Source organism: Chiroxiphia lanceolata, chromosome Z, assembly GCF_009829145.1.
Source record: "Chiroxiphia lanceolata isolate bChiLan1 chromosome Z, bChiLan1.pri, whole genome shotgun sequence".
Taxonomy (NCBI): Eukaryota; Metazoa; Chordata; class Aves; order Passeriformes; family Pipridae; genus Chiroxiphia; species Chiroxiphia lanceolata.
The window spans coordinates 20,012,095-20,237,138 of record NC_045671.1 but is presented as its reverse complement, the minus strand read 5'-3'; the positions used below and the strand labels follow the sequence as shown (position 1 = coordinate 20,237,138).

General features: G+C 41.9%; 7 protein-coding genes and 1 long non-coding RNA gene across 19 annotated transcripts; 1 reads left to right on the top strand and 7 right to left on the bottom strand.

Annotated features, from left to right (window-relative positions):
* Nucleotides 1-14,014: 14,014 nt before the first annotated feature.
* Nucleotides 14,015-25,656, bottom strand: MTX3 (metaxin 3). 4 transcript variants are annotated; one of them, XM_032675892.1, is made up of 9 exons: nucleotides 25,505-25,653; nucleotides 24,888-24,957; nucleotides 21,952-22,028; nucleotides 20,315-20,407; nucleotides 18,979-19,161; nucleotides 18,755-18,831; nucleotides 17,737-17,894; nucleotides 17,251-17,339; nucleotides 14,015-15,903 (listed from the first exon to the last, which is right to left on the bottom strand). In XM_032675892.1, the coding sequence occupies exons 1-9, from the start codon at nucleotides 25,583-25,585 to the stop codon at nucleotides 15,829-15,831; spliced, it is 903 nt and encodes a 300-aa protein (XP_032531783.1). In that variant the 5' UTR covers nucleotides 25,586-25,653; the 3' UTR covers nucleotides 14,015-15,828. The 4 variants fall into 4 exon arrangements, with proteins under 4 accessions (XP_032531783.1, XP_032531782.1, XP_032531785.1 ...); XM_032675891.1 differs by having other exon boundaries at nucleotides 14,015-15,877; nucleotides 25,505-25,652; XM_032675894.1 differs by lacking the exon at nucleotides 17,251-17,339 and having other exon boundaries at nucleotides 14,015-15,877; nucleotides 25,505-25,656.
* Nucleotides 25,657-32,236: 6,580 nt separating this feature from the next.
* THBS4 (thrombospondin 4) lies at nucleotides 32,237-71,440 on the top strand. Of its 5 annotated transcripts, XM_032675797.1 has the most exons (23): nucleotides 32,237-32,333; nucleotides 36,496-36,699; nucleotides 40,948-41,195; nucleotides 42,241-42,346; nucleotides 47,941-48,023; nucleotides 48,602-48,653; nucleotides 49,970-50,142; nucleotides 53,235-53,372; nucleotides 53,731-53,808; nucleotides 57,370-57,522; nucleotides 59,398-59,502; nucleotides 59,741-59,848; nucleotides 61,324-61,483; nucleotides 62,165-62,283; nucleotides 63,065-63,117; nucleotides 64,194-64,387; nucleotides 64,686-64,864; nucleotides 66,277-66,325; nucleotides 66,425-66,621; nucleotides 67,104-67,276; nucleotides 69,173-69,312; nucleotides 70,634-70,743; nucleotides 71,219-71,367. In XM_032675797.1, exons 1-23 carry the CDS (start codon nucleotides 32,237-32,239, stop codon nucleotides 71,285-71,287), a joined length of 2,988 nt encoding a protein of 995 aa, XP_032531688.1. In that variant the 3' UTR covers nucleotides 71,288-71,367. The 5 variants fall into 5 exon arrangements, with proteins under 5 accessions (XP_032531688.1, XP_032531689.1, XP_032531690.1 ...); XM_032675798.1 differs by lacking the exon at nucleotides 70,634-70,743 and having other exon boundaries at nucleotides 71,219-71,440; XM_032675799.1 differs by lacking the exon at nucleotides 32,237-32,333 and having other exon boundaries at nucleotides 36,570-36,699; nucleotides 57,370-57,510.
* On the bottom strand, nucleotides 40,683-72,776 carry LOC116780602. The gene is made up of 3 exons (XR_004354531.1): nucleotides 68,699-72,776; nucleotides 52,284-52,383; nucleotides 40,683-41,895 (listed from the first exon to the last, which is right to left on the bottom strand). It is a non-coding gene; the product is annotated as an uncharacterized LOC116780602 (long non-coding RNA).
* Nucleotides 72,777-74,051: 1,275 nt separating this feature from the next.
* On the bottom strand, nucleotides 74,052-118,256 carry SERINC5 (serine incorporator 5). Its single transcript, XM_032676276.1, has 12 exons — nucleotides 118,136-118,256; nucleotides 104,513-104,680; nucleotides 96,397-96,575; nucleotides 96,049-96,131; nucleotides 93,098-93,191; nucleotides 91,332-91,543; nucleotides 90,453-90,548; nucleotides 87,368-87,494; nucleotides 85,735-85,801; nucleotides 81,822-81,861; nucleotides 81,011-81,158; nucleotides 74,052-80,715 (listed from the first exon to the last, which is right to left on the bottom strand). Exons 1-12 carry the CDS (start codon nucleotides 118,160-118,162, stop codon nucleotides 80,568-80,570), a joined length of 1,389 nt encoding a protein of 462 aa, XP_032532167.1. The 5' UTR covers nucleotides 118,163-118,256; the 3' UTR covers nucleotides 74,052-80,567.
* An 8,267-nt stretch (nucleotides 118,257-126,523) lies between these two features.
* CDK7 (cyclin dependent kinase 7) lies at nucleotides 126,524-151,447 on the bottom strand. 4 transcript variants are annotated; one of them, XM_032674622.1, is made up of 13 exons: nucleotides 151,297-151,447; nucleotides 151,084-151,143; nucleotides 147,885-147,918; nucleotides 147,304-147,367; nucleotides 146,020-146,087; nucleotides 144,103-144,171; nucleotides 140,377-140,487; nucleotides 139,167-139,285; nucleotides 138,014-138,113; nucleotides 134,830-134,916; nucleotides 133,073-133,222; nucleotides 131,274-131,421; nucleotides 126,524-126,890 (listed from the first exon to the last, which is right to left on the bottom strand). In XM_032674622.1, exons 1-13 carry the CDS (start codon nucleotides 151,350-151,352, stop codon nucleotides 126,874-126,876), a joined length of 1,083 nt encoding a protein of 360 aa, XP_032530513.1. In that variant the 5' UTR covers nucleotides 151,353-151,447; the 3' UTR covers nucleotides 126,524-126,873. The 4 variants fall into 4 exon arrangements, with proteins under 4 accessions (XP_032530513.1, XP_032530512.1, XP_032530514.1 ...); XM_032674621.1 differs by lacking the exon at nucleotides 126,524-126,890 and adding an exon at nucleotides 127,818-128,537; XM_032674623.1 differs by lacking the exons at nucleotides 126,524-126,890; nucleotides 147,304-147,367 and adding an exon at nucleotides 127,818-128,537.
* A 2,233-nt stretch (nucleotides 151,448-153,680) lies between these two features.
* On the bottom strand, nucleotides 153,681-157,802 carry MRPS36 (mitochondrial ribosomal protein S36). The gene is made up of 4 exons (XM_032674628.1): nucleotides 157,719-157,802; nucleotides 156,609-156,672; nucleotides 155,168-155,370; nucleotides 153,681-153,942 (listed from the first exon to the last, which is right to left on the bottom strand). Exons 1-4 carry the CDS (start codon nucleotides 157,755-157,757, stop codon nucleotides 153,925-153,927), a joined length of 324 nt encoding a protein of 107 aa, XP_032530519.1. The 5' UTR covers nucleotides 157,758-157,802; the 3' UTR covers nucleotides 153,681-153,924.
* Nucleotides 157,803-157,880: 78 nt separating this feature from the next.
* On the bottom strand, nucleotides 157,881-166,320 carry CENPH (centromere protein H). 2 transcript variants are annotated; one of them, XM_032674627.1, is made up of 10 exons: nucleotides 165,382-166,320; nucleotides 165,232-165,287; nucleotides 163,902-163,950; nucleotides 163,388-163,462; nucleotides 162,660-162,716; nucleotides 161,710-161,773; nucleotides 161,373-161,424; nucleotides 160,036-160,193; nucleotides 158,686-158,791; nucleotides 157,881-158,587 (listed from the first exon to the last, which is right to left on the bottom strand). In XM_032674627.1, exons 1-9 carry the CDS (start codon nucleotides 165,498-165,500, stop codon nucleotides 158,699-158,701), a joined length of 723 nt encoding a protein of 240 aa, XP_032530518.1. In that variant the 5' UTR covers nucleotides 165,501-166,320; the 3' UTR covers nucleotides 157,881-158,587; nucleotides 158,686-158,698. The 2 variants fall into 2 exon arrangements, with proteins under 2 accessions (XP_032530518.1, XP_032530517.1); XM_032674626.1 differs by having other exon boundaries at nucleotides 157,881-158,571; nucleotides 165,382-166,319.
* A 5,876-nt stretch (nucleotides 166,321-172,196) lies between these two features.
* Nucleotides 172,197-193,813, bottom strand: SLC30A5 (solute carrier family 30 member 5). The gene is made up of 16 exons (XM_032674620.1): nucleotides 193,566-193,813; nucleotides 193,274-193,396; nucleotides 190,781-190,847; nucleotides 189,811-189,896; nucleotides 188,318-188,405; nucleotides 186,512-186,599; nucleotides 184,847-184,923; nucleotides 183,527-183,697; nucleotides 182,603-182,891; nucleotides 182,035-182,243; nucleotides 180,794-180,951; nucleotides 180,058-180,187; nucleotides 178,086-178,311; nucleotides 176,498-176,724; nucleotides 174,518-174,646; nucleotides 172,197-172,769 (listed from the first exon to the last, which is right to left on the bottom strand). Exons 1-16 carry the CDS (start codon nucleotides 193,637-193,639, stop codon nucleotides 172,599-172,601), a joined length of 2,313 nt encoding a protein of 770 aa, XP_032530511.1. The 5' UTR covers nucleotides 193,640-193,813; the 3' UTR covers nucleotides 172,197-172,598.
* Nucleotides 193,814-225,044: the final 31,231 nt, after the last annotated feature.

The window sequence follows — 225,044 nt, the reverse complement described above, 5'->3', positions numbered from 1 at the left end:
AAATAAAATGTGCCTAAACTCCCAATCCATGAAATGTATTCTGCAAGTCACAGTGTTACCCAAGCCTCTCTGATACCACTGGGCTGTCCAGATGGTGAGGTAAAGCCCTGCTGTGAACCATGCACATTCTGGGCACAGACCAGCAAAATTCAGCAGAGAGCTAAGTCAGTGCTTGAGTGAACTGTGGCTTTTCTGTAAACAGCTCAGACAAAGACTAATATGATTTCCAGTCATGAAGACATGCTGTCCCTGAGGAGAAGATGTCACATGTTGCAGCATTCCCTATGCACTCTCAGAGGCCATGGGGACCACACCAGCAGCCACAGGGAAGGCAGTACTCTCAAATGAAACTCGCATGAAACTGGCCTTTGGTTTGTTTTTTATCCCTGTGCTATCTAGGAATTGGTCTAACTTTTCCATTTGCATGGCTTGAACATTACAGGGAGCAAACTGGGAAGACAATGGAGCACAGCAGAGACAAGGGTGGGACAATTCTTTTATCTCTCTGGAGGAATTCTACTGCACAAAACTGTATGAAACTAGTGAATTTTAGCCAGCAGTTTCAGAGAGAAAAAAACAGGATGACAAAGCTTGTCATACTGGTTTTGAAATGCTGAGGGACTGGGAGGGCTGCTCAGATCTCTGAAGGAAAAGCCATGCAAACAAGAGGCTTGGTTCAATGGAGGTGCACTGATGTGCAGTGGTTGAGTGGCCTCAATATGCAGCAGGAAGGACTCCAGTATCCCACAGCCTGGTATGTAGCTGTGTTTCTATGATCAACCAGTGAGCCTTGGTCATCCTCTACCTGCCAGTCACTTAATCATCCTCAGATTCCTGCTGTATGTGTGTGTGTCTTGTGCTCTCATCCCCACTGAGAGATTTGGATGGGGCTTCCAGGGCTGTGAACACTGGCTGTGTGAGCTACCATGGGTGTCATTTAGATGTCTCCACTGTCAGTAGGAAAATTGAAAGAGAGATGAGATGAAACTGAGATAGTACCTAAGAGGCAACAACATCTAAAAACCCGCATTAGGAAGGAACTTAGCTGTATACTCAGCACCGCCCCACAGGTTTAGCAGACTGGACATAGACATGCTGCTCCAGAAGTTTCATCATGTGGGAGTCTTGCTGCTGTCATGAAGTCTGTACCTGAACCTACCTATGTTCAGCATTTCAGTGTGAGGAAAATTCAGGTTCATTTTGGTCTCTGTGGTTCCCAGGGAGTAATGTGGTGATTGTTATGTCAAAGAATGCCTGATGTGATGAGTATTTGGGTGAGAGCCATACTTCGTTCAGTCTTACCTGCCAGAGTTGCTCCAGCAAAAGGACAAGCTCAGTGTTTATTTAGCAAGTATCAGAGCACAGCTGCCTAAGGAGCTCTGTGCTGCCTTTTGGACATCATGTTTCATGTGAGTCCAGCCATGGCTGTCACATACACGCTTCCTTCAGCAGTGCTGCCTTCAAGGCAGTTCCTACCTCTAGCCTCTCTCCAGACTGAGAGCTTCTTGAGTTTCAAAATGTTGCAACTGGTGTGCATCTGCAGTAAAACGTCAGCAGCAACCACCCCATAACTTGTCATCTCTTGCAAATGAAACAGGACAGTATTTGGATGACAGCCCTCCAAGGATGACGCACATGTTGCAATTTATGGTGGCATTGGCTGACTAAGCAAAGTCCACTTTAAAAGAACATAATTGGAGTGTGCCGCAAGCAGTGCTGTCTTTGACATGAGGCATGAAACAGAAGTCCTCGCTTCTTACTGCTGTTCCCACTTCAGGAGTGCCTTTGAGTAGGAGTGAGTGTCTAGTAAAGCTTTTGCATCAGGATGCTAGCTTGGATTTGCTGGACGGATTCCAATTCAGGCAGTTACCACCCCTCTCTGGAAATTGTCCATGCTGTTTCAGTTGGCTACAGAATAATTTTTCATTTCATGTTCAAATCTAACTTAAATAGTTACTTCATACACTTGAACAATTCATTTATTTCATACCCAATGGTGGGTTAAAGGATGTTGAGGAGCACATACTTGGATCCACTTCAGTGGAAGCTATTACCATCAATAGTAGGGTTGCAATGATGAACAAATCCATGCTGAAGGAAGCAAGCTAGCAAAACTGGAAAATACTTCATTGTAAAACATAGCGTGGGCTTAGAGTATCCTACTCAAATAACAGGAGCTCAAAAATCCATAGTAACTCCAGCACATTATTAATAGTAAATGTATAGTTTTTGAAAAGGTTACTTGTGCTTATGCTAACCATAAGAAAGAAAATCTCTCTTCACCAAAACCAAGCTTAGTCTCTGCAACAGTGGACAAACTTCATCCTAGATGCCTGTAATTTTCTGACACTCCAGAAGGACTGACTCTTGGCTATTCAAGTTCCCTCATTTCACAAATAAACATTTTTTTCTCGTATATTCCAGTTGTTGAAATTAATTTGCCACCCTCTGCTCAAAACTGTATTTATCCTTCTCCTCCCGCTTTTCAGAACTGTCATGATTATCAACAGCAATGTGCAATGTAGATTCCTGAGATCTGATGTCATCTTGCTTGGCATATGTTACACACTCAAATAAGCTCTTGTGGTGAATAATGTACCATATGCATATCTCCCAGGTTCTCCCATCACTGTGAAGACTTATCAGTGCTCTAATTGCGTACCACTTTAACCAGGATTTTAGTCCTTGTTATGCAGAGCTTCCAAGTCTGGTGTTACCAACTCAAATAAAATCCTCATTTCACCCTCTCTTCTCCGCACCTATTTCTGTGCTCTGCATATCAAACTCTGAAAAGGTTCTGTGAAAAGCCTGCTCTCACGGTCTTTTGAAGACCTTCAGCAGATCCTTTCAGCCTGGTGGTGCTGTGTGCCAGGGTCTGGGACCTCAGGTCTGGGAGGAGAGAAGACAGTGACCCAGAATGTCCAGAGCAGGCAGAGTGGTACCACACTGCTCCTGCTGTAGCTGCAGGCCATGTCCAGGCCTTGGGTACTCTTGAAATGACCCAACAGAGAATGGTCCCCACCCAGAGACAACACGGCAGGCAATCACTCCTCCCAAGGGCCTCTTCCTCCTTTTCCCCAGAGGCTTGCACACCCTGTTACAGAGTCTCCCTGCAGCCAGTCCTGAGCATGACTGCCTTTCCCCTGTCAAAGCGTGCTCCCATCACCTCCATCCTAATTTGACTTAAAAATCCACACCAGCCATGGCAACGTAGGCAGCAGTCATGGCACTGCTCGTGCCGAGCCAGACACGCACTGGACACCTCTTCTGCCTTCTGAAAGAGCAGTATAACAGGCAGACCCAGGATGCTTCTGTAGTGCAACGGGCTGCAAGTAGTGCCATAACACACTAAGTTCCTGCTCAGATGGAGCCTTTCATTTTAACTGATGTGGTCTCTAAAACATCCCATTTTCTGAGAAACTTTGGTAATGTTGTTTCTTGGAAGAACACAGTAATTAGTGCACATAAAGTAGTGCTCTCCAATAGTTATTCATCAACAGAAGTGTCAGCTCTAATGAACCACCTTCATTTTTCGGCTCTAATACTTTCTGCATGCATGTTACTGGTGTCAAATATTTAAGTGATTCAAATTTAAAGACTTTGAAGCCATTAAAGGAAACTGGAGTCTGACCACCATTGTTGTATCTGGTTTACAGTTAGGAAAATATTCTGCTTTTCCTGGATCCGATTTGCAGCCTGGAAAAACACTGGAAACAGATGATTTACTAACCAAGTTTTATGAGTGGTTCAAAGAGGAGCAGGCACCCTGAATGCTGCAAATGTTTATAAAGATTAAGCATAATCAGCCTCTGCTAGCCCGGCCAATTGCATTAATTAAGTTAGCAGTAAGTATGGGGAAAAAAGCCTAAGGCAATACAGTTTTATGATCATACTACATTACTCCGCACAGTATTTAAGATTACAGCTAAAGAGCTGACAAAGATGAGAGTCCTATGGCTAGAGCAGAGACTTAAATATTCATGTTAGGTTATTTACCAATACCAGTGGTAGCAAAATAAATCTTTAGTTTCATTTTACCTTAGAGATGGGAAAGGTTCTTACAGTAGTTGCTGGTAAGAAGTACTCTATCTGGAGTGTATTTTTTCTATTAACACAGAAGGAAAAGTAATGGGAAGATTTTACTTACTTAATGGCCTTTTGGGAAACCAAAAACTTATCTTTGGTGGTCTTGCTTTTGACCAACAAGAGTTAAAGATTATACATCTCCTCTTTCTTTCTTTTAGTGAGAGAGACTCTGGTCAAGATTTACAAAGCTCAAATTGATACAGAAAATTAGAACCCCTTTTTCTATAACTACATCTGAAGTGCAAACCAAAAAGAAGGTTTGTCTTTGTTCTATGGTTTCTATGTATGTTTGATTTCTAGGTGTATTTTTCAATTTCATCAAGAGCTGTACTTCAGCTGACATCAACAATCAATAGAATATGCAGTCTAATAATTTTCTTTCTTGCTTGTCCGAAGTGAAGAGTCTAAAGACACTCTTCCTTGCAGGTGAAATATTTCCATAGCTTCCTCTTGATACCTGACAATAAGAAAGACTGTTAAAATCCACATAATGAGTCATTTAATAGCACAAACAGATCTGCTCAGAGACCACTACAACTCATGAAGTATAAGGAATAGGTTGTGTTCCATTAGTCTGCAGGAATACTGTCTTGGAGGAAAAGATTTCACATTAAATAAATGCTACTAGCTAAGAGCATCCATGCTACAAATGGAGTTTTAGAGTTGGAATTTGGAGACAAGTGGTATAATGGGCTCTATGTTGCAAACAGGCTTCATTACACAGCCTTTGTACTGCATTTTTAAATTAAATGCAGTGTTAGTTGCTGTAAAATGACCTCTGTCTACAGGGTTAGTGATTTAAGACAAAAAAAAGCCTCTTTTTGGAGTCAGTATTGAAACAATGTGACACTCTGGTTTCGTTTAGTATAAAGGGTTTGTTTAATATGTATTGAATTTTAATATGACAGAGAACTTGACTTCTGGAATCTGAAGAGAATCAAAGTACATTTGCTCCTTGTATTGTGACAGTCAGCATTTTGATTTCTGGAAAAATCTGCAGTCACTCTGCTCAAGGTCTGCTGAGAATTGAGACTAGTTTTGGTGACAAGGCATCATCAAGCTTGGCACTTCCACAGTAGCTAAAGTTCTGCTCTTCTTTCAAGAAACCTAAAGACTTTAAAATACCTTTCAGAAAAAAAAGATATGAGGTATTTGCCTCATATGTTTGACTTCTCAGGAAGACAGATTTCAATGAAGGAAGAAGTTTGGAGAGGAAGGAAAAAAATTCACTCATGCTCTAGCACAGCTACTGTTGTTCAAAAACATTCAAATGGTGAGTATTACATCATTATGAAGTAACAAGATAAAAAGCTTCTATCAAAAAATACTCCTTTTGTTTCTTTGATTGAACCATTTTGTCAAAAGCTCCAGAAAATTCTTATTGTTAAGTGTTCTGGTTTGAAGAAATTACTATGTTAGCTCAACAAGAAGAGAACACATGGCTTAGAATATCTACCTTCTTGCTCTTTTGATGAATCAATCAAAATTCCACTCTCCTTTCTAGTACTCTGAGTGCCTTTGTCTTGAGCTAAAGTATTTGTAAAAGAACACACTCTTATCATGAGGTGCTATACCACACCTTGGAAAACTCAGACGGTGGGATTACAGACTGCTCTGACTCTCAGTGATGAACACACTACCAGATCTTCATGTAGGATCCTTTCATTATACTCCTGGACATGTTGCTTTCTGCAACATACTTAGTTCACTATATCCTCATCCATATGACACAGCAAAGCCTAGGAAAGTACCCTCTTCTCCTTCCAAAAGGCAACACCAGGCATTCTGGGGCACCTCCCTGTGATATACCTGAAGTTACCAGTAATTTCTTGCAGAATTCAGCTACCGAGTAATTGGGAATGCCCTAGAAAAGGGTGAAGAGCAGAGGAGCACAAGTAATACAACTCCTTGTGCCAAGTCAAGCTGTCTCATCTATTCAGTGTTGATATTTGACCTGTGACAGCACTGGAGGCTTCTGCAAGAGTGCACCAGGAAAAAATTAGTTTTGTAAAAACATGGAGTGGGAAAGTGGGAGCAAGTTAATATATCTGCCATCAGATGTAGTCACAAGAAATAAGTAAGCAATCTAAATGCATCTATATCAACTTAAAATTATTGTATATCAGTTCTTTCCAGGGTGTGTCAGCTTCATATGATGAATTACATTATATTTTGTAGGAATAATCTCTAACAAAACCCCAGGGAGACATCTGGTAAATCTACAACTGAATAAAGTGTTACTAAAGCTGAAAAACACCAAAGAGTTATTGAAACCTCAGACCACACTAAACTGACTGAAAAAGAATGCAAGGCATATCATTATTGTTAAGAACTAGTAGCTAATTACTTAATGAAAATCAGACAGTTTATGTCCTGTGGGTACCTTCTAAGAGCGTAGGGCATTTTATTTTGTTCAAATAGTCTTTGGAAGAAAAGTGGTCTAGTTTTGTTCTGCGCTGTCCCACTTCTGGTAATATGTTATTTCAATAATAGCTCTGACAGATTGGTGGATGCAGTGAATCAATGCAGTTCTAAGGCTGTCGAAAGCCCTTCATGTTGCCTGGCAATTCAGAGAGCAGATGTCATTCTGCAACTTATTGTTTCTTTCTCCAAGAATACAATTCGTGATTCAGGAAGTAAGACATTTCTTCTATGACAGTGGACAATTTTCTTAATGGTGAACAAAGAACCTCTCAAAACTTGTTTTTCCTTTATGTCACACTTTGCCAGGCATAAGAAAAGAACAAGCATACAAGAATTTTATGTGCCAGAAATGTGAATTAGAAACTTCAGAGTGGAAAATGCAGTGTTATGCAGATGAGGGCAGGACTTTTCTACAAACATGTGCTTTTATGGTGAAAGAGGTAAGGTAATCTTTCTTTACTCTGCCAAATAAAACAGTAACCTCATGTTCTGCAAAGGTTCCCAGACTACAGATTACTTTAGAAACTTGGTGAGTACTTTAACCAGCTCTGGAAACAAGCCCCTTGTATTTCTCAGGAACACCCACCTCTCCTGCAACAAGATGAGTCAGCCTGCATCCAGGAGACTCATTCCAGGAATCTGGCCCACTCAGATACCCAGGAAGGAAGCACAGGAGACTGACATTATCTTGATAAAAGGGAAAATAGTGGGCAAGTACTCCAGACAAAGTCTACACTGACCATTAAACAAAAGGCCCTAAAATTGCCAGGAACTGCTCTTCAACTGTTTTCCTTAATGAACTATACAGGTTACTAAAAGAGACTTCTGCCCCCACTTTTCTGTCACTGATATCACAGCTTCTCTCATTTAAGTTGTGCGTCAGGCTTGTTTCAGACTCAACCCTTGTCACAACTGCGGGTGAATTTCTGATGCCCCAAGATCAGGCATTTCTATTCATCTCCTATCTTACTGCCAATCAGTCATTAAATCCCAGGACAAAAGCTGTAAAAGCAGTGATGGTAGCATCATAACTTGTGTTAGAACTTCCCAAACAATGAGCAATTGTCTGGACAGCTGGCAACTTTAGGTTCAGTATTTCTCTGTCTGGTGGAACAGCAGGAGAGCAAACTGGCACAATGCTAGTGTCAAGACACACCAACAAGAGTCAGGAGCCTTCTACACAAAACTCTGTATGAGTGTACTCAAGTATGACCTAAGGTTGACCTGAGAGAAAGCTGAGCTAGTCATTTTAGGAGAATATGGGTAATACCCACTATCTTTCACTGAGGGACTGTAATCTCAGCTGTCTTTGTTCTCCTTAGATTCTCTGGTGGCATTTGATATCTACTTGGACAGGCCTTGAAGTAGCACAGAGCCCTCGGGGATTGCTCTCCTGACTGTCCATTGCTGGAGGTAGTATCTAGCAGATACTGTGCCTCCCACAAAATATTTTTCAGGAAAAAATAAGTATTCTGCCTGCTTCAGTCATTTTGAGCACATCACTCCATTGCTATGTTCTCTGCACTGGGTGCTGCCAGTTGTCATTTCAACACTTACAGTTCCCTCTGTGAAGACAGCTACCTGGCTCAGCTAAAATAAGGGCACCAGATAAATGGAATAATCCTTATGAGCTGCTAAGGAATCAAACATAACAGATGGGAAACTGGTTTCTTACCCCATGGAATTCAGGGGGATTTCTGAGTTTTTCATATCCTGCAAGAGAGAAACAGGACCTTTCAGGGATTTTTGTGAAAAATAAGGTACCTCTGCTCACTGTAGAATAGCTACTAATCCACTGGCTCAGACATTTGCCAAGAGCTGTGGAGCAGCCAAAATGAGTTCTCACTTTCCTTAATTCAGAGTAGAGAGCTGAAATCCCTCTCCCACGTAATCACAGAGTATCAGCTATTCCAGGAGAATTTGTGCCTATTCTGTATCCATCAGCTCCCTATCTGGGTATGAACAATCCTTCCTGTCCAAACCACTACATTTCTTTGTAGAACATGTAGGTGTCAAAAATTAGCTTTTTCCAACAGCAACTGTGTCACTGGCCATGGAGGTCCTTCCTCCATCCTTTCCCCTTCCCCATGGCTACTGTTGAAAAGTGTAACATGCTACTGGAGAAATTTCTAGAGATGTCTCTCACTAGTGGTCACAACTAAGAGCAAAACTCACTGGAAAATCCTGATCTGAACATACACAGCCCAGTATATGTCTCTCTCTTTTTTTTTCCTTCCCCTCCCCTCCCCTCCCCTCCCCTCCCCTCCCCCCCCCCCCCCCCCCCCCCCCCCCCCCCCCCCCCCCTCCCCTCCCCCCCCCTCCCCTCCCCTCCCCTCCCCTCCCCTCCCCTCCCCTCCCTTCCCCTCCCCTCCCCTCCCTTCCCCTCCCCTCCCCTCCCCTCCCCTCCCCTCCCTTCCCTTCCCCTCCCTTCCCCTCCCCTCCCCTCCCCTCCCCTCCCCTCCCCTCCCCTCCCCTCCCCTCCCCTCCCCTTCTCTCCCCTCCCCTCCCCTCCCCTCCCCTCCCCTCCCCTCCTCTCCCCTCCCCTCCCCTCCCCTTCTCTTCCCAAACCTTCCCTCCCTTCCCCTCCTCTCCCCTTCTCTTCCCAAACCTTCCCTCCCCCTTCTCTTCCCAAACCTTCCCTCCCCCTTCTCTTCCCAAACCTTTCCTCCCCTCCCCTCCCCCTTCTCTTCCCAAACCTTCCCTTCCTAAACCTTCCCTTTCCAAACCTTCCCAGACTTCCCTTCCAAAACATTCCCCAACCTTCCCTTCCCAAACCGTCCCTCCCCAAACCTTTCCTCCCCTTCCCTTCTCTTTTATCTTGTGGTGATTTTGTTTGTGCCTTTATTAATGCTCAGAACACAAAGACACATCATAGCTGGAACCCACATGAAAACCTGAAGATTTTCCCTTCAGCATCTGACTCTAATGCTATGACATTCAAGTGCAAGTTAAATAAAAGTCGAAATAACTGACTGCAGTAATGGAAAAAGGAAGGAGAGGGAGAGTTAAGATTTAAAATAAAACCAACCAAAATGCATAGCAAAACCAGTCATACTTGTTTGAAATAATTACCTAAATAAGCAATAATTGTCAGTGACAAACCCCTGTAAGAATGTCAGTGGGCGATAATATCTATGTGGAATTCTACAGAGAATGATGCATCAAAGGTGAGAGGGCAGACATGAGGACAGGGTTGCAAGCACAGTAAGGACAACAGCTTATTCCTCAAATCACAAAGGACAGCTCCCAACATGACCATTATTACCACTTGCAAAATTGTTGTTGTGCCAACAGAAAATCAGCTGGCAGCAACTGGTAAAATGATCATTCACCGCAGCAATTGACAAATACAAGTGAAAATGGACTCCTAACTCCATCACTTGCTTGAAAGTTGCTTTGGGTAAGTCAGAGCTTTGCAGAGACTTGCACTTCCTTGTGTGTGCTCTCCCCCTCTCACCTCTCCCTTCTTGGAAAAACAAACTGTGAGGTGTTTGTGTGAGTTGGCAGGCTGCCTAGCCACCCTTGTGAAAATGGCTTGGCAAATTTGAGTTGAGCACCAAAATGTTTACACAGGGACTGCTTCTACTTAACGAACTGTTTGATACCCATTGCATGCAATTTCTCGGTACTCAGGGTTTAACTGAAGGACCACATTCTGTATTTTGATAACAGTAAATCACCAACATGGAACACTTCAACATTGTAAAAATGTGGAACATTGACCTTCATGATGAATAAAGCCCATGTGGTTTTAACACAGGAATGAGCAAAGGGGAGGTGAACAGCACTGAGGAATATCCTTGTGTTATGGACTGATATATTCCAAGATGTTACTTGCTCTGAAACTACAGTTGTACCATCATTGACTCCTGGTTTCAGTTAGACTTTTACTGAAATTCAGTAAACCTTTCTTGCTTGCTCCTGCACTGAGGCAGACTGACCTAGCACATTGCAAGTAATTTCTTTCTCTTTTTTTTAATCAAACTTGCACCAAGTCATTGGATTCCCCCCAGCTTTTGCCCACAAGGCTAGTATGTTGTAGTTCATGAAGTAGAGTTTTTCAGTCCCAAGTGCCATGACACTGATACATCCCTCAAACTACACGTCATTGAGGGTGAAAACAGATGCCCCTGATGTGTCTTCCTTGCTCACCTTTTCTTTCCTCCTCCTTCCCAGTTTCTCATTCTAGCCTTATCTGATTTTGAGAGCTGGGATCTGCTCCTGGGAGCTTTGCTCCAGGCACAAACAGCAAACCAGTGTGGTACAGGGAACCCTGGACTATTATTCCCTTCTTCCCTTTATACATCCCTGAGATTGTGTAAAAAACTCATCTGCCATCCTGGCAGCTACCTCTGATACAGAACCCACTCCAGAACAGGCTGTCCCTAACCATCACCACTGCTGGACAGTCTCCTAGTGCAAGGAGGAGACTCTGTGGCAGGGCTTGCCATCTGCCCTGCTGCCCAGATCTGGACACAAAGAACTATTGGAGCATTAAGCCCCACATCACCATTATCCCTGCATGATTAGGACTCCCACAGATGCAGAACAGCACTGCTGCCAAGAGCCCTGCAGGCCAGACATCATGTGACCATATGCCTGGATAGTGGTTGAGTGTGGGGAATAGCTCCTCACTAAGAAACATGCTTATGATCAACCACTCTCCACACTTTCCCAGCAGGGACTGGCACTCCCAAGCTCTGCAGCAAAGCTGTCCCATGGGTGCTCTCTCACATTCTTCAGGAGGTAAAATGCTTAATGAGCTGAAGCTGCTGAAAGCTGCTGCACAGCAGGGACACACCAGGCAGCTCCTACCAATAGGAGCCAGAGCATCCATGGGGGCTGAAATGCCCAGCCAGGTGGAGGAGAGTGGCTTTTCTGCTAGCACCATTAGGGCTGAATGAGGACAGTGGCCTGATTCCAAAAGCTCTGGACTGGGTGCTTTCATATTTGACCAGCTCAACCCTCTGCACTTGCTTTCCTGAATGGCCTAATCCTGCACCAGTGCTCTAGCAAGTGCATCAAAATACATCACCTCACTGGTAGGGGTTAGCACCAGATGGGAGTATGGAACATTTTACTGCTTCAGACCAAACACTTAACAACAGGCTTAAATGATTTGTGAAACTGGACATTTGTACTGTGGAACAGTACTTTTTTAATGCACTGCCTTTCAATGTGGAAAAAAAATAGCAGTATGAATGGCTCCTGCTGGAATGCCAAGAATCATACCGAGCAAGAGAAGAAACTACTCAAGGGAGTCTGCAAACCATTTTAACCAGGAATCAAATAGGGTGTTTTTTCTTAATGGAATGCCTCACTACCTTAGCAAAAGTAATGTGACTTCACCAATGGGTAAGTATATAAAAGGCTAACGTAACAATATTTTCAGAGTGAGGGAAAAGACATTTTTAAAGCTATCTTGGAAATGTTAAATAGAACATACTCGTAGCAATTAATTTGTAATGCTTTTCATCTTATTTCTTCTGAAATATATCTATTCCTACAACCAGCTGTTACGACCCACCCCAGGAAAAGGGGAGGGGGGATAACCCAGGTTTTTATTAGTAATTCCCTTGGAGTGGATTAGAGTGAAAAGACACTGAATAATCAGTGTCTGAAAACATATATTGATAAGGTTTATTTTAACAATTCTGTATCAACAGGTATGCTAGCAGTTTGGGTGTTGTCATATAACAATGTGACATAGAGATAACCTTTGGGGGGGGAGAAAATGCATAGGGGAGAGAAAGATAGGATAAGAGTAAGGGAGAGTAAGGAAAAAGAAAAGATGAGAGTGGAAAAAACGTATATAATCACCACCCATGGGGTCCAGCGATGACACTTGGTAGTTGCCGGTTCCACGTCTGTCAGTTGAAGTGGTGGCCTTGATCTGCTGGGGGTGAAGGAGGGAAGCCCCCACACGCCAAGAAGTTATGAGTTATTATATCCATGGTTAGTTTCACAGGCCATGCCTTGAGCCTCCCACCTCTCCTGGGCCTGCGCAGAGTTTATGTGTCTGGCCTGGTTCCTGCCTTTCAAGATTGGCGGGGGGGGGGGGGGGGGGGGGGGGGGGGGGCGGGGGGGATGGGCTTTGATGGGCCATCAGAGGTCCTGCTTTTTCAGAGCTTGACACCTTCAGCACTGGAGGGAGGGATGAGCCCAACTGCCCATCAGAGGTACAATGCAAAGGTCAAAATCCTGCAAGAGTCTCCTAGAATGCATAAATCATCAACCATTTCAGTCTCTGACACCAGCTGACACAGAAAAACAGAGAACAGCCCTAAGGATATCTACACATATGATTTCCACACATGACCGCCTGGAGCAGAGGTGTTAAACTTGCAACCTGCTATAGCGGTCCACCCCACTTAGAACTGGCAGCTGGATGAGTTGCTTTCTAGGTAGCGATCTGTTCCCAGCCACTGCCTTCCGGGGGAGAGAAGGAAGGACAAGGCTCATTAGCTTCCCTGGTAGGAGAAAGGTAATGGAAACCCAAGGGTATATTCTGCACCTGCGCTTTGTAGGTGCGGGCACCAAAAGCCCAGCATTTCGAGACTGCAGAGCTGGAGTAGGTACAGCAGTCGGCAGCTCTGCACAGGGAGCAGGTTGCACACAGCAATTTCACAGCCCCACCACTGCTGCCTGTACAGAAGGCTGGCTGACTCCTTGCGGTTTTGGACCACCCACCAGCTCAGGCAGAAGTGGAAAAGCCAACTGCCACAGCAGGTTTTCATTTTATGGCTGAGTTAGGCAGCTACCACTTCCTCTACACTGAGCAGTCACAGCACTTGTCCAGGATTCACTTCACTATTTTAGGTATCTGCTTTAAGACGAATCACACCTAGATCCCATCTTTCTCCTCTAGCCAGAGAAGAAGCTTTCACTACTTCAGATGCAGGTAGCGAGTTACTCAAACTGATCCCACCCTGGACATCATTAACCTCCCTGCTTCAGAATTCAGGCACACAAAATGTGCCACTAAACTAAGGGGCAAGCCCGAGTTACCAGGCCAGAGATGACACTTTACACATAAAGGAGTTTGGTTTTGAATTCACCTTGGGTAAAAAGTAAAATACGGAAGTGCAAGGCTGTGCAGGCTCCTTGGTTGTGCACAACTGCAGGCAATGTTTGCTGTGATCTCTAGCCCTGTTGTCCTCTGTCATCCAGTGAATGAAGTTCCCTGGGCATTGGTTTGCCAAAATTTTGCTGTCCCATAGCCCAGAGCTCACATTTAGTAAGATTAGAAAATGTGTGCCTCCCTATTGCCCCCTTCCCAAAAGTAACCGTGTTGAAAGAAAGAAATGGTACTGAAGAGGTGTGATTAAAATCTAAAATCTCATCTCATGGATATGCTCAGTTGCTTCAACTTCTGTGTCCTAGCAGTCAGCAGTTTTTCTTTTTTTTTTTTTTTTTTATGGACAAAAATAAACCTTTTTACAAGGAAAAAAGAATAACATTCAAAAAAACTCATCATAATTTCCACAAAAAAACTCCACCAAAATTCCACTACAAATCCAAAATTTTAATCTCAATGACCCTTTTTACAAAGAGATTTTATACATTGACTGTACATATTCACAAAAGCAACAAACTAAGGCATATTCTCCATAGCCATGTTTATAAATTAAAAACTTTGAAAAGCCATGTCACTTATCTCATGTAAATCTTGTCAAGATATAGGCAGTTAAAAATTTTAACCATTTGAATTACTTCTGCATGTAGTGGATGGTCAGTTTATACAGTTATCATGAGTATGAGCTAAATTATTTCAAATCACTGCAACAAATATTCTGGTAAGAGCATCAAGCTTAAACATTATTTTAAAGGGCTCATTAGAAACCCAACATTTTGATTATAATTAAGAAATGTTAAAGATATTACATTCCTTACATATCAAGTCTGAAAGTTCAGTATGTACACAATCTACAGTCTTGTCCTTACAAATAGGAAATAATTTATCTGTGTATCTCACACAAGACTAGTAGCTGAAGGGAAGCTGAAAGATTATTTTGATTTGGCCAGAAAAAGGAGAAAAAAATCCCCTGAACAGCCATCCCACACATACAGCTATCAGAATTCTGTATCCCAAGAGCTGCCATTTTGGCCAATCTCCTTGACTAATTCTCTTTACACCCACTCATGAAGTCCCCACCAGTACGTTGCTGTTTACAGCATCTCTCTTGTAATGGAATTGCTTGGATCTCTAGAACTGGCAAGGCTGCTGTTACAGAAAAAAATAATTAAGTAGAAGAATTGTGCCCTGCAACGTATTACAGTTGCAGAGAGAAAAGAGCTCTGAACTAGACAGACTGTCACACAATAAAAATATAGACTTTTTTTCTTTTAGTTTTTGAATGAACTGTAGTGCTTACTGAAAAGACAAAACTGATAAAGAGGCATCTGTGACAAATTTAAAAGCCTACGTTGGCTTTCTTACAAAGCTCTAACCAGCTCCATTCAATCCAGAGATGCAGTACTTGCTAATCAAGTCTCTTGTCCCGACAGCAACCAACCAAACTTCTCCATCCACTACCAGTCTTCTGTGATTTTGACTTAAATGTTTTGCAGCATATGGTATTACTCTGTGCACAGGTCAAGCCTGTTTCACAGAGGACTGTTACGAGGTACTGAAATGTTAGCATTGTGCATCATTTTAATCCCCATAGCGCACATGCTTTTCAACAATCCCCTTCAAAGACAAATTTTCAAAAATGCTAACAACCCAAAACACAAAACCCAATTGTGTTCATTAAAGCTCGATAAAAAAAATTACCTTCCTCTCATTGCTTTTCATTTCTCAACTGCAACAAAGGGCAAAAATGTTTCTTTTCAGACTTCACAACTGGACTTCTGCCATTTTCAGACAGATACAAGAGTATACCTACTCACATACAGTAACATGATTACAGTAAAATCAAAAACCACAAAATAAAGTAATGGTGAACATTCCATAGCAGAATTTTAACTTTTGGTAAACATTTCTCCTAGGGTAAAGGCAAAACTATGCTGTACAAAATCATGTTAACATCTGCAGTAATAAGCCTTGTTTAGCTTAGCCTCAAGTTTAGTGTGTGGTCAGCCTTAACTATGCAATTTCGTAAAAAAATAAGTAGACAGAAGATTGTAAAGCCGTATATCTTCTCTACTTCTACCCATTAGCAGATTCTTCCCTTGCAAAACAACATTCACGTGAAAAAAATTTACTGTGGCACTCAGCTGAAGGCAAACACACATGTATGGGCAACAAGAGGTGTCAAGGTGACAAACGATTAAATGGGCTGCTTTCTTCTCCATGTGCAGCAAGCTTGAGTGTTGTCAGCTTATGAGGGGGGTGCTGAGGGCTCTTACGAAGGTTGTCGTCCATCTGCAGAGAAATAATGAGAGCTGGGTCTGGCAAGTAGTAGAATACAGATTATAGCATTAGTCTTATTTGTCAGGGCTGCCATCATTAATGCTGGTTTGGGGTATCTTTGCTCTCTTACTTTAGGACCAGCCAAAATTGGTGCTTTGGTTTCTTTCCTCTCCCAAATATATGCTTGTTTTAGAGCTGCTATTCATTCCATTACATATGGTGCATCAAACCCGTGGCAAATGGGTGTGCTTCTGCTCAAGTCACTTTGTCAAGATTACTGAAGGAAGCAACACTGCTACCTGTTCCTAAGAGGTAAAATTTTGTACAATAGCCAAATGCTGCTAGAATGGAGATCAAGAGTCAAACTGCTAACATCAATGGATGCTTTGTGTATGTTCAACACCATGCAAGAATAAACCCCTTCAAACCAGACAAGTTCTGGAGGCACTGAGTAAATTTTTATTAGTTACAGATTACAAAAAGCACTTAATAAAGAACTTGTGATAACAGCCTTTCAAAGACAGGTTAAAATTAATCTCTGAATATAAATAATTAACATTTTCATAGGCAATCAATCTAATGCCCTATATGTAATGTGGTCTCAAAAGTTTAGTTAGTACAGAATAAAAGACGGCATAGGGGAGATCTGTGGAGCTGTGTGGTCCATCCCATTTCCTCAAGACAAGATCACCTTTACTTCAATCATGCCTGACAAATGCTTGTGTAACCCATTGTTTAGAAGTTCCATAGCCACACGTCAATGCCAGAAAGAGGATCAATACCTAATGCTACAGAAGCTGATCATAGCTAATGATCTACTTCTTGTACTAGTCTTTTTCAAGAAGAAATGCCTTCTATCCTTCCAATCAGAGTGTTCTGTCTGCATCAAAAAACTAATTCTTCACAAGTATTTTTCGCATAAGTTGTACAGTTTTCAGTAGGTGCTGAGTGACAGCCTTAGAAACAAAGAACATAAGAAATAAAAGCAAGGTGTAGAAAAAGCAGGAGTGTGACTACAGGTTAGTTACTACCGCATGCAGCTGGGAGCAAGGAAACCCGGTGATCAGTCTTAATTTGTAGGACCATTTCTGAATTTTGATCAATACATTTGCCTCCTCCTTTGCTGAGGAAAGATACCATCCCTCTATTGGTATGCACACCTGCAAGACAATGTTCTTTTGGCTGTATTAAAAATACTTTTTTAAGTACAAGGCTTCATTAATTGCTCCTTCCAAGTAATGTAACATTCTTCCTGCCTCTCTACACAAATGTATCTCAGTAGAAAAGAAGCAAAGTCCATTGTACAGTTGCAGTTGCCATGCAAGAATATCTGTGAACAAGTAACCACAAAAAGCAGAATAATTAGAGACTGAAGCAAAAGTAACCTTTTCAATCAAGTTGGATTCCTTATTTACAAGCTGTGTGAGTTTCTGCAGATTAGCATCTGCTGTATCCTGTCCAGCCGGAGAATGGCCTGGAGAGTGAAGGCAAAAAGACGAAGAGTGAAAAGGTATTTACAAAAGCTTTTAAATCCTTTCAAAATAAACACATATTGGAGATAAAGTTCATGCAGTATTTTCATGCAAAGAAGAATTTAAGTGAAAAAGCCATTCTGTGTGAGAAAAATAGTACTAAGTGTGAGCCATAAGATTTTGCCAATGCTTGACAGAATCTAAAACTGAGTATTTACCCTTGTTTTTAATTTTCAATCCTTTCTGCTGAACTTTAGAGGTTTCTCCACTTCACTTCCCACAAAAACTCTAGCATAAACTAAGTAAAACCTAATCTGCCTTGGCTCGCAGACGGAATCCTGGAGTATTAATCCCAACAGAAAAATATATGACAAAAAGGGGAAAAGAAACACATCTTACCTGAGACACTTAATCTGAAGTAGCAAGTTAAAATATCATCACAGAATCGACACAGATTGGGAAGCTGTTTCAAGTGCTCTTGTAACTGTACCCTGGGGAAGCACACTTTATAAACTGGTGCAAGGAAACCAAACACAAAGGCATCCAAGGTGGTAGGCCTAAAAAGTGACAAAAGAAAACATCGAAGTGACTGAGGTAAGATGGTTAAGACTTCTATAACTTAACAGTTTTCTGTGTATGTCAAACACAGCTCAGGACAGAACATAGCTCTTCTGTGATTCCACCTTTGCCTATCAACCTGGTAAACGCTTTGTAGCAACTATCCACTCATTTCAGCACCTCTGAACTAGAGATGTGCTGGCAAGCTGAAACACTAACTTCAGCATTAAAGCACAGTCATGCTGTCACATACACTGATAAACAAGCCACTCTAAAATGCATTTCTGGCACCACAAAAGTCAAGTTATATGCCAGGGGACCAAGATCCTCTCTCATGGAGTTGTCCAATTTCAGCAACTAAAGGCACAGATCATCCATTTTAGGACCTGCTGGCACTATGTTCTTGGCCCTATCTGTTTCCTGCTCTGCATATATACCACAGGAAGTGGAATGTTCCCAGACCTACGCTCTCCTCCCACAGGGGCACTAGTAATACCTCAGGCCTAAAGTATTTTTTGTACATACAAAGACAGGAGGTGACTGTGGCTAGAAAAGGGTTCTCTAGTGCACCTCACATTTTCTTAGCAGCTGTGGGCAGCATCTGCCTCTCTGTGGAAAAATGCTGGATAAAGGATATACCACATTGCCTCAGTCTGAAGATCTCGTTTGTGGCCTGTTTGCTCATTCAGATTTATCTGAAAAGCAGTGTTATCAGACATGAAACTACTGTGCACCACTTTTAAAATTCTGGCAGGTTAAATAAAAAAGAGTTCAAGTGCTCACAGAGTCATATGGTACATGTTTTATTAGTATCTACAAAAAACCCCAACCAAACAAGAAAAAACCAAACCACACTCACGTATCTCCAAAGAAAAACTGAGATGTTCCCAATCTCTTCGACAGGAGATTTAGGCACTCCTTGGCATCCCTGTATATCTGATGAAACACAAGACTGTCTAAGAGCCTTAGGTGTAGCAAGGCTGGTATGCACAGCACCATTCATCATTCGGCAGTGTGCTAGACTGTTTCAGTTTTTGCCTTTGACAGAACCAACTTACAAATTCTTTACTACACAACACATACCTGTGCTTCCACTTCAGTGAGACTGTAGAGTGGAGGCCCTCCCTTGGTCAGCAAGATCCTGTTCAGTGCTTCCCTGGACATCTTTCCAGGCAGATACAAACTCAGTGGGAAGGCAATTCTTGAGGCAAACCATGGCTTTGTCACACTGCAGTAATTTTCAGCCTCAATCCAGAAAGTGTGCAGCTATATCAACACGAGGAAAAATATAACTGAAATTTCAATGAGAACAGTAGACATCTCATAAAACTTGCCATGTAAGACTTCTGTCAGAGAAGCAGAAGAACCAGGATTTATTCTAATTTAAGGCAATCAGGCTCCATAAAGTTATATACTAATCCTTTGAGTGGAGTATACAACTAAGGTGATAGTTACCTTCCAAATAAAGAAAAACACCAAAGATATGAAAAAGATCTATATGCATCTGCATAATATTATGTACGTACTACGTATAGACACATACACTGTATACTGAAAACATATTACAATAAAAGTTTCAGACATACGGGAACAGGTTTGGAATTTCTTAAAATTTGGTTTGAAATTACATATAAATCTTAAAATAAAAGATGGTATGAAATGATGACTTTGAAACCAGGGTCAGCTGAAGAGGTAGCTTATGATATCATCTGGTCAGAATATTTTTTTCTGTACAAACTGAAACCAAAGTCATTCAAGGGGATTCAATGTCTGTGGATTTTATAGCTCTAATGTAATTACACTGAAGTGGTGAGAGAATGTGGCCATGTGTTATTTAAAACTGAAAAATTAAACTACTGACGGCCATTTAAATCTACCAAAGTTCTAACTGAACAGTTCAAAAGGCTTCCAGCTGTGTGGCTCTCCTCAGACATATCACATCTTATCAAAGCTTTTTCAAGAAAATCAAGTGAAACAAAATATGGCCACAACAAGCTGTTTCAAGATACTGTTTCCCACCCAAAAAAACCCCAAAAACCCACCAAAACCCCCTAACAAACAAAAACAAACAAAAAAGAAAACCCACCAAAACCAAACTACAACCAACCAACCAAAAATCCAAAAAACCACAAAACAAAACAAATAAGCCTCCTGTCATGTCCCCCTCCTCCTCCCCCTCCCAAGCGTCCTTTTAAAATGTCTTTCATAAATTTACTATTATTACTTGACATCCCACAAACATACACTTCTTTCCTTTTCAAATGATGCTAGGCAGTATTTCCAAAAATTGGACTAACAAAGCAAATACATTCCAGCCAGGACTGTGGCAGAGAGACTTTAGTGTCTCTCATGCTGGGCACCTCTTGTAGCATTCAATTCCAAATATTCTGACCATTATAAAGTATTTATCAATATTTACCAGAGCTGGAAGCAGTTTCTCTTCAAGTAGTGCAATATATGCCAGTGTATCAGCTCCTTGTTTTGCAGACAATTCATAATCCGCATTATACTTCTACGAATTAAAAAAAAAACAACCACACAACACTAAACCCCAAACCCTAAAAATAGTGTTACATGGAACCTTTCAAAAAAAAGATCAATGCAAAGTTACTTCAAACTTAACAGCTATCAAGTCAGTAAGTATAAAAACACTTTTGGGGACAGAAAGTGGGCACTCACTAGCATGTCTTCCCTTATTCAGGCCAGCTATGTCAAACCTTGTTGCATCTCCCTTTTCCACTTTTCCATTCTTAGATCTTTGGGCCCTCCTATTCCCAAAATAACTCGTGCCTCCTTCCCATTTGTTTCCAAGCAAATATCCAGCCATACAGAGGCAATTTTTCAGTGCTTAGGGATGTAGCAAACCTCTGTTAAGTCTTCATCTTTATTTCTGAAGAAGCACCTGGCACTTCAGATGGTGTAAGCATAAAAAAAAAGGCATGCATTCCCATATTTTGCTTTTAATTAACATTCTAAAAGTTAAGGAATTGGATGATAACAATGGAAGGGACAAAATGCACAGCTAAATTAATCCAGTTACAGCTGACTGAGTTTTTAATTCTAACACTGGATTCCTTTAAGATACATTAAAAAGGCTGATAAATTTTTGGGGGAGTGAGTAGATCTGTTTCATCAATTTATAAAGAAAGAGTCAGTACTGATACTTCAAGATATCTGAAAGGCAAGCATGTAGTCGTTATACTTTAACTCAAAGAGGATTTTTTTCCCCAGCACTATGGAATCTTTGGTATTCAAATGAATACCAAATTCAAATTCAATTCAAATGAATACAAAAGTTTCATATTTGAATTTCAAAACAGCGATTTGAAATCCCATCTCAAATGCAGTTTTCAGATTCTGGGTTTTTTCCCCCCCAAAGATTTAAAGTGTCACTACGGCATTGATTAAATCATCTGACTTCGTAGGAGGTGCATTTGTAATGTAAAAGCAGAAGAGTGGTCTAGAGGACCACCTTGGAAATAAAAAGATGGTGCCATGGTTTACTAGACATCTTTATACTTCATGAAAAGAAGAAATCACACAGCTTTATTCTTTGGAAATAAAACATTAAGAGATCTACAAAAGGCAGTAGATGTGGATCAAGAAACGCCTGCAGACATTTTTACGTTACGAGCTACAGATTAACTACACAGATTAAAAGCAATGCTGTATGTATTATCTCTCAGAAAAAAGAGCACTGGGAAATGACTATCCATTTAAGCAGTTAAACCTAGGCTGTGATATCCTAGGTCTAAAAAGTCATAATGACTAAGATGTGATAATTACAAGCAGGGTGCTCAGCAACAAACTGCTCAGTTAAGGACAGTTTTTTGTCCTTTTCAACAAACATTTTTTCATGTCTATTTTTAGTCTTTCCGACAACTGACAATCAAACTTCAAACTGCAATTTCTTATCCACCGTTTTGCAATTCTCATGCATATATGAAAAACAGAAAAGCACTGGGTCTGAACTGAGTTTCTGGACTTTGGAAGCCAGTATCAATGTATACCGCGGGGACCTGCAGAGTCACTACTAAGCAAAGAAAACAAATCTACCTGCTTTCTTAAGAAGTTTAGTATTTTTGCTGGCTGAGAAATCACCTTGTCTTCTGATATGAGGACTGGTATATCTCCTAGAGGGCATAAATAATACAGTCAACAATTTATATCATAGAATCATAGAATCAGTTGGCTTGTAAAAGACCTCTGAGATCATCAAGTCCAACCCTTGATCCAACAATGCCATGATTACTAGACCATGGCACTAAGTGCCACATCCAGTCTCATCTTAAAAACCTCCAGGGATGGAGAATCCACCACTTCCCTGGGCAGCCCATTCCAATGGCTGATTACCCTCTCTGTAAAGAATTTCTTCCTCATAACTAACCTAAACCTCCCCTGGCACAACTTGAGACCATGCCCTCTTGTCTTATTGACAGTTGCCTGGGAAAAGAGACCAACCCCCAGCTGTCTACAACCTCCTTTCAGGGAGTTGTAGAGAGTGATGAGGTCTCCCCTGAGCCTCCTCTTTTCCAGGCTGAACAACCCCAGCTCCCTCAGCCTCTCCTCAGAGGACTTGTGCTCCAGTCCCTTCCCCAGCCTTGTTGCTCTTCTCTGGACCTGCTCCAGCACCTCAATATCCTTCCTGAACTGAGGGGCCCAGAACTGGACACAGTACTCCAGGTACTGGTCTCACCAGTGCTAAGCACAGGGGCAGAATCACTTCCCTGGACCTGCTGGCCACACTTTTCCTGATCCAGGCCAGGATCCATTGGCCTTCTTGGCCACCTGGGCACACTGCTGGCTCATGTTCAGCTTCCTGTCAATCCAGACTCCCAGGTCCTTTTCTGCCTGGCTGCTCTCCAGCCACTCTGTCCCCAGCCTGTAGCGCTGCAGGGGGTTGTTGTGGCCAAAGTGCAGGACGTGGCACTTGGCCTTGTTGAACCTCATCCCACTGGAATCAGCCCGACTCTCCAGTCTGTCCAGGTCCCTCTGCAGAGCCCTCCTGATCAGCCTTCCAGCTGATCGACACTCCCCCCCAACTTGGTGTCATCTGCAAGTTTGCTAATGGTACACTCAATCCCCTCATCTAAATCATCAATGAAGCTATTAAACATGACTGGGCCCAACACTGATCCCTGGGACACACCACTAGTGACCGGTTGCCAACTGGATGCAGCCCCATTCACCACCACTCTCTAGGCCCGGCCCTCCAGCCAGTTCCTAACCCAGCACAGAGTGCCCCTGTCCAAGCTGTGGGCTGCCAGCTTTTTTAGGAGTATGCTGTGGGAGATGGTGTCAAAGGCTCTGCTGAAGCCCAGACAGACCACATCCACAGCCTTCCCCTCATCCACCAGGCGGGTCACCCGATCATAAAAGGAGACCAGGTTGGTCAGGTAGAACCTGCCCCTCCTAAACCTGTGCTGGCTGGGTCTGATCCCATGTCTATCCTGTAGGTGCTGTGTGATTGCACTTAGGATGATCTGCTCCATAACCTTGCCAGGCACTGAGGTCAGGCTGACAGGCCTGTAGTTTCCTGGGTCCTCCTTCCCGCCCTTTTTGTGGATTGGTGTGACATTCGCCAACTGAATGAGTTCTAACATAACTAGAAAGCAATCAGGCACTTTATGTACTTTCCTTTTCTCAATACCATGCTCTGATCTTCCTAACATGTAGACATGAAGTTTTACACAGCAAGGGAGTTCCACCAAGGTCAGAAGTATGCTTAGTCTACTGTGGCCATCACTAATAACAGAACATAAAAAATAGCAACAAAAAATCAGATTGAAGCCAATGTTTTCTGCTAGGTATTCAGTACTTTGAGAACCAGGCTACTTGTCTGGAATTCACATGTTCATCTTAAGACAAAAATTCCAACTCAGTCCAACTGCCTCCTCAACTCATTCACCTCAGGGCCTCTTCCTTCCACTCCAATTTTTTTCCTGCCCTTCCCCTCCAAATCCATTTTAACCACCTGTTTTGTCTAGCCTTGCTACAACCACTGCCCAAGCTACCACAGCGTAACCATGAACTACTCAAGAACTAAGTATTTCCCCTCTGCCAGAACTTTACTGGAAGCCTTTACTCATGAGATTGCCAGATCAAAGTGTCTGTAACAGGGGCTATCTTACAGCCCATTCACAACATAACTGCCTCAATAAGCCCAAAAGGATTGTGCTGCTAACTACTATTAAAGTATCAATTATCACCAACATTTACTATTTGGGTTGATTTTTTAATGGATTTTATGTATTTTTGCTATGAGGAAAGCCACCAAACTTTTAGCAAGTACACCCAGCTAGTTCTTGGTATTTGCTCCTAACAGAAAACAACACACTGAAAAGCAAGAGCCAAAGGATCAACTTCTGTATGAATACAGTAATGGCTAAACTGACAATGTGGTTAAGCATAAATGACAGAATACTTTAACCCTGCAGCGATTTTACAAGCAACGAGTAGGAGCATCCAACAAAAAGAAGTCATCTCTGACACCTCATATTCCATTTTTTTCTGAGTCAACCACTCTAATTCAGCACAGTGCTAAACATCCCAGCTAGTGTAAGGTATACTCGTTGAAGCTCACATTGCACTTACAACTATACCAGCCCCTTAAATTATGTATAATTAAAGAGCTATTTCCACATACAAGTCTGGTTACTATCATTATAAATATGCAAAGTGCTAAAAACTTAAAAACTTGCTTTCAGTATACCATCAATTTAGACTGCCTGAAAGAGTTATCTGCTTGGCACTACTGCTTTGTTGACAGTCTGCTGCTTCACCCATACACATTTTAATAAATTGTCCTTTGAAGCACTTTATTTATGTCTTCCATTATTTTATTCCCACAAATTCATCACACTTGATCCTGTGAAGTCATTTAACTGGGGCAGGCTGCACTCATTAGCACAAGCCCAATGCAAATAAAGAAACTGGAACATTCAACTATAGCGCAGCTGTAACTAAAAGAATAGAGACTGCAAAGATGGTACCTTTTGGAGCTTTCCAGGACCTACTTATAGTATTCACTGTCAGGGGAGCACCAGAAAATTTGGCGTAAGCCTGCAATAAAGATTGGGAGAGACAGGGGTTAAATTCTGTCACTATGTGTAAGAAAATTGTAAGACAGCACTTCAGAAGTTGTTTTAACATCTTCGGGCACTGAGGACCGACTAGCAGCAAGTGCGCGGAGAGGTGCGATGGGTTTCGATAGGGCTTCCTTGCCCTAACACGACTCCAGGAAATGCCGCGCAGAGGCCCTGCAGCCCCCGGGAAGGGCTCGGCCCCTGGGGGAAGGGCGGCAGGGCGCTGGAGAAGGGCTCGGCACCGCCGGGAAGGGCGGCAGCGCCCTGGAAAAGGGTTCGGCACCGCCGGGAAGGGCGGCAGCGCCCTGGAGAAGGGCTCGGCACCGCCGGGAAGGGCGGCAGCGCAGCCTGCGGCTTTTGTGAGGCACGAGCCGGGCCGTGCCGCGCGCCGAACGCCGCGCCTCCCACTCCCGGCCTCTCCCGCGGGAAGGAGCCCGGCGGACGGCCGTGCCGGTGGCAGGCAAGCCCCAGGGCGCCGCCGCTTCCTCCCTCCCTCCCTCCAGGGGCGGGCGACTGCCCGTTACCATGACGGTGAGAGACTCCGGGTGCACGGACGGCAGCCCCCAGTCGCCTGCCCAGCACCTCAGCTCCATAGGAGCCGCCATCTTGTCCGCCGACTGGCCAGGGCGGCGCTGCTGCCGCCACACGGAGACTCTCGAGCGGAGCGGGAGGAGGAGGCGCCGCGGGCGGCGAGCTGCGGGCACCGGCGGCACGGCGCTGGGGGCGGAGCGTGTCTTGACCTCTGCCGGGCGCTGCCGGGGGCAAGGGGGCTAGAGGGGAATCACGGAAATCAGTTGGGTTGCAGAAGACGTGTGAGATCGGTCGGGTCCAACCTATGATCGAACACCACCATGTCAGCTAGACCATGAGTGCCACGTCCAGTCTTTGCTTAAACACTTCCATGGACTGAGACCACCACCTCCCTGGGCAGTTCATTCCACTGTCTAATCACCCTTTCTATGAAGAAATTCTTCCTAATGTCCAACCCAAACCTCCCCTGGCGCTGCTTAAGACTATCTTGTCCTGTTACTCCTTGCCTGGGAGAAGAGGCCAACCCTCACCTCACTACAACCTCCTTTCAGGTAGCTGTAGAGAGCGATAAGGTCCCCTATGAGCTTCCTTTTCTCCACAATAAACAACCCCAGCTCTCTCAGCTGCCCCTCACAGGACTTGTTCTCCAGACCCTTGCCCAGCTTCACTGCCCTTCTCTGGACACGCTCCAGCACCTCAATGTCCTTCCTGAATTGAGAACTATGTCCTCTCGTCCTGTCACTTGTTGCCTGGGAGAAGAGGCCAACCTCCACCTGGCTATAACCTCCTTTCAGGTTATATCCAGGTGGAGGTCAACCTCTTGGGAAGGGACATGGACAGCCCCACAGCCGTGACTCTGTGAAGAAATGCCACCCACCCTGCAGCACCATCGCTGTCCTCATGAAACACTTTTGGTACTGCCTGGCTGAACCCTTACCCTCCAACCCTGTCACTACACATAGTGGTGTTACTTTACACAGGAACAAAAAAAGTTGTGGCTCTCCATCAAATGTGAGGAGCAGTTCTCAGCAAGTTGGCTTTAAAAGCAGTGAACCCTGATCTTATGTTACCGATTTTGACCAGGTTATAATGATAACCCATTCAGTGTGGGTTTTACTGTGGGCCTTTGAAGATCTCAAGCTGTCAGGCTGTTTGTTCCAGAGCTCATGGAGACGTGCTACAGCACATCTAAACACTAAGTCAAGTTTCCATTCTTCCCACACATGGAAAAAATACCGCATACACTGACTTTAAAAAAACCCTGCACTGAGCACCCTTATTCAGGTATTCTATGCATAAAGAGGAGAGTGAGGGCAAAGCTTCATTTGTCCTTCTTCCCTCCCAGATCCGTGATTTCAGATTCACCTGAAATTTGTGGAAGAAAGTGTCATGAAACCTATGACACATAAAACCTATGATCTGAGATCATTTAGCTTCATTTTACGAGGAACATGGGAGAAGAAATACATATCCACGTTTTTCCTCAGGAAAGCAATGTTAACAGTAGCTAATTTTTTTTTTAATGGGTACATTACATTTTTCCCCATAAAGACATACTTAGGATAAATATTCTTAAGGACACTTGTCATATATTTTCCTCCCTACAGACACTGGCTGACTTCTCTATCTGTCCAGGTACTTTGCTTTGGCCTGTTCACAGTGCCTCACTGAGATGCACATGCTCTGGAGAGAACAGTGGCTCCTAACAGCTGTGATCCCAAACATCTATTTCTATAAGGAATATTTTCCCCAGGGATCATTACTGAGGCCAACCCTGTTTAATACCTTCATCAACAACCTGGACAAGGGGATCAAGTGCACCCTCAGTCAGTTTGCAAGCTTGGTGGGAGAGATGATCTGCTGGAGGATAGGAAGGCTCTGCAGATGGATCTGGACAGGCTGGATCAGTGGGCCAAGGTCTATGGTATGAGGTTCAAGAAGGTCCAGTGCTGGGTCCTGCCCTTGGTTCACAACAACCTATAGGCTGATGGCAGAGTGGCTGGAAAGCTGCCCAGCAGAAAAGGACCTGGAGGTGCTGGTCAACAGTGGCTGACTAAGAGCCAGCAATGTGCCCAGGTAGCCAAGAAGGCCAATGACATCCTGGCCTGTATCAGAAATAGCGTGGCCAGCAGGACCAGGGCAGTGATTATCCCTCTATGTTCAGCATTTGTGAGGATGTACCTTGAATCAGGTGTTTAGTTTTGGGCCCCTACTACAGGAGCATCATTTTCATGCTGGAGCATGCCCAGAGAAGAGCAATGAAGCTGGTGAAGGGTATGGAGAACAAGTCCTATGAAGGGCAGCTGATAGAGTTGTGATTGTTTACTGTGGAGAAAAGGAAGCTTTTGGGGGACCTTATCGCTCTCTACAGCTACCTGAAAGGAGGTTGTAGCAAGGTGTGGGTCGGCCTCTTCTTCAAAGTAACAAGTGATAGGACCAGAGGGAATGGTCTCAAGTTGCACCAGGGGAAGTCTGGATTAGATATTACGAAAAATTTATTTGCTGAAAGAGTTGTCAAGCATTGGGACAGGCTGCCCAGGGAAGTGGTGGAATCACCATCCCTGAAAATGTTAAAAAAACCCTATGTGGATGTGGCACTTGAGGACACATTTTAGTAGTGAACATGGTGGTGGTGGTGGTGGTGCTGGGTTGATGGTTGGACTTGATGATCTTAGAGGTCTTTTCCTAAGAAAAACCTAACCATTCTGTGTTTCTATGAGCCACCTTATGGCTCTTCTTAAGGCAGGCTGAAAGAAGGCTTAGGAGGTAAGTAGGGAAGTAAGCTTTGCATTGCCTTTAGGCCCAATTTATCTCTGTGGCTTTGTGGGTTCCAGAGCAAAGATGAAAAAAAAGGCAATCTGCATCTTCCCTCCCCCATGTCAGGAACTTTTTCCTCTTGGTTGCCTAAGTGGAATTCCTATTACTGTAAATGAAAAGTAAATAGGTGCATTGAGAATGGATATATGACTTGACTTGAAAAAGTGGAGCTTCAATTTGTGTTTTGGAAAAAGCAAAAAGTCTTTTGAAACCTGTCTTTGAAACTTGTAGCCTTTGAAACCTACAGTTTTTCTTCTGAAAATGAGGCAAGATCAAACCCATAAGTGTTGACATAAATATGGAAGTATGTGGTTTAGAGCTGATATTTCACTTGCATTAAGACTTCTATATCTTAAATGCCCACAAATCCTGATTTTTAATCATCCATATAATTCCATCAAAACAGTGAGTCTCATGATGCATATTAGGAACAAAACATGAAAGGTGAAATAAGCAGCAGGGATTCTATTTTATTTCCCCTACCCCATTACTTGGAATTTGAACAAGTTACAGACGCTTCCGTAAAGTGCAATCTGTAATGTCTGCAGCTTCTCTGTATTCTGCATGCTTAAAATCTTATTGACTTATGTAAAGTAAGCAGGTCAAACATTTTAATGTTTGAGGTTTTCTGTCAGATCCCATAGGAAAAATTAGTCATATATTTATAACTTCATTACCAAATGTGACTGGAATTATGAAAGTTTCTTGTAAACAAAATGTCCATTAATCATATTTTGATTCTTGATTCTTATTCAGGATATTAACCTCCAGTAAATTAAGCTGGAGTTTGTACTTCAGAGGATACACAAGAGTGAAAAGGCAATTGCTAGTATTCCATTGCTTTTACTGAAAATGTTGATTAGAAGGTCAAATAGCCCCTTCCAGACAGCAGATAAACATTCTGTTTTGTGAAATCCCTTAAAGAAGGCTGTGCTTGAGCACAAAATCCCCTTCAGTCCGTAACATATTCCACCAATAAAACTCAGCATAGAAATGAAAACTGAGAAAATTACAGTGACATTTATGTACGGAGTAAATTCTCCTAAACATGGACTTAAACTTCTGGTTTTGTACATTGTGAACTGGTTCCCTTCTATCATTTTGCATTGTGCCTCATGGTCTGTTTGTGAACATGATGCTTCCTTGTGCATTCTTTGTGAGTAAGCTCAAGGAATAAGCAGCTGCAGAGCAAGAACAGAACATGGCTCTCACAGATCTAGCACTAACAAATGTATAATGCTACAAACAAAATCCTCCTCCCACAGAGTTGATCAGCACCAGTGCAAGAGACTCCTCTGTAGTTAAATCAGAAGTGAGATATGATAAGTTATAATTACCTAATAAATATTTTTTTCAGATAAGGAAATCTTTCAAGAAAACATTTCAAATGTTTTGATAAACTCAATTAAAGTACATAATAAATGGTTGCAAATTATTGATAGTGTTCCCCTTATGCTTTTTGTTGATGAAGGACTTTTTCATAATAAACAGTACAGCAACATCAGTGCTACTCTAGATCCATGTAGGATCTGTACTGTCTCCATCCTTTAAGATGGGGACAAATTCTGGACTAAAACTTCTTTCTAGGGAGCTTGTGGCACTGTAAGTCCTTCCTTGTTTTGTCCCATGTCCTTGCCTCCTGCTGTCCCCCTTCCAGCCTCCCTCTTTCTCCTGGTTCCACAGCACTCTGCACTTGATGCTCTGTTTTTCTCACTCCCCTGTGCAGCTCCTGGCCAGCCCTTTGACACTACCATGTCCTCCTGTCACTTCCACTGCAGGGGTAAGGATAGTGGGAGTGAAGCTGAGGCGTTTCTTGTTTTGTAGAGACATATTTAGAAGAGCAGTGGGGTGAGGAGGAGGAATAGCACCATGCTGGGACACAGTGGATGTGGTGAGCACCCTTCTGCCTGGTGATGGGCAGAGGAAGAAATGAACAACTGAAGGATTGGGTCAACACTGCTACATGGATAAGCTAAGAAGCAGGGTGTCTTATAGGGTATATACCATGTGGGGAGGACAGTTGGAGGGCATATGAATATAGGCCAGCCAAAGGTATTTGAAAATCTCACTCTGCCTGTGCTGGAGAGCAGCCCACAGCTGTGCTCTGTGCAGTGGCACAGCTGCTCCAGCAGACGCTGCACAGCATGCTTGACAGTCCCAGCCCTGCAGCATGCTGTGTCTTGCCTCACATACAATGAGCCCCCCAGGGGCTGTTCTCTGTGGTGCTCATTAGCTGTATGCACCAATCCTGATGTGACACAACATTAATCAACGCTACTTTGCTCACTTAACATAAAATTTCCCTTCTATTGTTGCCCTACTTTTTATGATGTAAATAATACTAGACAGCTCCAACTTTTCCAATTGCATGTGAATAGCAAGCTGCGAGGAGACCAACCATGGCTTCCTAAGTTTCTGATGCGACAGAGGTTCATCCACAGGGCTGAGGCACAAAGGGAGGTACAGGACAGAGGGCTGTGCAGCCTGTTGGGAAGCCCACCATGTGCTGGTATTTCTAATTAGCTCCCTTTTACCTGTGCTGGTGTTTCTCACTAGCTCTTCTCTTTTATCTGTGCTTTCTTAACATCAGCGTTGCAGAGGCTAGAATTTTTTGAAGTAGAGGACAAACAATGGGATGATGACATCCTGAGGGCATATACAATGCTGAAAATTGTGGTAGTTGAAAGAAGAAGGTCGAGTTTTTTTAAAATTGACTTTGGTTATATTATTTGGTTTGGGGGTTTGAGGGTTTGATAAGACAAACAAGCTTCATCAGTGATGTCAATCTAGTCAGTTTGAGCACTGCCAATGCTCCTAAGCTCTTTAAATGAAACAGAGGAGCAGATAACTCACTTTGCTAGTCAGAGTCTTCTAGAAACCCAGTGTGCTCCAGTCTGCAATCTGCATGAGACCCCTTTTAGTGCCATTTTTCAGTTAGGAAAAGTAGTGTATTTAAATTCCTGCCAAGACCAAGTCTACACACCAGAGCATTCTCATTTGTTTTGATTTAGCATATGCTTGAGAGAGAATCTGTTCTAATATACGCAGAACCCCCTAACAGTTGAGACTCAACACCTGATCTGCTGAACAGGCAGAGAAACTTGTGAGAAGGCTTTGCAAAGACAATGGCTGTATTATTGGCAGAAGACACATAAAGGTGTGGTCACATAGAAACATAGAGGAACACAGAAAAAGAGGTAAAAGAAGTTTTAAAATATAATGATGGTTACATTGTTGGAGGTGCCAGCCTCAAAGTTAAGTGTCCTGCACTCAGCAGGACTGGATGAATAAGGCTGCATTATCTTCATGCTTCTAGAGCTCTCCTACTTCCCTCACCAGGCTGGTGGTTCCCAAATGGGCTGCTCACGTCAGTGCTGGACTTGCTGTCCCTTCTGAACGGACAGAGCTCTTACTGGTTCTCAAAGAACACCCAAATCACTTCTGGGGCCACCTTCATGTGACTGGTAGTAAGCACAGATGCTTATTAACAGTTGGTGTCGATGATCTTAAAGGTCTTTTCCAACCTAAATCATTATGTGATGCTATGAATTCAAAGCGATTAAACACATTTCAATTTCCAGGACTCCTCCAAGGGCACACTCCAGCCACTGTCCCCAACAGGTGTTGATTTTGGGGGCCATCGACAGGATCTCCGGCTGTGTCCAAGCTCTGCCACCCCCATCGATGCTGGTTGTGCCCGGCTCGGCCCCCGACGGCGCGCTACCGCATGGTCCATCCCAGCCCTTGGCCATCCCCGCCGCGGCCCCCGCCCGCCTCCCAGGGTAGCCCCGGCCAATGGTCCTTCGCCTGGCGCCGTCCGTGCCCGGCCCCGGGTCCGCCCCGTTAAACGACGGCCCCGGCGTGGAGCAGCGCGCCTTCCTCGCCGCCCTGCCCGGCCCGCGGCCGCCATGGGGTGCGAGCGCGGCGCCGCGCTGCTGCTGCTGCCGCTGCTGCCGCTCGCCCTGCAGCTCTGCTCGAGCCGCGCCGCAGCGCCCGCCCCGCGAGGTAAGGGGTCCGTTCCCCAGGCTGCGGCGAGATCTCCTTTCCCCTCTTCCATTCGAGAATGCTTGCAGCGTCCCGTCCTCTGCCCTCTGACGGGAGCCCTGGCTGGTAGGGAACGGGAACACCTGTACAGGTGCGAGAGAAGCCGGAGCCGTCGGGGCGCGGGGCGCGCTCTAGGAGTCACCCCGGCGTCGCCCCGCCATGCTGTGTCCCGCGCGACTGGCGGTGGGCACTGGAGGAGGTCGCGGTGCAGCCGCTCCCCTGTAGTCAGCAAAAAAGTGTTTTTCTAGGGGTGCTGGTAGGCGTGTGGAGCGTCTGAAGAGCGCTTTTTCCGTTGCAGGTTCTCGTGAATGAGAAGTGAATTGCTAAGCCGGGAAAACTCGCCGGGAAAACTCTACTACCTAGTAGAGCGCATAGAAAAAGTGATACTTCTAAACCTAGCATTGCTGTGGCAATATTTTGCACACAGTAGGTCAGGAGCCGCTGTATTCTAGAGCTTGAGTAAAATGGGTAATATCGCCCTCCAGTTGTGCAGCTTGTGACTGGAACCAGCTCGGCTACTGAGAACTGCTGGTAGTGTAACTTAGTGCCACTCCCGGAGCCTTAAAGCTGCTCCTGGTTCTCTCTGCGTTTTTAACACCTTCGTTTGCCTTACCAAACGATGTTTGAGACTTTAATCGTTTATTCCTTACTTACGCAGATCTAAAAGACAGCCAGTCAAATTCAGCTGCATTTCCAAAAAGCCTGTTAAAGTCCTTTATGATGTAAAAACATTTCAGAAAATTGTTGCATTGAGAAGTTGGATATTGCCATATTAAAAAAAAAAAAAAGGCAGGTTTTTAACTTGTTAGAGGCAGTAGCCAGTGAAAAACCCCACTCAGCGTGTGACGTTTTCAACTTCTTGAAGCTGGTCAGAAACTACTGCGGTGTGTGGGGGGGTTAGGGTTTCACTCCAGGTGTCTAAGCCGTCATTAATTACCTTGAAAAGTGCTGAACAGCAGTGAAGCAGTGTTTATGTCTGCAGTTATTATGCTAGCTATGACTGGAGAACTAACTTGGATGTTCTCAAAAAGCTGGTGTGACGTGGCAAGAGAGTTAAGGGAAAGAAGGGATGTTTTAGTTTGAGCTCCATCCTCTCCTGTTCCACTAAATTCAGTCCTCCATGCTTTGTCCTCCTGGGGCTTCTCATCATGTCTTTTAGTTTTCACCTTGATGTTTTGAGGCAGATCTCCAAAGAGTGTTTTGCTACTGTCTCATGGTGTAGCTCATGTCTTGTTAGCATTTTCATAGGAAAGTGAGGAGCCCCCTTCTAAAAACCACAGAAAGAAGGTGGGGGAGAGAATTCCTGGTCTGTCTCACAAGTGGGCTCAGTTTAGCCTGGTGAGAATGCATGCTTGTACTTCAGAGGCGTGGTGCGGCATCACTCTCACCACATGAATTGAAACCAGCTGCTTATGTCTTTCAGCTTCAGCAGTTCTTTTCTATCTATTTGCTCTCAAGTCTGCCTTTCCAGGGAGACGAAGGAAGAGATTCTACAAAAAATGAAATCTGAAATCCATGTGGATCTTTTTTACCTGTTCTTTCCAAACAAGCAATTGTCTCCCTAATGCCTAAGAGTTGTCTCTCTGCCAACTCTCTAAGGATGTAAAATAAATTTTCATAACGCCATTGCTCTTCCACTAGCCACATTTGCTAGCATGTGTGTAAGCTATGCTTAGATGGATCTGGTTACATACTGCATCTACGTACTGTAGATTGTGAAGGTATCCCAAGAAAGGGTTTGATAACATGGCTGAGGAAATGTACTTTGTAGAATGCAACTACCAAACCAGTTTGAGCATTCATTTAAATATGCAAATTTCAAAAATTTCAATAAATGTTTTCCATAACATTAGATAGATGTTTCCCAATATTTAGTCATTACTTTTTTAACACTTTTAAGTGCTTAACCCTTGTATACATTAATTAGTATCACAGGAATTGATATAAATTCAGCCAATAGACGTAGAAGAACTGGACATAATGTATAGCTGTATTCCGTGCTCTCAAAGGCTTAAGTATTGTATTTCATTGCTCTGGCAGAGAAAACACAGCTGTATTTTTTGAATGGCTATGACTTGTAAAATGCTGTTGTAAAAAGCATTTTTACGGCATTTTACTGCAGGGGCTTGGATGAGTTAAGTCTTATACAGGTAGAGGCTGTGATCTGAAAAAAATCTCTCTTCAAAAAAAAGATAGTAAGCTGCATTTCAGTCTCTTGAGTGGGTGGGCGCTTGGTTTGCTCTCCCTGCAGTAAATGTGATGAAGTATCCAGCCTTTTGCATCTGCTGTCTGGGTTACTGCAGCAGTAGTTGTCCTGGGATGCTGTAAATGTGAACTGAATGAAAGAGAAGTCTTTTGACGAGGTCCATCCTCTAAGATGTGTTTCTTACTTGTTTGACAACAGTATTACTAGTGCGTGCAAATCAAGTGCCTTCCATTTTTTGTGTTGTGTTCTGAAAACTGATGAGAGTCATGAGATCCTTGGACTCAATACAAGTATAGATTTCAGTGGTAATTTGTATTTCAATGGCTTCATGAGATAAAGGGAAAAATCTCCATTTTTGTCTTTTTGGGAAAAACATTAGTGTCTAGATGAATGGATGCTCCAGAATGAGCAATGGAAGCATCGCAAACCCATGCTCTAATATAAGTGAACAGGGTTTCCCACAGGCTGTGGGTAGGTCTATGTGCCCATGGGATTGTCCTCCAAGTGCTCTTCAGTCTTTTCCTGCTTGTATTGTGTGGAAACTCTGGATCAGTAGGATGGCCTCATCACTTCAGTAGATGATGACAGCTTTGAGGTCATGCTGTGTAGACAAGACTCACCTGCACTGGTCCACTGTTTTTTCAGCCCAGGAAACTAAATTTAATAGTACAACCACGAACTTGAATCAAGGTAAGGCACAACGTGCTGTCGTGTGCCTTTGCCATCTGCCTGGTGTTGTGGCTCTTCTCTGGTATCACCTCTATGGTATTGTGCTGGTGTGGGAGAAGAATATGGCCCAGCCATGACAGGCGTATGGAGTGGCAGTGGTATACAATGGCTAAGTATGCCCTTATATTTAAATGACACTTGTGCACATTCATTTATCAGACTTTGCAAGAATATAACGTATATACTACTTTAATTGCAGTGGGTTGAAACAGGAGATAATCAAGAAATGTAATGGAATAGTTTATTGAGTTTGGAAACATCATGGATTTAGGAACATTGAGGAAAACCCTGGTTTGTTGTTTCAGTGTCATAAGGGACATTTCTGTCATATGTGCAAGTATAACTGTAGACTCTTTGCTGATGCATTGAGGAAAAACTGAAATAAAAATTTGAAACAGCTTTCACTATGCCTTCAGGGTAATTTTTTTTTTTGTCAGGCCTGTATTTCTTTGTTTTCTATGCTAGAAGAGAAAGATGAGTCTTATTTATATAATATATCTTCTGAAGAGTCAGTGAAATGAGAAAGAGGTTGTGAACGTAATAATGCTTACCTGGCTTTTTAGCATTTTAAATGGTGCCCTGTAAATACCATAAGTACTCTGGAAATCTGTCTGAAAATTTTAATGCTGAATCCTTTGTCTAATTGATACATGAATACAAACATCTGGATTTATGAAAGCAGAAATAGGTTAAAAAGCTTTCTGTTGAAGTGCATCCTCAGAAGAGAAGAATTTTAGAGATCTACCAGAAAATATTTAAGCATCTCAATTTGAAGACTAGATATTTTTATGTTAGTAAGTTATCAATAATTCCTTTGGAAAATAAAAGTTGCTAAAATAGTACCAGTTGCAACAAATTCTAGATGATATTTTGGTAGAATCGTAGGATAGTTTTAGCTGGCAGGGGCCCTTAAAGGCCATCTAGTCCAAACTCACTACCATGTGCAGGGAGCAACCAGGTTGCTTAAGATATCCCTTCCAGAGCCAGGAGTTGAACTACATAATCTTTAGACTTGATCATCCTATTAATAATTTTTTGGTTTATACTAATTTAGGTAGGTCAAAGTGTCTGTATGAAAATAGCAAAGAGTGTATGGTCTCCAGTGAGTGGCTTCAGACCACATTCTTCCTTGTTCATTATTATATTTAAATTACTGTTCAAATTTGCTCCTTTTTTTTTTTCCCCCAGTTTTTGATCTTCTTCCATATTCCAACAAAAGAGTCGTGCCAAACTTCTTGCAACAAGCATTTGGGGATCCTACACTGAATGAAGTGTACCTGCTCTCAACCTTCAAACTGCAGCCAAAGAGCACAGCCACCGTTTTTGGCCTGTATTCATCAGCTGACAACAGCAAGCATTTTGAATTTACAGTAATGGGAAGGATGAGTAAAGGTGAGTTGTTTGGAATATGTATGGTAAAACTAGTGTTGGATCCATAGTTACTGGTGTGTCACAGATGGATGTTGACAAATGTGTGATTAACCTTTGTGCTTGAGTCGTTCCTATTGCATGCTATCACCTTTCACATCCCTTCTTACTCCTGTTCTCATTTCTTTCCTTCTCATTGGTGCTGCTCTCTCCTGGCCAGGGGAAGCTTACTGGACAATAAGCTGGTATCTCCACTTGACTGTGGTACTTGCTCTGAGCAATGCTAAGAAAGAAGGAAAAAAACATGGAGTATGGAGAAAGGAGTCAATTTTGGTTGGGTTTTTTTTTTCCTTTTCTTTTTTTCCTTTTTCCCCTTGGGCCAGTCACTGGTTCTTATTATGCAGGAATTCGAGGGACACACACACATGCTGCCTCATGCATATGAAAAGCAGGTTCTTGTTCTGCTGACCCTGGAGGTTAGATGTGACTATGAAAAGCAAACATTCCCAGCACTTACAGAATCTTTTGGGTGAATTAAAGTGTTTGTTCTCTATTGGAATCCGTTAATCAGGAGTCAGAGTCGAAACTTCAGCCAATTTTTAGAAATAGAGAGCTTTCACTAAACCAGATCTAGGATATACTCTAGTTTTAAGGTTCAGCAAAAAATTGTTGAATTATGTACGTTACTGTTGCTCCACTGACTTCACCACTGCTATGATAATATACTACTGCAAGTGTTGTAATTGGGCAGCTGAGTCCAATATACTGTGAAACTCTACTGAGAAATTTCACTATATGCATAGAGAAATTATTCAATATGCTAAAGAAAAGCACACCTTTGGTTGGCAATTGTAAGGGAAGGAGTTAGGTAAAACATTGGTAGTTTTATCAAAATCCTTCTGAGATCAGAGAATAAGAGCTGTGTGTGGTTTGACAGTGGGTAATACATGGCCACACAGCATTATCAGTAAGTGTCATGCAATTCCTAACACTGACTGACTTATTTGCTGAATAAATGGTAGATAGCACATACTCCCTCTCTCCCACACAATTATGTGTGTAAATGTTGTACATATATATAGGAATGCATACAAATGTGTCTCTAAACATAAGAATTTGAACATACGAAACTCTTCTTTTGATTTTCAAAAATACCTGCATGTTTGGTTATTGATATGCTTTAACACATCTAAGAAGCTTTCTGATGGGAGGTAATGTGGCTTCTTTTGGTTTTGTTTTTGGTATATTGGTTTTTGAGAAGCTTCTCTGACAGGACAAACAGTGGCATATAGAAAGGCAGTGTGAAGCAACTTGTCCTGTCAGTGACTGGTGTTGAGTAGATGTAACATATCTGATGTAAAGGACTGACCAAACAGAGGAAGGCTTTTTGCAGCAAGACTGTTTCATGGATCTCTTTGCCTCCTTAGAGCACCTTGTGCAAAGCATATGGCAGTGTCTTCACTTGTGATTTCTCCAAAAGTGTCAAGGATTCCATATGGCTACTTTGTACAATAAGTTAAAACACATCCAGGAGATTGTTGCGTGAGCTGAAAATATGGAGTGTGGGAGCTGTTTATGATCCTCTCAAGACTGGTCATCATCACTTAAATGATGAGCCAATGTTGGCGTCTCAGCAAAATGCACGGTCCAGTTACCTACAGTTTTGGAAGAATGCGTAAGTGCATTACTTCTGCATGATATTTCCAGTTATGCATCCAGATGTGATCTAAGGAGCTCAAAGCACGCCTTAGTTATCCTTTACAATGTTCTGGTTTTGTTGTTGTATACCTGATAGTAACATCTTTATAATGCCTAAATGTTTTTAAAAGCACAGGTATAAATTACTGAGTAGTGGCTCAACTTGTTTTAGCTAGACCAATGTGCTTTCCAGAGGCAAATAGCCTCTGGAAAATCCATGGATTTCTTATCTTTTTTGAATGATTTCTGTATGGAGAAAACAGCAGTTAATGCATAGAAGTGTTGTAATTTACGAATTCTGTGGAGCAGCTCCTACTTCCTGGTAGAAGTGGTAGTTTAATAGAAAATCTATTTCTTAAGCAGTACAGGTGACACTCTCATGAATGTCTAAAATATTCAAGCAGCAAATGTGTACTGCAGGGGTGTGAATGAGTTAAATCTCATACAGGTGGAGACTGTGATCTAAAAAAAAAAACTCTCTTCAAAAGCCTACTTTGTTTTAACAGATGGATATTTGGCTTTGGCTGAGGAAAAAACAGTTGGTCCTCCTTCCAAGGCTGATTGCTCCTTGTCCTAAAACTGTTCTGGCAGGGTCCATTCTCAGTCCTGCTTCCACCTCCTCTTTCTTTATCTAGGCTGTTGTTGTGTTTGGTCACTCTGAAAGCAGGGCCCAGATCCAAAGATCTTGCCTTTTATATGACCAAGCATGCATAATATTTACATAAATAAAATGCCTGAAATCTACTGTGTCTTGCCTGATCTTTGAGTTTGCCAAGAAATGCTACCTTTTAGCAAGTTACTGGTGACCTCATGCACTTTTGGAAATCTCAGGTCTGGCAGTGTTTTGACATAGACAGTAGTGAAAACAATCTGATATTGATCACAGCTGCTAGTGCTAGTGCTGAAGCTCGAAAAAAAAAAAAAATAGGGTTAGGGTTAGGGTTAGGGTTAGGGTTAGGGTTAGGGTTATGCTAGTGCTGAAGCTCTAGCACTAGCATAGATTTTAAAGATGGGGATGTACCCTGCCCCATTCATGCTGCTGTAAATCTAGGGTTTTTTTAATGATTAAACTGAGCAATTAGAAAAATTGTATGGAGCATGTGCACAGTAACTCAGGTCACGAACAAACAGAGGTATCACAACATCAAAGAAGTTACATTAATAGCGGGGAGATGGGAATATAATTTGTTAAATGAATAGAAATGGAATGGTTTTGGTAAGTAGGTGTTATTAGCTCCGAAGATAGAGCTTTTCCTTCAACTGTATCCACAATTTTTAGTTGACCCAGTGTCAGGCCATTTGTGAGCTTTCACTTGATGCAACAGTAGCAGCCTTCTGTGAACTTCAAACAGATGTTCACAAGAGTCAGCTCTTAACTGTTTAGATACCTGGCAGCTGTGCAGCTTGACTCCTCATGCATGTAACTCTTACCAGCAGGAAATAAGGGATGTGCAGGCTGGTGATCAATGGGATCTTTGAAATGGGGTCTGTCTGATATTTTAGGGTAGTTATATGCTGTCCAGATGCAGTCGGCTCCTTATTTTTGCAGATGTGCAGTCAGAGAGCCAGGGAGAGATTTTGTGGAGAGAACTAGCTAGCTGGTCTAAGAGATTTGGCTTGCAGATCCTAGCTTACTGATCCAATTTCCTTGGGAAAGGATGGTTTTTCAGTTTATGCAGCAAATATTTGTTGTAAGAGTATTTGTTGGTTTGCTGTTGTGGTCTTGCATTACATTATTTTGCACATTAGACATACTATGCATGTAGGAATTTTTGACATATTATGAATGTGTGAAGTACATAAATTTTCATGTCTTCTCCCATATGACCTCAACCAAACCATCCACAGATCTAGGCACATTCCCACATCAAGGACTGGCTATGTCATGTTCTAGGAATAATCCCACTAGTTTGAACTGAAACCTACAAAATGGTAGCTTTTGCATAAAAACCTTCTCAAGATGAGGAACATCACAGGACCTGAAATCCATTGTCTAAGGACCCCTGCATGATATTTTATTTGTTTTTACTATTTGTTACGGAGAAGAACAGGTTATTGGCTTGGGATCATGCTTCCTTTGCTTTCTTTAATTATGCGTTTGGATACACTGTTAGATGGCTTCACTGACTGCTATATGCATCACTGAAACTGATTTTTCTTGTTATACATTTCTGCTACAGATTACTTCCAGGTCTTTAAGATATATACATGCCAAAGTGCTGACTGCAGGCTACCTGCTACACCCCGTAACTTTACCTCTTGTATTTTGGCACATTATGCTCTGTAAAGTGACATTGGTTAAGCTAGTTAGAGAGGCCAGGACAAAGAAATGGAAAACACTGTGCAGGGAGCAATGCTTTACGACTAGAGTGTCATGCAAGAGTCCTGGTAGTGCTGCTCTGGGTTGATGTCCCATTTATTATTACATTATTATTATGTCTGCATATGGGATGCATTTACAAAAGCTGACATTTGGTAAAATACCAGGGCGATTGCGGATTTCCACAGGATTTTCCTTGATCAGCCTTGGATGTCTGTTACCCTCTGACAGTCCTTCTATGTATTTTGTCCTAGTGGTGCTGCGCTATCTGAAGAGTAATGGAAGGCTGAATTCCGTGATCTTTAGCAACATCCAGCTGGCTGATGGGAAGCCCCATGCTGTCATCTTGTGGCTGAGTGGTCTGCAGCAGGGATTGAGCACGATAGAGCTGTATCTGGACTGCCTGCAAGTAGGTGCCATTGAGGACCTGCCAAAACCATTTTCAATGCTGTCTCAGAAGTTGGTGACAGTTGAGTTGCGCATTTTCCAGGAGAAACCACAGGTGAGCACGAAAACCGGGAACAGGCTGAACACTTTGAGGGGTCACCAGCAATCCTCTGGATCGCTGAATTCAGACCTCAGCCCTTGCAGCAGCCAAGCTCTGTACAATAGTGCTTCAGTAATACTTGACTATTAAGTTGTGAAATAAATGTAAATATAACTTCTGTGGAACAGGTGAAATCTTTGCTTACATGAACCCCATAATAATTGTGCTATTTGTTTTAAACACAGGTTTTAGCTTTTTAAGTGAAAACCAAAAAATTAGTGCATCCTTCACTTCCGTATAGGTGTTTTTTGGGGACTGGACTTTTTGCAAGACTTAGCTGGTACAGTAAGGGCAGATCTTCATCAGCTGTTCAGTATGAGCAATGCTTGACTGAGTATGGGGCTTTCCTCTTCGTAATAAACCACAGGGACTAAAAAGACAAAAGAAAGGGCGTACTCTTGGGGTGCCAGAGTGCAGTCCTCATCTGTTTGACTACAACAGCTTTTCTTCTTCTGCCTACCAACCAGGAGTTGGCACAGCTTCCTGTCATCTCCCTATCAGCAGTCCAAGATAAACAGTGACTCCCACAGCATCTTTCATCATCATTAATCCAAAGTATGCAAGGCAGTCTGCCCCCTTTGTGTCATTGCAGGCTTGAAAATAAGCTTTTTTGTATGGAGAATAACTGAGGTGCATTCCTGACATGAATGTATACCTGTTTGAGAGGAGGGGAAAAAAGACTGCTTTGGATTCACTTTAAAAAAATCACGTGCCACAGATATCTAAATATGTGAACTTCCTCGTATGTGAGATCATATGAATTAAACAAAAAAAAATCAAAATAAAATCATAGCTATAGGGAAATCTTCAAAGCAAAGATTAGGGATTTTATACACTTCAGATGATGACGGATGACCCTAGAGTGAACAGTGTAGAAGTCCTGCATGCGTACAAAATGGAATCTCTCTCTTAACAAAAAATAATTTACTTTGTCTGATATTTCCTATTTTTTTTCATTGTTGTACCCCAACTGTGAGCTGTGTTTTTTTTGTGAGCCCAGGATACACTAGATGAGCTGAAGCTGGTAACTGGAGGAACCCTTGCCGAAGTGGGGAACCTGCAGGATTGTTTTCTTCAACAAATTGAGCCTGTACCTCAGTACACTGGTAAGACCTGCAACCAGGAGTTAAAATTGTTCCTTACGATACCGGTGCAAGGAAGCTAATATGATGCATATTAAAAATGTGGAGCTTTATAGTCAAGTAATAAAAATTATTTGACTGAATTATAGACATGATAATTTCTGTCAGTGTTTTAGAAATACCTCAGTTTGAAAACAGTCACTGTTGCTATTGATAAAACAATGAATTGCTGTCCTAGTGAAGAAGTGATTAAAGAGCTTTTTAGCCTAATTTGGAAGGCAAATTTTTGTGATGATGATCTATCTGTGTCAGCTTAATAATATTTTAAGTATTCAAATTGCAGACAATTGCAGACATAAAGTAGTCCTAAATGTGATACATTCATACAGGCTTTATGAAAATAGGTAGATGGATGGCGTAGCAAGACCTGTCCATGTACTTATCCTCATGGCCAGTATTCATCTTTTGTGGAGCACTGGACTGTCCCCAAGAAGGGAGGAGCAAGGTGTAAAGAAGGTCACAGGACACTGAAGAACATGTTTGTGCTACAGCTACAGAACCTATATGTCCATGTGGGAAGAGCCATTGCAAGGCAGCCACTAGTCCTGCCACAAGTTAGCCGAGGCTTTTGTCATCGGCTGGAGTGGACGTGATTTAAAACCAATTCCTTTTCTGCCTGTGCTGAGCATTATACAGGGAGGAAAAGAAGGACCTGAGGCTACTGTAATTCCTGCAGGTCCCCAGGGCCTGCATGCAATCCCCTGTGTTAGGCAAGAGTGCTTCCTGACATCTGGACACAGAAAACTTGAGCTAGACTGCCCCATCTGCAACCCTTTGTAGTTCCTGTCCATCTACCTTTCTGCTGTGGGTGTGAGGGAGAATGATTTCTCGCTGTGTGTGCAATGTGTTAATATGTGACAACCATGGGGAGAAAACTGAGATCAAGGTTTGAAATAGGATCCATGAGAGGTTCTTCTCTCTCACACCCTTTCCTGTCCCCCCTGCCAAACCCATACCCTGCAGCATTGCTGGTTTTGATAAGAATAGAGACAAGATACAAAACTTTTATATGAGAGCATCCTGAGTAAGTCACATGAATGTAGGCATCAGTGGTGTGCAATGACAACAAAATCTGGTTTACCTTTTAGGTATGTAAATCCTCAGTTGCACATACTTCTATTTTCTTGCTTCTTAGCATACGTACACTTAAGTAAAAAAAACCCAGAGTTTTATCCTCAACTTTCTCTTTTTCACTAAATCAACAGGCATTTGAACACAGAAGGGCAGAGTAATTCACTGTTTCCTTCTGCAAAAACTCACAGCTCTCTGAGTGAGGTTCCAGGTTACAGCTGCTTTCTCATTTGTAACGTTTTGCTCATTAATCAATAATGCAAATGGTAGCAATACAGACAGATACTGTCTCTCTGTGGCTGCCTTCACATGGCTTAGCCTCTCAAATTCAGTTGCTTTTATAGTGTTTGAGTGGAATTAGTATTATTAATAATAATAAAAGACAACTCACATGAATACCTTCCAAGTCTACATAACCAAATTCACCAAAGGAAAAGGTTCAGATGTTCCAACAGCAATATTAACTCAGCTGCCTTGCACTTTGTGTGTTCTTCATGATGCCCTTTTATGGGAGCAATATATCAGATAACCACAGTTTTGCCTTCAGCCAGAAAAAGCTGGAATGCAAATGCTTAGCTGTATAGCGGTGTGAGACGTATGTATCTCGGTAAAAATGTGTGCTTTCATATTAATTGGAAAATCCTCGGCAGTACTTTGGACCTGAATAGCTGTACATGGCTTTCACTGTGTGCCTGATTATTGCTCACTGCTTTGGCAGCAGCATTCCCTCCATGTTCTGTCTGTGAGGCTGAGACATCTAAGCAGTGTAGATGAGAATATGATGATCAGATGCAGGTTGAACCCGTGTATTTGGGTCTTCCTGGTTGGATAGGAAAATAGAGTGTAAGATGCACTAGGTTTGGTAGATGAGATTAGTATGCTGCTTGTAATCATCACAAAATCATAAAGGTCAGAAGGGATCTTTGGGGATTGTCTGGTTCATGTAGGGTACCTGAACCTGAGAAAGTGTAAAAAAAAAATAGCTATGTTGCACAAGACCAAAGATTCTTTTAACCTGTCTGTTGTTAGAGACAGTATGTCGATATAGGTCCAAGGGCAAGAGTGTAAGGGAGTGGAGTTTTTGTGTGGTTTTCTCTGCATACTCCCCTGTTCTCCAGCAGTTCACTTTATTCACAGTTCTCAACTCAGAGATGAAGTCTCTGTGTTTTGTACTGAATATATGTTTTCTTCCGTGTATCTGTCCTGTCAGTTTTGAATGCACAGTCAAGATTGTCTCCTGGCAAGAAAGTTATCACGTTTGAGGAGATACCCCCTCCTGTTTACTTCGAACCTGCCTCTTCCTAATTCCACATGCAACTTGTATGTACAGCTTCTTTGGTGGAGGATTATAGACTGACAGGAAACTGTTCTCTTGTCAGCCATCATCCATACTTTAATCATGGCTGGATCTCTGGCCAAGTAACCACAGTCCTCCAGAGTTCAAGAAGCTGGACAGTGCTCTCAGGCACATGATGTGATTCTTGGGGTTGTCTCATGGAGGGCCAGGAGTTTGACCCGATGATCCTTATGGGTCCCTTCCAACTCAGAATGTTCTATGATGCTACGAATATCGTTCTCTTTCAATGACGCTTCAGGATTCTGACTTTGCCAGATGGGGGCAAGTGTGTTTCTTGAGCCAGTATTGGTCCCGAGAGAGCTAGAAGAAATATCTTTGAGACATTTCATGGTGGCCTGCAGTTACATGTCTGTGAATTTGCCCTGCTTGGGCCAAGTAGCAGTGCAGTGAAACTAGTTGCCTGCTCTAAATCCAAGGTCCTGTACTTGAACAGGTTGTCCAAAGAAGCTGTTGATGCCCCATTAGGAAGTGTTGAAGGCCAGGCTAGATGGGGCTTTGAGCAGTCTGGTCAAGTGAAACATGTTCCTGACATGGCCAGGGAATTGGACTACATGATCTTTAAAGGTCTTTTCCAAACCAAACCATTTTATGATTCTGTAGTACGAAGTCCTGGCAAGAGAAAGACAGGGTGGCTCCCTGACATGACTTCAGTCTTACAGAGAATGAGCATGTCAAGGGACTTCAGTTCACTGTTGGACAGTAATACTTCAGAGCTGTCTCTGAACTTAATTATTACCATGAAAGCTATTCTGTTACTCATATTGTTGCTGACTCAGAGTATGGAGCTAGGGACTAGCTGAACTGGGGAGTTGCCTTAGTGACTGGAGTGTGGCTGAGAGAGACTACATGGTAGGACCCGTTATCTGTACAGCTTGAGGCTGGTATCTTAACTTGCTTCCTCCTGGGAAAAGCCAGCCTGCAAGATATTTTGGGCTGACAGCTCCTTTAAAGGCGTCTCTGAATTCTTATCCCTGAACACTGGTCATTCTGCTGCAAGTAGGGCCTACTGCTGGAATTGGTTTTAAGTGGAAGAGAAAAAAATCCAACCAGGAATAGCTGTCTAGATTTGCAAATAGGACATGTAGTTCATGACAGTATAACCTGTTTAGTCCACCTTAACATTCAGCAGTCTGCAAAACTTAACTGCAGAATAGATCTGATTTTGACTGAGGTGCTAGCCAACATAAAGCATCCGAAATCTTGAGAATTTTTTGCAAATCTCAATCAATAATGCCTAAACCAGTCTTTGTTTAAAAAAGAACTAACAAGTAAAACAAGAACAGGTGTGTGCCAGGTTCCACTATGGAATTCTGAAATTCCTATGTCCTGCCACTATCCTCCAAATAAAAATAAGGCAAGGTTGGGACTAGAACAGAGGCAGGTTCTCGAATAGGTGATTCCTGACTCTTTAAACTTGTTCAGTGTTTTGATGAGAAAATCTGGAGAGTTGGACAGTTCCCAGTAGAATGTTTGGAAACAGCTAGACATGCTTTGAAGTACAAAACAATGAGGTAAACATTAAGAGAAGCATTTTTCATATAAGCTTTCAGTACTCACAAAAATAACATGTGAATAAACGTCCCTGAAGCTATTGGGCATAATATCAAAATATCCTGCCTGCCTAGAGTGTGAAGGAGCATATATTTATAAAGTTTGTTTTTAAATACAGACTTAGAGAAGTAAACAAATATCTGCTTGAGAGAGGTACGAACTCAGAAGTAATTAACAAATAGAAGGAATTACAAGCTATTGTGCTAAACTTGCTCTCTGCTTCTCCTCTGTCATCGGCTCAAAATCACTATTTCATTTAATAGGTAAGAATCTCTCGTGAAGATCTTGGATTGACTCTGGTCCTTCTCTTATGGCTCATTACAGATGTAACTGTTGGTCTGTCTTAGAGGTCTTTTCGTTACTTAGTATTGAGAAATGGTTTTGGTGTGCATTCATAGAATCACAGAATATTCTGAGTTGGAAGGGACCCACAAGGATCACTGAGTCCATTTCCTGGTCCTGCACAGGACCATCCCCAAGAGTCACACCATGTGCCTGAGAGCATTGTCCAAACGCTTCTTGAACTCAGTCAGGCTAGATACTGTGACCACTTCCCTGGGGAGCCTGTTCCAGTATCCAAACACCCTTTGGGTGAAGAACCTTTTTCTAATATCCAACCTACACCTCCCCTGACACAACTTCAGGCCATTCCCTCAGATTCTGACACTGATCACCACAGAGAAGAGATCAGTGTCTGTCTCTCCACTTCCCCTCAGGAGGAAGTTGTAGACTGCAGTGAGGTCTCCCCTCAGTCTCCTCTTCTCCAGGCTGAACAGACCAAGTGACTGCAGTCACTGCTCACACAGCTTCCCCTCCAGACCCTTCACCATCCTTGCGACCCTCTTCTGGATAGTGTGTTGAGTTTTGTGAGTCCATACAAACTCTGCACCCACCAGGAGCAAATGCAGCCATGAAACTTGTGTACCTTGTGATGAGCTGCCTTTCATAAGAAAAGCCGAATGACTGTTGTAGTTACTAAAAGCACTATTTTTCAGTGCAGGTGCTGTTGGTGGGTGGTCAGAGCTTTCCACTGAACTTGCTCAGAAATCTGGGTAACTCCACTTCAAAAAATGTCTACTAATCAGTTGTGGTGATGTGGAATGCACTTATGCAGGGTGTCTTCCCATTGTATGCACATATACTTCCTGCCCCAGCCTTGTCCTCCTCCCCGAGATGAGTTGTCACAGATATCCAGTCTTGAAATACTGAAATAGGGTTGCTGGTCTAGGGGGAACGAGTAACACTGGTGGCATTAGTTGCCTTAGAGAGCCTTGACACTGAAATAATGGTAGAGAAATCACAATCCTGTTTTTCTCTCTGTGGAGAGGTTTCTGCTTTGTCTGTTTCTCTGGTATAGATGGAGTTCAGTTCCAGAAAAGCCTTGAGTTCATGCAAATTACACTATAAAAAGTTGAGATAAATACTGCGTTTGCTGTGGTGATTCCTACAGGGCTTAAATAATGGCAATGTCTGTCCTCCTTGGCTCTTCATGGGGTTTCCATCTTATATCTCAGAAATTACCATGGCAAATGAAGGAGAGTTATGTTTTGCACTCTTTTTCATTGCTGTTTCCCTACAGGTGATTATAGTAGGCAGCTAATGGGTCAGATGATGCAGATGAACCAAATACTGGCTGATGTGAAAGACCTTCTCAGACAACAGGTACTGTATAAAGGCTTCAGTGTGAAATATCCCAAGCGTGCCCCTTTGATAGAGTCAGTGCAGAATTCATGTGAGCAGTAAACTCCTGTGTAGAGTCCATTGCCTTGAAGGCGTGACACAATGGAGAAGAAATACCCATATAGGTCCTGGTACTCTGTGCTATGGAGAATCATTGAATGTGGGAGTGTAGGGGACTTGCTTTTTCAGATCCAGAAAATTTTGTGTCTTAAGGAACTAGAGCAGCCGTCCTAGCCCACTGTTAGATAGCAGTAGGTCCGTTGCACAGAACTGAAATTGCATTTGTTTCAGTTTCTTGTGGGTATCAGAACTGGAATTGCTGGTGGCATCCTTTGGTTAAATATGTAATTCTTAAGGGTCCTGTTGATGAAGGCTGAACTGAAGTACGTCCATTATCACTATCCTTAATTTTATGGAGTATGAAGAGCATGTCATTTAAGATAGATTACCTATGTTGCATGGTTTGAGTAGCATCTTGGGGAATAATGGTTTTTCTTGCAGCCAGGTGCATACTGGAACTAACTGTACCCAAATAATGTTTTTTTTTCTATATTCTCAAGGTCAAAGAAACAACATTTCTGAGAAATACCATAGCTGAGTGCCAAGCATGTGGTAAGTATTCCTGTTAAGGCCTCTAATTCAGATGAGATCCACAGTTGTTTTAAAACTGGTATTGACTGTGTGAGCTTTATGTAGTTTCTAAGAAGTATTTTTTTAAAAATACTGTGTCCAAAGTTCTAGATGTATTGAACACAAATTTAAAATAGATTTTCATTAGAGGAAAAAGCTTCCATAGCCCAGACACTCACTTATTGGGGGATAAAGCACCACTAAACCAAAAAGTGTTACTCAGGCTGTACTGTCAGTTCTTGCTCTGCCACAAAGCCATGCCACATGTTCCTGTGGAGGGAGCCATTGTCTGCCAGGTATCTCATGCACAGTCTTAGTAGAAGGACAAGGGAGGAATCATGTTCTGCTCTAGCTGGTATTGTCAGTCTGAGGAAGATCCTATGCAGTCCACCTGAAGTTCATCTGATTCTGAGGAGGCAGTCCCTGGTTAACACCAGTAAGACCCAAAAAGGTGGTCATGATTTTTTCTCTACGTGAAAGAAATAATTACTTTTCCAAATGCCATTGCATGGCCTTCCTACATAACTGACAATCAGGACATGCATACACTCATAAAAACCAATATACTCTGTTCCTGGGTGGGACAAAAGGTCTTAAATGCATCAGACCTTTTACTTGATTTCTTCTAGTCTGTGAGCCTCATCAAAACTCAAGTTGAGCTCTAGGCAGGATAACCCATATGTATGAGTGTCAAAGAAAAAGTCTAAATCCTGCATACATCCCTACCAAGGTTCGGCACCTGCCAGAGTCTCAGAAAACCTTGAGCTGGTCTCTGTGCACCTAAACTAATGTACATGCATATTCCTGCGGTGTTTGTGGGCTGCCAGCTGCTGCTTCTTTATTCTTCTTATTTGTAGACTTTCAGAGATGCTGCTGTTTCAGAGATGCTGTTGTGAAACCACAACCTTGTTTTTCTTATGAAGTGGTTGTGTTGCTGATTTAGCCAGAGAAATGCCTTATACTTCTACCCTCATACTTGAGTCCCTTGGGCCATCTGAGGTCACAGGCTTTCAGAGTTCTTTCACCTGGCCAGCAGCAGATCTGTGCTGGGACTAACCTAGCAGGAGGACTCCTATGTGTAGCCAGGAGAAGCACGTGGACCTAAAAAAATAGCATCAATTTTCCCTGGTTGTGGACACAGCAAGCTCCTGGGCCATTCCCAGTGTAAAGTCTCTTCGGCCACAGCACAGTGCAGAGACACAAAGTGTCTTGGAGATTTCTTCAGAATGCTTGCCAGCTGAAAGCCACAATGGATGTTTCTTTCAGTCACTGAAACAGTTGTTCTTTCTGCATTAAAGGTTTGGGAACTGTGAGTTTTCCAACTCAGCTTCCTAGGCGCCCTAAACCCAAATGTGAAGTTAATTCCTGCTTCAGGGGAGTGAGGTGTGTGGAGACAGCAGAAGGATTTCAATGTGGGCCCTGCCCTGAAGGTCTCACAGGAAATGGAATTACGTGCTCAGATATTGATGAGGTAAAATAAAGACTTTCAGTGAATTAAAACCCAAACAAACAAATTTTTCATATATATCAATGCATTGCTAGTACTTGCTGTCTTCAGCATTTGCTGACTGCTTGCACAGTGAATATTAATTCATTGTGATTTGATTCTATATCTCTATTTTGCTGTTGCTGCAACTTTATGGAGGTTATATGTGTAAAAACTTGAAATACTCTGGTGAGATGAGAAGTCACTTAAAACAATTTAATGTTTGGAAAAAAACGCCAAATTAAAACCAGACAAAATGAACTTTTGACATAGTTGTTTCTATTCCACAAGAAGTTGCAGTAGTTTGTGTTATAGGCTGCAGAAGCACTTGTCAAATTGAGCTTTGCTTCCTTAAATTGTCATGCTCCTGACACAGTTGTACTCATGCTTTGAAGACCAAAATGTTCTCTTCAACCCAAACTGGACCCATCTTTTCAGCCTTACATTAAAAGTCTGTGAAAGAAAATAAACATTTATTGTCATTGTTCCTTTTGCTTCTTTGTTTGTGTTGAAATCCAATAATGCTGACTTAAATCTATTTTTTTCTTGTGCTATATATTAGAAGTTCAGAGCTTGCTTGTATTGAGGACTGAGTTAATAAATTTACAGTCTCTTAAATGATTAAAAAAACCCTGTGTTAACTGGAATGTGGCACAGAAACAACAAAACCACTTACAGGTTCACTGCATTTTTTCTGTGTGATGATTTTTGACATTACTCTTTAGTAACTTCTGTGGAAAAGCACCTGGATGTAGTAGACCAGGGAACCAGCACAATGAGGTCATAAACTGTGCCTGTGGATAACACAGTACTAGCAGTGTACCAGAATAATGATGTAAAACAGCAAAACCAATTCCGAGATGTGCTTTGACTGCTGCTTTGATTTGCTCCTTCCTGTAGTCCATCACCGAGGAGGATGTCCTGTTTCTGTCTGTGAAAAACGCCGGGGGGAGAAAGTGGGTTGAGTGTGGCCATTTCCTGAGCTGGAGGCAATCGATGTGTCTTGTTTTGCCTCACATGGCATGAACTGTGTCTGCTGCAGCAGAAGGTGTAGAAAAATGGAGGTGCAGCTCTGAAATGTGAAGGCAAGTGGTGAAACCAAGACAACTATGATATGAGTTTCATGCCACAGACAGCTATGGTGAGAGACTGAAGCCAGCCTGGATGGAAGCCACCAGTACGGATAGGCTTCACCTCCTGAGCTATTTGCAGACTGAGGCAGAGCATGGCAATAGTCTCCTTTGCTCTTTTCAGGGTTGGAGCAACTCTACCCGTTATAGCAGTGATGGGAAAACAGACTGAGACTGATTTATAGTGGCTTGATATTAACATGGTTTTCTGTGAGCAGTCAGGCTCTGCCACGGGAAGTTGATGTGCCTTCATTTTCCTGCCACCACTCCACATGACAGATCGGATCTCAGATTAGAAATAGCAAGGAAATTTTGCCAAAATGGTGTTATAGAGATACGGACTTGCTTACATGAGGTCTTTATGTGCTACTAAAATTACCACCTAGTCTGGAGTGGTTTTGCTCAACAGTAAATACCTACTTTAGCAGCTAGATTTTTACTTACAGTTACACAGGGAGAAATAAAGAAGCAATGAATGGCAATAATTTTGAATTGTCTAATTAGAGGGGATGTGTCATGTTACTTGTTTTCCTGAGTTAACTAAGACTCTGAAGGAAAGTAAATTTTTTTTAAAGCTTTTTAGTAATCTCTTCTGGGAGAGCATTTTTCTACTGAATGAACTATTTGTGTACTTCCTCGTACCAGGTATTTAAAAAGAAGTTAATGTATGAATTCTGATAAAGACAAATCTAGAAGATTCCTCTCTGAGAGCTGCCATCGTCTTTTCTGAGGCTGTTAGCATCTCTGTAGTACACTCCCTAATTCATTATCAGCTTAAAGACATTACTTTGCTGTGCTGGTGCCTGGTATCTCAGGAGCAGCAGCTCTGCTCTGTGTGCTGTGTAATTTGGGTGCCCTCTGCTGCCTGCAATAAAAAATTCACAGCAAAATAAGGAGCACAAAATGTCTGTCCTAGGTTTTACATTTCCCTTACATTACTTACGGATCTACTTCTAACAAACATTTCTGTCAAACACCCTTGGATATTAAACATACCTTTTCCTGCTTGTGTGTGTGTGTGTTTGGTTTCAAGTTGTATGTCTCTTGTAGGTGAATACTGTCTGGTTCGTTCTTCCTCCATCTTGCAGATGTTCTTCTGTTACCAATGGAAGGGGGGGAAAAAAGCATATTTTTAAACCTCTTCTATATTTTTTTCTCATGTTTCTCATTTATTGTTGCCTTTGAGCCTGTCTAATACAGTATGATGGCATGTTGATGTTTGCAGTACTCTTATAAATGTTACCTAGCAGCTAGTGTTGATGTTGGAAAGGCAGCAATGCAAGATGTGCTTTCCAAACTGGCACCCACCAATTCAGTGAAATCAGTCACAGCTGTTCCATAAGACTGCATAAGGCAATGAAGTGAATGGTGCCTTCAGGCCAAGGGTGATTTGTGGACATATGATATTTTGGGACAAGTGCCTCTGTTCTCCATGGGCCTCCATTCTAGAAGCATGTGGGTGCTACTGACACATCCCTGCTTATCTGGTTCATGTTTGGTTTCCTTCTGGCTATGGGATTTGCACAAATATAAATGAAGGAAAATACTGCTGCAACTTCTGTGTACCAAAAAAACCACAGGACTGTTTGGAGGGTTGGAGTTATGTGGCTTTCCTTATGTTGTGGTCTGGAGACTTCTGGGGGGCTTTCAGCCTCCAAGGGATCTGAACCTGTCCAGCCAAAGGAAGGATTGAGGATGAGAGCTTAGGACATCAACTACAGGCTGTAGTAGAAGATTGCAAATGTTACTTAAATTACAGAGATAGCCAAAGACTTGCTGAGATCAGAAATACCTGCAGAGATGATTTTCTCTGTAACCTGTCTCTGAACAGATGACATACAGACATTGCTTGTAGCCACTGCCTTTGGTGAGAGGGCTGTGGATTTAATCAGAGTCTGGATGTTACTGAAGCACAAACATGTGCTCGGTTCATTTTTCTCATTGCAGTGCCGTTACAACCCTTGCTTCCCTGGAGTGCGATGTGTGAACACTGCTCCAGGTTTCCAGTGTGAGACCTGTCCTCCAGGATATACAGGACAAACCATACAAGGGATAGGAATCAGCTATGCCAAGAGCAATAAGCAGGTGAGTGGCAGCATCCCTGTGACAACTGCCATTGCAAGGTGCTGGTTTTATATCAGCAGTGCATCTGTATTTTACTGTAAATTTTTTTGCATGTTCCTGTAGCACCCTACAATAGGAACATTATTTTTATCTAAACTCTTGTGGGTGGACCACAGCACATCCTAAAGTTGAAATTTTCTGTATCACAGTGTCTCTTCAGATTTGGACTGTTGTCCTAAGGGTGTGTCTGTGCCATTCTGAGAGTGGTTTCAGGACAGGCTATGTCTCTTTTCTAGTCTTAAATTTTAGTGTCTTTTCTTCAGACTTCAATCTCAAATTGACATTGTTTTTATTATTTGTTGATTTGGTTTATTGCTAGGTCTGCTTAGACATTGATGAATGTCAGAATGGTGGACTTGGAGTCTGTGTTCCGAATTCTCATTGCATAAACACTTTGGTAAGCATCTTTTCATTTATGGCTTTAAAAAATTGATTGTTTTAAAATTTTATGAGGCTAGGATTGGATTTATACGTCTGATTGAAGAGCTGAATAATATAATTTGTTTCTTGGCTTCATATAAATCAAAGAATCCCTTCATCTTTTCCTGGCTAACAGTAAAAAATCAGTACTTGATTTGTCATTAACACATCCATCTGAATTGTATTTTATCACTTTCCCTGAAGAATGGCAGGAGCTCTTCTCTCCATACCACCCAGTTTTGTGTGTTTGTGAGTGTGTCATTGCAAGGAACAGCCTCTGAAAGATTAAAACTTTTCTTACTCTCATCTCTTCCCACCTGGGAACTGCTGCAGCAAGCTGTTCTCCTGAGTGCTCTCTTTATAGGAGTAATGTCTTCACTTCATCAGGTTATGTATACAGTAGCAGATATCCCTCTAAATAAATGGAAAAGAGGAGAGCTGCAATTGGTACAATATTTTTAATATCCATAGATATTAAATCCAGGAGAGCAAGCATAGCAGAAGTAGGAATGGTTTGAAAGGTGTTAGGATCCAATAAAAGGGGCATACGACCACATTAATGTTAGAATAACGAGAATAACATAATCATAGAATCATTTAGGTTAGAAAATACCCTGAAGGTCATTGAGTCCAGCTGTTAACCCAGCACTGCCAAGCCCACCACAAAACCATTTCCCCAAGTGCCATATCCACTCTTTTTTTTAATACTTCCAAGGATAGTGATTCCACCACTTCTCTGGGCAGCCTGTTCCAATGCGTGACAATCCTTTTTGTGAAGAAATTCTTCCTAATACTCAATCTTAATCTCCTGTAGTGCAACTTGCGGCCATTTCTTCTTGTCATATCACCTATTACTTGGGAGAAAAAACTGACCACCACCTTGTTACAACCTCCTTTAAGATAGTTGTAGAGAGTGATAAGGCCTCCCCTGAGCCCCCTTTTTTCCAAGGCTGAATGCCTCCAGCTCCCTCAGCCACTCGTTGTAAGACTTTGCTCCAGCCCTTTCACCAGCTCCATTGCCCTTCTCTAGACACACTCCAGTGCCTCAATGTCCTTCTTGTGGTTAAGGGCCCACAGCTGAACACAGGATTTGAGGTGTGATCTCACCAGTTCTGATTACAGAGGGACAATTACTGCTCTGGTCTTGCTGGCCACACTGTTTCTGATACAAGACAGGATTTCACTGGCCTTCTTGGCCACCTGGGCACACTGCTGGCTCTTGTTCAGCCACTGTCAACCAGCACCCCCAAATCCTGTTCCCCTGGACAGCTTTGCAGCCACTCCTCCCCAGCCTGTAGCACTGCCTGGGGTTGTTATGACCCAAGTGTGGGACCTACCAGTGGGCCTTGTTGAACCTCAGACCACTGGCCTCAGCTCACAGATCCATCCTGTCCAGATGCCTCTGCAGAGCCTTTCTAACCTCCAACAAAGTTGGAGGAAAGACTCCTGCCCAGTTTGGTGTCACCTGCAAACTGACTGAGGGTGCACTTGATCCCCTCATCCTGATCACTCATAAAGATATTAGACAGGATGGGCCCCAGTGTTGAGCCCTGGAGGACTACCAGCTGGATGTAATTCCATTCAGCACCACTCTCTGGGCTTAACCATCTGGAGAGCTTTTTACCAACTGAAGACCACACCTGTCCAAGCCATCAGCTGTAGGTTTCTCCTGGAGAATGCTGTGGGAGACAGTGTCAAAGGCTTTACTAAAATCTAGGCAGACAACATCTGCAGCCTTTCCCTCATCCACTACATGGGTCACCCTGTCATAGGAGAAGAGCAGGTTGGTCAAGCATGACCTGCCTTTCACAAACCCATGCTGGCTGGGCCTGATCCTCACATTGTCCTGTATATGCTACAGTCTTTCTTCATAGCAAGAGAAGGGTTGGAAGTATCCTTCAGGTGTAAAGGTGGTCCTTTCTGCAGCAAGGTATTACTTAGGCTGCCATTTGTGTTCAGTGTTAGCTTTCCTTGTGAACAACCTCGATTTCTTAGGACTGCTTTCACTGTTCAGTATGTTTGTCTCTTTTTTTAGCATCTAGAACATCTACTGACACATGTTGTATCTTGCTGCATGACTAGACATGACTAGTCATCTTCAGGAGGCCATCAGGCCGTGTCTGCAAAGGGTAGGCACCAAGTGTCCTGCCATCTGTCAAAACAGAGCAATGTGGAGTTTCTAATCCTGTCTCCCTTCAGAAACAGTTTGGTCTGGAAGTGCTGCCTTAAAGGCTATTTTAGTGCATACCTGGGCTTGATAAAGGACAGAATATACTGAGCAAATTCATCAGACTTCAGAAAATACTATCCCAGTGTCCATTAGGATAAAGTGGACGGGTTGGTGTGTTTTATATAGGCCATACCATTTGCATAGTTCAAGGACTATTTTACTCTTCAGTCGTCAGTATATTTTTGTCTTCATCCTGAAAGTATGCAGGCAGCACAGAGTTAAAATTTGTAGTGAAGTTAGGATTAGAGGACAAAAATAATGCCTGTCTGAGTAGTAAATAGATTTCTCTATGAGGATGGAATAGGACAGTCCTGACAGTTCCTCCAGCAGACTTTGTATGTGAAGAATGAAGTTGTACGAACTACCTCAGTTTCACAAAGGGGTAGATGCACATGTTTGTCAGAGCTCTGCCCATTTCTGTTCCTTGACATGTAAAAAATTGTTATTCTCTATAAGGTAAAAAGATTGTTTTCTTTAATTAACTTTTATTTCATAAGTTACAAGTCTACAAATATATCAGACAAAGACAAAAGGCATATTAGATGCCTAAAGAAGACCTCAACTTATTGCATCTATCTGTTTATATCTCATATGATTATTGTCCCAGAACATAATGAGATTCCTTGGCTTAGCAACTTTATGCTCATTTACACGAGAGAGGGCACAAATATAAAGTATATACATATGTGTCTAGGCAAACCACTGCAAAAAGTTACGTGGATGTTCTTATTTCAGTGTAAGTGAGGATGACTGTGTCTTCAACTACAGAATTCTTTTCTGAAGAAAACAATTTAGCTCAAATTGATTTAAAAACATGTAAGTTTAAAAAATGAAATAAAATAGGCCAAACACATGATGAACTTTCTTATCTCTCTTCGATTAAAAGTTGTGCCTAGTTGAGTTCAAATAAACTGATGGGTGTGGTTTACACTGAAATAAGATCATCCAGTATGATTAATCAGGTGCTACTTAGAGTTTTACGCAGTTTCAGCCACCTGAAGTGGGTCAGAGTGATGCTGGCAGGGACAAGGCATCATGAAGAAGCTTTTGCTGCTACATGACTTTTCTCTGGCTTAACAAAAGGCTGATCTAAATAAGAGTTGAGTGTGTGTTCCAGCATGCACTATGGGAGCGAAACATCAGTTTCACATGGAAAATAAAGTTTGTTCACAGTGCAAGGGGCCTCAAGCAATGAAAAACTACACTTGCACAGTGTAAGCAGTGTGATGTGAATCTCGCTCGTGTGCATGTTTTAAAAAGAAAAAAATTCCTGTTAAAAGGCTGGCTGCTAATTTTTTGTTCTTACAGGGGTCTTACCACTGTGGCCAATGCAAACCAGGATATACAGGAGACCAAATCAGGGGATGCCAAGCTGAACGGAGCTGCAGAAATCGAGCCCTCAATCCATGCAGCATCCATGCCCGTTGTATTGAGGAGAGGAGAGGAGAGGTGACGTGTATTGTGAGTTCATAAATTCATGCATTTGTCCAGTGAAAAATAGCCTTTTTTCGGCTGGAACTGAGAAAGTCTTTGTGGTCATTTTAAACAGTTGGATATTTTACTAGATTGTGGCTCACTGGCCCAGACCAGGTATCTTGCCATTGGTTTGTTCTTGCCGCCTGTCTGTAAAGCAGACATACTTGTGTATTGTATTTGTAATTAGGTCTTTGGGAATGGCTTTTGTAGACTTTCTGTAGCCTCCTCAGAAGAAAGTGTCAAGTGTCACTCTACAGAAGACATCACAAGGACAAATTCCTCTCCTGGTGCTCAGCTACATAGCTGTGAGTAGGGATCCTGTCTGCATAGTCAACATGCCTGTATTTGCCAGGTGATAGAGATGGTATTTTTCCAAGTGAGATCACAGATTCTAGGCATAGGTAGGCTATACGCTGCTTAATCAGCTGTGGGAGCAGAGGGGCACCAAGTGGCATATGAACTGCTATTGTACAAATCTGACTTAGTTTTTCCAACTAGCAAGGGGAAGCAAGAGACTAATCCCATGTCCTAACTTTGGATGCTGTGCATACTTTTGCTGGCACTTGCTTCGGTCTCATTTTTAAGTACGTCTATTTCAAAAAAGAAGAATCCAGGATATTTTAAGTCCATGCTGTAATGGAAAGATTCCTAGATACTTGTAGAGGCAAGTCCTTGATTTAAGGGGAGGCCGGAGTTTGACATGCAGTTTTATACATATATCTTTCACAGAGATTAGGAATTGGTTTGAAACAGTACCAATTTAATTGGCTAAGAGAAACTTGTGTGCAAATGCACTTCCTTTGCTGATGCCAACTTAGTAAATGTCAATACAGTTTTCTCTTAAAACTTCCTCTAGCTCTTGAGATACTGAGCAAAACACAGTCATCCCATTGATATGGGAGAATTTGATCCAAGCAAGTAAGGAGATAAAATCAGAACATAAATCTGTAGTAGAACAAAGGAAGTTTAGAACTAGTTAATTCTAATTACAGCTTACACAACTATAAAATGCAGGATATGTCGAGATGTACTGATAGAATGCAATATGTTCTGATCATAAAACTTAAACAGAACAGATTGGCTCAAGAGACTGGAAAATTACACGTACATGTTATAACTGTGCATGAGCACCAAAAAGTTCATTTAAAGGACAGTAACTCTGAGGGTCACAGAAGACCCCCAAGACCACCCAAAGCTAGAATGACACATGCTTTGTATAGGTGAAATTTATGATAATGATTTATCAGAAACATCATGAATATGTAAGCTATTTTGGGGAATTAAAATGAATATTAATGTATATATGAAATAAAAAGGGAAGGATTTTTCTTTGATGGTATGCATGATAGGCAGAATGATCCCCCATGCATCCAGCACTGTCAATAAAGAATGCCTGCTCTCTGAATAAGCACGTTGGAGTCAGGAAGTTTTCTTTATTTTCTGAGATTTCAGTGTCACCATCTAACCGTGGGCCCCTTGCTGAGATGCTAGGTGCATACTCTGTCTATTTTCTTTTACTCCATTTGCAGGTAAGGAACCAAAGTTAGTTCCTGGCCAGTGGCTCGAAGCAATCCATATTTTCAACTGAAATCATTAGGTGTTGCAGGCACATATTCCACTTGACATCAAGTTTTAGCTCTTTCTAGCTATGTCTAGATACAGAGAACTTGAAACAAAGATTCTCTTTCCACACTGAGAGATGCATTGTACCTCATTGCATTGTACCTCATTGTACTTCAGTGCCTGGCCATGATTTCTGTAGGCTAGTGTTTTCAAGATGGGTGTGGAGTTTCCCTCTTGAATATTTCTACAGTGACTAATTAACCTTTTGATAGTACCACTATGGTGTTTTATTGATAGTGTGGCATTGGCTGGGCTGGTGATGGTTATATCTGTGGAAAAGATGTTGACATTGATGGCTACCCTAACGAAGAACTCTCATGCACTGCTGAAAACTGCAGAAAGGTAAGAAATTCTTTCTTAATCCTCTAATAATTCAGAGCATGAAGGGATGAAGAGAAAGACTGGAAGAAACATGACTAGATGTATTAATCTTTTTTTCAAGTTATTGAATTCTTCTGTAAAGATTTTATTTCATTGGATGAATCAGTTATTTAAAACAATAATAGAAAAAAAGCCATTCAAATTATGAAAGCATGCAGTTTACCCATAGAACACCAGACTTGTCTCCTTTTTTGTCTAGGACAATTGCAGATTTGTCCCAAATTCTGGACAAGAAGATGCTGATGGTGATGGAGTTGGAGATGCCTGTGATGATGACGCAGATGGAGATGGCATTCCCAACGAGCAGGTGCTGTGTATAGATCAGGATGCAGGGGTCTGTGCAAACAGGAGGACTTTCCATTACTACAGCGGGCAGTGATTCTGAAATCTGACTCATTATTTGCCAGAGCTTCTTCCATACCCATCACTTTCAGTGACTCCCTAAATCCTGTCTTTTGCTTTGATATAATGCTCATTCTTACAAAATGTGAAACACCCAGCTTTAAATCCGCCAGTGTATCTGCCATTATTATCTTTCAGCATTTAATTCTGAAGCTTTTTGTGTACAGAACTTGTGTTCTTCTGAAACACTCTCCCAAAGCGTGGCCTTCAGGAATATTACTTGCATAATGTCTTTCTTTTTCAAAAGCAGGTTGATCTGACATGTTTCATGAGGGATCCAAACTCTACATAAATTAATGGTATCTTGCCAATAACTTGAAAAAGCTTTGAATCATGTCCTCAATGCAGAAGAGGTTTCCATGAGGGTACACAACTGCAGAATAGATCATAGGATAAATTCAAATTGTAAAAGCTCTTTTGTATTCACCCGGTATTCTTAGCAGCCAACGGTTGTTCTACATTAAGATCCTTCACTGATACTGCTTAATGCACTTCTGAGGAAACAGCAAGGACACTTTATCCAGATTAAAAATGTCCACATGGAGCTAGGGCAGGCTAAGAATCACAGAAGGTTTGTCTCAGGCTGTTTTGCCACAGAGGCCCACCCTCAATTCTGGTAGCTTAAGTCAACTGGTTTTATTAATGTTTATAAGGAAAAATTAATGTCAAATCCTCCTTTATCTGTAAATCTGTTTGCAGGTTCAGCAACTCCAGAATCAAGTAACTTCTATTTTGTTGCTGAGTTCTGTTCTTCTTCTGTGTATGCAATAGGATGTTGATATGCTAGGTGGGGGTAGAAATTTTACATGACTTTGAAATAAAGTTTTCTCCATATGCCTCCTGATGGACTTTGAGAGTCAATAACAGCTTGTTTGACAAAACAAACAAAAAACCCCCCATCAAAATCCAAACAAAGACTTGTCCCTTTTTGCATCAAAAAGTTCTGCTTTCCCAAGTGTTTCAGCTTTAGTTTGAATCTGTACCAGAAGGGGGCAATGGCCTTTCACGGAGAGTGTCTGCAAACCTTGTCGGGGACTCCAAAACTGCAGCTTTTGAGAAGGACCATATTAGAAAGCCAGGGCACCAAAACAGGTTCCTCATCATGGATGCATCCAAAATGAGAATCAGAAGTCAAAGTTGTAAGTAGAGCCTTATGGTACTGGGTGTTTGTGCTTAGGATTTTCTCAGAGTGGTTCGAAGCAGAGCTTTGAGGGAGCAAGTAAAGTCTGATCTGGAGTTAATATTCACATAAAATTTCAAACTCCTCACACTAATAATTTTTTTTGAAAGTAGAAATAAATACAAGGATTATATAAATCCACTAAAATAAGAATTAAATATTCAGGGCCTGGCTCGTGTCTGATTCTGTGTCTCTTACAGGATAACTGTGTCTTGGCTCCCAATGTTAATCAGAGAAACAGTGACCAAGATATCTTTGGAGATGCTTGTGACAACTGCCGCAATATCCTCAATAATGACCAGAGGGACACAGATGGTGATGGGAAAGGAGATGCTTGTGATGATGACATGGATGGAGATGGTTGGTGATTTTTCACTTTCAGCTTCTCTGATGTTATTCAAACTTGCCCAGAGTGTGCATTAGATTAGGAGATTTCCTGTCACTGGCTGTAGCACATAGTCTTTCTCCATGAAACCTGTGTTTGGAATCCTTTTAGTTTACTTAATATATATCTTTTAGCCTGCGTTGAAAGCACTGAACATTGTAACAGATAAACCAAGCCGTGTTTTATGTATAAGTTGAGGTTGTTAGTCATTCAGCATTTCCTTAAAGGTATAAATGTGTTCCAGAGCATCCAGCTGCCGCCAGTAACTGATGCCCAAGAGCTGCATACTGTATTATTTTCATTGGTGTAGGAGGCTTGAAAGAAGTGAAAAAAATCAAAACGTTTCAAATGTAATAATGAAGATGAAATGTCCTATCCTGTAAGCTGTGATACAGGAACAGGATAGAATGAATTTTATCTAATTAATGAAGTGTATGTGGTTGGGTGGAAAGCTATTCTTTAGTGAGATGTTTCTAACTACTATTAAATGAATGGATGCACACATAAAAAAGTTATGCAGTGCAGGCTTATAATTTCATTGCAAGATTAAGTAGTTGCTGAAAAGGAATAGTGTCTTTACTGTTCTTAAAGTTTGTATTGTCCAGTAACAGCTACAGGAATTGTCTTTAACTAACATCCAATCAATTTTTCCCTAGGTATTAAGAACCTTTTGGATAATTGTCAGAGGATCCCCAATGAAGACCAGGAGGACACGGATAATGATGGTGTTGGTGATGCTTGTGACAGCTGCCCTACAGTCAGCAACCCAAACCAGGTTAGCAGGCAAAAAGAAAAAATTATCCTTGTTTAGGGATAGGTCCAAAAAGATGCAAAGAATGAGACAACCCATGCAGCCATGGTGTTTATATTTTAATAATAAAGTATATCTAGGTATTCAGGGAAGTTTTATGGAGCTGTAGACTCCTCTGATGTGAGAAAGGGGAGACATCAGTTGTATTCTCATAGCTTGGGATGTTGTTAGGACCTCTGCCCTGCCTGTATTTTCTACTGTCATGCTCTGAAATGTGGGCTGTAGTCCCACATAGTCCAGTGCCAGACTCCACACAGGGTTGTGATTTAGTTACACTCGATATATCTTTAATTAGGACAAAATCCTTGTGTCCTTATTTATCAAAACTTCCAATGCTCCTAGGTGAGAAGTCATTGGAACTTTTCATATGTTTGAAATTCTGATTCTAATGACAAATGTTGGAAACTATAGAGAAACATAGTAGATTTTTAAAACTGTTTAAGAAGTCAACCTTTGTTAGAAATGAGGGATACTTATTTTCAGTAGTAGAGGAATCTGTCTAGAAGTGTGCCAATCAAGTATAACACTGTTTATTCACTGTCTTTTTTTCTTTAATAAAACTGACTTTTTGATTAGATGGATGATGCAAGCAAGAAAATATGTTCTGTAAAACCAATGTTTTCTCATGCTTTTATTGTTATGGCATTGGATTTGGTTGTGTTTTGATTTGGTTGTGTTTTGACTTAATACTGCTATTTTAGTAGATGGCAGCTGATACTGGAACTTGTTCTGTTTCCTTTTGCAGTCAGATGTTGACAATGACCTGGTTGGAGATTCCTGTGATACCAATCAGGACAGGTAAGTTGTCTTGTGGCTTGTAACAGCAGCAGGGAAGTGAAAGAGGCTAGTCTTGAGCTGAAGGATGCCAGTGATTCCTGGAGAGCTGTAATTCTTCAGACTAGCCTGGATTTAATTCCAGAGAGATGTCAGTACAAAATCAGTGTTATGATTTATCAGCCTTGTTGGTTCACTTCCAGGTAGCAATGCAGTTGCGGAGCCCTTCACCCTTAGCCCTATTCACACAGGCCTTCTGTGAGTTCCCCTATCAATGGCTTTCACATGCCCTTGGCATTCAGAGGAGCACATCCTATGACAAATTACATCGCTTGTATGGAAGCAGTTTCTGCATAACCAGCTTTAGGGGTGGTAAGTCCTCCCCCGTGCTCCTCACTTACAGCAAGAGACAAGGGAAATGATAAACTCTGTGCTGGCACAGATTTTCACCAGCCACAGACAGATGTTTCACCCCATAGCCATTGGTGGATGCCGCTCTCTGCAACAGGAGTTGCCAGAAGCCCACTTTCACCACGAAAACCTTGATACGCAGGGGTGTGAGAGTGGTGCTAGTTTTTAAACAATTCTGATTTCAGGTGCTCATGTAGTCCCCCATAAAGTTTCATTCACGCCCAACCTGCATGTTCATGAGCACCAAGACATATGTGCACATTGTGCACATGGGACAAGGGACACCAGGTGTTCAGCTTATGCTGTCTCCTGGGTGCCTTTTAATTGGTGACACTGCACTTGCTGGATGTGCCTTACATGCCCTTTAGGAGTGGAGATTGTTTGAGATCTTGGGCTCTGGTAAGTTTCCCACACCATGTAAGGCTTCTTTTTCTTTTCCTATCTGAGTATTTCTATAGCTCCTGGCTTAGTCTTTGTCTTCCTGCCACCTCATTATACAGTCCCTCTTTGTTCATGGCCTCTTTGCAGTTCAGCCACCTGAGCAACAACAGCTTGTATTGCCCCAGTGATCTGCTTCCAGGTCCAGGGGTGCCACTGGTATGTTTCCTGCTCATGTGTCTATGCTGTTTCCTGTGCAGAGGCAGGACCTGATGCTGGTATGCAATTTCTTTTTGTTTCTTTGCTTGCAGCGATGGTGATGGACACCAGGACAGCACAGACAATTGCCCTGCCGTTATTAACAGCTCCCAGCTGGACACAGATAAGGACGGGTTGGGTGACGAGTGTGATGAGGATGATGACAACGATGGTATTCCTGACCTCTTGCCCCCGGGCCCTGACAACTGCAGGCTGGTTCCCAACCCAGGGCAGGAAGATGATAACGGTAAGATGGGCCTTCAGGAGCCATTTCAGTTCTTAGGCACTGCATTCATCTCCAGGCATTAGATATGTGTAGCAAGATCCAACACAGTCACTACATGTGCATACACTCATCCCAGGAGGAACACCAACACACAAGGGCCCTTCAGCCAAAGCAGAGGTCCTCAGGTCCCTTTCTCAGGCACTGCAGCCAGCAGGGCTGACACTCCACTTGCTTCCTGGACACCCTGATCCAGTGGCTACGCCAGGTGTGACTATTTGCCTGCACTATAAATCTGCTTTCACTTCTCTGATGCATTCAGGTGATGGAGTTGGAGATGTCTGCGAGTCTGATTTTGACCAGGATACAGTGATTGATCGGATCGATGTGTGCCCTGAGAATGCAGAGATCACCTTGACAGACTTCAGGGCCTATCAGACTGTGGTGTTGGACCCAGAGGGGGATGCGCAGATTGATCCCAACTGGGTGGTTCTGAACCAGGTAAAAATACACTTTGGTCTTTCTTAGCTGTCTGAAAAAGATCATTTGAAAACCACAGTAAAACTGGCTCTGTAGTTGCTGGATCTCTGGCAAACATCAGAAGTGGAAGCTGTTGGTTGGTAGACTGTTTTCAGGAGTAATAATAAAATAAAAAATAAAATTTTTTCTTTTAACATATGATAGCTTGAAGCTTGATGCTGCTAATAATCTAAAATAATAATAAATAGTTTGATGCTCTTAATAATCTAAAATTACATACTGACCAGCTTATTCTGGGTGGATTTCATTACTGCCAGAAGGCAGACATTAGACTTTTGTGTCTATTAAAATATTTCTGTAGCAAACAATCCTTTCCAGAATTTAAAAGTCTGACCTTCTAAATAGCAGAGCATGTCATAGAATTATAGAGTGGTTTGGGTTGGAAGGAGACCTTGAAGATCATCTAGTTCCAACACCCCTGCCATAGCTGGGACACCTTCAACTAGACCAAGTTGCTCAGAGCCCCAGCCAACCTGATATTAAACACTTCCAGGGATGAGGCATCCACAGCTTCTCTCGGCAACCTGTTCCAGTGCCTCATCACCCTCACAGTGCAAAAAAATTTCCTAACATCTAATCTGAACCTCTCTCTTTCAGTTTGAAGCCATTGCCCCTTGTCCTTACACGCTCTTTTAAAAAGTCCTTCTTAATCTTTCTTGTAGGCTCCCTGCTATTAGGTCACCCCGAAGCCTTCACTTTTCCAGACTGAACAAACCCAGTTTTCTCAGCCCTTCCTCATAGGAGAGGTGCTCCATCCCTCTAATCAACTTGGTGGCCCTCCTCTGGACTTGCTCCAACAGGTTGATGTCCTTCCTGTGCTGCAGACCCCAGCTGATGCAGTACTCCACTACTCCTAGACGGGGTCCAGTAACTGCTATTTACACTAAAAAATTTTAGCTTTCAGGAGGCTAACGTGTTCTGAGTCACAGGGAACATGCAATTTATTCCCATTGCCAAAGTCTCTGCCAAGCCAGCTGGGATGTATACATCTTCCTTACACCAGTCCTGGCAGTCAGTTTAATCCTGAACTCTGAGTTCAAACTGTAGGAGCTAAGCCTAGGCAAACCCTCTCTCCCTGCCCCTCATTTTGGCCAGTTTCAGTGATTTCCAGAAGACTGTGGGAGAGAAAGTATCAGAAAACCAGTATGGCCAATTCTACAGTGGGAAAATACAAATCTTTCCTGACTCAGGGAGGTCATGCAAGCAATTGAAACACTAGTATTTTGATTGTAGTTCCCATTTCATTTCAGAACTACAAGTTTTACAGATATGTTGTGAGCAAACAGAGGAGACTGATAGGGTGCTAGAGGGAGGCCAGGCTTAGCCAACCCAACTTGCCATGCATGCTAACCACCCTGAATTTACTCTTACAGGGCATGGAAATTGTGCAGACTATGAACAGTGATCCTGGCCTTGCTGTTGGTATGTACTCTCTTCTGAGATGCAAGTTTTACAGAAGAAAACATGTAGCATATGAACATGTGTTCTGCAGAATTGTTTTTAACCTGCGTGTATCCTCAGGTTACACAGCTTTTAATGGCGTTGACTTTGAGGGCACTTTTCACGTGAACACGGTGACAGATGATGACTATGCTGGCTTTATCTTTGGTTATCAAGACAGCTCTAGCTTTTATGTGGTGATGTGGAAACAGACAGAGCAGACGTACTGGCAAGCGACTCCCTTCAGAGCTGTTGCAGAGCCTGGCATTCAGCTAAAGGTACTGGTTGTGGCTCCCAGTTGGGTACACAGTGGTCACTGCAGCCTGGCTGTGCTTTCCTGCCATGTGTTGGCCATGGGTGAAGCCATCATGCTGTGCAGGGGCCAAGCCATCGCATGTCAGCCATGCTGCTTGACTGCAGTTCTCTATTTGCAACTTGTGTCAAAATGTCAGGCAGCTGCCACACAGCCCTTTTAATGGCACTGTTTTTTAGGGAACTTCATCTTTCCTTTCTTATCAGCTGGAGCATTTGTTTTCTGCAGTGATTCTGCTCTGACTGTAATTGGTCAGATTGCCTCCTTCTCCTTGGTCCAGGTACCCAGTTGCTTCTTCATGCAGGCAGTGAGTGCAGTTATACAACAGAAGTTAGTGGCTTGTGAGCAGCAGGGAGGGTATAGACCTGCTCCCCACTACAAAAAAACTTATGGCTCCTGAAAGTGATATTTCTCTATGGTCATCATTGGAAAACTGTATTTCTGCAGGCTGTGAAATCCAAGACAGGTCCTGGCGAGCACCTCCGCAACTCCCTCTGGCACACGGGGGACACCAGTGATCAGGTCAGGCTGCTGTGGAAGGATCCCCGAAATGTAGGGTGGAAAGACAAAGTCTCCTATCGCTGGTTCTTGCAGCACAGACCCCAGATTGGTTATATCAGGTAAGAGAAAAAAGGATAGATAAGAGTACAGATTCATGTCTGCCTGAACTGTTGTTTCTCAACACCTGATTCAGATAATAATTCGAGAGTTTAGATTATGTCTGGTCTTTGCATTGATGAAGCCTTATAATAGCCTTTATGTGTATTCTAGGATAATAGAATTAATAAAAGTTGTCATTTAAAGGTTGTGAGCCTAAGACGAGTAATTATCCTGATGTGATAGATTTGAGATTACTCAGCATATATTCAGAGCTTTGTAACGCATGTTATCTATTCTTATTTTGATATTTGAGAGAAAGAAAAAAGTTATTAAAAAACCCCAAAAATCACCATTTGAGAGGAAACATCTCTGCAACATCCAGCAGAGAAATGAGCAGGAATTATGCTTGCAGATCAAGCATAAAATGCAAAAAATTAACTTCTCTGGCATCGTCAGCTCAGGTTTTAGAACCTTATACTAGAAAACAAATACAGATAAGTCAGTCGTTTTTCAAAAAAATCACCACCCTGCAGTTGAGATGCAGTAACTTGATGATATAATTACTCCACTTTTCTAGTGCAGAGCATCATCTTCAGTGGTAATTGGAGTGAGCATGTTTGACTTTTATGGTAAAATAGATTAAGAACATTTACACTGTCTACTTTTGTGTCCCAGCCACAGGGCAGCAGTGAATAGATCTTGGGCAAGTTTTGTTTAGACCAAGCAGTTTGTCGAGCCGCTTCAGAAGCAAACATCTCCTATGATTGCAGTCTCTCCAGTCAGCCTAAGTAATGGCCCCTCCAACTGGGAAAGGTAGCAAAGTCAGTGTAGTAGAATCCTTCAAAAACCAAAGGCAGACAAGCCTAAATGGAACATCTGCCAGCTCTCTGTCCACATCTTGCTGTGGTTTGGTTAGGCCAGATGCCACAGACCATTATGTGTCTAGAAAAGGTTTTCTGAGGCTTCAAGGAAGCCTAGGAAAAAATCACTTCAGCCAGCCTCTCCCATGAAAATTGGAAAGACAACAAGTTCTATTTATAGTAGATACTTTTGAAGTGCCTCAGCAAATCAGGAAATAAACTCCAGAACATACCAGGAATTGGTTTTTTTTTCTTATTTTATGAAAAGACACAGGAACTTTCTTTCCCTTCACCACGTGCTACTTTTTTGCATGTCTCATCAGCAGTATCCTCATCCACAACAAGGCCCTCCAGGCTCATCATCTTCTAAGTAATTTACCTAGTAAACTTGCCCAAAGGCTGAGGACTTTTTGTGGACAGTGCTGCCACAGCTCAGCTGGCTCCTGCCCTCAAATACAGGGCACGTGCTTGGGAGCTGGCAGGTTAATCTTCTTTCACACAGCTATTTGGGAACTTGCTGATGGGTTTTTAACAAGAGGATGCTAGATCAGCAAAACTGTTCCTAGAATTAATCATACTCACATTTCTGAAGACATCTCACAGACAAGTTTAAGGTTCCAAATGGTTTGTTTGAAACCTTGCCTATTAAAAAAAAAAAAAAAACAACAAAAACCCCTCAGTTTCAAACTGTGTGAGACAATATCCATCTGGCTTTTTTCAACTGATCTAGTCTGGTTCACCCTTTCTCCTATTATTATCGACTGTGGAAAATTTCAAGAGCTAAAGCTCTCAGCCTGATTGACTAAACATTCCAGGGCTTTTTTAGGATGTGTAGAAACTCCCCAACACACCCTCCCTGGCTGGCTCTTGCCACCATGCAGCATTCCTTTAGTTTCCAGCCTACAGAGGAGCTAGCTTAACTGCTTTTTCTCCCCTGGGCTAGACGGGAGGGATAACATGTCCAAGGCTAGAGTCTCCATGGATAACAACATTACTTTCAGGAATGTTGCAGCCTTAGAAAAGACCTAATAGAGCTTTCTATTTGCTTTCATTAAGGGCAAGATTTTATGAAGGCTCTGACCTCGTGGCAGACTCTGGTGTAACTATAGACACCACAATGCGTGGAGGACGGCTTGGAGTTTTCTGCTTCTCTCAGGAAAACATTATTTGGTCTAACCTGAAATATCGCTGCAATGGTAATATAGCTCTTACTTCCTTTTAGCTCACAACTAGCAAGTGACCATGAAGAACTGGTAGTGTGGCTGTTGGATTAAGCCATTTTGATCCTTTCCTTTGCCTTTCATTTACAAGTTTTTCACAGCTGTGAAACACCTCCCCTGTGAAACACCAGCAGCACAGTGCAGCCCCACTAGATGGGAAGTAATGCCTCAGAGCTGCTCCTCCCAGAGCTGCAGATTGTGCCAACTGAGTAGTATAGCTGTCATCAGAGAATCAGGAACATTATTTAAAAACAACTGACCGTGAGAGCTGTACACACACAATAAATACCTCAGGCCATCACATATGTAGGATGCCTCGAGCTTTGAATAAAGGGTGAAATATACCTGGAGGGCCAGTGGGCTCAATCACTAGGCATCAGTGTCACTCATGTACTTGCTGGTTGCTCCTGTGTGTGCGAGGGGAAGATCATAAAATGCCTTTCCTCCCATGGAGGAATCCTTCTGACTCTGTGGGAGAGTGCTGTCTTGCTTCTTTTGGTGCAAGAGCCTTGCAGCTTAGCTCTGATCTCCCACTATGTAAAATATCTCAAACCTTGATGACTCCACACAGAAGCTGATCACATCAGGGTATTTCTGCCCTGGCAGCAGTTCAGCTAGATTGAAGCAGTTCAGCTAGATTCAGCTAGATAGTAGCATCAATCCCTACCCAGCCTTTAGAAAACAATTTACCAGCCAAGTTGAAATAGTTTCCTTGTCCAGCTCCTGTAGGGGGCTGCATGGCCACTCTGTGGTGTGTTCTGCTGATGGACTCTAGTTCTTGGACATCTGGTACACTAGGCTGGCACTTGGAGGTCATGGTTAAACAGGGGAACTTCTAGACAGCAGTGCTTACAATTAAAAATTACTTCTATACATCTTAAACAATACACATTTTCCCAAAGCTGCCACTGAGTCATACTTACCTGGCAGTAAGCAGGCAGCTGGCTTTGCTGCAGGAGCTACAGAAGTTAATGAAACCCAGTCAGAAAGTCTCTGGAGTCCCCAGGTATCTCTGATCTCATTTCTGACAAGTTCCTACATTTGCAGAAAAGGCTTGAAAATAATTTCAAGCCTTAAAAAAAGTGTTCAACAAAAACCAAAGGACTTATCCCTTTTTTTTTTTCTATATACTGTGTGTGTTTATACAGTTACATCCTTTTTTGAGTTTAGAATTACCTGTCCTGCATCAGGGTGGAAATAATCATATTAAAGCTGATGTCATGCAGTTGAGTTTCACTCCTGTGGCTTCATTGTTGGCTGCAGCCTTAGCTCTACAGTTGGCTCTGTGGCTCTCCAGATAAAATGTTCTGGGACCTGGCAAAGGCAGACTGCAAACAGCACTTCAAACAGAACTGTAGCTACTCTTATGACATTGATCCATCTCCAGCTCCCTTCGCCAAGTCTCAGGTCAGGTCTTTCTGCCAGTTGCTATTTGTCCTGAGGTTAATGTTTTTTGTCCCTTCTTGTGGCATGGGAAACCATCACAGGGAAGTTGAATTAGGATACATGAGAAATAGAAATGCTGACACTGCAAACATGTCTGGTGTGCAGAGCAAGACAACCACTTCTTTTGCCTTTCTGGTCAGCATTTATTTATCAAAGTTTAAGAGTGCAAGGCACAAAGTTTTCAAAAAAATGTAATCTGAAGATTGATAATACTCTGTTGTGGCCTGGCACTATAGCACTCATGCCTCGTTAGCCTCTCTGTGATTTTCAGTGGTGTACAGCTAAAACTGAAAACATTCCCTGTTCATTCTTAAGGTGTAAACAAAAGAGAAGCATGTTACCTAAAAAAAAGAGGAGAGGTGGCTTATTCATTAATTTAATGGCTCCTTGATTTTGTCAGAAAAGACTAAACTTCTGCATATTTTCCTATTTTCAGACACCATCCCAGAGGACTTCCAAGAATTTCAAGCGCAGCAATTTGGTGTTGGGGATATTTAAGAAGTAAAAGCAAACTAACATTGCTATTGCAAACAGTAAAACAATATATTTTAAATCCTTATATGATCGTTGTTGTCCAAGTGCACATCGCAGCTTTGTTCTCATTGATGTGACTATGTCAAGACTTTTTTTTGGTATGAAAGTGAAAATAAAAAGGAGATAAAATAGACCTGGGCTTCAGTTGTTTTCAAGTTTGTCCTAAAATCTAGGGAGCAGCATGTAAATGGAGTGACACTTGCTTAAAACATTCTCAGGAAAAGTTTGAATCTGTTGCCTTTTTGGATTCAATATTAAACACGGTGGGCCAGAAAGCAAAATTTTGTCTACCTTGGATGTGTTAGAAACAACAGGTTGCATCTGGGCATGAAGTGGTTCGGAGCTGTCTGGCCAAGCCAAGGGCTTCTTAGTAACTTTCCAGTCCTGCTAGGAATAGCATATCTCCTTTGGTACAGTTATCTCTCCAAAGGAGGTAGTATCTCCTTTAGGACAGTTTAATACCTTTGGAGACTCTGTTACCTTTGTCAGACCTCTTCTAAGAACTCTATTAGACCTCCCAGCCCTCCCACTCCCAGAAAGTATGAGTAACACTACTGCATCCAGTAAAAGCAAAAAAAGCTGACTGCAGGGCGATGTAGTCACATCTTATGGCTTGCACAAGACTGAAACAAAAGAAAAAAACTACGGAGATAAATGCAGAATCACCTAAACAGAGAAAATAATCCTTTCACATAAACAAAGCCAGGCTTTGACCGGCTGTCCCCATTCAGAGCAGAGCTCTATTGGCAGGTACTGCAATCTTATGCAAATAAGTTGCCAAGTTAAAACCCCAAAACACTGCATTAAGCATTAGTAACCATTAGAAAAGGACTGGAATTGTATCACAATGTGCAGAAAGGTGTTGATAAAGTGTGCATTTCTACTACATTCTTTTTAAAAATAGAACTAGGAAAGGAAGGGAGGACAAGCTCCAAGGACCACTGAATAGAAGGATATTGCAGCTTCTAGGATAGTTACTTTAAAAAGGACAGTGGGAAACAGCAATTCAGCCTGGGGGGAGGGGAAAGAAGGAAATAAAGAGAGAATCAGAAATAGCTCTGAGAAAATAAACAGCCATAGCTCTTTCCCAGCCCAAGGATACAGGTGAAATGCTGAGTATAATTATCAGGTAAAAGTATCAAAACAACAACAACAAAAGTTTCCTGTTTTCAGTACAATAAATATACCCTTAAGGATATTACAAGCTATCAAAGGCTTTGACTACTGGCAGACTTTTCCGTGTGGGCTTGTCCATCATAGCCAATGTTTCTGGAAGCAGGGTGGCCCTGGGACCTGTCCCATGAGGGATCCTAGAGTCCTGCAGCAAAGAGCATGATGCAGGAGCATTCCTCTGGCTCAGTGCTTCATGGTGAAAGGTCCTCCAGTTTCAGTCCTCCTTTGCCCTTGGCTTCACAGCCTCACTAAACCCAACTTCATTCATCAGGTTTTCAGAGGACTGAAAGGCTCAGGAAGAGTGAAGTCCAGCAGTTGCAGAAAAACATTTGCCTCAAGAAGATGAGAGCTTGGGAAACCTACCCTCACATTCACATCAGGGATTGTGCAGTCCTTGTGTAAAAGAGTGTAAACTAGCTTCTCTAGCACCACGACCCCCTTCTGGACTATTGTGCAATGCAGACGTAGCTCCATGTGTGGCCTCTGGCAAGTGAAGACAGTGCAATCCCATATCTTTAAAACTGAACATACAGCTCTCTCTCTTGCTCCCACCACCTGTGCAGCAGCTGTTACTACTCTGGAGCTCAGAGTCCTGTAGCTCCTGCACCAGGGTCTAACATCTCAACAAAGGTTAACTCTATCATGTGTGCTGCAAACATCATGGCAAACACACTTCAAGTGTTTCCGGTCCTTGAAGACCACCTCCTGTTTTGAATTCCAAGAACGGAACATCCTGCCAGGATGCTGTGTGGTTGGGTGAGGGCAGAGTGGGCAGACTGGGCAGACTGGTGAGAGGCTGCTGAGCAAAGATAGTTGGCTCTCACAACCCTTTGGCACCACTCAAGAACCCCTCTCTGCTTTGCACTCAGGTCAAAATGCATGCTTCCCAGCTACAGGGCACCAAAACTCTCTCATGCACCAGACCTGCACAGAGAATAGCAGCCAACACTGGACCCTTGGAAGCTTGGTCAGCACAGGGAACTGTGTCCTGGTGTGGGTCTGTTAGAGCCTCTGGTATGGGTGCCACCAGTACCAGCAGGCAGGCTGCAGCGGGCACATGCTGAAACAGGACATGGATGGTGAGAGGCAAGAAACCTCCATGGAAACAAAGCACTTTCCCTGGTGTGGATCTAGGCATGTCAAATTCAGCAGCAACCCACTCTACCATCTGGGCAAGTGGAAAAAAAAAAAAATCAGACAGCTGTGTTCCAAACAAATGCACAGGCTTCAGTGCTACACCAGTCTTGAAGGTATTTTGTTTGCACTGTCAAAGTATTTGACACATCTCAAGGACCTGGATTGTACGGAACAGATGTCACAGACAAATCTATGCAATCTGTCATTGTCCAGTATTATGCTCTGGAGAAATACAAAAAATAACATGGACAGTGAAGCCTTGTAATAGTATACAGTGGTTAAAAACCATCCAAATTCAGTGACCGAAAAGATCAACCAATTTACTTTTACTGGCTCAGTAATTGCTTAGCTCATATATTTAGATACTTTTTAAGTTTCTCCTAGACTGAATTGACTTTTCAACTTCTATGTATCACAACAATTAATTTCAAATGTAAGAAAAATTTTATTGGTCCATTAATCTATAACAATAAATTCACTCAGTATACAAAAGGAAGTTTCCATAAAAACCATTAACATGCTTTATGAAGGCAAAGTTGTTAACTATTTTACAATGAAGATATTACAATTCTGAAATCTTTACCAATCCTTAGAAGTCAAACTGTTACAGTTGCTACAGATCACAACACTAGCAAAAAATAATTAAACTAGCAAACCTCCACTTCACCAAGCTACAGCTTAATAAAATAAAACCACACATACATGCCAAAAGGTTCTCTTAAGATACTAAGAATCTTTTAAAAGACTAATTAAAATCCTCTCACCATTAAGAAAATGTGTTCATATTTTGACTATTTTGCATCCAGTTTTTGAACATGGCATATATGAGGCTGAACACCATGCACTAGTGGTGAACAAAAAGCAAGACAGTGAAACCATTCCTACTTAATCTTTTCTCAGCTTGAATGTTACAAGTGGAATGATTTTCTCTGGAAGTTAATTCTTCTAGCTTTCAGTGTGCATGGATGTCAAATGACACCTAAGCACCCAGACTTGAATCAGTAGAGGAAAACCAAAGCTACAGTAAGATCGACAATTCAGTATTTCCCCATAGCTTTCCAAAATTCTTGGCTTTGCACTTTCTTCTTGGCTTTGCACTGAGGCTTCTTTGGCAAAAGCACGGCTGCAGTGCTGCACCTTGCAGCTCTGGTGAGCAAAAGCCCTGGAAGCTTTAAGCTGCTGGAGTGATTTCAGGGCTGATGATTATGGCTCCAAACAGGCCTCTGCAAACGGCTACACACTATGCACTGACAATTACTGGAGACTGGCAAACAGGGAGGGAAGTCAATGTGGCTTGTATCTGAAATAAATTCCAACTTTTAAAAAACAACATTAATGAACAGGTGTGAAATTAATCAAATCCAGGTTTGATAAAAAAAACAAATCAAAACAGGATTTAAGATTTAAACTGACAGAGTTTCTTTGGGCACTAGGAAGCAGGCATCATGCCAGTCTCTCAGAGTTTCTGCTTCAAACCCTGCACAGTGTGTCTGCATCCCCATTGTGGAGCACTTGGGCATTCTGCCATCAGGATGTTGAAAATGCAGAGATATACCAGTTCCCAAGCTACATATCTTGTTATGAGTACAAAAAGCCAAAGCTTTCGAAGCACTTGACCCCTGGCACTCCCTTGTACAGTCACATGAAACACTGAATTCTAACCACTGTTTATGAAACTGAAGACACAAGTAAAATGTCCTGGTGCTGATTATGTATTTCCCTCTGACAAGAACTTGTAGGCCACTTCAGAAAACAAAGAATTAGTTTTCACAGAGGAAAACTGATCCATAAACTATGATCATTGACTTTCCTTCAATGCTGCAGGCTGTCCTGCTATGAAAAGGAAAGGATCGATAAGACCTGGCAGAGAGGTCTTTGCTAGTTTCTAACACCAAAGACATCCCATTGGACAGGCAGCAGGTTGTCTGGATGTGAAACAGGTTAGCAATGCCTCTAAAAAACAAATCCAAGGAGAAAAGGCAAATAAAATAAGATACAGCCTGCAAGCAAAAGACATTGCTTCTAAAGCCCAGAAGGAAAATGAGAGCAAACTTTTAGCTGCAGATAATCTCAATTTGTCTAGCCACATAGGTACAGTCTTACGGTATTTTGCTTCATCAACTTACTTAGGAGAAAAGCCTAACAGTTTATAGTTTATAAAATATTTATAGCATGTTTTAAAAGCAGTTAATTATTTTGTTGCTGATCTGTTCAGAGATGCCCATGATACTGTGGGCTGCTACCCAAAGTACCAGCAGCACTATCTTGAGTATCCAAATTTTCCTGATGCATCAGTAAAAAACAGAGAAGCAGCTGTTTTGTAAGTGCAACGGTTACTTCTTTAATAGCATAGTTCTAGCCCAGAAATGGCTGCAGCAGTGGCTGACAAAGCAGTTACACATGCACAGTTTATAATATACCAAAGCGCTTATAGATTTGTAAAAAGGTGCTAAACCACAAAATAAATAAATAAATAGACATGCAGTGTTCATGATTCTGCAAGGGGGCAAACCCTCTCTCTGGACTACACATACTGCAACACTGCATTACGCATTTCAGAGGAAAGTTGCCCAACCCTGCCAGGATCTATCACATTAGCTGGGCATGTACAAGCTGTTTGAACCTCATGGAAGTGCCTGAAGCAGAAAGCTAAGAGTATCACAAACGTATAATACCTTCAATGTGTAATTGCAGTGGAGTTCCTTACTCGGCATCCAGATGCAAGGGCTGCCTGCACACTTTGAGGAACTAGGTGGCAAACAGCAAGCAAGCATAACCATCTGCTTTCCGTACTTCCCTGATGTGGTTTTATTGTCTTGTTTTGTTAGACCTGCTACTTGGACTTAGAGACTTGTTCTCTGAGTCTGCCCCACTGATTTTACGCCAAAAATGAACCAGTCATGGTTGTGGCTCTTCATTGCCTTCATGAGAAAAACTAAAATTGTTCCAATCTCAGATGATACTGCAGCAGTCAGGTCCCAAAAATCTTTATCACGGTAAATTTGAAAAAGTAGAAGAATGCCAGTGAAACTGTTTCACCCTCCTAGCAGGACAACTGCCAACACAGTCTGTTTCTCTGAGAGTCTATTAAACGATAGCATTAGTTCAATTTAACTAGAGGAAATGTAGCACAAGACATGTTCTCTAGTCTTCCTGTCTTTGCAAGCTTCCTCTCTTCACAGAGTCCAAAACCACTAGGAGCCAGAAATAGTGCACCAATTACGTCTGGACACAAATTCACCGAATAATTGTGGCACAAGGCAGGATAGATATGGTGCAGCTAACCGCCTCAAGAAGAGCAGTCACCTGCACTTTCAGGTATGGGAAGAGAAAGTTAACGGTTTACAGTTTAAATATAAATGTAAGTAAAACCTACTTGTTTATTTACAAAAGCATCAGGCTACTTGTGAGTTCTCCCAGTTACTTTTCCACTGCACAGTAATACCTGAAGCAGTCTTATCCCCAAAGGTTTGTCAAGCACAGATTATTTGGTCTTCCACATGCACCATGGGTCTGACTGTGCCCTGTACACACTGGTGTAATGTACGAGGCAGCATCACCCAGTCACAGGTTCAGTCCAGTATCAGTGCCACGTGAATTACTAGCTACATACAGCAGTAGGTATGAAGGCACTTCTTGAAAAAGTTTTTTTAAAAATTTCATTTGCATGAACTGTTTGGAATATAGGGACTGGGCATTTGAATCCTTGACCCAAGCTGAGGATTTTATTAAGTAGTTGCATGTGGAAGTTCACAGTACAGATTTTACAGCAAACACTAAGGCTGTAACATTTGCCTGGCCAGCAGGAAGTCTTGGCTTGATGAGGAAGCAGAGGCTTTGCACACCCAGGTGCACTAGTTACCAATTACTTAGAAAGGCCTGGAACTCCATCGTTGGATCTGGGGCAACAACATGGACACACAGGCCCTCAAAATTATTTTTGGGGGTTTTTTCTCTCAACATTTGCTCAGTAGCAGACAAAACTGTGTAATCAGACACTGCCCCATTCTTACCCTATGTATACCTGCAGATCTAGATGCTTAAGATCAATAGTTGGTAGACGGTAAGGAGGAAGGAGAAGCTCGGTGAGGTGAGTGCTGTGTAAGAATCGACTCATGCCTCACTGCGGACTTTCTGTTTACAGCCTTGTTTCCTCTGTGCAAAACCTATTTCCTTAAAGACAAACTATAGAAAAAAGAGCACAAGGAGGAGCAGAAAGTCCTTATGTAGGTACTACATAAAATAAGAATTTTCATAAATAATTAAGAACATCCATTGGCCAAGATATGTATTAAGATCATCTATATTTGTGACTGGGATGCCTGCTATCAGAACCAGAGAACACTTACCATTCTGTGCCTTATAACTTGACATAGTGCATGCCTTCTTTAAAGCTCCTTGCCCTGATTGTTCTATTACAAAAAAACATGGCTAATTTAAAAAAAAAAAGGTCAGTTTCTCATAGTACAACAGATATTGCACTAGAAGGCAAATCCTGCAAGCCTCTAGGGACCAGCCAAGGCAGGAGGAAGAGGAGCCTGGACCATCTCAGTTGCAGCACACAACTCCAGCACTGGATCAAGATTGTTTATCAGAATAGCTGCTATGAGGTAGGTGGGACAACTGTTAGTTGTCATTGCACAGCCCATAAGCTCTTAGAGATGGCACAGATAAATGCTTCTAGATTGAAAATGCATTAACAAAGGCCTTTTCCTGCTGCAGAAGGATCTCCATAGCAAGACTCCAAATGCAGACAGAGATATACTGACAGGTCTCCATGCTAGCAGAGCTCTTGGCAGGATCAGAATCTCCCAGCAGAAGCAAAGGGAAAGGGAAAAACCTGCCTCCCTCTCCAGAGCTATTTGTTGCTTTTCTGACTAATGTCAAAGCCAAGATTTAACTGCTTTTTTTTAACTATTGGCACAAACAAGGAGAAGAGCACCGAGACAGTCACTGCTGGACAAACTCCTTCCCTTAGATCTCATGATAGATGTATTTTGAGACTCTAATCACAGGGCTAGGTGGTATAAGTATACAGGACTGAAGATCTGTAGATTTTGTTTCAGGTAACAGTGCACAGGGTGGGGAAGATCGCACCCCTAGAAAGCTCCAAGCAGGACAGAAGACCTGGTACACCATAGCAACAAGGCAGCTAAAAATGGTAATGAAAACAAGGGCAGAACTGAGATGCACTATATTAAGATTACTCACCAGGTGTACATTAGCCATCAGTTATTGCAACAGAACAACTAAGGCATGCAAATCTTTTTGCCACCTCATAGGCCCCTATGCTGTGCTTTTCTTTGTTTTGCAGAAAGCATTGGGTGAAGATTTAAGGCTCAATCATATTTAAAAAACAAAAAAGAGAAACTGCTAAATTGGTTAATTTTGTTTTTATCCTGCATACTTCACACTGTATGGGGGTGTATGGGTATATATATATATATATATATGCAGAGGGAGAGAAGACAAAATCTCTGGGACTAGCATAAGTCATAAATTCATCCAACTGGAATGTAGATAACTATGTGAGTTCAACCTTATTCAGCATTTAGGGCATATGAGCTGTTGTTCTACCACCAAATCATCTGCTTAGAGCAAAAAAAAGGGTGACAAGGTAGTGTTTAATATTGTCAAGTCATTTGTACTAAGGCAGTTCCTTGTTATATTTGTGTCTCCTTGTTTTAATGACTGCTTACTCCGATTCCACTGCTTGGAATAGGAGTTCTCCAAAGGAAGTTTTGTCTTGTTAAAACAGTGGTTGGCTAACTCCCATCCCAACAGCAAAATTAATATCAACAAAGGAGTATAAAAATATAGCAGTTAGAAAAAATACTTTCCAACCAACACACAGGGAGAAAAGGAAGATGACACACTACAGTCCTTTTCCAACCATAAATGCATTTAAAATATTATAAAATTAGTCATGGAAACAGAACTGAAGATCCTAGGAGATCTTTAGACACAAGCTGAAACAGCAGGGTCGAAACGTAAGCAAGCACCCTACTTTTAAATTTAACAGCAACTGACAGTGCTCCTGTAATTAGCATTTTCTCAACAGCAAACATTGTGAATAAAGAATGTACCGTATCTTAAATCCCCATGCAGTACACTCAACTTTTAAATGAACTGGCAAAGCAAATTTGGGCAAAATGAGAATTTGTGTGTAGGACTCCCCTTCAGTTAATAACTGGACTAGATATAAATTGCATATAATACCCAGGTGCCTTTTAAAGTTATAATAGAATAAATACTATCATTGGTAGATTCCTTTCTCAATCTAGGTGTACAATAACTTAATATATTTAATATGTTGATAAACAATTTTTAGTAGATGCTTTGGCAGTCAAATTCTTATATATTCTCTTACTTCTACTGAAGTATTTAGATATGTTTTTGGAAAAAAAAATCTGCATACTACTTACAAGAATTATATGCTGTACAAAACAGCATTCCAAATCATCACTGCAAACTGTAAAAGACATAGTTAATGAAAAAGTATAAAAAGGAATGTATATTTGCTAGAAGATACCCAACATTTACAGGAAGAAAGAAGATACATCTGCACCATGATTTTCGCTTGTCTTGTCAATGAAGCCAGAGAAAGATTGTCAGTTATTTGAAAAGCACTTCACTTATTCCAGTTCATGCAAGAATTGTGTTTCCTACATACCACATGAGCATTATAAAGTTCTGGAACAGATTTGTTCCCTTGGGCAATGCTTGTTCATGATAATAAAAAAGGTAAAAAATGTCTTCAATCATTCATTTAGTCTGACTGAAAAGATACTAGCTGGTACGTTATGATAAATGGGATACGTGTTTCCTCATTCCAAAAAAACCCAAAACCAAAAACAAACCCACCAAAAAACCCAAACAAACACGCAAAAAAAAAAAAAAAAACCAAACCAGAGGAAAACTTAGAATGATCTTTTGACTGTTCACACTGAGAACTCTCTGGTTGGGCAACAGAGTGGAGCAATAAGAGTCCATAAGTACAGACAGACACAAACCCAACAGGAGACCATCTTAATCCAGAAGATGGACCAGGTTCCACTGAAGAATTTTTCAATCTGAGCACTTTCATAACTGTTAAAGAGAAATAAAAAAGCAATAAACACACTATTCATATCTCAGACTGCAGAATCCACTACTTTTTGAAGTGGGTCAGAGACATTAACTAGGTTAACTCATACAGGAAGCAAGGGATTGTGCCCTTTATAGAACAAGATCTGGCTCAAGAATGTCTGGGAAAGACTTGTGATGTCTCTTCAAGCTTCTAACATAAGCAGAGAAGACACCCTAATAGCAGAACCTCCTGTTCACATATCTTCTCTCAATGCAGAGAGACATTAATTACTCAGTTTTAAAGAAATACACTTACTGGAACCAATGAGTTACTGTCATCATCACGTAGAGCGAAGCCAGGAAGAAAACAAAGTGGAAGTAGGCATAACTGTACACTGTGCCTTTCTTCTCATCATAAACCACTGTTTGGCCTCCTCTTTTTTCAATGTGATCTTCAGCATCAGCTGTAAGAGACAGGAAACAAGAAAGTTTTTGCAAATGTAATGAGTACTGAAAACAGCAGCTGTTCACAAAGAACACCACAAATCATCTACAGTGTGATTTAGGAAAGTGTAACTCATACTGAGCCTACACTTGAACATTTCCTTGCCCTCAGGTTATGGGCCTAAACCCTCAGTGAAAAACTGGACCAACACTGAAATCCTGCCTTGTAGCAGCTTCCTGGTCTATTGAGTAGTTTTTGAGCATTGGGACCATTTAAATTGCTCTACCTGTATGATATTTTTCTGGCAAGTCCATGCTGATAACTTTGATTGTACCAGGTCTGCAAAAAGGACACTCCCTTCTTATCTCACTACCAAACTGCAGTCCCCCCAGAGCTGCTGAGCCAAAAATCCAGCAACCAGTCACACCCACAGGCATGCAAAGAACAGAGATTACTCTTCGTATATTGCAGTTTAAAGAATTAATAACTAGCCTAGTGTTTTTAAAATGGTGTTGTGACATCTCTAGCTTCCCTCTGTAGCCTAACTTTGAGCAATTCATCTGCTTCAGTTTGATATGCTACAAAATATGAGCAGCTCTCCATCCACAGCTGTGTCCTTAGTTTCTTAGCTTTGGCCTAAAAGCCACAAATAAGGTAAATTTTGCAGTGAAAACATAATTACCATCTCCATCAGGTACACAGCAAAAGCAGCATCGAGCTACCTGTGGAACAGACAACAGGAAGAAGGTAAGAATCTGTGCTACAGCAAAGCAGAACAGTTGGGGAAGGAAGGTCTGTTGTGTCTACGCTGCAGACACTAATTTAGAGAAGTCTGGTTTGTATTTCCAACCAGCACAAAACTCAAATTAGGATTTGCCCAGTAGCTCATAACAACAGTTTCTAAGCTTCAGAAAAACCTACTCAGTAAATTTGAAGAAATGAGATGTTCTTTAAGAATTACTCTATCTTTTCTACATAACTTTGGGTCCAATAAAGGAGCAAATAATTATGACAAAATGGTAAAGCACATTTGTATTTAGAGACTTACCTCTTCAGACCTGCATACAAGTTCCTTTTAGGAAATTTCTTTACTAAGATGAAAGTATAAGGAACTTTTAAAACTCTGATGCTGTCAGAGACTGAAACGATTAATGATTTATGCATTCTAGGATCACCAGGGGACTTCTGCAGGCTGGGAAGAGGTGGCTGTTGGCCCATCAAAGCCCATCCCCCCGCCAATCCTGAAAGGCAGGAAAAACCCTTTTATGTGCCCCTCACTGGAACTCTGCGCAGGCCCAGGAGACGTTGGAGGCTCGTGGCATGGCCCGTGACACTGTCCATGGATATAATAACTCATAACTTCTTGGAGAGTGTGGGCTTCCCTCCCCCACCCCCAGTGGATCAAGGCCACCACTTCAACTGACAGACATGGAAGCTGCAACTACCAAGTTTCATCGCTGGACCTCATGGGCAGTGACTATACACATTTTTGCACTCTCATCTTTTCTTTCCTTTCCTCTCCCTTACCCTTATCCTGTCTTTCCCTTTCTCTCCCTTATGCATTTCCCCTAAAGGTTATCTTTACACCATATTGCTATAGATGATAAAGATGACAACACACAAAATAGCAACATACCTGTTTACCTTTGAAACAAAATTGTTCTAAAATAAACCCTACACATATATGTTTTCAAACACTGATTATTCAGTGCCATTTCACTCTAATCCACTCCAAGGGACTTATTAATAAGAACCTAGGTTACTCCACTCCCCCCCTTTCTGGGGCGGGTTGCAACAGATGCATGGGTTAGAAATCACAACTGCAGAAGCATAAGTAAGAAATGTAATTATCTTTGCAAGATTCTGCTGAAATGGAGCCAGGATGAGCACAAGCAGAATGAAGCAAAGAAGGAAGTTAATTTTTCTGCTTTATTTAAATGAAGATTTCCTTTTTTTTTTTTGTTTTGTTTAACTGATGGAAAAAGGAAAGCTGAAATCAACACTTTCTGGTAATATAAATGGAGAAAAGGTGTTGACCATTTAAAAAATAGACAGTATTTTCTGCACCAGACCACAGTACAAGCCAGCATTATCTGTAGTGCATCACCAGTGTTATTTATTCTGATAAAATCCTTCTCCGGGATTTATTTTGCTTGTGGTCTGATTAAGACAATGAACCCTATTAGGAAAATTCACTTCCCTAACTATTATACCAGTCAGTCTTTATAGTAAGAAAGTCTATTAACTTTGTTTACTTAATTAGTTCACACTATACAGTGCAATGCAGTGAAGTACTGGAGTTTTACTGGACACTTTGGTATTGTTCATGCTTAAGTAAAACAAACCAAAGAACAGACCAGCCTCAGAAATAAGGACTTTGCTTCTTGGAAGCTCACAGCTGTCTCTGAAGGATAAAAGATACCCCTGAACAGCAAAGATAAGGCCACAATTCTAGTCCCTCTAAAACATCTTTGAAACCATACCAGTATCATAGATAAGTAACTATCTCAAGGCTGACTTCAAGGACGTCTGGATCAACAGAGAAGAGGTAAGAATGCTGCAGAAATACAGTTCCTTTGCAGAGTTTTACTATAATTAGATAATTATATTAGATGGTGTGTGTGCTAGTGATTAGTCAAATCACGCTGTACCTGCATGCTTGAAGGGTGTAAGAACCCTGTGTAAAACCACATTTGGGGTGCTCCAAGTTGGCTGGGACACCTCACATGCATGAATGAATATCTACTCTTGCTATTCTAAAGTTTGTGTTCTAATTTCTCTCATTTGTCAAATGGCCAGTTGCATGCTTTCCCAGAAAACAGATGGCAGATCTTTAAGGTAAATTGTCCAGCAGAAACATCAAGTGGCAGTTTTTACCTTGCATATCCCTGATTACCTGCACTCACTCGGTTCATAACTCAGGAGAAGCCAAAAAGCTCATTCTTTGTCAAGAGACTGTCTGAGAGTTTAAGCAAACCCCTCATTCTGTATCTTTTTCTACTCTGTGCCTAGCCTCACCTACACTGCCAGCCTGAGCTACCCTGGGACTGCACTCACATTCTGCAGCAAGGGTTGGGTTCCCTCAAACATTTTAATCAATTGCAATTAAGTCCTGGCACAGATAGAGTGATGAAATTAGCAACACTGGCACACACCCCCCAGCCCCTTGTACACGCTCAGCTGCCTCCAGCACAGACACTGACAGACTCTCTGTACAGCAGCAACAACTGCAGAGCTGCATTCACTCCAGGCTGAGAGACAAAGGCCTTTTGCCACAGGGAAGGCAATCAGAGTGCAATTAGTTACTCTTCATCTGTCATTTCTTTATATTTACATTCAGTGGCTCTTGTCTGGCTCTTTAATATGCAACAGTCTGGAACTAATCCTCTGGGCAAGTACTATGGCAGACAGATGGACCTTCCCAATGAGGGGCCACATCCCACATCTACGCTACGCCAGAGGCTCCCAGCCTTCCCACTGCTCCTTCCACAGGGGCACAGACCCACACCCTCTGGACAAGACCTCTTACGGTGTAAGGTGGGCAAAGAAGGTGCATGGGTGTAAAGGGCATCTGTTTTCTCTCCAGTGCTCCCTGTCCCACCCCTCAGCACAGGGCAGCATGGCACAAGTCCTGTCTGGACTTGTTTGAGACAGACTGAGCCAGGTCTCGGTGGTCAGTGCCCAGCCAGTTGGTAGGCTGCCCTCTTGCAAGGGCTGGGTCTGGTACCAGCACCCTGTCCAGCTGCAGCATCCTGCCAAAGTAAGCTCCCCTGGCACCGTGTAACACTCCCACAGTGAAATGTGTTTTGCTTCCCTATGCCCAGCTACTGCAAACACCAGGTGCATCAGCAGGTACTTCTGCATTTTTGAATTCTCACAGACACTTTCATTAAAGATTTGAAAAATAGAAGTTAAAACTGCAGAATGAAAGTAACACCAATGCAGAGAGAGCTAGGAGGAGAGATTCATCTTCCAAACACACACACATATTTGAAGAGCGACACTTCCAAGCCCAAGTAAGGGATGACTGTTACTCAGCAAAACCCCACTCATTTTCTAGTGTTTTCTGGGTGTTCTCAGGATAAGGAGGCCAAACAAACAGGTAGGTGGAATGAAAAGACCTGTACAGTTGAAACAGGAATGAGAAATATCACCAGAGACGAAGTTACAGGCAAAAAGAAAGGAAGTACTCATGTGTGGAAATAAAAATGAGATAAGAAGTTGGGATCATAATCAGTTGGTATGAGAACAAAGGCAATCAGGACTGAAAACGCTCAAGAATGCCTCCACTTCTTTTACTGATAGCTTTCCAGCACACTCGTCCTTTAAATGAGAGGGCATGAGCTCATGGGAAGCACAAGATTCACAGGAAGTCTGTAGGATGTTGAATAAACTTCAAAAGCAGCAAATTATTTCATTACATAAAGGCACCTCCACCAAACCAGCAAGAGCTACAGAAGGGTCAATGTGCAGAGGCATGTAGCACAAACAAGCTTCTGTTTACACCTAATTACAGATTACTGGCCATGAAAACAACAAGAAAAGCAGAGGAGAAAGTCTGCACAGAAATCCTGTGGGAAGTAGTAAGAACTTACTTCAGTTTCAGCTGTTGCATATATTCCTCTCAGTGCCTCTGAACTTGATCGTGTTGTTGAGGTCAAACTAGGAGGAAAAGAAGTTAGTGTCAATCTCCTGGGCGTAACTCTAACCCCAACAGGGTTACTTTTCAACATCACAGCAAACATAAATAGCCTATTCCAATGTCTAAGCTAAGCATTTGCCTGGATGCTATCACAAAGCACTAAGTACATAACAAGTTCGTTCTGCACTAGTACAAACCAGCCTGGCAGATGGCCACTGGCCAACTTATTCTGTATCATGAGTTTAAAATTAGATCACTCCTGAAAGGTGGTGAATTCACCACCAGACAGCACCAAACACTCCAATTTGCAAGTCAGAAGAGATCTCCTCTGCTGTGCACAACCAATGCTCAGTTCACAGCCATCACTTTGGCTCAGCATTTCTGTAAAGGCTTTGCCAGCGAACTCAAGGTCTCTGGCAGCAGTCAGTTTTCAAAAGTAAATTACTAGTAACTGTTGTCAGTGTACCAGTTCCTAGAAATCACTTTCTTGCATGGCTGTAGTTGTCTGGGGGGAATCCTTTCTAGTTTCTTTTGATAGGAAACATTTCTTGCAGTCTTACCCTTTTAGGATGTGTAATGCTTTACTGTACATGCTGAGCCTTGGTAAGCAATGCTTCAAAAACACTCCCCTTGAAGGCCTTCTTATTTCCCCAGCTGCATGGTACACTTCAGAGGCAGGCTACATGAATATTGTCTGCATTCTTGAAACACCTCCCTGAGGCACTGGAAATGATCTTCTACCATGAACTAGACCCATGGTACATGATATCCATTTATTTTATATCAGAGTTAAACAGAAGACATATGCACATTTGATAACAGAAGAGTAAGTCTCTTGTTTTCACTTCAAAATTATGAAGGAATTTCAGTATGTGAACTCTAAAGTGGACTGATTTAGAAGCAAAATTTGCTCAAAAACCTGCAGCAGACAGCCCCTGTCTCCTGGCAAGTTGCACAGCCAAAAGACAAGATATATCACCTTTCAGTCATCAGCAACTTCCCGTCCCAGAGCATGACTTAATTTACTGATATCAGCTACAGTTATACAAGGTTAGCATCAAAGATACATGGGCACAAAGAGGGGTTTTCTTAGAGTAGATCTCTGGCAAATCTTGATGGCAATACTGTGCTCATCACTTATCCAAGGAAGCCCTAAACCCTCCCAAACAGTTTGTTTGTTTTAAAAACCCCCAACAACCATCATAGCCTCCGCAAGGAGGCTACAAAAATTTCAGGTAGATTTTTTAGGTGGACATAACTGCATAGAGCTTCTCTTATGGAAGCGTAAAGAGAGGATCAAAGAACCCTGGGATGAAGGACAGGTGAAAATTTTTTCCCTCCATTTCTAGATGTAAATTGCTCTATTTGATTTTTAATGAGATATATTTGTTTCAAAAGTTGTATTATCTTGTAGAACATTTTTGGCTAAAACATCTGCAATTCTGAAACTGAAGAGAATATTAACTTTCCAGCTCAGCTCTATGCTATATCTCTCTGTGATTTTGCATGAGCTCTGCTATAAGCTTTCGCTGTTTGGACCACAACATTGTATTTACAGCGAGGTAACTGCAAACCCTCAGACTTACCAAGAATATAAAATGCAGCCAAACAAAATCGTAGTACCCAAGCCAGTAACCAGGTTTTCATCTCTATGCAGGCCTTGACTGAATTCAGGTACACAGATTGTGATATTCCGATGGTTTTCATCCAGGACTTCACAAAACAGATCAAACAGAAAGAATAGTTTGCAAAGATCATTTCACTGCATTTCAAAGTAATCTTCAGACCGGCAGTTTTTAATGAAATATTTTTATTATTTCAGATACAGGGTAGGTACATTTCAGTTGTTTCTATATATCTTTTAAAAAAGATCATACAGGAAAAAAATCTGTAAAGCTGATCCAGCAGACTCTGTGTTTCAGGCAAAACAAAAATGCAACTTACTAGGGTACTAAAATTTCCTATTTGACCATAGCAGACTAAAAAGGAGAAAACACATTTTATGAAGTAAGAAATTAGAAATTGGAAGTCTGCCAACACTCCACAGCCATATAAGACCAAGATAGTACAGACCTGAGACCAGAAATTTTTTTGACAGAAAGGGTGCCTTGAGGACAGCTATGAAATTCACACACAGTGAAAAAAGGTGGTCAGTAGTAGCCCTGTTCTCAGAGGGATATACAGAAGATCAAGGGACAAAAGGTGCACCAGTTCAGGCAATATCTTTTCTTGGCATCTAATCAAATCCTACTTCTAGATCCCTGAAATGAAACCACTTCAGTCCTTGATGTTCCAAGTTGCATCTGGCATTTTGATATCTTCCTGGAATCAAGGAAAGGCAGAGAGTAGCCTGCAGCATTATCCCAAAGCAAGAGATTACAGCTGCACCTTATCTCAAATCAAGAGGTTTTTGAGTCAGTGCTGCTTAAGGCATCTCCTTTTACTTTCCAGCAGCCACAATGCATTCCCATCAAGACAGCACAACTGTTGGTAGGGGCAGAGGGAAAAATGCAGCAAGGGCTACATCCAGGTTAAAAATAAACTCAGTCAGTTCCCTGACCCAGCGGGGGAGGATTTTGCATGGCCCTGCAGTGCTGGACAAACAGCTTTATCAGGACACAGAGGGGACAGTGTGGAGTTGAGAGCAAAAGAAGAGGATAACCAGCCTGTATGAAATACCTTGGCCAGAGATGTGCAGATTCCCCCACCTATATCCATCAGGGACACATCTGCAGCAAGGCAGGCCCACTGTTTAGCAGGCATTTTAGTGATGTCTGGCACCAAAAAGCTAAGGTACATTATAATAAGCACAGATTCAAGAGACATAACATTTTGTTTGCCCATTCTTTCTTAAGACATTTGGAACTCTTTTGGGTGTTGCAAATACTTGCAGCCTGTATTTTCTTCAGGCCTTGTACGCAAGGTACCCAAATCTTCGTTCGCGAAGCCCAGCCATGATGATGTACGCAAGGTGTCCAGTTTGAAAGACTGACAGTTTGGAAATCCCCTTCTTCACAAATGAGGGTAATGCTTTAACATTAGGTAAGTTCATGGCAAACCTGAGTGACAGGGCATGGGACACCACAGAAAGTGCCAGCATCCCATACATTCTCTAGCACATGCCACTGTAAAAGCTGACAGGCCAGCATGAGAGTCCTTATCACACAATCAAGGGAGGACGGAGCACCTCTGAGAGCAGATGACAACCATGAAAATTCTCAGCCATGGGAAGACAAGGAGGAGCATCTGATTCAAGGAGGTCTAAGAGAGTGTGCATGATGCATTGTCTTTGCATATAAATATTGCACACAAATGCAATAACCACACGTGCAATACATACAAGAAGAATCAGAGGATTCATTTAACTGCTTAAGTCTTTGTCAGAAGCATGAAACAACTCGAGGCTGATGATTTCTTTCCATACATACTTTCTCCCCCTTCTTTTTCTTTTTACACTGTGTCAAGACTTAGGAGTAATTCAAACACCTAAATTCAACTTTATATTCATTCAAAGTACTGCTTTAGCTCTGTAAGTAAATCTTACACCTAAATATTGTCTGGTTTTCCTTTTTAACTCTAGAATACTCTTGTGTGTGTCTGTACCTATACACGTGTGACAGAGATATTTTTTTCCCATCTCTCCCCTTTCTTCTTGGGAAGTGTCTGTGTAAACTTTTGCTTCCTGCCAGTTGACTTATTTTCTTCTAGTTATTGTTGTTTCAACTATTCAACACTTACAGTTGAGCAATAATAAAGAAGGGTGTTTTCGTACTAATTCAAGCCAGAAAAGCCTTCTTTAAGTGAAAAGAATGCTTCTAGTCCAAATATGTGAATCTGATAGTTATCTGGGTAAAGGAAAGTTTAAGTTGTGCTTGTGAAGTCTTGCTGTGGTTTCACAGTGTAAAGACCTTCAAACTCTAGGGAGTTCCATACTCCTGACTTGGAATGCCAACAGCTAGAAGGCAAGTAGAGTTCAGGAAATCTGCTGAAGAACAGCATCATCTCTACTGCAATGTAACTCCAAGTCCTTTCTTTGAATGTTTACTCTCAAAACAAAATATGAGTGGTACTCGAGTTTTTTCTCCATTAGGAATCCAGTGCTAAGGTGATCTAACACACTTTAGCACACTTTTTCTAGAAGAAAAAAAAGTCATTTTAGTATATCCATTCTGATGGGCTGCATCTACTAACTGGATCTAGTAAACTTTTGGATGGAGCTGATCACCCAGCTTCTTCCAGAGGCATCCAAGAGCCATTTGTTCCAACTCTTTTCCCATCATGTGATCAAACGCATTACATGTTGAGTCATATCCTATTGTATGAGAACATGCACTTGACATAGCAGGAATAGACTACATGACTTTGGGAAATTTTTTCATGGGAACCAGACTGAAATTGGTCTGATGCAACAGATGCAACTCATGCAAGGTAAGTTAAGCTCCCCTACACCAAACCATTTAAGGCACATGGAGAGTGCCAATTGCACAGTATCTCTGCTGCACAGATGTATTTGTAGTATTTGCAATTTCTTCTGTGAAGGCCAGAACAGACCAACACTTCTATATCCCAGCACTCCTATATCCCCAAATTTTTTATTTCAGGTTTGCTAAATTCTTGGGTTTAGTACATGGCATGTCTAAAAGAATTAACGTAAAGTATCAGATAACTTACTAGTTTCTGGTGGCTTGCTGGATAGTGCTGAGAAAGTGAGGTACATGACGTAGCAGCTGATAACTCCTGACTGCAGCAAACCAGAGTGGGGCTGACCTTCACAAGAAAGATGAAAATAAGTTATTTTTGTAGACAGTTTAACAGAGGGAAAAAGAAATTAGTATCCTTCAAAGAACAGCATGCCAGTATCTTTTATTTTTACTCAGAGCAGAAAACAAGGGTTTGAAGCAGTTTGGATACAGTTCCCCTGGCCTGCCAAGAGAAAAAAGCCAGCTCTGCTGGCTTTTTTAGAAAGGCATTAGAGATTCCCGTGTAAGTAAAGAATCACCCCTCTGTTTTTGCCAAAAGCACCAGCTTTTCAAAAGCTATTGACCAGCTGCCACAATAATTTTATTTGCCTGTAAAATCTGTGTTAGAGTCACTCTACCATTTTCAGGTCCAATGTATGCAAGATACTAACAGCACACATAAAATACACTAAAGTATGAAATATTGCTGTCAGCTCCTCCAGGTCCAAACTTTACAAACTACACAAGTAGTCAAAAGTAAACAGTAAAACAGTGCTGAATGAGTTTGACAGCTTCAACTGCTAGCACTGCAAGACTAAGGTAAGTTTCACAACACAGTACCAGCCATCAGAGCACAAGCCTTCTTGACAGTATGACTACCTGATGGCATACCCAAAATGTCTCACATCTCTATAGTTTCAGCAGTACAGCTGATGACCAGCAACAACACTTCATAATGTAGATAAAAAGTCAAGAGCAGCACCAGTTCTGAACTATCATTAGACTTCCTCCCCAGGCATGGCTCATGCCTCCAGGCACACAGCTGAAACAATACCAGACATCCAGGAGGAGAAGACGTCAGTGGACTCACGATTCTGGACACAGGGTGATATGGCCACCAGTGACACAAAGAGGCACAGGCCCCCGTTAACTCCAATCAGGACCTTGTTGTACATGCAGCCCTCTGAGCGAGTGTAGAAGAGAGCCATGAGGACCAGGGCTGCCACAGCAATGGAGTACAAGATGAGAGTGACCAAGGCAAGCAAACCACTCCACACTTGCTTGTGGTTTGCACCTGCAGTCCTGGGGAGAGAGAAACAACCACCTTATCTTTGTCTTCCCTTCCCCAAAACATAAAATTCTAATAGCTGAATAGTTCATATCCTCAAACACGAAAGACAGCGTTTATTTTCCTGAAGCATGTGTGCTCACTACACCAACACAGACCCTTGCCAGGTTCCTCCCATGAAACAAAGGGAAACGTTCCTTAGCATCAGTGTTTACATTCTGTAGAATCATGCTCAGCCCTTTCTGTAATTATAGCCCAGCATTGACACCCGTAACTCCCAGCCTCTGCAATCGGCCCATCAGCACATCTCAGCTCAGTACTTCAGGGATTTCCTCAGTGGCAACTTGGAATGCCCCAGGCTCAGCTAGCCAGTGGTGGTCTCCACACAAAGAAAGCAGAGCCATACTGCCTCTCTTCTGCACTTGTGTTACCTTGGTAGTTTTAGCACCCTTTCACTCAAAACCCCTCATCTCCATTTGGGTCTATCCCACCAGTCTCCCTTAGCTAAAGCATAGTCCATCTTGTTTTCCTCTCTTTACCTTCCAAACACTTCTTGCAAAGATCACCAGGGTTTTAAGAGTAGTAACTAGAAGAGTTGTTTTGACACGATGGGATTTTTGGTGTGTGGAAAATCTTTTTAGATTTGTTGTTTTATTGGTTTTTTTCCTGGTGTTTTTTTGAAACATGACTTATTTTAAAAGAATATCTAATGTAGGGAGAGCTAAAGTTAAATGCTGCTGCTAGAAATCTTTCATCCACAAAAAACCAGCTACAGTTATTAGCACTAAAAATATCTGTGGCATAAGGAGCTCTCACCTCTACATCCCCAAAAACAGGAATCTAACAAAGCCTAAAAATTTACTAAAACTCTTTCTTTGCAGTTGGTATCCTAACTAGAACAACAGAGGACTGCAAAAGTTTGTAGAGGAAGAAATGTGAGACAGAAAGGCGGAGGCAGGAGTTCCTGCAGTTATGTGGGAGGACAATTTAAATATATTAAATTGATGAGAGGCTAAGGGCTTGGAAGGTTATAGTAAATATACTTAAGTCAGTGCCCAAATGGGGTATATGTGAGTTGGTAATGGAATTTTGCGTATTTAGATGATAGGAAAGAAGTTGAAGAGAAAGTAGCAGTTCTCATGCTGAGAAAAAAAAACTGATGTGCATTAAGCTGACGCAAAAAAAGCAGGATTTATCAGCTTACATCATTGCACGCAGTTTCACTATTACATTTTGCAAATCCAGTTTTACTCTCTTGCACCACTCCACTTCTTAGCAGGTGTATTTTCATAGAAAATATAAACCAACTTTCTCTCTTCAACTGCGAAGTTTTGCATCTCATCACACTTACTGGAAGCCAAGCAATTGAGGTAAAGAATAAATCAGCAGAGTAGAAGTGAACAACAAGGAAACATTTCCACTGGGAGAGGAGAAAGTAGATGAATATTGACATGAAAGTGTCTTCCAAACGTTACATTCATGATACTTTTATACTCTTTGTTATGAGAAAAGTATTGGTCAGGAGTGCACCAGAATTTTAAGCAAATAACTACTTGCCCAACACATACCAATTTTTATTCCATTTGTGTGCGAACTCAACCAGCAGGATGAGCTGAATGACAATGAAAAGGCACCCTCCTGTAGCTCCTACGTAGCGCCAGGCTGAAAGGCAGAGAGGCAGAAAATAGGTCAAACTGCAGCTGCCTTTCCCTTGAGATAAAATGGAATTATTTTCAATGTAGGGAAGCTGTTAATGCGGTTTGAATATCTGAAGCTCACAGACACAGCAAGAGATGAGAGATTTCTGATGAAAGGCCAGCTCAGTGGACTCAAGATTAGCTCCCTGATGAATTCAGCTTGCAACCTGCTACACTTTCAACACAATCACATTAGGACATCTATTGAGTTTCCCTAACCTAGAGAATTTTTGTGGAGACTATGAGTTACTATATTCAGACAGAAAATACTGAAACCTTTATTTGTTACTGGCAGGAGGGAGGTGGTGTGAAGACATTGCACAGGAATTTAAACCCTGAAATTGCAAGGTACTGAAACCCAGCAGTAAAAAGGGAAATTTCTTCCAATACAGATTATAGCACCATAGAAAAACAAAGGTGGGGTTTATGTATTTACAAATGCTTTTCCAAGCCACTCCCAAAGAACACTTTGTATTCACTGACTAATTTTAAGACAGGTTGTTTGACTACTTAACTGTTGATCTGCATAGACTGTATTTGTGTAGCTGCTTGGGTACTTTGAACAACAGATCTCTTATGTGCAACATCAGAAGCCTCTGAGGAAATACAGATACCTATTTTAATGTTTAGCTATATATAGAGCTTGTACTGCTGTGCAGTGCATAGCCTATAAATTACTCCAGGTGTGCAGTTGATTTCAGTGAAGAAGGAAATGCATCAGCAAAATTCAGCCACATCCTTCTATTGTGTTTTCTTTTTGAAAAAAGCCTGTATCAGTGAAGTGAAGATGAGAACGGTCAGGGCATGTTTCCATTAGCAATTCACGCAGAGATTATTTTTTCTTCCTGTACCATAAACTTATTATTTGAAAGCAAGTGAGCACACTGTTCTTGGAACATACAATATAAAAAAATGGAAGAAGATAGCCTGTAAAAAAGTACATAAAAAATAGACAGAGAACAAAGTGGCATGTGCGTTTGGAAGAAGTGGAGTAGGAAAAAGCAGACCACCAATAGAATGAATAATTAAGTAGCCAGACTCTCAGAATATCCCACTGCCACAGGATACTGCAGGATGTTTAATGGATCCAGGACAGATAAGGTTAGCATGGCCAGTGTGGAATTAACACCACAGCCCATACAAACCTAGTGCTTGCATGTAATATTCCTCCTCCATGATCAACAAACTGGTGAGCATGGGTAGCACAACAAGAGACCTTTCGCTTTTTTAAGAAAAAATAAGCAATAAGGAAGAATGCCCCCCAAGCAAACAAAACCAACCAAACAAAACCCCAAACCAAACCAAACAACAGTGAAAGTTTCTTGATAGGAGGGAGAAAAAAAAAAGAGAAGACAATAACATACAATTCCCAACTCATCCGTAAATCTCAAATTCAGAGACTAACCAGAGAACAGTTTAGCAGGAAGGGCAGAATATGACTTTAGAGTGAAATGTCAAGACATAGTACGGGGAATAAATCTTGTTATGTTGTATCTTCACACTAGGTAAGACTGCTGTTGAGAATCAGCACAAAAAGTTCTGTTTCTCCTTTTCTGTAAACACATCAGTTCTTGAAGACTTCTCACCTTGCAAGGATGACAGGCAGTCTTGCTTGCTCATGAGTACAAAGCATTGTACTGCTACATCTTTCTAATCCAAACAGTGTCCTTAGGTACTAACAACAAGCACATATAGCCATCCCATAAATTCACAGAGGAGAGGAATAGGGGCATCACTTCTGGGGCGTCAAACTGAGCCACGACCAAACAAATAGTAAGAGGAAGAAGCTGAATTATACCTGTCAGTGATTCACTTGCAGTGCTTTTTACCTTTAGTTTCCCAGAGTACTGTGCTCATAGTATGCCTGCCTACTCTATTCTCTTCCTCCGTATTACTCCTTCCTCTTTCCCTTTTAAACATCCTGGCTAAAGGAGACTGGTGTTGTGAACAATGTAACCAAGTCCTAGTGGAAGTAGACATCATGCGCAAACAATCCTTTGCATTACCGATCCTATTCCTTTCCACCTGTCTGGACTCAACAGCTTATAGGCTTTCAAGTATCTCTCTCATAAAAGAACAAATTCATGTCTGTACCACCAGGATTTTTGCTCCTAGCCCACAAGACTCCAGTGAGAAGCTCCCCTCCTAGCTGGCATTTAAGTATTGGGATAGTACCAGCGTGCTTGTGTGGGGCCAGGGTGCTTTCCAAAAGTGGAAATGCTTCTGACATGTCATCCTCAGCAGAGCACTTATATCATAGTCCAAGAAGTCTAATTTTACTTTATTGGATTTAGGCCACCAGCCTGAAAACTAACAACATCCCAAATTCTTTTGGATCATTGTGAGTTTTCAGGCAGCAAACACCAGCACCCGGCAGGTCACTGTGCCCCCTTGAGCACTGGCACCTCCCCAGAGTACAGTATGAAGCCCAGCTACTGTACTACACCAGAGCTACCTGCACAAGCCAAACTAACATGCCACTCTCTGTCCTTGAGTGAATAATTTATTTTGCACCATTACAGTTCCCTACTTCTTAAAGAATTTGCAAGATAGCACTGCAGTGGTATTGTTACCTACCCATTTGGCCTGCTCTTGATCAGAAAAAACATGCTCTTTCCTGCACACTCCCATGAAGACATGTCTGTGCGGGAAGACACAGTGTTCCCCCCAAAACAGCTCTGAATACTCTTTTTGCACCTGGCCCATACAGGCTTTACTTGAAGAATCATGGCGATACTCATGTTGATCAGACCTCCAGGATTTTTTAACCACCCACAAGATAGTACAGAACAAAGCAGCGTAACAAAGTAAGGAGGACATACCATTGAGGAAAGTGTCCTGATCAGGAATGAAGAAGGCTCCTGAGCACATTGCTGCCAGAACTATAAGTTTAATAAGCCAAAATCTGGATCAGAGGAAAAAACAAACAAAAAAAATCAACTGTTCGTAATAGGAATTAGAGGTCTTCAAATAAAGTACCACAAGAGATAAAATACCCTCTCTTTACCACTTTAGTTAGTTTTCACTTGACTGTATTATTTCTGACAATAGCAGTAAAATCAATTTTTTAATTGAAGGGAGTTTTTTACTACTATGACACCCAAGTGGAAAGCTGGCGGCACTAACCTCTAAAGAGATGTGAAAATTAAGCAATCGAACAAAAAACTCACCCGTTATGAATGTATGCTCGGCAGCTTTTGCTGCTGTTAATTTTGATGGTGAACAAGAAGAATAAAAAGAAGAAACAGGCCATCCCAAAACAAACTTTGTACACTGCAGAGTATCCCACCAACTTCTCGCACATCTCACCCGCCTGAATACCCTTGCACATCTCCTTGTAGAATGGAATCTGAAAAGCAGAACATGTTATAAGCTGTTAGATAGGACACAAGGCCCTCATAAACAAGCATGTCTATGTCTAGGCATCATGGACTTTTCACTGGCTTCTAACACCTTTCACTCTTGACACCCCTTCAGCCCGGATTTAAGGGTTCAGGGGTTATAACAAAATGTAAAACACAAGGTACTTAAATTTTCAGAACCTCCACTCCTTCCAGATGCTTTGGGATACAAGTCCACCTCCCTTCAGCTCTGTTGGCTCAAGACATCCCTGTTCCTTACTGTTTATCCCTTCCCCCTGGGGACCTTCTCCCTTCTTCCCATGCTTTACAGCAAAAGACTCTGATTGCTTCAGCAATTCAGCTTACATGAGACATACCAGTGGCTTGGGATGCCCCGGGTGGCAATGCAGACTGAAGCACGCCCAAGCGTCACCAAACCTCTCCATTACACTCTCTGAAAGGGAGTTGTGCCAGTTGCCCTGATTTTGCTTAAAATTAACAGAAAGGCAGGAAAATTCCACCCTTCTCTTGACTCATTAAATATTTGCCTTTGAGGCCTCGGTCTCACCGCACAGGGAAAGCAAACAGCTGCACATTTTGGCTTCAGTTTCAGCACACGGACATGAGGCTGGGTGCTCAAAAAACTAGTTCTGTGTGGCCAGGACTCACTGCTGAGACACCTCTGTGCAGAACCTCCCCCCACAGCCAGGGAACCATTCAGCTTCACAAAAATACAGGCATTTAATTAGAAAACCACTGTCCATTTCAAAGAAAAAAAGGGCCTCTGTATGCTTACAGCCCTCAGCTGAAGCTAGTGAGACCAGTTGAGCAACACACGAAACCCTCTGGAGCTGATTGGTGCTACCTGTACCAATTGGAGGAGAGAGAAGACAATATGTGGCAGGACGCAACATGCACAAATAAATAAATAACTCTGGCAAAGGAAACCTCTTCCTTCAGCAGGCGGGTCAGTACACAAATCCAGGACAGTGAAAGAACGAACAGGGGTTGGGAGCAAGCCATTAAGCAGCATTCCCAGCTGGGTCGAAACCCCTCTGAGATGCAGGAAACAAGGGACAAACAAGTAAACTGCCAGCTTCCAGCTAACTGGGCTCTGAAACCCTGCCTCCTTCAGCAGGGTATGCAATTTCCACCCTGGTTCCAGGAAACAAACCAGTCAGGAGCTCTACAACTCTCTGTGCGGTTTCTCAAAGAGAAATTATTTTAGCAGCTCACAGCAACACTGAGTTGCTGAGCTAAGGATAGGAAACCTAACGACAACACAGAGCTGATCCCAGGTGAGATAGAACAGCTGAGGAGATGAAAAGCAGGTCTGAACGCAGCTGCATGGTATTACAAGAATGGATTCAAGCTGGGCTACTGTGAGTTGCTCTTTCAGCAAAAACTCAGAGATGAGTAGCCAGTGTGTTAGAAGCTGGACATTATATGAGTAGCTGTAGCTAACTTGCATCCAAGAGTTTTTTGAAAGCTCCTGAGAAACTGTCTGCAGCATCAGCAACACTTTTCCCAGGTCTTGAAAGGCACTGAAATGTCAGACCAGGCAAATGTACCAGCATTCAAAATGAGCAAATGGATTGACTGGAATAATTATGAGAACTATCAATGCCACTGTGGCAGTTTGAGCCACATTAGAAATCCAAAATTCAATTTCCAGGCTCCCCCACCCTTTCCCACAATTTATCCTAACACCAGAGAGAAACTTTCAGGCCAGAGGCTTCTATAGGGGAAGGGGAAAGTATATACATTTATTTACACAAATAAATATACTGTACAAACTAAAAGCAACTATATATATATATATTTACATTTCTGTCAGTCCTTTTAGCCCCTCCCTTTAACTTTAGTCCAGGAAGAGCCTTTCAAGGCTGATATGTAACCAGTCTCTCTCTCTTGTGGGAGTGTTCTGGGCTCGAATGCTCCCCCTCACCAAGCTTCAGCTGTTTGTGGCAGTTTTTCTCCTCACAAAATCCAAGAAGATAGCTTTGAGTCTTTGTTCCTCGGTCTGCTGTGTAATCTCTCCCTCTCGGTCTCATACCTCGGTTCATAGGCTGCTGCAGTGTAGCTTATCAACATACGCATCCTGGAATCTTCATTCCTCCAAGTCAGTTCTCAGCTGCCCCCGGTCAGCTTTGGCAGGCAACTCCAGAGCTCTTGGCCCGTCTCCAATTTCACCTGGGATTCTTCCCCCGAGCGCCGGGCCTATCTCCTCGGGCCGTCTCTTGGCTCAGCCCCAATGCTGAGCCTCTCCTCCACTTACAGTGGAGGGAAAGAAAAAGCCCCCCTTTACACAGCTTCACTGCAGAAAAGGAGGGGGGAGAGGGCTTGGCTGCAAAGCCTGCCTCTCTCCTCTTACCTCAGGTGCTGTGAATTTCTTCTTTCACAGCACATACTCCAAATGCTGCCTCCAACTCCAGCCCAAGCAGAGTTGGGGGGGCTGCAGGGCTCCTCTCTCTCCCCTGGAGGGCAAGAGAAGGAGCCCAGCCACCCCCTGGCCTTCTCCACCTACACGCAGCAGACACCAACAGCAGAACTGCCAACCACTTCCAGTACTGTGTATATATGATTTTGAGCAGAAGCAAACAACATGAGTGGTGACTGGCTCTCCAGGGAACACTGCCCTGGCACCCAATCACCTCTGAGCCCCCCAGCCTCTCGGGGGGGGCCAATTTCAAACCATGACAGCCAAAGTGATGCCAGGGCAAGCCAAAAGGCCACAGCAATGCCAGGGAAAGCAACTGGGCTGTCAATTAATGTTTTCCTATTCTTTGCTTATAAAAACTATCATTCAGCAAAGGTTAGAAAGACACATAATATCTAACTAACAATATTTCTGGGAGAATTACTTATCTGTTTTATATAGATGATAGTATTCGCCAAGGGGACAGGTTTCTGCAAGATCCGTTCTTAGTACGAAGCATGATTTTGCTTACAAGACTTACAGAATGAAACAAAAAACCCAAAACCATAGGACTTGATTGTCTAGCTAACTAAAAACAAATTTCTGGGTAACCATAAATGGCCATCTTCTTTAATTGCATACTGATGGGATTTTTGACCCTATATGTTCTTTTCTCCATTAAGAAGTAATTTCCTTACAGATCCGGCTGAGAGAAAATAGATAGATTCACCAGAACAATAGCTCAGCTCGTGCCTACACAAATAAAGAGAGCTCAGCCATCATGTAGTATCCACAACACTATGCAGTAATAAGTGATGGCCACAGGAATAGTCCTATGGGACTGAATGCCCCTTTAGGAGATCTGTCACCCTAAAGGACAAAACAAGAATAATACCAAATGCTTGGGGACACCAGCAGATAATAAACAGAAGTACAATGCTGAGGACAATAGGACTGATGTTTTTGTGAGAGTTTGGTCTACTGCTGGAAACAATTTATCAAGGCTTATGTAACTTCACTGAAAGATAAAAAAGACTAATTTTTTTTAAAATCTATATCTCTGAAACATGTTCAGCTGCTGAGAAACCTGTCCACCCTATATACCATGCTTTCCATGGTGGTTTACCATGCTTTCCATTTGCCGGATAGTTTTCACAGCTGTTAGGTCACAGATTACATTTGCCACGATACAGTGAAATATCTACTTTTATACCTTTAAAAGCAACATAAGCTAAATTCTTTGGTCACTGAGTAGAGGACAAAGCATTCTTGTTGCAGAAACTCAGTATCCTATCAAATAACATAAGCGCCTCAGCTGCTGTACAAGCAGTGATGTTACCACAGCTAAGTCTGTAATTTTCCAACGTGCACTGAAGCCCTTTGAGATGTTCAGCAACTTCAAGCAACATCTACAGAAGCAGGGAGAGACTGCCCTGAACTTGCTTTGCCCTCACTGCAAGCTGCAGGCACCTGAAATAACAGCAGTGCAAAAAGCAAGCCAACATGGCCACAGTGCATCCAGGCACCAGCCTGAGGGGGCTTGGCCACCTCAGAGTTTGGGTCTGTCTGTACCCAAACATGTGAGTACAGGAGTGTGGGAAACAGCACTAGGGGGAGAATAGGAAGAAAGAAGTGTGTAGAAATGGGCCTGAAAAATAATGCTTTCATCTGGATGTCCTCATCCAAAGACGGAGAATACGGCAGACAAACTTCATTATGGAAAAGGAAGAAGCATGAAAAAAATCTGTGTAGGTGGAAAAACAAGAGCAAAAAGCCAGGTAAACATATCATGAGTGGTTGAGAAACTAAATAAAAAACTAAAAAACGCTTGGACCAAAACACATGTTATCTTGAATCTATGGCTAAATTCTTATCAGAAATAAACAATGGGCATCTGCACTTAAAAACTTAGCTTATTTTTGGTAGCAAATTTGGGGTATAACATACAATAATGCAGTTAAGGACCAAGACATAAACCTAGCCGAGGAAACAAGCCTGAAAGCATGTTCTGCCAGAATGTGTAACCATCCAGTACTGAAATGCTTTCACACAAATGAGTTTCCCTGGTGTTTGCCTTCCTGAAAACATCTTTCTTATTTTTCCTTTCATTAGTTAAGTAGGATATTGATATTTTCAGACTGAAACCACTAGTTTTGAAATAGCTTTAACATTAAAAATTCAATTAAAAAAAAAAAACCAAAAAATTTGAAAACATTCTTTTGAGAGACCAAAACAATTCTGTCTCTTTTCTTCTCTCAATTACCCTTTTGAAGCCTGTGAAATTCAAGGTTTTGCTTCAACAGACCACTTGTGAGTAAAGCTGTATCTGTTAAAAAATCCAAACTTACATAACTGGAAAAAAAAAATAACATAGGGATCAAGGCATAGAAGCACTTCAAGTTGGGTTCTGCTTTGCCTAATTTTGCAACAGAGTAAAGTCTCTAAACCATTTTGTGTAATTGCATATTGGTCTTTTCTGTATTTTTGTCCCCCTTGCTAGGGCTCTCATGTCTTGATTGATGAACCACCCCATCTTTTGCCTTGATACACAATATTGCTTTGCTAAATTCAATTTTGCATCCTACTATTCAAAATATTTTCCTGGTCAAAACCATGGGCTCCTTCCCTGCCCCTCCATTGCCTCTTGCTTCTTCCCCAGAGATCAAACACAAATACCTTGGTTTCATTGCAAATATTTCAGAATTTAACCCTTTGGGCCCCTCTCCCTTGGTGTCCTGTGGGCACTGGAACAGCTCAGGAGATGGGGAAGAGTGAAAACGTTAACAGAGAAGGAACATCCCCTCAAAGGACACTGTTCAATTCCTAAGGCTTACCACAGAAAAAGGATGTCCATACAAAGGTGCTGGTTAGATTAAGAACCAAGGTTTTGAAACAGTACCCAAATACTTCACAGATACCCTGTCTTCCCAGTGACACATTGTTTCATCTACCTGTCACCTTTGGAAGGGCTGTGGAAGCTGAGCTCCCTGGGACTCCTCTTTTTTCCAGCCATGTCAGAGGGCATGGAGTACATCCTCAGCTCTGAGCTGGCCCTGTGAAGTCTGGCACCTTGGGAACTAAAAAAAGTCCTAAATGTCTTTTAATAGACAGAATGCATGACCATGGGGGTAGATAAATACTGCAAAACAAATACAAACATTTTTAAGAGGTCTCTGATTAAGGTGCCCATAAAAGATGTACATTTGCTGTTGCTTCCTTACAAAATAACGCCAAAGGACCAAGTGCTACAATACCTTAGAACTACTTTAGACTCGGGAATTTACAGCAAATCAACCAAAAACCCCAAAACCCAGACCCTCTCACTGACCAAAAGACAGAGTTCTGTCATCTAAGATCAGCACGAGTATTTGAACTCTATACTGATAAAGCAGACATGATTCCTTGTTAAGATTATGTCTCCATAAAGGACTGCACTACAGTTTGAAATTTTAATTGTTTTAATACAAAATTATTTTTTTTAAATCTAATTAATTAAAATTCTGATTCCTCTCAAAAAAAGCCAAGAAGGTGAGGTCCCAGAAACATCATGCAAAGCATTTGCTTAGTCTGGCTTCGGGAGCTAGGAGTGTTCCTTGATCCCACACTTTCAAAACCCAGTTCATCGCTGGCAAGCTGAGACTGGTTAGTTGGAACAAATATTTTCAAGGTGAGCTCTATTACAACTGGGCTGAATTAACTTCAGGAGTCTTTGAACTTTTATCAGCTATAAACATAATTATTAAATTAGAGAGCAGATAAAGAAAGCCTACTTTCAGATGGTCCATTTCCCATTCAAAGACTTCCAATGCTCTAAACTAAGAGGGTGATTCTCTTTCCACTTCACACTAACAGCTATTCTTTGTGCCATTTCCTCCCACACTGAGCTTTCAAGACTATAAACTGTAAAAGAAATTTGGCAATACTGAAAAGCATGTTGTTGAAGGCTTCTTGAATCACTTTTCTGTTGGGTAAGGAGTATTTTTTTGTTAGGGATACAAGCTGCATTAAAACCACACGACTGATGGAAAACAACTTTATGAAATTTGGATATGAGCACATAATTTGTCTCCCACACACTCCAGTTCCTTGGCTTATTCACTTTACTGCCAAGCTAAGTATCTAGTAAGTCAAAGAAACTCCTGGCAAGCCATTTCAGAACACACATGTTGAACAATTTTCAAGTCACAGCTCACAGGCAAGCATCATGTCTGTACTGGGTTCTCCTACAGGGCTGTCAACAACTTCTGGTGGCCTGGGATAAGAAGGTGGCACTAGGATAATTCATGCAAAGTGCTATTAAATGAAAGAAAATTAGGACACAATATACGAAGAGGGTACAAGTACAACGGGAAGAAAGAAAGGTCACTGGCAGCAGAGCACAGAAGCCCTCAAATTAGCCCAGCATAAGCCCACTGGCTCATTTGTGTTGCAGGGAGAGAGTGCTGCCACCAGCTTCTGGATCTGGGATGCTGTGGAGGAAAGTGTTTCAGAGACAACCAAAAACAAAGTGCAGGATTTAAGCAGGGCATCAGCTTGTCCAGCAACCGATTCAATGAGGAAACAGCCCTAATCATGCACCCACAGCACTCCCTTGGGAGGGGAACACAAAACAACTACATGCCTGCAGCAAGGGAAGCCTTCTGAACCTCCAGGACAAGCACATTCGCAATCCTGAAGCAGGCCTAATGATGTGTTTGGTGCAGAACCTTAATTTTTAAGAACTAAGCCATGCAGCCATTGTTCCGTCTGCTTAGAAACAGACTTACATTCTTGTAGTTGGCAGAGGGTGAGAGAGAGGACTTATGCTACTTGGGTGGCTCAGTGATGGCTTGTACCAAATATGTGGTACAACAAGTCCGGTGTGTGTGAGTGATACCAGGCTGGGTGAGCATTTCACTTAGGAAAGTTATATTAAGACTCTGAAAGAAACTTGAGTTTTAAAATCTGGTTTTAGCCACAGCTCCTTTCATGCTTTTGAATATCTTTAATTAAAAAGACAACTAGAGATTAACAATATTTGCTGTTGTTAGAGGCCAATGACTCAACACACACTGAAGAAAAGCCCTTGTAAAGGCTCTGCAGCACTGTACTTTGCAGTAGTCTGTCATACAGCACTGAGAACACAGAATTAAAATTATAACACTTGAAGAGTTATTTTCTAATTTTCTGCTTCTGCTAGCAAACAAGCTGCCAGAGACGAACTCAACATTAGACTGAACTGATTTGTTCTATAAAAAGCTCCCTAATAAGCCTCTTGTGACACTACCTGTGCAGCAAACCTGCAATGGGTGCACTCCAGCGGATTTTTGCACAATAGGAGAGGAAGGCCTTGACACTTCCTGTTGTGAAACACACTCAGCGGATGACAGGAAGAGGGTGAGCTGGTAAATCATCATATCTGAGTTTGGAAGTGGATGGGTGGAGAAAATCAACTGCCTCTTCTGAGGAAGTGCCCCTACACACAAAGAATTGTGGAAGGAGCCCCTTTTCCTTCCAGAGGCAGCAGTGAGTTGATCTCTTACTTACGTGCGTTTTCATTTCGTTAGCTACAGTTGTTGACATCATGACACAGCAGATGATAGTCACCAGGATGAAGTAAAGTGCGTACATGAAGCGGGTGCTGGTTGACTGTTTTATCTTTGGGCAGCATTTGCAGCACAAGGAACAAGCAGCAGTACCACAGCAGCAGGCCAACTGGAAAGTAAGACAAAAAAACACAAGTCAAAAAACCACCAAAGAACTCCAGCTTCAGGTTTCTGCTGCAAAAGTTAGAAAAGGAGGCTGGGAGACTTCTTGTAAAATGCCAGAATTTCTCAAGTTCTCTCCTTCCAGCTGAGCAGCATTTAACTGGAAGCAGACAGTCTTGTTTATGAAAAGTCACTACTTTTAAGCACATCAGTGTCTAGCTTTCTCACATTTGCTAAGGATGAGAGACAGAACTCCTTGTACACTTCAGTTCTTTTCTACTCACAACTGAGAGTCCACCAAGATAAAAACTACAAAGCATACCAAAAAGCATGTAATTACCTTATTCAACAAGGAAAAAGGTATGAACAAATCCTGAAAGGAATTTAGCTTGATGCTCATTACTTTCTTGCTGTCAACAGTATCATTAACTTTCAAAGAAGCTGGACTCACCTTCCCTCCCTTCTACTTTTAAAAAAGTGATATATAAAAATATAAATGTAAGCCTTATTTTTATACATTAGGCAGCACTGTCCTTGGCCAGGCCCTTCCTTGCAATAGGCAGCAGCTTCATATGGTTTCTGTGCTTAACCCACCAGCCATGACCACAGGAGGGTTTTTGGACACCAACAGGCAGCCATGAGCAGGGAACCTCACTGCTGCCAACCCAGAATAACCTCACCCTGCTGTACTCCCAATTTCAAGGGACTCCCTGTGGCTAGGTATGGTGCCTGGGGCTTGAGCACACCAAGGCTGCTTTTTCCCAGTGTTTCCTGAGCCTCTGGAGGGGCCATGGGAATGTTCAGAGGACCTTCTGCTTTCAGTAAGCAGTTGTACAAGGTGGATTCTTGCCAAGGGATTCAAAATGCACAAGTGCCACATTTGTGTCATCCAGGCAAACTTCACTGGTTTGTATGTGCCATTAGGTTCCAAACCACCACATGCTGTTTTCCCCCCAGGACACTTTCTCTTCCAGCAACAATGACTTGTCTGATAAGAAGGAGGGAGTTTCATGTGTGTGTTTGCAGACACACATATCTGATATAACTCCACAACCAGACTGACTGATCCAAGAGCCCCAAATCGTTTTGATGAAGTGTCTTTAAAAGACTGACTCCCAGCTTATCATTTCCTTGCCATGACTATCTCTGCAACACTCCAGCTCGGGCTTCCTGCCTTCAGCCCCACACAAAGGGGTGGCATACAGGTCCTTCCCTTGCTCAGCAATGGCTTTTCAGCTGGCAGAAGACATAAAATGGCAGCAGTCCAACCCTGCTCCCACACTGCTCTTCTCTCACTTCACCGCTGGATAACATGCCAGAGAAGGGGCCTCAGAGCACACAGCTGCTAAAACTGCTGCTGCTGCGAAATAGAAATCCTCCCCAAAACACAAAGCCCCAGCTGTGGGGAATAAACAGCATGGGCTCATGTTGGCACCAAAGCCGGAAATTAAAAATACTATGTGCAAAAGTACACAGTGCAAGTATGCTTTCAAAATAGAAGGCAGTGGTGGGCTAAATATCAATTTTATTTTTTACATGTATTGAAATTAAGTTACCTTTTACAGCATCAACACAAGCCTGGGAAATAAGGAAGCTACGTCAAACTACCAATTCAACAAGCAAATGGAATAATAACAATTCAAAACAAATGCATACTAGAAAAGTATAATCCACCCACTTCAGACTTAAGAGGGGGGGAAGGTTAAGACTAAAGGTCCTTTGAACCTGAAAGGATTTGACATCAGTCAGATCCAAAGTCTCCACAATGAACTTCAACTGCTGGCCTTACCATAACATCAAAAACTACACTATAGAAGTAAATGCAGCTTTGGTATTTGTAAAGGGAACAACATTTTCCTACACCAGGTGCTAGAGAGCTGTGTCAGTAATATCTCATCTACATCCAGCAACATGTCTGCTATTCTACTTCTGGGTCCCTAGAGTTGCTACTTAGAACAACAAATGCTTAAATAGAATATATAGCTCATTTATGTACTGTTCCACATTACTTAGACTTTAATGATAGTTTCTAATACTGAGCACATACCCTATAAGTTGCAAATTTTGGTCAAAAATACCAGTGTCTTCATCTTTTTCCAGATGCACCTCTTTAAACAGTCTAAGTAGCCATGGAAACCATAGTAAGTTGGTTACATTATTCAGCCACAGTCCCAAATTTGGTGGTTTGGGTTTTTTGTGAGGCTTTTTTTTCTTTTTCTTTTTTAAACTCTGGTTGTAACTAAATACATTCTAGACTAGGCCAAGATGAATTAGGTGTTATCCAAAAATAAATGAGAACAGTCTCTGTCCCAAAGATTAAAATGCTGGCCACATCCTACTGACCAAAGAGGTTTCAAAGATGTTATCTTTGGGTGACAGACATCAAAGCCCCCATATACAAAGAGTTCTCCATTAAAAAGTTGCAGTCAATGTGCAGCTAAGCTACACAGATCCTCTGATGCTATATGCTTTACTGCAGGTATGGCCCATCTCACTTCACCTCTGCCTTTTGACTGCAGCAATGGTCTTGTCCAGGGGCTCAAAATCCACTTCAGCACTTGAAGCACTTTAAGCCAGTAACAAATTCTCCTCATGTTAAAAAAAACAGGCTGTGAAAAAAAAGCAAGTAATGTCAAATTTTTTACAGATTTATCTTATCATTAAATAAAAACTCCTCCAATGAATGTGTTCTGCAGAAGCAAGATGCTGTGCAGTTTTTAGGACAGAGACAACCCAAAAAACAATCAAAGGTCTGTAACCACTGCCAGCTGGCAGGCCTTGAAAATCCACGTCCATACAGCTCCTTTGAAGTCCTCTGATCCTCCCAAGCCCAGGGTCTTCAAAAGCCCAGTGCAATGGCATCTGAAAGCCAGGCTTCTCTGGTAGGAGTTTGTCATGCTGCAGGAGGTTCTGGCTTCAAGTTCGACTCGTCCAAAGGCTCCCACAAGTCAGGCAACAAGCACAGCCATCCCAGCCGCCTCTCTATCTTTACATCTCCTCACCAGGTGAACATCACAGTCTGACAATAATTACAAACACTACACAAATATTTATGCTTTCCACAAATCCTTACCACCAGCCAGCCCCCTCACACTAACCTCCCACGACTCCAGGTCTCCACACCATAGACCAGCCACCTGCTTTGTTCAGTGCTACACTTTTGGAGCTCAAGGAAGGTATGGTGCCAGCTTGTCTGAGATCTCAAAACTTGAAATCCTAGTATACTTGAAAACAGACTGCTCCAGGATTTGAACTGCCTGGATGACAGCTGACTTGACTGGTTTCACAACAGCAGCTGTGGAAAGCTGTGTGGGGAATTTTTCTGTTAAAAAATACTCAAAGCACAGTTTCACAGACATTTCTTCTGGTAGCCAGGCTGGCTTAACAGCCCCTATCTCCCCTCTCGTCTGCCAGCCACTCACTCATTCCTACCACACACCAACACCTCACTAGCCCTGACAGTCCTATCTTGTGGTGGGGGTGACTAAACAAAGCAACCTACTGGCTAAAAAAAAAAAAAAAAAAAGGGTAAGGAAAATGAAAAAAATACATATCAATCCTTTTCAGCTGCTGATACAACAGCAGCAATGGTTCTACTATTTCATGTGAGGGCACAGTGCACGGGCAAGGGAAAAGTACGGGTGAATGTTTTGCAGCTGTCTTGAACGCTTTAACCCTTCTCTGAACAGAAGTTTCAGTGGCATTTTCCTATTGCCTCATTTGATTGGAGTGCAGTGGGTTCACGCCAATGCAGAGGAACTATAACTTTTTCATCCACACAGAGAGGAGCAGAAGTAAGCAGACATGTAACAGCCCTAGTTCGTGCAAACCACTCTTCCAAGTACAGGCAGGCCTGGACATATTGCACACTCCCATCGTCCAACAGCCTGGGGAGAACCTGTGGTTAACAAGAGTTAGACAGTTTAACAAAACAGGGTCAAAGCAGGTTTACCAACCTGCACACAAACTCTTGGTTCCCTACAATGAATACTCCACCAAAATACCCTTAACATCTGCCACACACTCAAGTCTTTTCTGCAAGCTGTGATCCAATCTGATAAATCAGCGGAACAAGGTATGAAAGTATTGTTAAGCACATGTAACTGTTCAGATACAAGAGTGAGAAGTAAGTGAACATGCCCTGCCTGCTGCTTTTGTAGAGATAGTGACATTTTAAGAAGGTATTTTCCACATATGTTTCCAAAAAGATCTCAAAGGTCTTAAAAAATACTTTGCTTAATCATTAAAACAAAGTGGAGAGTTTCAGGATCACAGCCCAAAATAACCTAAGGTGTTTTTAAATTATACAAACCATTATTTATCACAATAAAGCACTTCCTTTCAGGAGATTTCAGTAGAAATGGTAAAAATCAAAGGAATAAGAACACAATGAGGAAAAGAACTTCACACTTTAATGAAATGAAGCAGCTTTTTACTTCTTCCCTCCTAACTGACAGCCTGGCCAGAGCATCAAGAAGACTGCATGCCTTCCAGCCTGTCCACAGAGCATAGGAATGTGCCTTGCTGAAGCTTCTTTTCATGGGGGCCTAGAGCAGCTTAGTTTTTCATGCAGTGCTTGACTACTTGACTACCAGCATTATCTGGGCCATAAGATTTGCAGATAATGCAGTCACTGAGCTGTTAACAGTGTTTATCAAAAACACCCAAACATCTACTCTCACAGCTACCTGCAGCATCCAAGCAGGCTGGACAGGCAAAGCAGCCGGCCCCACATGAATGATATCCTGAACAGGCTACACACTTGTCATTGCTTGGGCTTCTACTTTCAGGAAAGACTGTCTAGAATTTTGTTAGTGCACTGGTTCATGAAAACAAGAGACATCTGATGCCAGGTGTCCCAAGTGTTAGGAGATGGTCTAAGACTATTATTGAAAACCCACTGCTGTTATGCATATGCATTTTCCATAGGCTTCTTCAACCAGTCACATGATTACACAGTGGTTTGTCCCTCAGAAGTAACTAAATTCACCAAAGAGGCCTTATTTTGTCCTTATTTTGTCTGACTTAACTGGCTTTTCACTGCTTCTTATTTAATATTCAGACTCACCATGTGACTTAAGCCAAGAGATTTTGTGACCAACATACCAGTGAATCAACTGATGACCTATTTTAAAGAGCATGTCTCACACTGCAAATTGTGCAAAATTAAAACAGACTTCAGAGAAAAGTCATGCTGGCCCAGATGTTGCCAGAACAATGTTTTTGAGTGAGGGTTTCCTGTCTTGAGGTGAGTTTCCAAAGCAAAGGGCTTGTGCTTTGCACTACAGGGTAGAACTATCATAAGCACCAAGCAGCTCTAAAACTAGGCAATAAAGCAGCATCTAGGACAGGTAGAGGAGGGCTAAAGAGCTAAAATGTGGCTGAGCCACTGCCAGGCACCGGCAGAGCTGAAGTTAAGCTGTAACTGAGAACGATTAGCTTCTGTCTCTGTGCTCCAACATTACTAAGTGGTGACTCAGCTCAGCACTGGAAAATAATGTCACTGCAAAATGTCTATACTCAAGTCTGCCTAACTGCTCTTCTCCTGATAATTTTGGAAAAATCAAGACAATTGTTTGGTCTGACCTGAGCCACACAGTGTATCACATCACCCAGCTCCTTAGTAGTATAGCTATTTTCCATTAGCATAGACCATCTGGATTTGACAGCAGTATGAGGCAGACTGTCTGTCCCTCTGATTACTCACATCTGCCACTGACAACAGAAAAAAACCCCCACCTTCTAATTTGTCTGCTACAGTTCTCCAAGCACTGGTTCTTGATGAGGCTTTTTTCATTGGCTTCAATTACTTCATCTTTTCTCTCTGCTAATCAACACAAAAATCCAAATCATATACCCTCTCTCTCATTTGAAGGCTTTAGGACTTCTCCCAGCACCTAAGTTGCCAAGGGTTTTCTTTCTGCATCCCTTCAAATTTGCCCAGTCCCTCCTAAAAAATCGTGTCAGCTCGACTGCAAACAGTCCAGCAAGCCACCTCAGTTCTCCCCCCGAGCATGCAGCTACACTCCACGCTGTGGGAGCTGCCTGCCCTCCACCCACACCTTGTGCAGACAACCAGCTAGATGACTGTACTTACAAAGGTATATTTTATTTACACTGGGGTCAAGCCGTCTGGGTTACATCACCTTCAACAGCAGCCTCTGCTCCACCAGCCCTTCCATCATGCCTGTGTGCTTTCGGGAGCAATTTTAAATGCACTCTCAGGCCACTGATACAAACAGACCTGAACATAAAGATTCTTTGCATTGATCCCTTGACATTCTTCACTGAGAGCACACTCCACTGACAGGTTCAGCTGTCCTTTCCTATAATTTCATATTTCAGTTTTCTCATCGACAGGTAGTTTAAACTAATGTTGCAGTCACTTCTCTCACTTTCACAGCAGAGGAGCTACTAACAGAGCAAGTGGAACATGAAAGACATAGCAGCAATGGGAAAGTCTGACATTTGGGGCCATCACTTCATACCAAGGGCAGATTTTCTCCAGGTTAGCTCTGACGTTCAAGACCAGGACTCTAGAAGAAGAATAGCACACATAGATACAATGTGGTGCATCACCAGGTACAGAGAACAAAATGCAGGGCAGTAACTGCCTAAGTCCATGTACCACTGCAGTGAAAAAGCAGCTAAATGAAATTTTCATGTGCATTGACTCAAAAGCATATAGCTGGAACAGCTGCTTCACTTCTGAATGAACAGACAGCTCTGAGCTGTTCCAAAAACATGTTGTGTCTTTAAAAGATGGTTTCAGTGCTGAGTCCAAGAAGACTTTAGGACAGGGAGTTAAAAAAAAAAAAAAAAGACATTAAAGTGACAAAAGCCAATACACTGGTACAAAATAGTCACTATTTCTCACTGCATTAAGAACAGTTCCTGTCAAAATTCAGTACCAGAGCTTATATGTCATTGCATTTTGGATTAGTCCTACTGGACAGAAGGAAGAGCAAAACTCTACATTTTCAGACTGTTAACATTAATATGTTTAAACACTTCAGCACACACCATCTCTAACTGCTGGAAGATTCAATCGCTAAATGATGATGACATTGCTGGTATGTAAGACTCCCTTCAAAACAGGCACAGACCTGCCTTCCCCACAACATGCCATCACAGACACACATTACAGTGTACCCCACAGCTCTGGCTGGCTCAGTCCCTCACTGCCTCATGCTGTAGCACATGCTGATGCTCAAGCCTATCTCTTGGGTGACCTGAACAAAGCAGCAGGTTAAATTCAGTCAGTAGAGTGGTTGATCACTGCCTAAAAATCTAGGCAGCTAAGCATTTAACATGACAAAACATATCAGGGCCTGCACAGTTAAGAAAGAAATGGAAGCACCATTGAGAAAGAAGTGGAAGCACCATTGACTTCGGTCCTTGAGAAGAACACTGGAAGTGACCGAAGGTCCAGGGATATTCACATGGCTAAGCTGAGAACACCATCCAGCATGAGCACGTGTTTGGGATCACAGCAGTCACTAACTCCAGATGAGACCTTCAGCTTACACTGTAGTCATAGCTCAGGCTTTCATTCAGTTGCTTCCCTGAAATAAGTATGTCTTGCATTCACAACTGTGAGTGCATCCACTGTAATGAAAGTCTCAATTACGGAAAAAACATATCCTGGAATACCTACACTTGCAAAAATTAAAATAAAAGCAGCAGTTGTATTTAGGTCCTTCTGCAGAAAATAAGCTGGAATGAGAAAGACTATCTTCTACCTCTTATACAGTGACAGGGAAAGGTTTCCAACTGTTTTGCCAGTGGACGAATGTCGGCACAAGAAACAGAGACCCAATGTTAAAAAACAAGTGCATAAATTTACTACAGTGGTAAATAGCAAAGAATTACAAAAGGATAAGCTTAGCAATGCACCTAATCATTACTACAAGGAGTGTCTACAGTGATTAAGAAAAATACATCACCGGTTACCCTAATACATCACCATCATCATCCAGACCTGCACGTCAGCTGGGAACACCCAATCACAGCGAAGGGCTGGAGAACCACTCCCGGTAACTGGGAAATCGTATGCAGTGCGTCCACTCGTAGGTGAGGGCTCCATCTTTGCTGTGAAAGGGTCTAGCTTTTAAATTGTTAAACAAACAAGCTTACATCACTTATTTAGTGAGGCAAATATCTGGCTCTCTTTTCTCCTTCGGTTTCACCTAAAGCCTGGACAGGGTTCAGAGAAAAATCAAGGGAGTCAGTTTGGACCAACTACTGTTGAATGGGGCCAACCATCTACATCCTCAGCCTTGACTAGTTTCTAAATACAGAATGATGGCTACATTTATATCTTAAATTTGGACCACCTACTGTCAAACAAAGCCAGCTGTCTACTTCCATGGCCTTGACCAGTCTCTAAATACAGAAAGACAGATACATTCATATCTCATTAATGAACAGATACAAATCTTCACTAATAAGCGGATACCAATATATCTTACTAACAAGCATACATGTTTTCACAGGGGTAGTCTTATCATACTATGTATTTTACTAATGATTATACAGAATTTTGGCTAATAAGCAGATACGTGGCTAAATAATAACATTAGGTTGGAAGGTCTTGCTTTATGGTGAACTTGCCACCGGCTGCCGCAAGAGAGGAGCCCCAAAGAGAAGATACAAGGACTCCCTGAAGCAACATCTCAGCCTTGGCCATATTGATCAACATAACTGGTCTACTCTGGCTTCCAGTCGAGAGGCCTGGAGACACACCACCTATAACGCTGCTGATGCTTTTGAGAAAGCACGCAGGATCACCTTTGAGGAGAAAAGACAACGCAGAAAGAATTGTGACTTGCAGAATATACCACCTAAGGAGTCTTTCTGCTGTGCCTTTTGCAACCGGACATGCCTGTCTCGTATCGGCCTTTTTAGCCACCAACATGCTTGCAACAAACATGGGTAGAGCCTTTCCCAAATCTTCGTTTGCGAAGCCCAGCCATGATGATGATGAGGTTGGAAGGTTCATCTAGAGGTCGACTCCAGCTCAGAGCCTGTTTTCAGGCCTTAGCACTTCACCAACCTAGTGATGCAGTGGCAAATGATACAACAGTTTCAGAACCTCACTGTCTTTTGGTCACTTTTCCCTCCTTTTCTGATCACTTTTGAATCCAGCAGCAAATTTTATCCAGCTATGGCAGGCCAATTGGTCCTCAAAGATATGTTCTTATAGTTTCCTTGAAAAGAAGTAAAAGTTTTAGCAGAGAAAAATGATCTCTCAACCCTTAGGAAGAAAAAGGCTTAAACATGAGTTCAGTATTTATCAGAAAGGGAATCAACATGAGGTACCAACCTCAGTGGACAAAGCTGCAGAAAAACAGGTTTTGCTAATTCAGTTATTCAGGAAACCATTCGTTTAAAGCAAAAACTCCATGTTTCTGCGAACAGGGAAAATAGATCTTCCCCAGCCTGCTTTTCCTAACTGCATTTAAGTGGAGTACACTACAGTATTCTACATCTGACCTCAGACAGCTAGTTTCATCTTCTGTCATGATTAATAATAGCAGTGGCAGGGTGTGGAAATACCCACAGGTAAATATTCAGGTTAAACACACTAAACAAACCCCTCTCACCCAGGAAGACCATTTGCAGAAGAGATGTGTTTTGCGGAGCACCATGTGAGGGAGAGCCAGGAACATCACCATCATCATCCCACAGCACTGCAGCACATCACACTACGCATACTCCCCACAACACTCCAGCAACCTCAGAGGACACACAAACCTAGATGAGGGTGACAGAATCATCCTTTTCACCATATAATAAAAAAAGGAGACCATGGGGACAGGACTGTAAGCTCCCTTCTCAACATGAAGAAGCAAACAGGCAGTGCCAGAGAGGCAGGCAGCCCAGAGGGCACAGGGGCCTCCCTCCCTTGTCCCAAAAGCTGTGGGCCCCAGAAGTCATGAGGTCAGTCTTATAAATATAGATACGCCTTTTTTTCCCTTTCTCTTAAAAAAAAAATTATAATTAGAGGTCTGGGTATAAAATTAAAATCTGATACTCTAATTTGTGGCACATCTCACTGTATTTACTACATGATATGATTTCTAAGTGCAGAAGAGTATTAAGGACATCACTCAAGATTTAACAGATCTACAAAAATAGGTTCATGAGCTTTAATAACTACCAGTTCTAATTCAAAAATCCATCTTGTTGAACAACCGAGCTACAACATACTGTCCCCCCAAAATGAATGTTAACAATCTCAATTACATTAATTTAACTCTGGAAAAAACATATTCATTGTAATAAAGATTTTCTGCAACAGCTGCTTTCTTTAACCATGATCTCAACTTCATTCTCCTGAGAATAACTACTGAAGAAAAGCCAAATGTAAAATCCTGTTTCCTGTCAATTTAAGCAGATGTTTTTATGTAATCAAAAGCATTGTGGAGGCCCAAGCCAAACTGTATTCTCACTGCATTCTCAAAATAGGTCTACCAATGAAACAGTAGCAAAAGAAGAAACATTAAGTAAGCTTATTACAGCTCAGAAAACTAAAAATCACAACTGTCTTCAACACAAGGTTGTACATCGCCCAATAAAAAACAACTGCAGAAATTAAAGTTTATAAATGGCCAAGTTCCTTCAAAGAAAGTTCCCAGGGTCTATTTGGCAATGGTATTTTAAATTTGGCAAGATTATTTTAAATAATTTTTGACTGCAAAATCAGCATAACCAAAGTACACTGAAGTCTGGCAGCTTGCTGCTATATTCTTTAACAACAGGAATCTGGGCTGCAAAAGCTGAATGCATTTATTCTGACAGGCACCTTCAACTAGATAGTTACCACAGTTTGACCCAAAACCAAAAGTACTAACCACTCACTGTCTTCTCTTCATCAGGAAAATTTGCTGGTATACGAATGGAGCAAAAACACATAGTCAAGTCATGTTAACTCACAACAAAACTCTGATATCAGCTACAGACATCCACCTACGATAACTATACTTAAACAGCTCAGAAAGACAATGCCAAAGTTCTCAGGCAGTTCTAAGAAAGCAGATCCACAGAAAGAGAGAGGCATACACAAGGTGTATAAAGGGCAAAAATACTTACCACAAAAGATCCTCACACTACAGGATATCAAACCCATTAAACTAGTATATTTTAGGAAAAAAGCAGGAACCAACATCAGTGTTGTTTTTCAGAACTTGTATAAAGTTCTATCTTTTCTCAAGCAATTCTCTTCTGTTTCTAGAGACAGAGTTAACGTCATCTTTAGGGGAACACTGAGGGAGAGGCCAAATTCCTTCTTGATTTTCCAGCTTCATTAACAGGAACCACAAAACTCTTGAGAGAGCTTGGTTGAGACAGAAAGAAGAACTTCTATTCCTTTTGGTTTTCTTGTGTATTAATTATGTTAAACAAACATCCCCTCATCAAGGTTGGAATAAATCAAGTAACAAAAGCAAAGACCATTTTTCATTTTTAAAATGTAATACTGCATGCTATTGAAACATAGCTTATGTCGTTTATCACCTTAGCCTATAAAAAGGTTCTCTACACTATGTTTGCTGGTGAAACTCCAGTAATATGCCATATTTACCATAGGTAAGTCTACATCAATAGTAAGTGCTTATTTTTTTTTAGAATACATCTTCCCAGGGATTTTTGGCACTATGACTGCATCCACTTCAGGGCTTTTGCCTCATCTGCAACAACATTAAGGAATTCAGTTTATTTACAGGCTCCAAAGTGACACATCAGTGTCAATGAAACACATTACTACCAGAGATTACTACGTGGGATAGGGACAGAGGCTTTAAGAATGTCACAGAGGTCGGGCACAGTAAAGCTATGCCATTCCCCACTGAGCATCACAACAGTTTCATCCTCTTGGTATTAAATTACTTCTCCAGGAGCTACATCAAAAAAAGCAATGAAAATGCAACAGCCGTAAACCACTGCAGTAACATTACCTACTAACAGCACTTCATTGAGCTGCTCCACAACTTGTTTCACATGCTGCCAAAATGGATGTGAAACAGCAGGCAGGGAGGCCCCTGCTTCAAGAGGAATATTAGCAAGTAAAGTTACTACTCTCCCCCACAACCACCCAGTGCTGTTTGGAGAGGCATGGGGCAGGTCCCAGAGAACATGCAATTGAAAACAAGCTAAGTACTCCTACCATCCCACTGAAGATTGAAAGAACTACAGACAGACGACCAAACCTAGCTTGGGATTTCAACCTTCAGGAAAGATATAAGATTTTTTTTCCAGGTGGTTCATACAGAACCAAGAGAATAATCAGATGCTGAGGGTGGGCAGGGTGAGCAAAGCAATAGAAATATCAATAGAATTAGATGTTTAAATACAACAGGAATAAGTTCACTGGTTAGTCTGCTGCAGACAGGAAAAGTGATAATGAGTTTCTATTGAAGAAAAGGAAATTTGGGAAAATGAAGCACAAATAAAGTACCTGGAGAAGATGTTTAACATCACACCAGAGAGACACTGTTAGAAACAGGAGTCCTTCCCTTGAGTGCAACCAAGGATGAGATGTGGAAAGGGCCTCACAATCACCCATCTCCTCCAAGCCATGGTCCTTCGGCCATGGAACTTATTTAAGCAGGAAAACAGGTGCACTGTGGTAACATATGGAGCACTGAACCCCTACCCCACGGATGCTGACCAGTGTAGGTCCTGCCCTGCCCTCCATCACCACTTGCTGTCATCTCTCACTTCCTCTGCCAGCACCTGAACATGCCGAATCTTTTCACAAGCCAAATTTGAAGGAGTTTGTGAAAGGGGTTGAGGACTGCCAGGAAGCCTGGGGCTAGGAGAGAAGTTAAGACCATTCCAAGTCTTATATCATGGGGTTTCATCTCCCCACCACGTGGAACCAGCGACCACGTAGGTCTAAGCGATCTGTCGCCCCTTTAGGAATTCCTCCTTGCCGTGCAGGGCTTTGGGAAGGTCCCTTTCCATGTCGGTGCCTCCACCCACATGCCGCTGCGCTGGTGCGGACGCCGGCGAGCCCAGTGGCTCCCGGCTGCCCGCCCACACCTCGGGGGGACGTGCTGTGTCCAGCTTCCCTTCCGAAATACGAGGCGAATTCACCCAGGGAAACAGTAGAAACGCCACTTGGAGCACCTGGACGGGCACCCGCGCTCGCAGCCAGGGCTGCTGTTCCCCTCCCGCGCCGATGGCCCCCGGCAGCCCTGCTCGCAGGGTGGCTGCGGGGACCGCCGAGAGCCGCGGCCCGGGGGCAGCGCAGGGACGGACCCCCAGCCCTTCCCCGCCCCGACTCTCTGGGTGAGCGGCCAGCCCTCGGGCCCCGCCGGGCGCTGACCGGGGTCCTCGGGCCGCGCCAGGGTCGCGGAACCCGCGGGCGGGCCCGCAGCGCTGTTCCCCGCGGGATGCCTGCCCTCGCTGAGCCCCTCGCCCCGCACACCTGCCGGGCTCCCCGCGCCCCCAGCCCTACCTGGCCGGCGCAGCAGCGGGCGGACATGCTGGCGGTGCGGGGTGACCGACCTCCCTCGCTGCTCCCGCATGCGGAAGGGGCACGGCTGGGATGTCCTGTCCTGTCCTGGGCTGGGCTGGGCAGCCGAGCGCGGGGAGCCGCAGGCGGGGCGGCACCGCCTCTGCCCGGCCCGGCTCCGCAGCGCGGCTTCCGCTGTCGTCAGCCCGTGTGTGAGCATCGCTGCTCCGCTCCCCGGGCCGGCAGCGGTGGTGGCAGCGGCGACATGTGAGGTGGGTACCCGCACGGCCACCCTCGGCAGGCTGCCCGGCTCCCAACGACACTGCCGGGATCACCTGCCTGCTCATATAACACCTGGTTCTGGGTAGCTGGAATTTAATAAATTCAGTGAACGAGGCATTTGAATATGAGGATCTTAAAAGACCGAGCATCAAATTTAAGTTTAACGCCGTGGTGCACTAACCCCGGATTCCAACTGCTGTGCCGCATCCCACTGCCCGCGCCTGCGTGGAAAAGCCATGTTTCCTCAGTGGACAGCTGGAAGGCCGTGCTTCTTAACAGGAGCCGAGACCTTTCCCAGTGCTTCAGAAACACCTTTTCCAGCATCAGTCGTCTCTAACCATGTGCAGTACTACGCAGGAGCTTAGGATTTCCCAACGTCCAATGTGACAATAGGAATTTACAAAGCCAAATTCCGATAGGAATTACTATTGCAAAGCCACCAATGAAGCAAGGAAGGTCTCTTGGAAAGACTCCCTCACCTTGTCCATTTTGTGGCCTCTGTGTGTCTAAAGCATTCTAAAAGATAACTATTTTAAACTTTGTTTCTAGTCTTAACTGCCCCTACTTAAGGAATTCAGTGCAAGTAGAAGCTATTAACCTGCATATGAGTACATATATATATATGTATAATTAGCAACACCTACCAAGGAAACGGATGGATTGCAGAATGCAAATCCCCTTCCTCTTTCCTCATGTGTGGAAAGGTGATGCTCTACCAAGTGGATCATATGATGAGTCAGCATTTCACAATTTGGTATGATACTGAGGACCGAAGAGACCAGTTACCACAGGGGTACAGTTAATAAAAAACAGCCAATGTGCTTTGTTTTTAATGGTGCTCTAACAGCTGCATATACTCCGTTAGAGACAGGGTATTTACCACTCTTATCAGATTAATTCTGTCAACCAGATGGTTACTAAGCTGCAAAGGACACCAGTTTGCAGGTATCCAAGAGGACCCCAGCACAGTTCAAGCACTGATGTGCCTGATGCTCCTGCTTCGTAGGAGTAGCAAAAGCCCCAGCCTCAGGTAAGGACTCCTCAAATCAGGAGTGGGGCTGGAGGCTCAGCACACCTTTTCCTTTCTCCAGAGGCAGGACTGCAGAGATAGGCTCAAGAATTGAACAACAGACAGGAAAGTAGTGTGGCCAGCCAACAGGCAAGGGAAAACCACTTGGGTTTTTAACTTTGAATCACAGTCAGCTTCCTGAAGCATGTGGTTAAGACGTGGGAACACATGGATCACAGCACAGTGAGAATTCAGCAGAACTGCAATCATCTTGTATTTCTGTTCCAGACTTCTTATACAATTGCAAGAAGCTGACTAGTCAGGCTTTGCTTAATTTCCACATCAGCAAAATCAACTCAAAGCACGAAGGAGCATCTGAGGTTTAATTTTAAAATGAAACTGTTTTGCAAAGAGAGACTAGTGCAGGTGACATACAGGCATGGTGCAAGAATATGAGTGGCTGTACCATACGTCAGCATGTCTGTGATAGCAACAAGCACTCACTGGGTGGGGAATGTCATTAATTCACTGCTCTGTGCAGGTCTGTTAATGCCAGCCAGCACTGTTATCACAAATAAATCTAGCTTCTGCACTATAGAAAACAGCAGAGCTCTGTAATGGACTTTCCAATCAGTGAGAGCACCTCAGAGCCTTGGGATGTGTGCCTTGGCTCTTTGGATGAAAAATTCATCACCAGAAAGGCTTGAACTTCCCTGCTGTGTTGCTGGCAAACATTACACAGGCTAATAGCAAAGCAATGTGCAGATGTTACTGCATGAAAAGAACTGTCACTCTAAAACTATCCATGCATTTAGAGTAAGGTTTATCCATCAAACACACATTGTGAAATCAGAAAAGGCTAATCTGATTTACTGACCTGAAATCTTCAACCAGTAATTCCTGCCTTAAAGTGTTCTTTTTGGCAGGAGACCTCTTCAAAGAGATGCTGTCCTAGTTAGAACACCTGGACTGATTCATCACTGGATGGGTGTAGCCCAAAACTGTGTATTCTATAGCCTTCCATGCCATTTCCCAGAAACTGTTATCAGTAGAGGCCTGCGAAATAGGAAGATGTTCCTGTCCTCATACCCTTTTATGGAATTCTCTGCTCTGAGGGAAGGACTGAGCATCCTCATACCCTTTTATGGAATTCCCCGCTCTGAGGGAAGGACTGAGCATTCCTGCCTGAAATGGAGAATATATAAACTTGGAGTTTTGGAACATTTTTCCACTCGTGGGATCCAGAGGAGGACTGCAGCTCACCGCTCTCAGTCAGACTGCAGCTCACCGCTCTCAACTGGACTGCAGCTCACCGCTCTCAACCGGACTGAGACCACCACCCTCAGCTGGACTGCAATCACTACTTTTGACCAGATTGCAGCCGCTCTCCCACCAGCAGGTTTTTCCCCTCTCCCTTTACTTTGGACTCGGGGGGGGGGGGGGGGGCAAGGAACACCACTTTGTTTGTGCCCCAGGGTGCTGGGTTATACATTTGGGTTTTGTGGGTTAAGACCAATTGTTTGTCTGTATAACTGTACTTATTGTATTATTTTATTAAATTGTTATTCTGACTTATAATCTCTCTTTTGAGTTGAGTTCATTTCCCCTGCTGGTTAACTTTTAAACCAGCACAGATACTAATTCTGATTTAGTGCTTTCAAGTGACAGGGAATTCACAGCATCAGTAGGGAAAGGCAAGATGATTTGGCCTTGCTTTGCATAAGTCTAACTCTGTAAGTTAGACTTACAGAGGTTTAATAAGTCAGGTAGAATAGGGACATGGAATGTTGCCACAGGAAGTAAGACAGCCAAGGAGCACTCAGGGATGGAGTTAAAACTCTGGTTCAAGTGCCAGGGAGTGAGGAACGAAGGAAAGTGCTCAGTTAGAAGTTGTAACTGTGTGACAGTTCTCCAGAAAACCCCTGGTCAGAAGCTAGTTGTGCCCAGGGAACAAGCCACTTTCCTCACCCGTGTGTGCACAGGCAGGATAGAGTAGAAAAACTTGAACTCCCAGGAGCATGTCACTTTGAGCCACTTACCTTCAGGCAGCCTCCAAGACATCCAGCCCATTTTCATAAACACCAGTGACCTTCTGTGGCACATCAGCTTTGCTCAGGTCACCAGGACAGGCATTATTACCCTCAGATCCCACCTGCAGTTTTGCTTGCATATGTTGCACCTTTATTAATCCCCAACTCATTTCTACATGGACTGTTGTTACAGAAGCAGAGGTTCTCACAAACTCCTTCTCTGAGAATGCAGTATTACTGCCTGTAGTGAGAACTCAGAAGTGGTGATGCAGAAAGCTTTTAGACATAGCACAGAGAAATCTTAACAGGAATGCTCAAGGACTCTGCTTCCTCAATACTCACACAGCATGAACCAGCTCAATGTATTTTAGGATAATATTAAGAATTGTGCTGTTTTGTTCACACCTTCTGAAACGAAGCTACAACTCAAAATGATGCTTTCAATATTACATAATTTCAAGATTTTTCAATAATTAAAGGGTTTTGGTTTGTGTCAACTGGCAAAGTGAAGAACACAAAATCTCTGCATCCAATGAGAAGGAGAAATGTACCACTTGGCTGTTTTTCAGATGAAATGAAGTATGGAAATTTTTTCCAAATGTAAATGCAAGCAGAGAGAAAACAAAACCAGATTGTCACGTACTGTGGTGGCCACTTACTTAAAATCAGTTCTTTTTTTATAGTGTAAATTTAGACGTTGTATGCCTGTTAAAATAAAAAAGGCATGAAATTGCTCTTCAAGGAAATGTATATTTTGCTTGAGCCTAGCAATTAGACACAAGGTTATGGGAAGGAGAGGAAATATCTGTGCATGTGTATGCGTATGCTCTGGAAACCACCACAGATTCCCAACTAGACCTCTTACACAGCTAATTACCTAACTTCTGTGATGTTTGCTGTTACCTGTGGAAAAGGTATTCCAGTACAGGGAAGCATCATGCAAAGGTGTCATCAGACAGTAAAAATTACTTATTTATCACCTCTAGTTTTACTTGTGTGTAGCTACAAGACGAAATTTGTCATGCAGTCTAGGTAGCTGCAGACCATAATAAACTCATGACTCTCTCAATTTTTTCCCAAGTATGCACCAGCCCCTAGATTATGTACCACTTCTCCTCACATCCTCCTGAACAGCCAAGGGTTTCCAGAAGCCTTGACTTTTGGGCATCTTCCAAAAGCCAGTTTATCTAGGAATTATGCCACAAGCACCTGGCATAGCACAGTATATCCCAGCCCTAGACCTGACAAAAAGCAGGTGGGAATACCCGGGTACTTGATACTGTTGTGAGAGGATGATCACCCTCACCACTATGCAAAGAGGTGTGAGGAGGGAAACAGAGCAACTGTAACAGCAACATGAGCACCAAAGGATCTGCCAGTGCAAGGCACGAACAACCTGCAGCTATAAATCTCTAAGGTGCAGTGATGACACAGATGACAGACTGACATCTCTGTGGGGCCTGACACACACGTAACTGGCCCTTCCAGAACATCAGGCTGACCACAATGCTAAAGGGTGGTATCTTCTACTGTATCTTTATTAGCATTCTGTAATTAATACAGATATTTTCTAGCTGGTAGTAGTTATTAATTTTCAAAAAAATTATCCATGCATTTAAGTATTCAAGTTTGGTTAGATTCTGGTCAAATGAAACTTACTGGACTTTGAAAAAAACCATTTCATAGCACTTGAAAAGTTTAGTATTAAAAATTCCACAAGGCTGGTATTTCCAGGCAAATTTGTTTAAAAAAAGCTTTTGTTTGAGAACAGAATTTAATAAACTGCTTGGTAGTTTTTTCACTCCAGTGTTACTTTAGAGTGGATTAAGATCGGCACTGTTTATTAAGGAAATGCGCCAGTTAAACCTTTCTGAGGAGGTTAATTCTTGTGACAAAAGCACGGAAGAGTGGTATTGCACAGCTTTGCATCGAACTCTGTAAGTGCTGCATTTGCACGCTCTTTGTTGACCCTTTTTAGCACAATGTCATGCAGTGCCACTTATGAATGTCATTTTTTCCTGACCTCCCTGCCACTGGATGCAGTATAGCTTTTCCTGCCTAATCAGGATTTTATTACATGATGTCTCAGGTTTCTCAGTCACAGCTAAAATCTTTACCTTAGAAACAAGTGACATAGACATTTAACTTGGGTGATGCTAAGGAAACATTGTGCTGGGAGAAAAGGAGACAGCAGTACTTCCGAGCATATTTACACATTCCTGACACTCAGGTAACCAGCCAGCAGCAGGGATTCTGGTGATGGCTGGGAAGCACTGAGTTTTACTAGAGTTAATGAGGGACATATGGAAGAAGGGAAGCTTGCATGTCCCTGATTTACCAGATAAAGTCAATATTAAGGATCTTATTAAAGAAGCTCTATAAAAATATTAAGTTAAACAGGCTCAAGCTGAGCAACAACCCAGTTTTCCACTCCTACAAGGAGCTTCAAGCTTGTAGAATGATGATCCTCAGAGAGACAAGCAAGCACTAGGTTAACATCAGACCATTTTTACCACATCTGACCATCTGCCTTATTTCTCTGTCACACACAGCCCCTAGCATCAGGGAAAACCCATCTGGTTGTAAGTCAGCATTTCAACTCCTACAATTAAATCTATAGACTAAAATTGGTTTCTACCATCATATATAAAGATAAAAAAACATGGTGGCACTGTCCTTCTGCACTGTTGATTTCCTCAGGATGCTTATGTGACATAACTAAAGGAAGCTCCTGAACATACAGGTAAATTTAGAGGAGTAAGAAAAAGACAGTTTTACATTTGTCAACCCAGTGGTAGACTTATTCAGAATTGCTAGATTGCAACAACTTTGATAATTACCTGTTAATTTTCTTTGACAATGAACTTTTTTTTTTTTAAAATTAGTTCACAGATAGCAAATTCATGCAGGACAGCTTAAGTATTCTTTGAGGGTACCTGCCTACCAGCCTGGCTCCAAGTGGAGGTTTCCCAGAACCAAAGCACACAGCTCACAACATATTGTTAAAGCGTGCTTACCATAACTGTGTTGACCATATAGCAAGCCCCTCAGAAAATCTTCATGCAGGACCTTCCAGCCTGTGGATTTGATTCTTTGGAAGGAAGAAACAGAGCCCCCCATTCCCCAGCCCCTTGTACCTTTATTTGAAAGGGTAAGAGTTTCTAAAAAGAAATAAATAGAAATTTTCTGAATAAGTTTCTCATGAATAGAAAAAAAATGAAAATACTAGAATTGTACACAGATATATGAGGCTAGTTCAAAAGCATCAAAGCTGATATTTTATTCTAGCTCTGCCTGGGGAAGCTTGAAAATGACAAATTAACATTATGTGATGAAAAGTTTGGCCAAGTGGAGCTCCCAGGCTAGCAAGAGTTGTTTCTGGAGTCTTCCTGGTAGTGGTGGGCTACAGGAGGAACAAGCTTAATTCCCAACAGGTCTTTGGTAAAATGAGGATCAACAGGTTCTCCTAGGCAGTGCTGTATTTTGGAGCCAAGAAAGACAGCAGCCATGCCTGTCTTTTCCCCAGTCTCTCACACTACTGGATATCAGCAAGGTGTACGTCAAAATACAGCCTGCCAAGAGTGTTCAAAGACCTCTGTGTAGTTCTCTGAGAAGTTTTTCTATCTCAACCTGATACACTATATGCAGACCTATCCCTAGTTTATACTGTAATTTTATTACAGCCTTGTGGAGAGAATAGCTTAACTCAAAGTTTACATAGCTGAGTTTAACATGCCAGGGGGAATAGAGGGATTAAAAGAAAAGCAGGCCCAACTATAGCCTCTCTTCCTTCTCTCAGAGTACTAACGGGTCACAGGTGAAACATGCTCTGTAAAGGAATCATTAAAAGTATAAACATTTATGCATCAGAAGAAATGTCTGAGTTAAGTGAGCAGGGTACATGCAGTAATTCAAGAGAATGAAAACAGTAACAAAAGCCAAGAAGATAGATAAAAGCAAAGAATTGGCAGTGCTGCCTGGAGTGCATCAAGACCACACCATGTATAAAAGCACACCAAAAATGCAAAGCAGCAACTTTATATTACAACTTAATTTGGCTCTAAGCCTTCTTTGTCAATACAAAAAGGCTGCAAGGATCACATAGCATTGCAATCAATCAAGAACCAAGGAGACACATAAGAATGTGATAGCTAGCAGTCCTTGTTCTCCATGCCACACCACCACAACTAATCCTGGTATCTGTGAAAAAATGAAGTCAGTTTTGTTTAAAACAAAACTTTCTGTATTGTGTGCTCATACAATGAATTTTGCTACATTTATTGTGGCAGCAAAGTGGAAGAAGAAAACAAAGTTCTCATTCAATTATATAAACAATACCAGTAGAATGCATAGAAGTCACTCAAATTCCATCAAATCTTGAGGGAAATGCCATCATGTTTGCAAAGAGGAGTACTAACCTTTCAGGAAGAAACAGCAGTAAGACATAACAAAAAGACGGTAAGGGCAGAAGAACTGTCTCAGCTCAAGAGAGAAGGCATTTAGATTATGTTCCTGTTTGCTCAAGTGTACCACTTAGACTTTTGCACAAGCATGCACATTGCAGGGTCAAACCACTCTTGATTGTTGTGGTTTTGAACAGAAGCCAAATAGATTGTAGCAGCTGTATATTCAACAATTTGGTGTGATAAGAAACAGACTGTCAATGCTGAAGCATGATTAGCACGATATAAAGCTTACAAACTAACCAAGTCATGAGTTAAGTTAAACAATATTTAGATGACTGACTGCACATGATTGCATATTATATTTACCAATCCCAAATATTTCCTCCAATGTTCTGACATAAATCACAAAAATTAAATCAAACTAGCCAAAAGCCTGAGATCAAGAAAAAATATTGTGCTGAACTGTGCTTTAATCTTATCATACTCTACGATGTACATACATTTTATCTACGCACAACACCATCATTAAGAGCAAGGCAATTTTAGTCCCTGACATGAGCAGATTTATTCAGGAACTCAACCGAAAACAAGATTTACTGCACACCCTCATGGTATAGAACAGGCCCCAGCCAGGAGTTAAATGAAGGAACACACAAGGAAGATGATGATTGCTGTTCCTCCACAAGCCACAAAATCTTGTACTAACACACTTGCCACAAAAATTAGAAAACAGAACAGTGAAAGTGGTTTGCAGGTGGGAAAATGACAATAGCTCACTAGGTATCCCTAAGATCCACTGCACAACACTGGACACACAATTAAGCTGCATCAACAGTGCCTTTGGGCTTGTTTTAATCCATTGAAGAAGTCTGGTTACCTAGCAGACACTTTGCAACCCCACCAAGCTGGAATTCAGGCAAAGCTGAGTCCAGTATCTGCACCACGAATTGCTCAACAGCCACAGGCTGACAGGAGGGCTAGTATAGTTTTCCCAGTTAGATCTCCCTCCATCTCTTATGCAATCTTCGGGGCTGTGAAGGAAACAGTATTTATATGCTTTTAGATTGTTATAGGTTTGAAAAGAGATGTTGGAATTTCTCTCTAATATCAATTACTGGGTAGCGTGCACCTACAATGAAAGGACATCCCGCCCACCTTTTCCCGGGGTGGGGGGAGGCGGGGAGGAGCGGCGTCGCGCGCAGAAGGGCACGGGAGTAGGCGAGGGTTGTTTTTAAACTGGCTGGTACCAGGCACTGGGGTCTTTGTTGGTCTTCTTGCCTGTCACCCGACGGAGCCGGCAGCCACCTTTTTTTTTCTCCAATTCAACCTCCGAGAAGAAACCTTCCCCTGCCTGGAACCGCCGTTGGGGATCGGCCCCAGTCCTTCGCCGGCCATCACAGCAACCGCCGGGATAAACCCCAGGAGAGCCCCTGCCGACCGTTTTGGAGCGAGGTATCCGTCCCAGGCCCGCCCTGCGCCCGTGCTGCATATCAGAGCATCTCCCTGCGGCTGCTGCCTGGAGCAGCCCGCCCGCCGCTGCGGGCACTTATTTCCTGAGCTGGGGAGCCCGGAGCTGTTGCCGAGGACCGCGCCCAAAGCCCTGGGACAGAAGGGAAACGCCCCTTCATTGTTGGCAGCGGAGCCACCATCGCTCACGTGGCTGTGAGCAGTTGTTGAGCTGCCGGGAACAGCCCGCGGACTCTCAGGGGGAGCCGCGGGAGCTGCCACCTGGGGAAGTAGGACTTTGTTTTGAAAGTTTTGGTTGCACTACTGTTACTTATTCAGGTTTGTTACATATATATGTGTGTGTGTGTGTGTGTATATATATATATATATATATATATACACACACACATGCTAATAAAGAGCTGTTATTTTCCTTTTCCGCACCTTCCACCTGAAGCCTCTTAATTCTGAGGTTATAATAACTTAGAGGGAGAAGTTTGCTTTTTTTTTTCTCCTAACCTGCCCTCCTTAGCAAACATTTGTCTCTTGTTAAACTGTGACACAGATAATTTCTCCTGGCAGATTGGAATCTGTAAAAAAACAAAACCAAACCCCAAACAATTCACATTCAGTATGTGCATCATATTGTTTTCAAGGTAGTGGATATGTCCTTGGAGAGTCTTAATGCATGACTGCTGAGAGAGCATATGCAAACTCATTGTAAATACCTGAGCCTATTATGTGGAACAAAAAATTCATGCCCTTTCCTTACAGTGATACATTTTTATTATGGGCTTGGAAGACAGTTATGTGTATATCTAAGCTCCAGCTGAGAAGTGTGTTATTTGTAGTTTTCCTCCTAAGAGTGTACATCTGTACAGGATAGCATGTAATTTACCACAGAGGTTCTGCAGAATTAGTCTGTGTAAATTTATAGCCTGCAAGCAGTTTTGACAGTTATTACCCCAAAGCACAAGTCAAAGTAACAAGACAGCAAACCAGATAAAGAAATCTTTTTTTTCCCTTCAAAACAATTTTATTGTAATAAGAAGGGTTAGTAAAACCCTTGTTTCAGTAAAGAAATATTAAATTCTAATTTTACATGTTAAAATATTACAAAACAACCATCCTGTGACTATTGCAGCATTTTTAAAATGGTTGGGACTCCGGTCATTTTCACTCATTTTCATACCCCATCCACAGCAATCAAAAAATCAGTTTTTTTGGTAATCCTGAAAAGTGTAAATCACATTGTTAGTAAAGTAAAGGGGTCCAGCCCTCTCCTCAAGATCTGATACCATTCTCAAGATATATCTACTCTGAAGTGCTTAATGCTGCTTAACTACCGTGGCAGTACATGACTTCTTCTAATGAACCTCAGAGAGTGATAGAATCAAAGCACACTTAAATCAGTGTGTACTCCAAACGAGTCATAAATTCTGCAATTAAGTATTAATTACATTTGAGATACATGTAAGTATTTTTCTTTGTTGATATAAAAAGCTAACCAGTCAACTGTTGGCATGAAATCTAAGCCTTAACCCTGTCCCACCACACCAACACTCTTAATAATTTTTCTTACATGCTGTCAGATCGAGGACAAATTCTTAACCTTAGATATGAATAGAATGGCTTTTGTTTATTTCCAAACCAATGTAGAATAGTTCTGATATTAGGTAGATTCTTTATGCTGCATGAACTCAGGAAAAAGTTTAGTGTACCTACAGCTCTGTAGGAATGCAGATCAATAAGACTGCTTCCTGGGGAAGCAGTGCTGCTTTTGGTTAAGTGCCAGAGCGAAGACTGACAGTGATGTCATCATAATATCAGTGTCTCCACATACCACACTGAACAGAAATAAGTGGCAGCAGCAGACAGAAAGTATGCATGTTTAATACTTTTCACAGGCAGTCATCCATCCAGTGACAGTTTTTCCCTGACAGTAGACTGTTTTGTGAGAAGTACTTAAGTTTGGTGGACACGCCCCACAGGCTACAGGGTTTTGTTGTTGTGGAAAAGCAGCACTTAGGGTGATGGCAGGAATCTTTCTCCTGACAGTCAGGTCCCGATGCCAATATTTTACAAGAGGGTATCCATCAGTAATCATTCAGTCTATTTTGCCAAGCTCCAGAGCACTACCTGGACAAGGCTAAGGAAATGTATTGTGCAGGATGCAAGGGCAGGCCAGTCTAAAAATTTCAGGGAATACAGCTTATTTTTCTTTGAGATTACTTTTGCATATTTCCACCCTTAATAGCAGTAAAAACATGCTGTCCTTCAATTTTTATTTAAATAAAGACTGTAGGATTATTCTTCCAAACAACTATCCAGATTTTAAGTGATAATGTCATATAAGGATGGCAAATGAAATCCAGGGCAGCAGATTTGCTAGCTCTTAACATTGGCTCTCTCCTTAAATGTTTGTTGGCACTACCTTTGAGACCTTCTGATTCTGTCAGCCCAGCTAAGGCAAAACCAAAACATAATGGAAAATCCATATGAGAAAATCCATTACATTTCTGTTTTCCACATAGTGGAAATGATACTGCTTTTTATGCTGATACTCAAATATCTCAAAAATTAATGCTGACTTCTTAAATGCCTCATTTATAGCTAATCTCAAAACTCCTAGCATTTAACACATAAGCTTTATTTCATCTTGTTGAAGATAAGACTTTTTGAAAGATATTAAAGCAATTACTGTTCTAGCTTTATACAGCTCTGGAAACTCTGCCCATTGTCAAATACAACAATTAAGTCACAGAAATCAAAGAAGCATTTCTCTTTTTCCTGTCCTTTAGTTAACAGGCCTATTTTAGGGCATGTACTCCAAAACACTAGTCACAAACCCTCAAATGATCTTTGCAAAAGGAGCTAAAAAGCTTAAATAATTGCCTAAGCTACCATAAGTTGACAAGTTCCCACACATCAGCTGACCGATGGTACTGGGGTCAGTAAACAGCGTGCAAGTAGTCAGCTGATTAAATTTTATTTTGAGGTTGAAATCTTAAGGTAGTGCATTTTACTTCTAATTTGACACAGACTCTGAAACAACCATTCAAAGTGCCTTAAAGTTAAGTTAAACTCTAATAATGTAGTTGTCTCTCTGAACTCAAGAGGAAAAACACACTTCTATGGAAGCATCTCTATTACAAAAAGATACCACTTTTGAGTATTACTGAATCTTATACTGGCCATAACAAAATGGCTGATGATAATCTGCTATCTAGCTATGCTGCTATCTAGCATATTCCAACTGTTAAGAAGACCAAGTCCAAGTTTAAGAACCAATATTTGCCTCTCTAGTAGAAGGTCTGAGTAATTCAGCATCAGATACAGATGTTGAGTCCTGAGCACTTTTCTTGCCACGAAGATATGAAATAATGCTACTGTTTGAGGAATACTGAAGGAGGGTCACAGAAATGTGCTTCATGTTCCTTACCCAGAATGGTCTAAACAATTAACTTGCTTACCTGATGAGAAAGAAAGCAGAAATCTCTCAATCTCATCTACATTTTCCAGTCTGTCATTTCACAGAATCACATGCTATGTTTTGGACTCTCATACTCCTCTCCTCGGTTTGTTTTAAGTGGTGTGAAGTTAAATTACTTCCACCTAAGTAAGATGCCTCAGGAAAAAAAGGCTCATCATAATAGCCTATAATTTACTGGGCAGTATCACACACCATTAGAGCAATTAATGGAATTGGATATTTCTAACAAATAGATATTTCTAAGCATCATAGAAAAGAGGTTTTTTTTGTACTAATTCTGTCAGAACACAGTACTAAGTCATTCTCACCCCAAAGCATTTATCCTAAACCACAAATCACTGAAGGGTTTCAGCTGGTGTTGGTGCCCAAGGAATTAGTCCATTCAGAGAGTTTGTGTTCTGAAACACTGAAAACATCCCATTCTCTCTGAGCATGTAGCTCCTATTTTAAAATCAGTGAAATATTAAGAGGTTACCTTGATCTATTCCTTCTGTTTTTTTCCTTTTTAAATTTAAAAGTGCATTTTGTTGCTCCTTCACAGCTTCTGCAGGACAGTTGGGTCTTGGCAGCTGATTTCCTGGAGTGGGTCCTGGTCGATTACTGAAATACTTCTGTTTCAATGCCTTAATGATAATAGAAGAAAAATAACCAAGTAATTAGCATTAAGTGTCAGAATACTATTTATAAAGAAGTTATAATGAAATAAAGCATTTGCTATTGGGACTTAAAAACTACTTGGACATTTTTATACTACAAGGTGGCCTTGGGGCAAATCAAGTGTATGTTCTTAATTACTATCCACCCCACTTAGATTTGGTAAAGCAAGGGATAGAGTTATTTTCAGCTAGCACTCAGACATCCTAACAAAACTCTAGACTATTTTGCAAAAGGTCTTGTATAAGCAGTTTCTAGCTCTGAAGAGCTCACATTCTGAATAGACTGAATAGTCTTAGATGAGACAAGAATCTCATCTGAGTAAGGAGTAAAGTAGGAATAAAGAAAAATTAAAGAAAAATTAAAGGAATATATCTGAAGTCTTGATCAGATCCAGGACTTGGACACCAGCTGTTTTGTTAGCTTTTAAGATTTCTTTACTGTGCTGTTTCTACCCTGTAAACTATGAGAAAGGCACAATTTCTATCGGAGCAGAAGACAAACATAAGAGAGCAAGGTTGATTCCATGTAGTGGAATTACATACCCTATTTTAAATTTTAGGAACTTCACAGCTTCCATAAAGTGTGGTTAACAAAAAGTGGCTAAGGTGTTTTGTAGGCAATCGTTACTCTTGCTAATGCCAGTTACATGATATTCAATGCTACTTATAAATGAAACCAATACTGTAAGCACAAGTTGTTTCCTGCCTTAAACTGTGGCATTGCCAATAAATAGTCTAGACTGGAAAAATACACTGTCCTACAATATGATCTGAAAAATCACTTCATACATATGAACTGGTGTACCAAGCATAGCAGAACTAATAATTTGGAAACTTATACTGAATGTTCTTAAAGATAGTGGCCAAAAAAGTCTGAAGGTGCTCTGAAAAAGTCTTCTATAAAAAAAATACATAACTTCTACACTAATCCCCTGGATTCAGATCTGCCTTGTCTAACCAGCAATGAGGGAGCCCTGGCCTTAAGGGGACAGTTCTGTTTCTTGCATGCCTCCCTAACAGTGTGAAGTGACAGAAATACACTTTTCAAACTGCCAACTGGTATATCTTCCTTGTTACAGAAATCAGTATCACAAACTAGAACATTCTGCAAGATTTTCCTTTGAAGTCCTTCATTTTTTCACCACCAGGGAGTAGTGAAAATGAAAGTATAATGGAAAAGGATATTTAGACGAGCATCATGGTTTAAAATCACTACAGAATTTCACATTAAAAAAGCATCATGGAAGTTTAAATGAAATTGAAGAAGACAGTGGATGACAGTGGATGAAGTAAGTCTGAAAATCTTTCAAACCCAGGGAATAGGATATGTTATGTTAAGACTTAACCTTCAAGCTTTAAGTGATTGAATTCCAAATGTCAAATATGAATGTCTAAAGGCGATGACTCATACACCTTTTAATTGTCTACACTGGGAACAGAGACAACCAGTTAGCATTATCCATGCCTTTCAGAGTTCTCTTTCTAAAACACTGAGATTAGGTTTTTGGAAATTCATGTAACATTTCATTTCAAACCTGGCTTACTGGCTTCAAAACACATTTATTTGATATTAACAGTAGGTTAATGAACATTAGGACATAACTCAAGCGTACTGTACCTGAGTAGCTGTAACCCTAGTGCAAGGATTAAATGTGAATAAGCCTTGAAGAAGACTGAGCAGATCATCACCAGCCGCACTGAAGATATGTTGAAGTGGCATTCCAGGGAAAGATTTAAATGTGACATAGTCTGGAAGACTCGTCATCCCCTATAAAGACCAAAAATGTAATATATGTTTTTTACTTAAGAGTTCAGTTTTTCACAGAAAGTGAACTTCATATGGTTGTCTTTCAGCAGAAGCAAATCATCTTTCAAAACACCTTGCTAATACTTGGTCACTGAAATAACAAATGTAGGAGTAGTGGGTCATAAAGACTTTTTCTTTTCTCAGTAACTGTTCCAGTTGTTTTACACTTTCCCTTTCCAAATGATCTGTCCTTCCTTTGCTTTAGCAGTGACCAGGCCAAAAGGAAAAACTGTTAACAAAGAAAGGAAGTAAAAAAGGACTTTACAGTGGATGCAGACAAATGAAATAAAGGTTCCTTTTGTGATCTGACATGGTGGGAGGGAAAATATTCACAAAAGAGCAAGTCTTTCTCCACATTAATAAAATTAACTGCATTTTGAGCTACTTTTGAAATGCACAACTGAAAATTTATATGGGCTCTTGGAGGAGGGAAGGAAAATATACACCAAGCAGTTGAACAGAAGATGAACTGCGTACTGTTTCTCCTGTAGGTATGAAATCAATACCATTGTATTCAAATTTTAGCATAAAAATGATCTGGTAACAGTTATCCAAATGTAATACTTTAGTAGTATTTTAAGTATTTAGTCATCACACTTCAGCAAGTTTGTCCAAGCAAAATAAAATATGAACAATAAAGTGAAAAATGTGCTCAGTAGTTACAATCTTGATAGTAGAGTTTTTAATTATTGAAGTGCTTGGGCTTGCAAATTAACTTTGGGATGCATCATCTCTGTTTTGCTAGCCAATCTCTTATTCACTCCCTTCCCCACCCATATCTTAACTCTTCCTCTCCAAAGAAAGCAGAAATGTCACTGCAAAAACCTTTATGTGTTTCATTCAGAATCGCAGAGCAACAGCAGAATTCTGTGGGGCTAGCAGTGCCTCAATACAGTATTTCTCCATATGGCTACAGCTCCATTTCATGATCATGTACCATAGCATTCCAGTACAATTCACACAAAGGAAAAGTAGCATGGAGAGGGAGCAGAGGTTAACAAGTACAGTGAGTGCTTCCATAGCTCAACAACAATTCCTGATCAGGGAATTCAGAACTCCTGATGCAAGTTGCTCATCAGAAGTTATGCCCCACTTCCTGTCAGTCTGCTTAATATCCATAGTTAGGTAGGTCACTGTGTGTCCTGACAGTAAGTTTTGCCTAGTATTACTGAATTTATTGTCACTTCAGAGATAATTGTACTACTAATTTGTATTTGTTACTGTACTGTTGCTGAGACAAATTGTTCATCCCTAAAGCTGTTGGTCTGGTGTTTCTTACTGTATTCCAAACTATAACTTACCTTGGCCAACTTAGATCCCTATAAGTGGTTCCTACTTATGAAAGTCATGAAAGGACACAGAAAGGAAACCATAAAGTGTTGTTAATCTTGCTATTGACCAGAGGTTTGTCAAGAGAAACAGCAAATCTCAGGTGCTCTGTGAGATGAGGCAACTGCCTTCTGAAAATCTACTCAAGTATTCTGGTATAACCTTTCATTTAATTTCAGAAGTCAAAATAGAGAGTATCAAGTAAAACTAATGTCAGTCTGTTAAACAAAAGGACTCACAGGCCACTGCTCTTCTGTTGGAGTGCCCAGTGTTTCAAATATCCTTGTCAGCTGGTCAAGATCAGAGTCTCCAGGCAAAAAAGGAACCTAGAAGGTAACAGCATGTGATTTAATTAACTTCTGAACTTCAGTTTTAGAATGGAGCTTTGAGGGATCACTCATAAATGCAGGGCAAAACACTTCTGTATACCATCTCTCCACAAAGAGCTACATTGAATATTGAGGCATTCTACTGATGTCCAAATAGATTCTGAAAGTTTCTTGAACCTGGGCTTCATAATGTTGACTTGACAGCAGGGGACTAAACATAAAATTACACAACCACATTAATGTAAAATAACTAAACACAGGAAAGATTTTGCATCTTAGTTGTTAAAGTCATGGTAATCCTTCCATCATATGTTCCCTGAAGTTAGCTTTTATGTATATATTCAGTACATTTAAAGTGAATTGTAACTGGATTACAGAAGTTAAGACTGAGGAAATGAGATTTAAGCATGAGGGAGACTAGAGACTCACTAGAATAGAAAACTGTCTTATCAGTATCACATGTTATTTAAACTAAGCAGAAGACTGAAAAGGGGGTATCTGCCCAGTTCAACTTGAACCTTGCACACCCCGCACACAATGGAAGTAAAAAGAAACTTTGTGACCAAAGCAAATTTATAAAGAATTAGAGACAGCATTTAACTAAGCAACACAGAAATACCCACACTAAACTTTGGCATCATGAAAACCCCTTAAACGTAAACTGCTTTCATAAAGCTCCTAGAAGCTGCATTATCCTGAAAAAGGACAGATACATTTAAAAACACCACAGTGATAAAACTGAACCATAATACATTTTCTACTTTGTGAGAAACCAAAGAATCAGTTCAACAATTTATTTGAATTCAACAATTCAATAAATTCAACAACTTATTTGTCTTCTCACTTTGCTTAAATTTAATCACTTTACCAGGTCTAATGCATATTTATGTAAACATCACTAGTGTTCATTAAGCAGCCAATATATATTTCCCTGTCTGAGCTGCCAACCAAATTGCACCAGCATACCTGTTTGGTGTGGCAAACAAAGGCAAAGGATTTCTTTTGAGGTGTTTTCACACAGACTAGTTCTCCAGTCTGGTTATGAGACAGCCAAAAAGCATTCCAAGTATGGTGAAGAAACCAAGCAGAAGCGACTTAGTCATGGAAGATAAATGATACTGCAGGCTACAGCTGCAGTGCCTTCAGCTGCATCTGTCCCCTGCCCTTCACTCCCCCCCTGACACTTTCATGTCTTCTCCAAAGAGCTGTATAGTAAACGTTCTAGTTCAATAAAACATACTTAAGGACCATGGCATCTGTGTACCATACAGAGGAGTGCCATAGGATTATCACAGCGTTAACCTTCAGCTTCATTCTAGCATTGTCAACTAACCACAGTTTAGAAAAAACATTGATCTTCTGTTCGTTATACATAAACCTACAATTAAGGTGTGGCGATTATAATTTTCAGTTAGTGAGAAACAATGTATAAGGGACAGTTGTAGTGGTTTGGACTTTGTTTTCCCCCAGAGGATAAGAAAAGTGGTAGACCCCAAGGGGTGGAAACCCCTGGAAGTTTTGAAATTCTGTCCAATGAGCGCTCCTGCAAAAAATGTAAACATACCACAACCAAATGGAAGAGAAGAGTTGTAGTTTGAGGTTAGAAGAAGTGGCCATGTTGTGAAAGGCCACGAGGAGAGGGCAGGAGCCCTCTGGGGGGCCTCTGGGCCTCTGCTCCCCCCCCCAGCCCCAGCTGGGGGCTACAGAGACTTGGAACAGTGTTGAGCTGGACTATGTACCTGTAGCTATGAACTGGGGAATGGTTCTTCAATGTGAGCAGAGACGGCAGCAGCAGACCATCACTGACCGGAGGAAAAGCGGCAGCACAGAGCCAAAAGATAAGAGAGCAGCAAAACAACCATGCAGCAAAGCAGGCAGAACTTCTGCAAACCTGAGAGAGAAAGACCGGCAGCAGAGAACAGAACTAAGTTCTACAGAGAGAAAGCTTGGGGGTAAGAACTGTAAAAGTCCCCTAAACTTCCTTGGAGATCCCTCCAAAAACGGAGGGAGGTGGACTCTTACTGATTAGAAGTCCTAGATGGAGTAAAAGAGCTAAGAAGCTCAGTCGTCCTGAGAGCTCAGCCAGGACGGTGTGTGGAGGTTGACCTTGAGGCCCTCCCTTGCTGCAAGCTACAAAGAAGCTCGCAGCCATCTTTGAGGCAGGGCACAGGAGCTCTGCAAGGGGCTGAGTCCCCCGAAGATAAGGAATGTCGCGAAGCCCCCCTGTGCTTCGTGATATGACGTGGTGATAGCGCCCTTGTCCTGGGAAACGCAGTCCACGGAAGACCCCTCGTTGGAGAGACGAGTGGCCGAGGGGGATACCCCCTCGTGTGTGCTGGCAGAGATCCAGCTATCAGCTGCTGCAAGAAACAGAAGAGAGAGAGAACCTGCTGCCTTAGAAGATGCTGCTGCTTAGTGACTGCTACTCTGAAGAAGCTGCTGCCCTGAGAGACTGGAAGGGATCTGTCCTTCTTTCCCTCCTGGACTTTTATTTGGAGGGGAGAAGAGATCTGATCCATTGTAAATACTTATGTCATAGTAGAGATAGCTAAGGTTGTATATAATGTATTGTAGTATTTATTTGTATAGTCATTGTAATATATTCCCTTTCCCCCATTCTGAGTCTGGTTGTGTTTTGTCTGGAAAAACCCATCTCACATTGCGTTGAGATGTGGGAGGGAGAATACAACTAGAGAATTGGATTTTTGGGCTATCTCAAACCATGACAACAGTGTATGCATGTATCTAGGATGTCACATTTCTAGAAGGCAGTGAATGAAACTCATAGAAGGCTGTGTGAAACTGTAACACTAAGAGGACTGGAAGAGTTACCTATTTGGCATCTCCCAGGCAAGACTGTGACAGTTCCTTGCAACGTTTTTACCCAACCGTTTCGAAAAACTTCCAATGCTTGTGGATGCTAATAAAACCTCAGTCTATTGCAAAACTTCACTTTCATTACAGTTAACAAGGTTTTGGAAACTTTCTTCTACCCTGTCTTTACCTGCAAATGTTAGCAGGAGAGAAGCAGCCCACATAAAAAGCTGTAGTGCACTAAAGAGCAAATACAAAATGCTTACATTTGAAGACTTACCCTGAGGAGCAATTCAGCTAAAATACAACCAACAGCCCACATATCAACACCAACACCATACATTCTAGCCCCAAACAATAGTTCTGGGGCTCGGTACCATCTGAAAAGAAAACACATTTTGGGAAAATCACCTGGCTTTGCTCATGTCAAATGCTGTATATTGTAGCAATGCAAATACTAAAAAGAGGATGCTGCTTCTGCCTATATACTTTTCAGACACTGAAGAGCTGTAGTCTACCCCACAAAGTGTTTTGTTTAAGAAAGACTGAAAAAAATTTGTGCATTCCTCACCATAGGGTCACATGCAACCACAAATTAACTGCAGTTTCAATTGAGCTGATTACAAGCAATGGAACTGCAGACATGCCAAGGAAGAAAGTTTTTAACTTGCAGGTTTGCAGGTTATAAAACAAAATTTTCTTAAAATTTTATGTTGAAGGAATGACAGCAAGACAGAACTCCTTCCAGCTTCCAAAAATCTCCAAATCAACAAACCTAAGTACTGAGGCTAGCTTTATGCAAAATGAGCTTTGTTGTTTAAAACAGCTACTTAACACTGCCTAGGAACAATTAGGTTTAATGCAATGACCTGATACACACACTGCTCTTGAAACTACTGTGGAATTTCTGCCTTTCGAACAAAGATGTTAAAACAAACCAGCTTTGCACGAATACTTTTAGCATTACAACAGTAAGAAGGAAACACGTTGCGTGTTTTGCAGCCCTGCTTTTTAAAGCATACTTTAAATAAGCATGCTATAAAACCCATTAATAAATATTTTAATTGGTTCAAGTGTTTGTCTCATAATAGGTAATGTGACTAGCTACAAAAATGGTTCTAGGTCTTGTGATTAACAGAAAGTAGCAGCTGTCTTGCTCCCAAAACCAGGCTTACAGGAAGATACATATTATTTCCATATATTTCAAAAGAGTATCATACCAAAGAACAACTCCCAGGGCTGCATATTGTAGCAGTTCTTATGGAGATTTTGTTAAACAATGCTTCCCTGCATGTTCTTTATGAGGCTCTTGCCACATAACATGAACTAGATGCTACTCTTTGAATACGTTGATATGACATGAGAGAAGTGCCAAGAGACACCTAAAAACAACTAAATAATCTCTGCCTAAGAAACAAAATAGAATGTCTTACCTTGTTACTACCTGGTGTGTATAAACTCTATTTGGGCTTCCAAAAGATTTTGCCAAGCCAAAGTCAGCTAATTTTAAAACCCCATTTTCATCTAACAGCAAGTTATTTGGTTTAAGATCCTGTCAGTAGAGAAAGCAAATAATGAATTTTGTCAGTATTGATAAAAACAGACATATAATGAATCTCCTAGCAGATGTATCATAAGAGTATTCTAAAATGAAAGCTTTTGATTCTGTGTGAAGTCTACGTTGTTAGAAAAAAATAATAAAACACCAGAAATTGAGTATTTAGTCATAGAGGAAAATCATAGCGAGACACACCAATTTGAATATTAATACATTTAAGCTGCACACTATAAAAAAGCCACTTCATAGGTTTTAGCTTTGCTGCAGGACCAACAGTTTTGTTAACCACATAGATGCCAACTGAATAATAAAAAGACCTTGCAAATGTTTCAAATAACTGCAGAAATTATGGAAGTCATACAGTTTAATACAGTAGCAGTGTGTTGTTGGGTTGACCCCTGGTCAGTATACACATAGCCATTTGCTCATTCCATTCTCATGCCAGAAGTCCAGGCAAAAGAAGACCAAAAGCAAGAACAGTCTAGGCACACTATAAAGGCAGTTTAACAGGTGAAGGAAAGAGGAAAAAACAAAAGCAAACAATGCAATGGAAATCATTCACCATCTCTCACAAGCAGACGGATACATGAAACAGTCTCCAAGAAAGAAGCAACCTGGAAGGCAAAATCCCCCCTTCTTCTCTAACCCACGTTTTTGCTAATGATCATGGCATTATATGGCATGCAATATCCCTAGGGACAACTTGGGTCAGCTGCCTCAGCTGTGTCCCCTCCCCACTTCTTGCTCACCCCCAGCCTACGCATCGGGGCAAGGGCAGGGTGGAAAAAAGAGAAAGCCTCAACAGTTCATCTGCTGTGAAAAAAGTTCAACCCATCCCAGCCAGACCCAGTTCACAGTGATAATTCACATCTAACTGGAGAACCTTTTATATAAGTATCTAAATGAAAATTGCATCAGTAATTCTTAACATTTCTGGTACTTCTATTGTCTCTCCACGTAACATGAAAGCGTATAGAATGAGAGTGCCTGAACTCCAAAACTACTTTCATCAGACTTTAGACTCAAACTTTATCCCATGTGAGTTTTGTTACAGCATAAAGGCTGTCAGTTTAGTACATGCTTACCCTGTGTAAAATCCAGTGTTGATGCAGATATTCTAATCCTTGAAGTGTCATCAGCATATATGCCTTGATGTGAGACTGTGTCAACACAATACTTGTATCCTTTATAATAACCTGTAAAGTTTTAATGTGACAGTAAAGCTCAACACACAAGATAAACTTATTACCATTCTTTCAGCTCAAAAGTTATTTCAGGCTCAAAGAAAAATTTCAAACAGCAGTCACAAATTCTCTACCATTCTCACTCTTTTTCCAGAAATATAGGTCTATTCTGGAGATGAGAAATTGAAATCCAGAGCCCAGATAGCCTACATGAACTCTTTCTAGGTCAGCAGGGACCTCTCTGGAACTCCCAAGACAGTTCAAAAGTAATTGAAGGAGGTTGTGCAATGACATCATCCTCTGAGGGTTCTGCGATGAATCCCATCAGGCCCCATACATTTGCAGGCATCCAGCTGGAGTGGCAGATCCCACACAAGTTCAGGGACAACTTGGAGTTGATCATTCTCACAGTCATGGGTCTCCAGCTCAGGGCACTGAGACTCCCTTGGTCCATCATCCGTGTTGAAGACAGAGGCACAGAAAGCGTTAAACACCTCTGCCTTGTCCCTGTCCTTATTTGTGAGGTGACCATCCTCATCCTGTAATGCGCTGGTGATATTTCTACACTGCCAGTTACCATTAATGTATTTGAAAGAACTCTTTTTATTGTCCCCCACATTTCTGGCCAGCTTCAACTCCAGCTGAGCTTTGGCAGCACAAATTTTCTCCCTACAGCACCAAGCAGCATCTCTGAATTCTTCCCGTGTCACTTGACTTTGCTTCCACTGGGCATATACACCTTTCCTTTTTGCCTTATTTCCAAGAGAAGATTCCGGCTCAGCCAAGCCAGCCTTCTGCCTCACCTGCTTGATTTCCGACATTTGGGAATTGCTGCTCCTGTGCCCTACGAAGGTGAACTTTAAAAAGTGACCAGCACTGATGGATCTCAGCACCAGCAAAAACATTTTCTCAGGAGCCTTTCCCAATTCCCTGAGCAGCCTGAAGTCCACTCTCCTTCATGTCCAGAGTTGAGGTTTTGCTGGCACTTTTGTTCCTGTCAACAGAGATTTTAAACTCAATCCCTTTGCGGTTGCTGTGGCCAAGATGGCCACCAATCTCCAGTTTGCTCACAAGATCCGCTCTGTGAACAAACAGCAGATCAAGGAGGGCATCTTTCTGAGTCAGCTCCCTTAGGACTTGTTCCAGGTTTTTTAGGAATTTTCTGGCCCAGGTTGTACCAGGTGTGTGATGCTCTCAGTTAATTTCTGGCAAGTTGAAGTCCTCCATAAGGACCAGGGCAGTTGACTTGGAATTGTGCTTAGTTCCTCCAAGAATAATTTATTGGTGTCATCATCCTGGCTGGGAGGTCTGTAGCAGATTCCCACAATGACATACACATTATATGCTGGCCCCTTGATTCTTACCCAGAGGCTCTCAACTGTGCCACTGCTCACTGTGAGCTCCATACATTCTAACACTTCTATTACATACAGTGCCACCTCTCCGCCTCTTCTGCCCTGCCTATCCCTCCTAAAGAGCCTGTCACCATCCAGCAGGGCACTCCAGTCTCAGAATTCATCCCACCGGGTTTCACTTACACCAATGATATCAAATCTCTGGCATTATAGCCAACACCTCATGAACTAGATTGAGAGATATCATTAGTGCTTGTTTCCTCACCATCCCATGGTTTATCACTGGCCTGTGAGCCTGGTCTTGTCCCTTTACCCCTTCCAATCTTGTTTAAAGCTGTAACAAGCCCCACTAGTTTCTGTGTTTCAGGGCTTCCCTCAGTACCCAGGGCTTTCACCACCACCGTAATAGATCAGGACTACAACCACCACTTTGACCAACAAACATCGGAATTGCAACAACCAAGTCTCATTGGTGGATCCAACAGGTGTCTTGTGGGTCCTTCCAGTCTCCTGGGGGATCCACAGCCCTACTCCAACTGCCTCTACTGGCACTGCAGCCTCACTCCAGCACCATGCAAGCATCTCCTGGTATCAAATCCCAGCTATCCGCCATTTCCTGCCAGCACTGGCTCTCCAACCATTCCTGCCAGGTTTTCTGGGTGTGGGGATGGCGAAACACATGGAGGGGCGGCCATCTGGTCTCTGTCCTGTGGCCACGTGTGTTTTTTCCAGGTTGAGGAGGCTGGCTGCCATCTTCATTTGGCCTGGTGGGCAGAGCTTGGGGAGTTTCTCCTCAGTTGGTTTAAACCAGTTATATCAGTATTGTTATCAGCATTTCTTCTTGCTAAAGAGGTACTTTTTCACTTACATCCAGGTGTATTTGGTCTCTCTGTACTGGAGAAACCAGGGGTATTGAATCCGAGGGATAAAATTTATTCTGAGGTCTCCACTCCTCCAAATTGTCTCAAACCAAGACACACAAAAACGATAAATGTGTCACTGAACTTGAAATTATGTTCCCAGTTATTCCTTCTTTCTTCATGCAACCTAAGCAACTCATCTTTGTATTTACAACAGTTTCCTCTTCTATCTCCACAAAGACCAGGAGGTATGGCCACTTCACTGAATTTTAAAAAAATACACAAGTTTTCTACATTCTTTGATTTTTAACGTTAAAAATCTATGCAAACACCCTGTTTGAAAGAGTTTTCTCCACTATTCCTCAAAGCCTGCTTGTTAATACTACTGTCCTGTTCAGTAATAGCCTTTCATAAGCTTTAAGCTGTTTGAGACTTATAAGAGACCTAAGACTGCACAAATTTCATGTATGCTACAATGCTTAATCACAACAGGCTGCAGTCCCAATGGCAGCCTGAATGATATCACAATACAGTTTAAATGCTTCGTGTACCAGAGCATCACATAGTACAAGAGTATTTCGTTCTTCTTTGTATACTGATCTTCTTCAGCTCTAAATGTTGCATAGTTACTATGTAAACAGCATAAATCCTCTAAAAGTCTACTCTTTACTAACGTCTATTAGCATAACCTGATCTAACCTTTTCAAGTCTTGCATTCATCTAGGTTTCAGCAAGCCTGTCATTATTTCCTTTTAATAATTCAAATGCTACCTCCAGTTCTTAGCAGCATATATATAATGAGCTAGATTAACAACTACATTAATTTCAGTTCAGAGTAGATATCTTGTGTGCATACACAGATCTGTCATGCATTACTGTCTAGGATAGTCTTCCAAAAATGAAGATTCTCACATCAAAATGTCTCATAAAAAGACTTAGGCAAAGACAAAGGGATTTTTGGTCTTGGAGAATGAAACATCTGTAAGATATTGATTTGCAATTACCTAGCATTACTACATTTGAAAAAAAAAATGTTTCAGGTACATGCAATTTTAATACCAGCTCATCACCTGGTATATTTCAGTAGCACACTTACCTGAACATGTTTGATATTATGTTTAGCAATTGCACTCCAAGATTCTATGCTCTGACTGGAGTCACAGAAAACTAACATAGTAAACACAATGTGTTTCTTGAAGATCATGATGACAAGTCTTTAAAAGTAAAGGAACTAATCAAACAAGAACTCACAAAAACTGAAATTACTCAAACTACTATTAAGACACAATCTTCATTAACTAACATAATCAAAGTCACCTTTCTAATATGGGCAAATATAAGCCTGATAAAACAGCATTTTCAGAAACCATCTGAAGATACTGAAAAAAAAAAAGTCTTTAAAAAAATCTCACCTCTAGATCTGTTTCCATAAAATCAAACACCAAGCTGATATTGGACTTGTGTCCAAATGCATCTATGAGCTGCAAAACAAAATATGCTATGATTAAGCATGCTCTCATGCTTCCAGTTTTCTGAAATTCAACATCACTGTAGACTGTACGTGGATTTTCAGCTTTTTGAGAATTGGTTTAAGTTTTTTGATTTGCAACACAAAAATTCTTACTCAGTTCAGCTTCTTAACTCAGTCTTCAAAAACTCAGAAAAAACTCCCCATTAAGTTTGGTAATAACATTTTACATCACAATTGCCCCTCCTCCCTGGAGATAGGAAAAAAGAGAAAGAATTAATTTTATCTTACACTACAGCTAGTGTATTGCACACCTTGTCCTCTCCCCAAACTTCGCTGTTCTACAAAACTTGTACCCTTTATTGAGTACATGACTAAGTTTGCCCATGGATTCAACTCTGGGTATCTGCTTCATGTAAGTATTCTAAGTGTTAGGCTTATTAACTTCCTTTCAGATATTCTTAGGCATGTATTCATCTTTGTAGCAATCTTTCTAGCAAAAATAAAACTCTTTGGAGAATATCCAAACAGTCCTTTCTTAGGATGAAGTTGTGTAATGACAGAATCAGTTTTTAGTTTGAGATAACGCAAGCGTGATGCTGAGTGAAAACAAAGAGATTAGCTACCCTGGTATTCAACCTTCAAGCTGTGGAAGGTACGAGCTCCTTGGTGCAGCTTATTCCTTAGTGTGATGGTCATGTGAACTGCCCAATTGCAATACAGTCGTTTAAACAGTCCCTAACAACAGCAACTGTGCCCCTTGCGCTCCCAACATCCACAGAAGTTTTGTGAGGACTACTAAGGGGGCACAACATTGTCTATTGCTTTTAGTACCTGCTTATAGAACTGCTGATCATAAATTTGCCTAACTCCTTTTTGAACTGTTGATGCTATTTGCTTCTACAATGCCCCAGTCAGCAGATTCTAGAAATTCATTACACACTGAATCAAGCCGTACAATTTCCACTCCCACTGCAAATATATTTTAAACACATCTCTTATTTTTAGTGCTACAGGGTTTGGAAACACCAGCTCTGCATGGACTCCACCTACCACCACAGTTTTGTAGACCCTTCCATTCCAAGCCTTTTCCCTTCCAGAATGAGGAGTCCCTGACTTTTTCATAAAGAAGATGCTCCATCTCTTTGCCATTCTAGTTGTCTTTCCCTGCATATTCTCTAACTTTGATAGCTAAAGCAACCACTTTGAAAATAAGTCCACAATCCAGAAGAAAATTATACTTCCACTCTGAAAGAGTTAAAGTATCTGGAAAATTCGTATTTGGTCTAATATTTATGTAAGACTTTGTAATTATCGCTATGAGTTAACTTTAAAATATCTTTAGCTCCAGCTGAATACCTGTAGCTGTCAATTTATCAAAATGCAACTGAAACAATACTGATTTTACTCCTTCCAACAGAGATTTTAAACATCATATCTAAACATCATAGCCTAATAAGCCACACGATCTTCCCTTTACCATTTCTTATGAAAGCCTGCTTTTTGACTGTCTCCAGTTCCACATGAAGCAAACGATCAGGTAAATTCAGCACTGCATTCATTTGCAATTCTATCAGAGATGCAAAATCAGGTAATCTAAATTTCCACAATTCTTCCCACCATTAATATCCACACAGCCCCCAGACGAAAAGTGAAAGGGTTAAAAAAACCTAATTTGCCTTTGTTATTGAAATTGGCATTTTGCCATTATAATTGTTGTACTGCCTACCTAGGGCTGGGGAAAAAAACTTAAATAACATTAAGTAACAGCTCCATGACCCAACTACTTTTGAATTTCAGTCTGAACCTGTACCAAAAATATTTGAGGACTGATTCTAAAAGGAGCATTCATTTTACTTACACCAATAATATTTGGATGGCTTAGCTCCTGTAACAGCTTTATTTCCCTGAGGGCTGTCCTGTTGATTCCTACATTGATGGGAAGAAAAAAGAAGATGAAAGAACAAAATGAAGCTGGATTAAGCTCCAATAAACATCTCGTTCTGTTACTCACTGACTATTTACTACTACAAATTACATTCTCACCACTCAATAATTCGTTAAATAACAAGTACATTGCCATCAGTATGTAAATTGCTGCAGAATAAAAGTTGGCATATGTTTTCTTCCACAGCACATACATTTTACACCACAGTAATCCAGTTTAGATTATGAAGCAACAAGTCTCCCTTTTGGGAAAAAGGGAAAGTCCTAGCAAAAGCCTAGGGGAAAAAAAAAGATCACCTTTTACATGGTATTGGAAGGCTTGCTTTTATTTAAAAAAAAAAGTTTTATCTTGCAAATATCAGTTCTTCAACATATCTCACTTCCAGAGGAAGGTATACTAACAAAGTTCATGAATAAACTTCTTTTCTTTTTGGCACAGCACTGTTTAATAACACAAGACATCTGTTTTTCTACATTCATGCTGTGGCATAAATAAGGCATAAAAGGTAATTGACCAAAACCTGTTTGCCCTTGTTTGAATCTTTTCATAGCCAGATTTTACAGAGGAAAAACCAGAGGATGATGGGGGTGAATGGTGCGCTTTGGCAGTCACACTGATTGCACTGCATCAAACCATGATTCCTGTAGGGTACAAATTCCTCCTTGAAAAGTGCTTATTTATGTGGCTTGTATGAAATCTGACAGGCAAACTGTGGTATGTCATACAGGAAGATTTAGCTGCACATGAGCTCAAAACCAGTGTTCTCCTAAAACCTAGGATAAAATTCAATGCTAATTTCTGGCACTGAAAGTTTTGGGCAAAGCTACATGGATTCCTTTACACTCCTGCTTTTCCTGTTTTAATTACCTATTTTGGAATCAAGTTGACAGTGGCTGCTTTTGGGTGGGCAAAGACTCAGATGATTAAAAAAAAAAAAAAGAAGCATGCCATGTTATAACACAGGGAAAGCAGATATAATCATTATTTTCGATAACATCTTTCAATTACAGCTAGACACTATACAGGCCAAAGCAATAACTGTCCCTAAGGGCCATTAACCCACTGAAGGCCAGGTAGATCATGACTCTTGGGCAGCCAGCTCAACTGTGAGACTCTGTGATGAGTTTAGAAGGTTTTTTTCCATAGAATGGATCTGGAGAGTTGATAGCAAAGATTGTTCACTGAAAAGCTGGTGACCTGATGCAGGATCCCGGAGGGACAGCAGCCTGCACACAAACAAAATTCTACTACACCACACAAGCTGTAAAAGAAGACCAAGATTAGTGAGTTTTAATTTGTAATATCCATGCCTAGAGGCAAGTGGCTGATCAGAGCATACACTCTACAGTGCTGAACATCAAACAAACCCACACAGAGACAAAAGTTTTAAGATTTTGGCTTTAACAGAACAAAGAAAATACCTGAAAACAGACGCAAATACTCTCACCCATCTTAAAAATTTAAGAGATGCATTAATACAAAGAGGTATTCTAAACTCAGTGCTGGTGCCGTTATTATTTTATGCTAGATTCATGTCTGTATTCCACTAAAATTGAGAAGTTAAGCAGTTATATACTCATATTTAGATATATACCATGCATGCAGGTATCTTTTGTCTGTCCCTGCAGTTTGCAAAGCAATCCTCTACTAAGCCTTACACTGGTCACTGAGCTCATTTTTCCCAGATAAGGTATGGTATGTGAAATTAATGTACCAATTTACGAAAACAAAGCAAACAAAGCACAGCTTCTACAGCAAGAATTTGTTTTAAAACTCACCATCTTTAGCTTCCGATCTATGCCCCAGTTTAATCTGAAAATAAATGTTTCATATTATATAAGATTAAGACATCTGCCCCAACAGTGGGGAACACATTCTTTACCATTACTCTTGTAAGACAGACTGAGTTTCAGCATAATGAAGCACTTTACCAGCTAGGTTGCTTTTAGTTGTTTTGGTTTTTTTTCCTTAAAAAAATAACTGTTCTTACAGTATTAGTTTTTACAAAAGCTTAAAAATAGCCATAATGGCACTGAAAGCAGATATAATGCAAACTGACAGCATAAAATGCTTCATAGCCACAAAGCTTTATTATATCACTAATGAGTTTCTTCTCAGGGAGAAATGAGAGCTAAGTTATTGACAATCATCTTAGAATTATTCTAGTAAAATTAGCACAGGCTGTAAGCTTGGGCTGTAAACTGGGCAGTCCTTCTGCCTCAATCATCTACTGCCTGAAATTTCGAGTCCAGAATCCCACCATGGATATTTCCAGATGACAAAAGTTAAGAAAATATTCTGATAAAACCAAGAATGCTTTTCACAACAGCTGCTACCAGTAGCAACCATACAAGAGAAGTATCACAATGATAAAAGGGATTAGTGCATTAAACAAAATTACTTACTATTGATACAATTCAACTTGCTGAGTAAAGTAGGGTCTTTAACTAAAAAAAAAGTGTTGAAATGTGCATTTTTGTCCTTCACAAAGCATAGCTGAAGATTCATTTTTAATACAAAAACTTCCTGCAAAAGTGAAACACTTCATGACAACATAAACATTTTCATCATTTGTATCCAAACAAGTACGTTGCAGATCCAAGATCACTTTCATATTTTATCAGAAAACTACCATGTGGGTAAGAGACATTACTGGAAAACTCTCAAGTCTAGTTTGGCCTTCTGATTACTATCCATTATTGGCTGCTCAAACTGGCAGCAATGAAATAAAAAAGAGAAGTCTGAGGGCAATCAAAAGAGACTTCAGGGCCCTGGAACGATTGGTTGCAGGATCAAGAGCAGAGGTAGTGATTTTCTTGATCCTTCTGGTAACAAGGAATAATACTGATAGGAATAGGCAGATCCATCAAGTCAATGAGGCTGGTGTAACCACAAAAATTTTTGGTTCTTTGAGTATGAGATGATCCACTCAACACCTTGTCTACTGATACCTGATGAGATGCACCTATCTCAGAGGGGACAAAGAGTTCTAACACAGGAGCTGGTGGGACTCACTAATAGAACTTTAAACTAGCTTGGAAGGGGGAAATGGATAAGACCAGCCTCACAGGCCAGTGATGAGCCATGGGATGGTGTGCCAAAACTTAAGAAACAACTACTAAGGGCATCCCTCAACATGCTTCAGAAAGTGTTGGCCACAAAGTACCACACCTGAAATGTTTCTACACTAATGTACCCAGCATGAGGAACAAACAAGAGGACTTTGAAGATTCGTCCCAGTCTCAAAGATTTGACATCACTCGCATAAGTGAAACCCGGTGGGATGAATTCTGAGACTGAAGTGCCCTGCTGGATGGTGACAGGCTCTTTAGGAGGGATAGGCAGGGCAGAAGAGGTGGAGAGGTGGCACTGTATGTAATAGAAGTGTTAGAATGTATGGAGCTCACAGTGGGTAGTGGCACAGTTGAGAGCCTCTGGGTAAGAATCAAGGGGCCAGTATTTTGGACAAAGTGTCCAGTATACAGCTGGATAACCATGTTACAAGATGGTTGAACATCTGGCTTATGGGTTGGGCTCAGAGGGTAATAGTGAATGGCGTTACATCCATTCACCAGTGGGGTTCCAGAGGGCTCCATCCTCGGTCCATTTCTCTTCAACATCTTCATAACAATTTGGACGCAGAACATAAGGAATACTAAGTAAGTTTGCCAGTGACACTAAATTGAGAGGAGCTGTTGACTCCCTTGAGGGCAGGCAGGCCCTGCAGAGAGATCTCGACAAATTAGAGAGATGGGCAATCACTAACTGTATGAAGCTGAACAAGGTCAAGTGCTGGATTCTGCATCTGGGATAGGGCAACTCCAGATGTATGTGCAGACTGGGGAATGAGATGCTGGAAAGCAGTGCCCCGGAAATGAACCTGGGGGTCCTAGTCGATGGCAAGTTGAATATGAGTCAGCAGTGCCCTGGCAGCCAGGAAGGCCAACTGTGTCCTGGGGGGCATCAGGCAAAGCATCATCAGTTGGTCGAGGGAGGGGACTCTCCCGCTCTGCTCTGCACTGGAGTGGCCTCACCTTGAATATTGTGTGCAGTTTTGGGTGCCACAATATAAGAAAGATATTGAGCTCTTAGAGAGCATGCAAGGGAGGGCAAGGAATATGACGAAAGGCCTTGAGGGGAAGCCGTATGACGAGCGGCTGAAGTCACTTGGTGTGTTCAGCCTAGAGAAGAGGAGACTGAGGGGAAACCTCTTTGGGGTCTTCAACATCCTCATGAGGGGTAGTGAAGGGGCAAGTACTGATCTCTTCACTCTCTTGAGCAGTGACAGAACTCAAGGAAACAGCATGAAATAGAGTCATAGGAGGTTTAGGTTAGATATCAGGAAAAGGTTCTTCACCCAGAGGGTGGATGGCCACTGGAACAGGCTCTCCAGGGAAGTGGTCACAGCACCAAGCCTGACAGAGTACAAGAAGCATTTGGACAATGCTCTCAGGCACATGGTGTGACTCCCGGGGATGGTCCTCTGTAGGGCTAGGAGCTGGACTCCATGATCCTTGCAGGTCTCTTCCAACTCAGCATATTATATGATTCTCTAAGTTCTAAGGAACTTAATCATAAGTAACACTATGGACCGAAGGAAATTAGGCACAGCATGAGGAAAGATTTAAAATAAAATTTAAAAAAGCCACTATCGAGGTCTAGTAAAGTCTACAGTTTGGAAATGTGTGTGTGTGTTGCTTGGTGTTTGGGTTTTTTTGGGGAATATACCTAACAAATAACCAGAAATTCAAGTTACAGGTCATACAACCTTTCAAAAACATAGCAAAGCCACTCTCTCTTCCAGGGTGGGGTACGCATTACAGACATGTGAACTAGATCATTTAAACCAAACACTCTGGAAACAAAAATGCATATTATCCCACTACCCATTAAGGCAGTTAAAAAAAAAAAGTCGTTACGCAGGTCAAGAGGAACCAGACCCTTAGTGACACACTGAGAAGACACTCTGACACTCACCTTCTTAATAGCCACGATTCGGTTATTGGTCTTGTCCCTGGCCTTATAGACAGTGGCGAACTAGCGAGAGGGAGAGAGAGGGGAGGAGAGAGAGAGAGAGGGGGAGAGAGATGCTGCCGTGAGCAGGGCTGACGGGCCGTGCGAGGGGAGGCCCCCACGCACCCGCAGGCCCGCCCGTGCCCCACTCCCGCCGCGGCCACACGGGCTGCTCACCTGCCCCTCCCCCAGGAAGTCGAGCTTCTCGTAGCGCTTGGCACGCGCCCGCGCATCCATTGCCGACGGAATCCGCAGCGCGAGCGCTGAACTACCCACAGGCTCCAAGAAGCCCCGGGATCGGGGGATCCGGGGCGGTGCTTTGACCCCGCGGCCGCGCCGCTTCCGGCCCCCGCCCCGCCCCCGCCCCGCCCCGGCCGCGGGTGGGGCTGACCTGCCACCATTTAGGTGCGGGTCCGGCAGTCTTCTGGAGAATACTTTGGGCTTTTCACTGTACGTGCCTGCTGAAACAGTCAAGAGGTTGTCCCAGAAGCTGCTTCTGTTTTGATCCCAGTCTCAGGTCTGCTTTCGGAGAAAACTCGCATACTCTCTGCATAGAGAGAACTTTAGTTACGCAATCATGGCTGGGCTTTGTGAACGAAGATTAAGGAAGGCTCTATCCACATTTATTACAGGCACGCTGGTGGCTAATGAGGCCAATACGAGATAGACATATCCGATTGCAAAAGGCACAGCAGAAAGACTCCTTAGATGGTATATTCAGCAAGACACGGTTCTTTCTGCGTTGTCTTTTCTCCTCGAGAGTGATCCTGTGTGTGTGTTCTCAAAGGCATCAGCGGCGTTATAGATGGTGTGTCTCCAGGCCTCCCAATTGGAGGCCAGAGTAGACCAGTTATGATGATCAATATGGCCAAGGCTGAGATGTTGTCACGCAATAAATCCATTATTATTGTTTAGAAGGAGTGCTCTCAGCCACTTTATTAGATTTTACTGGAAAATCTTAATTATACTCTGTCACATCTTCCTTATGAGCAATTATTTACAATATAGTTCTTAAAACGACCATTCAGTAGCTATGAGAGGTAAATACTTACTGAGAAATTTCTCATTTGAAAATTAATTTCCCCACCTGCCTAAGCTTTGCTGTTCTTTACTAAGTTACTATGTGAAGAACAGCCATCACTTCCAAGAGTACATCAGTGTCCCTTTCCTACCTGTAAAATCATTCCCAGTGAATCATCCTGGTAAGTCAGCCTCACCTCAATCCCTGGAAAGGTGATTGAACACCTCATTCTGGAGGCCATCTGTGTCTACATGGAGGACAAGGTGATCAGGAGTAGTCAGCATGGGCTCGCTAAAGTCATGCTTGACCAACCTGATTGTTTTCTGTGATGAAGCACTCTCTACCTAGATGGATGAGGGGAGAGCAGTGGGTATTGTCTACCTCAACTTCAGCACTTGGACACTGTCTCTCACAACATCCTCATAGGCAAACTCAGGAAGTTTGGGCCGGATGAGTGGACAGTGAGGTGGACAGCAGATCCCAGGGGATCACAATCAGCGGCACAGGGTCTAGCTGGAGGCCTGTCACTAGTGGTGTCCCCCAAGGTTCAATACTGGACCCAGTATTGTTTACCCATGACTTGGATGAGGGGACAGATGCCTCCTCAGCAAGTTCACTGATGACACAAAGCTGGGAGGAGTGGCCAATACCCCAGAGGGCTGTGCTGCCCTTCAGAAGGACCTCGACAGGTTGGAGAGATGGGCAGAGAAGAACTGTCTGAAACTCAACAAGGGCAAGTGCAAGTCCTGCACCTGAGGAGGAATAACCCCCTGCACCAGCACAGGCTGGAGGCCAACCTGGTGGGAAGCAGCTCTGTGGAGAAAGACCTGGAGGTCCTGGTGGACAGTGAGCTGTCACTGAGCCAGCACTGAGGCCTTATGGCCAGGAAGGCCAATGGTATCCTGGGGTGCCTTAGGAAGAGCACTTCCAGCAGGTCGAGGGAGCTGATCCTACCCCTCTACTCAGCCCTGGTGAGGCTTCACCTGGAGTGCTGTGTCCAGTTCTGGGCTCCTCAGCACAAGAGAGACATGGAGCTCCTGGAGCAGGTCCAGCTACAAAGGTGATGAGGGAAACTGGAGCATCTCTCTTGTGAGGAAAGGCTGGGGGAACTGGGCTTGTTCAGCCTTGAGAAGAGAGGACTGAGAGGGGACCTCATCAAAGTATGCAAGTATTTGAAGGGAAGGTGTTAAGAGGATGGATCCAGGCTCTTCTTGGTGGTGCTGAGCAATAAGACAAATGGTGACAGGCAAGAAACTGATGTGCAGAAGTTCCACCTGAATACAAGGAAGAACTTCTTTATTGTGTGAGTGACCGCACATGGAACAGATTGCTCAGAGAAGTTGTGGAGTCTCCTTCACTGCAGATATTAAAAAACCACCTGCACACAATCCTGTGCCATATGCTCTGGGATGACCTTGCTTGGGCAGGGAGGTTGGACCAGATGACCCACTGTGGTCCCTTCCAATCTTATCCATTCTGTCATTTTGTGATCTCCATTGGTAGAAAAATAAAATGACTGCTAAATTGTTGACTTTGCAAATGGCTAATTAAAAAAATATTTTAATTGTGCAGACATCATATATATTCAATTGCTAGTTACCACCAACAGAAAATCCTTCTCGGTCACAAATCGGTATCTTATGTGTTGTATCAACCTTGTCACCCATCATATGGGTTTTTATTAAAGCTATTAGTATACAATAATTTTTAATATTAAGGAAATGCCTTTATTGTTAATATAGTACTTCATTCTTCAGCAGCGGCCAGCAAACTATCTTCTACACTTATTCTGGACCTCCACGCTGTAGAAGAAAAGCATACAGTTAAATTTCAATTCCATTGAATGTAAAACTGAGATCAAATCCTCTTTTGCACTACTGTAGACTAATAGAGCTCTAGTTTTAATTTCTGATTAAAACATTGATTTTTTTATCTGTATAAGAACACGAACAGAGTGTCAAATATCAGCATCTGCCAGTAACAGTTCAATTTTTTTCAAAGGAGAATAAAAAAAATTTAACACATGCAACCCACAGTTACAGCTGCTTCCACTTCTCCATCTCTGAAGAGACCTGACTCTTACCCTAGAAAGGTCCAACAAACACAATGGTAGTGAACACAAGTTTTAAAATTACTCTCACTGCTCACATTCCAAAGTGCAAAGTAAAAAAAAAAAAGCCAAAGTGAGCCATTACAACCTTTATGAGAAACCAGAAAATTATTCAGTTCATTATCTTCCCAAACAAATTATTTTACAACTTAACTCACTGTTAAGAAACTTTATGCTAGAGGTCAAGAAGTGTATTATTATTAGAAATACTGATTTTATTTCTACTACATTGATGCAGCCTACCCACATACTTTCAGGAAAACTGATTTTCTCTACTAAAATCATTATGCTGTACGTGTCCTTATCATTTAACAAAGCTTTGCAAGCATCTTTTCATTTCAAACTCACAATCACTTCGCAAATTCTGTATATTTTGTGCATTCAGTATATACAACTAAGAATTATTACAAAAGAAGCAGGCTTTTCTTGCCTTTCATGTACAATGCCATATTTGCAAATATTGTAGAAAATACTTACATCAAATTTAATAAAATTTTTTGCTACCAGAAATACAAGCTCATTTACTAACATGGAACTTAGAAAACTAGTTTGAGAAATATTTTGGACTTTGATTACCTGATAATAGCCTTTGCTGCTCTAAGAACAGACTCCTGTGCTCGTGTCCAGCACAGTCAAATTACATATTAAACAGTTGTTATAAAGCAGGTAGTGATGGTGATTAACATAGGCTATGACTGTCGCTAGCTTACCTGCATGTCTGTTCTAAGTCCACATCTCTCTGCTCAGCAATACCACAGGCTACTGATCAGTGCGAGTTGGGGATCTTCTGTTTTAAGAATTAGTAGCTTGGGTATTGTGCATCAAAGCCATGAAAGATCAGAGTAGTACACTTCCCAATAATTAGAATGTAATACCATAGAAGGAGGTGTAGAAATAAGCTAAAGAAGAAGACTTACTTGAATGTATTCAATCTCTTCATCTGACATTTGTTTCCTTCTGTATTTCTGAGGTAAGGTTCTTGCTAATTCAGAAGTGTCTGGTGTACCTTGTACTCTACTAACAGGTGAAATATTTTGAAATGCTGGTGATCTGCCTCCTATAGACTCTTGTGCTTTTGAAGCATGGAGAGATGGCACATGTGGTTGTAGAGATTCCTGTACTGAAACCCAGATGGCAAAATTTACAGAAATACTACCAGTTTGTAAAATTAATAAGCAACCAATAAGAGATACCAGTGCTTGAAAATCTTAGAATTAAGTCACTATTTTTCTCACAACCTGGTTTTATTGTTGTTAAATGCATCGAGTGCAGAATCTAAAAATTCTGACTGTAAAATAAAGCATGTTTGGGTGGCAGAAACACTGACGTAGAAACAGAAGATACATCAGCATATACCCTAACAATGGCTTTTTCACTGGGAAGCTATACTTGGAGAAAAAGCATAAAGTACTATAATGTATGTTTGTGAGAAATTATGTAGAGAGATAACTAAGCCAACTAAGATCACTTTTCATTTATGACAACTGTAAAGACAGATAAACGAAAAAGAGGTAGAAGCTTACAAAAAGATAAGCTTACAACCACAACAGCAGACTATAACATGCAATGCAGTGCTGTACCCATCTTTAATATTAAAAAATGGCACCATATCAAATTTTGTTAGTCACGTGCAGAATGACCACCAAGTATCAGGCATCATCAGTCAATATTAAGACATCTCCTACTTTCATTTCAGATGCTTTGTTGATCCCAAAGGACTACTAAAACAACATATTGCTAATATAAATCTGAGGTTTAAATATAACAGTATTGGGAATACCGTAAATATCAACATAGATACAGGTATAAAAGTTAATGGCGAAGATTGCAATGAAATTATTTTTTTTCCTCAGCATTAATTAGTAACATGGGGAAATATTTCTAAAATGTAGAGAGGGATGGCTCTCCCAGCTATAATCATGTTTTGAAAATATAGCAGACATTGCACACTTCAACTAAGAAAAGATGAGGAAAATGCAACATCATTTCTGCAAATTTCACTGAATATCAAAAGTTGCTTCAAACTGACTTGGGTACAGTTATTTCAGGTAAATATTAGTATTTGGAAAAATGTGACTTTTATATATATAAAAGTAGAAAAGCTGCACTGGAAACCTTTGTGGATCTGTCTTGATCAAGCAATAAAGACATGATGCGTTATGTGTGTACATAGATTTGTACAGAGTCTGTAAAGAGAAAAAGAGTTGCCTTCAAACTAAACCAAGCATGTTTCAAAAATCCTGCTCCAAATCAGTTGAGGTAGATAGTTGAAAGAGAAAAATTGTGTGCTCGTTCCTATATAAAACAGTCCATGTAAAGAAATGTGGCACAAGCTGTATCTATGCATGAAATACTTACTTTTAGGTCTGGGACCACTTTTTCTGTCAGGGAACTTAATTAATGGAGTATGTGGCTTGACTACCTAGAACGAAGCAAGGTAGTGGGAGAAATAAGAAGCACAAAATATATTTCTAGAAGCCAGTTACCTTCAAAATAATAAAATGGAATGTACAATGTATTAAACAACCACACTATACTGCTGCTCTCTGCACTACTCTGATATACTTACTACTTCTTAAAGGTCTAACTTTACCCCAGGAAGTTTCACTTTTAAAGGTATTTCTGCACTCTGATGCCCAGACCACTTACAGGTGTTATTTTCCTTTTCTCACAGCAACATCATTGTGTGCAGAAACAGCCACTGCTGTTGCATAAATGCAATCACAATGCAATCTGCTCTGGTGAGATCCCACCTGGAGTGCTGTGCCCAACTCTGGGGTCCCCAAAACAAGACTTGCTGGAGTGAGTCCAGAGCAGGACCATAAAGAACAGAGGGCTGGAGCACCTCTTGTAGGAGGAGAGGTCTCTATGAGAGACCTGGGGTTGTTCAGCCTGGAAAAAAGAAAGCTCCGGGGGACCTTACAACCCAAAGAAGGCAGATTTATACTAGATATAATGGAGAAATTCTTTACTGGTGGTGAGGCACGGCCACAGGTTGCCCAGGAAGCTCTGGCTGGCCCATCCCTGGAAGTGTCCAAGGCCAGACTGCATAGACCTTTGAGCAACCTGGGATAGTGGAAGGTGCCCCTGCCTACAGCAGGGGGGCTGGAACGAGGTGACCTTTAAGGCCCCTTCCAACCCACACCATCCTGTGGTTCCATAAAGCTCTAGCAGACGGAACCGCGACCTGTACATTCTGTCTGTACGAAATGCTTTCACCTTGGAGAGGGACAGCCTAGGAAGGAGCTGCCGGCCAGCGCTGCACCCTCTTCTAACACAGCACCTGCGACACCCGTGGGCGACACCGCACGCCTCTTCCCAAGGACACCGGCCGCTCCGGCGGCGTGTCCTCAAGCCACGAACGCCTCAGGTCTCCTTCTCGGCGGCGGCACCAGGTGAAGAGAGCCCCGCCACACGAGCCAAGGCTCCGGCTGCCTCACCCCTCCGCTGTCCCGAGGCCGCCCTTACCTGCACCGCCCTGGTGGCGGCCGCCATCTTGCTGCCCATGGTGACGAGCCCGGTGGGCAGCGCCCGGCCCCGCCCACACCGGGGGAACGCCTGCGGCAGGCGGGGCTGCGCAACCAAACACACCGCCTCAGCCTTATCAGTAAAAAACACCCAAACCAAGCCTTTTGAGTCAAATCAGCGTTTTATTCTTACTATTCGATCAAAGCCCACCTAAAAAAAATGCTAGTTAATCACCAAGTTAAAAATGACAATATACCCTAAGATAGAAAGAGACAGTACATGTCTCAAAACATGCTATACACCCTAAGCTTCAATTTCATTTGAACATCATATAAACAAAAAAAGAAAGCAAATGCTGGTGAAAATATGTAGATAAAACGCTGCTTAGCTGCACGGTCGATAGCATGAAGTCACCACTTCAGACACAAGTGGCTGTTAGAAGAACTAAGAGCATAAAAATTCTGCTGTTTCAAATTATACGAAGCGCTTTAATAGCAAAAAAATCCCAATTGTAAAAACTTGCTAAAAAGTTTTTCCATCTTGGGCTTTCCACTGGGACAGACCAGAGTCAGGTACCATGCCCAAGCTCTGCAGCCTGCTCATCCCCAGGAAAAGAGGACAGCAGAGCCTTGGTTTAAGTCCACTTTTACGTAAAAGCTTGAAATACACAGATTATTCATCTTTCTTGCATTATTGCTGTCTTTCAGAGAGACATGAGGTTTTCGGACAAGACAGCTATGAAGTGGGTCTTCAGGTAGTTTAATTTCATCAGTTGCATTACCCATTCAAACATTTGTTGTGTGTCAGAAATTTAATTTCACTTCACAGAGTTGCATGGACACATTCTGAGTCTCTAGAGAGAAAAACAACTTTCTGAAAGGTTAAACTGAAAAATTATTGATGTGTGTTAAAAATTAAAATATATTAATATTAATTAATATATTAAAATGCAAATAAAATTAAACACTATTTCTCCTGATTCATGGAAGATGGACATTTTTTTCAAGCTGTAGAACAATCGCCTTTAAAGATGGATCTTCTGCCCAGTTAACTCCGCTTCCAATTATGATATTCTGTAAAAAAGGAAGATCTATTGATTAAAACAAGCCCAATAAAATCTCTCAAAGAAAGCCTGTTTTTTAATTTTTAATTTGAAAGTCCTTGAAATCCTCAACAGGGTCTGAAGTAGGAAGAATGGGGGGAAAGAGGAAAAAGGGAAGTATTGGTTTAGATCCTATTGTCAATACACAGCCAAAAAAAAGCAAAGCTTTTAATTTCCTAGAGGTGCTTGCACACTACCCCTATTTTAAACACAGAAAATTAGAGGATTTTTTTTTAACAAAATGAAATAAAGTTTGCCTCAAACACAAAATAATACAACAACATTCTCACCCTGCCATTTTGGACTGAAAATGGGAATTTAAATTTAACCAAAGATTTGCTCTACATACGGCTCAGAAAACTTCAGGAATACAAAACCAGGAGATAATTCTAGGACTCTACTCTTAAGCCCACTAAAATGTTTAATTTCTCATTCTCAATTTGAGATGTCACAGTGTGATCAATGCACAATAGTAGTAGCCATACCACGCAGTGCAAAAAGATGTGACACTCTGTTCTTGAAATTCTTTCTCTGCCCGAGGCCCTTCCACCCTACCCCAAATCATGAGGTTTTCTTCCTCACTTTGCATGACTCCACACTCCAGACAACCTGCCAGCCAGCTGCATGGATACAGACTAGTCAGCAGAACCTGACAGATGTGGAACTGAAAGGGCAAAGGCTATGCTGCTGAAAAAATCTGGAGACAGGCTGTGGCTGTAGGCCAAGGCTTTCAGAGGGTTTCAGTGGATGACACAAACACAGAGGGCATGTGGGCAGAAGGAGCAGATGGAGGTTCAATGGTAATGTGGGATTAACACCTATTTATTTTTCCTAACTGTGAGATGGGGGAAGCTGATTTGGTGGGGTGCAGAGATGATTCATAGTATAAGGAAATACAGCAATTGCTGTGACAGATGTTCTAAAAGAAAATGCATTATTTTTGTAGCTTTTGTACTTTTGAACAAATATAGATTAACAGATTGTCTCTAAACTCTGCAAATAATTACTCCAAAGAAGTGTGTGACCATTTCATGTTTTTAGCCTCTAAAGCAACAAAAGTCTTCCTTTCATACTGCAGTTTTTCTATTACTGCTGTTACATAAAGTGTTTAGAAAACCCAATTTTGTGTTGTTGAAGTTACATTTGCCATACACTATATTATCTTGATTGTAATGAAAAATTGCAAACTTGGTTCTAAAAGACATAACACATTACCTGAAACACATTTTGAATTACTGTAGTCATCAATCTTTCTTTTTCTAAGTTCTGAAGCATCTTTGCTTCATCCAGGTTCTTATTTCCTTTTTCCTTCTTTTGTTTTTTCTTCATAGTCTGAATTTGCTGTAGTTTTCTTCTTTGGTCTTTTTTTAGTGCTGTTCCATCATTAAGAAGATGAAGTGTTAAGAAGTAGTTAGGTGAGCAGTAGAACTAAAGATACTCTTTTTTCCTCATAGCCACCTAAAGAACTTCCACTGCAACAACCCTAGCTTCCCACTCCACCCTTTCCTTCCAATATGCCTCAAGATATTTCTCTCACATTAGAGGCAATACATGCTGCGGCTATCTGGTATCAAACTACATCAATTTGTTCCCTAGTTGTCAGCAGAACAGAAAGTACTTGTATGTTGTCTGCATTTCTCTCAGATAGGGACTGCAATTTCAACATGTGTCTTATATCCTGTTTTCGACTGCCACAACTTTTATAGGTCTTTTTATAGACTTTTAAGACCATTTCCCCTTTTTTAGATTTGGTTGAAATCAAATTCCAAAGTTGTACAAGGAACATAGAACATATGGACATGACAATTGAATATTACTGTTTTTATAGGAAATCTGGCTAAAAACTAGACTGATTAAAACCATTAAGGGACAGTTCATACACTGAAAGAATGCTGCAAAGCATTCCATCCCTTATTTGCAAGGATATCAAGGATGTTAATTTTTCATATGAAAACAGTTATTTCATTGTGCTTGTTCCTTACTATTAACATATACACAACTCTTTATGTGTGAACCAAACAATAGCTGTTAAAAACTGGTGGCAAATCTGGTCATGACAGTAGCAGCATTCAAAAAACACATTTACCTTAAAAAGTTCTGAATACTGACTTCACATCTAAATTTGACCCATTCTTACAAGACTATATATATGTACTATTATGAGAGTTCTTTATAAGTAAATCCCCTCCATATCCGCAAACACCTCAAAAAGGTGCAGTCTGACAAAAAAAAAATCTGTTAAGTGCTGTAGGGCTGATTTAAGTTACTAAATGATGTGCAATTTCCTGGGGAGCTTACACCAAATAATAAAATGCTGCCACGTTGTTTTTGAGTATTTTCTTGCATTTCTCATTACAACATGTCAGTCTCATGCTCAAGTAGGCAACACATCAGTTCATTTCTATAGTACTTCCCACGCTTTTAAGAAGTTTTATAATTGTGTTGAGAGTTCTGTTACTTCACATATAAATTAATATTGCTATAAGAACAACTTCAAAATATGAACTGTATGTTCAAATACAAAACAAAGTCCATACAGCTAACAAACTTACAGAGTCTTTTCCTTTTAATGTCAATCAACTTCTGTTTCTTCTCATGTGCTAGCTGAAAGGAAAAAAAAAAAGTATTTCCTAGATTCTTGTCTCTAAAAAATATTGAAAGACACTAATTCAATCCACAAAAGCAGTTAAGAGCAGCTGTAGAAGCAGACTTTCTTACATATTCTCTTCAAGTAATCATTTCAGTAATTTTGATAGCAGTAAGAACCTTTGCACCACATACTTAGCTTTAAATGACTTGTGCAGTCCTGTTGCTTTCAAAGTGCACTCCTGCCCATGCTGATGTTGATTGACCTGCACAACTGTAACAGAAGCTACAGTTGCCACTTACCTGCTGATATTTGATTATTGTCCGGCTGAGCAACACTATGCGATTCACTGTTTCCAGGATCAGACTAAGAAAGGAAACACAGTTGCATACCTTAAGACCACTAATATAAGTCAACGTCATAAATGTTTTTATCAAGGTTATTTGGTTTAAATACAGAATTTCCCGTTTGTCCTGACACCAAAATAATATTAGGTGTCTGCACCCTTTCTTTTTTACAGTTAATATACTAAGTATCATTGTAGGGGCCAAATAGTCCCCTTATTTCCCTCTCAATTTGCCTCTCAGTTTCCCTAAGGTTTTGGTTAAATCTGTGAAATCACAGAGCATGGAAGACACCAAAGAACCCTAGCCACCTGGGAATGGCTATGAATTAAAGGTCCTGAATTCTGGCATGCGGCAGAGATATTACAGAGATGCAATCTCTTCAGCTGCATTTCTGATAGAAATTAAATTTCTCACGTTACACTTCCTATGTGTGTACCCATTAATATTGGGTAGGAAATTAAAAGCTAATTTTAATGTTTATTCTTTCAGTTCTTTTTCAAAGTCTCTTTGTTCCCACATGAATAATTAGTAAGGACAGCAAAGTAGAGGCAAGGCCCAGTTACAAGCCCATAATATGTTCTCAGCTATTGTAAATGCAGGTAACTCAGGCCCCAAAGGCAAAAAAAACTCTCTTAGCTACAAGTAGTTTTCACTGGTGAATCAAAAGTTAGATCCCTATAATCAAAGGTTGGTTAATTCAGAGCCCAAATGTAAATCCATTGTGGGTATATGAGGTCTGATCATGTTGATTCTAACCAGATGGTAGACAGTATATCATTCAGTCAAACCTAGAAGAAGGAAGCTTGCTTTCAAAAGAGGTACAATGAAGTAATCTACAAATGTGTCACAATATGATGTGCAAAGTCCATTCCTTTCTAGCCATCTGACTCCAAAGAACACCTTACCATGAGTCTTTATCATCTTGATTCACTTTGTTTCTCAGGGCAGCCATAAGCTGGATCCTGCATAGTGTAAGGAACAACATATGACTGATGAGAACTGATAAGAAATTGAGAGAAGCAGGAAACTGAAGGAAGCAGATTTAAATAAGTAACAGAAAAAGGTAATTTCCAAGATTCTATTTATGTCCACTGTCATACAGGAATTATATATACAAAATACTCAGTACATTTTAAATATCACACTTAAATAACAGAGCTTAACTCTCAGGACATGGAAGGAGTACTGATGATTATTTGTGAGAGTGACAACTCCTTTCTCTCTTGCCAAACATACCCAGACATGATTAATCCCAAAGTGTGCAGAAAGGAAGCTGGGCAAAGGGGGAAATTCAAATGAACAGCAATGTAACACAGGAGATGTCTAACACTATCAAATTCTACCTTTTCATATGCATTTATAAAATACGTCCAGGAAATATGCTTACTGATTTACACAGTCACACTCTTGCAACTGTGAGGGAACTTTTCTGTTTATGCATTTTGTCTGGTAGGGGTTTTTTTTGGTTCTCTACAGCATGTCCATCTGTATTCCTATGGTTCGATGGTACTAAAATCTCCCCACCTCTTCATACCACTTTGAAATTCCATTTTAACAAGACTTACGTATATATGCATTTATGTGTGCACACACAGGGAGGAAAACTCCAAATAAAGGGGGAAGAAAATTTTACCTTTGCAAGGCCAATGTCTTGTTCCAGAAAGAGACTTCTGTTTCCTCTTTATTTGTTTGCAAATCTTCTGTGACACTGAAGGAAAAAAAACCCAAAAACAACAAGACAAACAAACCCAGTGTGAAGATAACAAAAAGTTTAAAAGTAATGTCACATTTTAACTTTTTTCTACATATATAATGTAAGAATTTTTCTTGTGAACCACAAATTATTAAGGCCAGGAGTAATTTAGCATGTAGGACTATATTAGTGAATTCTAGTAATCACATGAAGGACTGGAAATTTAGAAGCCACATCACATAGAGAACTACATTAGGAGACTGAGTAAAGCATTTCTTCCCCACATTTTCTCCTCATTTTCATTATTTTCACCAAACTGCTGCAGTGTACTGATTGTTAGTCTAGAGATTCACTAAGAAGGAGTAACTAGAAGAGAACCTCCAAGCTCAGCTTCTAACCCTACTCCTTTTTATTTTAAAATACATTAAAAGTTCAAAGTCATCCAGTGACATACCCTTGAATATGCTTTTCCTCAACAACCTGATCGAGGAAAGTTGTTTCACCTGCAAAAGAGAACATCACTAAAGAAAGTCCAGTGTAGACTTTTACATACAATCTATAGAGCATAAAGGATCAGCATTTTTTGTGCAAGCAAGTTATTTCTTATTTCTATCTCCAAGCTTTATAATCTCTTTTACTGTTACTGAGACTATATTATCAATCAGCTGTATCAGATAAATAATGAGATTTTAAAATATTTTCATTTAGCACTTTTTAGATGTGCTAGAGCTGGCTTGTGGCATCACTCTATATATGCAGCTGGATGGTTCAGAGGAAGCGATGTACCCAGCCACATCCCGGGCTGCATCAGAAGTGCGGCCAGGAGATCAAGGGAAGTGATTCGGCCCTTTAACTGCCCTTGTGAGACTCCACATGGAGTACTGCATCCAGCTCTGGGGTTCCCAACATAATAAGGTCACGGATCTGTTGGAGCAAGCCCAGAGAAGGGCAGTGAAATTGATTAGAGGGCTGGGGCACCTCTCCTATGAGGAAAGGATGAGAGAATGGGAGTTGTTCAGCCTGCAGAAGAAAGACTCTGGGATGACCTTACGAAGTCCTTCCAGTACCTGAAGGGAGCCTACAAGAGAGCTAGAGAGAAACTTTTTACTAGGGCACGTAGTACAAGGGGGAATGGCTTTAAATCAAAAGAGGGCAAGTTTATATTAGATATAGGGAAGAATTTCCTTACTTTGAATGTGGTGAGATACTGGGCACAGCTTGCCCAGAGAAGCTGTGGCTACCTCATCCCTGGAAGTGTTCAAGGCCAGGCTGGATGGGGCTCTGAGCAACCTGGTCTGGTGGAATGTGTCTCTGTCCATGACAGAGGCTGTGGAACCAGATGGTCTTTAAGGTCCCTTTCAACTCAAGTAATTCTATGATACCCCATCTTGGTACCCTCCTTGCCGAGGCAGATAATGGACAGACCACCCTGGAAGTCCTCAGATGACTGAAACACCTTGAATCAGTATTGTTGCCACACACTTTGGCAGGCTTTTGGCAAGACTTCAGCCCCAGTGACCAGATTTCTGAAAACCCTCATGACATGTCAGAGGAGTCTAAAGTGTAAACCCAGAAAAGAGAGGAAAGGGCGACAACAATATGGCATCTTTGTAAGCATTCAGACACGTCTCAGGAGCCGCCTAGAAAACTCAGTAAAACGCGTAGCCAAGAAAAATATTTCGTATTCTAACGAGCACTTTTGAAGGATAATTAAAAACATATATATTAGCCACGTCGCATTATTAGACAGTGTAAGATCCCGCTAGGAGGAGGGGCGTGCCTACCGCCACGAACGGCCGCGCTGTACTCCATGAGATGCTGCTTCATCTGGTCCCGCAGGCTGCGGCGGGGGAAAAGCGACAACGGTCAGACACCGCGCATCCCGCCATCCCACCCCCCCAGGCTGCTCCCCGTCCCGTCCCGCCAGCACTGACCGGAGCAGCTTGAGGACACCCATGTCGTGGCCGCCCTGGGGCCACGCCTGAGCCCCGCCCTGCTCCAGCTTCTGCTCCTGTTCCTGCTCCTGCTCCAAGTTCCAGGACACGGACGCCATCGCCCTCACTCAAACCCCGCGGCTCCCGGCGGCCCGCGCGCTCCGCGCCTGCGCAGAGCAGTGGGGCGGGGGCCGTTCTGAGGGCAGCGCGGGAATGTGTGGGCGGTACGTGCAGTGAAGGCAAAAAAAGTAAAGCTGAGAGCAGCAGGCAGCGCAGTAATCCTTTTGTCTGACCTACTGGTCTCCTAGAGGTAGAGCCAGCAGGTGTAAACCACTAACACAACTCACAAGTATACTACAATAAATGCATACCGAGTAAATAGACCTGCACTCTTTAAAACCATAGACTTCAGAGTTAAAAGAGACCTTTAAGATCAAGTGCAGCCGTCAACCCGGCACAGCCATCGTGTTCACCATTAAACCATGACCATATTCACACTTTCTTTTGAACAGTACAAGAGATGGTGACTCTACCACATCTCTGGGCAGCCTGTTCCAAGGTCTGACAACCTTGGAAAGCAGGTGTGTTTGTCTTAGAGAAGGTAGAGTACAGCTTCACTAGCTGACCTCCTCCTCAGAGCCCCCAATACTTCCCAGCCTTTCTCCTTCCTCTCTCGGCTCTGCCACCAGGCTGAACAGACCATCCACCTTACACAAGTCTATGCTGCTCTCTGAGTCTAATCTGGCAGACGCTCTGCCACACATTAGCAGAGCCTGTACCAATGCTCCCATCTATACACCTCCAGGGAGGACCAGACACACCACCTGGGCTGGCCCAAGAGCTCACTCAAGCTCTCACAGCACTGGTCACAGCCTCCAGGGAGGTGCCTCAACTGTAGAAGGTTGCCCCAACTGTACTGCCCTCCTCCTCCCTCTCTCCTCCCCCCCCTTCCCCACCTCCCTCCCCGATAAAGCCTCACAAATAGTAGCACATCTTTAATAAGTTTAACACAGATAAGATACTTTATATATACAGTGAGGAGCATTCTGCTTGAGTTCACATGGAGTTCCAACTTTTTGACTAGAGGCTCAGCTAGATTCTGTATAATAGAAGAGCGCAACTGTTCAAAGGTGTTTATCTTGATATTGATACTGGTGGCATATTTCTTCATGATTGCCTACAGAAAAATAAGATTATGTTTTCCCCTGTTCATGAAATAATGCTATTCCAGCTCACTTAAGACTTGGTGGTCGAGCCAAGCCCATTCTAGCACACAGGCTCGGGTTACAGCTGGCTCACACCATTTGAGTGAGACAGATTTTCAACTGAAGTGAGCAGGTCTCATCCAAGTCTGACAACAGTGGCTCAGCTAAGGCAGCCCCAGCACACCATGTATTGACACTTAACCACACATACCCCCCACCCCGCACTGTAAGATTCTTACCTTATGGTGGCAACATCCTTATTTACAAGGACTACATTCTTTGCCATATGCTGCATAATTGGTAGAAGGTCACACTCAGTGTAAAACGTAGCGTTGCAGAAAGGGTAACTGAAAGGCTGGGAAGCTATTAGACAAACCTATTAGAATAATCCGAGCACACTATGTTCTTGGTCTTCAGTCTGGCTTGGGCAATTGTGTTCTCTTGTCTCACAGTGGGAGGTTAACAGGTACTGCCCTGCTGCTATCCCCTTGTAGTGGATGACAGGGAGACGGGAACATGGTGAAATACTAAGAGGAAAGGAGGAGGCATGCACCTGGCCTAGAGTAGCCTTTTAAGCTGGTGCACAGGCACACTGAGTCTCAGACTAGGAGGTGGTCTGACAAGTACAATTTACCAACTCGCATCCATTGAGGAGTTTCAGAGGCAAAGAGAAAACAGCTGCTGCAATCCTGGATGGAGGGAAGTGATCCATATCATAGTCCACAATGCACAACTCCATCAGGCACTTGGCAAGAACATATTGTTTGGAGTCTGCAGTAAGTCAGAGTTAAGTATTGGCTATATCCAAGGCAAGAGTACCCTGTCTAGCCTTGGTTTAGTCAAGAAAGAAGAAATACATTCTTAGAGACACTTTCAGAACTACAGGCCTGAAGTTCAAGTGGTTTAATCACAGAGCAGTTCTGAGTTATATTAGGCTGCTAATAGTCTAGGACCACCCCTTTCAATGGCAGTCTAACAGTTACCTACAGTATTAGACAAGCATTTTAACACCGAGTTTGGGGGTGTGAGGCTCCTATCACAGAGGAGACAAATAAGACCTATTTCAACAGGGCTCAGTTGCTAAACTCTTGCAGTACTCAAAAGATTTGTAACATTTTGCGAAGTTGACACAAAAGTTGCTTTTTCCAGATATAGGTTACAGTAACACCTGTTCTCAACACTACCTCTGCAATATTTGAAGCTCTCCTCCGGAAGCACAGGGGAGAGGGAAATGCAGAAAAAAGTCCAAGGCTTTCAGGATTGTCATCTCCGTCTGGCAGATCTGGAACTTCAAGTAAGAGTAATTGCTTACATAGCTAAAATCTGCAATATGTGGGGACTGTATCTCTTCATATGTGCTGGTAATGAACAAAGCTGTGATACTAAGCAGTTGCAACTTTATCTTGGGAACAGGATTGTTCTGTAGCAAGAAGCAGTAGAGATTTATTTGATAGATTTGCCTCAGAACACAGGTTTTCAAGGTAGTCAGTGTAAGGTGTGTTCTATGGCGGATTCATACTGGCCCATACAGAATAACTATACATTCTCTGTTACCTCTGTTGGGATCTGCAGGGGGATTATAAGGCTTCGAGATCAAATCAGGGAGAGGAGTAAGCAGTTTTGAGACATCAAGTCACTGCTCATAGCTGAGGTTTATGTGGTGCACACAACTGAAGACCAAATGTCCTTTGTTGTTCAACTGTATTTTGCTAAGGGTAACGTGTCCAGCTGTGGCTTATTAATATAATAAGTAAATAACTTACACAGACCCGACTAGCTTCTTGGGAGTGCAGAGCCAAATCCCTTTATTCGAAACAAACACCACTCTTTTATCATGGTTCCAAAGCAACACGTGACTCTCTTGACCAACCACCAAGGGCATTTCACTGCCCATGTGTGGGAGTACTTTGGGACTTTATTTCCCAGGATGCCTCATCCAGCATCCTCCCTGTAACCTGACTCCTACACCTCCCCTCTTCTTTATTATTATGAGAAAGTACAGAATATTACATATAACAGTACATTTTAAACTTTGTAAACCCCCTTCAACAATGACACTGCGTCACCTTGGTCTTTCAACAAACATACTTATTTGAATTTTTACCTGTAAGCCTTGAGATTTGCTTGACATAAATTTGTACTTTCATTTTTTAAGGATTTATGTGTATTTGGGATAAACAACAACTTTATTAACCTGAGGGTTTTTGCATAACTGGGTAAAATATCAACTCTCACTTCTCCAAGGGCCTGCACGTAATTGGAAACCAGGAGAAATTCAACTCCATTTCTAGAAAAGGGCCCTTAGAGAACAATTGTTGTGATGTAAGTGTAATTTGTTCAAGGCACATGAAGCATCTCCGTTCACACACACATGTTCACACAGCTTCTCTCATTCATACAGAAGTGGCCACTTCACTCATACTCACCCATTTATACCTAGAATTTTTATTATGTCTCTATTTTTTAACTACACATTTTAGATTTATAAGTGGTTATTGGTTGCATGTTTTTCAATCTGTCACTTCTGGTAATTATGTCTGGCAACTGTACCTGTCTTGAAAATTTGAAAAGGAATTAATATGAAGAATGTAAGGCTTAACAAACCTAGATTATGTTTTACCTGCTGTCTTCCCCCCCCTTTTTTTGTTATAGAAAACTAAAAGTTAATAAATTCAAAGATACATTCACAAATTACTATCACAATATGTTAACATAACTTAAAACTCAGCATCTCCTGCAAACAATTAGATCAAGTTATCATCACAATAACACAGTATATAAACCAAAATATCATTATAAAATGCTAATACAGTTTGAAACTTAGCATCCTTTGCAAGTAACCAGTTTAAGTTGTCTGTGGTTTTTAGAATGCAGTTAATTTTCAGCTTCTGTCCATCCATTTCTGTTAGCTGCTTTTTGCTTTTAGTAACAAACTTAACAAACATGTTAATAACAATTTAAACAGTCTCAGGTGGCTAGTGTGGAAGAAACAGATGTAGAGGTTAGGCAAACACGTAGTTTCTCTGTAGCTTTTTGTTCAGGAATGGTCTTTTTTGAAGTAAAGCAATAGAAGACATTTTATGCCTTTAATTGTCCTTTACTTCCAAGTTGAAGGTTGAGGTAAAGGCTGCCTCCCCTCACACCTGAGCTCTGAAGGGGAGCCAAGCACACCCGCAGCCTTCCCCACCAAGCAGAGACTGGTGGAACCCAGAGGGCTGCCCTGCTGCACCCCTCTCTGCCCTCCGAGCTGAACGGAGGGAAAAGGAAGGAGGGAGCAGGACACAGAAGGGCCGCACGGCTGCCTCCCCCCGGCCAGGACGACACCCCGCTTCGCACCCCCGTCCACCCCGCTCTGTGCCGGGCCCTTCGCGCACGTACCCGGGTGACCCTTGTGGCCACGGCGGAGCAGAGGGACCGGACGGACGGGGCTCAGCGGGACCAGAGAGACAGGCAGAGCCCCGGCAGGATCGGGTAGACGAACCGCGGGAAAAGAGACGGAGCTCCAATAGGATCCGATGGATGAAGCTTGCCGTGACGGCCTCGCAATTAAAAACTCCCACGGCCGCCATTCATTGGCCGCCGCGGCCCCGCCCACGGCGCTGCCCCGACGGCGGGCGGGTCGGGCCGTCTGTGCGGGCACCGTCCCCACTTCCCCGCCGTCCTTCCGTCTCGAGTGGTTTTGTAACCAGAAAAGTCAAGATGCAGTAAATAAAATATTACTGAAAAACATTAACTTCTTCCCCGTTACGTACACACATACTGCTTGCTGCAGGAGTTTCCTTTAAACTTAATTGTTCAAAGCGTTTTGTTGCAACTCCGCATACAAGTGACTTGCCTGTGAATTATCCAGGTATGAGCTCATCTTCACTGCCATGATCGTGGTCCCAGACACCTAATTTGTTTTGGGTTCTGCTGCTAGCAGCTGATGTAGGAAACTGGTATTTTGGTCAGAGGAAGCTGTGGCAAGCACAAACACTTTTCAGTTATGTTGACCTAATGATTTGAAAAGACAGAATCACACCCCCCCTTCCACTTTTCACCTACCTGTGACAATGAGGTTTGGTGAGATACTGTAAAATCTAGTACAATCATCTCAAAATAGGAGTGGCACATGTAAATATTAACTGAAGCTTTTTGTTTGAGAATGGTTTTCAAAACCAAAAGATCCACTCTACTTACAGGCTGAGCATAATTGTAGCACTGCTATTCAAGTGACAAGCCTTCTGAAGGAGAGAAGGTGAAAAAAACACTGCCAAATGTGTACATGGAAAAAACCCAGGATCCAGCTTTGAGAAGGCTGCTGGCTCTGCAGCACTGTCCTGAGATATGAGAAGTTGTGATTTATGCACACATTCTTCATTATTCAACACAAATGCAATTGCAACTTCTAGAAACTTTCTGACTACAATTTTTCAAGTCAGTCTTGTACTGCAGATGGCATTTTAACACATCATAGGAGGAACAAACTCACTTAAGAGTGACAAAACAAACCACTCAGTTTGTATAAAAAGTTCCAATCACAAGAGAAGCAGAATTGCTCAAGGACAATTCAAACAGTCCAGTCACAAGAAAAGCCGAAAGGCTGAAGGACATTTCAAACTGCATTCCTGGTAAATCTGATCTTATATATAATTCCTATAACACTCTATCCTCCCACTAACATCAAGTCTGTTCTTACTATAATGGTACTTAAGAATCACTGAATACCATAAACGAGAAAACAATAAGACAAAATAATACTGCTGTGATACATGGGATGATGAAAGACATACTCACTCTTGCTAACATTCTCGATTTGTTGAATTCCAAGGAAAATATTTAAAGGCTGAAGACAAGCAGAAAAGGGGGCACAGGAAGCCTGTGAACAAATGTAAGGATAACTACCTCTCAAGATGTATGTTATTAACCTGGTGGCAGGCATTCACTAAAGACACAGGTTTGTTTTCTTCACAGTATTAAGACAACAGCATGCACAAAATTTTCTGAAACACACTCTTTCACCTACAAGTTAAGAAATCACAATTTACTGTCCATTTCAGCAACTTGCCAGGTCCCAGACTACTGTCACAATTTGGTATTCTAAACCTGGACTGCATCCTTGGGTAATACACAAAAATATAGCTGGCTACAGTACATCTGCAGCTGTGTTGCGGTATTACTAAAACAATTAAGTAAAAAAATTAAGTAAAAATAACGTATCTTGAAGAGACAAAGTTTAGCTGAGTGCTAGGATGCTTTTACACTTCAAATTGTTGAATTTCCAGTTATTCATACAAAAAAGTACAAAAGATTTATTTTACAGAGTGGTTTGAGTTATAATTCTGAGTCTTCCCAGGAAAGAGAAAAGTGTCTTCATTTTTTGCCCCTCCCAATTTCTCACTGTTAACCTGTGGATTTCTCTTCTTAAAAAATAATTTGATACAAATGTAAAATGGTAACATGTATTTGCTCTGGTGCATTAAGTTTAGAAATCAAATTTGTATGCTGAGACAGAATAAAAAAACTGTAGTCTTCTATTATCTAACACAGTGTGCAAAACAAATGGCTTCCTGATTTTCACTCCCCATAATAAACATGTATTTTTTTTTCATTCAAAGTCTTCAAGCTATCTTTGAAAAAAAGAAAAATATTCTCCAGTTGATCATGTTTGCATTCTGACATAAAGTATTTCCATTTCCCATTGCTAACAAAATACAATACCAATGTTCCACATTTAAGAGAAAGTATGGAATATATCCGTGCTCATATAGAAGTTGCAAGACTTCTGTTTAATAAACTCCAAGTACAGTATTTAAGATTTCAATTATTTTCATATATACAGCAAATATTCAAGTCATTATTTCCTTTATAAAAGCATTTTGATCCAATTAAGAAAGACAGTATGCTTAAAAAATTCAAATATATAGTACATTTGTTCCTGTACATGTATGTTCAAGATCTCCTGGCAAAAATACAAATATGGAATCTAACAGCTTCACCATTTACACCTCCTGTGGTGAACACAACTTTGTATCACATGATGTAAGTACCATCTTTGTAGTATTTCATGGATTCTAGTTGCTGAGTCATTGCAAGAACATCCTGAAATCCTGTACTGAGTCCGGACATGTGTTGAAAATAAGCCTCCTTCTCCACTTGGACAGTTAAGTTGTTTACACCAGCATCTTTCAGAATTGCTGTGACCTAAACAGAACAGTATGGTTAACATTAGTATTACACTTCATACATAACTCACAGTAACTTGCAGGGTTCTGGCTCTGAAATGCTGTACAGGAAAAAAAACCCTACCATAATCATTACTTCAGCAAAGCCTTTGACAGCATCTTCCATACCATGCTCCTGGAAAAGCTGGCAGGCAGCCCACAGCTTGGACAGTTGCACTCTCTGCTGGGCTAAGAACAGGTTGGAGGGCCGGGCCCAGAGAGTGCTGGTGAACGGAGCTGCATCCAGTTGGCAGCCGGTCACTAGTGGTGTCCCCCAGGGATCAGAGTTGGGCCCAGTCCTGTTTAATATCTTTATTGATGATTTAGATGAGGGGATTGAGTGTACCATTAGCAAACTTAGAGATGACAGCAAGTTGGGGGGGAGCGTTGATCTGCTGGAAGGCAGGAGGGCTCTGCAGAGGGACCTGGACAGTCTGGATAAATGGACTGAATCCAATGGGGTGTGGGGTTTAACAAGGCCAAGTGGAGTGTCCTGCACTTTGGCCACAACAACTCCCTGCAGCACTACAGGCTGGGCACAGAGTGGCTGGAGAGCAGCCAGGCAGAAAGAGACCTTTGGGTTCTGATGGTGGGAAGCTGAACATGAGCCAGCAGTGTGCCCAGATGGCCACAAAGGTCAATGGTATCCTGGCCTCTATCAGGAATACTGTGGCCAGCAGGACCAGCGAAGTGATTGTTCCCCTGTTCTCAGCACTGGTTAGGCCGCACCTCAAATCTTGTGTCCAGTTCTGGGCCCCTCAGTTTAGGAAGGACATTGAGGTGCTGGACTGCGGTCCAATGAAGGGCAATGAGGCTGGTAGAGGGACTGGAACACAAGTCCTTTGAGGAGTGGTGGAGGGAGCTGGGGTTGTTTAGCCCAGGGAAGAGGAGGCTCAGGGGAGAACTTATCACTCTACAACTCCCTGAAAGGAGGTTGTAGCCAGGTGAGTATCAGTCTCTTCTCTGAGACAACCAGCAGTAGGACAAGAGAGCACAGTCCTAAGCTGTGCCAGGGGAGATTTAGTTTAGACATTAGGAAGAAGTTCTTTAGAGAGAGACTGGGCATTGGAGTGGGCTGCCCAGGGAGGTGGTGGAGTCACTGCCCCTGGAAGTATTTAGGAAGAGATTGGATGTGGCAGTTAGTGCCATGGTCTAGTAGACAAGGTGGTGTTAGGTCAGAGGTTGGACTGAGAGGTATTTTCCAACCTAGCTGATTCTGTGATTCTGTGTGATAATCAAGAATTCAATTTTCTGGAAAGCAAAGACTAGCTTCAGAGGGTATGGCTTTGCAACTTCTGTAAAGCGGATAATTCTTAGTGTTTTGCATAAGGAAATATGTATCATTTGAAGGAAAAGAAAAACCCAAGGCAGATAGGTAGTGGTAATGCAATTACCACTCATAAACTCATGATTAGCATCCAGATATCCCTGCTGTTTACCGCCTGTTTTGCAGGCCTGTTTTTCCACGACCCCTTCTTTTCTCCGAGCAGATGTAGTGCCACTTTCAACAGTGAGTGTTCAGGCAGATGTTCTAGCAAACAACTCCTTATGTAGCTGATTCCAAGCTAGCAGGCAAGGGGCAGTACAGTGTTAGAGACCAGCTCTGAGACATTAATAGATAGCTACAAAAAAAAATCACGCACGGTAGCTTTAACTTCAGTCTATGACTGAAAAAGGACTACTGAGTAGGAAATTAAGAGATCAGAGTCCAAAAATTTTGCACCTTACCTGCTGTACAATTCTCTGTTCCATCACATCCGATACCACTTGGACATGTATTGTGCCTGCCACAACACTTGCAGAGTGACACCAAAAATGAGGATCTCTGTAGGATATGACTCCCTCTATTTTTTGAATCTGAAAAGAAATTACATTAGCAACAATTAAGAACTCATTTTAAAATTGTGTACGTTCATGGATATTGGTGGATAATATTTCACAAGGAAACAAAGCTGTGTAGCATAGCAGCTTTCCAACTAAGCCATATTCATATCTAGTATTGAAAGGTCACCTTGCTACTACTGTCCAATACTGGAGGGTAAAAGTCAAACTAAATGAAAACCCCAGAAGAGCACAACGCTAAACAGGATGAGAAAAAAACCCTTCCATATTTAGTGTACACATCACAGGAACATACATGGACAGACTAACCAGAATGCGAGTTGGGCATCTACCATTTCTAGGGCACCTATTACCTCACTATTTAGCAGCTATTTAGTTACCACAGTTGAACTTAATTCAGACATAAATTCTTTCTGCAATTCATAATTTTTCAAATTGATCTTTGTTCTGAGTCTGATTGGGATGGTTTTTCACAGCAGCTGGTAAGGCACTGTGTTTTGGATTTCTGCCTACAACCCTTTTGATAACACACAAATATTTTGGATATTGCTGAACTGTTGAGTCTTTCTCTTTTGTACCAGGCCGCTACTTTTCTATTCTGCCTTTGCCTGATGGGTAGGCTGTGGGTGAGCAAGAAATAGGGAGGGGACACAGCCAGGGCAACTGATCCAAGTTGTTTAGAGGGATACTGCATTGCCATATAATGCCATGCTCAACAGTAAAAACTGGGGTAGAGGAAGAAGAGGGGATTCCGGCTTCCAAGGTGGCTGTTACTTGAGATTGCCTGGATATTGGCCTCCTTGTGGGAGGTGGTGCATTGCACTTTTCCCTTCCTCTACCTGTTAAATTATATTGTTTCCAGAGTTTTCTTGCTTATGCTCCCCTGTCTCACTGGCAGTGGTGGTGCTGGTAAAGGAGGAGAGTGAGCAAGTGGCTTGTAGGGATGCCTGGCTGCTAGCTGGGGTCAACTATTGTTTTATCATGATGTATTTTTTAAAATGCTTTTCCTATTACCTTTTAATGAATTGCTCTTTGACTGTTTTCAAAAAGTGCCTTCTTTTTCCCCAGCCTCCCAGAATTACTTCCCTCATCAAAAAGTGAAACTACTCTCTGCACCTCACTTTCCTATCACTACAGAAGTCTCTCCCAGACAAGTTCCATCTGTCCTTTTCTTTCTCATGTAGAAAAGAACACATTTCCCCCTCTAATAACTGACAGGACACGTTCAGGATAGTCTTCCTTGAAGCCTCTAGTTGATGGTATTGTCAAAGCACTTTTAACTCTTTGTTTTACAGAGAGGAGTTCTCTACACTGAGATCCACACTATATTCTGGGTAGGAACTTAAGCCAACAGCAAAGACCAAGTACAGCCTCAAAGCAGATGCTGTACTGAAGCAGACAGAAAAAAAACTAACTAGAATGAGAAAGTAATTAGAAAAAACAGTTTAACTTTTGCCATCCCACCTCATGTGAACCAGTATGCCCTTCGTGATATGGACAAATTAGAAAATCTGAAATTACAGGCTCATGGTATAATCCTGTAGTCTGAACTGTTCGCTGCAAGGTTCAGGGAACTGCCATGTTACTACTAAATACGTTTCCCATGCTGTTACCATACTTGTCTTACATCATACCCATAAAAAGCTACCCATAAAAGCAAAAAGCAGTGCGAGTCTTTTTAGCTGCAAAACAACTTTTATCAGTAGAACTACTAATCCGGTCACATCTCTGCAAAATAGATTTTAAACAACTTGAGACATGAAGCTAAGACAGTGGAAATTGTCAGATTGAACTACTTGAGTTTAATAATTATTAAAAACAGTTACAGTTTTGTATGTTTGTATACGAAAACATTTAGAATTGTACCTTTTCTAAAGCAGCATGCAGATCTTTCTCCTGTTCTGGAGGTATCCTCAACAAAAGCACTTGACAGGCATCTTTCAACAGTGGGATAACACTAAGAAAAATCAATGTAGCAATAAAGAGAGAGCAGAGTGGATCAGCTATGAGCCATCCAAATTGCTGAATAAATATCGTGGATACAATAACACCAACACTGCCAAGAGTGTCTGCTAACACATGCAGAAATACACCTGAAAACAAAATAAATGCAGTGATTAACAGTTCTGTTAAAGTGTATGTATATGTTCAATAGGAAAAACACAGTAAAGCTTATTAAATATTCTCAAGCTAACCCAAATATCCTCTGCCTAACCTGGGGCAAAATACACAAAACATTTAGCTTTTCTAATGTTTAATTATAAATTATCATAAAACCAATTTTTACTCTATAGGCCAATGATCTAGGCAGGCATCCACAGATTTAACTAAATGTCTTTAAATTGTTAGTGGGATTTGTACTGTAATCATAATCATTTAACTCTCTATAGAGGGATCTATTGATCCTTAACCAGGAATAAGAAGATCAGTGTACATGTACTGACTTGTTAATGTGGACATATATTAACGTATTGTTCAGTTTTTGTAAGCCAATTTTGCTCCAGTTTTACAAGAACATTGTCTTTTTGCTACTGGTAGGAATTTTATATTTTATACTGCTTTCATTGTGGGTTCATTCTCAAGGTACACTCGATGGGCATAGAAAAATACCCTCTAAGCATTTTTAAGATTAGTGCTAGTTAAGTGTTAGAATTGTAAAGAATACTAAAATATGAGTATGGGCAGACTTCACAAAAATGGCAGACATAATGAGTATGAATAACCAGGATAACCAACTGAATTAGGACATAAAATAACCAATAAAATATGAGACTATGACACATCCTGACAAGCTAACACAAACCCCATAATTCCTTTATATATTTTTTTTCTTATAAGCCAGACAGTTGGCAAATAACTACTTTCTAACTAGTAGGGAAAAAATTCTATGTTGAAGTTTTATATATATTGCCATCTCTGTTAGCTTATGATTTCAGATTTGAAAGATTTGTATTTACCACCTTATCTTCTGAGTCACAAATAAAAAATCACAATAGCCTAGACTCCTGGTCTGCATTTGTTCTCCTGCTTCTTACTCCCTCCCCAGTGTTTTTACAACCAGCTGCCACATGATACCTACAAACATGGTAGTACCTTTATAGACAGAGATTTGGTACTTCCATTTCCAGGTTGAACTTAGAAACAAGGACTTAAAGCTTATAGAATAAAGTTTACAATGGTCATCTACTAATGTTGGTGAAGACTGTAGATTACTGCTTTTTATTGGTCCTTTGGTATTGACCACATCTAAGAAAGCCACGAAAAGAAACATTTCAAGTTAAGTTTCTTTAAGTTAAATTCATAAACGGTTTGAGCAATTCCTGTCTGCCACATCTAAAGGCTGTCAGATCGCTCCTGGAGAGTTCCTGATGCATAGTACTGGGTATGATTCTGAAAATCTTCAAAGTCTGCTGGAAATCACATACATCTTTATGATTCAACAATCTGTACTTGCCTCTCATGTTGGTATTCATGCCTCCTCCAGAAGACCCATGGGAATGTCCATGGCTGTGCCCATGATCACTGTGGGAATGGCTGTGCCCATGGCTGTGACTGTGCCCGTGGTGAGAATGGCTGTGATCATGGGAGTGACAGCCTCCCCGAGAGGCTCCATGGGAGTGTGCGTGGCTAAAGGCACAGATACCAACAAGGTTTACGATCAGCCCTCCAACAGAGACTGGCTGTGAGAGGGAAAAAAGTCTTTAACTTCACTGCATCCTCCCAGGCAATCAAATTTGTTTTCTAGTGGAAGCATTGACAGCAACACAAGAGTTATTCTAATATGAATCCCTCATCATATTCCTTTTCACTATACAATGGTTTCAAAGAAGTTTTCTTCCTCTTGCAAAAAAATTCACTTCCCACCAACCCTCCAAAAAAACCCCACCCAAACCCCACCACTTAAATGCAAAACAGATCAAGACCAGATAACAAATTTTGTTTAAGAAAGGCTGATCAATTTTATTTCCTTTCAAAAGTGGTCTGAATATAAGCTTTCCCTTGCTTTCACTGCCCCCCCCCCAAAAAAAGAAACTTTCATATTTTATCTAGGACATACATAATTTGTACTTAAGACATCAACTAGTGCTTTATTGGTTGAATTGTGGTTGAATTGTGCTTTTTATCTGCTTGCTTATTTTTCTATTCTTGTCTTGAAAAACTAGCAAAGCAGTAAGAGTAATTCCAGCTAATGAAGTAATTAAACAAGTCCTGTTTAGAGGTTAGTAGACCTTTCCTTGGCTATGCAGACCGCGCTCATGTTGAGAGGGTAACACCTTCCATTCCCAAGAAACAGCATCAGTAGTGAAAACGGACCAAATGTTGAAGATCAAAATGAAAGCAGAAATAAAAATCAAGCCTTGATTTCAGCAACACACATTTATTTTTGTGCCTACAAAAATATCTTTCTCTTTGTTACAGAAGAATGCAGGAGAGCAAAAATTCTTGTGTATGTGGGAGAGCAAACAAGTGAAGCTGGAAACGCAATCAATAAAGGCTTATATATGCAGAATTCCATAATAAAAATAATTTGAAGAAAATGAACTATTGTATTAGAAAGAAAGGGATGCTATCTTGAAAAATTAAGAGGGGAGCCCCTGAAGAAGCTGTGGAAGGTAGAGAGACACGGGTATAGTTAAGATTATCTATGCAGATCATCATAATTGCCATAGTAGTACAATCTGCATAATATTATGGGTTCTGGCCCATTTTTGAGGTTTCTCAGATACTAAGCTCTTAGTCTAGTATTTTAAAATCTTTTCTGTAATAACTGATATTGGTATACATAACTGTAGAACTAAATTTAGTCTTGTACAGACTATTTCCTTACTATATTTTATTGTAGAAAGACCATCTTCTAAAAAGATTAGAGCTCCAACATCTTAGGAACAAAAATCACTCAACTGTTATAATAAAATTACATTCAACCCTATATATTTTCATATTTTAAAATTAGATGTAGCTCGCACTTTAAAATTATAATCTGTTAAAAAGTCAAGGCACAGTTTAGATCCCTTGAGTATGTAATTTTGATAGAATCATAGAATGGTTTGGGTTGGAAGGGACCTTAAAGACCATCTATTTCCAACCCCCTTCCATGGGCAGAGACACCTTTCACTAGATCAGGTTGCTCAATGCCCCATCTGGCCTGGCCTTGAACTCTTCCAGGGATGGGGCATCCACAACTTCTCTGGGCAACCTGTGCCAGTGCCTCACCACCCTCAAAGTAAAGAATTTCTTCCTATTCTGATTCAGTTTAAAGCCATTCCCCCTTTTCCTGTCATTCCATGCTTAGGTGAAAAGTCCCTCTACAGTTCTCTTATTGGCTCCTTTTAAGTCCCCAGAAGGACTCAGTAAGGTCACTCTGGAGACAAACATAAACGAACCATAACTGCAAAACTACATTCAAATAGAGTGAGAAAACTTACAGTTAGCATGTTTGTATCTATGTCTGGAGGATCCACCAGTCTGGTCACCGATTCCATGAAGACAAAGAAAGCAATCACCATCAGAAAGAGGCCATTAATAAATCCAGAGAGAATTTCTACACGTCCATACCTGAAAGTAAACGTAGGTACTTTTTAGAGTAAAGAATGGGTATTCTGAACAAATCTCAGTTATAATAAATAAAATTATAATATATTTAATACAGCATTATGATAGCTATGATATTTTTCCCAATGCCACAAAATCATTCCTCAATTTCTGAGTTTTTTTATTTCTAACCAAGAGGTTACCAGTTTGCAACTGTCCAAACTCCAATGGAATAAAGCACTATTAATGTAAGTATTTTTCATATATGATGGCCATTCGTGGCTTCAAATTGCTAAACTGCTATGCAACCATATAAAGCTTGATTATTTCAGCAGAATCTAAATCCTTAGCTGAACACTGACTTTTAACATATATTTTTGTTTGACATACATGCATATAAAGAATGGGGTAATTCCTAAATAATATTCACGACTTGTAGAGATAAATGAAAATTACATTTCAGGCACATTTTTTACAGAGAACAGTATGAGTCCAAATGGAAGAGAAGAGATACAGCAAAAAAACCACAGAAGCACGCACTAGTAAAACATCCCAAGCATGGTGGGGCATTTTGAAAATGAGCAAGGAAAGTAAGTTGCAAAAAGTCCTTAAAGAACCCAGTGCACATACCCATAGGAAAATATGCGAGTTGCTTTCCATCTTGTCATCAGAGCTGCAAAAAGCCCCATCACTAATGCAGAACAATCAAAAAGCATATGAAATCCATCAGAAATAAGGCCAAGACTATTGGTCCATACTCCATAAAAAAGCTCCACAAAAGTGAAAGCCTAAAACAAAATAGAGTTTGAATTTTTCCTCAAATATTAACTTGTATATTAATGTTTTGGTAGCTAGCAGGAAATTCTTTTCATAGAACACTCAATATTTTTCAGAAGTATTGTTCAAAGTATTTCTAGACCATTTTTTCTCTCCTCCAGTGAAATATAAGTGATACATTCCAAGTCTATGAAGACACATTTTTGAATCTACCTTCCTTAAAGCCTTACACTTTAGAAAACAACCCTCTGCAGGAGTAAATTTAAGTTTTCATTCAGAATTTTAAACTGATGTTCTGCAGATAAAATTTTAAGCATTTTGCCATTAAACAGTGTAAGAGGTCTGATCTGATATATTATTAGTGTAAAAGCCATGCTGTCTATAAATCTGTTACATAAACATTTTCTTCACCAGTTAAGTTGACTGTTAAATCTTAGGAATTAGTTTTGAGAAGGGTACACATGGAAACAATTTTAATACATACTTTCCCTGAACAATTTACTATGATTAATATGCCTGCCTAAAAACTTTTTTTCCTACCTTTCATATTCCATAATGGAATGCCATAAAATTATAATGGATGCTTCAGGTTTCTCCCGTTATTTTCTTGGATAACTGGCTAAGAATGAAGAGAGATCTCTGCAAATGAGGTTCTATCAATATTGTTTACTGCATTATCTATACCTATTCGATAAAGAGAGAAGCTAGAAATAAAACCAGCCTACTCCAAAATTACACTAATCAATCCCACACCTTCTGTTTTGTTGTGTCCATCCTTAAAGGCCTTATCAGTTTCACCTTACCTGCTGGCAACACTGAGGTGTGTTAAACACACGGCCAGACAAGTATTTAGTTAGTGGTGTAACAGTTACACAGAGAACCAGTGCTGCCTGTGATAACAAATCAAAGTGACCTGCCCCTTACCGTAAGATTAGTATAAGAATCTTTTATTTTAACATACCATCTAATTAAACTACTCTGTCAAAGTCTCTTTAGAAACAATCAATTATGAAAACCTTTTAAATAATAACTCTTCTTTCTATATTATGTATGCGCTACTATGATTGGGTTTGAAGAAAAGACCGTGCACTTACCAGATTTAGGCACAAGAAATAGAAGATCTGCCTAGAATCATACTCCTCAAGAATTTGTTTCAGTGACTCCTTAATAAACCGGGGCAATGACTGAGAGCTCTGCTGTAATGCATCACCCATGAAGTTATAGAGAGGAGTGCCTTCAGGGGAATAGCCAATAAGGGTACCCTTCTGCCCCTTCCTGGAGGGGGAGGACAGGATATTGGCAGCTGCAAGGAAAGCATTGAAGTGTTTGTTGCTGTTTCCAAGATTACAGCTTTTTTATAATTTGTTGAATCAGTAATCAAAGTCTGTATAAAATCTGCAGGCAGCAAAGTGACTGTCAACTTCATCTTGAGGTTTATCGTTAGATTTCATTGCTATGTAAGATTAGATCAGCATTTCCACAACAGATCTATTACCTTCTTTTTTTTTTCATAGACAGACAATAAAAGAGCAAAATTTTACAGGTCCTCTTATTAAAGAATCCATAAAAGCTCATCTAAAAGACTTCTGCACACCTTAATTTTCTGATTGGCTTCCCAGTCATAAGGACAACATTTATTGCAGTTTAGATAGGAATACCTACATAAAATGAAGAAGACAGCACTCACTACCACCCCTCCAGAAAGAACATGCTCTGTGCTTTCATGGTGTGGTGGCTTGTTCATAGCTCGAAGCTGGTCTGTTATCGGATGTGTCCAAAAGTTTCCAAAAAGCAATGCACTAATGAAAGTAAGAAAGGATCCATATCGAGCACATGTGGAACCTTCCATCTTCACAGAACATATGGACTCCACGTAGAAATCCAGGATCACAACAAAAAAGATGACTGTTATGAAAGGCATGATGAGAGAAGACCAAGACTCTACTTTACTCTGCAACAAAAAATAAATTTCAAACAGGACTGCTCACCTTTTGATGTGATTGTATATACAGCATTATATGTAGTTCACTTGAATTACAAATGTTTTCAGTAATCTATCAAAACATAAATACTTCTGTACTTTCAATTTATTATATAAAACCAACATCTCAGATACAGAAAGACACATATATCTAAAATGCACGACAGTACCTTATTTTAAATACTTTCATGTTCTTAAAAGCAACACCACATGCAACACCATGTTTGTAATGGTCTACTCTGCCTATGCATGTGGGCATAAAGAACATGTTTTTAAAACACAATAAATAATCTACTCCCTAGGGATAAAAGAGTCCTGTATTTATATAGTTGTTAATACTTGTGCAATATTTGTAGACAAACCCAAGATATAATATCTGAGCTAGAAGGATGAAACAAAGTTATCGCACAAAAGAGGAAATTAAGGTATCACACAGATAAAAATCAAAATATAGAAGGAAACATAAAGAAAAAATTTCAAACGGAGCTTACTACAAAAATAAAGACATGAACTTCAGTAATTTTAAAGATATTTTAAAGGAAATATTTAAATTTCACTTGTCAAGCATTACAAAAAATTATTCATCTTTGTACTTGTTATCTTACCTCTGTTGTCAAAGACAGGATAATGACCCATGGGCATAACAGAAGGACAGAAACTAGATGAGACAAAGCTTGAAGACGCTTGGCTCCACCTATGTCTACAGACAGTTTTCGGGAAGCCATGTGAAAACCAACCTTACAGCACAATGCCAGTACCAGAAGCAGTACTCCGCCCTGGAAACATAAGGGGAAACTGTTAGCATTTCTGAAGACCCAAAACCCCCATGCCAAACACAGTGGCACTTACATGGAGAAAAGATTAATGTGTTTTCCTTAACTTGGCAATAAAAGCTAAAGACAGGATATTCCCCATAATTGTTGCTTAGTTAAAAACAGTAACATGGTTATACCTTAGCATTATTCACAACAGCCTAATATGACTTCAATTTTAAAACTCTCAGTAGTGTTAATTGTCATACAACAGCAGTGAAATGGTAACAAACAGCATATGAGGAAAATGAAAAATCTCACAAAGCTTGCTTTCCCATCTTCCATGATTAAAAACATGTTGAAAGCATACATAAACCCCCAAAGGTTCACATCACCTTGACCTCTAAGCCTTTCATAACCTTTCATCCACTTACCTTTAATCACACCGTATCGTATTTCTTTCAAAATTGTTCCACAAATTAGTCACAAGATACACACACAGCATCTTATCTCCCTCAGATCACACTTGCTTTTGTGCACCATTAACCAGTCTAACATTTATTTTTTTATTGATACTTTCTCAGCTGCTCTGTATTTTTTTCTTGTTTTAGTCCTCACTGCAGCCACTTTAGCAGCAAGAGTAAGCTAACACAACTCAATCAGCTGGATCAACCCTGTACAGTAAGATTACGATACTCAGCTAGTCATATCACCAACTACAATGGGACTATGCTGCTGAGAAATATCAACATCTGTGTCTTCAAGTACAAATCTAATGTAAAGGAAAGACTGGGGAAAGATAAAGAAGCAGCAACAAAACACAGACTCCAAAAGTGAGTAAGAAATGGCGTGTATGCAAAGCATTATGAACAACCAGAACACTGATGACAGAATATTTAATGATAATTTTAATGAGACTTTTTAGGTTATGCATTACAGCAAAGTCCTTATCAGCTACAGAGGTTGAACACTGTACAGTTTGGCTTGCTGTATTGAAGCTGCTCAAACTCCTATCAAGATGTAAAAATTCCAATGCTAGTTCAGTTCCAATATGAGGGGGGAGGGATGCTCAAATTTTGGGTTTGATTTAGGCTTGGATTAGCTCTGAGCTGGTAAAATTCTTACCTACAAAACTTAGATAAATATTAACCTTCTACAATACAAGTTATTTACCTTGTGATCTGCAACACCCAGGAAAGCAATGATTGTATAGAGAACATGGGTAAGAGCACTGTCATGATGCCCCTCAGCTAAATTAAAAAAAATTAAGGAAGAGTTTCATTTGATGATTTTGTTTTAAACCAAAGAACAGGCAAAAGTAGCAAAAGACCACAGAACGCAGAAGTAAGCAAACTGAGCTTAAAGGTGTGATTGGCACATGGAGGACAGACAGCGGATCAGGCTCAGCCCTCAGCATGCGTTTCTGAAAGGCATGTCCCGATTGACCAACCTGATCTTCTATGACAGGATTACCTGCCTAGTGAATGAGGGAAATGCTGTGGAAGTCGTCTGCATGGACTTTAGTAAAGCCTTTGACACTGTTTCTTACAGCATTTTCCCAGAGAAACCAGCTGCTCATAACTTAGATGGGTGCACTGTTCCCTGGGTAGAAAAGCTGTCTGGATAGTTGGACCCAGAGAGTGGTGGTGAATGGAGTCACATCCAGCTGGCATTCCATCACCAGTGTGGTTTCCCAGGGCTCAGCACTGGGGCCAGTCCTGTTTAATATCTTTATCAGTGATCCGGATGAGGGGATGGAATGCACCCTCAGCCAGTTTGCAGGTGACAGCAAGCTGGGTGGGAATGCTGGAGGGTGGGAAGGCTCTGCAGAGGGATCTGGACAGGATGGATCCCTGGGTCGAGGCCAACAGTACGAGGTTCAACAAGGCCCAGCGGCGGGTTCTGCCCTTGTGTCACCACAACCCCAGGCAGTGCTACAGGCCTGCAAAAGAGTGGATGAAAAACTGGGGGTGCTGTTGGGACAGTGGCTAAACATGAGCCAGCAGTGTGCCCAGGTGGCATCTTGGCTTTTACCAGCAACAGTGTGGCCAGCAGGACCAGTGATTATCAGCGCTGGTGAGGCCACACCTCAAATCCTGCATTCAGGTTTGGGTACCTCCCTACAAGAAGGACATTGAGGTGCTGGAGCGTGTCCAGACAGGGGCAATGGAGCTGGTGACCATGTGTGAGGAGCAGCTGAGGGTGTTTAGTCTGGAGAAAAGAAGGCTTATCACTCTCTACAACTACCTGAAAGGAGTTTGTAACAACATCAGTTTTTTCTCTCAAGTAAAAGGAGAAAGGACAAGAAGAAATGGACTCAAGTAGCACTAGGGAAGACTAAGATTGAATATTAGGAAGAATTTCTTCATGGAAAGGATTGTCAAGCATTGGAACAGGCTGAGTCACCATCCCTGGAGGTAAGGTATTTAAGAGACATGTAGATGTGGCACTTAGGGACATGGTTTAGTGGTGGGCTTGGTAGTGCTGCGTTAATGGTTGGACTTGATGATCTTAAGGGTCTTTCTTAAGGTCCCTTCTTACTCAGGCCTTTCTATGAATCAACTCACTGAAAAACTAAGTGAATTAACCAATGAGGTTCCAGAATACACCGTCTGCAACTGTAATTTCATGTTTTTACCCTTCTTTTGTAAAATTTATCATTTTTACTGCCCATCGTTAGATGTACTATTTTTGTCAGTACACTATGATGAGATGATCAACTGAAAACTTTCTTCAGGATCACTTCAAATTATAATTTAATTCAGTATACTCAATTTCACATTGTCTCTGCTCCAGTAATAACAGTCACTTGCTCTTACACATAGCAATAAAGGATACGATGTTCTGCTATTTTAGCCATGAGGTCATCATTATCAAAAAGTAGTAAGCAGATGACAGCTATGACGAAAAATGCAGCGCCTCTTGTCTGTAAAAAAAACCCAAACAAACAGCTAATCAACAAAAAACCCCAAATATTTTTATAATTTGCTATAACAGATTACTATTAAAAAAATCCTGAAAAGCAGTCCCCTCCCTCCCTGCTTCATGATCATTGTAAGCCCACTTCAGTAAGAAAAACATGAATGAAACACCCATTTTTTTAAGAAAGTGATCTTGACGATATAATTTCACATTTTTTTCTGGTTTTCAGATTTTTGAGATAACTCAGGACACATTACCACTGTAGCAGGCTAGAAGCCTGTATCTTACAAACTTCAAGTGTGATTACTTTCTTCTTCATGGTGTGTTTCTGCCTACCAGAATGCACTGCTACTTCAGCCTGATGATTTAATACTTTGTAACATCAATGAGCTATAATCAACATCTGGTGGACAAAATGTCATTTTGTCCTAGGGGAGGAAAAGGCTAGAGAACTATGCAAAGGCTATGAGAAAGAACAGCTCTGCAGTACTTTTGTGGGGAAAGGGCAGAAGAAGCCATGAAATCCCAGCTAGCAGAGCTCTCACCACCCAGACTTAAGCCACTGGAATTTTGGTATTCATCATTTTGGAAAGACAATGAGCTCTACATCTGAAAAATACTATCACAATTTAATTTTTGAAGACAAATAGAGCTATCATATTCTTGTTTCAGAAAGTCAGCTGACCAGTTCACTTCATGAAGCTGAAATGATTCAGAGGACAGGATCACGGTTCTTGTTTCTGCTGCCGTAAGTCATGCAGCTGAATTGCCAAACACAGCCACTAAGACACAGATTGACAAAGAATCTCTCTGAAGCTCTTACCTCTACTCTTTGGGTGGTTGACTGGAAAAAATAATATGTCTTCTAGATGAAGATCTTCATGCTGCATGCCCTAAGATTCTCAGTTTGAGGGGGGTATGCATAGTCTGTTGGAGCAGATGACTCTGCTATTCACTCTAAGGCCAGCCTGAAAGCGCTTAGGGGACTCCAGTGCAGCTTTGAGACAGAGATTTTAGAACTCCCAGCCTGAGGTGGCATCAAAGTGAATCTTCTCTTACACAGCAAGTCCTCTAGCCTCAGATATATGACAGTAGGTATCCTCCTCCCACACTTATTGTTTTTGAGTGGAAGTGGACAGGACTACTAGGTGTTGAGATAAGCTCATTCCATTTAGGGGTAATTAGGCACACTTAGAGCACACCTTGCAAAAGTGAGTGTAATGGGACTTAAAAGAATATCTCAAGTAGAGGTCTCTGATTCAGGGAAAGACTGGGCCCAAATATTCAGTACATACAGGATCAGGCAGACATGAAAGTACTTACAGAATGTTTTGGCAGAAAAAACCCAGAATATGTGAAAAGCTAAACACATTGAAGAGTATAGGCCAACCACTGGAGACTGGTTGCTGGACTTCAGTGTGTAAGGGTGAGGACCACTACATGAACATATGTCCTTTTGTCGTTTTGAACCCAAAATCCCATTGCAAACAATGCTGAAGTGAAAAAATAATTTTCAAGGTTCTTTTCTGTCTACAAACAGAAAAACTTCTCAGGTATCTGCTACAGAGCATGCACAGCTTCACCCACTGTTTCTCTTGATTTCACCACTAATTAAACTAAAAAAAACACATTTTCTATGAACATAGAAAATACAGCTGAAGAAGCATTTGAATTTATAGCATTCAGTATCTTCAACAATTGGTAAAAAAGATTTTTAAATACCTTTGCTGGTCCTCCACCTGAGCTTGTGAACAAGACACTAAAGAGTGACAGCACAACCAAATCACTGTGCTCAAACAGCAACAATGTCCTATAAAAAAGTGAAATAAAACACCTAAGTCCATTTACGAGTTTATCTCACAACCTTGATATATACTATTTAAGCTAAAATTAATGACACACCAAAGATTTATCATGTGATTTCAACAGCAAGTTTAAACAATTCAAAAGGATAAATGCAAATCTATTTGCCTTCACCAGCAGACAGATCTAGCTGCAGATAGCCAGACATATCAAAATGAGGACTTCCTAGCCCAAGGAACAGATTAAAATTATTCATTTATAGATAACTTTAAACTGTACTTTCTTCTAGCAACACAACAAGACACTAACTTGCTCAAGATGGAAATATTATTCCCATTACAATACCTCATCTAAACCAGTTGCTGGCTCCTAGAAAAAAAGAGGTCCTGTTCTGTAGTATTACATCCTTCTTGTTGAGGTGCTGATGGTCTAGTAGTTTATCCCACCTCAGAACCTCTTAATTGCTGAAAATACCAAATTCTAACTTATATCTCCTTCAGACAGCAAAGGCTGACTATAACAAGCTTGTATTGACAGCTTTCACGAGCAGAACATGAAAGTAATCATTGCTGTCAAGTTTACCAAATGCTTTTGCAATCCTCTGCGTAGCAATACAACCTGCTAGGACCCATGTTACTGGCTCTGTCTGGGATGAATGCCAGCATCCAGAGAGACGCTAGAGTATTAACTACATTAACATAAATAATCACAGTATTATGACTCTCAGGTATGCATTCTCCTGGGTAGAGGATAAAACTTCACCTTCATAAAATGTATCATTTAAGTCTTTACCTTTCTCTCTCTAATGAAAGATGCTTTCCAACATATTAACCTTAATTTTTGGAAGTTACTCTTTTATAGTTACTCAGTCAGTACTACTAGTAAACAGCACGAGTGATTTTAGTCTGAGTGTGTGCACTAATGTTACCCAATTCCAATACAGTCCACACAGCCGACCAGATAAAGTAGTACCCTGCAACAAGTGCATAAATTGATTCTAGTCACCTGCCACAGGGATACCAGCTGCTATCACTAGCTGTCAAGCCATGGACTTCAAAGAGGAAAGTAAGCAACTGGCATTACACTAACGAGACTAGGGAAATTATGAAAACTACAGTCAATAAAACAGATGGTGACCTTCAAGTATCATCATGCGTTTAGGCACTATCAAGAATTTCACTGGCATCTCACCAAAGAATTAGTGAAGAAAATTACCAGTTCTATGGAAATTATATATAGTTTTTCCCAACCACAAAAGAATTCGCAGGAAAAAGCATAAGGATTCATTTAAATTTTCAAAAAATACATCAAGTGGCTAGCACCATGGACTGACAAACAGAAAACAAAAAGCAAAGGGGCAAGACAGGGAAGGATGACAATAGAAAAACAATATTTACAGTAGATATATTTACCTCAGTGGTCCACAAAGAGTGAGGCCAAAAAACCACAAGAGTGAAATGATACATCCGACAACAGCATGCTTAAAAATTCTGACCCACTGCAAAGGAAAGGTATTTCCTTATCATTTTCTCCAGTTTCAAAATAAGCACCCCATTACTAGCATTCTTTTAGCACAGTAGCTATAGAAATTGAGGGGAAATCATGTGCTTTGCAACAAGGTAAAGTACCTACGACAAACATCACATCTTCAAAATCCAGAATTTCAAATTTTTTAGCAATAGTAAAACCATATAGGGACAGATTTTTTGGAACTCAAATGAAAGATGCAGTTTATTCCTGTTCACATTTTTAAAATTCAGCCATACGTGTCTAATGATGAAAGCAGCTGACACTTTGGACCACGCTATCCTTCAGATTCTGTCTACTTAGCACACACACTGGGTTGAGTTTTGCACACACAATTACATAAAACCAAGATGAATAAGAAGCAGGTGAAGAAAATTTTTTTCCTACAAATCAGCAGGTTCCAACCTGGGCCTACTCTGACTCCTCAGGTTACTGAGAACTCAACAAAGGTCTGAAGAGCAGTTAGATCAGCCCCTCAGCACATGCACAAAGGACTCTTTTGTCATGGGGGACAAGACTGGAGCATTTCAACATTCTGGCAGTCCAGAAATTGCCCTTCTGACTGTCTAAGTCAGCTAAATAGACTAAGCTCTTTTTGAAAATTCCATTCCTCAAAGTAGATGCTTGTATGAAGATAAAGACCAGTGTTTTCACTATACTCTCAAAAGGAGCTGACAAAAGCTAAAAATGCTGATGGCTTTTGTGCACTAGACACTGAATTAATTACATGCTTTTAGAAATTGTTAGCACATCTTCCAAGTGGAGTAATCTTTGTTCTACTTACACTTTTGGCAAGAGCCACATAGCCAAGAATATTTACAAAGATGTCAATCGCTATGACATATGTCAACTCACCTGACGCTTGGTCACCACTTTTCCAGATGAAAATGGTTTTTGAAACAAAACCATAAAAAATGCAGACCTGTTAAAAGAAGAAAGTTTTCGCTGTTAGTGTATTAGCTGTCAGCTTTTTATCCAAACCAGCTCTAAATAACTAGGTCTCTCATATCAGGCGCAGTTTACAAAATGGCTTTCCCTACAATTTTTTCATTAAAAGGCCACGCTGATCACATTCATTGGTTTTGCTTTCCCTGACGTATTACTTGTGTCACATACCAGTACTACAGTGATGACAAGTGAAGTTCAGTTCTGGTCAACTTTAAATGCAAGTTCTTGAGAGAATTGCTAATGAGAATTGCTATTTTTGATTTACAAAAATCAAAATAACTGATCTCAGAAGTTCTGAGGAGAAATAATACTCTGATTTTTATTATCAAGATAGATACACCCAAAGGTTTACTCATATATAGAATGCTGTATACACAGTCCTCTTAGAAATGGTAAGACACAGAACACAAATTCTTCAACTGGGATCAAAAGTGATGGAGGAAAACAGACTGTGGTGCCTGGGAACATGCAAGAAAGAAATGCAGATATATAAATGAATTTGAAACAAAAGAAAAAAATAAAGTTCCAAATATTCCAATTCTGCTAAGTCTATTACATAAATGCTCTTCCACGTGGCATCATATAAACATGAAGTAGAATTCTGTCTGCAAAGGTTGTTTCTTCATATATGCTATCAGTTTCTATACCTTAGCCCTCAATGTGGGAAAAATAGCAGTTGAAACTCACAAGAACTACAGGAATACAAACTATAAAGAAGAAAGCTTATCTTCTACACTCTTGTTAAGAAAATTAAAAAGACATGCCTAGTGTCCTGGTTTTAGCTAGGATTGAGTTAATTTTTTCTTAGTAGCTGCTACAGTGCTGTGTTTTGAATTCATTATGAGAATAATGTTGATAACATAGTAATGTTTTGTCATTACTCAGTAGTGCTTACTCGAAACCAAGGATTTTTCTGTTTCCCGTGCTCTGCCAATGAGCAGGTGCATAAGAAGCTGGGAGGAAGCATGGCCAGGAGAGCTGATCTGAACAGGCCAAAGGAATATTCCATAACACAGAACATCATGCTCAGTATATAAACTGGGGGACGTACCTAGAGTTGGGGCCGATCATGGTTTGGGGATGGGCTGGATATTGGTCAGTGCATGGTGAGCAGTTGTACTGTGCATCACTTACTTTTTCTTGCATTTTTTTATCTCCCTTCCTTTTATTAATATATTTTTCCACTTTTTATATTATTAACAATTAGTTTAAAACTTCCAATTATTAAACTGTTCTTATCTCAACCCACAAGTTTTGCTTTTATTTTTTCTCCTGATTCTCTTCCCCAGACCCCTGGGGTGGGGGGAAGTGCGTGTACAGTTGTGCAGTACTTGGCTGCCAGTCAGAGCAACTGGCACAGCATGACCAATTCCGAAGTAGGAAAAACACTTAAGTTTCCCGAGGGCAGACTGTCCTTACAGAGACATGTGGAAAGGCCAGAGAGCAGGGTAATAACCAATGGTATGAAATTAAAAAGAGCAGGTGCTGGGTTCTCCATCTAGGGTGGGTAACCCTGCATGTATGCACAAACTAGGGGACAACAGGCTGGAGAGCAGCCCTATCAAATGTCTGGGCTGATGGCAAGTTGAATATGAATCAGCAGTGTGCCCTGGCAGCAAAAAGGGTCAGCTGTGCCTTGAGGTGCATTTACAATCAAGTACAGCATCGCCAGCTCGTTGAGGGAGCTGACTGTCCCACTCTGCACTGCACAGGTGTGGTCTCACGTCGAGTCCTGTGTGCAGTTTTTGGCACTTCTTATAAGAAGGATATCAGACTGTTACAGTGTGTCTGGAGGAGGGCAGCTGTGATGGTGAAAGGTCCTGAGGGCAGGAGAAGGAGCAGCTGAGGTTCCTTGGTTTGCTCAATTTGGAGGAGCCTGAGGGGCAACCTTATTGTGGCCTATAATTGTGGAGCAGCAAAGGGGCAGGTGCTGACCTCTCTCTGGTGAACAGTGACAGGGCATGAGATGGAATGAAACTGCACCAGGGAAACTTCGCATTGCATGTTACAAAAAGGTTCTTCACTGAGAAGGTGGCCAGCCACTGGAACAGGCTCCCAGGAAAATGTCCCAGCACCAAGCCTGTCAGAACCCAAGGACAAGATTCTTGGTCATATGGTTTAGTTTTAGGTAGTGTTGTGAGGAGCAGGGAGTTGGACTCAATGATCCTTACGGATCCCTTCCAGCTTGAGACATTCCAAGACACTGAAATTATAGTGAGCAGAGATGTGAAGCAAAAACTCCTGTGAACAGAGCATTTCTTGGATTCACTGCTATGCCTTCTACTCCTTGAGTATCTAGAACAAAATAATGCAGGGTACAAGCTTGACGCTCTCACAAAACACCCCAGACAGAGCACGTTGTAAGGGTAGGGCACAAGGCTGCACCCCGTGCACACTCACCCCAGCTGCACTACGAAGATGAACTGTACGAGGTGGACCGCTTTCAGGAGATCATAGGATTCAAACAGGCCCACGGCTTTCAAAACCTTGGTGAAGCACAGCAGCACGATGTACCGCGTTAGCCTGCGGAAGGAAAGAGGCCGGTTCGCACCCGCCGCCGCGCACCCGCCGCGACCGCGCGGGCCCGGGGCCTCAGTGGAGGGCGCGACCCCCACCGGCCCTCGGGCGATCCCGCTGCTCCCCTGAGGGAGGGAGCACCCAGCGAAGCGGCCGCTGCCCCCCTCGGCGTTACCGGGCGCTGGGTACATCCACGGGCCCCAGCGCGCCGCCGGCGGTCAGGGCCTGCCCGCCGTACGGCTGCTCCATGGTGGCAAGGAAGGAGCTCCTGCACGGAGAGGCTGCGGGCGCTTAGACGTTCGGGCGCGGCCCGCCTGCCCCGCGCCGGGGGCACTTCATCCCCCGCGGGCAGCGCAGCGGGACGAGAACCAGGAACAGGAACAGGAACCGGGAACAGCAACCGACGGTCGGCGAGCGCCCCCGCGCGCGTGCGCGAAGCAGTGCGCAGGCGCCTCGGCGGGGGTTGGGGCGAGGCCGGGAGCTGTAGAGGCGGGGCCGGGGTCGGTGGGGCGGGGCCGGGGTCGGTGGGGCGGGGCCGGGGTCGGTGGGGCGGGACCGGGGTCCGTGGGGCGGGACCGGGCCGGGGCTCCCTCCCCCCGGGGCGGGGTCGGGAAAGCGGGGGGTGGAATTCCATGCCTTTTTTTTTTTTGTTGTTGTTTGTTTTTTTTTTTTGTTAACCCTGTTTATTTTGTATGATCATGTGCAAAGACCTGCACCAGGATCGAGCATCAAGAGAGGGTCTCCCTCCTGACGGCTCCAAATATCTAGTTGAAATTAATGGCAAATATCCAGTTGAAATTAATGGGAGAAATCGAGGTGGAAGGTTAGAAATGTCCATATTGTGAGCTAGCTGCTTTCTTCCAGCTGTGTATCAGACTGTCTGGTTTGAGGACATCCCAACAGGTGATTTTGGTGCTGATATCTATATGTATATACAGAGAGAGACATATACTGATATCTTGAAATAATCTCAGCAATGATCAGCTGCATGTTAGACTTCTTTGAAGTAGACTTGGTAGACTTTAACTAGGAAGAGAAGGAGGAACAGGAGCACAGAGGAGTATGACTGCTGACAAATGGAATATTCAGAATTGCGTTGGTCAGAAATCAAAGATTTTTTTTTTTAATTTGTTTGCAGATTTGCAAAATACTCCAAGTGCATGTGGAAACTTCTGCATGGCAAGCATAAAACTATTAAGAGAAGTGCTGGCTCTGCTCTTCAGCTGCCTTGTGAAGACCCCTTAAAAGTTTAATGCACAGGTCCTGTCTCCTGTCCAAACCCCCACCATTAACAAATTGGACGCCCATGGAGTAACGATAAGATGTCGATAATGTTTGTAGAGGGGGGGAAATAAATAAACAAACAAATAAATAAATTTAGGGGGTTGGGGGGCTTGGAGTTTAATTATGTGCCATGTGCCTTGTGTCCGGGAGATGGAGATGTTGGCAAACAGCACAGGGAAGAGGACTAGACTTCGAACGAAAGGTGGGGGTGGGCGGGTGGCCCAGGAGCCAAGTAGGGAGACCCAGTGATGTGGGAGAGCACAGAGGGTGAGAATCAACAGACTGCATCAGGGACATGCAAAGAACGGAAAAGAAAAAGGCTAGAGAGGTGCAGGGGAGAGCTTTCTAGGACCAAAACTGGGGGACACACAAAAACTAGAAGTGTGAGTTAAGTGAATGCATTGCAAAGACCAGTGGATGCAGGCATGGATCCTCAACACCTTTTAAGGGTGAGAATATGTGGCATATTGGGGCAGGCTGCTGTCCATCAGTGGCTCTCCTATGACTCCTGGGGCTGACAGCATGAACAAGCCCTGTGTTGTTACAGTCCCTGGCCTGCCAATTCACGAAGCTGCTCCCACTGGGTGCCTCCTCAAGACCTGTTTCAAGCATCTGTCCGTGGTGGCATCGTCTTGGCCTCTGAGTGTTGGAGGCTGGAGGGATGGCAAGGCACCCCTGCCAGGCTGTGTACCCCAGCAGGACCCTCGGCTCAAAGGAACCCTCTGGGAGCACACATGTCCTGCCACATCAGCGGTCCTTCCTCACCTGCACGTGCATAAGCTTACCTAGGACGTGAACTTACGTGTGCGTGTAATCTTGACATAATGAAACCCACTCTTGGCTTGTAGCCTGCTGCAGTGGTATTTGGGTTGGCCAAGAGGTGTCTTGGTGTCAGCATGTGAACCCTATTATGTGTGAAACCATATAATATCTCCACTAATTATGAAAATACACATTACTAGGCCCTGCCAGGGTCAGTGTAAGGGCTATCAAATGTTCATGTTCATATAGTTGGGTTGAGCACCACTGCACACACTGATGGTACTGCACTGCTGCAAAGACAGAGAGCAGGTATCTAAAAACCAAAATTTTTAACAGAAGAAAAAGACATGGTGAACCTGGTTAGGGTTGTTCAAAGGAACAGTGAAAATAAATGACTGTTAACTACAGCAAAGTTGGTGTCTGTAGAAACAGATAAAGGAGAGAAAAGCTGAAATCTCTGAAAGAATAGACCCAAACCCAGAGACTTTATAGTTGAAAGAGAAGCCATATGTAGGAGGATGTGAGGTTCTTGGATGGGTTTGAAAGGGCCCTTATTTAAACCCTGCAAAATGTGCAGAAAAAGACATAATATATAACCATCTATTGTTTCTTCTAGTTCTAAATGTGTTTTAAGCTGGGGTTTCTGTTTATTTGAAGGTTGCATGCTCCTAAAGACTTCAAATGTGATACTGGAGTATCTAAAAGGTTAGAAGCTTGGGGAGAAGGTGTAGTTGGAGTGTTAGCAGTGGTCCTGGAGTATCTGTGTTACTCCTCAATGAAAATGTGATGTGGTAAGAATGAGAACATAGGCCTAAGAAATGTCCTTATGAAACAGGAAACCTGATTGTTACTACAGCCTAGTGAGACCAAAGGAAACTCAGAAGGAGAAGACTCAGAGAAATTTGGGAGGATAAATTACTGCACTTTCTCCACTAAATGAGATCTTGGGGCAGTTTAAGCAAAAAAAGAAGCTGTGCCACTTTCTAAGTTATGTACTTCTCTTTGTTATTTCAGGATTACAGTTAACTGTGGTAGATTAAGGGGGAAAAAACCAAAAGATTTCCTTCCCTGTGAAAGCAAAAGTACTTAAACTCGTACTCAGTGCAGAGCTGCAGTTGTTTCAAGTTTTGTTTCTACATTGAAGAAAGTAGTGTCTGTGGGTGCCACTGAGTGCAGGAACAGTTATCTGGAGCTGGCTCTGGACTTGGGTCTATGGGGAAGCACACTCAGTACAGTGTCTAATGTCCTGGTGAGGGAGCTCTGGCAGAGCTGTGCTGCCACTGAACATTTATTTTAAGCTGTGCTTTCATGAAGAGTTTTGTTTAGAAAATACCTTAATAGCTTTGTGTTTATTGAGTAATGGTGACACAAATGTCTGTTCCAGGAAAAGCTCACTGGGATTAACTAAGTAATTGGAATGACAGAAAATGTCTTTTGTCTCTGACTTGGCATGGGAGGACAGTGACTTTGCTGAGAATTTTCTTCCTTCTGATTCTAATGCAAGCTGTGATCTTTCATTTTTCAGCTAGCGAAGAACAACTAAGTGGAGACAGGCACTACTGGGAAGTGTACAGATATCCATGGTTCACGGACTTTGGTTCAGTCATAATGCTAACCTGACATATGTCAATTTGCAGAAAATTTCCCAATTGGTGTCTGAGAACGTAAGGAAAGGAGCAACTGTCTGTGAAATAACGTTGTGAGTTGGATTGCTGTGAATCTCCATCTCTTGTGCTGCTGCTGTTGTATATACACATCACTAGGCAAACAAGTGAAATTACACTTTTTTGTGTAATTTCTTGATTATTTCTATTTCTCTTGATAGAAGAGAAAGCAAAAAAAAAACCTCTGGGAGGCTTTTGTGATTTCCTGTAATGTGACATAAACCACCTATTGTGTTTTTGTTGGGAAATTTGTAGCTGAGGTCAATGTAGCAGGAAATAAAATTTGAGGAAACAGACACAGGGTTTCTGTGCTAGAATGAGAGTTGTGTTCCATATTGAACCATTCAAGAGGATGGTGTCTGTTCAAATTTACGTAAAACAAATGCTAAAATGTATGTTAGACTGTATTGTACCATATTTGCTGCTTCTTATCAGTTTAAATTTGCAATATAAGAAAGCTTGTAATTAGATATAAGCAGCTTTTTTTTACTTGAACTCATTGGCACAGGGCTCTGGCAGTGGTTTTCCCTCCTCTACCTGCAGTACTGTGGCTCTGACGCTGTCTTCCCAGTGCAGTTCAGGCTCTGCCATGCTCAGCACAGATGGGGCTGCCGGTGGGGATCTGGCTGGCTCCAACACTGCTGGCTTGGAGGGCAGCCAGCCTCCTCCACATAACTCTGTGCTTGGGTGCATGGCCCTGCTCAGAGCTAGTCTGCAGTCTGACCTGGATTTTCCCTGTGAAAAGCAAGAGCCCCCAGAGATCAGTTTTCCCTTCCATGTTCCTCCCCTCAGGGTTTGGACCTTTGCTGCTGGTGATGTATGCAGAGAGCTGAGCATCTACCAGGGTCATGTGTGGTTTGATAAATGTTCAGTGGAGGGAACCCATACAGCAAAGGCCAACAAGGTGGTGTGATTTCCTAAGGAGCTGAGTTGATGACTGGATCTCAATCATAGGCTGGTTATTTAACTACACGGTCAATTCCTCATTAATTTCAACTTATCTTATACTAAAGCTGAAATAAATACTTGAAATTTTGTTAGATAATTTTTTGCAACGTTCTGGTCAGAATTAATTAGGTGCTATGAGTAGAGCAACTGAACCATTAGAAATGATTCACTGCCTTCCTTCCAAAGCATGTAAATTAACACATGTTCTGTTTTGCTGACGGAGTGAATTCTGCTTTAGGGAAGTCATGAAGTGTGGCTGGTGTAAATACAGACAAATGCATGATGCTAACTTTCTGTCCAAAACCAGCAGCTTCAGTTAGCTCTTATTTTGAATTGTCTTCCCTCCCCTATGCCAGTCCTGAGTAACAGGGAACATGCGCTGCTGAAAAGCTCGAACCCACAAACCTCCTTCAATAGTGCTTTGCCTCAAATTTCCCCATTCCCCAGCACGACTGAAGGCAGCAATTATGGGGTCACAGTCACGTGAACATTAGCAATGAAACATTGGCTTTTTCAGTCTCCAGGATGATGCAAAGACATTAATGATCAGTCTACAACAGCTCACCTATGTTTTCTAGAAAGAATAGAAAATGGAAGAGAGTTGGTGAATCTAAGGCAATGAATAATCCAAATCTTGTGACTTGCTTCACTGCCCTCCTGCCTTCTCCCAGAAAGTAGCCAGGGACTTAAAAAATAAGCCATTGGGCATGTGATAAAAAAGAAAAGAAAATATAATAAAATATGCTATATTTTATAGGGCTATATATGGGCTGGTAGACTGTGCTCAATATATCTGGCTTTGTTCTGGTGTCAGCCATGTATGGTCCACGAGTAACTGCTTAGACATCAGGTTCCTGCCTGTGGAGGACTACTGATGTGTGGGCTTGAAATGTGTGGGCAAGCCCTGCTTTGGAAACAAGCCTGGATATTCGTAACTCATAGTACAGGAATATTCAGAAAGCTCTCCATGCTGATGGAGATAAATGGAAGCTGTAGGAAAGTGATAGAAAGCAGGGCTCAGACTACTCTCTGTCGGTGATATTCCTCTTCATGTTTTATTTCCACTTATTTTAAAATTAAGCCATAAATTGAAGGCAGAATTCACATTACACATTCATCTCCACTTCTGCAGGCCCCAGAGGGACAGCTGGACTACTTTATCAGGATGGAGAGTAGAAGATTTCTGACCATTGCTGAACTCTTGTGTCTATGTATATGTACTGCTGGAACAGGCAGGTTTTTTTTTTTCTGTTTTTCTGGGATATATCGTGGGTTTTTTCCCCATACTGTTAACGGTTAACATCCCCAGGTCTTGTTTTGACAAGATATATAATAGGACCTGGTCCCTGGAGACTTGTGCTTAGGATGCATTTTTGCCCATATTGAAACATAGGGCTGTATAAAAGACCTTTAAAAATTATTTTATTTAAAAAAAAATCATTATGACAGCAGGTAATGTGAGGAGAGTAGGGAAGAGAAATGGAAAAATGGCACTGTGAACAAAGGAACATTTTTCTTCCCAAAACCATAGCTATTTATGATAAGTAGATTACCTGGAATAACTTTCTAATCACTGAATCATCATTTAAACCTGAATGAAACTTTGCCTGCTACTGAGGCATTTAGAATGGTCTTAATATGTGTGGATTCTTTTTTGTCTGGTAGTTGTGTGAAACTTCTACTGAAAACTTCTCCCCAGTGGGATGCCAGTCTAGATCTCTCTCCTCCACCTGGCTGCATGTGTTCACAAAACTTTGGGAACTGAATGTCTGTAGGACCTCTGTTGCTCTGTCAGTAGCAAAGGCTGGCCAACAAGTCAAAATGTCTTAGGAGGAGGTGACAGCAAAGCCAATTAAGTTACCTGTAGGCAATGCTTAGGAGAGCAGAATAGTAGGAAAACACACATCCAGCAACACTGAACCAAACTAGGAAATTAAACTGTGAAATAGTTAGACTGGCTTCTGGCACATGTAGCAAGGCTGTCTTGGGGTATGAGTTTGGTTTTTTGTTCTTGCCCCAGGGAACTCATCAACATGATTGCTCGCAGCTAATTTACTCTGTGAGATCTCATGGGTTGGTTCAATGGAGAGTAGTTGGCTGACTTAGGAAGGGAGCTGTTTGGAGTTGCTGGAGACCAAATGAGGTATCTTCTCATAGTGTTGTGGAAGGAAGGGAACCTGAAGGATAAGTCCTTGTTGAAGAAACAATGGAAATGGAAACCAACAGAAGAAATGCAGCGGGGGGGATCTCAAGGAAATGAATGGTTGAATTAAAATGGAGATGCTCTGATGAGCTACTTCTTTTTCTTTGTAATCTGATCCTGCCTACAGCTCTGAACTCATGTTTTTGTACTCTCCAGCTTGCTCCATCTGCTCCCACTTGCTGTTTGGCAAGACTGTTTTCATTGCTGTGCTACAGAGCGCCAGGCTCTTCGGCATAGCTGGTGGCTGGGATCAAGACTTGCTTTGCATTCTGGCTTGGCTGGCTGTGCTTCCTCTCACTATAAATCCTCTTGGCTTTTACCACCCAGGGTTGTTCTTTCCTGACTGAGCATAGCCTCCCTCCACCCAGCTAATGATGCAGCATTACCCTCCCAGCAGCAAGAATTAGCCCTTGCAAGCAGCCCTGCTTCTCTCCCAAATGGACCTAGAGGAACCTATGGTGCAGAGGCTGCAAATATGTCCTTTTTCTTACCTGACAAGTGACAATCCTCTAACAGAGCTTCCTTGCCTTTTGGGGGAGTCCAAAGCACTGCAGCTGTATTTCACACAACACTCTATGGTACTCTCTTTGTTTCAGGCAGTAAAAACCAGCAAGAAAAGGATATGGTCAGCAAGACAATTCCCCAGATAATTGTGGAAACATGTTTAATCTTATGTTTCTGTGACCCCATTGTTTCTAGATGCCAGTAGTCAGAACATTAGTCATAACTATTCTGAATTATCTCAGCATGCCATGATGTCAGGCAGGGCAAGAGTCTTCCTTTGAAGTGGCCTTTCTTTCAGCAAATGGATTTAGCAAAGAGAAGGAGAAAGGATTTTAGTCAAGATTATTGGAACGACCCACAATCAGTGAGCTCACCTGCAGTGGATGCTCCTGTATCTGGGACAACTTATATGTGGTTTAGCTTCATATCCTCTGCAGCACAAAGACAGCAACATGCCTTCCCCTATACGTATTCTTGTCAGGAACCTTGGCGTTGTTACCAATTATAGCCAAGACCCATTCTTTTTGCCCCTTTTCCCCACAAAAATTGCCATGCCGGAGATGTGCTGTGAGAGGGACTTCGAGATACTCCACAAGGGAGAGGATAAAGAGTGAATCTGGGGGATGGAGCAGGTTTTGCTGCTGCAGGCATGGAAGAGCTCGCCCTATTCTACATTCTTTAGGGGTGCACCCATAAAGTGTAGCTCACAGAAGGGCATTGTTCCATTGTTTTGACACTGTTAGTTGTTATCAGGTTTTATTAGTGCTCTTTGAGAAAGACAAGCAGCCTCCTACTGCAAGAAATTGCATTTCTTTAGTGTAAACATGTGGAAATTCTTTGCTAAAAACACAGTATGGAAAAACAAAGTTTGATGAAAACTAGATCAAGGAATGACTGAGCCAATACAGTTCATAGGAAAATAAAAAATATTCAACTAAAGAAAGCCAGGAGCTTTCTTGGCTGTCATGCAGTGATTTGAAACATTTTAATAGTAAGTGCAAATACACTTTGTTTTTTCCCTGAGGTTTGCAAAATTCTAGCTAGCCTTTTTGTTCTCCTTTCCTGCATTTCCTTCTTGGTTTTAGACATTACCACACAAGAAGCCATGTGTTATGAGAAAGGTTGGTGTCACTATATTTCTGGCCAGGCTGAAATGAGGTATTTTCAGAATCTTTCCTGGAAGAGAAGGCATGTCATGTTTTCATTTTTCCAGATCAGGTAGTTTAGGACACTTGAAAACTATGCCTCAGACTACTGGTTGCTCTGCAAATAAAAATGCAGGACTCTGTATGCTGGAATATTGCGTTACCTGTTTTGCTGAACCATACCTTGCACGTGTAACTATTTAACAGGGACTAAGTTCCCAGAGCCAGCTTCCCATTTATATGACAGCCTCTTTACCGTCTTGGCAGTGCTGTGCCATACTTACACTGATGTACGTATTGACATACAGCCACACCCACAGCTACACACAAATGTACATGCGCATTTATCCCTAAAATGTGTATGCATTACATCTATATATAGATATATTCTTTACAAGTGAATCCAGACAGCAAGTATGAAACTTTTGTGTTACACATGGTGATCGCTGTGTTCTCCTCTTGACACCAGTGGAAGATCAGGCATGTGGAGAGCCAAGGTCCAGCCTCTGTTTGTGGTATGTGTACTGTTAATACAAACATCCTACTCTGAATGCTAATCATATGGAGATCAGTGGCAGTTCTGTCATTGATTCCAGAACAATGAGGAGTTGGCTCAAAATTTCAATTTACACCATCTTCCTAATAGTTTTGTCTATTAAATTTAAATTGCTGGTGACCATAAATAAACAGTGGGGGTAAAAAAAAATGTAGTAAAATGGTTTAATTTATTTCTGAGTCTATGAAACATTTGTGCTGATCACGATTTTATGTCCTTAGTTTCATTTTAAAATAAACAAAAATGCTGTGATGGAATATCTCCTAATTTCCTCTTAATAGAATTTAAATTGAAAAGCATTTTTCAGTGGGAGAGCTGCCCGTTTAAATTATGGATAGCAATATTGTTACGTTTTTTTAAACTCTCCTCTTCTGGCTGGAGATCCTTGAGTCATAAGGCATTTATAGTTTCTTTAGCAATATATAACAACAACAGAATTGACACTTCCACAAACTTCTATAAAGATGTTAAAAGCTTATTGTATTTTAACAGAGAATGGCAAAATCAACAGGTTACAAAAGGGAGTCCCCATCACCTGCAGCCTTTCCCCAGCCCTAAAACCAAAGTCTCTCTACTCCCCGTGGTGGTGATTCACCCAGTCAGTTCACAATCAGACAAGCAGAGGATTACTCGAAATGAGAGTCTCAGGAGAGCCATGACCCTGGGGTCAGGGACAGGACAGGAACATCCCCATGACCCTGACTGCATGTCAGATGTGCAGGAACCACAGTCCAAGTTCCATCTAACACTAGACTAGAGGGGAGAGAAAACTAGGAGACGACGAGATATCTCTCCAGTGTAGTGATACTCCAATATAGAGTGGGCTGTGCAGTTGGATCCTTGGACAGGATAACTGTGTGACCTGACATGGCACTGGGACACGTACATGTTTGAAATCTTTGGTTTAGGTGTATATACTTCATCTTTCTCTCCTTGGAATCATCAATATACATACATGTATATGTATGTATATGTATCTGTATCCGTTTCCATACATGTATATATTATGAACCATGTGCTCAGTAAGAGGTAGGAATTTCTTGCTGCTGATAGAGTTGTGGGGCTATCTGGTGGACAAAGGGTTGGGAAGGGCAGGTAGTGGGCACAGGTGTAGGGTTTGGCAGGGTTATGCCAAGCCACTGGCACAATAAAATCCAGGTGTGAGGTCCTGGCCCCTCTGAGGTAAATAGAAAAATTGCACACATGGTCTAGAGCCAATATATCACATATATTAAAAAGGAACTGAATAGAAGAGAGAAATCCTGGTAATCAGTGACCATGGAAAGGAAAACAGGAAGAGTACATGATGTCTTAATGAGGCTTTAGTTTAGCAATGCATTTTGTTCTCTTAGGGAGTGATGCAATATAACAGTGATTCCTCAGTTCCAAATTTATCTGCTTTACTGGTTTTGTGTCACTGCCATAATTTTATCGATTTTTTCTTTTAACGGTGGGAACATAAGAGGCCTCTAAAGCTAAAACATATAATGAGTAAAATTTTCTACATTTATTTCATTTTGCAAGTCAGCCTCCTGTATTTAAATTTGGTGTTCCAAGGTGTACTTTGAGGTTTGTTGTAGCTTTATGAATGGCCCTTATGTGGGAATGGGAAAGGAAGAACTCTGTCCTCGAGGTTCATTTTTGATGTTCCTCTGATTTGAGATTATTATGAGAGCAGGTTGCTCTGGTCATGTTGGATATGCAGTAAATGACCTCTACGGTTTGGAAGCCATCAGTCAGCAAGTCATCAACAAGATAAAACTTAGTGTCTCTTTTTGTGCCTTTAAACATGAAGGATAGTGCCTGATTGTTCTCGAGTCAATATAATCAGAAAAAAAGTGCTGATGATTTCCTTATGAGTTAGTGCAGTTTTGTTTTCCTGGTACCACATTTTCCTGGTGAGCACGTGAAGTGCTGTGGGCTGATATCAGAGGATGTTTTGCTGGCTGCTCACTCATTGCCAAGGAAATTTGGAGACTGGAATTCCTTGATTTTGTGGATGTGAGCAAGTAGTTTTTTAGGAGAGCTTGCCTGGGGCCTTGAACTGAAGGCAAGTGCACGAGTGGCTTTGCTCGGAACACTGGTTTTTAAGCATGAAGAAACACAAAAACCCGAACATAATGTGTGGTTCTGCAAAAGCCTTCAGGCATTATCATATCTCTCGCTCTGAAGAGGTGCAGGGGGCTAGGGAACGATGTTTTATTGTGGGAGATAGGACCTGAGGGATTGGCATGAAACTGTGTCAGGGGAGCTTTAGGCTAAATATTTTAGGAAAAGGTACTTCGCCCAGAGGGTGGTTAGACACTGGAACAGGCTCCCCAGGGAAGTGGGAAGAGGCAAGGCCTACCAGAGTTCAAGAAGCATTTGGAAAACACTGTTAGGCATGTGATCTCACTCTTGGGGGGTGTCCTGTGTGGGGCTGGAGTTGGACTTGATGACCTTTGTGGGTCCCTTCCAAATCAGGATATTCTATGATTCTATGATCCTAAAATATGATTTAAAAACTCTGTTTTTTGGTGTTGCTGGTCCAGAGCACTGACTTCATCAGTGATTCCCTTCATTATGGCTCCAAGTTCGGTTCAGTTTTCCTGCCATCTATATTTGTATTTTACCTTTAGCAGAGTTAGATGTTAAAATAAGCATGGACTTTTACAATGTTTCTCCTGCTTATGCGAATGCTTTAGTTAGCACAGCAGTTCTGTCCAATTAAAGAGGGATAGTACTGGGAAAACTTGATTTGAGCAGTCTTGAAATGTGGTGCCCAAGCCTGTAACATGACTCAGTGACATACACTCAACCCTTGATACATTTTTAAAACACTTAGAAGTCAAAATCTCAGCCAATGCACCTTTGTGCAACTCTTTCTTGTGTTCCAGTATTTATTCCATAAATACCTACTCAGCCACGCCAAAATCTGAAAAGGTCCTCTCAATCCCCCCTGAAATCTTTAGATTTCGTTCAGTATTTACAGTGTAGATGTAAGCCTCAAATCCTGGCTTGCCTGTGTTCACAACACAACCTTTAGGGGATCCAGATTCATTGGGTAACTGATAATTTCTACAACAGAGGGAATGAAGATAATTTGTCCTTTGTTTCCAGCAGGAATATACCAAGAAATACACTGCCTTTTGCTTTCTAAGTACTCGTGTCTCACTTTCTTTATGGATGTAATTATTTGCAGTGAATAAGATGTATAATCCACTTTATCAACTATTGGTTCATGCATTGCAAATGAGTTAGCAATTCTTGGAGAAGGGACTGTTGAACAGTTATGTGTATGCATACACTGTGTAACAGGATGAGTCATGGTTTCCAAGGGTTACCACAGTGGGTAGGCATTCTCTACTACTAGTAAAGCTGGGTCTCAAATAATAATATGGAGATAAAACACTACATCCATACTTCTGTGTTGGACACTTTTGAAACAAAAACACAGCAGCACTAGAGTGAGTGCAGTAATAAATGTACTGTTTTGCATTATACATACTAAAACACTGACATATAGTACTCCTATCCACCCATGTTTATGTTTGGTGATAAATAGTGAGAGGGACAATTAGGTTTTCTGCTGGTAATTGTAGACATCAACTGGTAATTCGGGTAAGTTGCAGTTTTGCTATTGTGCTCTGTGACTGACAAAATTCTGCTGTAAGTGAGTGAATCACATATATCTGTTAGTGCAATCATTAGAACAATAAACAGTATTATTGGGTTGCCCTATAGGATGGTAAATCTACTTCCTTTACTGACTGACATGGGAGCTCAAGATCAATAGAAGATAGGAAAGTTAAATCTTGGTCTTGCAAACACTTGTGCTCAGCTTTAAGGTTGTTTACCTCTGTTGCTGTTAATGGCACTCCTCAAGGGCTTAGAGATGAGTTGATTTTAAAAGCTTGCAGGTCTGTAGGCTAATAGCATCCTAGTATTGGACTGTAGGAGAAGAAGAAAAAAAACAGTATCCCAAAATGTGCAATATTAATTCAACAAATGTATTTAAGTTTAATTATTTATAACATTTCAGAGCATATTAGTAATTGTTGTGTAATGTAATCATAATAGTAGTGAAGTCTGAGTAATTCAAGATCTAATTACATCATCTGCTATTAAGTTGTGCTTAGAAGTAGAAGAGAAAGCACCAATGTAGGTTCAAACAACAAAATACGATTCAGCAAAAGATGCCAGTTGCACTAGATTTCTAAAACTTTCAGGAATATTGAGTAGTAAATATCTCTGCTTGTCTTAATAGACGGGATTATTTAGGTTAAATAGGTAACTTGGAGGCTTGGTTTACTCGCAGTATATGTGGTAAGAGAAGCAGAATGTCCTGCAATTTGTATTTATTGTATACAGAACCTCCACAAAACCCTCCCAAACCTGCTCCCAATCCCTTTATTCATGAAAGAGGCTTTTCTACCTTGCATGGACCAGGTTGGAACAACAGGAACGAGACCTGGCATATACATGGTGTGGTGGGATTGCTTATCACAACCGTTGAGCCCAGTGCTGGAACCAGCTGTGGTTTGGCAGGCATGCTGATGGTGAGTCCAAAGGGTTTATGTTGACTGGTCTGGGTGATGAGCACCATGAAGAAAAGATCTCTGTCACAGAAAGCAAAGGCCAACCCCCCAAGGAGACATCAGTCTTCCTACCAAAGTACAGTGGTGAAAAAGGCTCTTATGGCTGGTGGGCAGCTGTGTCTGCGATAGCTTCCCCTGCTTGTCTTGTATTGCCTACTTTGTGGTACTGTACTTTACCTCCTCCCTAGTGCTGTCATGGAGAGATCACCAACACGTAACCCTTATAAATGGATCGATAGACCAAAAAGGATGATCATTTGGAAGATAAGACCTCCCTAGCTCATTGCCAATTATTTTATGATAGTTCTGATTAATGATTCCATTTTAGCCATTTCAGTGCGCAACAGTCTTCATTTGTTAGTGTTGATTATGGAAGTCCATGCCTTGCCTGAGTCTGAGTTATTCTGACCAACAAATGTGAATTAAAATCAATAGAAATGTCATTAGCATCCCAATACCATGAAAGATAAAATGAACAATTCTCATGTGTTCGGTTTATTAAAATTTGCTAAAGTGTGAAATATGTATGACAAGTAATGATGTTTTAATCTTTTACCAAGGTAACAATTGAAAGCTGATTGATTCCATTCAGTAATTATAAAATCAAAATGATGGAAGATTGTAATCAAGAAGGATTCTGTCTCATACTTCGTCATGCCTCCATGCAAGATAAAATTCTTATCTGTAACATCTCTTTTATCTGAAAAGAAATCAAACTCCAATTTGCCCAGTTCAAATGTCATGGCAAGCTATATAATAAACTCCTTTTCTTTTTTTAAATTCTGATGAGAATATAAAAGCACTCACCAAAGCTGTCATCTTTTCCGGGAGAATGTTGTGGGAGACAGCATCAAAGGCTTTACTGAAGTCCAGGTAGACTACATCCACAGCCTTTCTCTCATCTACCAGGTGGGTCATGTGGTCATAAATGGAAATCAGGTTGGTCAGGCAGGACCTGTCTTTCACAAACCCATGCTGGCTGGACCTGTTCCCTTGACTGTCCTCTATGTGCCATGTGATAGCACTCCAGATGGTCTGTTCCATAACCTTCCTTGGCACTACGGTCAGGTCGACAGGCCTATACTTCCCCAGATCCTCCTTCTGACCCTCCCTGTGGATGGGTGTCACATTGGCCATCCTCCAGCTATCTGGGACCTCCCTGGTTAACCAGGAGAGTGGCTTGGCAAGCTCTTCTGCAAGCTCTCTCAGTACCCTTAGATGGATCCCATCTGGTGCTATAGGCTTGTGAGTGTCTCAATGACTCAGTGGATCACTAACTACCTCCTCCTGGATTTCAGGTCTATTCTGCTCCCCATCCCTGCCTACCAGCTCAAGGGACTAGTTGTCCTGAGGATATCTGGTCTTTCTGTTAAAGACTGAGGCAAAGAAGGCATGAAGTTCCTCAGCCTTTTACTCATCCTTGGTGACAATGTTCCCCCCATGTCCAATAAAGGATGATTTTCCTCAGACTTACTTTTGTTATTAATATAAAAGAAACTTCTATTATCTTTCACAGCAGTGGCTAGATTGAGTTCTGCCTCTGAGCTTTCACCTTACTAATTTTCTCTCTATATGACCTAACAACTTCCTTGTACCCTTCCTGATTTACCTGCCCTTTCTTCCAAAGATCTCTTTTTCTCTTTTTTCTCCCTAAGTTCTTACAAAAGCTCCCTGTTCAACCAGACTAGCCTTCTTCTCTGATGCCTTTTCTTCTGGTACAAAGGGATGACCTGCTCTTGTGTCTTTAAGATTTCCTTCTTAAAGTGTGTCCTTCCTGGGCCCCTTTGTTATTAACGACTGTTTACAAGGGGACTCTCTGAACCAGTGTCCTGAACAGGTCAAAGTCTGTCCTCTGGAATTCCAAGGTAGATGATTTGTTAACCCCCTCCCTTACTTCACCAAGAACTGAAAACTCTGTAATTTCATGAAAACTCTGTAATTTCATGATCACTGTGCCCAAGATGTCCTCTGACCACCACATATGCCACTGGGCCTTCTTTGTTTGTAAACTGCAGGTCTAGTAGGGCACTTCCCGTGGTAGGCTCACTCACCATCTGTGTCAGGAAGTTATCTTTCCCATGCTCCAGGAACTTCCTGGACTGCCTCTTCAGGTTATGTAGAGTTTCCCGTTGGACATCTGGCAAGTTAAAGTCTCCCACAAGAACAAGAGCTAGCAATCATGAAACATCAGTCAGCCACTCATAGAATACTCCGTCTGCCTCCTCATCCTGGTTGGGTGGCCTATAACAGATGCCCACCAGGAGGTCTGCCTTGCCAGCCTTCACTCTGATTCTCACCCATGGGCACTCAACCTTATCATCACTGTCCTGGAGCTCTATACAGTTCAAAACACTCCCTAATGCACAGAGCCATCCCACCCACCCTCCTTCCTTTCCCGTTCCTCCCGAAGAGCTTGTAACCATCATTGCAGCACTCCACTCATGAGAGTCATCCCAGCACGTTTCTGTGATGGCAACTACGTCATAGCTTTTTTGCAGCACAATGGCTTCCTCCTGTTTGTTACTTATGCTGCGTACATTGGTGTAAGTGCATTCAGCTGGGCTATTGATTTCACCCCCAACACTGGCATGGCTACCCTGGGCTCATCTCTGCTAAGCATGGTCTTATCACCTTCCCACTTTAGATCTAGTTTAAAGCCCTCTCAATCAGCCCTGCCAACTCAGAGGCTGGAGTCTTTTCCCCCTCTTTTAGAAAGATGAGTCCCATCTGTCTTCAGCAGGCTTCGTGCCGTATAAACCACCCAATGATCAAAAAAGCCAAAATTCCACCGATGGCACTGGTCTTTGAGCCACATGTTGATCATGTGGGTTCTCCTGTCCTTTTGGCATTCTTCCCCAGATTGAGGAAAGCACCGCATGTGCTCCTGTCCTTACAACCAGTCATCTCAGTACCCCAACGTCCTTTTTGATTTCCCTAGAACTTCTCCCCTCAACGTTGTCACTGCCAACCTGGACAACAGCAGTGAATAATAATCAGAGTGCTGAATCAATTCAGGGAGCTTTCTAGTAAAATCTTCTACTCAGGCCCCATGGAGGCATCAGACTTCTTTGTGGGATGGGTCCAGTTAGCACACAGGTACCTCAGTTCCCCTCAGAATGGAGTCACCTACAAAAAATCCTTTTATATGCCCAAGGGGGACATACCATTTAAAACTGAGTATTTCTTTGATTTCCTAATGACATAGCTAAAGAAAAGTCTGGCCCTGTGCTCCTTGGAGGAAGGAAATGTTAAATTATTTTCAATTGCAGCTTGTCACTGCAACATTTTGCTTGATGCAAGTTAATGGCTAACTGCTAAGAAAGAGGACTTCTCTGTTTCAGTAGTCTAATGGGACTTTTGGCAACCTGCTTGTTAGAAGGATCGTTTTCTTTAATAATATTGCTGTAGGAATGCATCTTCAAGTGTCCCGCTGCATTATTTTGACACAACCTTCATACCTTTCAAAGTTATAGTTTCTGGAATTCTTTTTTTCCTGATGAAAAGCAACGTTGCTGGGTGTGCTTTTTCTATCAAACCTTGATGGATGATCAGGAAAAAAAGCTGATATGTTCAATGGCTTGATAATTTCAGGGTCAAAACAGATTTTACTTGTTGATCTTTCACTTCCTGATGCATCTGTTTGACCAAGCAGCTGGTGTATAAGATCTAGCTGGCAGCACACAGAACACATTAGGAAAACAAAGAGAATGTGAGATTAAACTGAAAAGAGACAAGAATAGCAATTCCTCACTGTTCTGAATGAAGACAGAAGGTGCTCCGAGAGGATACAAACTCAGTTTTCATATTGGAACTATGACCTCTTCCCCCCATCAGATTATTCAAAGGTAAATTTGCTTTTTACTCTCTCACAAAGACCATTTCCCCCTCTGTTATATTTATTTATTAGTTAACGTTATTTGTAAAATGCTAACTTCGTTGGCTGCACTGTTATGATGTTACCTCCATGTGCTTCTGTGAGAATGTAACAATGTTATGAAGAAAAATGATGTAAAAATGATGTGGGTACATAAAATGAGATTGACAAAATGTAATAAATCACTGCTGGGCTGAAGTACAGAGCTGCATGTGTAATGAAATACTTCAGCATTACATCATCCTTTATATAACATCTGGCAGAGCCTTGTATTTCAGTGCTGCTTTGAATCAGGATCATTTTTTCTCTCTGACGAAAGAGAAAAGCAACCCTTTAGGTTTTGTACATAGAAAACTGAAAAGAAAATAAAGAAAAAAACAACCCTTAAAATACCTGTGAGAGTTTCCCTTGAGAATTTCTGTCATGTCCAACTTGTTGCAAATAATGTAATGACTGAGATGCATACAAAAGAGAACATTTCAGAGGATTTTTTTTTTCAGTTTTATAAAAGAAACCTGTCTTTAATGTGAAGGAGATTTTTTGAGTTTGCATGGGTAATTTCCCAAATAAGAGGTTTTTCTAATTTACATCATTATGCATACCCTGGGACTAGACTTACAGAAAAAAAAAAAAAAGGTGTGAATTTTATTTACTTGAGTGTTTTTAACAGGGATTATGTTTTTTTTCAAAGGAGAATTGAATTATATTTCGTGTGGACTTCTGGTCCTGTCTCACGCAGACAGGTGGGTGCTACTTCAGTATGGACTCCATCCCAGGCTGCCAGAGTGAATCTCCCTACCTGGTTCACTTGGGGTGCCAGGCGGGGCAACGTGATGTGCCATTGGAGTGAGGATTAGTTGAAATGTGTTTAATTGGCTGTTTCAGTAAATGAAGTCAGAAATGTGAGTGTCTGCTGCAAGTCTCTGGATGACACACTGAATTCAGTAGAAGTCTTGCTATTAATTCCTAGCATACTTGGCCCTTGCCTTGCACCTCTGGTCTCCAAAGCTCCACCAGTAGGTCCTGGTACTGTGACAGTGGTGCTGTGCAGGGTGCTGCAGGTATGCAGACTAGCAGCCCTCCTGGCTCCTGTAGCGCTCTCCTTCCCCAGCTTTTGGTGGGTGGCAGCTGCCCAGAATGCAGGACTGGGGCACTGGCAAGAACTTGATGTATCTAAAGATAGGCTTTTTGGTTTCTTGTTTTCAGTACTACACTGTTCAAGGAGGAAATAGGACAGGTTGTCAAAGAGAAATCACTGTTTATTTAGTTTCTTTTCAGTTAATTTGATAGCATACCAGTTACTGTATGTACCACGGTGAATTTATGCTGATACTTTTGGTCTGTGTTTGGCCCCGGCCACCTGCAGTAGTTTATATTCTCCCTGCCAAGTTCACTGATAAAACAGTGAATTCGTCCTTGGAGGGAGAAATTCTATATAAACTGTTTTAATTGGTATTCTGGGATTGGCTAATTGTCGCTTGAAGGAGAAACTGATGAGGAGGGGAGGAAGGCTTGACCCCCAACTCAATTAGAAAAGACCCCCAAAGCATGCTACGCGTGCATTAAGGGATTTCTGAAGTTCTCATGCATGCGCAGAAGAGATGCACTTACATAACCAGGAGGTGGGACTGAGGGCCTCTGGCTGGGCAGTGCTGGCCACACCTGGGAGGTTGTGGTCACTCAGTTAATTGTATAAAAGTAGGTAGTGCTTTCTCGGAAGGCAGCTAACTTCACACCAAGGACAACGTTGCCTTTTGGCAGGGATGCCTGCCAGTTTGTGAACTTACTGACTCTCCAAGGATGCGGCTTCTGCTATGGATAATTATAGGTATGCTAGGTCGGTAAGATAACTTTATGGGCAACTGCTGGGTAACTGGGGAGGTCGTGCTGGGGGCTTATTTCTCTCCTCCTTCCTCCTTTTTGTGTTTGTTCGTTTTGTTGTCCACCTCTTGGTAATAAATATTGGTTTTTGTTAAGCTTTTAGTGGTGTCATGGTTTCAAGTTTCAGTATGTTCAAACCTCCCTGATACACTGTATTTGCTTTTCTCCCAGGGATTTTTGTATGGTGTATTTATCCAGCAGTATAGATCGGGTTGATACATACATGGAGCTAGTTGTTATAGCTATTTTACTTCTCCTCTGTATTTTCTCAAGGTTGGTATAGAATGGTAGATCTTGATACACTATCGAGTAAAATATGATATCTAAATTTGTTTTTTCATAGTGGAAATGGTAAGGGGGAGGGGACCAGTTCCAATACAACAGTTACAAGAAACCTGATGAGGGGTAGGTGTCTGGAATGCTTTTCTTCCTTTCTGAACAATTGTTAGCATTACTAAAAATATTGTTTCCATCGTTTTTTAAACCAACAGTGACTTCTATTGATTTGGAGGAGAGAGATGCTGAAGAGCACGAATTTTGTTGCAAGTAGGACTGTGTAAAACTGGTAAAGGTAGAAGAGGGAGGCAATGGCATTATGATTGAAGTGTAAGTTTTGGAGTTGGGATGTCTTATGCCTATTTTTGATTTTCCTGCAGCTGACTTTTGGAAAAGAAATCACAATCAGGGTGAAAGCTGGCCGTGTGCAAGGCCACAGTGATTCCTATGGAAAGCAAAGGAAACAGTTTAGTTGGAAACCCCTCTTTCCAGAATGTAAGGATTTTGGATAAAAGTATTTTTCCCTTACAGGGCTGTCATAGCAAAGTACCTATGACCTATGGGTTTCCAGGGGCAAAGAGAAGCATTTTTACATCTCAGAGGCATGTCCATGACATTTCTGAGCCTGGAATTGCAGGATTGGAAGCTGACAGTTGCATCAGAATGGTACTGGACAGGGGTGGGATAAAGTTTGAGGACAAGCACTGGTAGAGGCTAAGATCATCTTGAGGTGAAAATCGATTTGTGATGATGCCATCTCAACCAACTTCCTCTCCTGTAAAGAAAGATTAATTGCTGTGGCTTGAATGATGGGCCTTTGCAGTGAGATGATGTCTCCCCACAGGGCTTTCTGTGAGACACCAAATGAGACCTCCAGTGAGTTTAGTGGTTTGATATGGTTTGAAGCTGGCTCCCTGCCAAATCTCCAAACCTCACCACAAGAAGTCCCCCCCCCACCAAAACCTCAGGGAGAAGAGGGAGAAAAGACAACTAAGAAAACCCGAAACGAGAGAGAGACAGCTAAAGTGATATATATAAATATATTTACACCTATATTACAGTTATATACAATTGAAATATATATACAATTTCACAGGGGAAAGGGAAGGGGGAAGGGAAAAGGAAGAAAACCAAAATAACATATATATATATATATCCCAATCAGTAGCCTGAGATCTAGTAACTAAAGAGTTAGCAAAGAAATATCTCACCACTCTTCTTGGGACAACCGAGAGTCGCTCCGGAACGATCACCAGCAACCTCCGCCTCCCAAGGTCGACAAGGCCTTACCAGGCCTCGCTCCCCAACACGGCAGACTCAACAGCAGGGAACCTGCACCTCCAAGCCGCCGGAAGGAAAGAGAGCGAAGGCCTCTCCTCCTTTCTTCTTATAGTCTGGTTTACGTAAAAATCCTAGGGAATACTGGGTAAATCTAGACCCTTCCTTGGTTACAAACTGGTCACCAAGGAAGGCCTCGCCCAAACCACCACAGGTTCCTTTGCATTTACAGTTTGCACCTGTTCCCCTCATGCTGTGCGATGGCCACAAGTTAAACAGGTTAATAGAAGACTAAATTATGTAAAGCTAATAAGGTTTTTTCAGCCTCCTGGGAAGGATCAAAAAAACATGAGCTGACAATGAAAGAGTATCTATGAGCATCAGTGAGAACTGGCTCTCAAGGAGAAAAGAAGAGTAATTTAGTAAAATTTTGTCTGAATGGAAGGTGATTTTTTTTTTTTAATCTCTGGTTGCTTTCATTTCTGCAACCCTGTCTGTGAGAAAACTTGAGTCCTCTCCTGGACTGCAAAGTCCAAGGAAAGGCAGGAAGCTTACTTTCTCTTCTGTACATAAACCAATTCCTCTACTAAGGGCACAGGGACAGTAACCAACCAACCTTTGGCCATTGCTCAACAATCAAAGCTTTGAACAATCTTAATGAGTTAATTCACCACCTAGCGAATCTAGACCCAGCGGGTGTAACAGATAAAGGAGCAGTAATGGTCACAGGGAATTAATTTTTTGTGGGGATGCATAATAGTGTCATTTCAGATTTGTTTCTTTTCACTTCTTGACAGCTGTGTAGCTTTACACAGATGTATGTATGGATAATTTTGCCCATCATTTCTACACCAGAGAGTTGCACTTATTTTCCAGATCTATTTAATTCAGCCAAGCAATATTCAATTACCTATTTGAACAGGAGATTGTGGACAAACAAGACTGTGGAAGAATTGGTAAAATCACAACTGACTGTGGAAAGGTGCCTCCATCAGACTCTGCTCCCTGTTTCTCTTCCTCCTAATCTTGTGAAAATGTAGGGACAGGGTAATGCAGAAGGGAGGTAAATCCTTCATCTCCTACCCTGGCCTGTGCCCATGCTTCCTGTTCCCACTAGAGTGATACTGTTTGGCAGGACTCTTCTGGCAGGAGAAGTATTAAAGTGAATAGATTTCTTTGTCAGTTGCTAGGCTGAGGATTACCACCAGCACACCAAGTCAGGTATTTGCAAGATGCTCAAAGAATTTCTGCTGCCTAAGGTTGTTCCTGCCTTGTTTCTTCCCCGTACTGGTTACTCACAGCAACCTTGACTAAAACTATTCCTGAATGTTCTTACATTGTGTTTTGTTTCCTTTGAGCTGGTGCTGTTCAGCTGATACATGCCAAGTTATTCCTAATTTATTGCAGATGAGGTCAGAATCAGATCATTAATTGAAAACAGTAAGTTTGTGATATATAGTTTGAGTATTTTTTCACTTTGCTCTCTGCTATTTGATGGTTTGCTTCCAGTGTTCCTTCCTGCTGACTTCCAATAGAGGTTTCTTTCTTTATAAGCAAGTGGATTGATTTCCAGTATGGACTTTTACTTCCTGCAAAACACATCTTCTCAGGGGAAATTGGCACTTTTCTCTGCATATATTTTCTTATTTGCATTTACTTGGAGGGGTTTGAAACCCAGAGACAAGATTTATGTCAGCAAATGCCTCTCCCTCTTATCCAATTTAGTTGTTTTAACATAATGCAATCATTTTCTAAATCAAACTGATGGAGCGCTTCCTAAAGGCATTACACCAACAGTATATCTGAAATCATATTTGCCTTCTTTTATTGCATTAGCACCAGGCTTGAACCTTTCAAATTTGCGTTGTGCTTTGCAGAGGTTCTCAGGATCTTTGAAGCATTTATAGCTGGATTCTGGTGTGGTTTAAACAGAGATCAGAAAGTGAATTATAGAGCAAAGCATGTGTAGAGATGAGATTTTAGTTTCATGGAATAAGTAGAAACCAGAATGAATAAGCAAAAAGAATATTGCCTTTGCCAGGTGGATTTGGAGGCACTGCAAGGGGGATGCTGTGTTACAACACTGATCCTGGGTGTCTCACCAGACTTTCTAAGAAGTTTCGTTTCTCCTCCTTGAAGAAGGTGCTGAGTAAGGGTCTGGCATACAGCAAAAGTGTACGAGCTGAGAGTGCCTGGGGGAATGCACTTAACACCTGCGAAGTAGTGCAATGATGCGCCTGCGCTGGCTTTTGTTAATTTTTCACCATATGGGCGACTAATATCAGGCTCAAGATATGCGTGTAATACTAACAAGAGGAATTTTCAACAATACAAACAAGACTCTTGTGATCACCTGTGCTTTTGAATATCTTCTCCCTTGTTCTTTTGTGGTTATTTCAGTGATAATTCTTGGCCACAGAGAGCAATGGTGTGTTTGAGACCCCCAAAATCCAATTCCTGAGTCCAAGCTCCCCTCCCACATCTCAACCCAGTGTGAGATGGGTTTTCCAGACACTACACAAGACTCAATATGGGGGGAAATATGTACAAATAAATATTACAATACATCATATACATAATCTTAAATATCTCTCCTATGATAAATCAGTATTTACAATGGATCAATCTCTTCTCCCTCTAATAAAAGTCCAAAAGGGAAAAGATCCTTTCCACTCTCAAGGCAGCAGTGTCTCTCCTTCCATGCAGCAGCTGTAGCTGGACTGTTGTAGCTTGATCTCTTCCATTACACACAAGAGGGGTCTCCTTTCACCCTTCTCTTCCATGGGCTGCATAGAAGGGACAAAACTCGCTTCACCACATCGTATCATGGGGTGTAAGACCCCCGTGAAGGTCCCTTCCTCAGAGGATTCACCCCTGAGTCAAAACATCTTGAGCAGCTTTCAGTTGAAAACCTTTGCCTCAAGAGTTCTATCAGAACTCCTGTGCTCTGTCTCAGGCTGTTGCCAGCTTGGCAGCAGCAGTGGGGGGGTCCAAGGTCACCCCCTCCGCATTCCGTCTGGCCATTCCAGTCCAGCTCCGGGACGTCTCGAGCTTCTTAGCTCCTCTCTCTGGTGCATACTGCGCTCCAAGACTCCTCTCAAATAGGAGTCCATCTCCTTCTCCTCTCTAGGAGGTCTCAGAAGGGTCTGGGGAGTTTGTTTCAGTTCTTACCCCAAACTCTCTCTCTCTGTAGAGCTTAGTTCTGCTCTGTCTCTCTCTGTTAGAGATCTCTGTGTCTTCCTGCTTGGCTGTAAGCTTGTTTCTGTTGCTCCTTATCTCCTTCTGGCTCTCTACCACTGTTCTCTGTCCACTGCTGCTCTGCCACCGCTTTTCAGTATCTCCTGCTGCTGCTTACAGTGGAGAAACTCCTTCAACTCTCAGCTACAGAACCTGGCCCAGTTTAACACTGTTCCAAGTTCTTGTAGCCCCCCAGCTGGGGCTGGGGGGGGTCTAGCCCCCAACGGGGCTCCTGCCCCTTCTCCTCATGGCTTCAGAATGTGGCTACTCTCTGCCACAACTACTACAACACCCTTCTTTTCCAGTCTGCTTGTGATATGTTTATATTTTGCAGGAGTGCTGATTGGGTCCACATCAAGTGACACCACCCCCTCACGGGTTACCATTTTTTTTAACTCTAGGGGGAAACCTTTTTTTCCCCACCGCAAATGGGTAGTTTGGAACAAGCTGGCTAAGAAAAAAAGACGAAGAACGTACAGGGAAAGGCAAAAATAAAGCTGAAATGAAACTGGTTTAGGGAAAGAACTGAGTTCCCCAGGCTGTGGGGTAGAGAGGTACAGCAGTGCTGCAACCCACTGTGTTAACAGGACTGCAGTACCATTAGTCCCAGGGGAGCTTGAGTGAAACTCTTCCAGTTCCTCAGCACTTGGGTCATAGTTAAACCACAGCTCCACTGACTCCTCACATGTTACTGTGATCTGTTTGTCACTTTGATGATGTAAATCTATTTCTGCTGCAAACGGGATTGTGTGGCTTTCAGGTGCCTTGCAAGAATTTACCAACATTTACATTTGATCTTTGAATGCAGAAGCATTGATATAGTAGGTTGTAAAGGCCCCTTTCTCCACCTACCATTTACACCAATAAAAATTATTATGTTACAACCATCCCTTTTTCTAGGTGTCAAGCTGGAAACCCACCACCTGGGAAAAGGGGAGAAATGGTGGTGTAAATCCCGTGCAAGTTTTCACGTTACTTACTATGCTAAAGAAAATATGAGGTGCATCTCTCAGCTGCAGGGGAATCATTTCACCATGGAGAGGAGAAGGGTGTCCTAAATAGTCAGGAGCGGGAGAGTGTTTGCTAGCATAGAAGATCTGAACCCTGTTGGGGGCATGCAACCTTGCTTCTGAGTGTTGGCTGGCTCCTGTGGAGCTCCTGTGCTTCCTCCGCAAGCACAAATCCCTCCTTGTAAGTGAATGACACCAGACCACAGGGGTCTTTCTTTTAGGGTCGGTGGCAACCAGTTCCCCAAGACCTTGGTGTTTGTTACTTGGAACAGGAAAGCAGATGAAATCTTGAAATGTTGCATGAGGCTGGAAAGCCTTGTTTCTAAACCTGATTTGAGGCAGCAGTAGCCTGCTTCAGGTCTGGTCTCTCTATGCTAACACACATGACGGAGGAACAGGCTTGGGTGCAAAAAGCCCATGTGCTCTTTGTGAGGCCCCAGCTGGTAAGGAGGTGTGTGGTGCAATTTATTTTCTGAATTAATATTCCTTGAGCAGGCCCTGGGACTGTATCTGTTTCTTAGATCTCTCCAGATAATGAAATGGCCAAATACAATTGTCTGGCAATAGAATTGCACTTCAGCAATACAAGCAAAAAGACACTAATTTACATTTGTGCCAATACCATTAATGCAAATTGGTTATTAGCTATTTATGCTAAAAGGCTATAATAAAAATCATGAAGGTAGTTTTATTAACTACATTTTGTCCTATGAAATCTGTGCTAGAAGGCACACGTTGCAATCAGTGGTTTTCTTTTCTCAGGCAATATGGCATTTGCTCCACCTAACTAAGATATTTACAAACCAATTACTACTCTCTTTTCTTCACTTTGCATTTTATAAGACATCACTGCTATGAAATTAATAGGACAGCTGTGTGCAATGCTTTTGTAATTCTATTGCAATATTGTATTGTTCTTTATCCTATCATTCTCATGTGTAGGAAGGGGTAATTAAAGAAAAAATTACATTTGCAAACAATTATAATGCAAGAATAACAAGGAGGAAAATGTGTTTCAATCATTGATTTTAAATAGGGATGTGGGGAAGACTGGGAATAGCAGGAAAACAGAGCTGCACCTGATCTGCCCTTCTGATTTTGGTCTCCTCATGCATCTGGGGTAAGATTTTCTAGTTTGCATGGGCTAGACTTTCCCTTATGCAGTGCTGTCCTACCATGCTCACAGAAGGGAGAGCCTGCGACCTCCTTGATTTCTGGTATAGCCATTCCAATGTTGTCCTGCATCACCTGGATTCCCTCCTGAGCTTTTGTACATGAGTACCAGGTCCTCTGCCCAAGTCAGGCAAGCAGGCAGTGATGGCAAGAGAAAGGGAAGAGGTAAGTAAGGCTGTTGGAAGAAGGAGAAAGTATGTCAAAAATGGCATGCTCTTTGGAAAGAAGTCCAGATGTACAGAGAATGCATGCAAATGGGACACCATGCATGCAAATGGGGCACCATGCCTGCTACCCTCTGCTGTGTTGCATAACGATCTGTGTAAAGTGACAGAGAAGGTTAAAGTATTGCATGAGATGCCCAGTTCCAGACATTTCAGTTAATGGCTGGACTTGGTCAAGGCTTTCTTTCAGCAGTGGAGCCAGAGGCAGCAGCACTGACCTCCTGCTCTCCTTGTTCTGGATCCATTGACCAGCAAGAAGTCACAAAAGCAGCTCCCTGAACCCAGCCCAGCAGAACAAACCAGCTTCGCTTGGGTCCCATAATCTATTGTACGCATCCCAACCATCTGGCTTGTTGCAGCTGAGGGGCTGTGTTAGGAATGGGACCCCTGGTGGAAGGAACAAGAGGGAGGAAGGAGAAAAGAGGGTCCAGGACTAACACTAACACTGGGAGCTGCAGCTGACATGTTAAGTAGAAATGACTTTTACTGCTCACTATGAGTGGAAGACAGATTGGAGGAAGTGATGCCTGGATCAGATGGAGGTCACAGACTGGCTCTCTGGGAGACTTGAACATCCACAGATATTGCAAAATTGGGAATTGATATGAAGAGGGGGACACATGGCATGGTCTGAGATCTGGGTTGTGTGGGCACACTTTTCAAAACACTCCCAGGTGGTGAAGGTGGAAGGAAGGTTAGGTGCTCAAGTCTCTGTGCTCCTGGGCACAACCCCTTTCCAGCAGCAGGGTGATGTGCCCTTTCTGGGCAGAAAGTGTGTGTACTTTCTGCCCTGTCCATCACCGTGTCAGGCATTCAGGGCTGAGGCTCTGCTCCATTTCTCTACCAGGAGGAGCTGCATTTGAAAGCTTGGTGTCAGCTCCTTGGCAGCTCCAGGATGTTTTGGACCAGAGGAGTGATTTTGAGCAAGTAAAAAGTGCTGGGGTGTGATTAGAGATTATCAGAGGGACCCGTTTCAGTCACCTGCCTTATTCAGGGGCAGTGCTTCAGGCATCCAAACCACATCTTCTGATTTGGCTTCACCCTCATGCAGGTGCAGTTTCAGCCAAGCCTTTGGGTTTCTCGCTCGCCCCTTTAACTGAAGCTCCTTTGGAGAAACTCCTTTGGGAGGGATGAAGTTTCATGCTTTTCCATTTCCAGAAATTAAAAGAGTTTTTAGTTCAAACAAAACTGCAATATTCCTATCAGCAACTGTGAAATTGGAGGTTGGTTTCTTATTTCTGTAAAGAACATATTCAGATGAATGAAAATAACTTCAGTTTAATAATTTACATATGCCACTGGAATTTCAATCTTTCACATTGGAATTAGAAGTTCACATTAAATTATATTCTTAAATTATAGTATCATCTAACCCAACTACGTCTGATCTCTAATAGACTGATGTTAATTATTTTAGGGGAAATTAGCTAGTTTGGAAAAGAGGGAGGTATATCTATTTTTTGTTCAAAGAGATTTATAATGTTGTGGCTGAATAATAGCTGACAACTAGCTCTGTGTGTAGGAATATTTTTACCCCAAGTACATTTACATTCTCCAAGTGAGGATGTATAGGAAACTGAGCATATACATTCCATGACAAAACCAGTTTGATGCTTCAGTTATTCTGGTGAGAAAAAGCAGTAGTTTATTTTTGTGGCAAGTTGATATCTGAAGTTCTTCAGTTGTTTGTGTTCAGTGATTCTGGAGTAGGTTGCTCTCAAAGGGCGAGGACCCCTGGTGGTCTAGTGGTTAGGATGCAGCACTCTCACTGCCGCGGCCCAGGTTTGATTCTCAGTCAAGGAACTCCTCCGGGCAGATGGAGCTCATCAGCCCTGTAAGGCCATCCATCTAAGAGAAGGTCACTCTAAACAAACCTATGTCCTGAGGACCTCACTGCCACCGTCCAAGCTCGCTCGGCCCCGGCACACGAACCTTAGGATTAAAGGGTGGGCTCAGCTCAGCGCACACTGTGTCTCACCTAAAAAATCCACTGTGCAGGCTCGAAGGGTAAAGACCTTTCCCAAATCTTCATTCACAAAGACTGGCCATGATGCTCTCAAAGGGTTTGTGTTGATAACTGGGAAAGGAGTGCCATGCTGTCCTCTGACCACCTGGTTGGGAGTCAACACTGATGCCCTGGCTGAAGAGTAGAGCACAAAAAACAAGTTAATAATTGATGTGTGGTCCTTTTTCATTCTTGGGACTACAGACATAGAAATGATAACATCTGTTTTTTCAAAAGCTTCTTATAATAAAAGAACGTTTTTTACATCTCATGTTAAAAACAACAACAGACATGGTTGGTCAAGGAATGGGTGATTTGCTGTCTATTTTTAATGAGCATTTTTTGAAGAAGAAGACATCAGATACTGCTAGGAGAGATCATGCAGCATTCAGGAGACTTTGTGAATCATCCACAATAGGCTAAGACTGCCATTCCTTGTTTGACTTTCCAAGTTCACAGTAAGATTACATGGCTACCAAGATGAAAAGCACTCATCTGTTTTTTTTCTACCACAGCCTTTTTCCATTACTAAAAATGAGGATTGTGATGAATCATGTCTTCAGCTGAACATCAAACACAAGTCTATAGTATTCATTGAGCATTAAATATAGATGTGAATGTAAATAGAGAAGAGAAGGTTATTATGTTGGAAGAAGGAGGATAGTAGCTAAGCACAAGTCAGATATTTAACATGTACTTTCTATTCTCTCTGTATCCTACATTCTTTTATTTAGGAAGAAGAGAGCAAGGGGTTAGCATGATGCTATTGTATGCTGTAGGCTTTCAGCAGAAAATTAGGGATAAACGGTCACTATAATCGCTGAAGCAATTGCGATTCTGCTCTATCTCTGTAATATCTGAATGGATATTTCATTCAGCTTTGTACTCACATGTCTTCCTTCAGCAGTATTTTGTGTCATTCCCAGCACTCATGGCATAGAGGAACCCCTGAGTTTTAATTTTCCTCTTTCATTAAGGGGCCTACTTGCAGAAAGCTTGCAGTTGAACCTGGTCTTACCACTATCATCTCTTAAGACCTCAAGACTTTGCTCTTCCCTCCAGGCCCCAATGCAATGCAGATTTGTTTAAGCATATCTGTTTAGCATACTGCCACTACACTGCTGTGTTTGGCTTACCAGAGGACTCCTGGCTGTGTCTTGTTTGAAGATTGTGTCTCCAAAGGCCTCATTGCTCAGCCCATATATTGGACTTAAGCCTACTACTGCAACCAAATTCAGTGATTTCTTTCTCTGTGTATATTTTTGGGATATAAAGGCTGAGATCACTGCCTTGGCTGCATCCCCAGCTGACTGGCTTGTTGTAGATCTTGGTGAAGGGAATGGGCAGTGGAATCAATGCACCTCAGAAAGTTTGCAGGCAACACCAAGATGAACTGTCAGTTTGACACATCTGAGGGACAGGATGACATCCAGAGGGACCTGGCCAAGCTCAGGAAGTGTACCCATTCAGGAGGTTCAGTAAGGCCAAGTATGAGGCTGGGACAAACCCCAGTATCAATTCGGGCAGGGGAATGAAGAGATTAAGAGCAGTCGTGCAGAAAAGTACATGTGATTTTTGTAGAAGGGAGGCTGGACAGGACCCAACAATGTGTGCTTGCAGCCCAGAATCCTGGACTGCCTCAAAAACAGTGTGGCCAGAGAGGTGATTCAGTCCTTCCACTCCACTCCGGTGCGATGCCACCTGGAGTGCAGCATCCAGCTCTGGGGTCCCCAGCACAGGAGGGACATGGACCTGGTACAGGAAGTCCAAATAGGGACACAAAAATGATGAGAGAGATGAAATATCTCTCCTATGAGGACTAGTTGAAAGAGTTGGACTTGTTCAGCATGGAGAAGAGAAGGCTCCAAGGAGACCTTATGGGACATTCTGGTACCTAAAGGGGGTGTTGCCTAAAAGACCGCAGAGAAAAAGACTACAGGGCAATTTAGTGTATAAGATAAAGAGAACAGGTCCTTAAACGAGTCCATAGGCCTAGAGGAATACACACCACGCGTGCCCACTCAAACAGTGGCTCTATGATTTTATAATAAGGTCCGTCCAGTCCCAGATTTGTCCACCTCTGGTTCTGCCTCGTTCTGCCTCCTGACACACCCCTCCGGGAATTGGGTCTGGGGGCTCTGAGGCATCAGTGGCCTAGAAGAAAGATGAGGACAGACTATTTAGCAGGGCCTGTTATGATAGCACAGGGGGTAATGGTTTTAAACAAAAAGAGAGTAGATTGAGGCTAGGTATAAGGAAGAAGCTTTTTTATGCTGAGGCTGGTGAAATGCTGGAACACCAGTGTCCAGTTGCTTGGAGTGGTGGTGGATGCACTGTCTCTGGAAACATTCAAGATCAGGTTGTATGGGACTTTGGTCGACCTGGTCTAGTGGAGGTGTTCCTGCTCACTGCAGGGGGATTGGACTAGATCATAGGATCACAGAATCATAGAATCAGCTGGGTTGGAAGGGAACTCCGAGATCATCAAGTCCAACCCTTGATCCACTACCGCCATGCTTACTAGACCATGGCACTAAGTGCCACATCCAGTCTCATCTTAAAAACCTCCAGGGGTGGAGAATCCACCGCTTCCCTGGGCAGCCCATTCCAATGCCTGATTACCCTCTCTGTAAAGAATTTCTTCCTAATATCTAACCTAAACCTCCCCCGGGACAGCTTAAGACTGTGCCCTCTTGTCTTACTGATAGTTGCCTGGGAGAATAGATCAACCCCCACCTGGCTACAACCTCCTTTCAGGGAGTTGTAGAGAGTGATGAGGTCTCCCCTGGGCCTCCTCTTTTTCAAGTTGAACAACCCCAGCTCCCTCAGCCTCTCCTCATCGGACTTGTGTTTGAGTCCCTTCACCAGCCTTGTTGCTCTTCTCTGGACCTGCTCCAGCACCTCAATATCCTTCCTGAACTGAGGGGCCCAGAACTGGACACAGTACTCCAGGTGTGGCCTCACCAGCACTGAGTACAAGGGCAGAATCACTTCCCTGGACCTGCTGGCCACACTTTTCCTGATAGAGGCCAGGATGCCATTGGCCTTCTTGG

What these genes read in the sequence shown, in the direction of transcription:
- MTX3 (XM_032675891.1), bottom strand. Translation starts at nt 25,585, where the DNA reads ATGGCGGCTCCTATGGAGCTGAGGTGCTGGGCAGGCGACTGGGGGCTG. An exon ending in GTCCTGGAAAGCTCCAAAAG is followed by an intron (nt 22,029 to 24,887) that starts GTACCATCTTTG and finishes TATGCCCTCTAG; the next exon opens with GAGATATACCAGTCCTCATA. An exon ending in CAGTTTTTCTTTGGAGATAC is followed by an intron (nt 17,895 to 18,754) that starts GTGAGTGTGGTT and finishes GTCACTTTTTAG; the next exon opens with GCCTACCACCTTGGATGCCT.
- THBS4 (XM_032675797.1), top strand. Translation starts at nt 32,237, where the DNA reads ATGGGGTGCGAGCGCGGCGCCGCGCTGCTGCTGCTGCCGCTGCTGCCG. An exon ending in ATGCCAAGAGCAATAAGCAG is followed by an intron (nt 53,373 to 53,730) that starts GTGAGTGGCAGC and finishes GTTTATTGCTAG; the next exon opens with GTCTGCTTAGACATTGATGA. An exon ending in GAGGAGAGGTGACGTGTATT is followed by an intron (nt 57,523 to 59,397) that starts GTGAGTTCATAA and finishes TTTTATTGATAG; the next exon opens with TGTGGCATTGGCTGGGCTGG.
- SERINC5 (XM_032676276.1), bottom strand. Translation starts at nt 118,162, where the DNA reads ATGTCCGCCCGCTGCTGCGCCGGCCAG. An exon ending in CGAGCATACATTCATAACGG is followed by an intron (nt 96,132 to 96,396) that starts GTGAGTTTTTTG and finishes CCTCTGATCCAG; the next exon opens with ATTTTGGCTTATTAAACTTA. An exon ending in ACAGTAACTCATTGGTTCCA is followed by an intron (nt 80,716 to 81,010) that starts GTAAGTGTATTT and finishes TCTCTTTAACAG; the next exon opens with TTATGAAAGTGCTCAGATTG.
- CDK7 (XM_032674621.1), bottom strand. Translation starts at nt 151,352, where the DNA reads ATGCGCGGGCGCGTGCCAAGCGCTACGAGAAGCTCGACTTCCTGGGGG. An exon ending in TAGATCGGAAGCTAAAGATG is followed by an intron (nt 147,368 to 147,884) that starts GTGAGTTTTAAA and finishes CTTCTTTTACAG; the next exon opens with CTTGTGTGGTGTAGTAGAAT. An exon ending in TTATGGAAACAGATCTAGAG is followed by an intron (nt 140,488 to 144,102) that starts GTGAGATTTTTT and finishes AAAACTTTACAG; the next exon opens with GTTATTATAAAGGATACAAG.
- MRPS36 (XM_032674628.1), bottom strand. Translation starts at nt 157,757, where the DNA reads ATGGGCAGCAAGATGGCGGCCGCCACCAGGGCGGTGCAG. An exon ending in CCGCCACCAGGGCGGTGCAG is followed by an intron (nt 156,673 to 157,718) that starts GTAAGGGCGGCC and finishes GCTTCGTTCTAG; the next exon opens with GTAGTCAAGCCACATACTCC. An exon ending in AAGTGGTCCCAGACCTAAAA is followed by an intron (nt 155,371 to 156,608) that starts GTAAGTATTTCA and finishes TCTGGGTTTCAG; the next exon opens with TACAGGAATCTCTACAACCA.
- CENPH (XM_032674627.1), bottom strand. Translation starts at nt 165,500, where the DNA reads ATGGCGTCCGTGTCCTGGAACTTGGAGCAGGAGCAGGAACAGGAGCAG. An exon ending in CAGCGCGGCCGTTCGTGGCG is followed by an intron (nt 163,951 to 165,231) that starts GTAGGCACGCCC and finishes TCTCTTTTGCAG; the next exon opens with GTGAAACAACTTTCCTCGAT. An exon ending in CATTAAAAGGAAAAGACTCT is followed by an intron (nt 160,194 to 161,372) that starts GTAAGTTTGTTA and finishes ATGATGGAACAG; the next exon opens with CACTAAAAAAAGACCAAAGA.
- SLC30A5 (XM_032674620.1), bottom strand. Translation starts at nt 193,639, where the DNA reads ATGGAGCAGCCGTACGGCGGGCAGGCCCTGACCGCCGGCGGCGCGCTG. An exon ending in ATCTTCGTAGTGCAGCTGGG is followed by an intron (nt 190,848 to 193,273) that starts GTGAGTGTGCAC and finishes TTCTTTTAACAG; the next exon opens with GTCTGCATTTTTTATGGTTT. An exon ending in TCCTGTCTTTGACAACAGAG is followed by an intron (nt 182,892 to 183,526) that starts GTAAGATAACAA and finishes TTTTTGTTGCAG; the next exon opens with AGTAAAGTAGAGTCTTGGTC.